General features: G+C 45.1%; 4 protein-coding genes and 4 long non-coding RNA genes across 11 annotated transcripts; 4 read left to right on the plus strand and 4 right to left on the minus strand.

Annotated features, from left to right (window-relative positions):
• Positions 1-28,815: 28,815 nt before the first annotated feature.
• GTF2A1L (general transcription factor IIA subunit 1 like) lies at positions 28,816-44,940 on the minus strand. The gene is made up of 9 exons (XM_081904178.1): positions 44,811-44,940; positions 38,782-38,883; positions 37,009-37,132; positions 35,639-35,700; positions 34,003-34,099; positions 31,842-32,404; positions 30,716-31,003; positions 29,736-29,825; positions 28,816-29,085 (listed from the first exon to the last, which is right to left on the minus strand). The coding sequence occupies exons 1-9, from the start codon at positions 44,829-44,831 to the stop codon at positions 28,978-28,980; spliced, it is 1,455 nt and encodes a 484-aa protein (XP_081760304.1). The 5' UTR covers positions 44,832-44,940; the 3' UTR covers positions 28,816-28,977.
• Positions 44,941-63,017: 18,077 nt separating this feature from the next.
• LOC309365668 (stonin-1-like) lies at positions 63,018-83,816 on the minus strand. Of its 2 annotated transcripts, XR_014166243.1 has the most exons (5): positions 83,632-83,816; positions 71,847-73,806; positions 65,718-65,920; positions 64,424-64,821; positions 63,018-63,456 (listed from the first exon to the last, which is right to left on the minus strand). XR_014166243.1 is itself a non-coding variant. In XM_081903961.1 (4 exons), the coding sequence occupies exons 2-4, from the start codon at positions 73,753-73,755 to the stop codon at positions 64,747-64,749; spliced, it is 2,187 nt and encodes a 728-aa protein (XP_081760087.1). In that variant the 5' UTR covers positions 73,756-73,806; positions 83,632-83,816; the 3' UTR covers positions 63,018-64,746. The 2 variants fall into 2 exon arrangements, 1 of the variants encoding a protein (XP_081760087.1); XM_081903961.1 differs by having other exon boundaries at positions 63,018-64,821.
• A 2,125-nt stretch (positions 83,817-85,941) lies between these two features.
• Positions 85,942-93,949, plus strand: LOC309366036. The gene is made up of 3 exons (XR_014166427.1): positions 85,942-86,834; positions 87,553-87,643; positions 93,415-93,949. It is a non-coding gene; the product is annotated as an uncharacterized lncRNA (long non-coding RNA).
• LOC309366122 lies at positions 87,663-89,720 on the plus strand. The gene is made up of 2 exons (XR_014166527.1): positions 87,663-88,272; positions 89,502-89,720. It is a non-coding gene; the product is annotated as an uncharacterized lncRNA (long non-coding RNA).
• A 155-nt stretch (positions 93,950-94,104) lies between the features above and the next one.
• PPP1R21 (protein phosphatase 1 regulatory subunit 21) lies at positions 94,105-137,008 on the minus strand. Of its 2 annotated transcripts, none has more exons than XM_081903936.1 (22): positions 136,845-137,008; positions 132,117-132,185; positions 130,153-130,299; positions 128,043-128,141; positions 124,225-124,389; positions 123,811-123,869; positions 123,058-123,152; positions 120,870-120,922; positions 119,198-119,347; positions 117,806-117,907; positions 117,627-117,715; positions 116,364-116,500; positions 115,130-115,222; positions 114,177-114,304; positions 109,111-109,263; positions 107,517-107,609; positions 104,941-105,189; positions 103,649-103,681; positions 102,566-102,682; positions 101,623-101,721; positions 100,286-100,414; positions 94,105-95,660 (listed from the first exon to the last, which is right to left on the minus strand). In XM_081903936.1, exons 1-22 carry the CDS (start codon positions 136,902-136,904, stop codon positions 95,631-95,633), a joined length of 2,349 nt encoding a protein of 782 aa, XP_081760062.1. In that variant the 5' UTR covers positions 136,905-137,008; the 3' UTR covers positions 94,105-95,630. The 2 variants fall into 2 exon arrangements, with proteins under 2 accessions (XP_081760062.1, XP_081760061.1); XM_081903935.1 differs by having other exon boundaries at positions 128,043-128,144.
• LOC309366094 lies at positions 116,439-117,620 on the plus strand. The gene is made up of 3 exons (XR_014166497.1): positions 116,439-116,530; positions 116,755-116,802; positions 116,877-117,620. It is a non-coding gene; the product is annotated as an uncharacterized lncRNA (long non-coding RNA).
• On the plus strand, positions 124,380-126,060 carry LOC309366056. The gene is made up of 2 exons (XR_014166449.1): positions 124,380-124,499; positions 126,010-126,060. It is a non-coding gene; the product is annotated as an uncharacterized lncRNA (long non-coding RNA).
• A 9,420-nt stretch (positions 137,009-146,428) lies between the features above and the next one.
• Positions 146,429-199,862, minus strand: FOXN2 (forkhead box N2). Of its 2 annotated transcripts, none has more exons than XM_081904219.1 (6): positions 199,679-199,862; positions 176,552-177,102; positions 166,538-166,659; positions 161,809-161,873; positions 158,915-158,983; positions 146,429-155,860 (listed from the first exon to the last, which is right to left on the minus strand). In XM_081904219.1, the coding sequence occupies exons 2-6, from the start codon at positions 177,086-177,088 to the stop codon at positions 155,313-155,315; spliced, it is 1,341 nt and encodes a 446-aa protein (XP_081760345.1). In that variant the 5' UTR covers positions 177,089-177,102; positions 199,679-199,862; the 3' UTR covers positions 146,429-155,312. The 2 variants fall into 2 exon arrangements, with proteins under 2 accessions (XP_081760345.1, XP_081760346.1); XM_081904220.1 differs by lacking the exon at positions 199,679-199,862 and adding an exon at positions 188,344-188,415.
• Between the last annotated feature and the right edge of the window lie 23,284 nt (positions 199,863-223,146).

A 223,146-nucleotide genomic window follows, 5' to 3' on the forward strand; every position in this document is an offset into this window, starting at 1 on the left:
AAGAAGAAGAAGAAGAAGAAGAAGAAGAAGAAGAAGAAGAAGAAGAAGAAGAAGAAGAAGAAGAAGAAGAAGAAGAAGAAGAAGAAGAAGAAGAAGAAGAAGAAGAAGAAGAAGAAGAAGAAGAAGAAGAAGAAGAAGAAGAAGAAGAAGAAGAAGAAGAAGAAGAAGAAGAAGAAGAAGAAATACAATCACAATAGTCCTATGATCTGTCAAAGGTACTTGCCTAGTTCTGGAGATTGCTTCATGTAAATCTGCCTTATACTTAGCCAGGCCATTGGTCCCTTTAGCTCAGAATAGCAACTTTCTGGGGTTTGGGGGCCATTAACCACACCTTTAAATAAGTGTACTTAACCCAGATCATAGTTGCCAACTCCCTGGGGCCCTGGGTGCCTGAGCACCCATAAAATTCCACATAAATTTGAGTGCCAGGGCCATGCACGCTGCATCGCACCCATGGCCCCTAGGAACCTATGGTCGCAGAGCCAAGTTGGCATTCCTGACCTGGATGGTTTTATTTTGCCGAAAAAGCACCCTCTGGTTGGGCTGGTGAGAGGTGTGGCTAGAGGGTGTTGCCTGCTGAAAGACCTGAGGACCACATAGAGAAGCCCTGGGGGATACATTTGGTCTCTGAGGTTCCTCATCGCTGCAACAGAAGCACATTTGACAGGAGAGGCACAACTGTTGGGATGCGTCCAGGGAGACGGGGGCATTTGGCAGGCCGGCAGCTGGCTCCAGCCACCGGCCGGCAGCTGGGCAAACTCCGGTTCTCAGAACAGCATCAATCAGTGACTCGAGCCTCAGAGACCTTTAGAGACTTGGCACGCTCTAAGCAGCAGAGTGAATAACTTCTCACAACAGAAGTGGCGGACAGAGACATGTGTAAGCATTATTTACAGGCGTTTATTCAGCATCAGGAACAAAGGGGAAAACAAGTCTGCTTCCCTTCGTGTGCAAGCAAACAGCAGTATAGCAAAAGCAATATACAAACGGAAGTTCCCAGCAAGCCTGTGCTGAAAGTAAACAGGCATGTAACACACAACAGTCATGCCTGTTCCTTTTAAGGTGGAATGGAACTATGTCCTAACATCAATTGGGGGTGGCTTTTTCAGCTTCTTTCCAGTTGTGATCTGGCCCCTACAGCAACCCCTGAAAAGGGTTGGAGGAGAATCATAGAATCATGGAATTGTAGAGTTGGAAGGCATCCCCCGGGTCATCTAGTCCAACCTCCTGAAATGCAGGCATCTCAGCTAAAGCATCCATGACTGGGAAATGATATACAATGAATTGAAAAGGATGTTCAAAATAACTTTTATTTTATTTTTTTTTTAAAAAGAAGCTTTTATTTGGAGAATTATAGGGACAGAACTACCTAAATTGTATGGAAATGTATTTATGTATGCTACAAGAAAGCTGCTTGCCCAAAAGTGGGAAGAAGCAGAAATCTCAGCAAAGGAAGAACGGATACAAAAACTTATGGAATATGCAGAAATGGCGAAACGTACCGGAAGAGTAAGAAATCAAGATAACAAACTTTTTGTAAAAGAATGGAAATGGTTTATTGAATATTTGCAGATAAATTGTAAACAGATAAAAACATTAGCAGGATTGTTGTAATAACCTGCAGTTTTATAAGAGTATATATTTACAGTAGATAATTAAAGGAGCAAGTTAAATGAATTTGGATATGCAGAAGATATTTAAAAGTAAATTTAAGGAACCACAGAAAGTCAAGGGAAGTCAAATTTTGAGATGTTAACTTGATTGTAAAACTAATGGAATATATAAATTTGAAAAGTATAAATAAAAAACTAAAAATAAAAAAAGAAGACGCATCCATGAGAGGTGGCCATCTAATTGTCCCTTTTTGTCAGGATAGTGAGGAACTAGCTACAAAGCCACCTAACAGTAACCTCATCCAGTGATCTCATCCAGATGTTGTGTTATAAAGTCCGCTCACCCTCATTGGTAGACAGTGTTGCAGCCAGGCCCTGGGCCTGGTGATCTGACCAATGGCAGGCCAGATTGCCCAGCTGTCAGATACTGGCCAATGCCGGCAGCCCTTGGACAGGCATTCCCAGCCAATGGGGACACTTGGACCCTACTCCCAGGGGTCATTGCAGCCTGCCCAGCAGTCTTTCCTGTTTTTTTTGCCAGATGTTGTGTTATAATTTGCTCCTACCAGACATGGGACCTTGAGGGGAACAGTGGGTAATAAATTAAAATAATTATAATAGATTGTATTCATGGGTGCTCTTTTGCCTATACACAGATTAAACCCATGAGCATCAGAAGGGAGGAGCCATCAAAGTGAGCTGCAAGCAAGCATTAGCTGTCTGAACACAGTGCTTTGCAAGCCTCATCTTTTTAATTCTAGTGATGCCATATATACAATTTCAGCATCGTTCAAATCATGGTGGGCAAGGGCTGTGCCATTAAAAAGCACTGCTTAGTTCTCCTTTCCCCTCTGCTCCAATAAACCATTGATTTAAAACTTTCACAGACCATTTGAATAAAGCTTTGCAACAGAACCACAGTGCATTGTGAAGGTTTCAGGTTTTCTTTCTTTTTTTCCCCCCTTTCACAGCTGCCCAAAGATATGGATTTTTTTTCTTCCTTTTATCGGCTCCATCTGCGAAATGTAATGAATTCTTGTTCCTCTTTATAGGCGCTGTCCTCCTAACTTAAATCTTCCCCAAGAACCTGTTTACCAGCACTTACGATTCAGGCTGCGGGATCATAAATTGTCTGTTATGAACAGGAGATCTGGGGCTGTAAAAATAAAAATAAAAAATCTAAAAAGTTCCAAGTAGACGCTGAGCAAGGAAAGTAGATTACGGGCATGAAAATTCTGCTAAATTGCAGAAAACCTGAAAGGTACACTTTGGGTATTTATCAGCCCTTTTATGTTATTATAGAGTGTGGGGATGCCATACGAAGGCGGGCTTTTGTTTCATAAAGATCTAATAAAGAAGCTGCTCTTTCTCGGACTGAGTGCGATCGTGAGCCCAGTTTTGTTCGCGAGGTGATTTTTCACTCGGCGTAAACTCATTGATTTCAATTATGACACTCCATCCAAGGTGCCTCCAGACAGCTCCATTGATCCCATAAACTGAATTACAAGGACGGCAACAGTCGTGCCAGTCTCTCTCCTCCGCTTTTGTTCTGTAACAAGCAGCCGCGGCCAACAGCAGTTAATGTCTGAGAAGACGTCTGGCAGGACTCAGAGCCTCCCTGGAAGTCATGCTGTATGGCCTCATCGCAGGGCCAGATGACAGCCAACAAGACGAGGCTCAATCTAGAAGGCTTCCTTCTTCTGGGTGGGGTTACATTCCCTTGAAGGCATAAGCAGCAGGTGGGGCAGAGCATTTAAAGTTAAAGGTACCCCTGACCATTAGGTCCAGTCGTGACTGACTCTGGGGTTGTGCGCTCATCTCACTCTATAGGCCAAGGGAGCCGGCGTTGGTCCGCAGACAGCTTCCGCGTCATGTGGCCAGCATGACAACGCTGCTTCTGGAGAACCAAAGCAGCACACGGAAATGCCCTTTACCTTCCCACCGGAGTGGTACCTATTTTATCTACTTGCACTTTGATGTGCTTTCGAACTGCTAGGTGGGCAGGAGCTGGGACCGAGCAACGGGAGCTCACTCTGTTGTGGGGATTCGAACCACCAACCTTCTGATTGGCAAGTCCCAGGCTCTGTGGTTTAACCCACAGCGTCACCCGTGTCCCTGGGGCAGAGCATACAAACCCCTAATACTTCCCTGTTGGGGGTGGGGCAGAACAGCAACAAAACTTCCCTGTTAGAGGAGGTCATTTTTGCTTCCCAGATCGGCTCTGACAGTACATTTGCACTGCTCCTGGCTCCCTGTTAACTCGTCCCAGTAAGCAGCAGCAACCTACCTGCTGGGAAGCCAGAGTGGCACCTCTGCCCCACACAGATAGGGCCTGATCCACCAGGGCTTTTCTTATGTTCTTATGTGGAAGCAGGTGCGAACATAAGGGGAAAGCAGGGAGCTCAAGCGAAAGATAACCCATTTTCATCACTTTTGAATGTCTATATAACGTGATGGAAGTCTCAGAAGATCAGGGGTGGACTTTGGTAATATGGCACCCTGAGCAAGGCCAACATTTGGCCCCACCAAATGGCTATTCTCAGTTATGGATCTTCTCAGTGCTATTTTGCTAGAAAAAGAGGTACCAAAACTCACCATGAACTTGTTCTGTTATCATTGCAATGGGGCCCACCTGAGACGTGCCAGAACTCAGTTCCAGCGAGTTCTGGCTGGAAAAAAAGTGCTGGACCTTCTCAGTTTTGTGTCCCCTCACCTCAGCTCCCTGTGCAGGGGAACAGCCTGCATTGCCCTAGATCTGACGCTGCAGAAGATCCAATCCAATCGGCTTTTGCTATTCCTGTCCACAGTTTTCACTGATCGAGAGTATTCCTCAACCAAAAACCCTGGGGGAGCTCACCAATTCGGAAAAACTCACTATCACAGGTAGGCTTCCAGCATTCAAGGTTTTGAACAATACAGTGTACAATGTAAATAAAAACTCAATTGTCAACAAAAACAGAACACAACACCAATATGAACAAACAAGGGAATCCAGCTGAACCAAAGGGCAAATATAGGGTTGCCATATTGAAAATCTGGACAAAGTTGTTGAGCTTTTTTAAATTTGTGTGTGTGTGCGTGTGTGTGTGTTACACCCCCTTGCCATACGTCATTCAGCTGCCCATGTGACTAGAGTGTTGGACTAGAACCTAGGAGACCAGGGTTCGAATCCCTTCTCAGCCATAAAGCTCATTGGGTGCCCTTGGGCCAGTCACTGTCTCTCTGCCTAACCTACCTCACAGGAAAGATGGGATGTAACAATAAATAAATGTTGTTGCCTCCCTCTGGAAGAGCAGTAAATTGCAGTTCCATGAGAAAGTTCATTTCACAACATTGAGACAACTGATGCACAGGCTCTGCTCCTCAGCAGAACACCCTCAACCTATGCTGAAAGGAAGACGGACGCTCCAAAGCACTCCTCCCTCCTTTGTCTGACATCTAGCAGCACCTATTCCATCTGGCTGCTGTGGAGCTGAAGATCAGCAGGGCCGCTCCATCACCTCTGCCAAAGGACTCGCTCCATTTAGTTCTCCCTCTTCTCAGAGGTGCAGTGCAGGAGTGGGGTCAGCGATGGCGCTGCCATGCCAACATGGCCCCAGCAATTCCTTAAATATTCCACTAGTTGTGGGATGTTTGGAAAGTAGGATGGGAACTAACTGCTAAACAAATAACTTTTGCATCTCTCAACAACTCTATGTTGTAAGTAAGGCTTCTGTGGTCTTGTAAAGGCTACCAACTGACAACACATTGGTCCATCCCCCAGTGATTTGGGTTCAGCTGCCCTTGATCCAAATTCAATCCACTGTACCCAACTCGTTCTCCTTTCGCCCTCTTTGTTTCCCCATGTACTGAAAAGGATTCTTCTTTTCCTAATTTACTTCTATACCATTCTCTCTCTTCCCCCCTCTCTCTCACACACACAGGAAATAGAGGAAGAAAATTACAGCAAATAATAGGACATTCCAGGAGCTTTCCATGTGGGTATTAACATCTGCTAGAGAGATAACATTGTCATCGCTGGAGAATAATGCACCAAGTGGAGACATGTCAAAGTGATAGGAAAGGGATCTGTGAGATTGTTAGAAGAAACTTTGAAGGCTGAATTGCATACAATTACTGTCATATCCAGACAAGCAATTGGTTATGCGGCCTGGCTTACAGTCTGTATGGAAATGAGCAGAATTGTGGGTAAACGGCGATGTTATCCTAAGCCTGGAAGGGGTCCCAGCTCCAAGATATTCCAGTGACTGGCAGTGCATCACAGCGAGCATGCGAAATTAAATTTAGCGCGAGCGCTTGTGGCCCCCTCCAACTTGGTGGCTGTCAGTGGATCTTGCCAGTCACGCTGAAAAGATAGGATCGCAAGGTACAGAGTTTGCAAAACTCGGGAGGAGGCAAGGAGTTGATGGATAGAATTAGGTCAGTGTGATCCGAGCCAACCAAAAAATGTATAGAAGGACAGGAGCGAGGGAGGGGGACAGAAGGATCGAGAAATTACTGTGTGTTAAAGCAGTTGTAAAGTTAGAGAGAGGAAAAACATATTTTAAAAGGGACAGGGCAGTATCCAGCTAAGCCAGCAATGAGGAACCTCTAGTTCTCCAGTTATTGTTGGACTACAACCCCCATCATTGCTCCTTAGTGGGCATGCTGGCTGGGGCTGATGGGAATTGGAGTCCAGCAATACCTGAAGGCCCACAGATTCCCCATCCTTGATTTAAGGCATTGGTGGAGAACCTCTGCCTGTGGCCTCTTTGGCCTGGCAGGGTTCGTGATTTGGCCCAAGAAGCCACATTTCCCAAGCCACACCCACTCACCCTACACCTGGCCTCAGGTGTGCATCAGGTAAAGACACCTCATGACGCCAAAACCAGGCTTGCAGATATCAGTGGCTCTTGCAGAGCTCTGTGGCCTACCCTTATGGTTTGATTTATTTATTATTGATTGATTTATTAGATTTCTATACCGCCCCTCATCAGAAGATCTCAGGTCAGTTCACAGAATAAAATGCAGGATAAAAACAGGTAATTGAGCAAAACGAAACAGCAAAACGATAACTCCCTTCCCTCAGGCACATTTAAAAGGCTGTAGACTATTAATCAGCCAAAGGCCGGCTTGAAGAGGAACATTTTCACCTGGCACCTAAAAGTATATGATGAAGGCGCCACTACAGAGAAGGCTCACACTTGTGTTGCCACGCTCCAGACCTCTCATGGAGGAGGCACACAAAGAAGGGCCTCAGAAGATGATGTTGTGGGAATGTTCAGGGATGCAGGAGAGGATGTATTGTTTGATTATAGCCTTTCCGACTTGTGTTAACAAGCTCACAATTTAGCAGAGTAACATTCCCCTTTTTAAACTCACAGCGGATGCATTTGCTCAGGCTCGCTAAAGCCTCTGTAATAACTGTTTTGGTATTTTCCCCTTATTCCCTCATAAAAGATAAGACACAACACAGTCTTCTCTAAAAGTATTCTGTTCACAGTCGGATTCCAGAAGGCAGACTTAGCTTAGAAAAGTAACAAACACCTGGAAACTATCTCATAAGGAGACAGTCCCTTTGTCCTCTCTTGGCTGGAAGCCAAGAGAGCATCTTTGGCTAAGCAGATGTTGCTTCTTTGATGCATGTAGTCAAAGAGAGAGAGATGGCTGCCGTGCCCTGTGCTTTTGTCGTTACCTGCACAGGTGAGGCCACACCCACCTCTAGTCACATGCAGAGGAAGTCTGCCCCAGCACAGAAGGAAACAGGAAGTTTACCTGCTGGCTGGACAAACATTCCTCCCCATGTGTAAACATGTTCACTCTAGGAATGTTGTACTTGACTGCTCTTGTGTTCCACATCCCACAGTTCTCAGGGTCTGGGTCGGTTCATATGGGGAGAGGCAGTCCTTGAGGTATTGCGGTTCTGGGCCGGTTAAGGCTTTATAGGTCTAAACCAGCACACCCCAAAACTAATTGGCAGTCAGTGCAGTTGAGGCAGTATCTATGTAATATGCTCAATCTGCACAAACAGCAGGAAACTTTTCACTTCATGGCAATTTCCCCAAACAACTGTAATTGCACAACCCAAATTTTCGGTATGTGACTGAACTCTACTTGAAAACAGTAACAGTCTGGAAGGTGCCTATGGACCTGAAAAGCCCCTGCAGTCAATTAGAAATCTGAAAAACGCAAAGAGGTGTGAGTCGACTAAGCCCAAAACCACAGGGTAGGGAAAGTGACTCCCGAGCACTGCCTTCTGGGAATGCCCAGTGAAGCAATGGGTGAGTGTGTTGGCTGTTGGCTGTTTGGTGGTTTGAGTCCACCCAAGGCTGGCTATGAGCAGAATTCCTGGATTGCAGGGGGTTGGATGAAATGACCCTCAGGGTCCCTTCCAAATTCTACAGTTCTGTGATTCTATGAAAGGACTGGAGCCCCCAAGCTATATTCTGACAAGGTGACCCAGAAGGATACAATGGCTGATGGTACTGAAAGCGGCTAAAATAATTTATAATCAGTATCATTACAAATGTAAATAGGCATCCATTTCCAGTCCTACTTTCTTCCTCCCTGTTTCCATTCTGCTGCAGTTTCCGGCAAAAACTATGTTTTGCTTCTGGCAAAAACTATGTTATTAGCCTTGCCTGTGGCAGAATTTCACATCATTTGCTGTAACATTACCACATTATTCCACCCTATTCCTTTCAATGGAAAGGAAACGCAGTGCAAATTGGGGGGGAAATTCATCAATTACATATTGTCTGCAGACTGGAAAAGAAAAAAACAGCGAATGCAAGATGGCTTTCCATGCTAGGGCAAATAAGCAAATTTTTGCTCCAGTTTCCATCAAAACTATCTAACTTTCCTAAGCAGAGAGTGTGTGTGTGTATAGACACACGCACACAAAATTTCAAAGGAATAAGTTTCTTTACTCGGAAGTAAGTCTCGCTGATTTTTGTGGGGCTTACTTGGAAGTAAGTAATGGAAGAGCTGGATCTGTTGCAGGAGTTGCTGCCCTGCCGCAGAGAAAAATGGATTATCTAATCCTCTCCCTATTAGCTACATTTCTTAGCGAGCCCAACATGTTCTCATTTATCAGTCTTTTGTGTGTTCAGCATCTTAAGCAAACTCCTCAAATGCATAATAAATGGAATGCATCCAGATAAGACTCTTGGAGGGGTGTCGTCCCCCCCACACACTTTGCTTGAATTATGAATAAAATGAATGCTCACAACAAGCAGGAATAGCGAATGCTTAGGGAAGTGAATTTTAGGAAGGGCGGGGGAATAAGCTTGCATCTCCTAGTGGCACCAGACGCCGTGTTTCAAGGGGCTTGTCCCAGTTCTTGAGTGGCTGGAATAATTCATCTTTCCCCACCAATGGGATTCATCTGGAACACTTGGAAGCAAACCCCACTGACTTCAGTCAAATTGGCTTCTGAATTTAGTATACAAAGGAGAGCAGCAGAATTTAGGGCTGTGGGCGGGATCGGGAAAAGGCCAGAGACATGATCCACATCGGGCCCATGAGGGGGTGGATCCAGGCCTTGGTTGAGTGGGGGGAGGGCGTATTTATTCATTTGTTGCATTTCTGTCCCAGCTTTTTCTCCAAGAAGCTCAAGACGTCATTCATATATACCACACTAGCACACTTGCATGTTCTTTGCCTCACAGACTTCTGGGCACTGCAGTTTACCCCTGTGGCGACCACACAGGGTCCCCGGACATTTCACCATCTGTTGACCCCTGTGCCACCACTTTATTTCTCGCTGCCACCCCCCAGGCCCTACCTGGTACAATACCTAGTCCAGTCAGGGTTAAATTGGAACATAAACTTCTGTTTATTTATTGCAGTTTAACAAGCATGTGGTTTCATAAACGGTATCGGTCAATTACAATCATGGGGTGCCTATCCAGACCTATAACTTCCGCTACCTGCTCTCACTCACTAAACCACCTCTCAGATATTTACTTGTCTTCCTAGCCCCTAACTGTTCCTGACTCAGCTTATTTCGCTAGACTAACTCAATCTACCCACAGACTCTATCCCAATTCACTCCCACTCCAACCAACCTCCCAATGAACTCCTCCCTTCAACCCTCCCAGAGCTGGTTTTATAGTCCCTCTGACTCCACCCCCCTGGGTTCTGATTGGGTAACCTGTTTAACTATTTCACCTCCAGCACTCTCATATGTTAACGTCACAACCCCTCCCAGAGTTATAATTCCCAGCAACACTTAAGAAACTACAGTGCCCAGAATGCTTTGAGGGGAAGAATGTGTTTTAAAGGCATAGTGTGTGCACAGCCTTCTACTGTGGAAGATGGGATGCATTGATTGATTGATGAAGTAGTGAGGGAAATTCATGTTTCTAGTCCTTCAGCTTTTGCTCAATTCAAAATATTTAAACAAATGTTAGTTGCTGAATAGCAGCTCCCTCTCCCCCCCTCCAAATCCAACAACAACGGGTGATCTACGCCTCTGTCTCCCTGCAAAGCCATCTGCTTTTGAGAGGAAGCCCTGTGCTCCTAGCAAAGGAAGGCTTGAAAGGGCACCGTTTGCCCTACATATAGCTACGCTTTCATATTCACTGAAATGTCTAGGATTTCAAAGGGAAAAGAGAATCGAGACCGAAAGGACATGCTAAATGGAATTATGCAGCACATCCATCAGATTAGCTCAGCAGTAATGGGGGACGGAGGGTAGAAGCTCGCCAAGCAGAACAGAACAAAGTGAAAATATTGCAGATCACAACCATTGCAAGGTCAGAATATAAATTAATTTCGCTACTTATTAAAACAGAATAGGTGATTCAAACGAGAGAGGGAGATGGGGGGAATAGCGTAAAGGTTTGCTATAATGTGGTCTTTCTGAGCTGCTGCTTCGGTTATGACTGCCCTACACAATCTGTGACCCACTGGACCAAACCTCGCCCATAGGAGGTTTATGGAACTACCTGCTGAGCTGCTGCTTGGTCTGCGTTCAGCTTGGCAGACCGCAAGTTGTGCAGATCTGATTTATGAGGAGAAAATGCTGAGCCTGCCCATTGGCTCCCGATGTAATGTAGCTGGCTGTGGGGGAATCCATGGTTGGGGGGGGGGAGAAAGCCTTTTTAACATGTACAGGGGTACCCTTGTCTTCATCCATCCAGTGTGTGCTGGGAAATATTATTCTATTCTATTCTATTCTATTCTATTCTATTCTATTCTATTCTATTCTATTCTACAGTGGTACCTTGGGTTAAGTACTTAATTCGTTCCGGAGGTCCGTTCTTAACCTGAAACTGTTTTTAACCTGAAGCACCACTTTAGCTAATGGGGCCTCCCACTGCCACTGCGCCGCAGGAGCACGATTTCTCTTCTCATCCTGAAGCAAAGTTCTTTTTTTTTAAAAAAAAATAATTTTTATTAAGGTTTTCCAAATTAAAACAAATAAAATCCAATTCATAAACTTTTTCCAATATCCAGGACTTCCCCTCCCCACCCCCTCTTGTGTTCCAAATCTTCCAAAAAAGCAATAATATTCAACAAATTCTTATTCCCAAAATACACTCATCATCAATAACTCAATTTATCCAAATTTCCATCCCCTAAGGTCGACCTATTCCCTTCCACGAGTTCCCCCCTTTCAGATATAATACAGATGAAAATAGAATAAAAACAAACAATAATTTTACAACCTTTGGATTCCAAATTTCCCTCCCCTCTTTCCCTGTTGCGTTCCCCCTATCCCTCCACTTCTAGTGTCTTCCTGATGAACCCACCTTTCACTAAACCCACATCCCTCTGGTTCTTTACCGGTCTTTTTTTTTTTTTAAAATGGCATATATTAAACTTCTGGCATTTTTAAAATTACAGATGTCCAATCATAGAAGGAGTCTATCAAAGGGGGCCCATTTCTTCTATCCAGATTTTTATATCCAGGAGTATAAACTCCAATTTTATATCCATAAGCTTGTCAAATCTGGATATCCCAAATGTTCCCACATTCTGTCCAGTTCTTGTTGTTTCCTTGTTCTTGTCAATCACTCTCCTCCTTTTTACTTCCCTGTTCCCTCACAGAAATGTTCTTTTTCCAAAGGCTTCTAGTGTCTCTACAGAGGCTTGTTATTCAGGAGCAAAACATTACATCATGTTCCTTTCATTTTTCAACAGATTAATCCATTGTTTCCAGTAAAGTGTAGGCCTCTGTAGACAAAATAATGTTCCATTTCTGCAGTTTCCCAGGAGATTAAAAGTTCTATCCAACTGTTCAAGTTTCCCGTCGAAAACACATGCAATGTCCCTCAGCTCCTCTAGGTGGATTACAATAACAAAGTTCCCTTCCAGATCACATCCGCCAGTCCAAATAACTTATAAATCCTTATTTGAAACAATTTATCTCCAATTTATAACAAATGTAGCCGGCAAAGTCCTCATAACAAAGTCTCAATTTCATTCTTCTGTTTTGACAGCTCTTTGACAGCTGTCAAAGCCTCCGTTGTTCTTCTCCAGGCATTTTCACGAATCGCTCCAGGGATTCCGGGGGGGTTACTTTTTAATACAAATTCCACTTTTCTCCTCCAGCTCAATCTTATAAATTTCCCTCGCGAAGTTGCTAGTTCGGCAAGATAAGGTTCTTCTCGATCTTAGTTATCCAGTCCTTTGTTTTGGCTCTTCTACAATTCGGGGGGGGGCTGACTTCCTTTTTTCCACCTCCCCCGTTCGCTCCAAATTCTAAAAATTTATCCCTCTTTTTAGTCCATATTCCAATTACTCACGGGTTCTTCTTTTGGGTCCAAATTTTCAATAGAAGAAGTCAGCGCTCTCCGCCGGATGGCATGCGGCTGCGCTCGGCAGGGATAGCAGAGGACTCAAAGCACCACGCTCCTCCCCGGCACCCGATCCGTAGCCTTTAAAAAGGCTCCTTCACGAATCGAGAGGGCGCTGACGGTGCCAGCCGAGTCTCCATGTCCACGGCCTCCGTGGCCGTGGTTTTTAAGGGTCCCCGCATCGCCGGTGCGGTAGGACCCAGCCCCTGCCGAGCAGGCTCCCTCCGGAGCTCGGAGGGAGCCCGCCATTCGGCGATGGCGCCGACCCGGAAGTCCTGAAGCAAAGTTCTTAACCTGAGGTACTATTTCTGAGTTAGCGGAGGTTACAGATTTCGCTAACCCAGAAATAGTACCTCGGGTTAAGAACTTTGCTTCAGGATGAGAACAGAAACCGCACAGCGGCGTGGCGGCAGCAGGAGGGCCCCCATTAGCTAAAGTGGTGCTTCAGGTTAAGAACAGTTTCAGGTTAAGAACGGACCTCCAGAACAAATTAAGTATGTAACCAGAGGTACCACTGCACGAGATTGTGGACAGGATGCATTCGGCGCTGAGGCTGACTCTGTACCCTTGCGTGCCTGGGTCTTTTAAGCTTGCAAGCCTAATTACGTGAAGATGGCCAGAAATTCTGGTTAATCTCCTTTCTCCCATAATAGAATTTAAGCTATCATTGTTATTATTTTTCTTGAGAAGCATGTTCAGCGTTTATTTAAATGTCTCATCAGCAAAGACCTTACTGAAACACTGCAGGGCAGAATATTAAGAGTTTCGATATGCGGTTTGGGGGTCTCATTTATCTTGGTTAGGTCAGCATACAGTTGTGTTTCATGGCAGATAACCCTGAAACGCTTAATTCTGCTTGGCATAACTAGTAACTAGAATGCATTGCTATTTCTCAACTTTCCTGACATTTTCAAAACTGCTTGGGTGAAGCAGTGGCGAAAGGATTTATTTGGGCAGGGGGTGGGTTATAAAACTTCTGCTTAAGACTGCAAGGCATAATTTAAATCAGGGCACACCAACCAGCCGACCAAGGACTATATACAATCACTAGAACAATTTTGTCTAGCCCTTGGCAGCCCTGAGCAACTTATACAGAAAAGGAAATTGTAATGAGAGGGAAGAGAGGAAGAGCTGTAGCTCGGTTGTGGGGGTTCCGCTTTGCATGCAGAAGCAGGGTGTGTCATTTTAGGGGTAAAACATATTTTTGTACATTTCTTCAGTGAGGAAGAAAATATGTTTCTGGGTGGGAGGAATTCAAATCTGCTATTATTTTTGTGATTGGACAACATTTAGCTTGGTAAGGCTAAGTTTGATGAAGAAGCACGTAAACTGCTTTTGGAAAACCATTTTTTTTTTAATTTACCTTCTGAAAATGGCCAGTCAATGCAGAAGAAGAAGAAGAAGAAGAAGAAGAAGAAGAAGAAGAAGAAGAAGAAGAAGAAGAAGAAGACGACGACTCAACAGCAAGCACTTGGCAATTGTTGTTAATGATTTCTATGCAGTTTTACCAAGCAAAGCTAAATTATACAGTGGTACCTCAGGTTACATATGCTTCAGGTTACATATGCTTCAGGATACAGACTCCACTAACCCAGAAATATTACCTCAGATTAAGAACTTTGCTTCAGGATGAGAACAGAAATCATGCTTCGGCGGCTCGGCAGCAGCAGGAGGCCCCATTAACTCAAGTGGTGCTTCAGGTTAAGAACAGTTTCAGGTTAAGAACGGACCTCTGGAATAAATTAAGTACTTAACCCAAGGTACCACTGTAGATAAATGGCAGGAATCAGAGAACAATTTTGAGGACCAAAATACCACTGTATTAATTGAAGCAAAATATATTTTGAATTCCCAAATCACGTTACAACTTTTTAGCACCCCTCGTTTTTGGAATCTGAAAGTTGAAAAATTCAAGATGGTCAAATGCAGAAAGTCCTAGGTTCATTCCTCAGCATCTCTGAGTAGGACTGGGAAGGCCTTCTGTTTGAACCCCCCGAGAGCTGCTGCCAGTCAGTCTAGACCAGAAGCAAACATATGGCACACGCATGACGTCATGGGCACGACGTTGCATTATCAGGAGGGGGCTGAGCAGGGAGCCCAGCACGATGCAGCTTCCTCTCTCATGCTCAGGAGGAGCCTGCCATTGAAGAGTGCTGTGCTCTGCTTCCTCAGCCCCCTCATTTGCTGGAGGCATACCATGCCAAGCCCAGTGACCATGGGGTGGCGCTGCGGTCTAAACCACTGAGCATCTTGGGCTTGCCAATTGGAAGGTCGGATGTTCGAATCCCCACGACAGGGTGAGCTCCCATTGCTCTGTCCCAGCTCCTGCTAACCTAGCAGTTCGAAAGCACACCAGTGTAAGTAGATAAATAGGTACCGCTGTGGCGGGAAGGTAAACGGTGTTTCCGTGCGCTGCTCTGGTTTCGCCAGAAGCGGCTTAGTCATGCTGGCCACATGACCCGGAAAGCTGTCTGTGGACAAACGCCGGCTCCCTTTGCCTGAAAGTGACATGAGCGCCACAAGCCCTTTCACTGGACTTAACCATCCAGGGGTCCTTTACCTTTTTCTTTTTCCATTCCTCGTAAGCTGATGCGTGTCTCTCTTGCACATCCATGTCTTTTATTCTCTGTTTAACCCTAGATTTTGATTGCTCTGGATCCGAGGAGAACGAACAACGCTGCACTTTTTCATAACTTATAAGACTACAGAAACCAATTTCAAAAGGCAGGCAAAATAAGTGGGGGAACAGGAAGGAAGGAACTCTGAAGGAATGGAAGAATGGGGCAAGCAGCTTCTGGGGGCATCAGGGGCCACATAAAATGAGAGTGGGGGCCTCACATTGCTCACCTGTGCTGTAGATAGGGATGTCTGAGGATTCCAATGAAATGGAAAAGGAAGTGTCCATTGCTGCAGTTTGCATGTTCATCTGTGGTCAGGAATGGAAATCAGTCAAGCAAATACAAGAAGTATATGTTTACATTGTTGTCTTTTTTAAGTCTGCAAAGGTAAAGGGACCCCTGACCATTAGGTCCAGTTGTGGCCGACTCTGGGGTTGCGACGCTCATTTCACTTTATTGACAGCTTCTGGGTCATGTGGCCAGCATGACTAAGCCGCTTCTGGCGAACCAGAGCAGCACACGGAAACACCATTTACCTTCCCGCCGGAGTGGTACCTATTTATCTACTTGCACTTTGTGCTTTCAAACTGCTAGGTTGGCAGGAGTAGGGACCGAGCAACAGGAGCTCACCCCGTTGCGGGGATTCGAACCGCCGACCTTCTGATCGGCAAGCCCTAGGCTCTGTGTTTTAACCCACAGCACCACCCGTGTCCGTAAGTCTGCAAAGACTATGCACTTAATAACATTTTTATATTGTTCTGATGTTTCATTTGCATTGTAACATACATTCATTAGTAGATAGTGAGCTGAATGTGAGGAATACAGATCAGAAAAAGAAACCTTTGCCTCCTTACATCCCTGACTTGAGATAGTACTGAGCTATAGCAATCATTTGTCTGATTTGGCCCAGCAGATTTCTTGAAACAAAAGAAAAAGAAAAACAAGAAAGGAGGAAACAAAACGACAGATACAACAAGAAACCACCCATGCCATGAAAAAGCACCACTTGCTGACTTCTGCATATCAAACTTCCATTAGAGGAAAAGGAGTAGAGGCTGTTTTTTTTCTGGGCAATTGGCAACCCAGCAGCAACTTCCTATGTACTGACAGCATTTTATTTTTTCAAATAAAAGGAAACAATGCCTGGCACCTTGCAAACTCAAAAAAATGCTGCAAGAATTACAAAAGCAGCTTCTGGAGAGCTTGTCGCAGCTGAAGTCTTTCCCCTGGGGAAATTCCCGTGATTTTTATTTACCTGTGTTGCTTTCATCATGTTCTGTTATTGCTGGGAGAGCTTTAATAATGATGAGACTTCAGCCACGTGAAGAACGAGGCATTTTTATACCTGCCTGAACTGATCAAGGCCCCCACCCCCACCCACATCCCACTCTTAGGTTCGGGTTTGTTTGTTTTTTAATTTAGGTGTTGCACAAGCAATTTAGAAAACTCTGTTTTTGCTGGAGCTCTGGATTGTGTTTGGCAACAGTGAATAAAGCAGATTTTTAGGCGTTGAGAGTGGGGGGTGTATTACCATATCAAATGCACACATGTGCCAAAACTGTGCCACTCTAGTGATCTGAGATCCAAATCATGTACCCTCCAACATGAAAATAAGGACATCCTATTTTTTAATTTATTTTTATTTTATTTTATTTATACCCTGCCCATCTGACTGGGTTGCCCCAGCCACTTTGGGCAGATTCCAGCATATATAAAAACATAATAAAACATGAAACATTAAATACAGTGGTGCCCCGCAAGACGAACGCCTCGCAAGACGGAAAACCCGCTAGACAAAAGGGTTTTCCGTTTTGGAGGCGCTTCGTAAAACGAATTCCCCTATGGGGTTGCTTCACAAGACGAAAAAAACTTGCATCCCCCCGCGGGGTTTTTTCGCTTTTTTCGCCCTTTTCTTAAGCCGCTAAGCCGCTTATCAGCTGTTCCGCTGATAAGCCGCTTAACAGCTGATCGCTGGAAGCCGCTTGACAGCTGTAGCGCTAATCCGCTAAGCTGTCAATGGGCTTGCTTCGCAAGACGAAAAAACCGCTATACGAAGAGCCTCACGGAACGGATTAATTTCGTCTTGGGAGGCACCACTGTACTTCCCTATACAGAGCTGCCTTCAGGTGTCTTCCAAAGACTCAGGGATCACATAACTTAACACTCTCCAACATTTCTCCAGTGAAAATAGGGACGTCCTAAGGAAAAGCAGGGTTACCTGACATGCTCTGGTCCATGGGGTCACGAAGAGTCGGACACGACTAAACGACTAAACAACAACAACCAGGAAAAGTAGGACATTCAGGGATCAAATCAGAAACCAGGATGGTTTCTGTAAATCCGGGACTGTCCCTGGAAAATAGGGACCCTTGGAGCGTCTGGAATCGATGTGACCAGGCCATCTTTGTTTCAGTTACATTTTGTTCCCGCTCTCTCCCAATGTTTGCTGGACCCCAAACATTTCCCCATGTTATACCTATAGGCAGTGGTGCCCTTAGGTTAGGCTGAGCAGGAGGGCCTACAAACCCAACAGAGATAGCTCACCATACTTTGAAGAAATGCACTTTATGAAAAGGCAGAGGGCTTTATACCATTAAGTCCAGTATTAAGGCCATCACTAAGAGCCCCCTCCAGACTGCAGCTCCATCTGCATCATATATTTAAAGCAGTATCATCCCACTTTGATTAAATCCCATAGAATCATGGAAATTGCAGCTTGTTATGGGTGCCAAGAGTTGTTAGGAAACCCCTATTCACCTAACAGGGCTACAATTCCCAGAGTGGCTTAAAATTTTTATTTATTTATTTATTTATTTATTTATTTATTCAAACATACGTACCCCACCCATCTGGCTGGGTTTCCCGAGCCACTCTGGGCAGCTCCCAACAGAATATTAAAAACATGATAAAACATCAAACATTAAAAACTTCCCTAAACAGGACTGCCTTCTAAAAGTCGGATAGTTGTTTATTTCCTTGACATCTGGTGGGAGGGCGTTCCACAGGGCGGGTGCCACTACCAAGAAGGCCCTCTGCCTGGTTCCCTGTAACTTGGCTTCTCACAGCGAGGGAACCGCCAGAAGCCCCTCGGAGCTGGACCTCAGTGTTTGGGCTGAACGATGGGGGTGGAGATGCTCCTTCAGGTACGTATACTAGGCCAAGGCCGTTTAGGACTTTAACAGCCAATTCCTCTTCCCGAGGAACAAGGCAACTGGTTGGCCACTGTGAGAACAGGATGTTGGACTAGGTGGGCCATTGGTCTGAGGCCTTCTTGTGCTCTTATGACCTCATTGAGTTCTGTCTTGGCTGGACTAGAATTGCTGAAGTCCAACTGCCTGAAACCAGGTCTGCCAGATTATAAGCATTTCACACTTACTGGAACCCAGCTTTGTCCCCAGCGTAGATTTCATACATTATATATTATATATGGATACATGAGTGACACATTCCAGATTTTTAAAAATATTCTTAGCATCATTGTGAAAATGTCCTTGGATTGCTTGATTGATTTATCTTTAAAAAGAAAAAAAATGCATCTCCCGCAATAATTGTAAGTGTAGCTGGGTTTTAATTTCAGTACTGTGGCTTATTATATAGGAACCCACGGAAACGCTGTTAATAGGAGCTCTCGTTATCACAAGCGGCTATTAAGCCTCCACTGAAAAATTAGCAAAGGGAAATCTAATCACATTGTGGGGTGCCATGCGCTGATTAAACATGTAATCATTTTCGTTCCGCACAGACTAAAAGGAAATATACAGTGGAGCATTTGGAAAGGCTAAACGATTTGTAAGCAAGGGGGGGCGGGAGAGCCGATTCCCCGAAGCCTGACAACCCACCTCTTTTCCCCCTGACCATTAGGTCCAGTCGTGGCCGACTCTGCTGTTGCGGCGCTCATCTCGCTGTACTGGCCAGGGGAGCCGGCATACAGCTTCCGGGTCATGTGGCCAGCATGACTAAGCCGCTTCTGGCGAACCAGAGCAGCGCACGGAAACACCGTTTACCTTTCCACCGGAGCGGTACCTATTTATCTACTTGCACTTTGACATGCTTTGGAACTGCTAGGTTGGCAGGAGCAGGGACCGAGCAACGGGAGCTCACTCTGTTGTGGGGATTCGAACCGCTGACCTTCTGTTCGGCAAGCCCTAGGCTCTGTGGTTTAATCCACAGTGCCACCCGCGTCCCATCCTCTTTCCCCCACAGTGACTTAAAGGCTGCTGTTATAGCACTATGGGGAGGCTGGTCTGGATTATGTATTTGGGTTCCAGGTAAGCCTGTGCTTTTATATGGCAGAAGGAACTGCCGAACTGGTCTTTGGTTCAATCCCCTGCCTTTCCAAATAGGGTTGGGAATGTCCCCTGCCTGAAATGCAAGATAGTTGCTTGTAGTCACTACAGGGTGTGCCAAACTGGATGGACCAATGGTCTGATCCAGTATATGGCAGGTTCCTGTGCTGTTCCTATGTTCCCAGCCAGCATGGTCCCAGCCTGTGGTCAGGAAAATTGTGGGATTTATGGTCCATCAACATCTGAAGATGGATTCATTGCGGACAAAAAGAAGTACTTCATCTCACGGGATCCCTAAACTAAGGGATTTGCCACAATATGTAGTGATGGCCTTAAAGGAGGATGAGACAAACACATGGAGGTTAAGTCTATCAGTAGCTACTAGTTGTGGCATTTGCCTGTTCTTTTGGAAATATCTGTACAGAGGGAGAGAAAGAGTTATTAGGTAGACCAATAGAAAAGCCAGAGGTGGAGCCTACCTGTTTATAAAAAGGGCTTAGCCCAAGGTTCAGTGCTGAGTTAGTTAGTTAGTTAGTTAGTTAGTTAGTTAGTTAGTTAGAAGCAGTTGGGAAAGCTGGAAGACAGATGGACAGATGGACAGATGGAAATAGAGAGACAGTTAGTTCAGTTGGTTCTTGTGTGAGGGGAGGTAGAAGAGTTAGAGAAAGGATAAAATAAGACTAAGAGGGTAAAAGGTAACAGCGTTTCAAATGCATTTAAAGTTTATTTGTGATTGCAATAAACTACACTCTTCATTGTTAACTTGAGAACATGACTGAGACTAAGTGATTTACCGGGGAGGACCTGGTTGGTGGCGGTGGATTAGTGGTGTACTGGTCAATAGTCCATGAGACGACCGGAGGCTCCGTACGAACGCCTCACTAGTCATGAGGATTACATTACCTCCAATCTCAGAGGCCATGTGAATACCATAAGAACACAAGAACCTGCAGGATCAGGCCAGTGGCCCAAATAGTCCAGCATCCTGCTCCCACTGTGGCCAACCAGGTGCGCCTGGGAAGCCATCAAGGAGACCATTAGCGTGTCGGCATTCTGCCCACCTGCGATTCCCAGCCAGTGGTATTCAGAAGCATTGCAAGACATACCGTATTTTTCGCTCTATAAGACACACCCGACCATAGGATGCACCTTGGTTTAGAGGGGGAGAACAAGAAAAAAATTATCCCCCCCTCTGCGCTGCGCCCCTTCAGCGAAGTGAAAGGAGAAATGGAACCCCTTCCATTTCTCCTGCCGCTTCGCTGAGGGACGCTGCACAGAGGGGGAGATTTCTTTTCCCTTGGTCTCCCCCTCTAAAACAAAGTGCGTTCAGTGCGTTCAAGGTACGTTCTGTCACTTTCAGTGAAGGCAACCCGAAGCCTCCGGAGCGCAGTGGGAGTTCCCGCTGCACTCCGGAGGCTTCGGGTTCCTTTCACTGAAGCAAGGAGAGTCCTGCTCTCCAGGCTTCAGTGAAAGGAAGCCGAAGCCTCTGGAGCACAGTGGGAGCTACCTTGGAAGTGGCTACCTTGGAAGCCTCCGGAGCGCGGCAGGAGTTCCTGCTGTGCTCCGGAGGCTTTGGCTTCCTTTCGACCTGCAGATCGGGGAGCAGCGGGAAGGCTCCCAGAGCTTGTCGGGGCTGGCGGGGGAAGCCTGGGTTCCCTCCCCCAGCCCCAGGGACCACACATTCGCTCCATAAGACGCACAGACATTTCCCCTTAGATTTTAAGAGGAAAAAGGTGTGTCTTATGGAGCAAAAAATACAGTAGCTATCAATGCCATTGGCAGCATTCTCCTCCATGAATTTGTCCAATCTTTTAAAGCCATTCAAATTGGTGGCCGTCGCTTCCTCCTGTGGTTTAGAAGTTCTCTAGTTCAGTGTTTCCCAACCTTGTGCCTCCAGCTGTTTTTGGACTACAATTCCCATCATCCCTTGCCACTGGTCTTGCTAGTCAGGGATGATGGGAGTTGTAGTTCAAAAACAGCTGGAGGCACAAGGTTGGGAAACACTGCGTCTAGTTTAATGATGTGCAACACGACGAAGTCCTGAATCTTCCCGCGTTCAGCTTCATGGGATGTCCAGGAGAGACTGGGGATCACGTGCAGGGGATCTGGTTGGCCACTGTAGAAACAGAATGCTGAACTGGGCAGGTCTTTGATCTGACCCAACCTGACTCTTCTGAGCTTCTTAGGTGCTTCATCCATGGGAGACAGACAGAGGCGGCTGCAACTCCAGGATGTCTGCCTTGACTCGAAATCTCTTACTTTTCCATCAGTTTGGTAAACAACAGTGAAATGTATTTCCTTAATTTAACTTGCCTTGGAATTTAAAGCTCAGATAATCACCCTGCTCATTACAACAAGCGATTTTTGTCTCCATCTCCTTTATTTCCTCTAAGTGGCATTTCTCTCCACCAGAAGCTTCTGAGAATTCTCAAATGTCAACAAAAATCTTCCAACAAAAGATTTTTTCTTTTTTAAGTACAAACCCATCCCGCTCTGCTCAAGGGAGGGGGAAGCCTCAAAACAGCTCAATGAACATGCTCAGCAACCATGGAATTCAGACTGTAGGGGGAATGGATGAAATCGTGAACAAGGAGCACGCTACACTGCAACATTTTGTTGCAGAACACACTACTAGTGGATCCTAAATGCTCTGTAAATAAGTCTCCAGTACTCTCCCATCCAAAGAAAATGAAATATGGTAACACTGCCCTGATTTTTCTCCGGTAGGGGAGTGTGTGAGAGGGGGTATCAATTTCACTTATCATAGCTACCTTAATGAAAATATAGATTTCATTCTGTCATAAAAACCAAATGCGGTCTTTGGTTCTTACATATTTCCTCCCCTCCTCATTGCCAAGCCCCGAGCCTTTATTTGCAAAACACACCTATAATCTCATTACAATGTTATTACACTTTCAGTTTTGATTATTATTTTCTGGTTAAATCAGCCTGGAAGCTTGCAGCCCCGCTCGCGGAAGAAATTAGCAAGCCATTTCTTTCCAATCCAAGATGATGCATGGCGCTGAAACGCTCCCAGTTTATGACTATAGAAAAGGAGGAAATTAGCGAGACACTTTGCATGGGCTCGCCGGAGAATGAATCGACACTTCTGTAGATAACATAATGGAACATGTCCTTAATGCAGGAATACAAATGCCTTCGGAACGTAAATCAGAGTTAATTATGCCTCCATCGATTTCTCAACCGGGAACTTTAAAAGTTTTAATGCCACCGTTAAGAAACTGCCGATAAGATCTGTCTCCTGTTTCTGATAACCTGCCGCAACAGCAGAATAATGATCCATTTTGAGTGTTTTGCAGCTGCGGAATATACAGAACTCCTTCTCGCTTGTGCTTTCAGTCTAGCAAAATTCTGGAGTGAGGAGTGTGGGAATTCCCCACTCAGAATATTAATTTCATTCATTACATTTATATTTTACAAGTCTATGAGGAAGGTTAGGTTGAGAGAGGGTGACTGAGGGTCACCCAATTGCGCTTCCTGGCTGTGGGAGGACTAGAACTCAGGTCTCCCAGATCCAAACGAAGCCACATAAATACTCACTAAAGGCTAGGCTTACAGCCCATCCATACCTTGGTTTGATGTGCCATGTTTTGTTTTAGTTACAGATAGGTAGCCGTGTTGGTCTGCCATAGTCAAAACAAAAAAACAAAAAAAAAATTCCTTCCAGTAGCACCTTAAAGACCAACTAAGTTAGTTCTTGGTATGAGCTTTCGTGTGCATGCACACTTCTTCAGATACACTGAAACAGAAGTTACCAGACCCTTCTATATAGTGAGAAGGTGGGGAGGGGTATTACTCAGAAGGGTGGTGGGAATGGGTGATTGGCAGATAGCTGTGATGAGCCTGTTGACGACTCTTAACGACTGCAATAGGTCTTACAGGAAAAAGCAAGGGGTGAGAAGGTGAAAAATGGCTTTGTCGTGTATAATGAGATAAGAATCCAATGTCTTTCTTCAGACCAGGTCTTTCCATGGTTTTAAGTTTGGTAATAAGTTGCAATTCAGCAGCTTCTCTTTCCAGTCTATTTCTGAAATTCCTTTGTAGTAAAACAGCTACTTTGAGATCTTGTATAGAATGTCCTGGGAGATTGAAGTGTTCTCCTACTGGTTTCTCTGTCTTGTGATTCCTGATGTCAGATTTATGTCCGTTTATTCTTTGGCGTAAGGTTTGGCCTGTTTGTCCAATATAGAGAGCTGAAGGACACTGTTGGCATTTGATGGCATACACAATTTTTTTTTATTTATTTTTTTACCATGTTTTGTTTTGTTTTGCTTTGCTTTGCTTTCTTAATTAGCTTTTATTAAAGATTTTCTTGTGTTACTAAACAAACAAGGAAAAGCATATATAGCATCCCCACTTTCAAAACGTAGGAGTCTTTTTCACAGTTCGTTTACATTCGGTATGAGACTTATTTGTCATAGACATTGTGCTGTTGCAGGGAAAGAGAGAGGGAGTTTGGGGATAATGATCTTTCATTCTATTAATCTATTGCATAGGGATTGTGCCAGGCTTTTGTTACAGCATCACATGGGTAGGTCCTTTGTTTATATATTATTTTTATTGGCATTGTGAGAGATCGGAGGATCCAAAGGTTGGTTGGTTGCATTTGGTTGGATGCAGTGGGACTTGTTTGTATGTGTGGGGTGGGGTGGAGGGTTTCGTGGGTCAAATTAGCAGCTTGTGAACCCCTACCGCCTCCTTTAATTTCCCCTCATCCATGTGGCGTCTGCCTCCAACTACAACTTTCTCCCCTTTAAATGCAGAAGAGCAACATTGATTAAAAGCGACTCAAGGTGTTCACAATCCACATGAAACCGAAGAGGCCCAGGGTCCAACCTTCTGTCTAAACTTTATGCAGTGGTACCTTGGGTTACAGACGCTTCAGGTTACATACGCTTCAGGTTACAGACTCTGCTAACCCAGAAATAGTACCTCAGGTTATGAACTTTGCTTCAGGATGAGAACAAAAATCACACGGCAGTTGTGCGGCAGCAGTGGGAGGCCCCATTAGCTAATGTGGTACCTCAGGTTAAGAACAGTTTCAGGTTAAGAACGGACCTCCAGAATGAATTAAGTTCTTAACCCGAGGTACCACTGTACAAGCAAATCCAGATAAATGCTCAGTAATCAGGTCACTTGGATTACTGTTAGTGAACACTAGCTGCTGGGGATAACAAGTGAGAGAGTGCTACTGTGTTCATGTCCTGCTCCCCAGAAACATAGAAGCATAGAATCACTGATTCTGAGAGCCAGTGTGGTGGAGTGGTTAGGAGTGATAGACTCGTAATCTGGGGAACCAGGTTCGCGTCTCCGCTCCTCCACATGCAGCTGCTGGGTGACCTTGGGCCAGTCACACTTCTCTGAAGTCTCTCAGCCCCACTCACCTCCCAGAGTGTTTGTTGTGGGGGAGGAAGGAAAAGGAGAATGTTAGCCGCTTTGAGACTCCTGAAGGGGAGTGAAAGGCGGGATATCAAATCCAAACTCTTCTTCTTCTTCTTCTACTGGCGGAGGAAGAGGGGGGTGGGGGAGTACCCCACCCCTGGCAGTGCAATCCTGGTGGGGTTCCATCGCAGCTGGGCTCCCACCCCCCTGCATTGGGCGTCCCGCCGCCACAGGTGGCGCGTCACGCCCCCAGAATGCATGCCACACCCCTTTGGGCAGCACACCCCACCCCCGGGACGCATGCCAGCCCCACCCCCACCTGCTCTCCGCCCCTGGTGCCAGAGCATGAAGCTCTGCCACTGCATAGAATTTTAGAGTTGGAAGGGCCCTTGCAATACAGGAATCTCAGCTCAAACATCCATGACAGGTGGCCAACCAGCCTCTGCTTAAAACCCCCCAAGGAAGAGGAGTCTACGGCCTCCCAAGGGAGACCATTCCACTGCCCTTACTATCAGAAAAATGTTCCTGGTGTTTAATCAAAATCTCCTTTCTTGTAACTTGAAGCCACTGGTTCAAGTCCTGCCCTCCAGAGCAGGAGAAAACAAGCTTGTTCCCATTCTGGCATCAGGATGGCAACCTTGAAGCCAGAATAGGGTGGTTCTCAAAACTGATTAAACTGGATGCTGTGACTGTCCTAATACGCTAATTAAACTATTCACATTTCAGCTCTCAACAGAACAATCCTGATTTTTATTTTAAAGAAGAATTCAAGTTTCCCAAAGCATTTAATTGTCAACTAGGAAAGAAGATAATTCACTTCTAATTTATACTCTAAATGGAGCAAAACATAAATATAATTAGAGTAAACCGGGTCAGGTTTAAATTGTGCTGCACTTCAAAAACAATTATACCCCAAACACCAAGAATGCAAAAGACACATCCATTAATGCTCAAGCATGTTCTTAATTGTTGTAGTGAATCTGGCCTTGGAAATAAGAGATCTGCATTGTAATAAGATGAAATGGGTTATTTCCCTTCCCATCCATCATGTTCCTTAGTAAACTGTGTAAAGATCGGAAGATATTCACAGTCATACGCTCAGAGGGACCAAACTGGCTCAATTTGTGAGTATACATTTCAACAAGGCATTAAAGTGAAGTGGATGTGGCTTGCTTGGCGCATTTCTCCTAAATGCGCATCTGCATTTTAAATGCAACCAGTCTCACTCCTCTGGTGCATTTTTTATATTTACCGGTAACAGTGCAATCCAATGCATGCCTACTCAGAAGTGAGCCTCATTTAGGTAGCTGAAGTGTAGGTGGGTTCCCACGAGGCAAGAGACAGTGATAACAGCAAGAGGCAAGACACAGTGATAACAGCGACTACATTTATACATTTCAGAAAGCCTGGGCCACTCCCACTCCCAACTTGATTGGTTGTCTGCACTTCCAAACTGCAAATCTTGACTCAGAATTCAACGGCCAATGGCAGAGGCCAAAATCCTGAAATGTTCTGCGATTGGACAACATGTATCGAATCAGAACACAGGAGCTCAGAATCCTTAATCCAGACCATGGGTAGGCAAACTAAGGCCCAGCGGCCGGATCTGGCCCAATCGCCTTCTAAATCCAGCCTGCGGATGGGCCAGGAATCAGCGTGTTTTTACATGAGTAGTATGTGTCCTTTTATTTAAAATGCATTTCTGGGTTATTTGTGGGACCTGCTTGGTGTTTTTACATGAGCAGAATGTGTCCTTTTATTTAAAATGCATCTCTGGGTTATTTGTGGGGCATAGGAATTCATTCATTTTTTTTTCCAAAATATAGTCCGGCCCCCCCCATAAGGTCTGAGGGACAGTGGACCGCCCCCCTGCTGAAAAAGTTTGCTGACCCCTGGTCCAGACTCAAGCTCAGGCAAACACAGACCACGGAATACATAACAGTAGCATTCAGCTTCAGAGTAGATCCATTAAAATTAATGGACCCAAGTTAGCCATGTTTCCATGGCACAATTGGTCAGTGAGTCTGGCTGTTAACCAGAAGGTTGCTGGTTCAAGCCCACCCAGGGATAGCTTTGGCAGGATTCCTTCTTTGCAGGCTTTCCAACTCTACAATTCTATGATTCATTCATTTCCATGGGTCTCCTCTGAGTACTCTGAGTACAACCTTCTACTCTGAGTACTTAAAAAGCAGAGACATCACCTTCCCAACAAAGGTCCATTTAGTTAAAGCTATGGTTTTTCCCAGTAGTGATGTATGGAAGTGAGAGCTGGACCATAAAGAAGGGTGATCGCTGAAGAATTGATGCTTTTGAATTATGGTGCTGGAGGAGACTCTTGAGAGTCTCATGGACTGCAAGAAGATCAAACTGATCCATTCTTAAGGAAATCAGCCCTGAGTGCTCACTGGAAGGACAGATTCTGAAGCTGAGGCTCCAATGCTTTGGCCACCTCATGAGAAGAGAAGACCCCCTGGAAAAGACCCTGAGGGCACAAGGAGAAGGGGACGACAGAGGACGAGATGGTTGGACAGTGTTCTCGAAGCCACCAGCATGAGTTTGACCAAAGTGCGGGAGGCAGTGGAAGACAGGAGTGCCTGGCGTGCTCTGGTCCATGGGGTCACGAAGAGTCGGACACGACAAACGACTAAACAACAACTCTGATTACAACATAACTGAATACTACCCAATGAGTTCAGTACTTCCAAGTAAAAAGTGTAGCCTAAGACTTGACTCTACTAATCAAGTGATTAAATACATGCTGTAACCTAATGCAGTTAAGCCATGTGGGGACACCATGTGGTATGCAGCTAGATTTTACTCAGAATATACCTACTGAAATTAAGGTTCATGACCTAAGTTCAGAACACTGATTTCAACAGGTCTGCTCTCGGTAAAACGTAGCTAAACACCTCCCATAATTTCTCTGCCTCCTGGTCTGGTTTATCAATGTCCTAGTAAGCAATGTTTGGTTGGCTATTTTGGAAGTGTTGCTTGCCAGCTAGTTTTCAAAAAAAACACTGTGTCTTGCTCCCTCACATGAAACCTCCGCTTAGAAGGTTTGCCTTTGGCTTTTGCACACAGCTGCTTGCCAACATCAGCACCCAAGCATGCCATAAACTGGCCAACAGATCATGAGTGCAGCAGAGCTGGAGAACTCTTCACCATCTTCATCAGAATCAGGGATGAGGAACCTAAGGTATTTCAGATGTTGCTGGACTACAACACCCATCATCCTGGACCACTGGCTATGCTGGCTGGGACTGACAGCAGCTGGGGCCCAATAGGGAGGGCCACAGGTTCCCCATTTCTGCTTGGGGAAGGGCATACTAGGTAAGCGTAGCATTGCACAACTGATAGTGGTGTACAAAGTCAAACAAATCAGAAATCCCCAAGGGTGCAAGTTCCCCTGCAGAATCACTGCTTCATTGACTTCTAGTAGCTTTGACTGCAGAGACATCACCTTGCCAACAAAGGTCCATATAGTTAAAGCTATGGTTTTCTCAGTAGTGACGTATGGAAGTGAAAGCTGGACCATAAAGAAGGCTGATCGCCGAAGAATTGATGCTTTTGAATTATGGTGCTGGAGGAGACTCTTGAGAGTCCCATGGACTGCAAGAAGATCAAACCTCTCCATTCTTAAGGAAATCAGCCCTGAGTGCTCACTGGAAGGACAGGTCGTGAAGCTGAGGCTCCAAGACTTTGGCCACCTCATGAGAAGAGAAGACTCCCTGGAAAAGACCCTGATATTGGGAAAGATGGAGGGCACAAGGAGAAGGGGACGACAGAGGGTGAGATGGTTGGATAGTGTTCTCGAAGCTACCAACATGAGTTTAACCAAAATGCGGGCGGCAGTGGAAGACAGGAGTGCCTGGCGTGCTCTGGTCCATGGGGTCACGAAGAGTCAGACACGACTAAACGACTAAACAACAACAACAAGCTTTGACTGCTGGGAGACTCAAGGCCCCCAAGTTACAGTGCCTTCCATAACTCAAGCTGGCTTGGAGATTTGGTTAGCATCAAAGAACAGAGATGCCACAAATAGATGTGCTAAGTGAGCTGCATAACCCACATTTGTGTGTGTGCACAAAAGGCAAAGCTGGTCCATGCACAATCCCTGTTAACATAGGATTTATTCATTTTTTACATGTGTTTTTCATGTGAAGTCTCTTTTCACATTGCTGTATTTCACATTTCAGAAGGCAAGCATTTCAGTATATTCTTACCGAAGGTTGCACACAAAAAACCAAAAACACTCTGGATATTTTTGTACATTTCACCATTCTGCATCTCCAATGGCTTTGGAAAAAACGTAGTCCTTTCCCCCAAAGCACATCACACCGTCTTTCAAGTAGAACTTCCATCTGTTCTTACTCCGCTGAACCTGGTTAAAAAAAAAAGCAGTATACTGAAGCCTTTAAATCCCACTAAAATAACAGTTGCTTTCCTTGGTAAGCAATGGGAAATATTGACCAATTAAAAACAATTCATGTACTAAAAGCAGAAGCACTCAGAAATATCTTCACTGCACACTTAAAAAGTAGCTTACATGTGGAACAGGCAACCTTGCAAGGCAGGGAGCAGTTCAGGATTCCAGACAGCCACACCTTTTTCCGGGGAAACTCCATTCCTTCCCACCCACTAGGCAGTTCCCATATGCAGCTCCCATCAGCTCCAGCCAACATGGCCAATGGAAAGGACTGAGGGGATTTGCAGTCCATACCAACCCACCCCCCAAATAAGCAGATAAAACGGCCTTAATTTATTCCTAAGTCCACTTCCCACATTTTTTGGTTCCAGCGCACATCTAAGTTGTTTTACTTAAGACACAAAGTGTAAATGCATCATACAGGAACTTTCATCAGGGATACATGATTGGTGCGGCTGCCTGTGGAAAAACTCCCTGCACAGCAAACCCAGGTCTGTGTTGGATGTGAACCAGGGAGGCAGTTACATTTTCCCCAAACATTTAACAGGGCTGGGAAGACTTAAATTGTAAAGGCCCATTTAACTAGCAAGCATTCTTCACTGTACCTTGTCATACTGGCATACAATTATGTTATCGGTGTCAAATACATCTGGTGTCTCCTGCTCACTGACATCGTCCCCAGAATTTAAAGGATCCTAAAAAAGGAAAAGGTTTCTTTTTTCCTGATTGGCATTGAACTATGTTTCTTAAATAACAACAAGAACTGGTCAACTCTGTTATGGTAGCAGCCTTCCAAGAACACAAAGGGTTGATATAGTGGTGACTCTGGAATGTGCAAGTATATGTGGAATTTTGAGGAAGTGTTATGAGGAACCACCACAAAATACTGTCATAGGACGTGTTTGTTGTAACACAGGGGATATCTCCATCTCAGTTTCTGCATGTGCAAAATAGGTGGGCATAGCATGCCTTTTCATGCAGGAAAAGAATAAAAGGGGAGAGATGTTTTTCATCAGTGCCATCACCCCAACAGGGGCATCACAACTGCTCATGTCTGCAGGGCAGATCATGTAACTGGATGGCATGCAGGTGATTATCAAAGACTCAAAGTGCCCAAATCTGGATTGGCATCAAAGTTCACAAGTAACATAACAGGAATAAAGATGTAATATCTTCCCCATTTTGGTCCTCAAAATTGTTCTCTGATTCCTGCCATTTATCTACAGTGGTACCTCGGGTTAAGTACTTAATTTTTGTTCGAGAGGTCTGTTCTTAACCTGAAACTGTTCTTAACCTGAAGCACCACTTTAGCTAATGGGGCCTCCTGCTGCTGCCGAGCCGCTGAAGCATGATTTCTGTTCTCATCTTGAAGCAAATTTCTTCACGTGAAGCACTATTTCTGAGTTAGCGGAATCTGTAACCTGAAGCGTATGTAACCCGAGGTACCACTGTATTTCATAAAATTAATACACTGCTTGACTGTAAAAAGAAAAAGAAAACTGAAAGCAGTTTACATCGTGTGTAGTTTCAGCCTCACCCACAAATGTGAAAAGAAAGTTATTTTCAAGTGGATCGAAAGCTTTACCTCCTCAATTATGTCAACCGAGGGTTCATCCACATCACTACTGCTGCTAAGAGATTGATTGTCTGAGGTACTGTTTTCACCGTCTTCTTCCTCCTCTTCATCCAGGACCTTCAGATCTTCAGCATCAATGATGCCCACAAGTTCCTCATCTTCCCCATCTCTTGGGCTTTCTATTTCTGCCTTGGGAGAAACATCACCTGTTCCATCCAGCTGAATTATCTCTTCAATATTATTGGCAATATCCTTCTGGGTCTGCAGATCAGCTTCCATCTGCACGCTAGTCTCTAGCTGGAAGGAAGATGTGCACTACACTGAAGACATGGGAGCATTTCCTCACAAACAAACGCCCACCACACTACTTCTGAAGCCTTGCCCTTCTGTCTATGGGAGAGGCTCACAAGATCAATTCAGACATAAACATGCTCACAGAAAAGATGCATGACAACTATTATCTGTGTCAACTTCCCAGGGTCAAACCTAGGAGCAGGGCTTAGGAGGAATCTAAGATCCTCCTCTCAGCTTTCAATCATTGTAAATTTACAAAGATAAATCGAAATGAAATGAAACTATTCCACACGCATACACTCATTTTTAAAAAAACCTTCAGAGAGTAGTCCTTTAATAATAATAATAAAAAAAAAAACCAGCAATGGGAATAATTCAGGGTAGTGCTAAGCAGATCACTCCATCAGCACAAGTATTTCTGCTTATGCGATGGAACAATCTCCCTTCTCTGCCCCACGCCTGCTGTTCCAGAGGTTCTCCTGACCCCCACATATACAATTTGGGAGCATAGGAAGAGTGGAGAATACTCACTGCACTTGTTTAGTCTTTGTTCAGCTTCCACTGGTAGGAACAGCTAATTTAATCCCCCTTATGGGTGCATGCCAGCTCCTTTAAGTACCTCATTCTCAATTTTAAATGGGAAGAATATGGTAAATACCCAAGAGCATGCTTATTTCACAATTCAGCACACATCCTACGTTCTGCTACATTTTAAAAATCACATTTGCAAGCAGTTTTGAACAGAAGAAAGAGGGAAAGAAATCCTTCAAAAGAAAGTAGGGAACCTGTGGCCCATCAAATGTTGTTGGACTCTGTCCCTGCTTTAAAGTGGAAGAATTACCTCTTCAGAAAAGGAGAGGTTGGCTTCGTCAGACAGGAGAGTGCTGTCGTCCAACTCGTTGCCCATAATTATCAGCTCAATTATATCGTTGGGATCCAGCGGCTGCTCAAGATTGACTGGCAATTCCGACCCATTGGGAGAGCTTCCTGCCGTCGCTTCTGCGGCCACTCTAGGGCAGTGTGCTTCAGATAATTTCAAGTCAAGAACAACTGCATTTGGGTGGGTCTCCAGGGAGCTGGTTGGTTGCTCTCTTACCAGAGCTCCCACTGCAGCTTTCCCATGATTCCCAATAGCCTCCTGCATGACAGCAGCAGCAGCAGTAGGCAAGGTCTTCTCTTCCATTCCCACTTGCTGAGATACAGCAGGGTTCAGGGCCTGCAGATTTTCACTGGGTGCCTGATGAGAAGAGGCATTCACCGGCATGGCACCAGTGGTGGCAGGCTGAGCTCCAGAGGGCTGCCGCCCAAGCTGTTGGAATATTTGCTGGACTGGATTCTGGAGGACAGTTGCACCTCCTGGGGCCTGGGTGACCACCACCGGCATGTTGACTTTATACAGCTGCCCTAAGAAAGAGAAACTGAACATTGTGAGTAGGCCTGTCTCCCTCAATGGCCAATCAGAACTGCTTGGGAAGAGAGCCAGAGGTGGGCCAAATTCCTTGGTTTGCCAGCTCTACTGCCATTCAGCTTTTTCCCTCCCACAAAGTTTCCTCCATCAACAGTCAGTTCAGTGTTGCAGTTAACAGAGGGTTAAACACATACAGAGTCCACCTGGGGCACTCCAGATCTTTTTTCTTTTCTTCCATTACAAACAAACAAACAAACCAAAACCTTACGTTTATATCCTCCCTTTCTTCCATCATGGAACATACATGCAGTTCCCAGATAGTACTCCATCCAGGCACTAACCAACCAGACCTGCTTAGCTTCAACCAGATAGTGGCTTCATGTGCCTTCAAGCCATAATCTGGGGTTGATCTAGAAGAGGCAGGTAGATGAGAGCTGTTACATGGATGACGGAGGGCAAACTAATGCCAGTGTACTGGAAGAAGCAGAGATCAAATGTGTCGAAGGAATGATTCTTCAACATCAACTTCGTTGGACTGGTCATGTTGTGCAGATACTAGATTATCGTCTTCGAAAGCAACTACTCTATTTTGAATTTAAAAATCGTAATGCTGGTGGTCAACAAATGAGGTTTAAAGACTCTCTCAAGGCAAATCTTTAAAAATGTAGTATAAACACCAACAACTGGGAAACCCTGGCCTGTGAGCACTCCAATTGCAGAACAGCCTTTACCAAAGGTGTCATGAGCTTTGAAGATGCTCAAACTCAGGACAAAAGGGAGAAACGTGCTAAGAGGAAGGAACACTTGGCAAATCCTCACCGTGATCAACTCCCGCCGGGAAACCTATGCCCCCACTGTGGAAGGATGTATGAATCCTGAATTGGCCTCCACAGTCACTTATGGACTCACTATTAAGACCATGTTTAAGGAAGACAATCTTACTTGACTACGAGTGATCGCAGAAGAAGAAGAAGAAGAAGAAGAAGAAGAAGAAGAAGAAGAAGAAGAAGAAGAAGAAGAAGAAGAGGAGGAGGAGGAGGAGGAGGAGGAGGAGGAGGAGGAGGAGGAAAGGAGGGTGGAGCAAGCTTGTTTCCTCCTGCTCCAGAAGGAAGAACCTGAACCAATGGATTCAAGTTATAAGAAAGGGGATTCCAACTAAACCTCAGGTTTAGTAAGAGCTGTTTGACAGTGGAACAGGCTCCCTTGGAAAGTGGAGGACTCTCCTTCCTTAGAAGTTCTTAAACAGAAGTTGGATGGCCATCTGTCATGGATGATTTAGTTGAGGTTCCTGCCTTCCAACTCTACAATTCTACGATCTGTGATTCCATGAGTCTAGGATCAGCTTTCATTGGGCTAACCTGAATTTCTTGGGGTGCAACTGAATCCCACCCAAAAGCAGCAGCAGCCTGGAAACACCGTGCAACAGTTTTTTTGTTCCTTTTTTATTAAACTAGTTTGTGGTGCAGTCTTTACCCTTAAAGCTTATCAACGGCCAACTTCCACAATGCAAAATCCTTGCAGTCTTCCTCGCACACTTCTTCAAACCCTGCCAACCATATCAACCACGTTCCAAGCCTGCACCTGCTCTGCTTACCAGAAGCTGTCTGCAGAGTCACGCCAGCAGGTATTTGGATGGGATAGGCGAAGCCTGAAGGCAGGGTGAAGATTGTACCGGCAGACCTGGAGGTGCCCTGAAGTGAAAGGAAGCCCGTCAGGAAAATTCAGTTAGATTTTGTAGATCGCAGCCCATGTTCTGTTCCAGTATCTCTAAAATATGACCACCACGCCGTAATTGATCACTTGAACATGGCTGAGGGTCTTGATGGACCACTCAGGGATCTACCTGCCTGCCGTAGCAATTGCAAAGTGCTCCGCAATACTGTAGCAACTAGCTGTTTAGTGCTTCATACTGGAGAATTTGTGGAATGTCACAATGTTATCCAGGCACTCTAATCTTCGTCACTTTGAAAAATAAAGCTCTGCATTCTGGATTAGTTGTAGTTTCTGGGTCACCTTCAAAGGCAGCCCCACAAAGAGTGCATTGCAGTAGTCCAAGCGGGAGATAACCAGAGCATGTACCACTCTGGCAGGTAGGGTCTCAGCCTGCGTACCAGATGGAGCTGGTAGACAGCTGCCCTGGACCTGCGCCTCCATGGACAGCTGTGAATCCAAAATGACTCCCAGGCTGCGCACCTGATCCTCCAGGGGCACAGTTACCCCATTCAGGACCAGGGAGTCCTCCACACCTGTCTGCCCCCTGTCCCCCAGAAATAATACTTCTGTCTTGTTGGGATTCTACCTGAATCCGTTAGCTGCCATCCACCTCCAAAACACTCACACAGGGCATGTTGCAGGAGGGTAATGTAGAAATGACCCCACTGTAGAAAGTTGGGTTTTACATTTGTTGCTCTTCCCGCTTTTGCCTCTGGTGCTGCCCAGCCCTAGCGCTTGGCCTTGGGAAAGTTGCCCAAAATGCAGCCCTTGGCTGCAAGACGTTGCCCACTCTGCTAGTGCAAATTATCCTCCTGAGTACGTTATTACAGGGCAGACTGTATCCAGACTTGCACATCTATGATTGGAAGGCTCCATCCATTCACATGGAGAGACAGGATCTAGAAGGGGTGCTCTGGTTTTCTCCTAACTCCTCTTTGCTTTGCAGCAACAAGCACCACTTCCCATGCTGTCCCCCCACCCAATCCTATGAGACAGTTTTTCCAAGGGGCTGCAGGGGGAGACAAAACAGATGAAAATCACTGCCTTCTGTCTTCCTCTAGCACCGCCAGGAGTCTGTGATGTGCAAGCCTGGACCCAATCCATTGTACAGACAAGCCTAGCAAAAGCATCAATTCAATACATAAATGGCAAGTTGCTTTCAAATGCTTTTAGGAGACAAGCTATTAAATTAATACAATAAATGAAATAATGGAAACCAGTCTCAAGAGAAGGCCATGTCTACAATTGGGTTTAGGATGGCAGACAAAAGTAGCGTAATGGTCGTCGTCCCCATCCCCAATCGATACGAAACTCTTTAAAAACGAACTGGGCATCTCTATAATTACCAGTGTTTGCAATATGAATGCTGATTGCTTGACTACAATTGGCATTTTGCAAGGCTATTTATCATCACCAAAGATTGTTGAACTGGGAAACGTTGATACTGATATAGAATTTAAGGTTTTTGCCTTTGAGGGAGATAAGAAAAATCATAAGGCAATGCTAAGTCTACATACAAGTTCAGCCGCTGCTGCTGCTGATGTAGCAAACTGTTGAATTCCTCTGCCGGCAGCAGCACCTAAAGGAATATCGTTTAAATAACAAATGTCACAAGGGTAAAGTTTTGAATTCTCCTGCATGGTGATTCCTCTCATTGCATATGCATCACCATTAAGCCCTGACAAAAATCAGCAGAGGCGAGAGGCTGGCGTCAGGGGGCGTTCCCAGACAACCGCTTTATTAAGCATCCATCACAATTTGTTTGCAGGGAGATTAGGAAATGCTGGCTATTTAAGGAGCATTCCTTCTGATTTGTCTGAAGGGAGGTGATATGATGTTGCACCAAAACAGATTATCACCCCACACTTTCCAGTACATTCCCCCCTCACTTTCCTTCTTGCAAAAAGTCTAACCTTTCGGAGAAATGAGCTTGTTGCGCCAGACCTCCCAATCTACTACATTTGCCCAACCAGAAAACTGGCTGCTACGTGATTGAATCCCACCCGAAAATAGCAACAGTCATGAAGTACCCCTGGTGTTACAATAAGGCCGCAAGTCTTCTCTTTGTTTAATCCGTCATCAAGCCAGCACCACACTTAGACTTGTGACTGCAATTTATTCAGAGCGCTCCTACGCCTCTCAGTTTGTACGTAAATCCCACTCTCTTCAAAGGGGCTTACTTCCAGGGGGAAAGGTAAAGGATCCCTGGATGGCTAAGTCCAGTCAAAGGTGACTATGAGGTGCGGGGCTCATCTCGCGTTCAGGCCAAGGGAGTTGGTGTTTGTTCACAGACAGCTTTCTGGGTCATGTGGCCAGCAGGACTAAACTGCTTCTGGCACAATGGAACACCATGACGGAAACCAGGGCGCATGGAAACACTGTTTACCTTCCCAGTGCACCGGTATCTGTTTATCTACTTGCACTGAGATACTTTCGAACTGCTAGGCTGGCAGGAGCTGGGACAAAGAAATTGGGAGCTCACCCCATCACGGGGATTTGAACCGCCAACTTTCCGATCGGCAAGCCCAAGAGCCTCAGTGTTCAGACTCAGTGGTGTAGGACTGTGGCCTGTGCCTGTCAATGTATTATTGCCGAGCAGGTATCCATTACTAAAAGTGGAAACTGTAGCTCCTTTCATACCTGACCAACAGCCACACTGGGGCCAATGAGAGTTGGAATGAAGCCAAATATGGAGGGCACCATGTTGGCTCTGCCTGGTCTAACCCAGCCTTGTCTACTGAAGGGCAGCCCTTCTCTGCCATCACATACAACCATCACATACAAGGCTTGAACAAGGGGTTTTCTGCAGGCCAGATGTTCGCTTCCCCAACGAGCTACCCCCCGGCCACCACTGTGCAGTATCTGCAGAAAGAGACCGTTCATCAACCTGTTGTCGTCTGCAGGGCTTGGTGGACGTTGGGGGGCAGGTGCAAGGTGAACTGGGGAGGAAGGTGGCTGTGGCGGAAGAAGCTTTCCGTCGCTTTAGACTGCATCACTTTCGTTTCCCAGCGCTGCAAGAAAAGGAGGTTTGAATAATAAAACCACACACACATAAAGGTGAAAAGATCTCATTTAAGCCAGCTGATTTTTCCACTCCCCGTCAGGATCTAACATAACCCGTTGGCTTTATATATTGTTGAGTTTGGCCTCCTCTGTCACTGCGGGTGGGCCTATAACTAGGGCTATGCTAAAATAATTACCTGGTGCGCGATAAAGGACCCATTAATTGTTCATTAATGAATAATTGCAGGGTGAAACCCAGGAACAGTCCTCTGAAGCAAACAGCTGAGTTTTCCATGTAAGTCATCTGAATAACTGGGGTACGGCCTTAAGACTTTGTATTAGCTGCTTTTAGGGGATATGGTGAAGGATCGGTGATTAAGCTACCTGCTTTGGGGGGCGTTTTTGCTTCCACTATGCTCTGCTGGTATATTTGTGAACAAACCAATATTATAGAAATACAGAGAGATTCCGGTGTGCATAAAGGTAAAGGTAAAGGTACCCCTGCCCGTACGGGCCAGTCTTGACAGACTCTGGGGTTGTGCGCCCATCTCACTTAAGAGGCCAGGGGCCAGCGCTGTCCGAAGACACTTCCGGGTCACATGGCCAGCGTGACAAAGCTGCATCTGGCGAGCCAGAGCTGCACACGGAAACGCCGTTTACCTTCCCGCTGGTAAGCGGTCCCTATTTATCTACTTGCACCCGGAGGTGCTTTCGAACTGCTAGGTTGGCAGGCGCTGGGACCGAGCAGCGGGAGCGCACCCCGCTGCAGGGATTCAAACCGCCAACCTTTCGATCGGCAAGTCCTAGGCGCTGAGGCTTTAACCCACAGCGCCACCTGTGTCCCTGATCCGGTGTGCATGCTCCCTCTCAAATCTGTAGGAAACTAAACATCATTGCACTATCCCTGGACTCTATTCGAGAAAGCGGGGAGCATCTAAGAATATAATAACCATCCTTGAGGCTATTTTTCTAGAAAAAGAGGTGCCAGAACTCACCATGAACACACCTCACCTGAGCAATGGTGCTCACCTGAGAGGTGCTGAAACTGAGTTCTGGCAAGTTTTGCCTGGGGGGAAAAGTCCTGACCGTCCCCGTTTGGAAGTATGCAAAAACCAGAAGCATGATCTTTGTGAGGAAATTGCAAGACAGAGCACAAGAACATACACTCAGCTCAGAGTGTACTTCAGAATCCAATAACCGGAATTTTGATTTTTAGGGGTAGTTCCATATCCCATCATTAACTAAAAAATGAAGATAAATATGACTCCCTTTCGCCCCTGTGACACAGACAGATGCTTTCAACTCTAAATATGAACTAAACTGGTAATCAGTGGCAAGCGGTGGTAGAATAGTAATGAGGAGCTGAAGAGTTTGGGGGATCTCAACAGCTTGCTCACTAATTTGGTCTTATCTGGTGAATTTCTCTTTTATTTATTTGGCACTACTGAGATACAGCAGTCCAGGAGATCTTATTATAGTCCCTTCTGTGAAATAAGCAACGGGGCTTTGTCCCTGCCCCACCCTCCACTGCATCACTGATGTCAAAGGGAAGTGTTTGGGCTTTTCTGCAGAAAACAGGAATATAGGCTGCTCAGACCAGACTAGGAATGGGAGAAGGAGAGAGAGGGAAACTGCAAACCAGAGCCATTCAACTAACCCGCTTCAGCTCTTTCAGGACCTGCTCATCGACCCCTTCTTCCGCAAAGACATCCTGGACAACTTCAATCACATCGTCGATAACCGATTTGTAGAATTTAGGCTGTGTGGCACATGAATCACAGAGGGGGGAAGAGTTAAAAGGAGGCTCCCTGTCTCTGTGTGCTGCAGTTCCAGGAGAGAACCTAGGAAGATGCTGCCTTGCACCATGTCAAACCACTGACATATATCTAACTCAATGATGTCTACACTAGCTGGCAGCAGCAGATGGGGTGCTCCCAAACCTGCCTGGAGATGCAGGGGAATGAAATTGAGCCCTACTGCATACGAACCAGGTGTTCCGCCACTGAGCTTCGCCCCTTCTGTGATACTAAATAAGTTGCATTGGGTCCAGAACTGAGGAATCTCCCATTTTCCCTTTCAAAACATTCACAGGTCTGGCCATCGTGGCTGCAAAACAGGGCTTAAACATGGATGGGCAATGGCTGGTGAAGTCTCAGGAGTCCTAGGTATCTCTCAATAAGATCAGCAGCACTCAGGGTGCTAAAGGAGGGGGAGTGGTCTTGCAGCCGGGTCCTGCTTGCCAATTTCCCCCCGGGGAATCTGGCTGGACACTGTGATCCAGCAAGCTCTTCCTGTGTTCTTAAAGGAGCCCACTGTGCCCAATAGTGTTTCACTTTCCAGATAAGTGTACATGGGACTGCAACCTTAATTCAATTTCTGCCCAAAGCAGTTGGGGCAGGTAAACACAGTTCTTTCCTTTGGCCGTGCAAAATGGCCAGTTACGTTAAAGTCACCCTACACCTGGGGTATGGGGTGTACTGGGTGTGAGGGGAGCGGGACCACCTCTGGGGAAGAGTACATCATGCTCCTTCTGGAGTAGTTTGCCCACCTTTGGTCCCTACCCTGCACTCAGCTCTCACCTGCGGCTCCTAGAAGCTGTCAGCATGCGACAGCAGCCTTATCTCAGGAACGGCTTTGACTGCCCGGCTAAACCAGGTGAGGATAGCCGAAGGGAAGTTTTCAATGTTTAATGTTTGATTATATTTTTGTATATGCTAGAAGCTGCCCAGAGTGGCTGGGGCAACCAAGTCACATTGGCAGGATACAAATAATAAAATTATTATTATTATTATTACTACTACTACTACTACTACTAAAGTGGCACCTCGGGGTAAGAACTTAATTCATTCTGGAGGTCCGTTCTTAACCTGAAACTGTTCTTAACCTGAGGTACCACTTTAGCTAATGGGGCCTCCCACTGCCGCCATGCCAGTGTTGTGCAATTTCTGTTCTCATCCTGAAACAAAGTTCTTACCCCGAGGTACTATTTCTGGGTTAGCGGAGTCTGTAACCTAAAGCATCTGTAACCTGAAGCATCTGTAACCTGAAGCATCTGTAACCCGAGGTAAAGGTAAAGGGACCCTGACCATTAGGTCCAGTTGTGGCTGACTCTGGGGTTGCGGCACTCATCTCGCTTTATTGGCCGAGGGAGCTGGCGTACATCTTCCGGGTCATGTGGCCAGCATGACTAAGCCGCTTCTGGCGAACCAGAGCAGTGCACGGAAACGCCATTTACCTTCCCGCTGGAGCGGTACCTATTTATCTACTTGCGCTGGCATGCTTTCGAACTGCTGGGTTGGCAGGAGCAGGGACGAAGCAACGGGTGCTCACCACGTCACGGGAATTCAAACCACCAACCTTCTGATCGGCAAGTCCTTGGCTCTGTGGTTTAACCCACAGCGCCACCCACATCCCAGGTACCACTGTATTATTATTGGTCTCAAACCCTCAGCAAGTTAGGGACTTTCCCTGCATGTGAAGACAGGCTTCAGAGGATTGAGCAATCAAGACCGAAAATGGATCCAATGGTCAAGAAGGTGATTTTTGAAGGATGCTATCGAAGGAAATGAGGGGCTAATGGGGCTCATCAGCCTGGCAAGGTAGACCATCCAAGAGAAGGAAAACTCTGGTCCTAAACTTCCGCTGCCTTGTGGCTATACCCATTCATTAGAAAGGCTTCGGGAGTAAACCTCAAGGAACAAACAGTACCCTCCTGCAGCCAAGCTGGTGCAACACATCTTGCTCTGCTTTCCTTTGGACCACATCAGCGAGGCCAAAAGGAGGGTCTTTTTGTCTGGGAAGCCCAGGACTTCCATACTTCTCCTGGTATGTCCCACGGAGGACCTTATGGTCTTCGAACAAAAACATCTTGGAGGTCCCAGGCCACAGGGAGGTTAGGCTGGCCTCAACCAGAGCCAGGGCCTTTTCAGCAGTGGCCCCGATCTGGTGGAACGCCAAGAGACTAGGGCCCTGTGGGACTTGACATCTTTCCGCAGGGCCTGCAAGACAGAGCGGTTCCACCAGGCCTTTGGCCAAGGCACAGCCTGACTTTTAGTAATCCTCACAGAACTCTAGCCCAATGGTTGCCATTAATTTGATTTGAACTGATTTTAGAATGAATTGATTTTAGATTGCTGTATTATTTAATTGTTAGCCGCTCTGAGCCCAGCTTCTGCTGGGGAGGGCGGGATATAAATAAAATATCATTATTATTATTATGATATACATACCGCCCAGGCTTGCACCCCAGGGAGGTCACTTTGGTGCTGCTAATGGAACAGTTTGACTTCACCCCCCCAGAGCACATTCCACTGTCTCTCAAGCCATACAAATGCCATAACCCCACACCTGTTCAGCACAGAAGCAACACAACCCAGGAGGGAGTGAAGGGGACATAAGTTTCTCTCCAGGCCCCCATGCATTCACAGTAAGTCATGGTGTGGCTTGGTGTGACGTGCAAAGCAGGCTATTAATTTCACATTTTGCCACATTTCCCAGCAAATAAATGTCTTTGCAACATTAAGCTTGTTTTCCTCAATTCTTCTTTTTTTTTAAAGTGCTTTAAATGTAAAGCTTGAGAACCTTCCCCAGAATACATGCAAACTTGTGTTATCATCATTTCTAAAATTTCAAGACTTTCAAACTAGGTCAGATTTCCCCCGAAAATACATTACATTAATTTCAGCACAGGCTTAGTTTGGTGCTGTTAGGCACACGCCCACAAAACATTTATTCTAATAACAGAAGCTTTGCGAGTAATCTCCCGATCTTGAGTTTTAAGATAAGCACGTTAACAATTTGGGTAGCATCGACAAATTTAAAACCCGGCACAAAGTTAACACCAAAAATAAATAAATGTCTGAAGCGTGACAGCCCCTCGAATTAAATGTTCCATGCACATTTTGTTCAAACAGCAGGTTTATAAGTTTGCTCTTCTAAAATATCCGTGCTCTGGAGTAGCTCAGGACATCGTGGCAGTCATGAATGGGGGCTGGACTGCTCAACAGACAGTGGAATGCGCTACCTCTCTTCTTGGCGATTCTGAATTCTGCACTGCGAGGGGTTGAAATAGATGACCCTTGAGGTCCCTAGAACAGCCTGCTAGATTAGGCCAGTAGCCCATCTAGTCTAGCATCCTGTCCTCACAGTGACCAGTCAGGTGATTCTGGGAAACCTGCCAGCAGGAGCCAAGCACAAGAGCAGTCTCCCCTCCTGCAGTTTCCAGCAACTAGTAGAATAGTAGAATTGTAGAGTTGGGAGGGACCTCCAGGGGTCATCTAGTCCAGCCCCCTGCAATGCAGAGATTCTGCTCACAGCCAACCCTGAGTGGGCTCGGACCACCAACCACTGACCCATTGCACAAAAGCTTTACTGCTTCCGCAGAGCACAGCCTCTCCTCCATGAATTTGCCCAGTCCTCTTTCAAGCTGGCAGCCATCACTGCCTCTTGTGGAAGTGAGTTCCAAAGTTTAACTATGTCCTGTGTGGGGAGGAAAACTTTTCCTTTTATCAGCCCTGAATCTTCCAACGCTCAGCTTCGTTTGATGCCCGTGAGTTTTAGTGTTATGAGAGGGGGAGACAACCTTTTCTCTTGTCCACCTTATCCGGAAACAGTGGCTCATGTTCTCCTCTCCTGTCCCCTTTATAAAGATCTGAGGAATGAGATCATCACCCCACTCTTACTTACCATCCCAGGCCGCCCATCTGTGGCCACATTGTTCTTTCTTTTATCAGATCAAAATGATCAGACAACATCAAAGGTTGCTAGGTTTATCGAGGGTGCCATGAGATTAAGGGCCACTATCTGAACAATAATCTTGGTCATCTGATTGTCCTTTTTACCCACTGTTGTCCGTTTAATTGTATATATTGCTTGTTTTATGTTGCTATGGCCATTGGCTAAGGCGAATAAAGTTTATCTATGTCTTGTCCAATTTCTCTGTGCCGTGCATAATTTCACTAACTTTTATCATGTCGCCTCTTGCTCTCATTTTCTCTAACCTAAAAACATTCCTTGCCAACAAAGGTCCGTATGGTAAAAGCCATGGTTTTCCCAGTAGTGATGTATGGAAGTGAAAGCTGGACCATAAAGAAGGCTGATTGCCGAAGAATTGATGCTTTTGAATTGTGGTGCTGGAGGAGACTCTTGAGAGTCCCATGGACTGCAAGAAGATCAAACCTCTCCATTCTTAAGGAAATCAGCCCTGAGTGCTCACTGGAAGGACAGATCCTGAAGCTGAGGCTCCAATATTTTGGCCACCTCATGAGAAGAGAAGACTCCCTGGAAAAGACCCCGATGTTGGGAAAGATGGAGGGCACAAGGAGAAGGGGACGACAGAGGACGAGATGGTTGGACAGTGTTCTCGAAGCTACCAGCATGAGTTTGACCAAACTGCGGGAAGCAGTGGAAGACAGGAGTGCCTGGTATGCTCTGGTCCATGGGGTCACGAAGAGTCGGACACAACTAAACGATTAAACAACAACAACAACAAAAACGTTCCAGGGCTTTGGAAGGAGAGGTAGCTGCCGGCTACCTCCATTAGCAACATTTGGGGCAGGGCGAGAGATTAGCCCCACGATGTAAAATACAGACCAAAAGAGTAACCTGCTGGGTTGGCCAAAACGTCCAGCCAATCCAGTATTCCTGTTTCCCAAAATGCTTTCGGGAATCACTGAAGCAGGACCTGAAAACAATAGCCCTGCCCTGGCTGCCTTTTCCACTCCCCACCACTGGTGCTTATGGAGGTTTAAAGGTAGACTGCCTCTAAACTTGGAAGCTTCATTGCAGTAGCCTAGCTTCAAAGTGCACCAAGAGACCATTATTAGCCTGACTAGTTCTTCCTAGCCATCCCTTTCAAAGCGATGTAAATCAAGGCGGTGGTGGTGTTTCACCCGCAACTGCATACAACTAACCGTGCCCTATACTAACATGATGGGACGCGGGTGGCGCTGTGGGTTAAACCACAGAGCCTAGGGCTTGCTGATCAGAAGGTTGGCGGTTCGAATCCTTGCGACGATGTGAGCTCCCGTTGCTCGGTCCCTGCTCCTGCCAACCTAGCAGTTCAAAAGCACATCAAAGTGCAAGTAGATAAATAGGTACCTCTCCGGTGGGAAGCTAAAGGGCATTTCCGTGCGCTGCTCTGGTTCACCAGAAGCGGCTTAGTCATGCTGGCCACAAGACACGGAAGCTGTACACCGGCTCCCTCAGCCAATAAAGCAAGATGAGCGCCGCAACCCCAGAGTCGGTCACAGCTGGACCTAATGGTCAGGGGTCCCTTTACCTTTATACTAACATAACACAACAGAAAGGTGATATATACCAGCTCTCTAACACGGGGTGCTTTGATGCCAATCTCTTGGGGTTCGGTTCAGTTAAATGCCAGGAGGACTGGGGGGCGTCTTTAAAAGAAAAATGTACCTTTTCTGCTCCCCCAATCGAGCCATTCTTTTAAGTACTACCCAGAGCCTCTTAATGGGTCTGCTCTAGGAAAGGAATTTGGGGACCCCCCTCTGCAAAAGGACACACACACACCCAAACACAGCCAGGCGCATTAGCATCCTAAGAGGGAAGGGGGGATCTTTGTAAACCGGCTAAGCCAAGGGTCTAAACGTGCCTGGGAGCTTCCCTGAGTCAGGCTGAGCTTCTCCCCCCTATTCCCAGCCCCCCACCCCAGCTTTTCGTCCTCACCACGGGGTTGCCATGAGCCATCTCTCCTCGCCCTCTCGCAGCTCGGCGGCCACCGCCTAACGCCCGTCCGCGCGCGCCCCCTGTTGGTTCCCGAGCCAACTGCCGAGCAGCCGGTCCCTTTCGCCCCTCCGCCGGCTGCCGGCGCTCTGGGAGGGAGGTGTCAATCAGAGGGGAGGTTTCGCTGGAAATGAACGGTTGGTGGGCTGGGACAGGGCTGGACCTAGAAGCTTTCTAATTTTATGTATATATAAAATAAAATGTTTGCTCAGTTTTGCATGCACACGACCACAAAACGTGTGTTCGTGGCATTTAAAAAAAAATTGGGGGGGGGTGGGAGGGAGGGTTTTTAAAAGGGAAAATTAAAGGGAAATAACCAAAGGCGTGTGATTATAATTTGCATTCATCTCTGGAATACCTTTAACACTGGTGCATTCTCCTCATACCTCTGTGCATAGAGTTGGAAAGGGAAAGGTAAAGGGACCCCTCCCTGACCATTAGGTCCAGTCGTGACCGACTCTGGGGTTGCGGCGCTCATCTCGCTTTATTGGCCGAGGAAGCCGGCGTACAGCTTCCAGTTCATGTGGCCAGCATGACTAAGCCGCTTCTGGTGAACCAGAGCAGCGCACGGAAATGCCGTTTACCTTCCCGCCAGAGCGGTACCTATTTATCTACTTGCACTTTGATGTGCTTTCAAACTGCTAGGTTGGCAGGAGCTGGGACTGAGCAACGGGAGCTCACCCCGTCGTGGGGATTCGAACTGCCAACCTTCTGATCGGCAAGCCCTAGGCTCTGTGGTTTAACCCACAGCGCCACCCGCGTCCTGCATAGAGTTGGAAGGGAACCCCAATTGTGGAATCTCAACAAAAGCATCCATGGCAGAACTTTCTTGTTCAGTGTCCCATCCTCAGCTGTGGGACTTTGAGAGCAGGTGAGGGGCTGCCAGGGCTCGCCGGCGTCCTCTGGTGGCGCCTGACCTAGCTGGGTCAGTAGAGCCTGAGACTCTTCATCTCAGGGTTGTGGGTTCAAGTTCCATGTTGAACAAAGATTCCTGCAGGGGGTTGGACTAGATGACCCAGGGGTCACTTCCAGCTCTAGAATTCTATTATTCTGTGACAGCCTTCAATAATAATAACAGTAATAATAATAATAATAATAATAATAATAATAATAATAATTTATTATTTATACCCCACCCATCTGGCTGGGTATCCCCAGCCTCTCTGGGCGGCTCCCAACAGAAGAAGAAGAAAGCAATAAAAGATCAAACATTAAAAATTTCCCTAGTAAGCCACTAGCCATACCACCAGGCACCAACCAGGCAATGACTCCTGAGGAGACCACCTTTGGGCATTGTCTGGGGCCTCCAACTGGGGGACAAAAAATCCAGGAGGCTCTCCACTGGTGGCTTGGTAGCAAAGAAGGAGCCCAGCTGCCAAGGCAGAATTGTTATTATTATTTATTAAATTTGTATACTTCCTTATCCCCGCAGGTCTCAGGGCGGCGCACAGGATAAAATCACAATATACAAACACAAAACATACAATCAAAATAAAACAAAAACAACCCAACAATCCTTCCCCTCAACACTTTTTAACAGGGCATTGGATGTCGATCAACCAAAGGCCTGGTTAAAGAGGAACGTTTTTGCCTGGTGCCTAAAGGTGTATAAGGAAGGCGCCAGGCGAGCCTCCCAAGGGAGAGCATTCCACAAATGGGGAGCCATTGCAGAAAAGGCCTGCTCTCCTCTTGCTATCCTCCAGGCCTCTCATGGAGGAGGTACACAAAGAAGGGCCTCAGAAGATGATTTCAGGGTCTGGGTAGGTTCATATGGAAAGAGGCGGTCCTTGAAGACGAGGAGGAAATAAAAAGTCAAAGAGAGGCCCCATTGAGACAGGGAACAGGCTGGATGGTGCTGTCTTAAGACCCACAGGGCGTGGCGGAAGAGGAAATCTGAGGCAACTGTGGGAGGAACTGACCATCCCTAGGACTTACTCCTGAGGAGACCAGACTGGAAATGGGATGCTTGCACACTGGGAAGAAAGAGCTGAGCTGAAGCACCCCCCCCCCCCGGGAAGGAGAAGTTTGTTGAAAGACCTGGTATTGGGAGGAATCTGGGCCTGAGGTGAAAGCGGATATTGTGAGGCAGCTGTTCTGGAGTAATACCTGGTGTACAGATCAGTTGTGAGTTGGTGGTATCTTTGGCAACCCCTCTGCCACATGGAACATGCCTTCTTGGACATCCCTTGCCCAGGGATGCAAAACATAGCACTAATGCAGATGAATGTTAGAGTCAAGCTCCAGGAAAGCTTTATTGGGAGGGAGAAATATAGCTCAGAACTGCCTCCAATAATTGGCAACAGCTCTCCGGGATTTAAGAAAGGGGTCTCTCCTTCCTGGAGATGCCACGGACTGAACATCTGCATGCAAGGCACTCTGCCCCCAGAGTGACAGCCCTTCCCCAAATGCATTTCCTGCACCTTCCGCATAAAATGCTCTCTGTATGGCTTAGCAAGGCATATAAAAACAATATAATTAGTCAATAAAAAGCAGCCAACAACAGGCAGATAAAACCAAGTCACTCAATAATAAATAAGACAGAGCTAAAAACTCACACGGTGAGTTTAAAAGGTCTAGGAAATTGCAGAAGTCTTGAAAGATCTTAAAGGCACAGGAGAATTAAAGTTCTTGCCAGGCTGCGAAGAAAAGATCGCCTGTTAATTACTGCAGGCCAGACTGCCTGTTGCTACATGGGCTGTTTCATAAAGTTGGCAATGCCAGCTTCAGCCAGTTCTGAATCCAGGCTGTTGAAGAGGATTATGAACAAGGCGGGGAGGGCTGAATCACCTAGAGACAGTGATGATGTTCATTTTTCGGGCCCTGCATGTAGACAAATAGCTCACTGTCAGAACTGGGTTGTGTGCAGATTTGAGGGGGGAAACATACATGGAATTCTGAACAAAAAAATGAGGAAGGGCACACAGGTCAGCCAGCAGACAGTTCGGTTCTTCTCCAACTACCTCTGCACCAGTTCCAAGTTCTCATTCATCTCTGATCACCTAGAAGAGGTAAAGTTGGCTGAGAGGTTGTGTGTATGTTTGAAACAAATGTCCGCAATGCCTGTGAAAATAATGCCAGCAGCAACTGGGTTGCCTCTATGGCAAATATTGTTTGGAAAGTCATGTTTTGATGGGCTTTGCCTATAAAAGACACAATCTGAGCTTCTCAGAGACATCTGAGGTGGGGCCTTCTCGGCACTGGCACCTCATTTGTGGAATTTCCTCCTTGAGGAAGTACATTGTTCCCCTCACAATCAATTCTAAACATATAGTTGTTCACCCAGCCATTGTAAGAGGGTGATGTCAATTTTGAAGTTAGGCTCTGCTGCATGTAGGTAGATTTTAACCTAATGTTTGGGTCTAACTGTATTGTAATGGTGTTGTGCAGCACCAGGACCTGCCTAAGACATTTTGTCACCTGAGGAGAACCACGAAATGGCACGACCCTCCCTGCCAGCGAAGAAGGGGTGTGTGAAATTCAGGAACATCAGGGACGATGGGAGGAATAAAGATCTACATTGGGTTCTGCTGCCTGTATGGATCTTGCCGCCTGAGGCGGTCACCTCACCTTGCCTCATGGGTGGGCCGGCTCTGGGCTCCTGACTCGGAGGAAGGGTGTCACCAAAACAAAATGAATTCTCATTATTATCTGGACAGGTCAATGTGGAAAACAGGATGCTGGAGTAAATAGCCCTTTTGTCTGATTTAGTGGGGCTCTTGGTGCATTCGCAGTAGGGAGTGAAATATATTTGCGCAAAGCTCGCGTGCTTTCAAGGCTCATTACCGAGAAGCAATCAAGTTAAAAATAATAATAGAAAGATGTTTGGCTCTTCACATGGCATATCCCAATAGCACGAGTGCGAATCGATCCAGCTCCTTCTTGCAACCGTAGGTGCGACGGCGCCATCTGCCTGCTACAGTGGGCAGCGCGCATCTTCTGCGCAAAGCCCCAAAGCCCGTGTTGAGTTGTTGATTTAAGCTGAGTTACGCATCCTTTTAAAAAGAAGGGATTTTAATGAAAACTCTGACAGTCCCATAATTACAGAGCCGGGCTAACACCTCCACGTACCAGAAAGGCAGCAGCTTCCATAATAATATGGTAAACCGGAGCCTCACAAATGAGACAAAGAGCAAAGGCAATTTTCTCCTAAAGCAGTTCTGCATCCCAACCAAATATGCTTAATGGCACTGTCAACACTCCGGGTTCGATGGCGCCGGCTCGTTCAGCCGTGCACGTCCTTCCCCCATCAGCGCCAGGCAGTTTTGCATGCAGAGCTATTGAAACCCAATTGAAGAGCTCGGGGGATCGTTAGAAGGCTCTCTCCGGGAGCCATCGGGGAAGGCGCACGCGGCCACCAGGATGCGCTTCTCCTCCAAATGGGAGCCTCGTGCCCTATGAAAACGTAATGCAATTGCGAGGATCCCAAGCCTCTGGGATCGGACAAAGCCCCCCAAATGCAGCAAACGGTGTTTTGGCAGAAAGCGTGCGGAGGAAACGACTGGCTTGCTTTTACAAGCTCACAGAAGCCTACAGTCTCCAATGCACCTTGGGGAGCTAGGGAGCCAAACATGCAATGGCAGTACAGTTCCAGGCGCTTCTGGGTGATGCTGGTGTTTTTATTGTATTCAGTTATGTACGTTGCCTAGGGAAGAGTGCAATTAAGCGTTCTGTGAAACTGTCAGAATCTTCTAAATATGTCCGAGGGTCAAGGGCCTGGTCGCTGCATCCTTTAGGAGCCTAGCAGCACCCCTGGATGGAGCTCTGAGGATTGTTCCAAATCTCAGTGGCTTTCTCAGTACATAACATCAATACAGTGGTACTTCGGGTTACATACGCTTCAGGTTACATACGCTTCAGGTTACAGACTCCACTAACCCAGAAATAGTGCTTCAGGTTAAGAACTTTGCTTCAGGATGAGAACAGAAATCGTGCAGCGGCGACACTGCAGCAGCGGGAGGCTCCATTAGCTAAAGTGGTTCTTCAGGTTAAGAACAGACCTCCGGAACGAATTAAGTACATAACCAGAGGTACCACTGTACTTGGTATCCTTCTGGGCTGGAATGAGGACATGGCTGCTTCCGGATGACCTGTTTATTGAGCATTGATCCTGATGTGGTCCTAATCTTCCTTCAAATAACCCACACCATATATATAAAGCACAGGGCATCTACCAAACCATCCTGGGAACTGCGGTTTACAGAGCTGCAATTGCCAGCATGCTTAACCAGTGGTGAAGCTGCATGCTCCGGCACCGGGGGCAGAGAGCAGGTGTGGTGGGGGCACGGCTGGTGTGCGCCCCGGGGTGTGGCATGTCGCCCACAGGGGCGTGGCATGCATCCCGGGGGCATGTAGCAGTGCCCGCGGGGGCGTGGTGCCCGGTGCAGTGGGGGTGCACAGCACATGTCCGGGGGAGGCCATGATGGTACCCCCCTCCCCGATGGTGATGGGGGCGGTGCGCTCCCCCCCCCCATTCCTCTGCCTGGGTTCCCAGGGTTCTTTGGCGGAAGTGATGTTCTTTGCATGTGTATTAACTGTGCACTAACTGTACAGGAGCATTAACTCTACAAGGGACGAGGCTCACTTCAAATGACTGCCTCAGAGAGAAGAACCACACCTTTTTCCAGCAAGGAGGGCATCTAGGAGAACCACGTATTCATGGCATGAGATTCGCAGGGAGGAATTCCCTTCCGTCTGCAACAGAGCTGCCAATAAACAAGTCAACCATTTTGCCCAGTCTTGCAGGAATTTCTGCCTTACCTGATGAAGACCCAGCATCCTGGGTCAGGACGTATCCAGCACTCCATGCATCAGCATTGCTGACTACATGGCTGAAGTGGGTCCCACCATAACCAGTAATCTACCCATCAACGGTGAGCTGGACAAGCATATTGGCAAGGCAGCTACCGTAGTGGCCCACCCCTGCAAAAAAAAGGTGTGGGAGAATGTGATGCTAAGGACCAATCCCAAGACGAAGGTCTACCAGGCTTGCATGTTGAGCATGCTGCTTTATTGAAATGAGTCACTGGCAACTTACAACCACCAGGAGCAACCCCTCAACGCCTTCTACATGTGCTGCATCAGGGAGATTTGGGGCATCAGGACAGTCTCAAAGGTGTGCTCTCCCAAACCCACATTCCCAGCATGTTCACACTGCTTTCTCAGTGACATCTACACTGGCTTTGTTGTGTCCACAGAATGGAAGATGGCAAGAACCCCAAGGTTGTGCATTGCAAAGATGTCTGCAAACCTGGTGCCTGGAGATAGATAGGTTGTACATCCATAGCAGTGACCAGAGAAGGAATAACTGCTGGGAAGAGCGCAGAGAGAATAAACGCCATGGTGCAACTGCAGCAGCATAACCGAATGGATGCCTGGCTGACTGACCGAACCCAAAGGGTGCTCATCAATGGTTCATCTTCATCCTGGAGAAGAGTGACTAGTGGGGTGCCACAGGGTTCTGTCTTGGGCCCGGTCTTATTCAACATCTTTATCAACAACTTGGATGATGGACTCAAGGGCATCCTGATCAAATTTGCAGATCACACCAAACTGGGAGGGGTGGCTAACACCCCAGAGGACAGGAACACACTTCAAAACGACCTTGACAGATTAGAGAACTGGGCCAAAACAAACAAGATGAATTTTAACAGGGAGAAATGTAAAGTATTGCACTTGGGCAAAAAAAAATGAGAGGCACAAATACAAGATGGGTGACACCTGGCTTGAGAGCAGTACATGTGAAAAGGATCTAGGAGTCTTGGTTGACCACAAACCTGACATGAGCCAACAGTGTGACGCGGCAGCTAAAAAAGCCAATGCAATTCTGGGCTGCATCAATAGGAGTATAGCATCTAGAATCAAGGGAAGTAATGGTGCCACTGTATTCTGCTCTGGTCAGACCTCACCTGGAGTACTGTGTCCAGTTCTGGGCACCACAGTTCAAGAAGGACACTGACAAACTGGAACGTGTCCAGAGGAGGGCAACCAAAATGGTCAAAGGCCTGGAAACAATGCCTTATGAGGAATGGCTAAGGGAGCTGGGCATGTTTAGCCTGGAGAAGAGGAGGTTAAGGGGTGATATGATAGCCATGTTCAAATATATAAAAGGATGTCACATAGAGGAGGGAGAAAGGTTGTTTTCTGTTGCTCCAGAGAAGCGGACACGGAGCAATGGATCCAAACTACAAGAAAGAAGATTCCACCTAAACATTAGGAAGAACTTCCTGACAGTAAGAGCTGTTCGACAGTGGAATTTGCTGCCAAGGAGTGTGGTGGAGTCTCCTTCTTTGGAGGTCTTTAAGCAGAGGCTTGACAACCATATGTCAGGAGTGCTCTGATGGTGTTTCCTGCTTGGCAGGGGGTTGGACTCGATGGCCCTTGTGGTCTCTTCCAACTCTATGATTCTATGATTCTATGATCTGCTCCGGCTGCAACAAAACATGTCTCTCCTGTATCGGTCTCTACAGCCACAGCAGGTGTTATAACTCTCCAACAGTTTGACATCACCTGCAAAGGCTCAGTCCTCCATTGTCTCCCGAGACAGATAGACGCCAACAACTGTTATGATGTGAAGGTGACTAGTAAGAGCATGGCAAAGCCAGCGATCAGGCAGCGGTTTGTGCTAACCCATTTCATCATAAGCAATTTTTAAATTGTCCTTTACGTAACCATGAGAATGAACTTAAAATGGAAGGGGCATGCTTTCGGCATTTACGATCTACAAGAACTGCTCACTTTTAATTATTTATACTTTTCACTCGGCTTGATAGCTAATGATGATTTATATTTAACACCAGATTTTTCTAAAAAAGATTTAGCTGCTTCTAAGAGCTGTGATCTGGGTTTTTTTTCTTGGCTTTTAATAAAAGATCCATTCATGATAGCTAACTAATGCCCTCTTCTGTTTTAAGCAAGTATTGCTCAAAAAGCACATTTTTTTTTATTAACATCGTTTTTCATTTAATCCTTACAGGGAGCCTGGCCTATATATTCCAAGGGGTGAGCTACATTTTGGCAAATCACGCACCAGTCTGGGGGCCCTGGATACTAGCTCTGTGCTGGAAAGCGAACAAAATTTGGAGAGTGAGAAAGGTGGGTGGGATCAAGGGGCTTCCTTGCCCAACGTTTTCCCCAGCAAATCTTCAAGTCTGGATCCCCAGGCCCATATAAACTGCATGGAGTAAATCAGCAGAGGAAAGGCATATAATCCTACCCCAATCTCTTTGCAAATGTAGGGTTGCTATATTTCAAAAAGTGAAAACCCGGACACAAAGAGGATGTTTTTTGGCCAAAGATGTCACGTTTTTTCAGCAAAATCTCAAAAAAAAAAAAAAGAGACGTTTTTGAGCTATTTTTAAGGAAAATTGCCAAAAACAGCACTGTCAACAAGGGTTGCCATACATTCGGATTTCCCCAGACATTTTGGCGATTTCCGCCCAGACACTGTTTCCAATGGCCAAATCCTGACTTTCTACCACTTTGCAAAAGAGATGTGGCAACCAACATCCCCAGTCTCATCCTTATTCAGTTTTCTGCCAAATGATTGCTTCCCTGTGCCCAAAGTCTAAACAAAAATGCTGCTTGCCATTTCCGGGCAGATTAATTCATACTCTGGTCAGTGACCGAAATAAATTGATTCATTCATTCATTCTTTCACATACATTCACTAATTTGCTATTTCTCTAGTACAATAAACCCCAGGCATGTTATAACAGATTAAGCATATAAAAGAGTGCAGACCAGTGGTCCCTGGGAAGGACATCCCAAGGGCTGTGTGGTACTACAGGCCTTTTTCTGAGATAGTTCGGTTGATGGGACATGAGATTCTTAATCTCAGAGTCATGGGTTCAAGTGCCACATGGGAGGGAAGATTCCTGCATTGCAGGAGCTGGAACGAGATGACCCACATGGTACCTTCCAACTCTATGATTCTATGACCTTCATTGTGAAGGTCCTCCCTTTGTTGGTGATAGGACAGCCCCTAGCTACAGATGCCCCACCAGAAGTGCAAGAGCTAAAGGGGGGGGGGAGATATGGGGTGATTCCAAATCCATAGCTCCCAGTACATCTTTAAAGCCCTAAATGGCCTCGGTCCAGTATAGCTGAAGGAGAATCTCCACCCCCATCGTTCTACCTGGACACTGAGGTCCAGCACCAAGGGCCTTCTGGCGGTTCCCTCACTGCAAGAAGCCAAGTTACAGGGAACCAAGCAGAGGGCCTTCTCAGCAGTGGTGCCCACCCTGTGGAACTCTCTCCCACCAGATGTCAAAGAGAACAACTACCAGACTTTTAGAAGACATCTGAAGGCAGCCCTGTTTAGGGAAGCTTTTAATGTTTGATGCATTACTGTATTTTGTTGGAAGCCGCCCAGAGTGGCTGGGGAAAGCCCAGCCAAATGGGCGGTGTATAAATAATAAATTATTATTATTATTATTATTATTATTATTATTATTATTATTATTCCTTTCCCAGACAGGCACAATGGTATTTCTTCTATGGTTGGCAGCAGAATCCGCCCAAGCCATTGTCCTGCCCGAAGCAAAGGACACGATGACCACTCCCTGAATCCATCTACAAAAGACCACCAGAATGGTGGTTGAATCTTGCTTGGCAATGGAAAATAAAACTCCGAGGTGGCTTTCACCCTTGGAAGCTAAGGCTTGGAAAAGACCCAATATGGAAGCCTACTGGCCGAAATATTGGGAACTGTTAGAAAAAGATGGGGACAACTGGAAATTGCAGAGTATGGAGAAAATGAAGGATAAAGTGCGAGACTGGTTACATTACGCTCAGATTAAGGAAATTTTTAAAAGTGATAAAAAGCTAGGATTCCAGGTGGAGAAATCGAAGTTGGAGACAGAGCTGTTAGAACCTAAGACTAAGGTACTTTCAAGAATGTATAATTTGCTGCTGAAATGGAATACGCAAGACGAAATGGTTAAGTCGGCTATGATAAAATGGGCACAGGACATTGGGCATAACATTATGTTTGAGGACTGGGAAAGGTTGTGGACCACTGGGTTGAATTTCACTGCATGTAATGCTTTGAAAGAAAATGTAATGAAAATGATATACAGATGGTACATGACCCCAGTTAAACTTGCCAAAATATACCATTCGTCTGATAACAAATGTTGGAAATGTAAAGAAAATGAAGGAACATTCTTTCACCTCTGGTGGACTTGCCCTAAAGTGAAGGCCTTCTGGGAAATGATATATAATGAGTTGAAAAAGGTGTTTAAGTATACCTTTACCAAGAAACCAGAGGCTTTTCTTCTGGGCATTGTCGACCAGAAGGTGTTAAAGAAAGATAGAACATTTTTCATGTACGCAACAACAGCAGCAAGGATACTACTTGCTAAGAATTGGAAAACTCAAGATCTACCCACACTGGAAGAATGGCAGATGCAACTGATGGACTATATGCAACTAGCGGAGATGACCGGCAGAATCCGAGACCTGGGAGAAGAAAGGATTGAAGAAGATTGGAAGAAATTCAAGACCTACCTGCAGAAATATTGCGATTTAGTGGAATGCTAAGAAAGATGCTTGGTTATAAATAATTGGCCATCATTAAAATAGATTAAGAATTGATATTTAAGCATGTGGTTATAGATTTGGAAACAAGATGATAATTTGCTTGACAAAAATTATTAAAGATGTAAATGGGAGCGGGAGACGTGAGGAAGCTCAAGAATATTATGAAACTTTGTTAAAACAAAGCAATAATGTTTATTATTATTGTATTCTTTTTTTAAAAAAAAACCTTAATAAATATTTATAAAAAAAAAAGAAGAATCTTGCTTGGCAATGGGACAGTGTGTCCTCCGCTGTGCTTGGGGACCACAGACTAGCTCAGGGAACTCAGGGCAGAGGAGGTAGTGGTGCACACACCTCTGTCCGCTCCCACCTCTCAGAATCTGCCGTCTGATCACTTTGCCTAATAGTAGGGCCGGTCCTGATTGGAAAGAAAAGGAGGGGAATTCTAAACAGAAAAATGGGGAATCAAAAGGGGAACAGAGAGCCGCCACACTAGGCCTGTCAGGGCTGGGGAAATGTTGGCTCCTTCACCATAGACAATCCCCTTCCTGGCCCAACCCCCACGGATTGCTCTGTCCAACAGCACAGCAAACAAAGAGAGCCTCAGAAAAAACACACACACCTTTGTGACTGTGACAAGGAGTGCCCTTTTCAGCTAGTATTCATCTCCTTGTTTCCCACCCCAGCCTGCCTCACTAAGGAGCCCAGGGCAGCAAAATGCTAAGCAGCAAAACAATGCAATTTAAACATTTTCCGTTGTATGGTTGCAACTGTTTCAGTGGTCTTATTTATCATTGTAGCCCACCCTGAGACCTTGTGGGGAAGGGCAGGTATGAAATGTAATAAAATAAATAATTTTTTTTTAAGTAAAAAAATTTAAAAAACATAAAGCGTTTCTAAAACCAGTTATGGCTGATTCGTCAGCTATTACTGTTTCTGGAATACAACAGCCAAAACACTGTCAGAGGCAGATTTAAGGCAACATGACTGGTTCCCCTGCTCAGGGTGCCAAGCCGAGAGGGCATCTTCCTGAGGAGATTTCACACCTCCCATATCCAAGAATCTCCTGATGATCTCTGCTGACTCTCCAGAGAGGAGGAGCAGTGTTCTGCTCTCTACTTATTCTACTCCAACCTCAGTCAGTCAGTCAGTCAGTCAGTCAGTGTGTTGGAGAGAGAGAGACTGAGTGTTACAGATCGTGTGTAGAGATATGGTTGCTGCTAAGAGCAGCTGCAAACACTCAGTGCAGTTTAGCATTCATTTATGCTTAGACCTCGTTAAGCTCTGTATATAGTTGTATAATAGTTGTAGATAGAATAAAGAAGTTATTCTACAGAGCTGCTCTCCAAGTCGTTTATATACTCTGCTAGACTCTGCTGTGCGACGACTGTCTTCTTGTGGAAGTGAATCCGGTGCTCACAACTCTAAGCTGTGAGTCCACAGCACTTAGACCTGTTCCTCTGCAGAAGGTTGTCTCTGGAAGTGCTACCCAGCTCGCCTAGCCCAGTCGGGGCTGAAGTGCATGAGTCCAGTTGGTGGTACTGGCTCAAGGGCGATGCTGACACTTCCTGCCTCCTTCCCAAAGCCTAGTTAGCGCATGCCCCGTTTTAGGAAGGAGACAGGAGGGATTTTTCCTTTTTCCTTTCTCCTTCTGTGTTGGAACTCCTATCTGGGGACTTCCCTGGCTTTTTTCTGGCCCATGTTGGACCAGTCTGGATAGTTAGCCTTGGTGAAGACTTGATGTTTTTATCCCAAAAAAAATCTTTGATTGAGTTTCCACTGCATTTTAATGTTTTAATGTTGTGTTTTAATCTTGTTCTTTAAGCTGTATTTCAATCAATTGTTTTTATATTTGGTGTTAGCCGCCCTGAGACCCTTCTTGGCTGGGGAGGGCAGGGTATAAATAAATTATTTTTTTAAATTATTATTATTATTATTATTATTATTATTATTAGGTTGGGAGGCATCAAATTTTGGCCTCGCACAATATATAAAACCTGTAACAAATGCTGGAAACGCAGGGAAAAAGAGGGATCCTTTTTCCACATGTGGTGGGAATGCAGAAAGGTCAAAGGCTTTTGGGAAAGTGTTTATAATGAAATGAAGAGTATACTAAGATACACCTTTGAAAAAAAAACGGAGGCTTTTCTGTTAGGACTAGCAGGAAGGGATATTAAGAACAATGACAGCAAATTCTTTCAATATGCGACAACAGCCGCAAGAGTCCTACTAGCTCAAAATTGGAAACAACAGAACATACCGACGGTTGAGGAATGGAGAGCAAAATTGTTAGATTACGCGGAGATGGACAGATTGACGGGGAAAATTAGATATATAAAAGACCAAAGGTTCATTGATGACTGGGGGAAATTTGTGGAGTATCTGGAAAATATAAGTGAAGGTCAGATAACGCTAGTTGGGTTCAAAAAGGCTCTGTGAAAAAAGTAGGAATATTGTCTAAAGAGAAAAAGATGAAAAGAGAAAATAATGTCAATATAAACTAGGATTTGCGTAAATTTGTTAAATAAGGGCATGGATGATTTGAGGGGAAGTTGAAGGAAGTCTCAAAGAAAGGAATCCGTGATAATAAGATGTAAACTGTTTTATTTTTTGTTTGTTATGGTTTAAAAACAATAAAAATCATGATGAAAAAAAACAAACAAATTTTGGCCTCGCACAGGGTGCCATATTACCAAGGCCGCAGTTACCCATGGTCTGGCAACTTCCAAGCTAGAAATGTCCTCTTCTTTCCTTTGAAGACTGCAAAATGTGGCTACCAGAACCCTGAATGCACCAGTGAGACGTAATCACATAAGATCACAGTTAAAGGGGTTCCATTGGTTATCTATAATTGAGTGGGCAAAATTCAAGGACCTGACTTTAACGTATGAAGTTCCAAACAACTTGGAACCCAAATATCTGAAAGTGTGCATCCTGCTCCATCAGTCTGCCTGTGTATTGAAATTGATAGTAGAGGCTCTTGTTGTGGTCCTGCCATTGAAGCAAGCTCACGACATGGTCACCTGAGGCAGGGTCTTCTCAGTGGTGGCACCTCACCTGTAGAAATCCCTTGCACGGGGTGCCATAGTTCACCAGGACTCCTCTCATAGCTTCAACAAGCTTGGGTCCAGCAGCAGCAGCAGCCATTTGTGCCTCTTGGCATAGCCTCTCCCAGCCAGTATGCATAGAGTCCTGCTGCACATCCTCCTTGTTCTCAAAACACCTTGCAAAAAAAAAATCTGTGTAAAAGGACAGGGTTTTTTTTTTCCTGTGCAACACCATGTCCAGTAGGGGCTTTTGTCTTGCAGATGGTTTTTGCAAGACCACCATCTCCCTCTGCCCTTTTGTCTGGCAAAAAAATCCAAGCTCAGGCTGTCAGCTGTGATTAACCCCCAGAACCCAAGAATCTAGAGGGGGAAATCTGACACCCAGGAATCTGTGGGATCCCTCTTCCCCCACTAACCCATAGCATTATTAATGGGTTATTCCTCTGTTGTGGATGGCTCTGGGAAGAAGGACAGGATATAAATTGCAATTATAAATAAAACAAATCTCGAGGTGTGCTGAGAGGTCTGTTTTTGCCCTATTCAGCTGATTTAATGTAGTTCAACCATTAGTTCCCATGGAAACACATCATCGCAGCATCCCAATCCTATTAACACTCGTTTCTTCAAGTCCAAAACTCTATCCAGGTAAGACAGACCAGAGTGATAATCCTTTCTGGAGAAATACGATAGTAAAACTCATTAAAGTATACATGGGTGGAGATGGTCCTTAAGATATCTCAGCCCAGGCCCATAATTTTTAGGGCCTTAACAGTTAAAATCAGCCATTTCAGCTGAGCCTGGGCACAAATTGGCAACAAATGAAGGTTGCACAGTATCAAACCAAAAGGTCTTGACCACTGAAAAGTCTTGCAGCTCTATTATAAAGCAACTAAATTTTCTGGATGTTTTTCTTAGGCAGTACGGTGTGAAACCAGGGGGGAGTGCAGAAAAAACCTAGTTCTGGAAAGCAAACAGCTGGCAAGGAGGATGATTAAGGGAATAAAGTTTTAGTGTATGCTAGTATGACCTCCTCACTGCCTTGCCTTTCCCACCTGACCTGGAAGGGCAGGACCCTGACTGACTTCCGCTGCAGAAGATGACGCTGCTCAGCAGACTCTTGGGCTGGGGTGCTTGGACGAAATTGCAATTTCTCCCACTCGCTGTCACTCACCCCTCCTTGAGGATTTCTCGATCCCACAGCAGAGTGCAACCCTTCCAGAGCATCTGGAAGTTTTCCCCAATGTTACCTCTGTTCTTCAAAGATAATTTGATAGTCTATTTATAATCACCACTTAATTACATCTGTCGACAGCGTCCCAACAGATGCGGCTGACCTGCTACGATGCCTTCCCGGAAGCCACTGCCTCTGGCAGCATTTCTGTTGCAACGAATAGAGTGTCATAGTCTCAAGACAGCAGGGTGGCATGGTCACAAGACTGTGATGTGGGATTAGTGACACTTGTGTGAGCACCCACAATGTACCTTTGCCAACAGTAATGCCAGGGCTAAGGATGTAGGAGCAGAGGAGAGAGAAGAAACTCCACCCCCCTCTTCTGGCATTTAAATGTGTCTGCCAGTCTCTTTCATTTGTGCCCAGTGCCAATGATTAAATGAGTCCAAACCACTCAGCTATGAAGCTTGCTGGGTGACCTTGGGCCAAGCACCCACTCTCAGTCTCACCTACCTCACAGGGTTGTTGTGAGGATAAAATGCAGAGAACTATGACTGCCACATTAAACTCCTTCACTTTGACTGCAGCTCAGCATTTGGAGCAGATAGATACTATTATATCCATAAGGATCTTCAAATATCAGTTGCACGTATCCAGCACGGCCAGCATCCACACAACTATAGCTTTAGTTAATTTCTTATTTATTTCAGTCTGCATATCTTTCTTTTTTTCCCCTTTCTGCAGTCCTGAGTTTACATACTGAAGCTTGTCAGTGTCATACTGTATGCAGTGCAACAATAAACCGGAACAGAAAGATTATAGTCTTTATATATCTAGGGCTGAATGAAAACATGCAATCATGCAATTGCAGATGTCAATGGCAGGCGTTCATTGTGCCAGCTTTGTCAATCAGCAGACAGCAAGTGTTTAGCAATCATTGCATCAACAAATAGCGGTGAATTAGATTTTGATAAACCCAGATTGCTGGAAAGTCTGCTTCTGGAAGCTGAAATGTGGAGTCTGAATTTCAGATGAGGCTGAAGATACAGTACTTTCTCGTTCCTTCTTGCTCCAGAGGTACAGATACAGGAGGGGTGTTGCTTCCTTTAGCTCCTATCTCAGGCTGTATGTTTGAGTCCCTTCCTGGATCCAGCAAGGGCAGTAATGGCCCCCAAGTATGGGTCATTAAGGTAACAAAGGAAGTGGCTCTACAACAGGGAAAAAATGGGTGCTCCTCCTCCCTCACCTGGCTGTTGGTGAGAAGGACAAGGGTCAGATGTGTGAGCTAGAAGCTAGAAGCAGGTTGTAGGTGGGGCAGCTGAGAGAGCCATGCCCGATTTCTGCTGGAATCCAAGGCTGTGCAACAGCCTCAGTACCCGAGCTGCATTACCCAAAGGCCTTGCTCATTCTTCCCTTTGTGCCACTGCAGCACAATGCCTTTTCACACACATTTATCAGAACAATTCCTAATTATTATTATTATTTATACCCCACCCATCTGGCTGGGCTTCCCCAGCCACTCTGGGCAGCTTCCAAAAAAATATTAAAATACTGTAATACATCAAACGTTAAAAGCTTCCCTAAACATGGTTTTATGTGAGGCATAAGACTCTGCATTCTAAGAATCCTAATGTTGTTTCTTATTATTTATATGACAGGTCTGCTGATTTTTATTTTTCATATGCATTATGTTAGATGATATATTCATGCATTATGATCCCCCCATTTTTCCCCTTATGGTAGAGTGTGTGTGTGTGTGTGTGTGTGTGTGTGTGTACACACTTACTGTAAGTTCACTTGGAGACCTTTGGGCGACGAGACTGGCAAGCTTAATAAATGAAATGGAAAGGAAAGGAAAGGAAATCTCCACTTTCATCTAAAAAAGTAATAGTTCTCACGTTTCTAGGGCAGAGGTAGGGAACTTCAGGTCTGGAGCTAAATGTGGCCTCCAGACCTCACCATCTGGCCCTCCATCTGCCTCTCCCCAGGCATCACCTCACTGTCAACGCTTTGCATCCTCAAGTGTTTGACAAGACTGGAATGTGTCATGAATTCAAAGAATGGCTGTTGTTTGCCTGATTGGAGCCTAGATGATGGTGGTGATGATGATGATGATGATAAATTATTTCTTCCCCAGCCACTATGGGTGGGTTTCAACAGAACATTAAAAACAGAATAAAGTTTCAAACATTAAAAACTTCTCTAAAGACGGCTGCCTTCAGATGTCTTCTAAAAGTCAGATAGTTGTTTATTTCCTTGACATCTGATGGGAGGGCATTCCACAAGGTGGGTGCCACTACTGAGAAGGCCTCTGCCTGGTTCCCTGTAACCTCACTTCTCACAGTGAGGGAACCGCCAGAAGGCCCTCGGAGTTGGACCTCAGTGAGAGATGGGGGTGGAGACACTCCTCCAGATATACTGGGCCGAGGCCGTTTAGGGCTTTAAAGGTCAGAACCAACACTTGAAATTGTGCTCGGAAACGTACTGGGAGCCAATGTAGGTCTTTCAAGACCGGTGTTATATGGTCTCGGTGGCCACTCCCAGTCACCAGTCTAGCTGCCGCATTCTGGATGAGTTGCAGTTTCCAGTTCACCTTCAAAGGTAGCCCCATATAGAGCGCATTGCAGTAGTCCAAGTGGGAGATAACTAGAGCATGCATCACTCTGGCAAGACAGTCTGTGGGCAGGTACACAGAGGTACGCACTGCCTCCCCAACCAACAAGTATGCAAAGCAACACAGTTGCACCACACTTCACAAGTGACAGTGTGCACAGTTCTCTTCAGCCAATGATTTAAAATGAAGAGTTAGACCTCTGGAGTGCTGTGCTGGAGACAAGATCCATTTCCCTTTTCCAAAATGCATTTGCCACCCTTAAAAATCTGGAAAGGGTTATGTTTTTCTATACCAGAGTACAACAGAATCCTGTTGGAATAAATGGGGTTTGAGCTATCATATGAGCTTGAAAATGACAGCCTAAATGTGAAAGGCAAATTGGCTAGTATTTGAGCCTCAATATGACCTAAAGCAAAAACCAACATTTTTCCTCCTCTGAAACCCAAAAAACACACACCATCCATCTATCTAACAAACAGCATATACCAGAGCTATTATCACCTAAAGGCTATTTTGACATTTCAAGACAATTTACTAGTAAAATGAGATTAGAGAAGCTGTTGGATCTTCAAAATTAACTGTTGGGACAAAGCTACATAGAGAATTGAGACTGTAACTTAATATCCACTTCCATTGAACTGGAATTATAATATAAACTATGTTTTCCCAGATTAATAAAACTCAATTTATTCTAAATCATTTTCCCTTTGGGGCGAATTAGCTGAAGTGTTAAGGTCCATATTTAATATCTGCAGCAGGGACAAAATATTAAAGTGAGATGAAGTATGCTATTACAGCTTTATTCCAAAAAGACTTACACACAGCAAATATATCATCTAGAGCAATCGCAATAAAGCAGAAATCCATCAATACAGATTAAAACAGAGACAGACACTTCTCTGGCTTCTAGAGTATACAAGAAAGGCCTCAAAAAGCAAAGAACAAAGATGATGTCTCCCACAAGGGGACAAATAGAACTGTCCTACAAGCTTAAAAGTCAGCATCTAAAAGGTTAAGGTGATTGTCAAAGCATTTACAGTTTCATATTTCCTTTAGACTTAGAAGTCTTCTGTGGCACACCCCTTAAGCAAACTCTAGCTCAGCTGGCAACGCAAAGGAACATCTCGCTTTCCACGTTCTTCTGGAGTCTCCTGGATCTTATAGCTTCTTTGACTAGCAATTCAGGACATGCTTTTGTTCCAGATGTAACATCTGTTCCTGTTGGAGATCCAAAATAATTCATAATAGTTGGCAATGTGTTAAAAATAACTCTGTTCTGTCCAAGATCCTGAAATGAAAACTTTGCCTCATCCTTTCAGGTCAAGAATTTTTATTACCCACAATGCCTCCCCCCCCCCATGAGCCCAGGCAGAGTCCCCTTCCAAAGAATGAAAGGAAAAAACTTCCATTTACACATTCAAACAGGAGAGGCCAAAAGAGCAGCACTTATTAGCTATTTGAAACATGGTATGCCTTCCTGTGTGGAAGAATGTATGCAATAGATTTCAAAGAAATACTGAAAGCAATGAATTAAATTCCTGACATTAACTATTCTGAAAGCCAGTGTAGATTTGCAATTCAAAAGTAACATTTTTCATACACATATTCCTCTGTACAGGAATAATATAGTGGAATAATCCAAAAAGATGCCATTTATGAGCCACTGAAACTTTTATCTGCTCTGCCAAATGACACCCCTTTTCAATATACTTTAGGCTTGCATTATTTACCAATACTGGGAAGAGTAAGACATATGATTACATTCACAAAGTACCTACAAAAATATATATACAGTATGTGCACAACTTATGCACGTTTAACTTGTTTGCATTCAGCTATGTGTTCATGACAAAAAAAAATAAATAAAAAGGGAGTGGAAAGGTGGGGTTCCAGGAATCAGCCTGGACAGCTAAGTTGGTTAGAGCTGATAGCGCCAATGTTGCAGGTTTGATCCCTGTATGGGACAGCTGCTTATTCCTGCACTGCAGGAGGTTTGACTAGATGATCCTTGGGGTCCCTTCCAACTCTATGATTCTATAAAAATGACTTTGGCAATCCCACCCCACACTGAACAGTGTTTGGACTGTACACAATTTTGGCTTTAGGTGCAATCCCCGGAATATAACCCCCACATAAGTTGCAGGCTTACTGTAATACATAACTTAATTTGAAATTTATAATTTACCTTTCTGGACCAGGGCAAAATATATATTTGATGTTAAGTCTAAATGCTTCATATGCAACTGCCTTACAAGAGTTCATATCAAGTGCCACTAATTTTCAAGATACTGTGAATTGACTTTGTGTGCTTTAGCTTTTTAAAGGATAACATTGGTCAGTAAGCTAAGTTAGGAGCACAAACTTCCAATGGCATCTGGTCTTTCAACATGACAAACTGCAGAGAATATGCTGTAATCCACTGCCTTGCAAACTCATTTGGAGGCAATATATAAAGTACTTTCCCCCACAGTCCTAGCAGCACAACAGACTCTTCAGTTCGATTCCTCACTACTGCATTTGACAACTGCCACATTTATTGGAATCTTCGCCATCAAGCCTTATCCATTTCTTCTCAATTTCAACCTGTAATATGAAAGCAAAAAGGTTGTATTCTTTTTACAAAGCAGTAACATTACTGTAGCTCTTGACACTATACCCAGTGAGCCAATAGCTGGCATTCTAATCCTATTAAAAATTAGATGACAATAATGAACCAGGACTTGTGCAACCAGCAATCACCTGCTAGAGTAGAAGCCATTTTTGTTTATAGCATAAGAACACAAGACATCCTGCAGCACTTTGTTGCAAATTAAAAGTTGCAGAGTGCATGAGGTTTATCAAAATCTACCTCATCAGATACATACCCCAAGTAGAAAACAAAATATAAGAACAAGAGGAAAAGTAAATACTATTATTGATTAAACTTACATCCTACCCTTTGTCCTAGGACCCCAGGTTACAATGCTATAAATATAAAACAATCAATACTGAAGCAGAAATTTAAAAACCGACAACATAATAGGTAAAACATATATCAATTTTCGGCAGTGCAGGTATCAATCTTCAGTAAACAGAATCCTACTCTGAGTTTGAGTTGAAAGCTAACCCTACACGTTTCAGTTTTAAACTGCTTTTTCACTGGCTAAGTCTGTACGGTGTGAAACTATATTTCAGTTTCCTTACCCCCCTGTCCCAAAATAGGTTTATCTTTGCATTTTACTGCAGTCCCTCAAAGCTGCCATGCTACAGTAGAACTGAAAACTTAAGTTCCTACAGGCTTAGTATCTCTAGGATTCAGTTCTTGAGCTATAGGTTTTTACAAAATATACCCTACTGACAGTTAGCTCATGGCCCAGAATGCCTTTATTGTGCCTTCGTGACCATTTTAGCTGATGCTTCCTTGCATAGCTGCCTGACTTGCTTTGTTGCCTTGATGTTCCAAAAGGCTAAAGAACAAAACAAGAGGACAAGAAGATTACCTGGCAGTTGTAACATGCTTTACGTATCACATGTTTCTGGGGTTGGATGTCACTCTCGATGCCCAATGATTTAACTTCAGTTCCGGAAGCACATGCATCAGGCACAACAAACTGCACTGTGGCAAAGGGATACCAATCAGAGGGGATTTCCTGATCCGATCCAAGTTCTAGCTTGTAGGACAAACTGTGCGGATGATCTGGACCTTGAGAAAAGGATGGAGGGAATGTCACAGGAATTTAGGCAAGACAAGTAGCTGAGAGAACAATCAAGTTACTGGAGGTTTTTGCTAAGCTGTGATTAAGCAGAGCAACCCAATGAAAGAGGAAAGTAGCTCAGCAGGTCACAAGCACCACCAATGCCTGGTTTAAAAAAAGGAGCATTTGCTCCCATTCAAAGCTGCTCTTTGTATCTCAGAAGGCTAGAAACACTTTTATAATTCGCCATCACAAATAGCTCTATATTACATGAAATTATTCACCATTTCAAGTATACTCCATCATCAGTAATCCCCACCAAACACCTTCATTCTAACACATAGTCCAGATGGGCTTTTGCCCCTTAATTTTCCCATCTGCAAGTTACTGTCGGAGTGTAGTCACTTGTACACCAATGTACCAATATGGTTTGACAATATGGTTGTCAATATGCCTTGTCAATATGGTTGATAAAGAAACAGAAGCTCAGGTTCAGGCACAGAACAGTTATACTTTATAGGTTGCATAGACCCATTTAAATTAAGGGAGGTAATTTAGCCAAGGACATTAATTTGAATGGGTCTACTCTGAGTATGACTACAACCTTAAGGCATCACCTTTCTCAGTGGCAACTATTTAGAAAACTACAGTTATTAAATCATACAGTTTCTATTTATTTTGTGAATGCTTCTATAGCAAAAAGCTCCCTGCAGAAACAAGCAAGAAAAGAATTAAGGCAATTACACTAAGTCCGTAACTTATGCGGGGGTTATCTTCCGGAAATCGTGCCTAAAGCCAAAATCACGTCAAAGCATATTGGGTTCAATGGTGGGTGGGATTGCCAAAATCTTTTTTCCCTGGACACCTGTCCTCTTTCCACTTTTTTTTCTCTGCCAAGTGCGTAAATCTTAATTTGCGCAAGTTAAATGTGCATAAGCTGCGGGCTTATTGTACTCCATTAATGTGCAAACTTTGTTCATGTAAGAGCAACCAAAAAAACTTCACCGAGAACTGTTTAAACCACCAAGAGGCTTTACTCATCACAAAGCTTTGCCAATGTATGAAAATGTTGGCCAGGATGCCTGAAGATCTGAGGCTTAAAATTAATGATACAGGATTTGACATCATCAAACAACAAGTGCTTCTACAAGAAGCCTCTAGCAGAGATTAAGTGGAGATGCTCATGATTCAACTGAATCTGATGGAATTTACTTTAGAATGCATCTTAAGTATATGGATAATCATTAAAATTCCAAAATGGGTATGTTAAAATACAGTATGCAGTGAAGTATGTCTTGGGTATCAGAAAGAGGTAGTAAACTGGGAATTTTATCTTCAGTGAAGGATATAGTAAACACAAACATGTGTACTTCAACCTAAACTGATCCTTTTTGAAATAAAAAGCAGCTTCAAAGTAGAAGCAATCTAGCATAAGAGTCTTATGGCAAGAGTGGGGAGGAGTTAGCCTCTCTCTTCCTCTCTCTGCATTCTCTCCTACAAACATCACCCAAGGAAGTTTTAATGGAGGCATCTGCATACAATGTTTCACCCAATTTTTAAACACTATTTATATTTTTCCAGCACTTGATTAGGAATGTACATTTAGCCAAGTAATCAGGGCATCTTTTCTAATCAGGCAGAAAAGGAAAGATTTCTAATACAAAAACAGCAGGAGGCAGGCGCCAACTTAGAAGTAGTATTCCCTCTCCTCTCTTACACAGTAGGGACTGACTTAAAATGTTGAAATTCATACATATGCCATCTAAAAAAACAAAAAGTATGCAGAAAAATGTTTCTTACTCAAAATGCTAATGTATGCATATTTAATTATTCTAGTACTGTAATGCATAGAGTCAATCAACTAAAATTTTAAGGAGGCAACAGTCCTATTTTTTATGTACATAACACTTCACAATCTCTTATTACTACTTTATACAGTAGTTCACTGTTCCCACTTCAAAGACACTCTCCCAGCCTCAGATCTTTTCATTTGCAATATGAGGGAAATGCAACAGCACAATAAGAAGGTGGGGAATATCATTTAGGAAATTGTCCCTATAAATGCCAGGTAATGTTATGTAAGCAGAGTGTCCAACTGTTCAGGCAACCGTTGGAGTTCCATGGATTGTTACCTAATAATCATAACTGATATGGAAACAAACCAACCAGAAATCCCATAAAATAAACACTCAAAAGCTCATTTTGGCATTCCACATTGACGACTCACAGCATGTATTAGACCAGGGGTGGGATTTTTACTCTTAATTTTGTTTGCTTATGTTCTCCATTATATCAAATCCTTTAACAATTTACTATAAGCTTGAAAAGAAGAACAGTGAGGCCATGCTGCCAAGAAAGCATTCCCTGGAACAAGGCAGACATATTACCAGCAGTTATTGGAAAATCCAATGTGAAAATAATCTAGGAACTAGACCCCATGTGATTTCATTTAAAAATGATTAAGAAAGATTGTGGTTAAGGGATCATTGTTTCAATTTGGATCTGAAGTCACATTTCTCCCATAGTTTTGAGTTAAAGTCACATTTCTGCCATATTTACATCCTATCAACAATAGGATTAGCAAGCTGTCATTCTTTTCCTCATGCAAAGCTGTATTTGTTTTGGAATTGGAAACTTTATGCATTCTGGATGAACACCCATTCACACAACATTGGATCTCACTCATTTTCATTACTATAGATTCCAGACTGAACCCAGGGACTTGAAGACCTTGCTTGCAGACTCAATTTTCCTTTTGTCAAATTGGGGAAAATGTGTCACACAGGAGGATGCTAAAAGACTCCATGCCTCCATAAACACATACATTAATTGTGTAAGCTAAACATTTGAAAAGGGCTATGACATGACAACAGCATAGCAATGTTGGCTGTGGCCTCTCAAAAACTGCAAATGTCTTGATATAGACAAATGTCTATAACTGCAAATGTCTTGCTGTAGTCTGGAAACATGCATATGAGCTAGGCCTTATCTTATTTCCCTCGTTGACCTTTAGATTAAACAATAAGCAGACTTCACTTTCATAATTGATTACAATTGTTTCAAATTTAAAATCTTTTTCAATGCAGGGGAAATCCATTATTTATCTATCGCTAGCAACTCTTCCAAGTAACACTTTCACTTAACTTTGCTCTTATGCAGTTTTAAAATCTACCCCACTAAAGTGACAAAGGGAAACTTAGTCCTTGTATTAGTTAAAGAGTTGTTTTAAAGTTATGATATAGTATTTTCATCTGTCCCATCCCCAGCATATTTAAAGATGCACAAATATACCTACATACATTCCTGGGAGAGATGAATCATCCTAATCACCAGAGGACACTAAGTGTCTCCTCCAGAGAGCTAGCAAGTATGTATGTATGTGTGCGCCACCACATACAAAGTGGGTTTAAATCATATACCCCGGTGTACTTCTGAAATCAGATTGTTACAATGGCCAGTGTACCTTTCACCTGACGGTTTCAGTTCTTTTATTTTGATGCAAACTCAAGTTACTATTATTTATACTTTTATACCCTGAAAGGCTTGCCTACTGCAATATACAACATATAGGGCTGCACTCTATTATTATGTTACTGAAGAATGTGACAGCCAACTCCCTAATGACTCTCAATGACTGGCTGGCTGGCAACCAAATGGAGCCATTCTATGCAGGCTTTTCCCATAGACAAGGACCTGGCTATCATATGAACAGGCCTTCATAGCAGTATTTTTTAAATCATAATAACAGAAGAGTATTTTAAATTATTACTAAAGCTACATCATTTTAAAAGTTATTTTTGTATGTTGAAAACACAAACAAACAGGACCATATATAATCTCAAACTGCTCCACACCTTCAATTTCAACTAAGACTGAAATACAGAACTTACTGCTGAGCAGGCATATACAGGATTATATCCTGTATTATATTAGATCACTTCCCCTATCACTGGGGGAAAGGTTATAGCATACTTGGCTATGATAAAAAGCTTGAGTGCTTGTGCTACACTAGATATTTATATAATGAAATATTAGTAGAACAGAAGTGTAACTGGAGGCCGTCTCTTGTCACTGTGGATATTCCAGCACTAACGTGGACTGAATGCATTAGCTAGTCCACCAGCATAGCACTAGAGGATATTTCTTTCCAAAGTAGATCTAGTATGTCAGCTGCAATGGACTTAACAGAACTCAAGAATCTCAAGAAAAGGCTGGCAGTACAGCCATCTAACTGTTACAATACTGCTCTCTTTTGGTTGATAGAGGCTATGTCAGTAGATAGAGAGAAAAAGGACGATATTCTTTACAATGGGCACTCCAGACCACATATTTCCAAAATTCAGAAACAGGAATACCACAAAAAGTTCTATTTTGCATAAATATATCTCTTATTCTACCATGTTGTTCCTGTAGAAAGCTCAGACCAGAGACAAACACTGATTAGGCATACTTAAGCAGTGTTTGTCTCTGGTTTGAGCTTTCTAAGGGAACAACATAGAAGAATAAGAGATGCCAACAGAACTAATTATTCAAATTCATTTACAGTGGTACCTTGGTTGTCAAACGGCTTGGCTTCTGAACAAATCAGCTCCCGAATGCCGCAAACCCAGAAATGAGTGTTCCAGCTTGCGAACATTTTTCGGAAGCTGAACGTCCGACGCGGCTTGCGCAGCTTCCGATTGAGTGCAGGAAGCTCCTGCAGCCAATCAGAAGCCGTGCCTTGGTTTTTGAATTGTTCTGGGAGTCGAATGGACTCCTGGAACAGATTAAGTTTGACAACCAAGGTACCACTGTACTGGAAGAATTCATACTACAAAATGAGGTGTGGGGTTTCACTGCCATGTGTTGAACTTTGGCTCTTTCGGTTAACTATGCTGCATGACTATGCTTTTACTTAGCAAACATAATGCAAAAGCTCACAGAATACATTTTTTAAAAACACATGCTATTTTTAGTGTGTGGTACACACAAATATGAGTATGCAACATGAAAGCAAAAAAGGCTGTTGCGTGTTTCAATGTGTACCTCCTTCTTATCATTTTAGGGAGGTCTCTATTTTTAAATTTCTCAGTAAGTTGCAATATTTCTAAAAACAGCAATTAGACAAGCTATTATTACTTTCTCATTTTTGCTTTTAATGATCATACATATTTTACATTCTGTAACTTTTTATATTTGTTGTCTGTGGACCATAAGTAAATTATATTCTTATATCACCTTCAAAGTAATGCAAAAGATCAGCCATAGACTGGCTTCTATGAATTGCAATTTCCAAGGACAACAGAATTTCTTCCTGCAGCCTAACATGAAATTCTTTTTTTTTACTTTTGCATACTTTTGAAGACGCAGAGATGCACTTCATACCTGGAAAGGTAATACCAAATTTATTTGGATGTCCAAGATAGAAAGACACCAGTTCCAGAACAATTTAGAAATTCTTACCCCTACACACTTCCTTTTCCAATACATTGTAGTACACGCAGTGAATTTACAGAAGTTAATTGTAGCCACCTAGGGAGAGGGAGTTTGATTCCTGGATCTAATAAAGAAAAATCCCAGAATACGAAACAAAATAAACACTTTCAAATATGAAGGTGCCAAGACTTCTTAAACGGAATGTGAAAAGCAGGCCTAATTATCACTTGGCTTGAATCAAGCATCTATCAAAGCTGCTTTGTTAGGTTGGTGTGGTTAAAATATTCAGATTTCTAAAGCACAGGAATGTGTGCTATATCAAGAGTATCTTTCTTTTTCCCAGCTCAATAGCACACACAATTCACCATCTGCAGCCTTCATACCATACATTTTAATCAATTGGCCAGTAAAATCTCTGGAGTTGTCATATTGTTAACCCACTATGAGAAAATGCAATTCCCTTTCAGCACAGCTTTATACCATTTTTAGAAAAAATCTTTATATAAAACAAATATTTACTTGAGTTTTTATCGGGAAGTCTGTCAATCTTCCACACAATAGCTCTATAGGCACTTTCATATTTGGCTGTTCCAATTGAGACCTGTATTACAGGATCAGATTCAATCTCAGTTAAAGAGCCAAGGCATGTTCTTCTGTTCATTTTTGCTTTCAGAGACTTCTGTCTTTGGAGGTTCATGGTCCAAAGAGTTTTAATCCACTGTGAGGGAATAGGAAAGTGTACCATAATACTTTCACAGGGTTTCATGGAATTTGAATGCACTGAAGTCAGAGCAGAAGAGGACATGTTTATGAAAGCTTGCAGTTCAACATAAGCTCCTTGTACTACCACCATGGCCTTGACAGAAAATGGAAGATCAGCTCCATTATACCATGTCCTGAAACGCATCAGTTCTAACCTACAGCCTTCTGTAGGTGTAAATTTAATTATCCTTGACTGCTCAAATTCTTGTTTTTTCACACATTGATGGAAGTGATAGTCAATTATTTCAATCCATTTTTTCGCATCCTTTTCAAAGTATTGCTCATCTTTGCTCTGAAGCTCCAGATCATTCAGCGTCAAAAAGCACTCAGAGTTTCCATTCACAAAACTCAAGCAATAAATATGGGTGATGACAGCACTTTCAACTAGCTTCCCTTCTGCTTTAGTGATCCTCCCTGTAAAGTTGTCCACTATCTCCAGGATCATTTCCTGTTCTTCATAGTGTTTTTTTGGTTTTGAAATAACAGGAAGCTTCATTAACTCTTCCTCCACTATCACCAGGAAGTCAGTGAAGTCATTGTAATCAGTCGTTCCCAGCTTTAGCATCTGTTCTATCTCTGGTTCATGAACCACTTCAGCTTTGGGATGATACTTCTTTCTCTCCACATAAGACACATGCTCAATTTTCACAGTATGGATTTTCCCAGAGATACTGCAATTCTCTAGCTTGGGTTCTGAAAGTTTACAAAATGGCTGCAGCTGAAATTCTTTGAAAGGTTTCTCAAGGCCCTTTTCATAATACATTTGTAGGATTCCTCCAGGTAAGACCTTAAGGTATATAGGCCCCCACTGCCTTGATGACATCATATTCTTCTTTTCGGGAATCCTCAACATGAAAGGCCAGCCATCTTTTCTTTGGCTGCTGAAGAGGCTGTGTGGAAGAAACGAAGAAAAGCCATCTCCCGTATATATGTATGGCATGGCTGTCAGAGTCCTTTCATTATCTGAAGTATCAGTTTGCAAGTGCTCAAGCCTCTCACAAATATAGTGGAATGATCCCTGATTGAGACTTTTCTGATCAGGGAACCTGTCCTTTTCACTGGAAGAGCTACTATCCTTTTCAAGGTTTGCATCCTTTTTGTGCACATTGATGGATGTATCTGGTGAATCTTCTGACCAAAATGGACTAGCAAAAGCACAGTCATTCTGAATGTATTGGAAGAATGTTTCTGATTCCAGGGAATCTTCTGGTTTCTTTGCGCTTTCCTGATGAGTGGCATTTGCACCATCTAATGGCTCTGAGACTGAACATTCTGAGTGGTGCTGAGCCTGAGAGGTACCAGTCAGTTTTTGAGAAGATGTCCCACCCACTGGCAGAATATTAATGTTGGATGACAACTCTGGAATAGGATAAAGGTGCTGAATTCCAGATTTTGAAAATAAAGGGCTGACTGAATAATCTTTAGTGGGTGTACATAGTGGAGAATTGCTAGGAGGTCCAGGGCTAAAGTAATAGTCAACTACAGGAGAGGAGAGAGGAGGATTGCTGGAAGATGGAGATTGGCTCAAGGAATCAGGCATTTTAGGCAGATGGAGTTTAAGCCCATTTGCTTTGCAGGCACTATGACTTCCCCCTGCTTTCTGAGGAGAATGGAATAGGGGTTCGTCTTCAAATGTAACCCAATTTGCAGGATTCGTTGTAAACATCTTGTTGGAACAAGTTGGAGATACACAGCTGAAGTCTCACTTGCAAATCATCTGTTTAAAAAGAGAAAATGAAATGTGTAAGAAAATGAGTACTATCTTTCTAAGAGCATATCCCCATGACAAACTTAGACCAGTTTCAAGCCTTCGAGGAATCCCTGAAATTGTGATTGTGAATAAACTGGAGAACCTCCAAACCACAGCACTTTCCCAGAACTGTAACTCCCAGGGTTTTATTACTAGAATAGTGAAACTGGTTTTAAATGAGCATAATAGATATTTTCATCAGCCCTAGACATCTTATACCTTGGACCCTAGTGGTTCTTAACGAATGGCAAAGATGACAAATCCAAAAGGGAGAGACCAATTCTGGATAGCCAAAAAAATTGTGGGGACTCACCTTATACAAATATGGATATGCAATATATTTCTACTTTATTTGCTGTAATTTACAATAATGCAGGGTAGAGACAAAAAAAAGAAAGGCATTTTCTCTACCCCAAATTGCTGATATTGACAAGCTTGTATTATCAGTGGCTACAAAAAGCAAGGATACAGGGCAAGAGCTTATTTTGATAGGTACACAAAGAAAACATATTTGTGCGTGATATTTGTATCCTAGTGTCTGCAGGCACTTCCAAACAGCTTGCTTATACAGTAGAGGATTCATTATTGTATTGTTTGCATAAAGTTTGCAGAGAGCTTAGACAATGACAGCTATTCACTGAGCATTCATTCCAATTTATTTGTGGGGAGGTTAGACGATGCTGAGTCAATAAATCTTTATCACACACTTTTCACTGCATTTTCCTTATCACAAAAAGGCCATGGCAGGGGAATAGATTTGTTTTGCAAGAGTGCCAAATCAACTTTCATTGTACAACCTGAATTTACTGGTAAGTGTGTGCATACACCCACACTGATATTATATGAAAAGCCCAAGAAGCCTTAATTTCTTAATCATATGCTTCAATCAGGAACTCATTCATAATTACAATTCTGTTTCCTCTGCTAATGCAGTTTTGAGACAACACTTAATTTGGTCTCTCTTCATCAGGGTTACAAAGGCAATTATTCCCAAAACATTTTTTTTACAAAATGCAATATACTAAAGAAGGTATGGAGGTAATATAAAATATTTGTTTAGTAAAGGGCTTCAGGATTATATACAATATAGTGTAGACCCAATTATTTTAGTGCAATGCTCAAGAAAAAATGGTTTGAATTCCTTTTTGGAATTCTAGTTTTTGCAAGTTGCCAAGTATTTAATGCTCCAGCCAATAAGCACAATAAGATAGACTTTTTCCAGATGAAATCCTTCTCTGTGGTGTCTATTCCTATGCCTGTCAACAGAATTACAGTTATCACTTATTACTTTGCCAGCATCACCCAGGGTCCTGTGGGATTGGGGGGTGGGGCAAGAGCCAATTGGAGGCTTAACTGCCTTTGTTTGGGTCCATGAAGTGTTTGAGAGATGTTGGAAGTAAGCAGAGAGGGGAATTCTTGACCACCAACTTAAGGAGACTGAGCCAGCTGATCCTGAAGAAAGTGTCCCCAGATAAAAAACTTGTGGCAGGACTCTGATTTGCAGTTTGGGACAGGAGGTGAAATGGACTGGCCCGGGGACAGCAAGAAGAAGAGATGAAGGGGATCATCCAAGCCACTTTCTTTATTCCTCTTAACAGCCCATCGCCTCATCTGGAAGTTAGCTTGGCTATTCCAAGAATTAGAAGTGGGCCAGGCATACAGCCTAACCCGCCCCACTCCAAAAAAACACCTCTATTATTTGTCTGTTAATATATGTGTGATTTCCCCCCCTGTTTTACAAAAGCCATTTCCTGTTGCCCTTCTGGAAAAGAATCTTGCACATGTTTGCAGTTTAGGTATTATGGACAGCAGATGTACTAATACAGATCAAAGCAGAACCCTGCATTAAATTTCTGATGTTAAGGTTTGCACACGTGCTCTGTCATATTAATTAAATGTATCAGTTTTTGTTCCTTCTGATTTCATGAAAAATGTTAAGTTCCACAAGAGTCATGAACACCTTTCTCTTCTCTTGCTGCATTAGAATGGCATTCTGCTTCACCATGAAGTTAACAGCTCTGGAGAAAAATGGAGCCAGTCTTAAAGAAACACAAACACAGCTGCAGCTTCCAATTCCTGAGCTCTTTATCACTAACAAGCCTGCCACAGAATAATTAAATATTAAAACACAATTTGCGGCTGGACAAAGGAGCATGGAGATCAGGTGTGCCCGTGAGCAAAGAAGCATGGAGATGAGGCGTGTCCGTGGGCAAAGAAACATGGAGATCAGGCAGGTGGGGAGCATAAAGATTGGGCATGCAGCTGGGCAGAGGAGCATGGAGATTGGACATGCGGTAAGTCAGGCACGCACACACATAGATGGGAGCAAGGGAGGAAAGAAGTTGAGCAACACAGGGCAATGTGGTAGGTCTTATTTTTACTTAGTGTCGTCTGGGAGGGAAGTCAGCGATTCAGCATCAGCAGTGGCTTCATGAAACTGTGCTTTCTGCCAGCTGCTTCCAGGCAAAGGCATGTTGTACACACACACGGTGTGCTTCACGATGTATTTATTGCCAGCTCAATTATTTTTAAATGGTTATCATCATGTGGTCTAGAAACCGGTACTGAACAATGTATCAGTATATTGTTCAGCTCTACTGGCCATCAGGCAATAGCTTTTCCCATCTGCCTTGTCTCACCCTACAGCCCCAGGAACCTTCAGAATGGAGCTACTGCCATGGGTATTATGTGTATGTGTATTTTAATGAACTGAATAAAATAGAAGATTATGAGTCATGGGGATGGGGAGTGTGTGTAGATGAATTCAACTGTGCTTAATTTACTTTTTGGCTGCTGTTTTGTTAATGTTGTTAATATTTTTTATAAATTATGAATGCTGTAGTACTTTATGAATCCTATGACTTTTATTGTAATTGTGCTGTTTATCTTTTTTTTTAGTTGTTTTGTTAATGGTGTTTTATAGAAGATTTAATTATTTTATATTATTTATGTTGCATTTTGGGATGTTCTCTTATGTTATTGTTACTAAGCCACTTTTCAATGAATTTGAATGAAAAGTGGCATAGAAATATAATAAATCAAATCAAATCTGGTCTGGTCTGGTCTCTGAGCTAACTGCTAGGCATGCAAGCTCAAGCTCATATTTAATCACCAATATGATTCAGACCAAGGGACGCTGGTGGCGCTGTGGTCTAAACCACAGAGCCTAGGGCTTGCTGATCAGAAGGCTGGCGGTTCGAATCCACGCAACGGGGTGAGCTCCCATTGCTCGGTCCCTGCTCCTGCCAACCTAGCAGTTCGAAAGCACATCAAAGTGCAAGTAGATAAATAGGTACCGCTCCAGCAGGAAGGTAAACGGCGTTTTTGTGTGCTGCTCTGCTTCGCCAGAAGCAGCTTAGTCATGCTGGCCACATGACCCGGAAGCTGTACGCTGGCTCCCTTGGCCAGTAAAGCAAGATGAGTGCCGCAACCCCAGAATCATCCGCGACTGGACTTAACAGTCAGGGGTCCCTTTACCTTTATGATTCAGAGTATAAAGCACTGAAACAAGACCTGGTACACCTGAGTAAAATGCAGCGGGAAGGAGACATCTGCATGCCCACAGGCAGCTTGAGTGAACATAAAGTTTGAATTCAAGCAGCTCTTCCCTATGCAGATTTGAAGATTATACCCTTTGAATAGTTAGCACTGAACATGACAGTTAAAATGTTTCAAGGAAACGAAAAGATGCATGCATAAATCCAAAGTTTCTCGAAAGTGTTTACCTATGTAAATGCAGCAGAAAGATATCACTGACCCTCCCATGTGTGTGTAAAGCACTAATATCCATGCAGATTATAATCCAAAAACACACAAAGCTAAATTTATCAGGTGTTTGTATGGTGTGTTCACTCAGCAATTTGCATCATGTTCCCAATCTAAACAGTTAGAGGGAAGAGTATATCATTTTATTGCTTTTCAAGCAGGACAGAGCGTCAAGACAACAATCCTACAATTTCTGGTGTACAACACTTTAATATTCCTCCCTACACTGTTCCTTTAGGATTTCTGACAAAGATCCAAACTGGATGATCCTTAGGACTGAACCCTGTTCCTTCTACATGCAGAAGTGCTACCATCCCTTTAAAACCAATCTGCTAGGTTTGAACTGTTTAAAAACCTTAAAGCAATGCAACTGTCTTGAGTTATTAACCGAGAAAAGTCAGGAAGTTCATATGTGTGTGTTAAGTAAGGACAAAATGCCAGTTTTAACTTGGAATTTCCTGCTAGTTTGATTTACATTCCAAATATTGCTCAAGTTCAACTTCTGGCTATGCCTCACCATGGCTGATGAGCTATTTTTATCCTTTTCCCTAACCACAACTATTTATACCAAAGAGTAATACTCTCTTTTCCATCAAAACATATAAAGCAGAAAAACACTTCTAGAAGTTTTGTGAAATAAAAATCATGGCCGAACATCTCACACACTTTGTACCCCTCAAGTTATAAACATTTCAAGATTCACAAATACTGTATGCCTTATAGTTTAGGCAGGTTTAAAAAAAAGTTTAACAGCATCATGATTTTTCAGATAAAGGAGTGTTTCATCTGAGTATAAGGGAAAATCCACAAGTATACAGAATCAATGGAAACTTATGTCTCTTTGTGTATACTACATAAAGTGGCTGGGGCAGCACAGTCAGGTATGTATGTATGTATGTATTATTATTATTATTATTTTATTATTAAAAATGGGCACAGGATTCAGCATCACAGACACCAAACAAGATGCAATGCAGGCAAGTTAGATCTCCCACTTTTTTAAAAAGTTGCAGCCATAGAAACCACCAATTCAGAAAGGGACCAGTGTGGGTAGATTAATCATTTCTCACACAAACAGAAAGCATCCTCCTTGAAGCTGCTGTTTGCTGTGTAGGTAGAATATTGAATATCCTGTTGTACATGACTTTGATGGCCACAGGCTGTGAAGCAGTTTATGAATTTGTAAAATAAACTGAAAATAATTATGCTTTCGCACAAAGAACAAACAACTGGAGGCGGGGCACAATTTAAAGTAGGCTCTTCCTATTGGAATAGGAACTGGAATTCACAACTAGTTTTGCCAAAAGCTTTCCAACCCCTTCCCATAATTCTCAGAAGCAGAACATAGTATACAAAAGTTAAAATATATAGGCACATCAGCTTGATTTGTGTAACATAATTCCATTTTTCTTGGTGCACAGTTCAGGTTACCTTTGTATAGACTTTTGATTGATTTATTTAGTACAAAGTTCAGACAACCCTGGCTAATAGGACCAAAAAAAATAAGAATGATTGGAATGCAACTGCCTTTCACAATAAAGGAACTTGGCTGTCAGTTTGTCTGAAATCTAAAGTGAGTTTAAATCAGAGTAGCTGAGATGGCTTTCAGTTTATAGCAATGTAGTGTCAGTGAAGACCGGCTTGATATGAGGAAATTCTACGTTTGTGCAAATTATATTGGTAGAAACTGGAAGAGTTAATCTCTGAACACTTCTTGACTCCTCCATGCAGCCTTGCACACAAAGTATTGGTTAGTAAAGTATACTTCCAAGATATGGTGGGTTGGCAAGACCTTTTATTCACCACAGATAGGCTGAAGGCAAGGATCCTACCAACAATGAAAACAGGGAATAAGGATAATCACTAGTAGTTTGTATAAGCCCAGTACTAAAGCTAGCTTTGAAAAACAGCTAACTTGCAACTAAGTAGGAATGCTGGTCAGCAAGCAATTTAGTACAGTCATTCTTCCCAGCCCTTCTGACTGTATTTTAACCACCATGAATACTGGTTGGCTACAGAAAATGCTGACAACTTCAAGCACAGCCACTAACACAAGTAAGCCTCCGTAAAACCTATCCTTTCTAAAGCAGCAGAACAGAAATTAATAATTTTGTAATTAAGGAACAAGTATTTAAAAAACCTAGCCACATGATCTACTACCCTCAAGTATGTTAGTGGAAAGCTGATGTTCCAAAACCTCTCCATTTCTTAGCATTTTGTACAGCCAAATGCTCCCTCCTGTCACTGTGAAGGCTTTTCAGACAAAATTTTCCACTCCCATTGACCACAGCAAGCTCTGGGGCTCTGTGCCAGCTGAAAATTTAAACCCAAGATTTGTAGCTTGGCAATCAGAAACTAATGTTACCACAAAGTTGTTTGCTCTGAGGCTGACTATATTGGCACTGTTTTGCAAAGTTTTCATGAGGCTAACATCATTTTAAAGCTTCTGTACAACAATATATAACAAACCTAAACGGTGACTGTAAGCATAGGATGTAATAAACTCAGCACAGACTAGTGGTGAACAAATCTGGATTTGGAGCACAGGTTCAAACACCTGCCAAACTCCAATTAGGCAAGTTTCATGGCCTGAGTCTTGTCTGTAAAACAAGATAAAATGATTTATTTGTTACTAGCTATGGTGGCATCAAACATCACTGCACTTTTGGAACATTACCTCTAACCTCCCTTCTGCCTCTTTTAATGGAAGATTATGCTAATCATTTTAAAGCAGGTTAGCTAATGGCAACTAGCTGCCCTACCTGAACCTCTGTTTTATCAGGCATGCCCCTAATTAAAGACACTTAACTCTTGTGCCGGTTGTGGACAACCTATAATATATTGGCTAACATGTAGACAAGTTTGTATATGGTTGATCCCAACTTGGGTGGAGAATTGCTCTACATATTCTTAACATGTCTTCCATCCTATAAAAGGTGTTTATGGATTGCTATACGAATTAGATGTTATTACTGTACAAAGTTTAATATATACAATAACTCAAACAGAAGCATGCCAGCACACACACAAACACTCAAGCGCACTGTTTAACTTTCAAAAATACTGGAACAGAGAAAACACATTTTCCTGAGCTAGCACCTAACAAAAAGTCAAAGAATGCAGCGTTATCCCACAACCAGGGGTAGCTATTACCTCCAAAATTGGGACTGTTATATGTCCCGTATATGCTAGAAAGCCGCTCCCACAATGCTTTCCCTTAACTCTGCTCCACCCCGATTTTCCATGTACATCGTATACCTATGAATACCAGTTGTGGATGCTGCCCTCATGTCATGTTTGTAAGTTTCCCAGAGATATCTGATGAGCCAGTAGTGGAAACTGGAGTACAGAACCAGATAAAATCAAGTGGCTTGCCCAAGACAACACACTGTGAGCAGAGCAAAGTTGGAATCTGAAGCACAAGCCAGGTTCCCAAAACAATTTCTTTGCCAATTAGCCTTCTCCCAAAGCATTTCACCTTTTGATTCTCCCAAAAGACCATTTGTTTCCAATATTAATTTCCCAATATATTTCATCCCACTTTCCACCCCTATTTGTTCCCACTCCCCACCCCACACCACGAGAGAAAAATAATAATCCATCACTACCAAAACAAAATACATCTGTTCACTTGCTTCACCTAGTTAAAGGAAAACAAAGGAGAAAATACAAGATAAAGAACTTGCACCATTCTCAAATCATTAGCCAACCATCAGGGAGGAAAACAAAGTCTTGTGGCACCTTAAAATTTTCAGCTGTGCTGCAACCAGCTAACATGGCTACAAATCTTTAGGAACAAGTAATTCTGGTACTTTTGTATCAATGTATTCAAATGGCAACTGCAAACATTTTTTACCCTTTTCAAAGTAGCAGATTCAGCGCACAAAGTAACTACAATTACCTATAATAGAGAAAGGAAGCCTAAAAGAAAGTCAGTGTTTGGCTCTGAAGGAGAAGACAGGCTGAATCTTTGGATTTTGAGAAAGAAAGTGACCCCTCAGATTTAATACTTGAAGATTGCTATTTACAAACCTTTCCCAAATAAGTTATTAAAGGTAAAAAGCACTCGCTGCAGAGCTGCAGTGTTTGGAATGCAAGTATTTCTACTGTGTAGAAAAAGGACAAACTTTCTATATCATTACTCTTTTAAATAACCATAACCCTCCAAATGAAGTGCATCCCTACAATTTCACTCTCAAGGTCATCCAACACATTTTAGCCACTGCCATTTCACCCTAATCAGGCACCTGGAATAGGGCAGGGCTAATTTTTTCCTTGCTTGCAAAGCATGCTTATAGCAGATAAATACAATCACAAACACAAACACATATTATATCCTCCTATTCACCTCTGTATCAAAGCACTGGAGTGGGGAGCCATCATTTTGACATTCTTTAAACTATTTAGTTGTCAGGACAACACTAGGTAAAATAATCTATACAGTGGTACCTTGGGTTACATATGCTTCAGGTTACAGACTCCGCTAACCCAGAAATAGTGTTTCAGGTTAAGAACTTTGCTTCAGGATGAGAAGAGTAATCATGCTCCAGCGGCGTGGCGGCAGCGGGAGTCCCCATTAGCTAAAGTGGTGCTTCAAATTAAGAACAGTTTCAGCTTAAGAACGGACCTCTGGAACGAATTAAGTACTTAACCCGTGGTACCACTGTACTAAACAGCTTTGTCCACACCTTTGGTGGGTAAAGATATAAATAGCTTCTAGCCACTGCAAGAACAGGAAAAAGTGATGGCAGTTGTTCCAGTCCAGTTAGGGAGGGGGGCAGAGGATGGGGTGACTTGTAATGTCAAACAGCAAAGAAAGGCTTGAAATAAAAGCAGCATCCAACAACTATGGAGAAAATGGAATTAATAGAGTTAGAAAGGACTGTGGAGGTCATCTAATCCAACCCCTTGCTTAGTATAGGAACTGCAGCGCAGTATGCAGAAATAGCATCCCTGACAGATGGGTGCGCTCAAATACATCTAGTGAAGGAAGGCAGTCTTTTCCAATGTTGAATAGCTCTTATTGTTAGGATGTTTCTTCTAATGTTTAGCCACAATCTGCTTTCTTGAACTTTCCACACCTTGGTTCTGATCTTGCCCTTTGGAGCGACAGAGATTAAGTATAAATGGGAAGAATAGTGGGGTTTTTTCGCGCGCCCCCCCCCAAGAAAAGGTATGTATTGTATGTGGTATATCCAGCTCAAGTGTGGTGCTTGCACAAACACAAACTGAAACGAGGCGCAACTTTAAATTTAACAAGCACGCTTTGAAACGAAGGAGATGCGGTAAAACCATCAGCATAGAAGCCGAACTACTCTTGCAGTAGCAGAGCTGCTTCACTAAAAATCGGAAGGGAACAACCAAAGTCCTGTGCACTTTTACTTGGAAGTAAATTTCACAATGTCCCATAAAGGGCTCGCTCTCCCAGGTAAGCGAACCGAGAATGACAACAGAATCAAAAAGAGCGTCTGGGGGGGGGGGGCGCGCCTTAAAAGCCCTAAACGTGGCATAAAGCTTTCGCGGACCGAATCAGATGCGCGAAGTGTTGTTGCCGTTATCCTTTTCTGCGGGGGGGGGGGGATGTAAACCCTGAGGTGAAATGCAAAACGTGTGAGGCATCTGCCTTGCTGGCAATGGCAATAAACCAAGTCGTGTTTCCCCCACCTCCTTCTCCCCCTGGAGAGAGAAGCGGGGGGGGTCTTCCACTAATTTCCCCCAATAGTTACCCTTGGGGTAGAGCTTTGGAGCAGACGTCCACAAGGTCCACAGCCCCCCCCCCCCAACCAGCAGAAACTTCTGGAGGAGCCCCCCACCCCATTGGAAGTCCGAGCAACCATATAAATTGGGGGGGGGAGGTTCCTGTGAGACCGTTTAGCCCAGAGCTAATCGCACCATTATAACCCCCCCTCCCCCGGAGACAGGGGCTGCACCAGCCTCCCTGGCTTCTGGAAGTGAGTCGCCTCACCCTCCCCTCCCTCACACCCGTCCCTCTTTCCGAAGGGAGAAGCGCCCACCCGCCATCCTTACCGGCGCGGGCGCCTCTCAGAGCTCCGGCGAGCGCACTGAGGGGACGCAGCAGGGAGAGAAGGAGGACGGCAGACTCTGCCCGGGGGAAGGCTGGCCGGGACCCAAACCCCAGCCTCGCCTGGCGCGGAGCCGAGGAGAGTCGCCGCCCGCTCCCTCCTTCTCTCCTCAAAACTTCAGGACGGGAGGCCCCGCCCCCTCCTCCTCCCCCTCCCCCCCCAACTCCCGCCCGGCCCTCGCGCTCCTTTTTTTAACTGTCAAAAGCCACCAGCGCGCGACGAGAAGCGGAATGCGCATGCGCGTCCAACGTCCAGCGAGAGAGCTTTTCAGCCCCCTGACGAGGGGCATATACTGAACCGGAGTGAGGCGGGAGCGGGGGGGCGGACGATGGGTAAGCAGGGACGAAGCTCCGCCTCCTCGTCTCGCCGGCTCGAGCCATCTGGGCGCAGGCGCAGTCACTCCCTAGGATTTGTTTTTGTTTGGTGGGAGTGGTGTGGATTTTGGCGCCTTTTTGGGGTCTGAGGCGAAAAGCACCTCCATGCTGGGGGTGGGGATAGGAAGTTGGGGCTTCTGAAGCAGGGCCTGGCCACCATGAGGCAAGGTGAGGTTGGGGGCATCAGGGGGCAGGATGCACAGGGACAGCAGAACCCTCATGTGGGCGGAGAAATCTGAGGGCTCCCTTGGACAAAAAAACAAGGACACCAGCCAGGAATACCAGAGCAAAACAGCAGCCAGTAGGCTTGGTCTTTATTGAAGACTGTCGTGACAGGGCTCCCAAACTTTTATTAGCTGCTAATCCCCATGTTAAAGCTAAAGGGACCCCTGACCATTAGGTCCAGTTGTGACCAAGTCTGGGGTTGCAGCGCTCATCTCACTTTATTGGCCAAGGGAGCCGGCATACAGCTTCTGAGTCATGTGGCCAGCATGACTAAGCCGCTTCTGGCGAACCAGAGCAGCGCACGGAAATGCCGTTTACCTTCCTGCCGGAGAGGTACCTATTTATCTACTTGCACTTTGACGTGCTTTCTAACTGCTAGGTTGGCAGGAGCTGGGACTGAACAATGGGAGCTCACCCTGTCGTGGGGATTCGAACCGCCGACCTTCTGATCGGCAAGTCCTAGGCTCTGTGGTTTAACCCACAGGTCCACCCGCATCCCTAATCCCCATCTCCATCACTAATACATCACGGTTACATCATGAAAGGGGAGGTATTGTGGCAGTAATCTGAGCATCCTGGACCCTGCCCCATGGTTCTCCTTGCCCTCCACCAAACACCCAGCAAGTGTAACAAAAAACAACAAAAAACATATTTACATTTCCCTGTTTCCCAGCCAAGTTAATCACACCCTTTTGTCTTCATCTGGATTTGTTATTTCTGGAATGGCTACCTGTCTGGCACTCAGGTATCAGGATGCCAGGAATTATCATTCAGGCAGAGGGGCTGCTGAGTAGCTGAGCTCACATGTCTATATGAATTTCTGAAGTTTTCCCAGTGAGCTAAAGATTTCCCAGTGAGCCAGTACATAGATACATTTATCAGTGAATTGTTACATTTGGTATTGTGCAGCAAAGGCCCTTTGAATAGACAGGAAGAAACTGTGATTAAGTGTTTTGTGGGGACAAATCACAAAAGTCACAAAAGTGATTGTGCTGGTTTTGGTAGTGGGCTGCATGTGCATGATATCTGCTGGAGGGGCAACCCCGCCCCCAACCTATACATAAATTCCTGCAACAACCTTTATTCCGCACTTTGTTCCTTTGACATTTGATGTGGGAGAAACATTCAGGTGTGGCATCCCACCTGTAGACCCATCCATGCAGAAGGTCCCAGTTTCAACCCCTGGCAACTGCAGGTAGGGCTGGGAGCGGCCCCTGCATGAAACTCTGGAGAGCTGCTGCCGGTCAGTGTAGACCATACCAAACTAGATGGGCCAATGGGTCAGATCGGTACAAAGCAACTTCCTGTGTTCCTGTGAAGACTTGCTGCTTTCCTCCCTCCTTGTGAAGTTCCTGATCAATTGAATTCCTGCCTGTCATTACACGGTGGTCAATGGGGTTATTCCCAGGCACTGAGATTCAAATGCTGAAGAAGGGAAACTTCTGTGGTGCCTTAAAGCAGGGGTAGGCAACCTAAGGCCTGTGGGCCGGATGCAGCCCAATCGCCTTCTCAATCCGGCCCGCGGACAGTCTGGGAATCAGCATGTTTTTACATGAGTAGAATGTGTACTTTTACTGTATTTAAAATGCATCTCTGGGTTATTTGTTTGTGGGGCATAGGAATTCATTCATCCCCCCCCCCAACATATAGTCCGGCCCACCACATGGTCTGAGGGACAGTGGACCGGCCCATGGCTGAAAAAGGTTGCTGACCCCTGCCTCAAAGGTTTAACAAATCTACCATGGCATGAGTCTGCATAGGTTACAATCTGTTGGGGGCAGGTTGTAAACAGCAGGGTCAGAGGGAACCCAAATTACACAAGAGGGCCAAGGAGCCTATGAGCAAAATTCAGTGACCCAGTTCCACTTCCTCAGGGTGGATTAGTCTTCCTCATGTGGCACGTCACACACACAATCAGCTGGACTATTTCCTAAGCAAAAAATAAATGCATCTTTATACTGGCTCCCTTTCCATTCCCTTCAAGATTCAAATCCTTTTGCAGGCATGCACAGGTTTGGTTAGAAATGAGAACTATCTAGTTCAGTGGGCCACATTCCCTTGTAAGTAGGCACAGGATTGCAGCCCAGGTTTTCATTTATTAAAGCTGAACAGATTTACAGCTAATTTATTCTGCTGTATTAGCAACTTTAAATCGTATCTGACCAGCTGAATTATGTTGCTTCACAAGAAATGAACAAGCGTTACCACAAGGAGCCATAAAGAAACAGCTCCATGCTTGCAAAGCTCTTTGACCATTGATGCTGCGGGACTGGCCCTACTGTTAGGTAGGGTGAGTTGGCTGTTTCAGGCAGCAGATCTTAGAATTCTAGAGTTGGAAGGGATCCTGTGGATCATCTAGTCCAACCCCCTGCAATGCAAGAATATGGAGCTGTCCCATACAGAGATCGAAATGGAGGCAGGGGAGTGACAGCACATTGTTGGGAGGATAGGGCTGTGTGTACAATGCATAGCTTGCCCTGCACCCGCTAAGCTAACCTGCTGCCCTCAGATGTGGAGGATACAGTCCTGTTGCCATTGTTGAAGTAAGGTCAGTCTGGCTGCTTTTGGTACATGCAATTGGGAGGGGACTCCCAATTGTTTCCTGCTTGGCAGGGGGTTGGGCTCGATGGCCCTTGTGGTCTCTTCCAACTCTATGATTCTATGATTCCCTCTTGTCCGTCACCTCAGGCAGCAAAATTCCTGCAGCTGGCCTAGCAAGCAAGGTTTGATAGCGCTTAGAAAGCAGTGAGGATTTGTGCAACGAATCTATTTTTTCCTCCCACTGCTGTTTAGCATTGCCCTCAAAGGTCAAGTCTTTCATAGGTACAAGATAATAATGGAGTTCTCTTATGTGCCACCTCCCACCCTCACCCATTGCAGAGATTCTTTCAAACAATTACTCCTTGTTCTGAAACTTAAAACAAGCAGAGAATGGGGCTGCTGAATTTAAAACCTGCAGGGCCATTAATCTGCCATTACAACATAATCTTGTTTCATTTCCTGTCCTTTCTCCAGTTTACATTAAAGCGCTGAAGCATCAAATCACTTACGGCTTTGCAGATTTACGCATGTCTTTGGGGCAAAAGTGCAGCTCTGTTCTTATTAAGCCCCTGAATGCAACTCTTTTTTCCCCTCTCCAGTGTTCCACTACCACCCTCCCACATACAAATGCTCACACTGTTTTTCAAGCTATCTATGCTTAAGGAGGGCAAATGTGACAGTGGCTGTACCATAAAGGATAACTAAGCTGTACCCTTTCTTGATAGGGACACACTAATCAGCATTTTGAATCAACGTATTTTGAACTGGAAAACTACTGGAAGATCCTGCCACTGATTCACTGCTGCAGGAGTCAAAGTATGTACAAAGGTCTCTTCCCCACTTATTTCCCCAGAGTAAACAGCAACAGAGGTCACAAACATAGCTTTTCACTGCCTATGCACTGGCTCAGAGAATATTTGGAAGGGGGGGGAGTCTATATCTGCCACTGAGTAAATTGGTGCAGATTGTTTAATATTACTTTAATATTGCGGAAGAAAGTAATAGACTTGACTCCTGCTCCTTCCAATCTCCCTCCTCTTCGCCTGCTGCTTCCTCCCGCCACCAGTATGATCTAACAGTTCCATTCAGTATTAACTGAACCAAGATTTATCATAAAAGAAGTTTCATATAAATTTTCTTTTCTATTTTGACTATCTCAAAAATGTTGGAGAATTCCAACCCCACCAATGCCCTCTCCAAAGAATATTCAATGAATCCCACCACCTCCTAACTTTACCACCTGCAAATAAGTTCTATTTGATTTTATACGGGAAGCAGCACTGAGGGAGGGGTTATTTAATTTACTCACCCTAAAGCTTCTATGAGACACTTACAGCATCTGGTTCAACATTACATTCTTTCAGAGGCTAATAGAGAAACTGATGCTCACGCCATTGATGTCAGCATAAATAACTACTGTTATCTCAGAAGTAAGACAACTTCATGTGTGTATGCTAACACTACCAATGTGTCTATACTGTACGTACACAAGAATTTAGGGACAATTATACTACAGAAATGGGAAAGAGAGAAATATGAAGGAGACGTGATATGCAAATAATTACCCTCCTTGAAAGAGATAATAAAGAGTAGTAGTCTCCTGAGTTTTACCATGATTTGTGAGTGCACAGTTGTGACTGAATTCAGAGTTTCTGACAGCAATTTAAACTGCAAATTACAGCAGTTTAACAACTAGATCAGGGTTTCCCAAACTTGGGTCTCCAGCTGTTTTGGGGCTACAATTCCCATCATCCCTAGCTAGCAGGACCAGTGGTCAGGGATGATGGGAATAGTAGGGAAAGTCTGAATTAGATAAAATAAGCACGAAATTTTCTCTGCTCCCTGAAAGGATGCCCTCAACAGATACAGATGAGGTCAGTTTGTTGGCTGTCATGCCTGTCCAACCTGCCTACTGGGTTCCTTCAAAACCTCATAATAAAGTTAAGAAAACAGAAAAAGCTTTCATGCTGAGATACCACTGGCTTGTTATTCCCACAAGGATCCTGAGTAATCCAAAGAAAACAGCATACATGGTTGAGAGGCAAGCTTAAGAGATCTAGATAGGCCAGAGCACTAGTGTTAGCTCTAACAAAAAGGGTGAGCTCATTAAAGATAGAAGTAGACAGAAGTGACAACTATTTGTGTTACACTGATTTTAATGTTGTGTTTTAAATTGCTATGTCCCACCCCCTGGGATCTTATGGTGAAAGCTGGGTAATACATCAAATTATTAATAATAATACAAAAGACACAGGTAGTGAGCTGTCACCAGGTATTGCAGTGCAACTTTCTTGCTGTGGTGTATCAGGGAGGGTACAAGGGATCTCTAATCAATAAAAGCTCACAACCAGGTGACTGAGGTAACCCTTGTGTGGAAAAGTGAAGATATTACTTCACTTGGCCCTCCAGTTGTCTTGGGACTACAATTCCCATTATCCCTGACCACTGGTCCTGTTAGCTAGGGATGAATGCATACATATACCTCTATTCAGCTATTAATTAACTGCAAAAGAACTTTTCTTTCTCAGAGTTAATTAATAGCTGAATGGAGGTATACGTATACATTCAGTATGGTACTGGTTCCAGGGACTAATGAGGCTCGTACCTCCATTGTGGGCAACTGCTGCAGGAGATTCCATTTAAAGCAGTGCTGTTTCCTCCAATTCCACTGCAGTGACACCATGCTCTTTTGGTCAGAGCCAAGCCAAAACAAACACAGAGTTCCAGAGCATATACAGAGTTCCAGCTGAGCTGAGTGTACTGTCAATATGTCTGGTAGTCAAAGTATTTGTGGGCTTAGGGAACCTAGTGACTGCTGAACAAGCTTCTCTTCTAAACCAGCAAAGTGAATGGACTGTACATAGGGTCAATAAACCCTGCTGGGAAAAGATAATACTGAGGCTGCATTTTTCTAATTTGAGTTTTCACATGAAGCTTCTTATGCCTCAGAGAATTGTGCAGTATACATATATCACGCCCGCCCCCCCCCACTCAACTGGCCCTGCTTTCACAAGAGCAGGAATTGCAATGACATTTAGACACAAATCCTCAACTCTGCACAAAATGCTTCAAGATTCAAGAATGTGCGCTTCCCACACACAGAGATATGGAATGCTGCTTCACTGAAATGAAAATGCTGAAAATGCCTTTGTGGTCTCTACAAAACTGCCTGGATTATCTTGAGAACAAAAGTTAAGCCACATGATATCCCATAATTTCTGAGTCCTGAGAAACAGCCAAAGATTGAGTGGACAACGCAAGACAGAAGAAAGCCCAAGGACACTCTCTCTCTCACACACACACAATGTAATGTAGGTGTTTGAATCCAAGGATGCTGGCTCTACAAGTGAAAGCCCAGGAGTCTACAAGTTCACCATAAGATGAACAATTAGGTAAATTATATTGATTTATGCAAATAATAAATCAGTTAATGGATCTAGATCAATAACTTGAACAATTAGATCCATTAAAACCATTCACTGATTGACTACTTAGACCTTGGTCTATGTTCAAGATATTGGTACTAATGTACTGACGTAAAGGATCCTTTTCATCACTTTTATACCCAGAGTGCTCCTGCAGGTTCCTCTTCATGAGCTCTTTTCTGTCAGATATAGGAACTGGGAATCAGCGTGTTTTTACATTAGTAGAATGTGCCCTTTTACTTAAAACGAATCTCTGGGTTATTTGTTGGGCATGGGAATTCATTTTTCTTTTCAAAATATAGTCCGGCCCCCCACAAGGCCTGAGGGACAGTGGACCGGCCCCCTGCTGAAAATGTTTGCTGACCACTGTGGTAGATGCATCTAAGCCAAGCTGGGGAAGCTGGAGTGCCTGGCCTTAGTGCAGAGACATAGTGGGCATAGCAGAAACTTGATTGTAAGCATAAGGGCTGTTCCACTCAGGACCTGCTTGCAGGCTTCTTCTCAAGGGAATCTGGTTGTTCACTGTGAAAACAGGATCCTGAACTATGATGGGCCACTGGCCTGATTCAGTAGGACTCTTATATATTCTCTCTCTCTCTCTCTCTCTCTCTCTCTCTCTCTCTCTCTCACACACACACACACACACACACATTCTTTAAATTCTTAATAAATCATATTAAAATAAAGAATACATAAGAGAGGTCTATATTATTGCCCCTTTGAGAAGATGAAATGTTCTTATGTACTTGGGCGTAGACAAAGATTTTTTCCTATCTGAGGTGAGAGAGAAGATGCCTCCACACCCCACCCAGTTCAAAATACAGAAACTGATGAGACTGGCAGTTGAATCTTGTATCAATAGTTGCAATGAGACATCTTCGTCCACTGTACAGGAGGGCAGCTGGCTAACGTAAGGGGACACAGGGTAGGCTGTGTGGCTGCTACTCCCTGCCTGCCCTGCCCTCTGTCCTCAGCTTTGTCACCTGAGGTGGCCGCCTGCCCAGTAGTGGAGCCAGTCCTGAAATATGTCTTTAGGTTTTCATCATTTAGTGTACATCTTAATGATTCATCAACTGATGGTTTTGTTGATTAATCTACCCTTAAGACTTGCAGACCTAATTTTTCTCACCTGGCCATAATCTTTTCACAATAAAATCAGCAAGCACAAGCCATTCTGCAAGCACCCATTTCTTACTTCTCAATTCCAAGCTATTTTCTAGACAAACAACAGATTTTGAATAACATTCCAAGCACATAGCTGAAGAATTCTCAGCCACTTTGCCTCTACTGGCCCAGATAAGAGGAGCACAAACAGTTCTGAGCAGTTGCAGGGCAGCCAGTTTGACAACAGCAGTTTCACAACAGAGTAAGAAGAAACACTAATGTTAAAGTAAATGGATTAAGAAACAATTTAGGGCTCAGATTTTCTCCCAGTACAGTACACAAGAAGGGGAAAAGGGGTCATTCCAGCAAGCTTAGGTCTTTAATCTAAGTAGCATTAAAGTTGTTTAAAATCCATATGTGGTGGCTTAAATAATTCCAGAATTGCTAAACAACATCAGACACATTGGATTGTACCAACAATGGTCAGTATACATCAATACATGTGTGTGAGAGAGAATGGTAGAAAATGTGCACACTGACAAGGCTCATGGCCAGTTAATTGCCCTCTGTACAATTCCATCCTAATTTCCATCTTTCACACACAGTATTTATCATGACCTCAAGCTAAAGTTCAAGCACAATTACTCTGTTTCTGATCAGTTAATCTCAAGAATCACAAAGTGCTTTCAATAATGAATAAGCAAGAAAAGTGTGTATCCACGTATGTTGCAGCTTTAAAAAGTTAGAAACTAAAACAAGGGACATCTCAAGTCAGGCAATTGGTCCATCTAGTTTTGTATAATCTGCACTGACGGGCAGCATTCTCCAATGAGCACCAAGACCTTCTTTTACACCCACCCACCCCTATTTTCTTCCACCTAGCACTTCTTAGTGGCTACTTCTGCTTCTGGCCACATTGACTACTGGTGTGTGGCCCCTGCACATTTTCCCTTGAAAGGAATGCAGCTCTCCGGCTGGAAAAAAACCCCCACAACCTGGCATAAGGAAGTTGTAAAACAGAGGCTGCAGGACCATGACAACAAGGGGGAATACCCCTTTCCTTGAATCTTCCTTTCACTTTAAAGGCCTTTAGTCCTTTCACCAAGAGGGGCAAGTGACCTGAAACCTTCATCCTCATTTCATGCAGGTCTCCTTTACGCTACTGCCCACTGTGCATCTATTTGCATAAACACAAATATATGCAAGTGCTTTTGGTGTGCCCATGTAAGAGAATGTGTGCGTGTAAACAAGGGCATGCAACAGCAGAAGATGTAGAACGGCTTGCTTGTGTGCTGCAAACATGAGATGGGCTCTTATTAGAACTGTTGCTTCATTGCTGCTGTTTGTTAAGATTGCATGACTTTATTCATTCCTTATCAACTTGATAGCTCTGGCTAGACAAAGAAGAAATCCAGCAAAAAATAACCTAGCACTCCTTACTTATCCAATGCATTTGTGTATCACTTTTCAGCCAAGGCAGGGACAGGAGGCGGTGCCCTGTAAGTGTGTGCCTCTAAAAAAAGGAAAAAAAGAAACCTATACCTGCATGGAATTTTGCAAATTTTTGCAGCCAACTGCAGCACTTTGCTATATAAAAAGCTGTGTTTCAGGGTTTGGACACCATAGGTAAAGGTAAAGGGACCCCTGACCATTAGGTCCAGTCATGACCGACTCTGGGGTTGCGGCACTCATCTCGCTTTATTGGCCAAGGGAGCTGGCGTACAGCTTCCAGGTCATGTGGCCAGCATGACTAAGCCGCTTAGAGCAGCACACGGAAACGCCGTTTACCATCCCGCTGGAGCGGTACCTATTTATCTACTTGCACTTTGCCGTGCTTTCGAACTGCTAGGTTGGCAGGAGCAGGAACCGAGCAACGGGAGCTCACCCCGTCACGGGGATTCGAACCGCCAACCTTCTGATTTGCAAGTCCTAGGCTCAGTGGTTTAACCTACAGCGCCACCCATGTCCCTTGGACACCATAACTCAGAACAAAAGCTGAACTGGAAATTGGGGAAAACAGGTATGTGACAGGAAATGAAAGAGGTCCCAACATTGCAGATTCTGATGATGACTTAACATCATGCTGCCCAAATGGTCCATACATTTTACAAGTGCCACCTGGAGAGTGATGGACAAGGAGAGATAGAGGATCTGCCAGAGATGAAGCTGCTGGAGACATCTGGTCTGTCCCCCTTCAAAAACCACCAGCTGACCCTGGAAATATTCCAATTCTACAAAGAGCCTACCACTTCCTTTTCTAACATAGATCAGCATATATCCAGAACTAAATAAATCCATACATAATGCACACTTCATGAATTCTCTATCAATGTTTTCTTTTAGCTCTGTCCGATCTTGATCTCTGAGCAGAGATGAGATGAGGAGGAATTAGAAATGTAATATGAACAGTTACACAAATTGGAGTGTCAGTTGTAAAACTATCATTACCTTACAGTAGCTTGTATTTTCAATCACTTTTGAAATCAAATAAATCTAATTAATTTTCTCACATGCAACACCTTTATGCTTTTGCGTGGTTTGAGACTGGATTCTGCCTTTAAAAGCAGTGGTTTAAAATTAACCATTGAGTGCAGTAATTGCTTAGTCATACAGTATTATCTTAAACACTGCAGCTATAAATCTTAAAAACCATTAAAAGTCAGGACACACGGACACTTCCAAGGGCAGTTTTGCTCAAAACCACATCTAACGCAGGAACACACAAACATAAAAGTCTGACAGCGAAAGTTTTAACATGGCAGTATATTTATTCTATGCTCGTAATACACATTGACATGGTTGATACAATGAAGTAACCCTTGAACATAGGACAGCTACTATCTCTTACGGAGCTACAGAAGTAGTTCATTGTGAAATATTCAGTAGTAGAGTTTCTTGTGAATGGCGAGGAATTCCCATGGAATACTGTGTTGAAAAGAACTCAGGTTAGTGTCAAAAATCTTCCCAAGGAAGAAAACTTGGAACGGGAATAAATTTTTAGAACACCAAGACGTCATTTGGGCGATTCCAAAATGCCACAGAACAATCTTCAGCAAGGGACTGGCTCAGACTTTGAAAGTGCCAAGGTAAGCTTCAAGCAGCAAGGCACTGCTGCATTTCAGGAATTAAGAGCCTATGTTGCCACATGGAAGTTGTCATGTGAAACTCGGGTGAGCGTGCAAAAGAATCTCCACCCCAGCCTTCAAGAGGAAAAAGGAACTTTTAAAAATGGGCAAGTTACTATGTGGTTGCAGATGGGGAAGGCAGGCAGGCTCCAAAAGAACAGCACCACACACCCATGTGAAGGTTTACATCAGTATTTGAACCAGCCCCTCTCTGCACAGCTTTGCTGATTCAGTGATTTCTTAGCCTGCTTCAATGCAACAAGCTGCGTTTGAAACAGAAATAGTGATGGCCCATCATGCGTACTGTCCCACTCCTATTGAAATGAAAGGTCTTCGCAAGAAGCCACTTGTCAGCACTGTTTGTTATTCTCACATCTTCCTCCAGGTAGGCAGTCAATTCTCTATCACCGGCTTATGAGAATAGTAACAAACAGAAACAGACAAAATATCACCCTTCAGCACGATTCAAGAACACCTTCTTTGGCCCACTTTCTGCACTTGATTAAAAAAAAAAAGGACCACTACTGTACACTTTTAATAGTTCATTACAGTTAATATGAATAGTCACAGCCGCATTTAATGCTTCAATATAAATGTACTGAGACTGCCTCTCTAAGGCAATCTAAGCTAGTCTAGAAGAGAAGACCGGAATCAGTAGTATGTTGTTGTTTTTTACAATAACTGCACAGGTGGACATCACTGAAAAACACTGATAGCTCTGGGCTTCTTTTTTTAATTCACAGAAAGGAATGGACGGGTAGGAATGACAACCTCTTAGGCAGAAAGAGACAAGTACCACACTGGTGTCAGATTTGTTCATCTCAAGATGCACTCAAATATACAAAATCTGGGAAGTTTGTACAAGGAAACTAAAAGCAGTTACAAAGTGGTATGGTAAAAAGTTATGGTTCATTCCTATGCAAGTTATCCATGGAGTGCCTATTTTCCCCCATCTGCTCTACTGAACACGCCAAGTCCAGTTTGCATTACACTGGCAACCAAATCTGGTGCTGTCTCAAATCCAAATGCAACACCAAATCAAACACTGGTAATGTCCAGTCCAAGAGGCATTTTGCCAGCTGAACATCAGTTTCGGCATCTGTGTTTCTGTGCATCAGCAACATCCAAAGGTCAGTTGGACAACCAATACTATCGACTTTTGTTCTTCTTGGAATTTCCCTAGATCAAAAAGAGAACACAGAAGATCAGCAGAACATAGGATGCTGCCTGTTGCGGTCAGGCAATTTGTCCATCTGCCACACTTCGGCCTAGTAGTCTTACTGACAGCAGAGATCTTTCCCATTTTTCTATTACTTGATCTGTAAAAAAACAACAGATATCCCTAGGACTGAAGGTGGATCACATTATCGTAAATATGTCCCTCAAAATAACAACTAAAATGCCAATGCCCCACACTAGAGACTTAGATCCTGAGTTCTCTTTCAACGAAGGGAGCATCCCGTGAGCAGCAGAATTTTACTCTGCCCCTGAAACTCCATGTTTTGCTCCACCCAAAAGTTGGGGAACGCTCTGAAACTGTCAAAGAAGGTACTACAAAGGGATTGGGAACGGGGGGGGGGGGAGAGGGAATATTACAAACTGTCACACATACCCTTCCACCAACCAGAATCCTCTGCTGGAATGTAGAAGAGAAGGGGCCATTCCATTTATTATATTTTTCAAGAATTTCAAAATACTTATTTCTAGGAGACTGCCTAATGCTTGTGGGTCACTGGGGTTCCTGCAAATAATTCCCTGGCCTGATCCAACAGCACCTGCCTGCAGTGCATTCATTCATTCATACTTCTATTTAATATACCATTTGATTTTTAAAAATATCAAAGTGGTTTACAAAAAGGATCATGCATCACAGATAAGTTGGACATTAGTATTTTAGAGACCCTTAGTATGGACTCCTGCTTTGTAGATTGTACACATTGTACATTGTGCTTTGTACACACATTGGTGAAATTCTAGTAAAACAGAATCTTATCTCTTTATGGGGGGAAAATGTCAGTTTTAACAAGAAGAAAAGGCTTCTAACTGAGCCTCATGCAGGATAAGACAATCAAGGGTACCTGCACTGATGGAATGATCTGTTTTAACACTACACGTAATACAACCCTAGGGTCCTTCAATAGTAGTCAAGTGAAAAATGGTAAACATAGGGGTTGCAGAAAGGTAAAATATGTTGGTTCAGGGGGCAAAGCCAATCACGTCCTGTATGCCATGAGCCATAAACCGGGATGATAACAAACACATGCATAAGGAAATGTGAGTTGCTACAGATCAGAGAAGGGAAACTAATATAGAAAGCTTTCTTGTAGTCAAGAAACTCTTTCCGATCTACTGCAAATGCCCAGAGATCACCAGTTGATTCTCTGCTCTCCTTTCTGTCTGCCCTTAGTTTACAGTACTTTGGCTGCATTTCAGTTTTGGGGTGGGGGCATTACAGGGGTAAAGACAAAGATTTCATGGAACAGAAGCGATGTTCGAGGAGGGGATTGAAGCTGGAAAGTGATTATTCTACCATGTAAAAAGGTAAAGGGACCCCTTAACCATTAGGTCCAGTCGCGGGCGACTCTGGGGTTGAGGCGCTCATCTCGCTTCACTGGCCGAGGGAGCCAGCGTACAGCTTCCGGGTCATGTGGCCAGCATGACTAAGCCACTTCTGGCGAAACCAGAGCAGTGCACGGAAATGCCGTTTATCTTCCCGCCAGAGCAGTACCTATTTATCTACTTGCACTTTGATGTGCTTCCGAACTGCTAGGTTGGCAGGAGCAGGGACCGAGCAACGGGAGCTCACCCCGTCGTGGGGATTTGAACCACCGACCTTCCGATCGGCAAGCCCTAGGCTCTGTGGTTTAGACCTCAGCGCCACCCGCATCCCATTCTACCATGTAGGTAATGCATAAATAAAAATAGGCACTCGCTGGCCATCTGTTATCAGGCCAGGTCCCAGATTTTTGTATTCATTTACAAGGTGCTTCACTACTTGGGTCCAGGGGATCCCTTATATCCCAGCCCAATCACGGAGATTTGTGGGGAGGGGACCTCTGTTGGTGTTCCCCAAGGGAAGGGCTGTAGCTCAGTAGCACAGCATGTGTTTTGCTTGCAGAAGGTCCCAGGTTCAATCCCCAGTATCTCTAGCTAGGCCTGAGAGAGATCCTGCCTAAAACCCTGGAGAGCTGCTGCCAGTCTGTGTAGGCAATATTAAGGCATGCTCCTGTATCTTGTTTCTATGTATGGGGCTCAAACTTTTCCTGCATAGGCTCACCCATTGCTTCTTCCCCCAGGAATCTGATTCCCCACTGATCAGCCTGCAATTTGTTTCTGAGCGCTCTCCAACCGGGTGTGCTAGCCAAGGGCAAGGTCTTTTAACAACAGCCTGTCTCTCTCCCCCTCCACTCCATGTGAAAACTCATGACTCATGAATTGATTGCTCTACGCAACAAGCTTCCTGCCCGTCATCAACAAGGCTTCAGCTTTTCAGGAGGAGTCAGAGCTTGTGTGGGCTAGAACAGCCTCCCATCCATTAAGCCATTTCTCTTGCTTCTTCCAGATTTACTTCATCTGGAAAGCTTCTCCTGACCTGTTCCATACCCTCTAGCATCAGTTCCCATCCTATTGCCATAACGTCTGGCAATTCTATATCAAGTACTTGGAAAAGAGCAGCCTATAAATGTGTTTTTAAAACATTAAAAACAACAACCCCAAAACCAAACTCTCATCTTTTCCATTCACCTTTGGGGACTGAGAGGGCAGTCTCTGACTAAGTCTCCTCCACTAGCATATCACTGCTGCATTCTAAGTGGCATCCAGAACAGTGCTGATACTAAACAGAAGCATCAAGCAGAAATACTGTTAGTGCATGCATGTGCAAAAACACTATACTTTACATAGCCTGTACAAACTACTACTAATACTAAACTGCTCCTTCCTAATATGGCACATAGGCTGGGTGAGGAAAGTGCACATGCCCCAAGGCTGTGCTGCGAAGTATCAACATGTGACTTCTATATCAAAAGGCCATAGGAAGGGCCATAGCTCAGCAGCAGAGCATCTGCTGGGCAAGCAGAAGGCCCTAAGTCCAATGCCCAACACCCCCAGGTAGGGCCAGGAGAGAACCCTGCCTGAAATCCTGGATACAGATAGGTAGCCGTGTTGGTCTGCCATAGTCAAAACAAAAAAAATTCCTTCCAGTAGCACCTTAAAGACCAACTAAGTTAGTTCTTGGTATGAGCTTTCGTGTGCATGCACACTTCTTCAGATATGGTATCTGAAGAAGTGTGCATGCACACGAAAGCTCATACCAAGAACTAACTTAGTTGGTCTTTAAGGTGCTACTGGAAGGAATTTTTTTTGTTTTGAAATCCTGGAGAACCTCTGCCAAGTCAGAGCGAGATGGACCAAAGGCCTGACTCAATATAAGGCAGCTTCCTATGTCCCTATGGCACTCTGTCTGCAGAAGGGTAAACTCAAAACCAGCAAAATCCATATTGGGCTGTGCCATCTCATTCTGCACTTAGTTCCAGTTGTTTGTGTATCTTGCTGCAAAAAGTCACTACATGGTAGGAAAACTGGTTGTCAGAATCTAAATGAAGGAGGGGGAAAGACAAAAAGCGGGCAGAACAATTCACATTCCCACTAACGGGATTGTGTGAACATTTCCCTATTTGTGTCCCACTGTAAATCCACATGAACATATAAAGCTGCCATACCAGGCCAGACAACTGGCCTATTTGCCCTTGTACAGTCTGCCTAACTGTGGCCTCTGCCCAAATGCTGTGACTCACAACTGCAATACTCAATCAAGGCCCTTTTTCTATGCATTCCTCATTCAGCCATCTTCCACTGCCAGCTCCAGTTCTCAACTTCTCCATCTCCTATACTGCATGGTTTGATCAGCCTCCCCTATTTGCCAAGCTACTTCCCTCTTGGTACTTATGTGAATTCTCAGGGTCCAGCAACTTCTTTACCATCCATCCTCTTTTTATTCTTTACCCTAGATATCATTTCTTAACCTGTCCCCCACAATCACTGTCTTGTCTTCTAATAAAAACCGTATGGCTTCTGATTCTGAGTAGGGGACCTTCAATGTTCTGTACACCACTTCGGACACAGCTAGATATTAAGCAACAGCAGAGATAGACAGAGAATCAGGAGTATTTTTCTTAGTCCACCAACGAAGAGCTCACACTTTGCTCTCCTCTCCTCAGCCCTTCTCTAAAGAGGGATTTAGTTAATTAGACAGCATGTAGCTCTTAGTGTGATATTATACCAGAAATTGACAAGCATCCTTGAAAGAAGCTATGAACTCAAACTAAAAAAAAAAAAAAAGAAGAAGACATTTGTTATATATGGCTTCATTGATTCAGAAACCCATCTGATATAATCTCACATTTGTTGCTTTTGGAAACTGAAGCAATCCTTCAGATGACATAGGCCAACATCCGACACACCCAGTAATTATTTTTAAAAATATATTATTATACTTTATAGCCAAGACCGTTTGCTTGTTAGGAAAAAAGAAAACAAGGAGTGAGGAAAGGAAAAGAAAAGAAAAATAGCATATGAGGGGGGAAAGAGGCAGCATAGTGCAAGAATAGATTAGGAGGAAAAATATCATCATTTACATTATTCAAAAAAATGCAAAAACAAGATTGGCATGGCCCCTGCACACACTCCAGGAATATGTGTGTGTGTGTGTATAAGTGTCCTATCCTAAGTGACCAAGAAAGGATAGGAAATACTAGCAACTTGCAGGAAACCTGGCCTGCAGCCCATGCAACAAGATTACTTACCTTACTAGCCAGCTTTAGTGTATCTATTTCCTCCCGTTGTTTGGATAAGGTTTCGTTCATACTGCAGAAGTGGTCGCTCATCATGCTTAACTGATCCTCATAACTTCTCTTGGTCGTCGTCAATTCATCCTGAAAGGTCATAGACATCGTCGGTTTATTTATATCCTACAACTTCCACAAATACATTTGTAAATAAACAAGTATAAATACAATAATAGTGCAAAATAAAAGTTAATAGCATGAGGTTTTCTCCAGTTCACTCAGACCTAGTTAGGAAGTTTCTTCCAAGGAGATATCTTTTTGCCATATCCAAAAGGACACCTTGACCTTTAACCGAGTTGGCTCTTTTAATGCTTGGAACCATTCTATTGGGCATGGAAAATAACTACTCTGCAACATTTTGGTGTGGGTGTGGCAGGCGGGGTCCACGTAAATTTGCTCACAGGTTCTCATAATATACAGTGGTGCCTTGGTTCTCAAATGCATTGGTTCTCAAACAACTTGGAACTTCTAGTTTGCGAACCCTTTTTGGAAGCCGAATGTGCTCCATTTTGAGTGTTATACTTCCGATTTGAGTGCCACTCTTCTGTTTTGAGTGTTGCAATGGTCTGTCTGTTTTTGCTATTTATTTTGTGTTTTTGTTTTTGAGGCTTTTGTTTTGTTTTGTTTTTGTGACGGTGTGGAACCCAGTTCAGCTACTGATTAATTGCTTGTGTGACTGTAGTACATTGTTTATTGCTTTCATTTTATGGATCAATGGTCTCGTTAGTAAAATTTGTGTTGAATTGCTGTTTTAGGGGTTGTTTTTAAAAGCCTGGAATGGATGAATCCATTTTGCAGTGCTTTCTATGGGAAAGGGTGCCTTGGTTCTGGAACGCTTTGGAACAGACATCCGGAACGGATTAAGTCTGAAAACCAAGGTATCGCTGTACACACTAGGGCTAACCGCTTTGGCCGAATCCTGGATTCTGAATCAGGCAGCTTTGGGTTAACCCACAATTCTGCTGGAGTGGGTTGAGGCAGGCCCAAACTGGATCAGGTCCACCCAGAGTGATCCAGGACTGTCAAAAGGATTTCATTCAAGCAGAGAGTAAGGGGGAGGAGAAGGAGAAGGAGATGCATAGGCAGAGTGCCTGTGTCTCCTTCTCACGCCATCCTCCCGTATATTTAGTCAGGGTCTTAAAAGTCTAATAAAACACTGTGAAATCTCCAGGGATTCAGTTCAAGGCCCAGATCTGGTGAGTCCTAGGTTGTTCCAGGTTGGTTCAGGCCCCAGATCAAGGTGGCCGTGCACAACTCTAATGCACAGACAGAGCCATGTGGTTAAACAAACTTACCTGCAACCTGGTGATGCTCTGTCTAGCTTGTCTCACCTCTTCCAGTGAGGATTCTTTAGATTTCTCAGTCAGAGCGAGTCGCTTTGCAAGTGCCCGGCACTGCCAACACACACAAATAAGCCATGTTAGTTTATTTAGGCCGTCTTTTATGTGGACAATTATTATTTAAAAATCAATAGCACCTTCACTCATACAGTGGGGGCTTTTTACTGCCCTTCACTCATTCATCACATCAGCCCGGTGAGGTAGGTTGTTTCCCCCATTTTACATATGGGACTCAGCGCTCCTCAAGACCACATGGCAAATTTATGTCTGAACTGTTTTCTCCAAACACTTCCGGGTTTCAGCGGTCACGCATGCGCAGAAGCGCTAAATCGCGCTTTGCACATGTGCAGAAGTGCCAAATCACAACCCGTGCATGCACAGACGCACCACTGCAGATTGCGAACGCTGCAGGTTGCGGACGTGCATCCTGCACGGATCACGTTCGCAACCCGAGCGTCCACTGTATCTTCATTCACTGTAGTACAGTGGTACCTTGGGTTACATACGCTTTAGGTGACATACGCTTCAGGTTACAGACTCCGCTAACCCAAAAATATTACCTCGGATTAAGAACTTTGCTTCAGGATGAGAACAGAAATCTTGCTCCAGCGGTGCGGCGGCAGCAGGAGGCCCCATTAGCTAAAGTGGTGCTTCAGGTTAAGAACAGTTTCAGGTTAAGAACAGACCGCTGGAACGAATTAAGTACTTAACCCGAGGTACCACTGTATTTCCAAAACTAAGAGGGGATTGCCTGCTTGTAAAAGCTGAAGCTTCGAAAAGCCCAGCAGCCGCAGATGGGTGGAATGAAGTCACTAATCATATCCTCCAGTGCAAAAGGGAACCTTCACTGTAATATGAAGTTTGCATTTTTGAAGTAGGAAAGCACTCGCACACTCACCTCTGCGTGGAAATGTACAGACTTGCTGTCAGCCAGCTGCAACTGAGATGTAAGCTCCACTATTCTTGCCATGTAATGGTTCTTTATCAAGTCTTCCCGGGTGTCAGCTTCTGGGGCCTACAAAGGATAACATAAGAATAGTTAGTAGCTATTACGACTCATGTGCAGAGGCAGCACACATCTTAGTACTAGATGCAGGAAGCAAACACAAGGAGGTCATTATCAGAATGCTTTGCCAGTGATATCTGTCTGGCCACTGTTATAACATGGATACCAGATTAGATGGAGACTGCACTAATCCATCAGCAGTCGGCCGTGGTGGTGGGAGAGATGGGGCAAGTTCTCCTATTGATAACTGGGACAGTCAACAACATTGCTGTCAAACTGCACTCCACCATTTCCTGGAGTATCACGTTTCCATAATCACAGCAAGATAAGCTCCTGGCAGAATAGGAAATGTCATAAAATGTATTTATTCATTTCCTTGTACATATATCCTGCCTTTTCTCCCAGTGGCAGTACAACAAGAGGACATTAACAACATCATATATGAAGTAGCAGCGCCAGAAAGAATGCTGATTACATTTCAAAGACTTGGGTAAACAACAAGTTTTTCACTTTGTGCCTAAGTGAGCTCAACATGAAGGATGGCTTGCGGGGAAAGGACCAGTGTAGATTGCAGTAATGTAATTGCCACTGCACCAGATAAACAGCCAAGAAGTGGAATTCTGCACCAAAATGTCAAGAAGCAAGGAAGATTAAGACCAAAGAAATGGTGGGAAAGGGTACAGTTCATCTGACAAAGTAAACTGAACAGCAGATACATCAGGGACAGGGAATCTTTGGCTCTGCATATCTTGTCGGACTACAACTCCCATCACTTGCTATTCATTGACAATGATGGCTAAACCTGGCAAGAGTTGGAAGTCCAAGATCTGGAGGGCCCCCATCCCAGAGGGATATTTTTACATTACAGTGTTTTGACCAGGAGCACAAGGTTGTAAAGGGGTCACTTTAGCACAACTCCATACAGTTTAGCTTAAAAATTATGCCAGCGTGACTCTGTCATATTAAAAAACATACCTCTTCATTTTCAGTGGTTATCAACATCCCGACCTAGAAAAATATTAGGATGACAGAATCAGCTCAAAGTAGTACATTCATTTTCTAATTCTAAAGTTCATTTAAATGAAGTTGGTTTCAATGGCTCCAAAGTAAGTTTAACTGGCTTTTGCTCCAAAGTTTGAAAAAGGTAATTACTACTAATCTTACTATGAAAGATAAGTATATGCCCCCCCTTTCCTCACTGGAATCAATGGGGCTTCAACATGGGCAACTTAAACTTTGCCCATGGTGTTTCCCCCCAATAAAAATGAAAACCTATTCAGTGGGATCAGCTTGCAAGTGTGTCAGTTCCAAACAAACACTGAATCCTAAAAGACACTCGGAAATGTCAACATGCATAATTTCCAACTCTAAGGCCTATGTAACATTACTTAGGTTTAATATATCAGATTACCAGGTATTTGACATGTGTAAGCTGGCTGTTTGCCATAATAAACATTCACTGATTGATTGATTGATTGATTGATTGATTGATTGATTGATATGGGCAAGATCACAAATCCCACGCCTTAGCACCAAAAAGTTTAGCTCTGCTGCTGCATGAAAGCTGTACCCAGGTGAAATGAAGATTTGTGAGATAGGGGACCAGGATGGAATTTACCCGAATGAAGTCCTGGCTGAAAACATCAAACTCTGGACAGAAAAAAACACACATTTTGAACACCGTCCAAAGTAAAAGAGCCAGTGTGGTATCACAAAGGGACATCTGGGATCTGAATCCCTGCCATGAAGCTCACTTGGTGACCTTCGGCAAGTGGATATTTCTCAATCTAGAATAAAATGGTGTTACTCCATTCATGTTGTGCTGAGCTTTTCAGTGGAAAAGGGGGAAACAAATGTGAGATAAAATCAAGACACGTTGGCCACATTTAGGCATTTTGTTCAAGGCATCATGGATGAATCTTGTGGCCACTTGCTTCCCTCCCACCCCTTCCTTCCATGCACCACATTCAGCACAGAGATGCTAACCTACATTAAACTGGAGTTCCTCATTTATATTGGGCTACTTGTAAACACTTTAGGACATGAGAATTCAATTATATTCACTCCCATTACATTATTAAGGGTTTGGGTGAGTTTTTTTGAGGAGAATGAAGGCCATGAGAGCTGTGTACATGAATATATGTGGTTTCTAGGGTCACTCGCCTGAAAAATGTTAATTACAATGTTAATTTTAGATTTAACTAGTATTGTAGTCATTCCAGTTGCCCAATTTCCAACCCTCATCACTGGGAGTAAGGTGCACTTACGAGACTTGCAGTTTGAACTGGTTCCCTCAAAGCCTTCTCTGCAGCGTCCTCCTTCTCCTGTTCATCTGCATTCAGTGTGAAGAGGCTTTCCTGGGTTGCCTCAATCCTCTGGTTGCCCACAGAGTTTCTGAGCTTATCGCTTACTCTTTTGTTTTCTTTCTCCAACCTAATTTTGGCCAGCTGGGCCTCCAGCATCCAGTGTTCTTTCTCCTGCTCCAGTTTTGCAATCTTCTCCAAGCTCTGCTGGACCTAGAGAACAACAAGAATTAGCACCATGAAGTGAACAAATGGGAAGTTAAAGGGCATCTAAAAGAGTGTGCATAGCAAGTTGAATCATTGCTCGAGCAGGTTGTATCTAGAGCAGAGAAGAGGCAACAAAAGCAACAACCTGTAGCTTTGACATGCTTAAATGTGCGCCCTGCAGGCTCACAGCTTGCACTGAAAAGTTTCTGCCATCCATAATGCCAAAAACTGCAAGGAAGGCTTCCATCAGAGCGCTGCATTTCTGGCTATTTAAAAACAGAAAAAACACAGGAGGGAATAGAAAAATGGAAGAGAGCAAGGAACCCATATGAAACTCAGGATGCGACAGGCAGCTCACATTTTTACGAATCTTTAAACAAATAATGTTTCCTTCACTTAAGAATGTAAACTTAAGATAGCGTAATGTGCAAGATGCACAGCTGAATATATGAACCAAACAAATTCATCTGCAGAACAGAGGAAACGGATGCCTGCGGTGACAGACCAGATAAAGTTTTACAAACTAAGGAGATAATGGTTTATTTTTAAACACCCAAGAAGAGCATAGCCCATTAGACTGGCTTCCATGCAACTATGATAAGTTTGGCTAAACAGAATATTTGCCCTGGATAAGTGTTGTGGTTTTACATTATTCTCCAAAAGCCAGAGGAAGAAATATATTTGGGGCTTCACATTATGCATTCCTATCTATTTACTAGCCATTTTATAGAACAGCTTGAATTAAATTCTAGCACAACATTAATTGGAGAAAATTACGAACTGCAAGAGGACCACTCAGAGATCAACATTGGGCTTTTAGCCACTAGGTCAACTGGCCATCTAGCTGGAAACCTAGTTCCTGAAGCTGGACAACATGTTTGGCAGCAAATAGACCTGACAGCAGCACCATTTGTGTTAGAGGTTCTCTTCATTCACCCCACCAGCAATAAGATGACACAAAATAAACAGAGAATGCATGCCAATTTAAAAAAGCTTTGTGTCCATTCGCCTTTTCTGTCTGCTGAGTTCTGGTGGGGGGAATGTCCAATTTCATACACATTTGACCTTCCTTTTTTCTTTTTCTTTTTTACAATAAGCCTGAGGCCAAAGAAAGATGGAAGCGAAGTAGGACAGCAGGTAATCAGAGATTTGATCCAAACCATCACATGTAGAGAATAACCATATCAGACAGTGCTACTGAGCTTTATGGCAGACTCACCTTTTCAGAGCCATACTGCCAAGATGCCTGCCTGCTCCTTGTTCTGCATCCCAAGCCTGGATTGCATGCAGAAGTCTAGAGCCAAGCGTAATCCTTTCACTAGTTAGACAAGGGATGCTTGAGATATTCAGTCTTTGCAAATTTTAATGCAAACTGAACCCAATACACACTTTGCAAACTAACATCATTATCCTCCAAATTTTGCGATGTGTTTTTTGACTCAATAACTTATTCAAATTTGTTTTCAAAATATTTTGAAATAAAATGCATTTAGAAACTATCGTATTTTTCGCTCCATAAGACGCACTTTTTTCCTCCTAAAAAGTAAGGGGGAATGTGTGTGTGTCTTATGGAGTGAATGCAGGCTGCGCAGCTATCGCTGAAGCCAGCAGGGCAAGAGTGAGAGCTGTGCAGCGCCTCTTGTTCTGCTGGTTTTCCAGCGAAGCAGGAAGAGGGACAGAAGGGAGCCCTTACAAAGCCCCTTCCGTCCCTCATCCCTCTTCACTAGGATGCCAGCAGAGCAAGAGCCGCTGCGCAGCTCTCGCTCTTGCTCTGCTGGCTTCAGTGATAGCTGTGCAGCTTGCTCTGGCTTTTCAGGGAGGTGGGAGAAGGGACAGAGGGCAGCCCGTCACTCCATTCTCCCACCTCCCGGAAAAGCCAGCAAGAGCCGCTCTATCTTTAAAGAGCTGCGCCGAGCGAGCGTGTCTGCTGGCTTTTCCTCTAAAAGCTAGGTGCGTCTTATAGAGCAAAATATATGGTAATTTTTTTTACTAATATTTTGTTTATAGGTGCACATTTTGTGGAAAAAAATCCATTAAAAGTATGTATGTAAATACAAAATAATATTTTTCTATGTACTGGAAGCCACCCAGAGTGGCTGGTAAAGTATAATAATAATAATGATGATGATGATGATGATGATGTGTGGATCAGGCTTACAAAAGAACAAATGCAAAATTGGCACAGTCTGCAAACACTCACCCATCAATTCCCTATTTAGAGATGCATTGCCATGAGCATTAAATGACGTTAGGAGAGTGAGACTATCAAATTTAATACAGTTTCAGTGAGCGCACTAAGCTTAGGAACAGCTACGTGTCGGACGACTGAATACCTGCTGTGCAAGGCCTTCTCTGCTCTCCGTGGAACTCAGAAGAACTCTGCGGTTGGCCAAGGCCTCTTCATAAGGCACTGAATCGCAACATGGCTAGAGCCAAAAGATATACATGACTTCAGTGAGTTGGGTTACATATGGGAAGCGTTAAGTTCCCCCGCCCGCTTGCCCTCCCTCCCTCCCTCCCTCGCTAGCAAAAGTATTTGTTGATGCTTTCCAGGCCCTTGGTGGCAGAGATCTGTGCCTGGTATATTACACTTTTGGAGGGGGGGAGGCAAAGAACAAAGAGAAAACACACAGCTGCAGCATTGCTCTGAAGTGCCTTGGGCAGAAAGCAACAGAGGAAAGCCACTGTGCATTCCATGCGTGGACCGGATCTCAAACAATGAATGAAAACAGCTGCATGTCATTCGAACGGCAGGTTTTTCAGCTGGAAACACTATCGGAAGTTCTGTCATATAAGCATGAAGGTAACAAAAGAGTTGTGGGAGATGCTGGCAGCAGGCAGAAAGAAGGGGGTGCAATTAGGATGGTGTGAAAATAGTAAAAGAGAGGCTGAAACAGGGTGACAAGGGGTCTAATGGGATGCTATGGGAGTCAGCATGCAACAGGTCTGTCCTTAAAGCAGCTCCTAGCTAATGACCAAGACTCCCACTCAACTAACTAAAATTTGGGAGCTGCCTCCGCTGTCACTTTTCTTCCAGCTATAAGCAAAAACCCAACCCACCCACGCCCACAGGCAATCAACTAACTTACAGCAGCTTGAGTTTTTAATATTTCACATTTCATTAGACTAGTCTGAGACTGAAAAAACACAACTCAGCAGATTCATGTGATTTATTTGCCACTGAACTGCACCACTTCAGACAAGAGGTGGAGTGAACTTTATATACTGTTTTAGTGCTCCTCCTTATTTTGTTTAAAGTGTGACATGATGGGATGTGGCAGGGTTCTGTGCAAGGAGAAGGGTTCTAGTCCTACAATGCAAGTCTGTGGCTTAGAAACTCCAAAGTCCCAAAGTAGCCCAAGATCGAAATTTGTGGCATAATAAAAGATGCACTCGTGTCCCTCCCACTCTATGGTACAAGTGAGACAAGGAAGACAATAAGCCTGCAGTGGCCTCATCAAACTTTTCAACAGCTCTAGTTACACTAAACTCCTAATTTGCTCCATCCCCAAACAAACCTTGGCCTATGTAAACATATTGATCCTGTCCTGCTAACAAATGTCCATCATCTCTATTCGACTACTAAGCTGTGAGACCACCCTGCCCAGATTTTTCCACGCAGACTAATAATGACATTCCATCCATACAGCCTGCCCCACCCAGCCATATTTCCATAAACAGAGAGCGCAAAGGCTGGTGTATATTGGTCTCGTATATATCCAACAATCATCACGCTCTACAATCTTTCCTACAGCTCTGCCCCCAAGCAAGTATACAGCTCGGGAACAAAAAATGATTTCATCAGCAACAAAGAACCACTTCTTCATGGGCGGAGAGAATCCAATCCCACATCAAAAGGATTTTTAGAGCGTGTCCAAGGGATCCAAGTCACTGCACTACAGCTATTGTTCTTGAACAGGCACAAACCTTCTTCAGCAATCTCATGTAAGCAGCTGCTTTCTTCTTGTACTGAAGCATGCACTCCGCCGAGAGGGGGTTGATAAACTCCATTCCTCCCTTAGGCCCATAGCTCAGCGATGCAGTGAAGCAGTCTAAGTTATTGCTGAAGAATGAAGCAACCTAAACATACAAATGCAGAGATTTAAAATACTGGGCATGTTTGGATAGTTTAGAGCTAGAAGAATGAGATGCAGAGAGAGTCCTGAGCTTATGTGTTCCCCTTCATCCTACTTCAGCAAAACCACAAGGAACTTGGAACCATTTGCTTACATTTTAGATTAACAGCGTGTTGCAGCATTTGCGGTTTTTTATGTTTGTTTTGGGGTTTTTTAAAGGTGAGCTGTGGGGACATGAAAGAGGTGTGCAAGGCATGCCTGCAGTGAAGGTTTCCTCCTCATATAATACTAGAAAACCAGGCCCATCTGAACTGTGTGAGATTCAGGACAGTGAAAACGAAATATTTCTTCATACAGCCCACATTTTATACCATGGATTTTGCAGCCGGGTTGATGTGACAGCAACTAGCTTCGCTGGTTTAAAAAGAGGATAAGACAAATCCATTAATGATAAAGCCATCAATGACTTCTATTCATTTATTTCTTTAAAACTATATATTGCTTGATTCTGGGGGGAGGGGAAATATTTCAAAGCAGTGATGGTTACTTGCGAGAAGCCAAGTTACAGGGAACCAGGCAGAGGGCCTTCTCAGTAGTGGCACCCACCCTGTGGAATGCCCTCACACCAGAAGTCAAAGAGAAAAACAACTACAGTGGTACCTCGAGTTAAGAACTTAATTCGTTCTGGAGGTCCATTCTTAACGTGAAACTGTTCTTAACCTGAGGTACCACATTAGCTAGTGGGGCCTCCCACTGCCGCCACATGATTTCTGTTCTCATCCTGAAGCAAAGTTCTTAATCCAAGGTACTATTTCTGGGTTAGCGGAGTGTGTAACCTGAAGCATCTGTAACCCGAGGTACTACTGTACCAGATTTTTAGAAGACATCTGAAGGCAGCCCTGTTTAGGGAAGCTTTGAATGTTTGGCGCACTATTGTATTTTAATATTTTGTTGGAAGCCGCCCAGAGTGGCTGGGGAAACCCAGCCAGATGGGCGGGGTATAAATAAATTGTTGCTGTTGTTGTTCTCCTCCTTCAAATATTGGAGGCAGTGTGTCTCTGAATACCAGTTGCTGGGAGTCACGACTAAGTGCTTCTGCACTCATGCCCTGCTTTGGGGCTTCCCACAGGCATCTGGTTGGCCACTGTGAGAACAGGATGCTGGACTAGATGGGTCACTGGCCTGATCCTGTGTGGCGCTTATGTCATTGCGTCCTTATGAACAGACTTTCTAGCTGCACAATTTTATACCTCCTAAGCTTGTTAGGATATTTCCATTCCACTTTAAGAGGGAGCAGGCTGTGTGAGTCAGAGTCTGCGTATTTCCTGTTCACAGGATGTTTATGTTTGCTATTGCTTTCGTTTCTCTCTCGGTGCCTGAACACGCTAGCAGGCGGTCATGTTTTTCTTTGTTCTGACCAACGCTGAATAAACTTGTAAATATGCTCTCCTGCTGTGCAACCTTCGCTGTGTGAATTCTGCTGATAGAGTGTGCATCAGCCCAGGAATGTGGCTGTGATGGGACGATGAGCTGCTTGTGCGTAAAATGCAAGTCCCTCAGAGTTTGATCAGGCTTTCAAACCTCTGCCTGTGACGGAGCCCCTCCAGCATGGCTGCGTCAATCACTAGTAGAATCCGAAAGTGGCTGCTTTCGGAAACGTTTCCAACATAAAAGCTCCTTAACGGAAACACGTCGTCTGGCCTCTCGGCGTGACAGTTTCCGTCGAGGTGTGGGTGTCCCTATAGGAGGTCCTGAGACCTCCCCACTGGTTTCGCTTGAAGTGTCTCTGAGCCATCCCTCCGACTCACTTTCCCTTGGAGTTCTTGCTCGCCCTCTACTGGTTCCCTCTTCCGCTGCTACTGCTCTCTCACCCTCAGTGAGCCTTTGCGCCTCCGGCGCTTTAGATGTCAGTTCCCTGACATCCACCTCCCCTCCAGGGCCCCCTTCACCCCCTCCCGTCTCCTCTCCTACTGGCGGTGAGGAGGTAAAACCCTTGAAAGAACCTCCCTCATCTTCCGACGTCGCGAACACTTCCTTCCACTTGTTGCTGTTCCTACTCTCTAGGTACTCTTCGTCATCAGAGTCCACTCCCTCTTCCAACTCCGACTCCGCGAACCCTTCCATTTCCTCTTCCTCATCGGTGGTGCCGAAATACTCCCTCCTAAACCTTGCTATCGGCTGAGGTTTCCTCGGGAACCTTTGATGGAACGTTTCTGTTAAAACCTCGTCATTGACTTCCTGCGCACTTACCCAGGTGTTTTCTGACTCCGGTTCCCCTTCCCACGCCACTAAATACTCCACCTGATTTCCCTTCCACCTGGAATCGAGGATTTCCGCTACATGGTTGCGGCGTTCCCTCTCTTCCAAGGCTGGTCCCCTGACGTGCTCCCCTTCACCTCCTCCCCTGTATGGTGACAGTAACGACCTGTGGAACACTGGGTGCAATTTCATGTGATTGGGTAATCGGAGTTTGAAAGCTACCGGGTTGACCTGCTGAATCACCTCAAAGGGTCCCAATCTTCTGGGCCTCAGTTTCTTACAACCCCCTTTGAACGGCAACCCTTGGGTTGACAACCACACTTGATCCCCCACCCTTATGGTTTCACCTTCCCTTCTGTTCTTGTCTGCCTGCTTCTTATATTGTGCCTTAGCCCTTTCTAAGTTGAGCTGGAGCTGCTGATGGATGGCTTCCATCTCTTCTACAAAATGTTCAGCCGCTGGGACGCTCCATCTCTCCCCTCCTTCCCCTGGAAATGCCCTGGGGTGACACCCGTAATTAGCCAAAAAGGGACTCATCCCTGTGGACACATTCTCCGCATTATTGTAGGCAAATTCTGCCAACGCCAACTTTTCGACCCAATCGTTCTCTCTGTCATTGACATAACACCTAAGATATTGTTGAAGAATGCCATTTGCCCTTTCCGCCTGCCCGTTGGTTTCAGGGTGCCGGGCAGTTGAAAAATTGACTTCCACGTGTAACAAGCTCATGAGCTTCCTCCAGAACCTGGAAGTAAATTGTTTGCCTCGATCTGAGATCACCCTCGAGGGAGCCCCGTGCAACCTAAAGATATGTTCCACAAACAACTTCGCCGTTTCTTCCGCTGTGACTGCATGTGAGCATGCTACAAAGTGGCACATCTTAGTTAACAGGTCTACTACTACCATGATGGCTGTTTTCCCCTTGGACCTTGGCAGATCCGTCATAAAATCTATTGATATCGCTTCCCAAGGCCGTTCTGGTGTGGGTAAAGGTTCTAATAACCCTGCCGGCGCCCTTCTTTCCCCTTTGGCTCGCTGACATTGGTCACACCCTCTTTTTTCCGCCCTTCACTGGGATTTGAAACTGCGCGCGCCCGCGCTGTTCCAACTTCCATCGGCTCTGCCGGCGGGAAAGGTGGCTCTGGAATGTCTGGAATGCGGAACTCCCTCCAACGGTCTCCTTTCCCTTCCCGCTTTTCCATAGCCCTCGCCTCCTGGCGCGCTCCTATGGCCAGCGCTGATTTGGTTAACTGGTCCATAGACTCCGCCCTGGGGCCCCGGGAAAGCTCATCTTTGACGGTTGAAGAAAGCCCCTCTTCGAAAAGCATTTGGATGGGCTCCGCCGATAGGTCCCACCCCAATTTGTGAATCAACATGGTAAATTCAGTCCAGTACTCACGGACAGATCTGCTTCCTTGCTGGCAAGCCATTAACTGCCTTCGCACCACCCCCTGCTCAATATCGCTGGAAAACATCAGGTCCATGGCACGAAAAAACTTCCTCGTGTCCTTTAAGATCTCATTATTCGCTGCCATCAGGGGTCTAACCCAATCTTTCGCCCCGGATTCGAGATGGCCAATCACATACGCCACTCGCGATTCCTCATCGGGGAAGTCATCAAACTGCAAGTTTAGAGCGTATTGCATCTCTGTTCTAAAGGCATGATAGTTCCTGGGATCCCCCCCGAATTTCTGCACCAATCCTGGCACCTTTCTGGCGAGCGGGGTGGTTTTCTCCTTTCCCTTTTCTGCATCCTGAGCCCTCCTCTCCTCAAGCCTCGCCGTTTGCAGCGCCAACTGGATCTCCAACGCCCTGTACCTTTCTTCCAGGCTTGGACCTCCTCCAGCTGCTCCTGCTTCCCCGGTTCCGGCTGGATTGCTCATGATGCTTCTCCCTGCACAAGCTGGCTTTCGGAGACTTTCGGATTGCTGTGATGGGACGATGAGCTGCTTGTGCGTAAAATGCAAGTCCCTCAGAGTTTGATCAGGCTTTCAAACCTCTGCCTGTGACGGAGCCCCTCCAGCATGGCTGCGTCAATCACTAGTAGAATCCGAAAGTGGCTGCTTTCGGAAACGTTTCCAACATAAAAGCTCCTTAACGGAAACACGTCGTCTGGCCTCTCGGCGTGACAGTTTCCGTCGAGGTGTGGGTGTCCCTATAGGAGGTCCTGAGACCTCCCCACTGGTTTCGCTTGAAGCGTCTCTGAGCCATCCCTCCGACTCACTTTCCCTTGGAGTTCTTGCTCGCCCTCTACTGGTTCCCTCTTCCGCTGCTACTGCTCTCTCACCCTCAGTGAGCCTTTGCGCCTCCGGCGCTTTAGATGTCAGTTCCCTGACAGTGGCAATCTATTTCTGGAGCTCGTGCCGCTAATTGCTGATACTGTATCTACGGGAGGTCGATGGACGTCCGGAGTCCGGAGTCGGCGTGGAGGCAGTGATGGCCTTTGTCTCCCTGGCAGTATCCCAACTGCCCCCAAGGAATGCATCACAAGAACAACAACTTTCTCTTTTATAAAGATTCCCAATTTGTGACAATAAAAGAGAACTTTTGCATGAATTTAGATACAGATACATCACAGAGAGGCTGCAAGCTCGTGTTAGTTTCACAATGCTGATTTAGGCTGCTGTGATGGGCACTTTGTGTAAGAAAAGAAGTTACCTTGCCGGCTCCGTTTGTTAATGCTACCACAGATGATAAGATGCAGTCGTTGGTGGTGGTGAGCTTCTGCGTGGCTGTGGGGAGCTCTTGCTCCAAAGCAGCTTTTTGACTATAATGCTTATAAATATCTAAAACCAGAAAGAATGAAGTTGCATCAGGTGTGTACATCGCCCTCCGAACCTCTCATTCAGATCCAGTCAGAAAATCCCATTTCTTGCTAAATGTCACTTTTTCTACCCAGGAAAGCACTTTCAAAAGATAGATACGACTATCTGTGGAGACAATCCTACAGAGATTGAACTTCCCGCATGCAAAGCATGCGCTCTACCACTGAGCTAGCTAGATTTTGAGCAAATCCCGATTGCGTGGCACACCTAGACAGCAGGAAAGAAGACTAGTAGGAAGTAGCTAGAACCGCTTCATTATTGAGTATTGCCCTTAACGAAAATGGACTTCACATCTTCTGTTTCAATGCAGTTAGGCAGAACTCTTTACATTATGCTAGAAATACTTAATTTCACTATAAACCTTGTGCTTCAAACCTTACAGTCCAATCCTGTGGATATTTTTCTTGCAAAACTTTTCCCTGATTTCAGTGGAGAGCCAGTACTGAGTAGTGGAGGGATACGGGTTCAAATTCCCTCTCTATGGTAAAAGTCAATGTAAGCCACCCCTGACCCATTTCACAGGGTTATTACAAAGATACATTACCAGTATTTATTGTTATTTTTGCATACGGTTGAAAACTTGTATCAGTAAAAAACAACAACACTGTATTTGAGTATGATTTGTTTCTCCCTTTTGTTGAAGCACATACTAGGTAGGCCGACCATGCAAAGGCCATTAAATCTTTATAACATCCACCCACCACCCATAAAGTGTTAAGTGACCAGAGCGCTAACGTGTCATTTTTTTAGTTAAAAAAAAGCTGTATATCCTTCAGCCAGTCTCACCTTTCATGACATCGTGAAATCCATTAAGGGTTGAAGCAATGTATGTGAGCAGAGTGCTGAAGTTTGTACGAAGCAGACGGTCTGGATTTGTACCTGGGAGTTGTACAAAGAGCAGAAAATCCAAATGGAATGACAAGTGTCAGGGAGAAAAAGGGGCATTTGCCAAACAGAATAGTTCCCGCCAGCAAAACAGTTTATAAAAGGCCTGGTTTCGTTAAAAGGATGGGGGCATTTTTGAACTGCAGTCGGTTGGACTAGATGACCCCTGGGTTCCCTTCTAACTATACAATTCTATGAAGGATTGCAGCCTTCACAAACTTGGTGCCCTCTGGATGTTCTGAGCTGCAACGCTCATCACCCCTAGCCAGAACAACCAACTGCAGGGCACTAGGTTGGCAAAGGCTGCCATAAAAGAGGAATATGAAACCAGCGATTATCCAGCTTCCTCAGTCCAAAACAGGGAAGAAATCAGAGTCCCTTAAATTTTTGAAGTTCACGAGAAGTTCAGATTCCTGATCAAGTGGAGAATTTGGATAAGGCTGGGGAGGGAATCCTATACCGTATTTTTCGCTCTATAACACGCACCCGACCATAACACGCACGTAGTTTTTAGAGGAGGAAAATCCGTAGGCATGCCACTCGTAGGCATTCCCCCCATAACACGCACAGACATTTCCCCTTACTTTTTAGGAGGAAAAAAGTGAGTGTTATGGTGCAAAAAATACGGTAAATACTACTACCCATAATCAAATTATGGAGTATTCCAACAAAATCCCTTGATTCGTTTCTTGTCCACTTTCTGTAAAATACAAGCCTCACTCTTATTCAGTGTTGATTCCAATCTCAGTACACATATAAAAACACTGTACCTACAGTTTAAGGAAGTTTTGTTCAAAAGAAATATATATATATACTAGCATTGTTGTATCTGGAAAAGCCCAGGAAAGGTACACAACCGGGGGATTGATCACTGGAGCATAATTCTTAAATATTTATATCAGAGTCATACTAGTGACAAAAAGGCAACTGCTCCTCTCCATGGCCTACAAATCCCTAGATACCCCAGATCCTTTCATACAATAAACGGAGGCAATGACATGCATGTAAATTGATGTTGGTCTGGCAAAAACAGAAGCACCCACCCACCAGATTCAATACTTATCGCACTGAATTTTGAAATTTTAGATCCTGCAATATGGTATTTCAGCTGCCCTGGTCTGCTGCTGCTACTTACTAGGTAAGGCAAGAAGATTAATGTAGGTGTGCAACTTCTCAAAGACTGCAGTCAGCTTCCTCATGTCTCTCTGCAGCTCCGTGTTCCTGGCTCTTAACGCAGCTGTGCAAAGAGAAGATTCACACTCTTCTTCCAAACTAGGAACATATGAATTTATGTTTTTAAAAGTGAGTATTAGGGTGGTAGTGGTTGTTTTTTTAAAAAACACATGATATTCAGAAAAGATGAGATAAACATTGTGGGGCACTTTTCTGAACAAGTGGCTATTGAGGGTTTGTTCAAAATGTCAAAAAGGAACCCATATCAATGCTTCAATGATACATACATTTAAGCAACTGGTTGAAATGCTGCTGTTTGCGTTCCTTTCTCTTTACTATTTTATTAGTTTTAGGTGAGTTCTTAGCATTGTACATTGCCTTTGACGCTTTGTGTTGGAAAGGTGAGTTGTATGTTTATAAATAAAATTTAAAAGGCAGACAAAGAATCAGTTAAAATTACTTTTAACTTTGTCAGGCGCCTTCATCACTTTCACCTGGCGGCATCCATTACAGCAGGTCAGTGAGGAAGAGAAGAAACCAGGCCATTCCGCTGGCTCAGCTGAGAGACCAACAACTTCTGTTTCTGTCTCCCCTTGAAAAACTTTCTGCTGCAGTTGATTATTTTAAGAACTCTGCAACTAAGAACTAGTGCTTGAGGGTTTTTTTCCTTCTCCCTTCCAAAATATTTTCCTCTTGTGCTATGTATTTTTGATAGTAAGTCTGAGGATAGGGGCTGTCTTCTTATTGATCTCTGTACGTCAGTCTTGCAACTTTTTTGGTTAAAGAGTGAGGTAAAAATGCCCAAATATATATACACAAATAAATATGAAGATGGCTCTCTAACAAGATGCATGGGCGAGAATGACATTTATACGAAAGCTGCTAAAACTCTGGGTGATATTCAATGTTAATCACATTAGTAGATCCATTGTAATCAATGTATGACCATTCGATAACACACTGCACAAGAGATCCTGAGTCACATTAAGCAATCTAACACTGGAAGCAATGCCCTCTCAGACAGATAATGACAGTTGCTATGATAAAATAAAGTAACTCCCCACCTCCCGCCGACACCTTTGAAATATTCATTGTCAAACATCATTATGAACATTCTCAAGAACCAGAGGTATGTTACCATGCTGCTCTCAGACTCTTAACATAATTTATGAACAGCACACTGAATTATAGTTCCCGTTGTGCAGATCAAAAAGGGGGAAAGTACCTTTTCAATTGATAAGGAAGAATCTTCCTGAGAAAGCAGACATAAGATGCTAAGTAATCAGAAAAGGATTTCAATTTCACAGTTGTCTCCTTTGAAGAGAAAAGAAGAAAATGTCTCTCAGGTATTTAGTAGCAACCTGTCTCAGACACGGAATGTGACAATAAAGACAACCATATTACCAGAACTGTGACAGTGTCCTCAGTGATGCTCTCAAACAAGTGTAGCATTCCTTCTTCCAGGGGGCGAATATAGGATGCATTTTCATGAAGGTACTGCGAAAACTAAACCAAGAGAGACCTGTCAGTGGTTCCAGCAGGCACTGCTTGAGAAGTCAGGGAACTATTTGGCATTAAAACAGATTACCAGCACTGCTTTTGAACTGCTGTATGCCAGGGGTGCGGTAGACAGATTATTTTGGACTATGGGGGCTGGGAGAGGGAGGAAGTTAGAGAAAGGGAACATTCAGAAACCCTGAAGCAAAACTCTGTGCAGGCATTTTGGCCAAGGGAAGTTAAGATGTATTTTATTTTATTTACAAAACCATATCCTGTGACTATTTACTGCATTTTTCGCTCTATAGGATGCACCCGACCATAGGACGCACCTTGCTTTAGAGGGGGAGAACAAGAAAAAAAATATTCTCCCTCTCTCTGCTCAGCGCCTCTCCAGCAAAGCGGGAGGAGAAATGGTAGGGGCTCCGTTTCTCCTCCCGCTTTGCTGGAGAGGAGCCCCTTCCATTTCTCCTCCCTCTTCGCTGAAGGGGCGCTGTGCAGCTCTCCCTCTCTGCTGAAGCCAGGAGAGTCTTGCTCTCCCGGCTTCAGCAAAAGGAACCCAAAGCCTTCGGAGCGAAGTGGGACCTCCTGCTGCGCTCCAGAGGCTTCAGGCGGCTATCCCTGAAGCCTGGAGAGCGAGAGGGGTCAGTGCACACCGACCCATCTCGCTCTCCAGGCTTCAGCACTCCCTCTGCGCTTCGGAGGCTTCGCGTTGCTATCACTGAAGCCAAGGAGCCTGCATTCGCTCCACAGGACGCACACACATTTGCCCTTAATTTTTGGAGAGGAAAAAGTGTGTCCTATAGAGCAAAAAAAATGGTAATTATAATCCACAGCTTCATCACTACAGAGTTCCCTAAGGCACCTTACTGTTAAATATTTTCAAAAGAGAATACATATAAAAGCAATGCAGCAGCAAAAGCTCAGAACATTACTGCCCAACATCACATAACAAAGTTTTTTTTTAAAAAAAGAATCTGGGAATTATTATTTTTATTTTTATTCTTCAACTGGCTTTCCAGCATCTTGGACAGAGAGATAACTGCTCTTTCAGCTGGAGGTGCCAGGGATTGAACCTGGAATCCTTTGCATACAAAACAGCCGTAATGTTACCTTGGCAGAAATGTGTGGTGAGAAACTTTCACCCCATTCTGTACAATTTTGCACAAATAAAAAAGGAGATTGTTTTAACAGCTACATTGCATCCGCTGTAGAAAAATGCAGCAAGCTGGCACATAGTGTGCTTATTGTATGTCCACTTTAATCTCTTTACGTAAAGCTCAACCCAAGCCAGTTTACCTTCTGATTTAATGGTGATATTGTATCTGTGGCGGAATCTACAGGGAAAATCTGGACTCGCTGTTCTGTGTAGGTATGGAAATTCAGAAGGGCTGTCACCAGGTCTTGAACAAAGGTCAGCGCTTGGCCAGCAAGGTCACGCAGCTTCAACTGCAGGTACAAAGAGCAATGATGCAGCTCACTCTTATTTTAATGGAGAGCAATCTCTTTTACAAAAGGCCTTTCCCAGAACTGCTCCTAACTGAACAAACAGAAGATTCAAATATGACAGACCTCGTCCCTGCTGCAAAGGTTCTTCGGCTGAAGAAGCAGATTAAGAGCACTGTGATCTGATTGTATCAGGGCAAAATCTTGATAATAATAATAATAATAATAATAATAATAATAATAATAATAATAATTTTTTATTTGTACCCTGCCCTCCCCAGCCAGAGCCAGGCTCAGGGGGGCTAACATCATGAAACTAAGACAGTATACTAAGAACATAAGAACAGGCAATCAATTAGTTAAAATACATCTTAAAATTAGTTCAGAGCAAATTTAAATCTGGACAGATGGCAGTCCACGGGTAAAATTGAGAGCAGTTAATATTCTTCAGAGCCAACTGTTACCACTGGTCTTATAAAGGACCTGTGAGCGGGCTAGGAGGCCTCTTTAATGCTTGTTCTTATACAGAAAGAAAAGAATCAGACTGAACCCTGACCAAAGGCCTGGCAGAACAGCTCTGTCTTGCAGGCCCTGAGGAAAGATGTCAAATCCCGCAGGGCCCTAGTTTCTTGTGAGAGAGTGTTCCACCAGGCCGGGGCCATGGCCAAAAAGATCTTGGTGCTTCTCATACATTTTTCAGCAACAAAACCAGAATGCATTTTGTGGTGGGAATGAAAGCCAATATACTAGGCATCCTTCTATCATCAATTGTTTAGAAGACCATGTGCAAAGACTTGGACAGCAGCAAGTTTTACCGTATTAAAATCTCAACCTAGAGAGTTGGAGCAGTGCTGTACTTCTGTCCCTCATCTACAGCACTAATGCCAAGCTCTTTTTCAGTCTTGGTGGGTGGGGCTGAGACAAATGACTTTTTGCCATCTCCAAGGAGCAGAATTCTGGGAGAGCCCGTTCTACCTCCGAAAACAGGGGGCTGCTCTTTTGACTCTTATGTCAATTTGCTACCAACAGCTTATACGTAAATCCCCCCTTCTGCAGTCATGAATACTTGGGAGGCATTAACCAAGATCTGGCAAGATGGGAAATCCCAGGCAAATGGTGATAAAGGGTGGGCAAGAAGCAAAGGACTTTGGGGAAAAATGCTTAATATCCAACATGTTTCAGATCTCTCAGGTTCAAATACAGTGTAAACTTCAAATACAGTGTAAATTTCAAATTCAGAAGTTGAATCTCTTGTATGATCTTCCACACAGTATGAGGAAATTGAAGACAGTATAACAAAAGACTTCAGTCCCTGATGAGGTGCCTGAGAAGTCCGAAATGCACTGGATATTAAAATGTTCCTCCTCCCACTTTGCTTCTTACTTTTTTCCACCCATAGCTAAGAGAGAACCAGCACCCCAGCTTTACAGTTCTATGGTTCTATTATTTGCTCTGCACCGTCCCAAAGCCTTAAGCCAAAGATGGTGCAAACTTTTTAGGTTAATAATTTAGAATTATTACTCACCTGTCGCCTTCTACTGTGTAACGGCACATTCAAAGCATTATACTGGCTAGACCCTACGAAAAGAAGTATTACAGCAATTATTTTCTCTCTCCAATCCTCCTGCATTGCCTTAGACTGTTAAACCATTCAAGAACAGAGAATCATCTTTTACAAGGTGAACGCCTGACTCCTAGAGCTAGTAAAGGCTAAAAATTCAAATAAATGAATAGGATATTGGCAGGTGCATGTGTCATTACAGAATAACACACTTCAACCCCAATCACCTTAGGATTTCTAAAGTTCTTTTTCAACAATATAGTAGCATGATATTGTTAAAACTATATCCCACCTTTCTGTCTCAAATACCAGGTAGGTCAGGAATCTCCATATAAATAAATGGAAGGCCACCTTAAGGCTACAAAGAACTGAAATTTGAATTGAGAACTTCCTAATTTACAGCTCAGTTTTTTTAGCAAATACAGTGCACAAATCCATTTATATTAGGCACATGGATTTCTTGGTAAGCAATGCAAATGAGACACCTAAATTAATGGTAGGCATTAATCCATAAAACAAGCATCTATTTCAGTCGTTCCGCTTGGCAGACTTGCAACATTTGCCACACACCTTGTCACCGTAAGCTAATTAAGTTTCTGGATGCTCAGGTGGTAACAATAAATTCAAGACAACTTATAAAACGCCCAGCCATGTCAAAGCTAAATTGGGGAAATAAAAGACAATTAAACCTAAACCCACACCTGGCTTAATTCCCAACAAGCTAGCCTTAAAAAAAATCAACCACCAAAGCTTAGGAGCATCTAGAGAGGAGCATCTACAGTAAATACCTATCTAGGTGCCATCAACAATCTGAACTTAGAGCACAATAGCCAGTTTACAAGAGCATTTCTGACCACAAGGGCAAGGGCAGGCAACTATTATGGGAACGGAGACTGCATTCCCTTGAGAAAAGTGATTGGGGCCTGCAAAAGCCAATGTTGGCAGGAACACCCCTTTTTCTCCCCTCTCTCATTCATACACATTCATAGCAGAGAGTCTACCTCTCTCTGGGATGTCTCCAGCCTCTCCCACTCATTTATATGCTCTCATAAACAGGAATACAACAAAGCAGTGGCTAACACAAAGCTGGGAAGTACAGGGAAGACCGCTTCACCAAGTGGCCCATGGGTTGCCAGCCTGTGTCTTTAGAGGGTATGTAGAAAGTGGATGAGTCTTAGGTACAAAAAGCCTCAAGCAATGGATGGTTTCAGCTATTCAAGCAAGCCACAGAGGATAGACAATTGGCTCAGGACTTTTCTTTGATGTGCCACCAGGATCTGCATCTCTTGGCATGGGAGCGGGACAGGAACAAGAAGAAGAGAGTTTTTGGATTTGATATCCTGCCTTTCACTCCCCTTCAGGAGTCTCAAAGCGGCTAACATTCTCCTTTCCCTTCACCCCCCACAACAAACACTCTGTGAGGTGAGTGGGGCTGAGAGACTTCAAAGAAGTGTGACTGGCCCAAGGTCACCCAGCAGCTGCATGTGGAGGAGCGGAGACGCGAACCTGGTTCCCCAGATTAGGAGACTACCGCTCTTAACCACTACACCACATTACTTTTAATGTTAATGAAGGAATAATAAAGAAGAGAGACAAGCCCCATTCAGTGGCTCATTCTGTGGCCAGCACTTGTTTGATTACCCCAAGCCACCCTGCCCTAACAACAATTTTCATTGCACCATCCCTCATGTGATTGTATGTAGAATGTTATGTCATTCCCAGAATGCATGAGAGAGACAATCAGTTACTAGGAGCACAGGGCAGCTGCCAAAAAAGGGCAGCTTATCTGTCGCCTTGCCCTGCCCATCACTTAACAGGTACCTGTACCTGTCTTGGTGCAATTACTGCATATGTTTCACTACCCCTGTTCCAGATTTGTTGGCATAGGCAGAAAATATGTCTAATTGCATCCATACATTGGTTGAGTTGTAATACACACTACAGAAACGGAGATGGAAATTTAACACAGCACTGCCATTTTCAGCGGCAGCCTGTGTGCCTTATCAAGCAAACTTCCAGCCACAGTCTGGTTGCTGACTGGGCAAAACTAAGTTCAATTATGTTTGATGGATTGGGATGGGGAAATCTCAGCTTTTCAATTTTCTATAGTTTCTTTTTTGCACACAACAAAGGTAATCCCTGCAGTACCTACTGGTATCATTGAAAGGAACTTTTTCACTGATGATGTTCAAGGACTCCCCCAGTCTGCTGCTCAGGTCCGCATGAAGGTGCTTTAACTGCTGCTGGCTGGGTGATAAAAAAATAAGACAACAACATTAACTATTGGGTTTTGGGGTGCTTACTTGAAGCTGAAAAAACCACATGCATACATTTCCCATGACGTTTCACCAGTTATGTCAGCTGATGATGGGCAGGTGAGTATGGGAAAAATCCTGATGGGCCAAACTGGACCCCCGGTAGGCAAAGATTTCCCCACCAGTCACAGATGACTCTGGGGCTGCGGCGCTCATCTCACTTTACTGGCCAAGGGAGCCAACGTTTATCTGCAGTTTTTCTGGGTCATGTGGCCAGCATAACTAAGCCGCTTCTGGCGAAACCAGAGCAGCGCACAGAAACGCTGTTTACCTTCCCGCCACAACGGTACCTATTTATCTACTTGCACTTTGACGTGCTTTCGAACTGCTAGGTTGGCAGGAGCAGGGACCCAGCAACGGGAGCTCCCTATCGCGGAGATGCGAACTGCTGACCTTCTGATCGGCAATCTGAAGAGGCTCAGTGGTTTAGACCACAGCGCCACCTGCTTCCCATATAAGGTTGCTCTTTATGCCCATGCCTATGCTCAGATGACAACGAAGCAATAATTGTTTTACAACACTATATGCCTCAATAAAATGGAACTCCTAATCACATCTTTATTTTATTTTTTTTAAGTCAAGAGCATTACCATTCTTCTGTTCGAACCCTGCAGTCCTTGGCCTCTCTCTCTAGCGTTTGAGATTTGATCTAAAGGTAAATAGGGAGAACAGAGCTGTCAATAGCTATTTGCACAACCAACTCCACACAGAGATTTTGAGTATGTCTTGTAACTTTAATGAACCACAGTTTATGAACCACAGTTCTGCCCCAAAGAGCACAGAAATCGCTGTTGAATGACAAGAACAATCAAACAAAAAATGAGTAGTTACCTCAGCACCAGGTAAAAAAAATTATAATTAAAACAGTCACTCAACCTGCAAATAAAACATTGATTGAAAAAGGAAGAATTTTCCCAGTTCCAAAGAGGCCAACAACATATGAAATGTATAGGCCTTGGTGGTCTGAGATCTAGGACAGGGGGACACACAGCTTGGATACTTACTTCTAACTTGGCTTTATCGCTTTGCAATTTCTCTATTGTGTCCATGTACTTCCGAGTGAGGCCATCCACCACAGCTTGGTGCTGCGCTGCCTCCATCTCCAGGACCTCCAGCTTGCTCCTCAGCTCAGTTTCCAAAAGATTGTGTTTCTCATTGGCTTCAAAGAACTGAAACAAGAAGGGAGAGTCTGATGTCACAGAGCATCACCCAGGGGAGGGCTGGCAGCTCAGATCCCAGGCTACACTGGAACAAGCACATGCCCCTAGGGCTGCAGCTCGTAAGTAATTTCTGGCACCATTGTTTCCAGGAACGTCATAGGCTGAAAACTCTTACTTTGCCAAAGTGGTACACTTCTATTATACTGGTATTTTGGCTCTTGAACTGGGAAAAAAACAAGAGAGGGCCAAAGCAGATGTGATACAGGGCATTCGTGCTCAGATTCTCCTGTGGTTTTGTTTTTTATTAAGTTAATATAAGTGACCCTGGCCAGGGGGGTGGGGAGAGAGAAAACAGATAAGGATCAAGGCATTAATAATCTCTCTGAAGATATATAAACATACGTATACCACTACACTCCTGCTGCTTATACCCACTTTTGTAAAAATCACAGGAGCTCCTAATCACAGATTATCTAATGCTGACATGACCCAATACTGAATCCTTCAAACACAGATGCTGAAAATTCACACAACTTTAATATCTGGTTTCTCACCTTCTTGGTTTTTTGTTTTTTTAAACCTTTATCATTATTATTATTTTACCGTTCCCCCCCTCACCCCCCAACAAGTATAACATTTGAGCATTTCCTCCACAACTACCAAAATCTCTAGCCTTGTCTGTCTTTGGAAGCTGGACAGGCACATACACCGAAAACATGGGGAAGCTCTGCTTCTGAATTAGCTCTCCTGCAGACAGGTAAAGTAGATTTTTAAAAATTATATTTTTAATGAAGAAGTTTGAAATACCAGCAATTATTAGAACCAGTGCTAAAGAGGAGAAACAAATCACATTCAGCAAAAAATTAAAATTAAGAAATGTTTAATGTAAAGCGAGTGTCCACATGGTATTGGACATATAACGGGGAGAGCCGGATTCAAATTTGGTTCAACCATAAAGCTTTCTGGGCCAGTCACTACCTCACAGCCTTACAGCACAGGGTTGTTATAAAGAAAAAATGGGGATATACCCCTCAAAAATGGACAGTCAGTAAATTTAAACAATGAGGTGCAGAGATGGAGGGAGCAATAGCCATGCCCATTTTTTTTTACTTTAAGAGTTCCTAATGCATTTAAGTGCAAATACACATTTACACAAAAATAACGTTATGTACAGCAGCAAGAGAAGAGTTATCTGGCAGCTTTAAGCTGAAAAAGGAGCAACTAAGAAAAAAAAACACTGCAGAAACAATTTGACCAGAGTCTGGAAATGAGAAAGAATGCAAGAAGCTGGTGTGTAAATGGAGAAAGCTTAAATGTACATAGCTTTCTGAGCATTACATTTAGAGGTATTTTTGTTATCACTAGAGCATTGATGAGAAAGGAGATGTAGTACGGCTAGTAAATGTGTCTAGTCAGGAAGTCAGGGACCTATGCCAGGTGAAGGGGTCATGGCCATTGCAGATTACATAGGAACGGAAGCTGCCTTTCAGAGTCAGACTATTGATCCACCTAGCTTAGAATTGTGTTTTGTGACTGGCAGGGGCTCTCCAGGGTTTCAGGCATGAGTTTTTCCCAGCCCTACCTGGAGACGCCGAGGATTTAACCCGGGACCTTTTGCATTCAAAGCAGGTGCTCCGCCATTAAGCTATGTGTACAGCAAAGGCTGGTCAGCAAAGAAAACCTGAAAGATGATGTAGCCCAAGCATCTTTCTAGAAGACAGGAGACCAGCCAGCCACAGATCAATCTATGCATTATCCAAACAGCAGAGACACCAACAGATGCATTTAGGGCAAACGACTTCAGTAATGGAGTGAAAGCCACATGTTGGCAACTAGTTTTACCAGTGAGCCTCCCTGCCCTCAAGCCAACGTTTCGTCTCTACAAGGAATAGCCAGCAGCAAACAGCAGACTCTGGCACTCATCTCAAGCTTTTCCCTGGGAAGGAGGAACAGAGGATTCAGCTACTGCTTCCCTCTCCTCACTTGAGCTGCTTTTGCTCAAAAAAGACACAAAAAGATGTAGAGACTATTCCATATGTGCACCTTTTGTCTCTGCTCCCTCTGGTCTTCGAGTCCAGAAACTACTTGGGAAAAGGCAAGAGAGAAAGAGAAACGGGGACAAAACATTTCCTTGTAAAATTCTGCTTTTGTTTTTGCTTTGCTTATACAAAAAGTAGTGCTATAATTGTTGTTAGTGAAATAAAATGGCAAAATAGCCCCACAGTCTTTCCTGCATCTCTTCCCTACCCTCCAAAGCAGCAGAGAAATGTTTTATGACTCCAGAGAGAGAGAGAGTTGATGACCGGGGAAGGTGTCTCCCCCCAGGTGAAGCACAATGGGCTTGAACTAGATCAGAAGTGTGGAATCTTTTTCAGCCAGAGAGTCACATTCTCTTCTGAGAAGGACCTCAGGCAAACATGGGCAGAGCAATGAATGTAAATTTTCACCTTGGAACAGTAGGCTAGTTTCTGCCCACGCTCCTCTCTCTCAGTTCTCTACCCAGGCAAACAAGAGTCACTGTCAGAGTTCAAGAGCACACAAAAGTGCTGGAGGTGGGTGTAAAGCAGAGTCAGGGTGGCCTCAGGAGTCCAGGGGGCCAGACAGAGAGGCTTGGAGATCCATACATAGCCTCTGGGCCTCAGATTTCTCACCCCTACATTAGAGAATGGGACGCGGGTGGCACTGTGGGTTAAACCACTGAGCCTAGGACTTGCCGATCAGAAGGTCGGCGGTTCGAATCCCCGCAGCAGGGTGAGCTCCTGTTGCTCGGTCCCTACTCCTGCCAACCTAGCAGTTCGAAAGCACGTCAAAGTGCAAGTAGATAAATAGGTACCACTCCGGAAGGTAAACGGTGTTTCCGTGCGCTGGTCTGGTTCACCAGAAGCGGCTTAGTCATGCTGGCCACATGACCTAGAAGCTGTACGCCGGCTCCCTTGGCCAATAAAGAGAGACGAGCGCCGCAACCTCAGAGTTGGTCACGACTGGACCTAATGTTCAGGGGTCCCTTTACCTTTACATTAGAGATTACTGGATTTGTTCTTTTTCTATGATGTACCAAGTGTCTTGCATTCACTTAGTACAAATTTGGCATTTTTTTGGATTCAAAGAAAGCCGGGCATATTGAAACAGACAAGTCAGGACACTGTGAGAAACAAAGTTCCAAAATGCAGAACTGGCACAAGGCAGATGGGTCATTCTGCTGTTTAATGTTTCTTAGAAGTTATAAATTTCTAGAAAGCACTGCTCCTTGTGGACTACCAGAGTTCATGGGCACAAACCGAAGTATTTCAAAACACAGAAGAGTCACTGAACAAATTGGCCAATCTTACTTAAAAGACAGCCTTTAATGATTTGTTCTAAAAGTCTTACCCACTAGGGCTGCTAACCTTTTTTGGTGGACACCTTTTCCAAACTGGATAAACTATTGTGGGCAACACACACACATACACAAACACCATAACCAAGTCCATGCAACCTTTTTTATTTGCTACAAGATGTTTCTTTCATGCCTAATTTTAGGGAGGGGGCAGGGGAGGGACTCCTGTGAGTGCCAGAGAAGGCCTCTGTGGGCACATGGGCATCACAATGGCACCCCTTCCTATACAAGTTGCCATGGAATTTAAATAGCTATCGAATATATTGTGTGCTACCAAATTACACACCTGAATATGCAGCCGCTCGTTCTCTTCTATTTTCTTCTGAAGGTCTTCATCAAATACGTTTTTCTGTTCTTGGCTTAACTGGGATGCGGGTTCACCGGTCTTCTAAGAGAAAGAGAAAGCATTCCTGCTTACTGAATGTACTTAAAGACCACTCAATAATCATAGCTCCTGTGGATAGTTAGTACCGCAAAATATTGGAACTGCTTACGGTTTTCATACATGGGATTTCTTTAGAGTTACTATAGAATGGACTAGAGAGTGAGTTTTCAACTTGGGACTTCCTGATCTGTAGCTCAGCTCCTCAGTCACAAAACTAGCTCTTCCCTGAATAGGTTAGGCTAGGTATGGAGAACTTTTGGCCCTCCAGATGTTGCTGGACAACAGCTCCCAGCAGCCCCACCAAGCATGGCCAAAGTTGGGAGTTGTAGAACAACAACATCTGGAGGGCCACAGTTTCATGGAAGCAGAAAGCACCATGGACTCTTGAACCCAGAGCTCCCAGTTCCAGTTCTCTATGGCAGCACATCAACCTCGGAGGGCACCCCACTCTCCTAACTTTCCCTTTATCTATTTTGCTGTCTGGCCAGAAGGCCGTAATTTTGTGCAACTTCTCACTTCCTCAATTGTACAACGGAGAGAATGCGGGCAATTCTTGGCTTGCTTCCTCCTCTTGCTTTTATTGAAGATCCTGCACCACGGGTTCTATAAAATGTGCTAGTCATAACGATTTAATGAGAAGCAGGAAACGAGCGACGAACTGGCTTCAACTAATCTGGCAACATCTGCTTTCAGAGATTGCATCAAATGGCAAGAAGGCACATTACGCAGTTTAGTTGCTCAAGCTAAGGGGGTCCAGTCCTGGGCACTGCCCAGATAAGTGCCTGGGAATCAAGCATAATGTGGTACTCAGGGTTCCTCAGTGGAAGGGCATGGTATAATTGTAATAAATAACCAGTGCATTTTTGTTGTTGTCGTTTAGTTGTGTCCGACTCTTTGTGACCCCATGGACTAGAACATGCCAGGCACGCCTGTCTTCCACAAGACACTCCTTCATGGATCACTGCCTTGCCGTGGCGAAGGGGCTTAAATAACTCAAAGAAGCTATAAGCTGTGCCGTGCAGGGCCACCCAAGATGGACAGGTCACAGTGGAGAGTTTTGACTAAACGTGATCCACCTGGAGCAGGAACTGGCAGGCCACTCCAGTATCCCTGCCAAGAAAGCTCCACAGACAAAGTCCATTTTAGGACACATCAAATACTAAAATAGTGACGGGGGGTGGGGATCAGATAATACAGCTGGAAAGAAACCTCTTAGACAGCAACCCAATGCACAATTACCTTGGAGCAATACCCAAAAAGCACAGTGGGGCTACCTTCAGAGTAAATATGCATTAAGATTGCATTATCAGTATCTAACAGGAAGAGCAGAGAAGACCAAGCAGTAACCGGGAATGCCAAACAGGGCAGACGCCAGAGGCATCTGCTGAGGCCTAAATTTCAGCAGGGAGCCCAATGTTCAGCGTCCCTTGAATCTGACCATGGCAGCTCACTTGCTTATCCTCCTTCTCCTTCTGGCCTCAAGAGGATAAGGGAGAAAAGGGTGGTGGTAATGAGGAGCATCAGCTGTTGTCACCTGATTACTTGTCAGCTCTTTGCCTGGGAAAGCCTGCTTTCAAGAAACACTTCCTAGGTGACCTTGGACCAGCCACTTCAGCCTGGTGCCCCAAAAGAAACTGATATATTCACAAAGCAATCCTACCCATATTTACAGTTTGTGCAATGGTGCTTACTTTAGCCTCAATAAATACAGACTTCTATGAGCCAACGGAACACATTCATAGAAGAGGTTCCCCACTGCCCCTCTGCATGAGTCATTTCTCTGCCTTGCCCTCCTTCAAACTAGCCCTCCAACTGCTGGAGGTGGTTAATTCTGCCATGTCACAGAGCCGGCCGTGTTCCTTGACCCAAACAACAGCTTAGGAAGAAACTTAATTTTCGGATCCAAGAGCAAAGCCTGCTACTTCAGGGGGTTATACCTCAACCAACAGAAGGCTGGGGAAATGCTGCTTCACAAAAATACTTGCACAGGTCGATTCAGCTAGGTACCCACCTTGTTCTTCTTGCCTTTAGATTCACTTAGGACAAGTTCATCCTGAAGCAGCTCTACCCTCTTTGCCAGCTGTTGGTTTCGAAAGGTCAGACTGTCCATTTCCTGCTGCAGCTTTCTGAGCGACTGGTCCTTCATTTTCAGTTGTTCCTACATTTGGGAGAAGCAGTTTTATCACAATAGATTCCGACAAGATTTTCTTTTTCCTTCTTTTTTACAAAGCAGGAAGCTGTCCTAATTTTTTTAAGAAAGGACACTTCCCGTACCCTGTCTTTACAGAGCATCCAATCCACAGTGCACTTTATCCACCCACCAGGAAAAGACAGAAGGGGATCTATGAGATCTTTAAATGCTAATCAATTCCTTTCTGCACTTTAACTACCCTACTGCACTAACAACAGTAAAAGCAAATTCTTATTTACTCCTTCCATATAAATCTGTAGACTGTATACAGGGAAGAGATTACACACTGTGTTATGGGTTGGGAGAGGCATAGCAGATGCTATCTTCCTTAGCAATACTGGAATAAAAGACTGAAATTCTGAAATGAAAACCCAGCATAAGACTAGTTTAAAAGGGAAATAAAGGAATTTGAATTCTTAACTAGTAGCATCTATTTTAAGCAACCTTAGGTATTTTGCTATTGCTATTTTAAGCAACTCAGAGGTAGGGCATCTGCCTTGCAGAAGGTCCAAGGTTCAAATTCTCGGTGTCCTCATGTAAAGCTGGGGAAAGCTCCCATCTGAAACTCTGGAAAGCCACTGCCAGTCAGTGTAGACAATATTGAGATAGATGAACTAATGGCCTGACGAAGTATAAAGGAAATTCCTATGTTTCTGAGTTCCTATGCTTGCTCTTGAGATTTTCCCAACCCTGTTAATCTGTTATTCAAACTAAAAGTAATCTTTTGGATAAGCATGTTGATTCTGGCTGTACCACATATACACATTCAACCAGGCTGGCAGTACTGCAGGAGAGTTAGGCAGATGTCACTTTTTTTCCAGCCCCTCTGTGCAGCTTTCCTGCACAGCTTCAGAGAGGGAGGAACGTAAACCACTTTACAAAAACCAGGTGGCAAATTATTTATCCACCCTTATAGCAGCAAGAGAAAGGAAGAAATATAATATACCTAACTACGAGGATTGAATTCATTTCGTTCCCTATTTATATACTTATTGGATTGATACCGGCCTTTTCAATGGTACTTTCAAGGAAACTAAAAACATTACCATTGCACAAGCCAGTTACAGTAATTTGGTAGAAAATCATAACAAAGAGCGATCTCCAACAAAGCAATTCCATTAGTGCAAGGGCTTCCGTTTGCACAACTTCCACTCCTGGCACGATCTCCCCAAATCTGTTCTGCGGGGTTGGGGAGACCCCCCAGAACAGATTTAGGGCACAGATAGAGAAAGAGGAGAGGCAGGAATTTCTATTGCACAGCCAAAAGTCCTTGCGCTAATGGAACTACTTCAGTGAGTACCACCCAGACAAAAGAAATCGTATGATGATTCTTGAAGTAAACTTGGAGAACAGAATCTGGCAACTCCCTTGGGTGCTGTCACTTTAGTTATGTTGATAACAGTCCTGGAAAGCAGAATGTGGGATTCTGCCCCTCCCTCTGCTGCTGACAGCTAATGGTACTCTCTCCAGCAGCAGCAGTGGTGGAAAACAGAAGGCTGGCTTTCATTGGCCTCACCCTCACTTGCCAGCAGAGAGGCGTCTTTTCTTCTGCAGAAGCAGCAGCAACAGTTCTCTGTAAGATTCTATCAATACATGCTGTGGTGTGTGTTCTTCAAAAATTCAAGAGATGTTTGACACCTTATATGTCAACAAAAATGTATGTGTGACATGGAGCTAGCGCCAACCCTGTACAATCAAGGCAGATTTGCACAGAACTGTGTATGTAAGCAAGCAGTAAATGTCAGAATCAAGCTCATTTTCACTTCATTGTTTTAAAAGCATACCTTCAGTGATGCTGAATTTGCTTGCTCATCCACCACACCCTTTTTCAGTACATGGTTCTGAGCTCGAAGCTGCAAAAGAGAGACAATGAGAAATCATTAACTCAGTGATGAAGCAATGAGGTTGCATCGAGCTGATCATTAGCCACCTGCAAAATCTTGCCTTTCTCTAGGAAAATAAGCAGCACACTCAGAGGACCACAGAAAAAGCATAAATGTCATTTGTAAGCTCATAATATAGAATCTAAATTAAATTTTAGACTTGGGCAAGTCAATTTAGCCACCTAATTTTTTCAAGATGCGAAGGGCATTGACAACAGAGAACTTCCAGTGCAAATCTGATTGTGGTTGCTAAAGTACTTTTAGCTACAAAAGGTCTGGAGATATTGGCTCCATGAGGAATTTGATGGCATTGGTTCACAGTGTGTCTCAGTAGCCCAGTGATTTTTGAAGTAGAAGAATCAGGAGCTTTGCGGGTCTATTGGACTCAGAAGTGACACCACCACAGAATGATCTGCAAACTATTTACCAGGGAAGGTCTCCATCTCAGTAGCAGAACACATCCTCTGCTGCAGAAGGTCCTAAATTCAACCCCTGACATTCCCAGGTGGGGCTGGGCAAGTTTCTGTGCCTGAAACCATGAAGAGCCTTTAGCAGTGACAGTAGACAAAACTGAGATGGACTGACTGTTAATCTGACTTGGAATCGGTCGCTTCAGTTGCCTATCAATAGTTCCAAATCCCCAATTAGATGGATAGTAATAAGTATGGCTCCCTGAAAAATATATTGCCTGCTGCAACTGGTCTTTCTCTTCAATATGAAGGTGCAGGGGAATGCTGTGTGGGCTGTGTTCTAAGGTCACATGCAACTATCAAAAAATGCAGCCGGCCTGGGCATTGACACACATGGCGCTGACCCGAAAACTAGAAAATGTCCCTAGAATCCCCATCAACACACAACGTTCCTCAGCAGACATTCAGGAGTTACTCGTTAACGAAGCTGATGTAGGAAACATTCAATGGCAGCAGTACACAACACATGCAATGTTTCATTTAAATTACAGTTTAAACATTAAAACAGACTGTCCTTGCTCTTCAAAAAAATCAAAATTTTCTCTTTGGGGGATGGTGGCTGAAAGAGTCCAAATTCCACTTCACGCTTTTCAGAATGGGAGTGCATTTAATAGCCGACTGGGCGGTGTTCCTTTGTGTGCATATTTACACAACTAGGAAAATGAATTTTAGTGCTTATTTTGATAAAATGTTAATGACACTGGTGAACAAGGCATTTAAACGACATGTTACTTTCCCAATTGACGTGGCATGCAAAATACACATTTTTAAGCCATTAACTGTTTTGTTTCATATTTCCACACTACAACACATAGTGGTGCTTCTTTATGCATAGCAGGCATGTCCAACAGGTCGATCGTGATCTACTGGTCGATCGCGTGTGTGTCCCTGATCAATTGCGCCTGTGCGGTCCTTACTGATCTCCCCAAAAAGCTCAACAAGTTAGGTCAGTACTCCCCTTAAAAAAGCTCAACAATTTATTCCTGACTATGACAATGGGTAGATCACAGCCAGTTTTTTTTATATACTGGGAGTAGATCACAGTCTCTTGGAAGTTGGACGAGCCTGATCTATAGGATTACCAGCGTATGTTTTGCTCCAAACAGGTTCATCTCTTCTGTTGGCATCCATCTTGGGAGACCATGCCTTTAGGGGTGAAATCAAACTCTTATAACCCACGTTGTCTCTTACAGTGATATCTACCTATCATTGAATGGCCATAGTGGTCTCATGTACCTAGTAGTTAGGTATAGTACTCAGGATAGGGGGTCTTGATTCAGGAAAACCTGAGCTCTCTTTTTTCATTAGGCACTGTTAGAATCACTGCCATTATCTCTTCCTCTCAGCTGTTGTAGATGGAAGCCTTATGGCAGAGCTTTCCAAACTGTGTCAAGATATGTAGGTATGTAATGTGAACATTCCTTGCGCTCCTCCTGGGGTTGGAAAGAAGGGGTTAGTTTAACCTCCGGTTTGCTAGCAAAACTGAATTACTGCATCGCGAAATAATGCATGTCTAAAAAGTGTGTCACCAACATGAAAAGTTTGGAGAGCTCTGCCTTAAGGAATAAATCAGATGTGCTAGGGGAGTAGGTAGAAAAAGGGAAGGCTGACTGAACATCTCACCAACACTAAAGACAAAAAATATGAAGGATCGCAATAATTCAGCAGCAATGTTAAAAAAAAGAAATAAAAAGTTGTATCTGGACAGGAGAATCAAGAGATCCACATAATCTATAGCTGGTAACTCTCGCTACCAAGGAGGGAATCACTATACTAATAAGAGACTATTATTCTTAAGTGCAAAGAAGCAACAAGCTAGCCCTGTGTGCAGGGGACACTCTGTCTCAATATTAATAACAGAAGATGTTGAAAAGACAGGAAAAACAGATGGCACTTCAAAATTAGCACTAAGGAAGTATATACTGTATACTTCCTCATGATAGAGAATCTGTATCACTACCAAGAGAGACTGGTAGCTGGAAGTATCTCGGAACAAGTATTCATACGTGTATGTGTGCATCTCCTGAGAAACTGAACTATGAAAGCATGTAGTGTACCAATAGTGTAGACCTGCTGCTGTGGAATCAACACACAAATGCTGCTGTCAGAATTAGAAGTCGTTGGTCATATTATAAGAGGGAGATTATTACATCAAAGAGCTTCAGCATCAACCCTGTAAGAAGTGTTAGCATCACAAATGAGACTTTTTAGCACTTCAGTCAATGAAAATTTACATCATAAAAGCTGGTTAGATTTTAAGATGCTAAAGGTAAAGGTAAAGGTACCCCTGCCCGTACGGGCCAGTCTTGACAGACTCTGGGGTTGTGCGCCCATCTCACTTAAGAGGCCAGGGGCCAGCGCTGTCCGGAGACACTTCCGGGTCACGTGGCCAGCGTGACATCGCTGCTCTGGCGAGCCAGAGCCGCACACGGAAACGCCGTTTACCTTCCCGCTGGTAAGCGGTCCCTATTTATCTACTTGCACCCGGAGGTGCTTTCAAACTGCTAGGTTGGCAGGCGCTGGGACCGAGCAGCGGGAGCGCACCCCGCCGCAGGGATTCGAACCGCCGACCTTTCGATCGGCAAGTCCTAGGCGCTGAGGCTTTAACCCACAGCGCCACCTGTGTCCCCAATTAAGATGCTACTGAGCTTTTAAAATGCTTTTTATTAATATTTTTAATAGACAAGGGCTAGCTGAGCACACCCATGCATATGAAAGTGCCAAAGGATACAGTAATCACTTTGTTGTTTTTTTGCAGGACAAGCATCTGCTTTGTAAAAGGCAACAGCCCCAGCACTGTATCAGCACTAAAGGCTGGTATGGACAGCTCCTGCATTAATATTCCCTAAGTACACAAAACAGAGAACAACAGCCACCATCACAGTGAATGCAAGAAAGCAGCTGTGCAGATAGTATACTCTTTATTCAGCATCTAGCTGTCCCCCTGCAAGGAATGCAAAGATCTTAGGAGCCCATCTAATCCAGCATCCTGTTCTCACAGTGGCCAACTGGACGCTTATGGAAAATCCACAGGCAGGACCTGAGTGCAACAGTGCTCTGCTCAGTTGCAATTTTCAGCACCTGCTTTTAAGAAACATACTCACCTCCAACAGTGAAGACAAAATGTAAGCTTTTCTGGCTAGTGGCTATTGACAGCCATATCCTCATCTCTGGGAAAAAAAGCGGGAGGTATGTGCACCTGCCACCCCCCCCCTACACTCTCCTTTCTGCCCTGGGTTAGACATTGGGATGGGCAAGTATCAACAGGCTGCATTTGATTGAGGAACCTTTAACTGCTGATCCCTAGCTCCCCGCACTATGCCAATTTGCAGGTAAAGTCATACCTTGGGTTACAGATGCTTCAGGTTGCGTTTTTTCAGGTTACGGATGCGCTGAAACCCAGAAATACGAGAACGGGTTACTTCTGGGTTTCGGCGGTCGTGCATGCGCAGAAGTGCTAAATCATGTTTTGCGCATGCACAGAAGCGCTGAATTGCAACCCGCCGTGCGTAGACGCAGTGCTGCGGGTTGCAAACGTGCCTCCCACACGGATCACGTTCGCAACCCGAGCATCCACTGTACACACTCAGGGTTGTTTTTATTTGGATTATATATTTTGTGGTTTTATATTTTGATTTTGCTCTGTGAACTGCCCTGAGAACTCCAGGTATAGGACGGTATATAAATTCAATAATAATAATAATAATAACCTGCCATTCCATTTGCCCATCTAGCCCAGTACCGTCTGCTACAATGTGCAGGAGCTCTCCAATACGAGCAGCTCCCGTTAATTAAAACCACCATCTGGAACTGCGAAGGATTGAAGCCTTCTGCACGCCCAGCATGTGCGCCTTGGTCCTTCACCCCCAAATAAACAATGACACAAGTCATCTCTGCTTGCCCGAGGTAGCCCAGGACTTCCCCCGTCTCTGCCGGGCTGCAACAGGACTGGGGCAGGGAGGAGGAAGCGGCGGACCCTGCCTCAGTCCTGGCTGAGGAAGGGCGGAGGCGAGCGGGGTCCGCGAAAACTGACCCCGCGGGGCTCCCGTACCCTTGCGAGGGTCTCCTCAGTATGAAGGGACCTGGGGCGGGGGCGTCGCTACGAGGCAGCCCCGCGAGGAGGCCTCCGCGTCGAGGGGGCGGCGGCGCGGCCCAATACCTTGGAATACTCCTGAGCCAGCTTCTGGTACTTCCCTTGCAGCTCGGCAGCCGCCGCCATGGCCGCTCACCGCAGGCGCGGCTGAGGGACGGGGAGACCCGCTATCCGGAGAGCCGCCCCGCCGCCGCTCAGCCCACAGCGGGAGACGCACTTCCGGGTTCGGGCGGAGCTGGCGCGCTGACGTCACCGCGCAGCCTCGGCCCGGCGCCCGCCGGTCCGCCATCTTGGATCCCCTACCCGACCAGCGGCGGTTGAAAAGGGGGAAAAGGGAGCGGGGCGGGAGGGGGGAAGTAGGCGACGTGAAAGTGCCACTGCCGCAGTAGGCATTGCTGGGTGACGGGAGCGGGGCTTGAGCCATAAAAGGCCGCTGCCCGTTTTCTCGTGGACGGCGGGCGGCCAACGGAAGTCGGGGCGGAACACGTGATTGCGGGCGCCCTCTGCGCGCGCGCGCCGCTACCGTCGTCCTGGTAACCGGCGCCCTGGTCGCCGTGCGCGGGGCGTCTCCTATGGCGGTTCGGCTCAGTGGCTACGGGGTCTCCCCCACGGGCCGCGGCTATGGACGACGCCTCCCAGAATGCAGCGGGGCGGCGTTGCCATGGCAGCCGTAGATCTTTTTCCCAGGGCTGGGAACACAAAAGGCCGGAGCTGGGGCTTCGCTGGCTGGGCTGATGCCTGGAGGGGAGGCCCTTTTCTCCACGGGCTTAGGCTGCGCGCGACCCTTGAATTTGGCGGGCCTTGCTTCCCAGCAGGGAGGGTCAGGATCGCGCTGCTGAGCTGACTTAGGAAGGAAAACCTGTCGCACCAAGTAGCCTCTCCATAGGGTTGCACTGTGGGCATCTGGAGAGGACACAAACCATAGAATCCTATGGAAGGGACCCCTGAGGGTCATCTAGCCCAACCCCCTGCAATGCCGGCATAGGCAGCTGCCCCATACAGGTATCGAACCTGCAGCCTTGGCATTGTCAGCACCCTGCTCTTACCAACTGGGCTATCCAGGCACTTTAGGAGTCTTCACTCGTGAGCACATTATAGAGAACAATGTGGTTTGGGTGGCCCTCACCAAAGTGATGGCCAACATTTTGGGCGGATGAGGCAAATGCAGTGAGGTGAAGGTCACCAGTACCTACCCGCTATTCTCCCTGCTATGTTTGAGGCAGCAGCATACCTCTGAATGCTAGTTGCTGAGAACGGCAGGGCTGCTATTCTTATTTAAAACATTTACATACTACCATTTCTTCCAGAAAAAGCTCAAGGTGGTGTACAAGGTGATGACCCTTGGGGTCCCTTCCAACAACAACCTTGTGAGGTAGGTTGCATTGTGGCTGGCCTAAGATGATGATGATGATGATTATTATTATTATTATTATTATTTATACTCTGCCCTCCCCAGCCAGGGCTGGGCTCAAGGCAGCTAACCCCAAATATAAATTACAATAAAACGTAATAGAAAAAAAACAGTTAATTAAAATACAGCTTAAAATGCAGCCTCATTTTAGTAGCAGCCCATAAATCAAGACCATAAAGGGAGGAAACATCAGATATTCACCCAACCCAGCTATCCAAGCTTGTCCTACATGGGCCAGCAAAAAACCCCAGGGAAAATTTATATACCAAATCCCATATAAGGGGTCAGACTGAGTCCAAACCAGGTGGAACAGCTCTGTCTTGCAAGCCCTGCAGAAAGATGTCAAGTCCCGCAGGGCCCTAGTCTCTTGTGACAGAGCGTTCTACCAAATCGGGGCCAGTGTTGAAAAGGCCCTGGTCCTAGTTGAGACCAATCTAACCTTCTTGAAGCTCAGGACCTCCAAAGTGTTATTTATGGACCTTTAAGGTCCTCCGCAGGACATACCCAATGAGTTTCAAGTGGGGATTCGAATCCTGGTCTCTCCGTTCATAGTCCCAATGCTAACTCAGTGGTTCTCAAGCTCTTTGCCCTGGACCACATTTTCAGAATAATAATTTGCTCACTCCACACTGAATTTGTAATTGATAAAAAATACATTGGAAAACAAAAAGAAAACTCCTAGCAGTCAGTGGTTGATTTATAACGTAGACAACTACTTTTTAATATAATAATGGGGCAACCAGAAAGTATAAAACAAAAGAAAATGAATCATTCCCAAGATATAAATGAGCCTTAAGTATGTGTAGCTCAATGAGTGAGCTTGCTTTCACTGGGTAATATTATTTATAGTAGGTCTAATCAAAACACTCAAATTAGACCTATGCAAATAAGCCTTTCTCTTCTGATCTTTAATTTTTTCAGAAAATATATTCTGCAAATAATAATAAAATATTATACTACACTTAAATGTTTAAATATTTCTTTGATTGCCCTTGAATCTTCCTGCCACACTGGCCATCCTCTTTGCACAACAGTGTGGTGCACCACTGCTCTAACCATTACACCACACTGGCTCTGCTTTCAGGCTTCCCACAGTGGTTATCTGCTTGGCCACTGCGAGAAAACCAGGATGCTGGACCAGGTAGTCCTTGGGCTGGATCCAGGACCAGGAGGGCTCTTCTGATATGGGTGGTCTCCCAATGACCACCCTGTGATTGGCAGACAACGAAGGCTGTGGCAAACAGGCCCAGGAATAGCAGGGACTGCCAGGGCCCAATGACCTGACCAAGGGTACCACGTGCTAATACCTGCCGTGCAGTTACCTGTCATTGGAAGTGAGGTGGGTAGTGCCCTGCGACAGTCATTTTCGGATGTGGCACCCCAAGTTCCTAATGATTCCCCCAGGAAGGCTTGCATGGCATTGTGCTTGATGCCATTTTGGCACCAGGTGAAAAACTTTTCAGTTGCTTGGGACTTTTTAGATATTTTAATCCTGTTTCATGGTGGTTGTTTCATTTGAATATAATTTCAGTGCTGACATCTGTACTGCACTACTGTTTTATTGCCTAACTTAGAAGCCTCACTACTCCAGCAGAATGCCAAGTACAACAGTGGTACGGAGACAGAGTATGCGGTAGGGGCAACAGTGGTGTAAACCAAAGTATACAAAGTTTTAAAAATTAGCACAGAAAATATGAGAAAATGCATGCTTCAACGAAGTCCAGGTCATGATGGGAATTTGTAGCTGTTGTTACAGGTAGAAAAGGCTTAAACTTTGACAGAGATTCCAGAGGTGCGTGTTTAATTTTGAGCTGTGCCTAAATATTTTTTTGAAGATTTAAGTCACTTCTCTGGATACTGAAACCCAATTACAGTGGTACCTCAGGTGAAGTACTTAATTCATTCCAGAGGTCTGCTCTTAACCTGAAACTGTTCTTAACCTGAAGCACCACTTTAGCTAATGGGGCCTCCTGCTGCTGCCGCCGCACCGCTGGAGCACGATTTCTGTTCTCATCCTGAAGCAAAGTTCTTAACCTGAAGCACTATTTCTGGGTTAGCGGAGTCTGTAACCTGAAGCGTATGTAACCTGAAACGTATGTAACCCGAGGTACCACTGTAACGTTTTACACGTTCCCTGTGAATAACCCAATTTGCTCTTGAAGTTCACTAGGGGGAGCTTTTTGTCTGTGATTGGAATGCAAGCTCCGCTTTTCTGTACAGTACTTTCAGAAATAAAATAGAAGCTCGCAATTCAAGTTGGTTGTGTGACTAAGGCCGAAACTAGACAAGTCACCACTCGTACAATTAGCAATTGTGTGAATGGCTTTTAAAAAGCAAATAGCATGGGTGTTGAGTGGGCACCCAATGTGGTCTCAGTTTGGACCCAGGCCCCACTTTGCAAGGAAGAAAACCTTTTATTATTTACTTGAAGTATTTCCACACACCCCTGAAAAAGGTTCACAGAGCAGCTTACAGAGTTCTTTCTGGATTAGAGCAAGGGTCAATTCCCCGTACATTGTGTATCACCCAGGGCTGAGCAATGTATTGAATTGGCAGGAAGCGATTCATAAATGAAACAATAACCAAAACAAAAATTCCCCAATATCTCTGGAAACTCACAAGAAGGGTCATAGCCTGTACAGTTGTACCTTGGAAGTTGAATGGAATCCATTCCGGAAGTCCATTCAACTTCCAAAATGTTTGAAACCCAAAGAGTGGCTTCTGATTGGCTGCAGGAATGTTTGGCTTCCAAAAATACAGTCACTTCTAGCTTTGTGGTGTTTGGAAGCCAAAACATTTAAGAACTAGGCTATTCGAAAACCAAGGTACGACTGTAGGTTTGTTATGTACTGAGTTGAATAGGATCCAAACTGCAGCAGTCTGATTGGTCCTAGAACAATAGGCTCCAAAAGGCAGCAGTCTGATTGGTCCTAGAACAATAGGCTCCAAAAGGCAGCAGTCTGATTGGTCCTAGAATAATGCAGCAGTATGATTGGTTAGCAGGAACCACCCAATCATGCTCCAGATAGAAGTGAATCCACAACCTGATTGGCTTACAGTAGAATTCTGGAATTAGCCAATCATGTGCAGCCCATTGTGTAAATAATGTATATAAAGCAGATACTTTGAGGGGACATTCATTCATTCCTCCTCACCACTATGAGCTGAATAAAGAGCATGAAATCACTTTGCGACTCTGAGTATATTTCAAGGTTGTATCCAGCATCTAGTACTCAGTGCTACCTTGATTCTGTAAAGTGAAGGCTCAAGGTTTATCATGACCTATCCTTAATTATATATTTTTTTACCCATCCTAGCTTGGGTCCGTCACCAAATTTTATGACCGCAAACATCACAAGTTAATCCACCATGTAGTAAAGTTCTTCCTTCTGCCCAGTCATGTTCGTTTACGGGTTCTGAGAATTTCACTACAGTTTTCTGTGAACTGGGGAGGGTGTGGGGAGAGAACCAGAAGTTGTTGGGAAACGGCCACTGTGAGTCATCCAAACCCAGCAGCTCCAGCTGAACCCAGCCCCACAGAAACCGATGCTGCAATGCTCCAAACGGCTGTTTTGTTTCTGTTATCATAGCAACAGTAAGGCTGATCAGCAAAATGTACATGCTTTCCCATGGCAGTCTTGACAAATCTCTCTTGTGCAGGCAGTGCCTTTTAAATCTCTCCAAACCCAGTTATTCTTTACTGTACTTAGAAAACCAGGCATGAGGGGGAGAGCAGAATGTACAGACAGGTGTGTGCTTGGTTACACATAAAATCCATAAAATATTGTGATGCTAGGGAAGCATTATGGGCTACTGATGTTGCCACAGCAAGATCCCATGTAAGGCAAATACAAACCTCTGTTCTGCGCTTCTCTCCTAAGCTTATTTTAATCCTCCATACTTGCAAAAAACACTTTACTAATATGATATTGGGGCCAAATAAACCACATTGCATCATTTTAAAATAGAGAGGGAGAGGCATTTGACAACGACTCCAGTTTATTGTACATGTGTATGGTTTTCAGATCCTGTAATAACTTGGTTTAAGGCATCTCCCTTTATTCCTGATACGGGCCAAGTGGCTGGGAGTCTATGTTTCATTTCTCACTATGCCCTGAAGTAGGTTCAGTCCAGGGCATTGTGGGACACTTGAAAGTGGCAGTCAGTACCTGGGCCTGGCACTGATTGGATAACCTCAAAACTATATGGGCACCTTAGTTAGCATCAGGGATAGGCTCTGCCAGAGTGCTGGTTCCCCAGTTGCTGTTCCCTAGTACCACAAATTAACATCAGGCCTAGCAAAACCTGCCTCTTGCTTAACACACTCTGGTCTCCACCAGCAGGACTTTTTGTAGCCACTATTCCAATGGGATCTGCAAGCACAACCATTTGCTTGTTGCATATTAGCAAAGCATACGCTCCAACATTTCACCAGTGAAAACATTTCAACAACAACAACGAATAATAATAATGCCATTAATTTGATTTTAGAATGCATTTCAATTAATTGATTGTGATTTTATGTAAACTGTGTTACTTTTATTGTTGTTAGCCACTCTGAGTCTGGCTTTGGCTGGGGAGGGCATGATATAAATAAAATTTTAAATTTATAATTAAATAAAATTATTATTATACTTAATAATAATAATTGTTGTTGTTGTACTATTTATACCCTACCCATCTAACTGGCTCACTTCAGCCAGCCTGGGTAGCTTCCAGCATACAGTGGTACCTCGGGTTACATACGCTTCAGGTTACATACACTTCCGGTTACAGACTCCACTAACCCAGAAATAGTACCTCGGGTTAAGAACTTTGCTTCAGGATGAGAACAGAAATCGTGCTTAACCACTGTATATAAAACATAACAAAATATTAAACATTAAAAAAAACACCTTCCCTATACAGTCCTGCCTTCAGATGGCTCAGGGGTCGGATAACTCCATGCCCTCCAACACTTCTCCGATGAAAACAGGGATGTCATAAGGAAAAGCCAGACATTCCAGGACATTCAAATCAGAAACTGGGACGGCTTCTATAAATCCAGGACTGTCCCTGGAAAATAGAGGCACTCAGAGGGTCTGTAAATGGCTGCCTTTATCTCTTATGCAGAAAAGTATATCACTCGCCTTTGGGGAGCAGATCTGGCCTCTGCCAAGTCTTCATTGACAAGGACATTGTAGAAGGCGGAAATGTGTCTCCATACTGAATTTGCCAGGGCATGTATGCAAAAGTAATTTCAGCCTGACTTCCCAGCCCTCCCAATGTAAGGGTAAATATTTCTCTAGTGTACGTTGTTTAAATACAGAGCAAATGTTCTAACCCTCCCTGAAACCATTTCTTAAACAACAACAACAACATATCCAGAAACAGCCCAGAAACCACTCTAGTTACAATGAATCCTGGCTCTTCTAGAGTTAAACCCTTTAAAATTAGGTCTTGCCGAAAGCTGGCTCAGTTGCCTAGCAACTGCAGCATGGGATGCTACTGTCATTCACGGGGTACTTCCCCTAGAGAGTCAACCTTCTGCTCACACAAAGCAGGTTATGATTGGGTGGAGATGACATCATACCGCTTGACAAGAGCTCCAAAATTTTTCTTTTACAAAGAAAGGCAACTACTTTTGAAACCGGTTCCAAGGGAAATTCCTAAGGAAGGACCTTACGGATTCCTAAGGCAGTTTATCCAGGGCAAAGGAAGAAAGGCTCAGGCCTGGGACCCACAGATAGTCCTTCAAGCTTCTCTCTCTCTGGCCAGAAGTACAAAGGGCTTCTGCAAGCCATAGACCCCACCAGGCAAAATGGCGCTGCCTCTCCGCATCCCAAGCCTTATTTACCTGGATTGACTCCAGAGATGTGAGGAGAAGCAGCAGAAAGAGCTCACAAGAGCTCAGCGAGATCTCGCTGGAAATGGCCACCCCCTCGGCTTCTCCTTGCTTCTCTGACAGGTTGGTGGAATGCTCACAGGGGCACTGTCCCTGAGGATTCTTCTGCCTGAGGCGAATGCCCCAGACCACCTCATGGGTGGGCCGGCCCTGGTTTCAGCACGCACACATTGGAGAAACTAATGGAGGATACGGCTTTCAGTGCCCACTAGCCATGATGCCTATGTGAGGCAGTCTCTTCCTGAAATTCAGTTGCTGCAAATAAATTAATAATAATAATAATAATAATAATAATAATAATAATAATAATAATAATTTATTATTTATAGCCCGCCATTTGGCTGGGCCTCCCCAGCCACTCTGGGCGGCCTCCAACAACATATTGAAATACAGTAATGCATCAAACATTAAAAGCTTCCCTAAACAGGGCTGCCTTCAGATGTCTTCTAAAAGTCTGGTAGTTGTTGTTCTCTTTGACATCTGGTGGGAGGGCGTTCCACAGGGCGGGCGCCACTACCAAGAAGGCCCTCTGCCTGGTTCCCTGTAACTTGGCTTCTCTCAGTGAGGGAACCGCCAGAAGGCCCTTGGTGCTGGACCTCAGTGTCCAGGTAGAACGATGGGGGTGGAGACGCTCCTTCAGATATACTGGACCAAGGCCATTTAGGGCTTTAAAGGTCAGCACCAACACTTTGAATTGTGCTCGGAAATGTACTCAGAAACAAACCATGGGAGGAGTGTTAGTGTGCTTGGGTCTTGCTTGCAGGCTTTCCAAAGGTATCTAGTTGGCCGCTCTGAGAGCAGGATCCTGGACCAGATGAATCATTGGCCTGATCCAGAAAGCTCTTGTGTTCTTACTAGACACCTCTCGACTTTTGCACGGCTAAAAGGTAGCCTGCTGTGCAGATGTTGAGAGTTACATCTCTTCTTGTTCACTTCCTTCTCCCATGTTTGCCTCTGACTCCCAGCATGCAGACCTTGGAAGTATACTTACGATGGAATGTGGTGCTGTGGCTGAAAAATAATGACCCCCATTTCTGCTCTAAGAGGGAAAAACTATGTAGTGATGCAGCAATAAAACTGCTGGCTCGTTTGCAAAGCTAAGCAGGGTCCAGTAGGGTTTCAAATTGGAGGGGGACCACACATTGAGATTCCTGCATTGCAAGGGGTTGGACTGGATTACCCTTGGGATCATTTCCAGCTCTACAACTCCTCTTGGGCAGCCAACGGGCTCTCAGCAACATTATAGAGGGGCAGAGAGGTACAGAAGGGAGAGAATTCTGCCTTGCCATACCTCCAGGTGTGACCAAGGCTTTACACTAGAATTGTACTGTTCTGGGGCAAGCAAATGGCAAGACTATTGAAGGGCAGGGAGCTGCCTGTTCCTTGATTAAGTGGAGATACCAGCAGTAGCAGTGGTTTGAGCTTTGATCCCAATGGCATCAGCAAGCATACCAGCTCACATGCTTCCTTGAAGTTAAGCAGATGGCTGCCCCTTTCCTGAGAGGTTTCAAGAACTGAGAGCAAAGGGTTCCAACGAAAAGGAGAATTAGGTAGAGGCCCATGGGAAAGAGAATTTTCTCTGAGCCTCTGCCTAATAAACAGTGGACAGGCAAGGGGTTCCCCTTAGTTCATCGCTCCCTCGCTTAAATTTCTATCCTGCCTTCCTTCCATCCATCCTGGAACCCAAAGCAAGCACATATGTGCGGGAACCCAAAGCAGAAACCTCCCACATTGCAGGGGGTTGGACTAGATGATCATATGATTCTGTGGTTCCCAGGACTCCCAGTGCTGCCACTGACCAGACCCAAGCTGGCTTAGCTTCAGCAAAGTGGCAGCCTCGTGCTCCCCCTTGCTCCACCCACCCGCAGCAAAACATTAAATGTGGAGAGGAATCCTCTATCCACCACTCCCCCACCATGACTTGGAAGTCGAACGGAATCCATTCCAGAAGTCCGTTCAACTTCCAAAACCGTTCGGAAACCAAGGCGCAGCTTCCTATTGGCTGCAGGAAGCTCCTGCAGCCAATCGGAAGCCGCAGAGGACGTTCGGATTCCAAAGAACATTCGCAAACCAGAACAATCACTTCCAGGTTTGTGGCGTTCGGGAGCCAAAACGTTCCGAGTCGCAAGGCGTTTGTCAACCAAGGTACGACTGTAAATCAAAACAAGCAGCAAAGTGTCAAAAATGCTGGATAACTGTAATTGAATTTACAGGAACGAGTCTTCAAAAGTCTAAAGTTCTGCAATCTTGTCTATCCACAGTGCTATTTTAACTAGAAAAAGAGGTGCCGGAACTCACCATGAATACCTCCCTGGTTCTCTTGTAGTGTCACCCACAAAATACATCACTCAAGAATGTTATAAAACAAAGTTTATTTTGAAATACTTTTATCATAATGAATTGCATCTCTTTGGTAAAAATAAACTCCATAAACATTTCAATTAATAGAGGTTAGCATACAAAAACTAAAATATCTGTAAAATTGTCTTTAAACCAGGCAAACTACTCAACTGGGCTCAAGGTATAAAGGGTTTAGAACGGTGTTTTTATCTACTGGCAGAGTTTTATTCTAAGTAAATTCTAAGAAAACAGGCAAACGGGGATCATTAGAAAGAACTCCAGTTACTTTGATCCGAAAGCATTCGTACAATTTCCACCTCTTCAATAAATAATAGTTACAATGAATTGGCAATTGTAAATGGTTTCATATATCACTGTAAGATGGCAACATAATACTTTTTAAATTATGCACTTTAAGTCTGGGGGGAAATGTACATTTCTAAAAACAGACCTTTTATTGGCACTGGCAGTTAAGCTGTGGAGAATGCGATTTCCCTCCCAATAAATGGCAGGTACAATATTTTAAAAAATACTCTACTCTTCTTTTTCAATAAATATTTTGACTACACCATTATTAGCATGGCGGGGCATCCTTTGCTTTAACCAAAGCGCTTGATTTAGCCAAACAAAGAAGCTGCAAAAACCATACAAGTTCAAAAAGTTGGGCTTTTTTTTTTTCTAGAAAGGATTGCCTGCAATTCTCCTGGAAGCTATAATTTAAGCACTGGAATATGAAAGAGCTAAAGATTTGCACAGCACAGCCGGCAGTTGTTATCTCAAGTAGGGGCGACCCTCTTCCAGAAACCTCTCCAGGGCAATCTTTAGCGCTTGAGGAAGCTGCGTTTAACATCTCCCCCCTGCTGCTGCTGATTTCAACTCATTTACAAAGTTTAAAAAGCATAAAGGAAAGAGCAAAAAAAAGAAACCCAAAACCCTCAAAACCTCACAAACATCAGAACTATACTTGAACACTTGGCATGGAATTGCTACGGCCAATGGCATTGCCTGTGTCCTCCATTTCTCTCCCTACAATGCATAGGGCAGCTCCTCCTCACCCCCAAATCATTATGCCACTCAAATTTCCTGACCAGTGGCAACAAGGCAGTGGAGTTCAACAGAAGGGTGGGTGGTTCCACACATTGCACGGGAGTAACTGAAATTGGGAGGTTCCTTTCACACAAACAGCCTAACACACCATCAAGGTATATCTTCATGTATACTGCCACCGTCACTGTCAACGCTTTCGCGTCCCCAACGGTAACAGCTCTTTTCTCCAAAGAGATCCTGCAATTGCTGAACCACAAGATCTACCTGCTCCTACCCTTATAGTGGCAACAGCAACAACAAAAAGGTTTCGTTCATCCTTTTGACTTGATAGGTCTAGATTAGCCTGTATTAAGAACTGAGCAATAACAACAACAATAATAATAGCAACAATAAAAATAATGAAGGGTAATTAAAAGCCGAGCTACATGGACAGAAAATAGTATATGGCACAGTCATCCAGGAATTGCACTGCAGATCATAAAGGGGGGTGGGGGCGGCAGGATTTATTAATGACTTCTGCACAAACTCCCTGCAGGCAGAAGGCTCACATGTCAAGGATAAAGGTTCTAGCCTAGCCTTCTCACAGACGAGCTGGTTTTCTATGTGCCAGATTCACACACACGCACACATCTGCACTCTAAAGCGGTATAGCCTAAGGAGGACTGTTCCACGTTACTTCTTCTGAAGTCACCAATTAATTCTCATTCAAAACATTTATATTAAAAGGGCATGTCGTGTTGGCAAAACGAAGGCAACCTGGGACTCAACTATTCTTAGAAGAGAAAAAGTAGGTGCAGAGGCACTCTGCCGTTGGCAGTATGCCTTTTAATAGGCAGGAAAGGCCAAAATAACGAAGAGGAAGGAGAAGCACCACTGAACAATTAAAAAGGCATTAACATCCTTTCAAGGTGCATTTAGAGAACAACGGCCCTTAGTTTCATGCCCTGGCTAGCGAAGTCAGCAGCACCTGCAAACGCACAGGTATGCAACCTGCCACTATCATGAGTGAGGGACCTGCGTTAATACTTCTCTACCAACGTTTGCTTCTGCCTTGTAGCCATCCTAACCTGTATTGTTGGGAACAGCAGAGGGTCAAAGTCCCAGACCTGCAAGGAAGGAGCAAATTTTCAAGGAAGGGATGTATGTTCAGAAACGCCAGACATCATTGGGTATTTCCCCGCTATGCCAGAGCTAACCGGATGCAAAGAAATCAAGGACTTAGCCACAGAAAAGTGAGATAGGGAAGGGCTGAGATAGAGAAATTCTGGAAACTTTTCTCCGTTTGCTGGAACAGACGTCTGCGTGGAGTCTTGCCATAGGAAGACACACAGGTTGACAGCCCACGAAGGAAAAGAACATAATCTGAACTACAGTAGCAGACAAACAGGGTTCACGGACCTGCCAATGCTGAAAAATTGGGGAGCAAATACTTGCTCGCACCACATGATTGCCCGAGGATGGCAGAGCTGTTGTGCACAAGCTGCTCTGGAATCGGGAGGGGTGCATTCTGACCACCCTGGGAATGCGAGTATGGCAGTTCCCTTCCCTGAACTTTTCCCACATTGCATTAGGGAAAAGGATCATCTCTTCCCCTGTTACCACACAGTCTCCAAATTGTTCTAATAAGTATGTAAAACTCCGGGCAGAGCCATTCAAAATTCAGGAGTTGTGTGTCTCTGTGTGTGTGATTTTTTTTCAACCCCCCACTCACCCACCAAATGAAAAAAGATTCGTGCGCATAGCATTATCAGGAAGAGGGTTGTACGAAACCTCTCTCTAAGGTGCTGATTTTCTACATGCAGGGAGCGGTGATGGTTTTAACATGAAGGAAAAAAACCAAACCCACTACATCCCATCTGCAGGTTGGATGACACTAGTTGAAGTGATGGAATGCAGAATTCCATCCTTCCAGGGGCAGCATTCAGGTGGACCATGGCTTACTGAGAGTGAGCAGAGTGCTAGGACAGACTCCCAGTTCCTTGCTGATACCCTTTTCCACTAGCTCAGGGAACCCTGGGCCTTGCCATCCCATGGCATCTGCACCAGCGCCCATGGTTTCATACTCCCAAACAGGACGCTATCAGGAAGACAAGAGCAGACCTTGGCTTCAAGCAATGGTTTGTTTGGAGAGAAACAAACCCGAAGCACCAGTTCAGACACCACACAGTAAGCAACACGGCGGAACAAAATTGGGGAGCCTGCACTAGTCCACTGCTTGACCGCGGTAAAACATGGTTGATGGCATACAGGGTTATCCAAATGCATCCCATCAGATCCCAAGCACCAGACGACGACGTCATTACACTGCCACTAGTTTCAGCCCTTTAATTCGGACTCACAGCGGAGGTTTTGTTCCTCCTACTTTTGTTCCCACGCCACGGGGACATGTTCCTGTGTTATTGCTCCACCTTTGTCCGTGGAAAATATAAAAAAAAAAACCTAATTAATGAAACGGCGAACAAGTACAGCACATTTCCCAGCACAAAAGTGACACTAGATGCTTCACTAGTAAAGAGGGAGGATACAGGGAGACAATTCTGTGCACGCCAATTTCTGGCAGGCAGGGAGGCAGGGGTTAAGGGAAGAAGAGGAAGATGGCAGACAGAACAGGTCAGGTGTAAGACAACAAGACTGATCCAACAAGTTCTAGGGGGAAAGGAGCCTCATTTGGAAATCTGGTCAATTTTAGCCGGAACTGAGTTTAGTCCTTGCCGGCTTTCAAAAGATACACAAGAATGAAAGAAACACGACCTTTTTATTATTTTAAAAATAAATAAAATCCAGCCCTATCGTTATCTGTATTAGTACAAAAACAAATTCCACACCACGTAAGTTATTGAACACTTATTTTGGACGAATGTTAATGGGAGGGACACCTCTTTTCAGCACATACGACATACAGGAATTTAAAGATGTGCATTTGCACTTAATTTACAAGCTTGTCCATTTGCAATGAGTTCACATTCAACCCCCATGCGGCAGGTGCTCGAGACCACTTAGTAGGACATCGTTTTTTCACTTAAGGAGGTGGGCTCACAAGTCACACCTGTGGCAAAAGCCATGACATGGGAAGGGTGTCAGTCTAGAGCCATTTGCAAGTTCAGACATGAGCATCTATTGGCCCCTTTCTTTCTCTGCATTTCTGCCAAATCTAAAGCTTCGGTAGTTTCTATTGAGTGAAAAATATTTTGCAAATTAATCCCACCTAATGACGCACAAACTGATCCCAAGCTGCTACAATAGTAGTTTTGCGGGTATTGTTCAACTGCTCCCAATTGTTTTAGTTTCCATTCTGTTAAAATCTTCAACAGCCAATATTCAAAACGACCTGTGGGCGCCCTTGAAAGCATGGCAGTCAGAGTCTTCAAGCAGCCTCAGCTCAGCATATCTGCTGGAAGACCTCCCCCCCATAAACCACCCCAAGACCAGCAGGCAGGATTCCACTCTGAGTGTTGTTTTATGGAGGTGAGATCTAGCGAAACTTAGAGCAGGGTCTTTTCGGTCGTGGCACCACAACCTTAAGAACAGCCTGCACAAAGAGGGCCACTGAACACCCTCTTTGTACAGCAAATAAGAACTTTTAAATTTAAATGATTTTAAACCATAGTCTGTGCGCAGTCAATGTGCTACCCTCTAATTGTCTGGCCAATAGCTAGGGATGATGTGAGCTGTGGTTTTAAACACCTAGAGATCACCATGTTGACTATCCCGCCAGAAGCTTACCAAGCCAGGCTTCTGTTTTCTTTTGTTCTAGTGGACTTCTTAAAGATGTCCTTTGAGAGTATTCAATTTCTTTTTAAAACCTATAAACTTTTTTTTAGAAATAAATCACAAAGCATCATGTCTGACTTGCAGGTAGACCCACTTGTAAACCCTTCCCATGTTTGACTTGTTGCCGTGAAGTTCTGGGAAGCAAAACAGTGACACAGGAAACGGCTCTAAAGGGGCTTTCAGCAAGAAGATTGTTTTGGCCAATCCATCAGAACCTCTGGGGAGAAGAGAAGCAGCAGGCAACATACACGATGGGCACCATTGGCGTTTATAGACTTTTACATCAGAGAAAGTGGTGTACAAACAGGTGAGAGCGTGCAAACACCCATGCATTAGAGACTTTTTTTTGTCTAGAAACTAGCAACATGATTACAGAGCAGAGCCATTTACAGTTTACTACCATTTGAACGAAAGATTTCCTCTGAAATTCCGGGAGGGGGTGGAATGCTACATAAATCCTTGCAAACGTAAGGCCTACACTGGGAGAATCTCTTGACCAGATTATGCAGTTGAGAGTAGTTGGGATCCAGCAAACCACGTCAAGGTCTTGAGCTGGGAGAAAGCCTGGTTTGGGTTCACTGGATCCCAGCCCAAGGCATTGAAACTCCACAGCAAGGGTAGCCAATGGGATGCTTTCTGGATCTTGCTGAGCTCCAGTTCCCATCAGCACACCCAATATGGCCAATGGTCATCAGCAATGGAACTGGTAGCCCAAGACATATAGAAGGCGTGAGGGATGGGGCAGGGGTGTTTGCAGAATAGTTTCAAGAATTATTAAGCTGGCAGAGTGTATAAGGTGGCTTACGTTCATGAAGAGGCAGTGAAATCAGAACTCTTGACCACCTCTGGCTTAGTCACCAAGGAACCAGAGAAGCTCTGCACCATTAATAGAAGTTTAGCTTCCCACTTTCGTTCTCTGCCAACCTGGAAGCATTTTGCTAATGGGGAGGCAAGGTTTGCTCAACCAGCCACTCGTGACTGCTCAACACTCGGAAACACGGGAAAGAAATTAAAAAGTGGCACTTCAAGTTGACCCTCCATGCCAGGCAGAATGAGCTACGCTAATGCTTTGATCGTTACAAAAGAACGCTCAAGGGGTTCTCAGAACCACAGGGCGCACTTTGTGGAAATGTTTCCTGCACAAGCATCCACCAGAAGGAACAGGAGTGGGGTAAGAGCTGGGCTGTGCCTCCCTGGAGAGACGGGACTGGACTGACATGGGAGATCTTTCCAGTGGCACCATGACACTCCATTCCCAGGCTACTATTTCACTCCAGTCAGGGCCATTTCCCAACACGGCATGGGTGCAGGATCCATCCCACCCCCCTTGGTGATACATGTGGGTCTTTCCCTCCATCTCCAAAACTCATCATTACAAGTAGCAGGAACAGCAAAAGGTCTAGACTGGACTGCACACCTGGATGGCAGACTGGCCGCACCATTCAGGCAATGATGCCTCCAGCTGCCTAACAACAGCCAAACAACACAGCAGCCACCACAGAAGACCCAGGAGGACACAAACATTCTGTGTTATGGTTCGTGGGAATGGTAAAATACACAAAGGTTTCCCGTGGAAGTCCATGCACGAGGCATATGTCATCGCACAGAAAGGGCTGTGTCAGAAGATAGAAGGTGTCTGGATCATTACCTGGAGTTAGCCCGCACTCAGGGCTTCACAGGCACATCTTAACCATTCCCACGTTACATTTTAAGCATGCGCTAGAATACTGTGTTGGCGGAAGAGCAAGCACAGAGCTCTTGGGCTTCCTTGACACTTGGCAAGGGAGGGGATATTATTGCTGCGATAACGAATAAAAAGAAAGGTGCCGTTCTGGCTGCACGAACCATGGCAAAATTAACAGGAGTCAGGATTCTAACGGTCACTGCTCCCCAAGGAAGATGGGATGGACGGCTAACCATCAACCGCAGGCATTTCCTACGCTCCTCTCAGAGTCTTAAGGAGGGAGCGTGACTCTGCGCGCACACACGTTTAGAAAACGGTGCCCTTTAAGGCTGCGTATTATATACTGTCTTCTTGAGGGATGCTAGGTTAATACAGTGCAAAACTGAAGCACACAGTAGAAGAGAAGAAAAAAAGGCCGGTTTTCCAAGTGGAGTAAGAATGCATTCAAGAACCTAGTCCTCATTGAGGCTGCCAGCTCTGTTTGTACGGTTCTGCTTCTAACTGCAGGTGGGGGCTCACACAGTGTAAAGCTGCACTGCAATTTGAATGATTTTTTACATTTAAAAGAACTCAATGTCAGGAAGAAAGCCAGGCTAGAGTCCTTCCCCTGGACACCTAGTTTTCTGCTTCACGCAGAACAGTAATCAATTGTGTGTGCCCTCACCTGTAGCCTAAAATGGTCCAGTCCAGAACAAGCTTTTCTCCTCAGTGAGAAGTAGGCCAGTATCAACCACCGTAACCTTAAAACAAAAGAAACCCATTTTATTATGCTTCACCTGAACAAGTAACTACAAGTTCTCTGTGCAACAGTCATTTACAATTTTAGCAGTCAACATTTTTCACTCAATCTGGATATTGAGACCAAAAGAACATTGGGTTTGCTAATAAAAGTGTGCGCTGAAGATCTAAAATATAATAACGAAATAAAATATAAGAAAGGAAGAAAGGAAGGAAGGAAGAAAGACAGGAAAAGGAACCAGCTCCTTACTTTGTGCTGTTCCAAGGAAGGTGAGGACAAGAGTGGAGATTAACCCTTCAAGATTAGAGTCTCAAAAACGTTTACATGGTGCATTCCCAACACCTTCCCTGCGTTATCGTTGCAGGCATCAGTCAATCGCTAACTGACCCATGATGGCAGTTGTCTAGTATTCAGGTTATTCCAGACCCTCGACTTGCACATGAGACAATTACACAACAACGGAAGCCAAGCTGAAAGCTGGTAGACCTTATCCTGCGTTTGCAAATACTTAAATCTGAACATGTGAAGGTGTCAGAACCAGCTCAGGGATAGTCAACTCCATGCTCTTCCGTTCTTGCTGGACTCCCAAGTCCCATCAGCCCCAACCAGCATGGACTTTGATCAAGAAGGGTGGAAGATGTAGTCCAAAACTGGAAGAGCACCATGTTGGCTGCCCCTGGTCTAGAACCGACAGAGGTAGGAGCCCGTGGGCACAGAGAGAGGGGGCAGGATTGCGCCTGCTTATTCTCCTGCTCCCAATGCACCTCCCTCCACTTTCAGCCCCACCTGGGATTTGTGAATTGCATGTCAATCTGGAACAGGAGACAGTCCATGTAGCCTTTTCCCGCTTGATCGCCACCGACTGATCTTTGAGGGCCAAAAATTATGCAGGCTGAGAACTACATGTGTAGAGTTCAATGCAGGCACTGCATCCACTCCACCCTCTCCCCGAAAAATTAGAGAAAGACAGGCTACACATTGGACTTTATGCGCCATAACATACAAACACCAGGCCTTGCTGCGGAACAGGCGCACCAGGAAGCAAGGCACAATTCTTCACTCCCATTGGAGGAAATGGGGCATGTGTGGCTCTCTAGATGCTGTTGGACTACAACTCCCATCAACCCCTGCCAGCACAGCCAATGGGGAGGGCAGAAGGGATCTGTAGTCCAGCTCCCAACATTTGGTCGGCTGCCCTGTTCTCTGCGCAGAGCCCTATGAACTCAGACAGGTCAAATGAAGCCCCCAGGTTCCAAACCCAAAGAGACGTACAAGGTATGAGATGACAGAGATAATGGCACCCACTCCTCCAATAAACTCAAATATTCAGCTTTGCTAAAATTACCAGGGAGAAGGAACTGCTGTGTTGGTTTGTTGGTTGGTTGGTTTTGCCCCCGTCCCACCGGTTTTGCACAATTGTAATCCGCTCTTCAATGCTTCAAAACCACCGCTTTTGCAATTAGAAAAAGAAACAAATTGCAAAACTATAATCTGTGAAAATAAAAATACATGAACAAAAAGTCCTTTTATGGCTTTGATCTCCCTTGTGAAGGGTAAAAAGTAGAGGAGTATTGCCACGCTAAAAAATAAAATATGCATTTATCTCTATTGATAGACGTATCTTCTCTCCCCCCCCCCCCCGTCCCCAAACACACTTCTCAGGCTGTGACGTCGTTCCTTCTCCTTCGTTTCTGGCTATGGGTCTTTGCAGTACTTATGAGGGAGCCTAGACAGGGGCTAATCCCGGCTAGATGAAGCAGAGACCCGGCCGCCTCTTTCAGTTCCTCGTCAATTTCTAGGCACAGCTCCTCCAGGGCTTTCTTGCGAGGCTGGGCCTTGTCTGAGGTGGCGTGGCACGGCTGCGAGGTGTAGCCGCTATCGGCCAGGGGGTCGTCGTCGTCGTCCTCTTCGCGGTCGTCTCCGTCCGTGTCCACCTCACTGTGGAACCCTTCGCTGCCCTCGCTCCCCACCCGGCTGGCCTCGGAGACAAACTCGTAGACCTCGTCGACGGACGACAGGGAAGACACACTCGAGGGCGACACGCAGCGCTGCGAGGCCACACTGCTGGCACTGTAGTTGTGGTCCTCGTTGGGGTCAATGTTGGGGACGGGGAAATCGCTCCCCCCGGGACTTGCCTTGCCGTGGCTTTGGAACGTGCTGACGTAATTCCTTTTCTTTGACAGCTTGAGAGGCTGCGGCTTCTTACCTGAGGAAAATAAAGAGTCTTGTCAGAAGCGGGAGGGATCAGTGCCTTCCCACCCCACCCCACCCTGATGCCCTCCAGATGTATTGGGCGGGCTTTTCAGCAGCTGGCTATGTTTAGCCTCTAAAAGAGGAGACTGAGAGGAGATAACAAAAGCCACCTTCAAATATCTTAAGGGCTTTCCCATGGAAGATGGAGCAAGCTTGTTTTCTCCTGCTCTGGAGGGTAGGACTCAAGCGACAAGAAAGGAGATTCCGACTAAACATCAGGAAAAACTGTCTGGCAGTAAGAGCTGTTTGGCAGTGGAACGGTCTCCCTCAGAAGGACTCTCCTTCCTTGGAGGTTTTTAAGCAGAGGTTGGATGGTCATCTGTCATGGATGCTTGAGTTGAGATTCCTGCATTGCAGGGGGTTGGGCTAGAGGACTCACAGTGTCCCTTCCAACTCTACAATTCTATGATTCCATGAAAGGGGTCAGGTTTCCAATACCAGCGTTCGGCAAGCACCATCTTTTAGACCTGAGGTTCCCAAAGATTTCCAGGCCACTTAACTCCATTAACTCACCCCTATTGCCCCGAACCCTATAAAAAGCATTATTCAGAATAGCCATTTCCACGACCCACAAAGGAAAATAACAACACAATAAGATTCAAAACAGTAACCATTAATAGCACATTTATCCAAAATCCAGTTCAAACTATGTGCAGTGGTTTCATTGTTTTTTAAAAATGGGTGAATTTGATCCAGTGATACCAGCTTTCCAAAGTCTGATACAGTGGTGCCCCGCAAGACAAACGCCTCGCAAGACGGAAAACCCGCTAGACGAAAGGGTTTTCCGTTTTGGAGGTGCTTCGCAAAACGAATTTCCTATGGGCTTGCTTTGCAAGACGAAAATGTCTTGCGAGTTCCTGCGGTTTCTTTCCCTCCCCCCCCTTTCCCCAAGCCGCTAAGCCGCTAATCAGCTGATCCGCTAAGGCGCTTATCAGCTAATCCGCTAAGCCGCTTATCAGCTGATCCGCTAAGCCCGCTAAGCCGCTAATGGGCTTGCTTCGCAATACGAAAAAACTGCAAGACGAACAGACTCGCAGAACGGATTCTTTTCGTCTTGCAAGGTACCACTGTAGTTATTTACACCTCCAGTGCCCCCCTGCCACCTCCTCTGTGACCCCTTAGCGCCCCCAGGCAATCCCGCCACCCCTGGGGGGGGCAGGACCACCCACTTTAGGAAACGCTGATTTAGACCCCTGCTGAAAACTTTTCTGTTTTGGCGGGCCTGTCCAGACACATGATTTTGTTACGATTTGTTGTTTTTAAATGCCACAAACCTTCTTTAAATACGTCTTCACTTTATTTCTAATTGTTTTTATTACAGATGTGTTTGGTGCCCTGGGCTGCTTTCAAAGGAAGGACATGCTGTAAGTTTAACAAACAAATATAAAAAGGTAAAGGACCCCTGACGACTCTGGGGTTGCAGCGCTCATTTCGCTTTACTGGCCAAGGGAGTCGACGTTTGTCCGCAGACAGCTTCCGGGTCATGTGGCCAGCATGACTAAGTTGCTTCTGGTGAAAGCAGAGCAGCACATGGAAACGCTGTTTACCTTCCCGCCAGAGCGGTACCTATTTATCTACTTGCACTTTGACGTGCTTTTGAACTGCTAGGTTGGCAGGAGCTGGGACTGAGCAATGGGAGCTCACCCTGTCGTGGGGATTCGAACCGCCGACCTTCTGATCAGCAAGCCCAGAGGCTCAGTGGTTTAGACCACAGCGCCACCCCCATCCCATAACAAACAAATATAATAATAAATAAATGTAGTTACTTTTGTAACTTTTATTGTTATTATCTAATTTTTAATATCTTTTTATTGCGCACGCGCTCTCTCTCTCTCTCTCTCTATATATAGTTTTTTCTTCTGTTTTGTTGTTGCTGTCATGATGTATCAATAAAATCATTAAAAATTGATTTGGAACGTACATTTTTCTTTTTCCATTTACATGCTTTTGTATCTTTATTAGCAAAGAGTACAAAAATATGTGGGAAGTTTTCTGTGTGGTCCGGCGACAGTTGGTATAACTGTGGCTGAACAGGGCCTTAACTGACAGCTGTGACGAAGGGTTGGCGTTCGAATTCTCGGAATGCAAATGAAGGATAGAAGGTGTGTGTCTTTGATTGGTGGGTGCAGGTTTAGAATTTTCAGTTACACCACATGATTGGCTGGGGTTGGGCCAGAGGAGTGTATATATAGCCCGGCACTGGTCAGCAGAGAGCCAGAAGAAGAAAGAAGCTGAAGGAGAGGGTTGGGGAGGAAGGAGGAGGAGGAGGAAGAAAAAGACCTGAGAGGCAGGAGGAGAGGCACAGTGACCAAAGACTTGCTGGGCCTACTTGAACTAGCCAACCTAGGCTGAAAAGGCCTGTCTGCAGCGCCAATAGGAGAAGTGAGGAACATCTTTGAACAGTGACAGGTAGGAGGAGTATTACAGGGAATATTTCCAGGGCATTGCTGCAGGACAAAAGCTCAGCAAAGGGTTGGAAAAGAGGCTTCTAGCAGAATCTCCAAATATAGTGTAGATGAGGCTGAATGGGGGAGGGGGGGGTTGGAGGGAATAAAAGCCTAATTTGGGTAAAGGATTCGAATAGAGTAACCAACTGCTTCGTTAAAACTGTCTTAGTTTAACATTAATGGTTTAATATGAGCTGTCAGTATTTAAAATTACAGTTACAAATAAATAAGCCATATACTCATTCCAAGATGCGGTACTGTTTCAAAGTGACGAGATTTAGCTTGTGCTGTAATCCTAAGGACGTTTACCTGCAAGTAAGCCCAACTGGAAACAATGGGACTTTCTACCAAGCAAACAGGGTATACATTATTTCATTTCGTGTCGCAAATCAATATTCTAAAGGCGGGCTTTTTAAAACAAACAAACCAGAAATAAATGGCCTCAAGTGTTTTCTATGAAACCATCAGGCGCTCTAACTAAAATTTTGCATTTGAAAAGGGTTTTAATACAGCAGCAGCACTGAAAAACAGAAAGGCAACCAAAACTTATTTATACTTACAATCTAAAATGCCTTCTTCAATGGAAGTATTCAAGAGCATCATGGCAGTAGCAGCATCAATATCAGAGTCTGGAAAATGAAAAGGAAATTGCCTCCCATTAGGTTTCATCTAGAGGAGTGAAACATGACCATTTTTTAAAAAAACACACTTTTTTAAAGGACAGGGGTCAACAAACTTTTTCAGCAGGGGGCCGGTCCACTGTCCCTCAGACCTTGTGGGGGGGCCGGATTATTCGGGGGGGGGGTGATGAACGAATTTCTATGCCCCACAAATAACCCAGAGATGCATTCTGAATAAAAGAACACATTCTACTCATGTAAAAACATGCTGATTCCTGGACCGCCCGTGGGTCAGATTCAGAAGGCGATTGGGCCGGATGCGGGTTTGCCTACGCATGGCTTAGGATAAGGTGAGGTACCGTATTTTTTGCTCTAAAAGACGCACCAGGCCACAAGACGCACCTAGTTTTTGGAGGAGGAAAACAAGAAAAAAAATATTCTGAATCTCAGAAGCCAGAACAGCAAGAGGGATCGCTGCGCAGTGAAAGCAGCAATCCCTCTTCCTGTTCTGGCTTCTGGGATAGCTGTGCAGCCTGCATTCGCTCCATAAGACGCACACACATTTCCCCTTACTTTTTAGGAGGGAAAAAGTGAGTCTTATAGAGCAAAAAATACGGTAAGTGTCTTGACCAAGGATACCTAGTGAGCTTCAGAGCCAAGCAATTGCCAAGCCCTGCCTGCCCACCCAATTCAGCATCCTGCCTTCGTATTGGCCAACCACATGCCCATGTGATTCCCAGCAACTGGCATTCAGAAGTATACTGCCTCTGACAGGGGAGGCAGTGAAACAGCCATGCCGGCTATGTCTTCTCCTGCTCTGGAGGGCAGGACTCGAACCAGTGGTTTCAAGTTGCAGGGAAGGAGGTTCTGACTAAACATCAGGAAGAGCTTTCTGACAGTAAGGGCTGTTTGACAGTGGAACGGACTCTCTTGGGAGGTGGTGGACTCTCCTTCCCTGGAGGTTTTTAAGCAGATGCTTTAGCTGACATTCCTGCATTGCAGGGGGTTGGACTAGATGACCCTTGGGGTCCCTTCCAACTCTACAATTCTATGATTCTATTCTTCCCCTATATAGGGAAGCTTTTCCATGTTTAATTTTTCTCTTTTATATATATATGGGAAGCCACCCAGAGTGCCCGGGACAACCCAGTCAGATGGGCAGGGTACAAATAAATTTACTATTATTATTATTATTATTATTATTATTATTATTATTATTATTATTATTATATTTATCCTCCATGCATTTGTGTAATCCTCATTTAAAGCTATCACTGAGTCCTGTAGCAGCAAATTCTCTCCTTTAACTCCACACCGCAAGAAAAACTACTTTCTTTTGTCTGTCCTGAATCTTCCAACATTCAACGTCATTGGATCCCCATGTGTTCTAGCATTATGAGAGAGAAAAACTTTTTTCTCCACAGCATGAATCATTTTATATACCTGCACCATGTCCCTTCTTAACATACCTCTAAGCTAAGGGTCTAAAAGTTGTGGCCTTCCCTGATAGGGCAGTTGCTCAATCCCCTTGGATCATTTTCGGTGCCTTTTCCTGAAACCTCTGAAGCTCTACAATGTCCTTTTTGAGGTGAGGCAACCAGAACTGCACACATTATTCCAAATGTGGTTGCACCATAGATTTCTTTGATGCTACTGTGGTACCAGCACTTTAATTTTCAGTCCCATTCCTAAAGATCCCTAGTGTGCCTTTTCCACAGCTGACACACACTGGATTCCCCCACATTCATGCTGATAGGTGCCAACCCTGGTTCTCTAGATCACATAATTGCAACAACCAATTTAAAAATGGATGAACACAGATCTTGTTCAGCGCCCCAATCTCCTCCAGGTGCTTAATCAATTACAAAGTTGGAAGGAATAGCCAGACAATCACTGAAGCAAAACAAGGTACTGGGGCTGGCAGGGAGGGGTGAGAATCGAGAAGGCGAAAAGGGAAGACAAGTTGAGATGCTGAAAAACATCTAAATGATGAATGGAAAAAAACAATTTAAGATTTAGAGGAGTCCTGATTGCAAATGCAGCTGTTAAAAAAGAAGATGGAATCGAGACTAAAGTTCAGATGAAATTGGTGCTTTAAGGCCCCATCTGCACTATGTATTCAAAACAGTATCGAACCACTCTAAACAGTCATGGCTTCCCCCAAAGAATTCCAGGTGCTCTACTTTGTTGTGGGGATTGGGAGTTGTTAGGAGATCCTTATTCTCCTCACAGAACTACATTTCCCAGAGTTCCCAGGGAAGAGGGATTGACTGTTAAACTGCTCTGAGAATTGTATCTCTGTGATAGGAATAGGGCTCTCACAGGAACAGACATCCTCCACAAACTACACTTCCCAGGATGCTTTGCGGGAAGAGATGATTGTTGAAAGTTGTAAAGAGCTGCTTTAAAATGGATAGTGCAGATGAGGCCTTAGACTGGTCCAAGAAACTAGAATGGAAAATCTCAAGAGAGAAGACCTTTAACAAAACTTCTGGAAACAACCAAGCCGAATTCAGATGCTGCAACTAAACCACATCTACAGGTTTAAACCATGGTTTGGGATGCAAACTGATACCTGGTGGCCACAGGTTGCGGGATTTATGATCCAGTACGAATGTTGTGGCCAAATTATAGTTTGGCCATAGTGAACAGCCTTTGGGTTTGTGCATTCCTGCCTCTCCCCATGTGCTCAAATCCCCAAGCCAGGAAGTGCAGGAAGGAATCTGTTGTTCATGTTGACCAAACCATAATTTGGCCACAGCATCTGTACCAGGCCACAGACTGAGTCTATAAAGCTACCCGAAGGAGAGCTAAAAGATGGACACACAACTTACCTTTGATAGATCGACCCTGATTCTGTTTCAAAACTGAGGTTAAGTAGTGAGGAGAAGGTGAACCACTGGAAGAGAGGAGAAAGAAGGTTTAGAGACTGTGCTGAACCAAGAAAGAATTCACTTAGTCTAGCCATATTTGCCCCGTCAATGATTTCAAAATGGCAGGATCTCTCCTGTACCAGAAGTGATGTCAACAAGGACTGCTGGCCTGGTGTGAGTCTTAAACCTGGTGTATTACAGAGCTGACCTAATCTGTGATGTGGGTGATCTGGAGAAGATTTGAGTTGGGAGGTTTCCCTATGCAAATCCCTAGGGCGCCTTGCCGCCAAACATTTTCTGATGTCCCAGAAAGTGATCTAACAGGTTTCTTTTGCGGGCATTTAGTTAACAAAGCCAAAAACTGCTTAGCTTGCCTATTATATTATATCTGCAACTGGCATTTTTGCTACTGAACTCAAGAAAACAGAAATAAAGGGACTGCATCTAAACCCACTGCCACATTTGACAGCTTGCCACAGACTGAGAGCCTATTCAGACTTACTTTTCAAAGACGTGAAACTAATGAGTTGTGGAAGGGAGCTTATATCTAAACACTGACAGTGTGAGCAAGACAGAGGTGTCTGAAAACACACCTCTATCATAATTGCTTGCTCATCAGGAGATTGACTGCAAATCCCTTTGAGAAGACACTTGATTAAAAACCCTGGCTGGCCGCTGTGGAATGTGTAAAACAGTCACCATTTGGCCTATCAGACCATTTCCCCCAAACCACACCCAGCTGTAGCACACCTGATGCCCTATATGTGTGGGGAGGGCAGAGGCACAGTTGGTGCAGAAAACAGGATCAAACCTCCTGCCCATCAACTAGTGCACAGGGACTTCAATCCCACTTGGTGGGACCTGTTGAACACCTGATATCATTATGATATCAGATGATTGACAAGTGTTGTCCTGCCCACCCGTCAGAATTAGCTGGTGGGGTGTTGGGATATAAAGATCTGGCCCGCCAGACCAGAACATTTCTGCACCTGTAAGGGACAGAGTTCAGGGATGGGCAATACTCTGGCTGCAGAATGCCTTGGGTTCCAACCCTGGCATCTCCTGTTACAGGTGACGTGAAAAAACTTCTGCCTAAGATCATGAAGTGCCACTTCCAGTGAGATAATACTGGGCTACTTGGGCAAATAGTTTGAACTGATCTAAGGCAACTTACTACGTTTCTGGATTCCACCTTCAGGTTTCCATAATCCTGAGGACTAGAACCTCTGTTAATGAGCAAACGTTTTGTGCTTTTTATCCTGATCCTGCGTCCTCATGCCCTGCCATTTCTTTCTCAGAAACACAGTTTCCCTTGGCATTTCTTCCTGTCTTGTTTTAAACCCCAGTCTCTAGATTTGGCTTTACTCCAGGGCCGCAAACACTGAGCTCCAGCACAGGCCTTGCAAATCCTGTTCTAAAGTGTGTGGGAAGTGTTCTCAAGCCAAACACCACCACATATTTTTTAAGCTGTCTTTGTAAAGAATGCTCTCTCTCTCTCTCTCTCTCTCTCTCTCTCTCTCTCTCTCTCTCTCTCTGTGTGTGTGTGTGTGTGTTCCCTTAAAGATGATTTTCCCTAAGTGAGTTGGAGAATAAAGTCTGAAACAAGCATCTGTTAACAGGAGCCCTCCTGGCGAGAATTTCTACTGCGCTCTGGTCTATTTTGGGAAAAGGGGACTGGGAGTCATGCGTCCTTCCTGCAGTGGTGCACATAATCTACCTCAGGGACAACACTGCAGAACTTTTAGCTGCCCTGATGATTTTAAAAGGACCTCATCTCCTCAGCAGCAGTATTTGTTAACCTAATGAAGGGCAGCCAGTTTGACACGACAGAACAGCAAATCTGCCAATTTCAGTTCCCCATGTTTCTACAGCAGTGTAGAATTTTCTTTTTAAAGTCCTTGTGAAAATTCATCCACATTGTTAGGGCAAACTTCTCCTAACACAAACATTTTCATATGCAATTTTACCACCAACATACACATTTTTGCAAAGCAATTTTCCTTCAGGTAATGCATCTTTTGTATGTTGTTTTCATTTTTAGCCCAGCCTATGCATTTTTGTAAACACTGTTTGGCCCTGCAAAATTCAGAGAAGCGCCAATTTTGAAGGATGGCCGTGTTTCGGATTGTTGTCTTGTTTAAAAAGCTACAAGTTACATAGGTTTGCCTTCACATGTGAACCGAATCGAGTTCCTCCTCCATCCCTATCTGAAATTCTGTCAGTAACAGGAAGTCTGTCTTGGGCCCTGGAACATCCAAACAAAAACTGGCAAGGCACCTTTTAGTTGACACTACCGTTCACATTCAAAACACAGGCTGCAGTCCTGCAGCTATGTTTGAGTGGAAAGCCTGGCCACAGTCGCTCATGTATAGGTTACTTCAAGGCTGGATTAATGCAATGCGCTCCATGCAGGCCGTCCCTTGTGCCTGATCCGGAATCTGCAGTTAGCGCAGAAAGCTGCAGCACAACTGCAAAGAGGAGTGAGACCTTGTCAGTGTTTAACACCTGTGGCTCACCAACTTCAGTCTACTTGCAACCAGTCAACGGGAGGCTCTTCTCAAGCGACTGTTGTCCTCTCTGCCTTCCACTCTACCAATCCCAAAGGGTCCAGCCACCCTTGGGAGCTACCGAGCTCCGATCTCTGTGCTCCTACATATGCAATGCTTCTGGCAGAAAGACAAACAAAAGCAAAGCACGTCAGCTGTTTTTCAGTTCATGCCAGACATGGATACAGGCTTGACTTTTTGTTGTTAAGGGACTCCCAAAATTTCATTTCAGCCTTGGCGCTTTGCCAGGAAGGCCTTTCCATCTTGGTCAGGTTAAAGATTTCTCCTAAAGTTGATTAGTTGTGTCGATTTTTAGAGCGCATCTAACTCTTTCGTTAACCGGGCAGAGCATCGGTTTTGCATAAAACACCAATTGATATTTTCTCCGTTGGATTCGTTGCTGGAATGGATTTCTCCTCACTGCACGTCATCAAGGGGCAGCCTTGGCTGAAAGGCATTCCTGTGTTTGCAACGGGAAAACTGTTTCTACCGTAGGCTGGCGGTGGTGACCTAGGCTAAGAGCCAGCTATGAGCTCCATTTTCTCCCACCACAAGTTCATTTGCTTTCTATCAGGCACAGCTGGCTCATCTTCTAAACTGGGAGCATAAATACCCCCAATCTCCCCAAATGCATAACCCAAATGCGATCAGAAAATTAATTTTAGCTTGCAACTGCAATCTTCAAAACACTTACTTGGAAGCAAGCCTAGTTGAAATCTATATGTTCTCTTTATCAGAGGCAGCCAACATGGTGGTCTTCAGGTGTTGATGGTCTCCAGCTCCCATCAACTCCGGCCAATGTGCCCTATTGGTCAGGGATGATGGAAGGTGCAACATCTGAAGACCACCATCTTGGCTACTCTTGATCTTTATAATTTGTTCTTAGTTCCTTAGTTTTAGGTTTTGTGGTGAGCCTCCAGAGCTGACCGGGAGGGGATGAGCTGCAGAGGGTGGGGGGAGGAGAAGGAATTGCCAAAAATGCCTTCCCACCCATTCTGCTCCTGTATGCTTTCTATCAGAGAAGGGATATCAAATGCAAACTGCCCATAACATTTAATCAAGACGTTCCACTGGGATATAGATTCCAGTAAGTCTCTCTCAGCTAACACAAACATTCAGCTGTTGCCGTTGTTTTTTTAAAAAGATGCTTCCTATATTCAAGCAGAATAGCAAGGATAATATAAAGAAGGTGGTCAACATGAAGCTGTCTTAGACTGAGCTAAGTCTTATTTTCTCTCTCTGTGTGTTTCTCATTTTTTCTAGTCCTAAGCTGAGTTCTTCATATGTTCAAATCAGTTTGCACTTTTTTAAAAATAGAAGAGTCCTCATGAAAATTCATCAGTGTTTTAGTGCAACGTTTCTCCCATTTTATATATATATAATTTTTGCCTGATATACACCTCTTCTTTTTTTTTACTATTTCCTCTAATATGTGTGCTTGGACGCTCTTCCCATCAATACGTTCATCTTCCTGCAGACATGCTTTACCCCAGTATAAGCATTTTTGTACACATTACAGAGGTTGGATGGTCATCTGTTTTAGTTGAGATTCTTGCCTCGCAGGGGGTTGGACTAAATGACCCTCAGGGTCCCTTCCCACTCTACAATTCTATGGCTCTACTTGCCTGGAGAAATGCATCGCAAAATTCATAGAATTTTGCAAATTTTGAAGGGTGGCTGTGTTTCGCTTCATGCCTTGTTTCACAAAGGGCAGACTGCGCAAGTTCACCATTCAATGAGTATCGAATTTCTGCGCAAGTTCACCATTCAATGAGAATCGAATTTCTGCGCAAGTTCACCATTCACTGAGAATCGAATTTCTGCGCAAGTTCGCCATTCAATGAGAATCGAATTTCTCCTCTGCTCCTACTCAGAGTCATCCCAGCGTTGCCTGATCTTGGCTGGCAATGGCTTTGCAGGGCTACAATGTTTGGAGAAGGGTGTGGGAGTCTGGAGATGAACCTAGGACCTTCTCCACACTAAGCTATGGCTGACTCTCTTCTAGACTTACCAAAACTAATGTTCTATTTTTTTTCAAAAAAAATGTATCACCACCTGCGGACAACACTGATCTAGACGGAAATCTGCATTCCACCACCCACCCGTCCCAGATTGCACTGTGTTTAGAGCAACAAGAGTCCTACCTCAGTGGTGATGCTGGTGGGGTATAAAAAAAGGCAGAGGGGAAAGGCTGCTTCTTCAGGGCTTGTATTAGGTTCGGTTTATATTCTGGGTCCACACACCACAAAGAACCTTTTCCATTCACCTAGGAAACAACAAAAGCACCCGTGCTTATTACGAAGGACTTCTCCCATTTTGTGTAAGCCGTTTCAGAGGACAGAACCACCACTTCTACAACCGACTCATTCCAGGATACCTCCTGCAGGGAAACGGTCCTAAGGCAGTACTTGAGAGACTCTGGGTCGTAGATGAAATATGCTCACGGCAGGCTGGAGGCTGCTGAGACAGACTTGCACCCCAAGCCTGACAAATTGCAGTTCAAAGTCTGTGCACCATTCCGTACATCAAGCTTCCTCAACTAAGGGGGTCTCCCAATGTTCAGGACTACAACTCCCATCAGCCCTAGCTAGGAAGCAGTGTTAGAAACTCAGGTATCTCAGGTATATCAACAAATGGCACCTTAAACCTGGGTTATGGATGCCACAATGGAATGTCTAGGCATCTTTTTTCCTGTGGAATTTGCAATTTTATATATATACCGTATATACTCGTGTATAAGCCGACTTTTTCAGCACATTTTTAATGCTGAAAAATCCCCCCTCGGCTTATACTCGAGTGAGGGTCCCTTTTGGGCTGTTCCTTCCTCCTTTGCCGCTGTCGGCGGTGGCGGTGGAGAAACGAGCAGCCTAAAAGGAGGAATTTCGGGCTGCTTGTTCTTCCTCAGTCGCTGCCGCCACCAACCTCTGCCTCTCGGCAACACCCTAGGTAGGCAGGGGGCGGGAGGGGCTGGGGGGAGAGAGAAGCCCCCTCTGTCACACTCCGGCCCACCGGGAGGTTTGTGGTGTGGTGAACCGGCTTATACTCGAGTCAATAAGTTTTCCCAGTTTTTTGTGGTAAAATTAGGTGCCTCGGCTTATATTCAGGTCGTCTTATACTCAAGTATATACGGGTATATCATTTCTATGCTGCTTTATATTTTAAAGAAAAAAATCTCAAAGCAGTTTACAACACATTAAAACATCAAATAACACAATCCAGAATAAAACAAATACAAGCTTCAAGGAAAACATTTCAGATCCTTCTCTAGGTGACATATTCCTTTCCCCATATTTACTTACCTACTTAATTTATAGAGCTGCCCCATAGCAGAAGGACTCTAGGAAGCCAGTGTGGTGTAGCAGTTGGAATGTCAGACTAGGACAGGCATAGGCAAACTCTGGCCCTCCAGATTTTTGGGACTATAATTCCCATCATCCCTAGCTAATAGGACCAGTGGTCAGAGATGATGGGAATTTTAGTCCCAAATATCTGGAGGGTCGGAGTTTGCCTATGCCTGGGACCTGAGAGATCAAATCCCCACTCAGTCATGAAGCTCATTAGGTGACCTTGGGCCATTCGCAGCCTCTTAACCTGCCTCACAGGGTTGTTGTAGGGATTAACTGAGGAGGGGTGTGTGTGAATCGTACTCCTTGGAAAAAAAGTGGACTATAAATGCAATTGATCGCCGAAGAATTGATGCTTTTGAATTATGGTGCTGGAGGAGACTCTTGAGAGTCCCATGGGCTGCAAGAAGATCAAACCTATCCATTCTGAAGGAAATCAGCCCTGAGTGCTCCCTTGAAGGACAGATCCTGAAGCTGAGGCTCCAATACTTTGGCCACCTCATGAGAAGAGAAGACTCCCTGGAAAAAACCCTGATGTTGGGAAAGATGGAGGGCACAAGGAGAAGGGGACGACAGAGGATGAGATGGTTGGACAGTGTTCTCGAAGCTACCAGCATGAGTTTGACCAAAGTGCAGGAGGCAGTGGAAGACAGGAGTGCCTGGCGTGCTCTGATCCATGGGGGCACGAAGAGTCGGGGACGACTAAACAACAACAATAAATGCAATAAATAAGCTCTTCTTCTTACCTGCTCCAGCCAGATGGAGATGCCAGTCACCAACCTGGCATTCAGAGATCTCCACATGGTAGCAACTGGACCTGCGCCGGTAGTAAAATGCGCCTGGTCACCTGCCTAATTTCTAACACTGCTAGGGGGTTATAGTCCAGCAATGTTTGGAGGGTACCAGGTTGAGCAAGGCTGCCATTCATCCACACACCAAGATTCTACCAAATCTCCTGCAACATCACAGCCATCCTATGTAATTAATGGGGCCAATGTGCAGGTTAACCTTTTAAAACATGGCGGCCACTCACTTCCAAGCACTTAAGACGGGTTTTTTCACCAGCTTCTGCCTGACACCCACCACACTGGAGGGGGGGGAATATCAACTTTACATGGTTCCTTGGGATAGGGATGGTCCTTCAGATAGGCACAGGGACAGGTGTTGCCCTCCAGGTGTTTTTCTGGCTATGCTGGCGGGGTCTGAGGAAAGCTGAGGTCTCAACAACATCTTCACAGCACCAGATGTTGGGAAATAAGTGCTTGTTTGCAAACTCCACCCCCAGCCCCCTACCCCAAACACTTTTCCATCAGATCCAGGAAGCAAGTAGGAAAAGCGGGAGGAGAAGGGTCAAGCTGCCATCTGAGAGAACATCTCTCTCGACAGATCGATGGAAAACCTCATATGTTTCATGACATCCCAAACATCCTACTCAACACCTGCCATGGTATCAAGGTATGAAACCATCAGCAATCCTGATTCAAACCCTAAGAAACATGACTGTTTTGAATACTGTTCGATTTTACAGCAACAGAGGAACCACGACCCTGCTTCACGCCAAGCCAGACAGCTGGTCCCTCTACATCAGTGTTGTCTACACCTAGAGAACCTCAAGCTCTCCAGATCTCTCCACCAGGCTGTCAGGACCCTCCCCAAATCACATACCTCCTCCAACCACCGCCCTCGCCAGAGCTGCTTTGCACCCTCTGCAAAAACTTTTGACTGGCTGGAATGTGGCCTTGAACAGAGGTTGGACAGCCATCTGTCATTGCAAGGGGTTGGAGTAGATGACCCATGGGGTCCCTTCCAAATCTACAAGACTATGAAAGCCTCTTGCTCTCCAGGATGGAGAACAGAGAAGGTGTAGAAACTAGCCTGCGTCACATTGAGAAAACGGACATCCATTGCTGAACCCCCTTTTGCACCTAGTCCTGCCCACCATGGGCACGAACTCCGCTGCCCCGAAGCCAGGAGAAACGACAATTCTAACTTCTGTAACAGCAGGGTCTAAAATAAATTATCTGATAAGTTTGGCATAGAATTTGCCTTCTCTCTCACACACACTCCCGCAAACCCTTGTTAGAACACCATGTTCTTAACAGACATCCTAAACACAGAAAATAGAAAGCAGCAGGCCTGCTGAACTTTTCCATGGGTGGGCTTCAGTACACGGAGAAAGCCGTGCCCTGCCCTTGTTCCCAGACAACCCAAAATCAGGCAAAAATATAGCAAGGGAGACAGTGGCCCAAATACTGGTCTTGCAGGAAGTTGTTCTGGCTGGTTTGCTGCTTATAGGTGGGGTCTGCAACAATGTGTTACAGTGTGCAGTGCTCCTGTTCAGGGTTCCAGCAGGGATACTCCATTCCATTCCTCGCCCTCCACTTTCAAATCCACCCCTTTCCCCAAGAGACATGCCTCATTCTGTGTGCACCAGAAAAATACCAGGGGGTATTTCCCCCCTACGTTAAACAATGGTAGTTATGGGTGACTTTAAAGAGGATCAGAGAAACTCATGGAAGCTAAGGCTATCAATGGCCTCTAGCCACGATGGCTGTGCTCCTCCCACCACTGCTGGGGGATTCTGCCCCTGAACACAATTGCTGGGCATCAGAAGTGGGGAGATGGCTGTTGCCCCAGGTCTTGCTTGTGGGTTTCCCATAGACATCTGGTTGGCCACTGTGAGAACAGGATATTGGATGAGATGGGCCTTTGACCTGATTGATCGGGGCTTTTCGTATGACGATTCAGGAACCAAATAAATATCTGAACCAAGCTTTAATTCCCATGACGATGTTCAAGGCCGCAAGATAAGACATTTTAGGCTTGCCTGAGGCAGCCTCCTCCTTCTTTCTTTTTACACAGGGGTAGAGCAACTACTCTATTCCGAACTTAAAAATGGAAAGCGTAACGCTGGTGGTCAACAAAAGAGGTTTAAAGACCTTCTCAAGGCTAATCTAAAAATAATGTAGTATAAACATCGACAATTGGGAATCTGTGGCCCGCAAGTGCTCCAATTGGAGAACAGCCTTTACCAAAGGTGTCATGGGCTTTGAAGATGCTCAAACTCAGGATGAAAGGAAGAAACGTGCTAAGAGGAAGGCACGCTTGGCAAACCCTCACTATGATCAACTCCCGTCCGGAAACCTATGTCCCCACTATGGAAGGACGTGTGGATCCAGAATTGGCCTCCACAATCCCTTACGGACTCACTGTTAATGGAAGACAGTCTTACTCAGCTATGAGTGATCGAAGAAGAAGAAGAAGAAGGAGGAGGAGGAGGAGGAGGAGGAGAGGGGTTTACGTGCGTAACTCCACCATTCTGCTTCAAAGCGCCTGCTGGAAGCAAACCATCGCTGAAAAACTAAGAAGTGTTGAAAGCAGTAATGGATACAATTAATAGCGTAATTTCTTAATAGCAGGTTTGCTTGCATTTCTAATGGTATCTCATTTGGAAAGGCCGTGTGGAAAAGGGGGCTATGGGCTTCTTTCTCTTCAGGCAACGAATTAACGGAGCCTGTTTCAAAATAACAACCATTCGTTCCATTTGCATCTCAATCTTTCTTCTGGGTGCTCGAGGCAGCTCTTATTTATTTAATTAACTGCATCTGCATCCCAAATTTCTTCTCCAAGGAGCTCAAAGTAGTGTCCATGGTGCTTCCACACCTCCTTTAAACCCTGAAACAACCCTTAAAAATGGAAAAAGATGAAGTCCCAACGAAAGAAGAATGGTGAACGAAGATGACAGAATACACTGAGATGGCTAGACTTAACTGTGATAAATAAATAACAGAATGAAGAAAATTTTCTTGAAGAATGGGAATATTTTCAAAAAATATTATGGTTATGCAGCAGTTAAAGTATAGCAGCTGATAAAAAAGGTAAGGGTACCCCTGCCCGTATGGGCCAGTCGTGTCCGACTCTAGGGTTGCTCGCTCATCTCACTCTAGAGGCCGGGAGCCGGCGCCGTCCAAGGACACTTCCGGGTCATGTGGCCAGCGTGACGAAGCTGCAGCTGGCGAACCAGCAGCAGCGCAGCACACGGAAACGCCGTTTACCTTCCCCGCTATAAAGCGGTACCTATTTATCTACTTGCACTTTTACGTGCTTTTGAACTGCTAGGTGGGCAGGAGCTGGGACCGAACGACGGGAGCTCACCCCGCCGCGGGGCTTCGAACCACCGAACTTACGATCAGCAAGTCCTAGGCACTGAGGTTTTACCCACAGCGCCACCCGCATCCCTATAGCAGCTGATAGTTGTAGTTTAATCATTTATGAATAACATACGTAATGGCTCAAATATAAGTAATATAGCAGCTTTCTAAGGTACGAAAAGAACAAAATGGAAGGATGGGTGGGAAGTCAACTAATATGAGATACATGTTCTGATGGTTGTTTAAAAGAATTTATAAAGTTTGAAAAGCTAATTTAAAAATGGTCTTTTAAAAAAATAATCCCTGCAACAACCCCATGTGCTCAGTTAGGCTGGGAGGCAGTGACTGGGTCCTAGGGCCATCAAGTGAGCTCCATGGATTTGAACCCTGGTCTACAAGGTCTTAGTCTGACCCTGTAACCACTACCCAACACTGGCCAGCATCCATACTGTGCAATGGGAGTTTCAGCACCTAGTGAGCACCAGGTTGCCTACCTTGGGATCAGTGGCAGATGATATGGCTTCTTTGTGGAAGATCCCAGGTTCAGACCCTGGGGGATCCAGGTTTTAGGTGGCTGGCTACGAAAGACCCAATCCTACTTGGTATGGAAGGCAACTTCATCTCCTGAAAGTATTATAGCTTTATCTGATCGTCCTGGCCAGTCACTTGAGTTCATCATCACCAGAGGTGAAGCTGAAATCACTCCCCGAATGTACTTTTTAGAACTCAGCTATTTGTTGCTCGACCGCAGCTCCCACAATTGCTAACTACTGGCCATGCTGATGGGAGTTGGAGTCCAACAACCTCTGGAGGACCGTAGGCTCGGTACCCCTGCTATAAAGGATCTCGCAGGTCAGCTCCTTGCCTAGGTTATCAGAAATAAGGCAGTCTACTTTCAGTGGCCGTTATTTCTAAATACGCTTGGAAATAGCAGCCTTTGTCTTGAAGGTAACACCTGTGTGTTACAAGGGAAGCTGACTTTGCAGAAGCTGCGATCCCAATCCCAAAATGTGATGCTTTGTCCGAGCAGAGATTTTTGTAGCAGTGATGAGAATATAAACAGGGAGAGAAAACCTTCATGTTGACAAGATGAACTCCAAGGACCCTTCAGCTTCTAAAAAGTCTATGATTTTGAACAAGGCAGGCAGGCTGCACACGTCAGCTAGCTAAATAAGATGAACTGCATTGGGAAGTTCCTGACTCACCGCTAGCATCTTCACATTGCCAAAAACAGAAAATAAAACCAACTTTCTTTTTCTTAAAGTGAGCATTTCTTGAACATCTGTCATACCCTGCCTCCATTCCATGGGAAAGCAAAATAAGCAGGTTTTGCATCACTTGCACTATTTACTACTGGTCTTTTACAAATCATAGTTCCAAACATGCAAAAACAGGCTTGAAAATTTTTAACCTGGAAGCCAATAGCAGTTCTCACCAGCTCCAAGAGTAGCAGGGGAAGGAGAGGGAGCAATAAATAGGCTTGCTTTTAAGTTCAGATCTTGGCCACTTTTGCACCCCTATGTCCACACTTCTTTCTGCACGAGAGAGAAATGGGCCAGTGGTGGTAGTAGTAATAATAATAATAATAATAATAATAATAATAATAATAATAATAGTACCCTGCTATCTGACTGGGTTGCCCCAGCCACACTGGTAGGGCACATGCTCAATCTGTAGCATAGAGAGGGAACTCCTGCCTTAAATACTAAAGAGGTAGACAATACTGAGCTAGACAGACCAATGGTCTGGCTGGTAGAAGGCAGCTTTCTATCTGCAGTTACGTTTGACCTGAAAACTGGGTCCAATTTAGGAGAAGCACGGCCCTCAGGTGAGAAACACGCCCTGCTCCAGACAGCTACCCTGGCTATATAACAAAGCCGAGTTGTGTTATTTCAGCAGATCTGATCTGCGCACGTATCCTGTTTCCATTGCATAAGCAGATCCTCTGTGAGGAACTCCAAAACCGGTTTTGCAGAGCAACTTAGAAAGCGGCAGTGTTCTTCCCCTTTGATACTCCTGAGCTCGGGTTGCATCAACACGCACACACGTGTGTCTTGTACGTGCCTTCGTGCCTCAGCTTATTTTTTTTAAAAAAAAAAAAGACAGAGGAAAGAGAGGTTCCTCCCTCCCCCCCTTCTGCCCGCCCCCACCCCCAGCAAATGGCACACCACCGGATCAGCAGGAACACAACCTCTGCATCGTGGCGTCGGCAGCCTCTCGCAAGCCAGCCAAGCAAGAGGAAATGCTGCCATGGCAACACAAACCAGGCTGCTATTTGAGCCCATACTTCACACGCTAAGCTGTCTCTACCCACCCGCCCGCCCCCCCCCCCCCGCAAACAGCACAACTTTCAAATAACTAATCTCTTCCACTTTAGGAAGCGGGGCTGACGCAACATGCAGTTTCCAGCTGTTCTGAAACAACCACATCCTTCCCCAGGGCGCACAGGCTCTGAAAGGTACACCCAAAAGAGCTGGCAAAAGCCTGAGTCACCTGGGCAGGTAGCAAAGCAAGGAAAGCAACAAGAGTGGGCAAGCAGGGCACCGATATTAACTTCTGCGGCATGTCTTGCGCTCGTGTGTAATTATTACTGAGTCATCAGTGTTCAGAAAGGGAGGAAGAGGGTGCCTGTCCACTCCCTTGGTTACCAATACATAGACGCAGACATTGACGGAACCCGTTCCAATGATCTCAATTTACTAGAGACAGTCCCTTGAATCCTGCTACCTGCAGTGTTAGACACTGAGATATGAAAGCTAGGAGATAAATGGCAACATCATCCTAGGTTATGGGCACAACAATGGAATGTCTGGGCACGCTTTCTTTAACAACAAGAATACAGTGCTGAAAATGAATGAACTGCATCTAAAACATTATCTTCATTTTTAACAGGGTCTAGTCCTTCCCCTGCCCACCAACCCCAATATTCTCAAGGGGGTCTCTTCTCCAGTCTTCAGAGAGTAGCTGGAAGTGGGGAGGCAGAAAAAGGTCCTCCTTTCCTTCCACTCTGCAGTTTTAATCTGAAATCTTAGGTACAGAGCTCAGAAACAGTTCTGGGATGGCCTGGGACTCGGGCTCAGACTCGGAACCAGAGGAGTCTCAGTCTGCACCATATCCTTTGCCTAAGGCATCATCTGAACCAAATCGGGGGCCTGATCCTGAAGAGCACCAGTCTGCACAGGTTCCCCTGCAACAGACACCTGAGGAGAGACCTGAGTACTCGCAGGAGGAGTGCTCGCCTTCGGGCGAGACAGGGAGGTGAGTCGCCGGGGGATCAGGACCGGCCATTACCCTGACAAAGATAAAAGGCTGTCGGACCCCACCCCATGTTGCAGGAGCAACATTGCTGTATGCCAGACCCTGCCTGAGATCCTGTACCTGTCCTTGCCTGGTTTCCTGCCTCGTGTCCTGCCTTGACCCTGTCGGACTATCTCCTAGTGGAACCTTTGGATTCTGGACCAGACCTGGGCCACAGTTCTTGGGTTACTCCCAGGCCCAGCACAGGCTCGCGCTAATGAAATTCCATGTCGCAAAATGCGCCTAGAACAATGGGAGCTTCAAACACTGGCTGCGGGTAAGTTATCTTCCTTGCACGATGCCCATTCATGGACAGACCTACAAGGGTCTCTGTAAGCCAACAAACTCTTCCAAAGTGGAGTTTCTTTTTCTTCCCCTGAACTGCAAGATCCTTCCTTTAAACAAGGACACCTAGCAGAAGTCCTTCTCACGCCCTATGCACGACAACACTCTTCTCCAACTTGATGCTATTGCGCTCCAAGCTCCGACCAGCCCCCAGCCAGCACGGCCAATGATCAGGAATGATGGGAGTTGTGGCCCAGAGACATTGAGAGGGCCCCATACTGAGGAAGGCTGTACTATAAAGACTCCATCTGTTTCTGGGGAGCAAGACGAGCCTGGGTTTTGCTCCCAATACTGCAGCTACAAGCTCTGGAGAGGCGGGCAAAGTTAGGTGGAAGTCCAATTTGTTTTCGATTCTACCGATTTGTTTTCAATTTTACCATGGCAAACTAAAAAAAAGAAAGAAAAACAGTTGCAAAAACAGACCAAATCAAACTATTGTTGCACATGGCTAATAAATACTCAGAATCTGAAGCATCTCCCTACCCAGTGCCTCTCAGCCTCCTAGCTCTCATCCAGGCTCCCAAGCAAACTAAGATGACCCGACAAAGTCACACAACAGAGGATTCCTGGAACCTGCTGACATCAGACTAGTCCTAGGTGGCTAGGGTGCTAGATGGGTGCCTGTAGGAACTGATGGGTGGACCAGATGTGGAGCAACAAACTGAAACCGTATTCTGAAAAGACAGAGGTGTTACATGTTCCAAGTTCTCCAGCCCAGGAGGTGGGAAGGCGGCCTGGTCAGGAAGGGGCTGCACTCCCCTGGAAGGAAAGTGTCAGTCTTTTTGCACAGCGTCAAAATACTCTTTGTTGGTTTGACTGCAGGGAACTGAACAGGGCTAACCCCTCTCAAAATTGTAGGGCAGCAAAGACATGGTTTGTGTTTGTGTGTTCCAACAAAACATCTGAATCAAAGGAAGTTCCACCATATTTTCCCTTAAGCCAACAAGCAAAGCAAACTGGTAACGGTTTTTGTTTTTTAAAAAAAGAACAAAAGGAAGAGCAAAAAGCGCCCAGTTCTCACCTTGCCGTGGCTTCTCTCCACCTTCCGGAAACACTTGTTCAAGGAAAGATTATGCCGGACCGAGTTCTTCCAGCCAGTGGGGGCCGTGGCAAAATACGGGAAGCGCTCCAGGATCCAGCTGTAGATTTCTTTCACCGGCAAGCTCTTGTTGGGCGAATGCTCTATCGCCATATAGATGAGGAGACTAAAGGAATAGGGGGGCTTCGATGTGGCAGATTTCTTCTCGGGGTTGGAGTAGCAGGAAGAAGGGTAGGATGGCACACTGTCGCCTTCGATGTCGTACAGGGGGCTAACCACCGGAAGACCCTCACTTCCGAGGCTGAAGTTTGTTAGGAGGTTCGTGCTTTCGTGAAGCCAGTTCAAGTTTGTGAGCTCGTCGTCGGCCAGTTCGCTATCCACGGCCGTGGCCTTCGGCCGAGCCGCATCCACCGCCTCCGGCAAGCTCCCCATTCTTTGGATGTGCCGCAGCCCCGCGGATTTCTCTGCCCCCGGCGTTTCAGCTTTCTTGTCCGGAGTCATTCCAGTTACTGGACCCATTTAATCTTGTTGGCCTAGAAACAGGGAAAAAAGCTTTTATAGAAGCGTAAGGAGAGCCTGCTGGATCAGGCCAGCGGCCCACCTGGTTCAGCATTCTGAACGCAGGATCCAAGCACAGGAATTAATAGAATCAGAGAACTGGAGGCGACCCGCAATGCCCCTGTCCCCATACGGGGATCGAACCTGCAACCTTGGCGTCATCTCTGCTCTCCTGTGGTTTCCAGCAACTGGCATTCAGAAACATACAGTGGAGACAGAGTATAGCCATCATGGTTTGAAGTAGAAAGCTGCCTTATAGATGAACGAAACTATTGGTCCGCCCAGCTGATTATTATTTACAGCAGCACCTGAGGTCTGGGAGAGAACCTCAGGCCCAGGGGTAGATTGGGGCCCTCTTGGCCTCTCCATCTGGCCCTCAGGACTCTCCCATGGTCACACTAACCCTGTTTTGTAGCCTCCTTTCTACCTGGGCTGGAACATGTCCTTGACCTCTTATGAGGCCTCTTGCTTGGAGGACAGGGAAGGATCTGATAGGGTGCGCAGAAACTAGCCCACTGTACAAGGTAGAAAATTACATCCCATCCTCTGCCCATTTTTGCGTCTAATTCGCCTGACCACTGCTATGCGGTCCTCAGAAGGATGCCCAGAAGGGAATGCAGTCCTCAGGCTGAGTCGGGTTCCTCAACCCTAGTTGAAAGTAACTGGAAACAGGTCTCCAAGTGCCATGGACTGGCTGGATGAAGGCACCTGTCAGGGAACTTTCATGGGAAGAAGGCTCAGAGCCAGGGGACTGGATGACCATGAGCGTTCAGAGGGAGAAGAGAGAGCAGGCTGGGAGGAGGTGGTGTCAGAAGCTGAAGAGGCAACAGGCTTTTGTGAGCAGGAAGAAGCCGTGGCAGAGAGCAGTTCAGACTCCGACTCGGAGGCTGGAGAGGAGGCTGGCCAAGAGGCAGAGTGGAGACAGGCTGCTGAAGAAACCAGGGAGTCTCCTTCTTTGAGCAGCTCCCCTCTCCCTGGTTTCCCATAACATGGAGAGAAATTAAGCAGGCAGAGCAGAGGATGACTGTGTGCAGACACGGCCTGAGACTGCGTGGGAAAGGCCCTGGAGAGGTGGAGGCCTAGTGGCTACCGGGAAGGCGGGGACCTTCAGTCCTCGCAACTGCTTCATCGGGATAAGACCTCCTGGAAAGAGTTGCTGAGAGCACTAGGCCAGAGCTGTGGGTTGTTCCCTTGAACAAAGAGATAACTCCACTGGCCTGGAGTGATGCATTGCTTTGTTGCTGACCTACACCTGATTCCGGCCCTGACACCAAGGTTTCAGGGAGGAGTCTTGAACCCAGAACCTCCTGTGTGCAGAAAGCACTGAGCTACGGCCCTTTTCCTGAGAGGACGGCTCCATGTTTTTTTGAGAATTAAAGTGCATAATAAACAGCCAACCTGAAATTTAATATTTTTTTATTATTGCGGTGGGTGCATAGAAGTTTGGGCCATCTTTGCTCAGCTCCTTTCCACCCACCCACCCCTCGGCTCGCTTATTGGCAACTGTGTATTCATTTGCCTGCAGGCGCCATTAAGAGGAACAAGTCCTTTGCCATCCTTTCTGTCCCTCGTATTAATATTTGATACGTTGCGTCGTAAACTGTTGCTCTCATAAACAGTATTAATACCGTGGGTTGCTCTTAACCATCCCCCTTTAGCGGTGTGGCTGAATCAGAGACGCCATTTCCCACTGGGGGGCATTTTCATGGCAAAAGCTCAATGTGAGCTCTTTTGAGCTCATTGGAAGGCAGGAATATACAGAAAGTGTGGTATTGGCTGGCCTGCCATTTCTGAAGGAAATGCAATTTTGGGGGGCTCATTGGCAACACACTGACTACTACGGCATTGGCAGGTAAAGATGGACATCATGGGTTGTGCTTTATTTTAATGAACCAAAAGAGGAGGGCAAAATTCCAAGAGCTCTTGCTTTCTTTGCTATGTATTCAAGCTCTGGGAAAGAAAAACTCCTGAAAATCTGCAGTAGGGTTGGAAATGAAATGGAGGAGGAAGAAGCATTCACCTATCTGTGGAAGGCACTGACTGGATAGCATCCATGACGTCTCAGACACAAAAATATCCAGAGCCGTTTTGCTCTTGCAGGTGAATAATCCACTATAACGACTTCTGCTTCAAATTAAACACTTTAGTATTAAAACAGATAAAAATATGATTGACAATTGAAAACATCAACACACACACAAAAAAATTTAAAACTCAACAGGCCAAGAAGCTCTGTAGTTTGAGGTGGAGGGTCATCAGTCACCCACAGTGCTTGTGGAACCACAATAATGTGCAGCGTCCACCAATGCTGAAGATTTGGGAATGGGTAACATTTGGACACACGCTGCCATGAAAATGAAGTTTCTCTGTTGCAAGAGAAATTCTCTCCACGTCCAGTATTCTTCATGTCCTGAAGTCGGAAGACGCCTCCAAGAAAGATGGTTGGATCGCTAGCAACCACAAAGTAACAACCAGGCAATTACTGCATTAAAAATGTCAACTAGCAAGACCCAAATAAAGCTGAACCTTCAATATTGTTCAGACCCATCAAGGATGACTTGACTTGCCTACACCAAATTATTCTGTAGGCAGGAGGACAGATTGCTGCTCCCTGGAGAGATATAAACTCCCCGATATACAAGCTCTCTCTAAATTAAAATATTTCATAAAAAGGTTTACCACCAATGTGTTAAACTTTCAGATTATGGTCCAAACACATACACATAGAAAAAAAGATACATTTTTTTTTTTACTATTTCCTGCAACTACTTTAATTAAATTCTGCATCAAAAACCACTTAAGCATTTGGTAAGCTATAAAGCAGCAGAATTTATATTCTCTGTGCATATATAAAAAGAAACCTGTCTTCATTTCACAGTGGGAACCCACAGCCATATCAGTGTGAATCAAACAGAGTTATGACATCTAATCAAGGCAAGGTTTCTATAGCAATGGCAAAGCGATTTCTTCAGACCTGGCTAACAGGCAGCTGATACGCAAACAGAGCACACAATGCCTTTACATGCCTTATATCTTGGGCATCCACAAAACAAAACTGAAAACCTGAGAGGTACATGGATGTTTACTTTTATTTCATATTTTTTTTAAAGATGGGGAACCGAGCTGAAGGTACAGGCACCTTTCCCAAAACTGCCCATAACCCACAACAGTGATATAATTTTAACCCGGGCACCTAGTGCATTCCACTCTTTGCCATGCAGAATGGAGGCTGTGCAACTCGCAATCGTTTCTCCATAGGATTGAGAGAACTGTCCGAAAAGCATAGGTAGTTATGCAAGGGCGGGGGGCTGCAGGATGAATGGGTGTAAATAGCACCCCCTACTTTCTCGAGCAGGATCTTGCATTAGATCTCAGTTCCTCCATGAGCAGGAAGAGCCCGTCCATTTATAAAAGGGACACTTTGAGTACAACCCATTGTCCCAAACATCCAGAAATACCACATGGCACAACATCACCACCCCCATATATTGTTAAGGACTTGCATAAAATCTTGTTAAATATTAAGAGTATTTCACACACACTTCAGAAACACATTCTGCAGATTTGGGCGGTGGTGGGGGAAGGCAGGTACACTGAGATTAGGAAACAGCAGCCCAGTTAAAACATCTTATTCCAATTTTCTCAACAGCCTTTGTACATTCTGCCCCACAAGTGTGGGTTCCCAACTCATTCCTAGGTTGCCCAACCCATGGTTTGCCATGATGCAAGGCCATTAAACGCTAGACCATGGTCTGAAGAGCGTTGACGAACCCTAGTTTGGAGACTGGCTAACTTAGTTAGCACTAACCTGCCTCAAACCATGATGTGAGTTGGTACTGACAATAGCTTTCCTGGTAGGACAACGTGTAAACTGTGGCTAGAGCACTTGGGAAAGGATGTGAGCTTCTGTGCCACATTCCCAAGCTAAACCATAAGATCATATGAAGCTAATTTAGAATGGGCAAGATGACGTGCCTACCTAGCCCTGCCTTCCCAAAGCCAGTACCCTCCAGATGTTGTTGGATTAAAACTCCTGTCAGCCCCAACCAGCATGATCCCTCTGAGATATCAGGTTGACAGAAGTCAATCAAGTCCTTTCCTTATATAGAGAGAGTGGCTGCGGAAACCCAGCCAGATGGGCAGGGTTTAAATAATAAATTAACAATAATAGTTGTTGTTGCTATTATTATTATGAAAAGAAAAACTGTTAACGTACTAATTTTTAGCACACTCAAAGAGATTTATCATATATTTGCACATGCTTGCGAAGGGAAGTCATGTGAAGTCAGGTGTTTGGAACTGCCCAGGCGGACGGATATCAAACCCGTTTATAGTGGTACCTCAGGTTAAAAGCTTAATTCGTTCTTGAGGTCCGTTCTTAACCTGAAATTGTTCTTAACCTGAGGTACCGCTTTAGCTAATGGGGCCTCCCGCTGTTCCACGCCACCGCCACACAATTTCTGTTCTCATCCTGAAGCAAAGTTCTTAACCTGAGGTACTATTTCTGGGATAGCGGAGTCTGTAACTTGAAGCGTCTGTAACCTGAAGTGTCTGTAACCCGAGGTACCACTGTACTGAGCTGCACATTTATTTTATGAATAAAATTTCACCGTGGAATTTCTCCCCAATTTGGGGGGGGGGACTCCCCACTGTACAAGACGGCTCTGAGTACGGGACCCTCACACATCCTTGTCTGTATAGGAGTCAAATCAGCCAGCAAGCGTGTTGGATAAAGAGGGGATAACTGAAGCAAGAGAACTCGCAGCATTCCTAAATAGAGTTGTGTTCTGGCTTCCTGCTTGTTCAGCACTGCACGTTCCAATCGGCCTCTGAATGGCTGGACTGTGGCCTCATTACGCCAGAACTTAAACCTTTGGCATTTAATACCAGAGTGCATTATGTTGCAATGCTCTTTAGGGTGTGTACCTGCATGAGAGTGTAGGTGGGGGCAGGGAATCAGGAGGCGGAGGAGGGTTATTCCTAGACTTGTCATTATGATCTGACATCCCATAAAACCTGTTCTGCCTCCTGGGCAAAAGAGAGAGGAAGTCTGTGTAAAAACAGACACGACTATTTTACGCTGCTGAACAGCATTCAACCTCCGTGTCATAGTTGGACGTGCCCATCCCCCTTGTCCCCTGCTTCTGAGTACCAGCGGCTCAAAATCACAGGAGCAGAGAGAATTATTGTGCTCGAATCCTGCTAATGCGTTTTCCACAGGTATCTTGCTGGCCACTGTGAGAATGGGATGCTGGACTAGATGGGTGATTGGCCGGATCCTGCAGGCTCTTCCTATGTTCATGTTAGGTGGTATCTGCAGGAAACCCTCACCTGCAGAGCACAGTGATGGATTGGGTATCAGTGTCAGAAACACAAGAGATCTGATCTAATCGCCAAAGGCACATTAAACCTAGGTTACGGTTGCCACAATGGAATGTCTAGGTGCCTTTTTCCTCCACAATGAGGTTTGTTGTTAGTATTACTATTCATTTCATTTCTATACCGCTTTATATTTTATAGAACAAATCTCAACACATTAAAACATCAAATAGAACAACCCAGAATAAAACAAATTCAAGCTTCAAGGGGAAATATTTCAGATGCTTCTCTAAGGGGCATTTTGCACCCAGACATCTCCTCATGGTTGCAATTGGGCCAGTGCAAATCACGCCTGGCAACTGTCTAATTTCTAACACTGTTGGGTATGTGAGACAATCTTTCCTGCGAGACAATCTTTCCTGAGTGATATTACCAACAGACGTACTCAAAAGTAGACCCACTCAATTCATGAACATGATTGAGTTCGCTCCATTCTTTTCAATGGGTCGACTCAAAAGTATACAGTGGTGCCCTGTAAGACGAACGCCTCGCAAGACGGAAAACCCACTAGACGAAAGGGTTTTCCGTTTTGGAGGCGTTTCGCAAAACGAATTTCCCTATGGGGTTGCTTCGCAAGACGAAAAAATCTTGCATCCCCCCGTGGGTTTTTTTCGCTTTTTTTCGCCCTTTTCTTAAGCCGCTAAGCCACTTATCAGCTGTTCCGCTGATAAGCCGCTTAACAGCTGATCGCTGGAAGCCGCTTGACAGCTGTAGCGCTAATCCGCTAAGCTGTCAATGGGCTTGCTTCACAAGACGAAAAAACCGCTAGACGAAGAGAATCGCGGAACGAATACTTTTCGTCTAGCGAAGCACCACTGTATCTCGGTGGAATACAACACTTTCGATGCAGACTTTTCTTCCATGAACTTCTCTAAATTTCTTTTAAATCAGTTGGGCAAACAGGATCACAGTATTTTTTTTAAAAAAAGGCTTTAGTATCACAAAATTCTTATGCTACTAAATCACAATCATCATCCAAAGGCCTTCTGGTATCTCACAACAAGGCATTCTCAATCTTTATTTTCTTCCCCAAGCGCCACAACCTCTAAACCAGGTGTGGAGATTCAGCTGGTGTCCGAACCTGGAACACAGAATCTCAGTCTGACATTTGGCACAGATCTCATTACAATACCTATGTGCTAGGGGTGAGGAGAGAAATATGTTTCAGTTCTCATTTAAAGATAAATGTGCCTATTCATCCTTCTGAAACAACACAAGAAAAACTGAAACACACCCATCCTTCAAAACTCACAATTCTTCGAATTTTGCAAGACAGTTCTCTGGAGGAGTCATGTGTAAGGTGTCCAATAAAAGGCACATATTAGTGAAAGCAACACCTGAAATTTAGGGGAAATTGCTCCACAAAATGTGTATATTAGGCAAAGTTGCATACACACATGTGTATCAGGAGAAATCTGTATTATAATGCTGATGAAAATATTTTTTAATGCAAACGGATGGGGAAATGTGAAGAACTGAAGTTAAGATTCCGGGGGGGGGGGGGGGGGAGAGACTGGAAGAAACCAAAATGGCCAGATTTGCCCATCCCAACCAAACACATAATTTCCGCTTCCAATTTGACAATGGGTGTAGCCTGTCGGGACAGCTCCTGAACTCAAACACAGACACCCCAACTGAACGCCGAATTTCATTCCAACGTCTAAACGCTCCAATCGAGGCAGACCAACAAACAGGAGAGAGAGATTTGTTTGGCTCCGCCATCAGGCCCCTGAAACACTCATCCATTTAAAGCATATGTTCAAGGAAAATCCAAGAGGCGAGGAGCAAAAGAGAGTTACCTTTGTTCCTTCTCTCCCTTTCCCTTTGTTCTCAGCAACTTCCACACATGTGCTACATTACGCTGCCCATCTCACCAGAGCTGCTGCTGAGATCAGAGGTCAGATTTAAATCCCAAAATGCAACTACAGACGGCCTATATTTGATTACAATGCTACATACACCGCCGTGTATCCAAGACAACTGGAGCATTATGTTCTCCTCGGGGATAAAAAAGGAGGAGGAGGGGGAGAAGAAACCTGCCTCTTGGTCATAGTTAAGGCAAGCTGGCACGTCCCTTAGCAGTCTCATCCCCGCTAGATGAGAAAGCGCATGCAGCTGTAGTGTTCATAGCACAAACCACCTGCCTTCTACCTGGCTGCGCTGTTGACAGACATAAGATTTTAAGAGCCAGTCCATCGCCCAAATAATAGGCGAGTTGCTTGGGGATGCTCTTGAAGACATCATGGTCCAGGTAGCTGCAGCACCTAGAAGCATCTTTTACCAACTGTGGCTGGTACATCAACGATGACTGTTCCTGGATCGATATCACATGTCCACAGTGTCAAGACAAGACTGCTGTGATGCACTTTGTGTTGGGCTTCACCTGTTTAGGAGCTGCAACTGGTACAGCGTGCTGCTTACTGGTCCACCCTATCGCCCTCCTGAAGGAGCTTCTCCAGTTGCCAATTTGCTACTGAGCCAAGTTTAAGGTTCTGCTGTTGACTTATAAAGTCCTCCCGCAGAGATCTGGCAGGCACCCTGAGCGTGGCCGCTCCACCAGTAATATAAAAAGTTTCTGCTCATCCAGTTACAGATAGGTAGCCGTGTTGGTCTGCCATAGTCAAAACAAAACAAAATTCCTTCCAGTAGCACCTTAAAGACCAACTAAGTCAGTTATTGGTATGAGCTTTCGTGTGCATGCACACGAAAGCTCATACCAAGAACTAACTTAGTTGGTCTTTAAGGTGCTACTGGAAGGAATTTTTTTTTGTTCTGCTCATCCAGACAGCTGTAGATTGTGGATTGTATTTACTCTCTGTTTACTGGGTGAATTTTGCGACTTTCCCCCTGTATATTTTAATTTGGTTTTTAATGTAACATTGTTGTAATCATGTGGTGCACTGCGCTTGGGTACTCCACCAGAATAGCAGCATATAGAAATCCTTTTATAAATCAGTCAACTGCGTATGCCCAGCTTTCCAATTTGCATTTCAGCATCAGGTAGTGGAGACAGACAGACAGACAGACAGACAGATAGACAGAGTGGTACCTCGGGTTAAGTACTTAATTCGTTCCGGAGGTCCGTTCTTAACCTGAAACTGTACTTAACATGAAGCACCACTTTAGCTAATGGGGCCTCCTGCTACCACTGCACAATTTCTGTTCTCATCCTGAAGCAAAGTTCTTAACCCGAGGTACTATTTCTGGGTTAGCGGCGTCTGTAACCTGAAGCGTATGTAACCCGAGGTACCACTGTAGATAGATAGATGATAGATAGATAGATGATAGATAGATAGATAGATAGATACAGAGAGAGAGAGAGAGAGGTACCTCTAGTTGCAGACTTAATCCGTTTTGGGATGCCGTTCGCACCCCAAAAAGTCCGCAACTAGAGCGCCTCTTCCACGCATGTGCGGGAGCAATCAAGCATTTCTGTGCATGTGCGAAGCGCACAGATCGCTTCTGCGCATGTGGCGAACCCAGAAGTAAACACTTCCGGGTTTGCCACGTTTGTAAGCTGAAAGGCCCTAAGAAGAGCGGAATGCAACACGAGGTATGACTGTATATATATGTAGCGCGTGTATGTTTATATATGTCCATGTTTCATTGTATTCCACCAGCACTTCCCCCAGAATTCAAACACAATTGCAAAACTGCTCTGGGGATTCCAGAGTGGAAGTGTGAGGATGCTGTTAAGAGCATTAGTAAACTGACATCCTTCACATCTGGTTTTTCTCTAGTTCAAATCAGCCACAATGGAAACATGCAAACCTGTTTTTCTTCACAGCTCCCTCTGAGGAAGGGGGGGGGGAGGTACACTTTTACCCAACACAGTGTGTTGGCTTGGATTGTGAGGATATCTCCAAGTTAGCTTCAGATTGGCAAACTTCCCCCTCCAATGTAGCCATGAAGAGGAGGTTGAAAACTTTTGGTTCCTTTTTAGCCACCAGAACCTGACAACCTGCGATTAATCTTAAGTATGGTTTGTTGAAACAAGCCAAACTATAGTTTAGGAAGTTGGCTTTGTTTCAACTAACCATACTTAAACTTAATCAGTTTAGGGTTGGATGTCAAACTGCGGTTCATCCGAAACAGAAGCAGAAATTTTCTATCTTGTCCTCATGTCTGTGCCAGAAGGAGAGGAGGGAGAGTTCAAGTCTGGGGTTCACTTTGGCTTCCTCTTGCAACACTAAACCATGGTTTAGTGCCAGTATAAATCAGGCTACTGGGGACACTGCCCTACAATACACACTGGATATCGAAGACAGTACTCACACCAAATTAAAGGGCAGATTGTGCCAAAGTAAAACAAACACTGCTATGGCAATCAGGGAGTTTATATTATGAACAGATTTGCATAGGGTTGCTCTGCAGATTACACATTCAGCTTACTGTTGGTCTAAAAATGGAAGCAAGACTTAAGCCCAATTCCTTTCTTTTGATAAATACTGTTACGATGGAAGGGGCGCTTTATCCACGCTGTGTGCTAGACCTCTCCATAAAAGAGCACATCTATCGCATAATTAGAGCGCAAATAGGAGCAACCGAACACAGGCACCAACAATGCCTCTATTAATTAATCTGCCTTTATCCCCTTAAGCATTATTGTTCTCAAGCATTTTCCTAAGGGAAACCAACTGGATTTTCCCATTGTTGAGAACCATCTGTCTGCTGCTACCTCCGGCAGGGTGGTTGAACGAGTGAAGCCACCCTGGATTGCCATGGTTTTTGGGAGAGGGGGGTTTTGGGGGGGAAGGATGGTCGGCGAGTCTTGCTTATGCAGCTCAATATCTAATAGGAAATCGTCTGTGTTGCAATTCGTACATTTGCAAACCTGCTCACCGGTTGGAAAGCCGCAAAGGGGGTGGAGGGCTTGGGAATTGGCAATGCCTGTAGCAGGGATCAACTTTTTAATTTAGCCACCTGGGCAAACTCCATATAGAATTGCCATTCACCGTCTGTGCATGCTTCAAGTTCGGAGCTGTACAAAGAGATCCTTTCTGTCCCTGCACCTTATCTCTAATTCCAACCACACTTTCATGTTCAAACTGCAAGGGCGCATGTAGATGGGCACTTGGATAGTCACAGCAGCTTCCCACACACTGTGGAACATACATCCCTAATCACGAACAGTGACAGAAATTAGCCGGCCGTGTTTTACGGCTGGTGCAAGCCCAATTTCAACCACACAGAGATCTTTGGACACCAGGTTGGCGACTGGGGAAAGCAAAATGCCCCTTGGAGAAGCATCTGTAATATTTTCCTCGAAGCTTGAATTTGTTTTATTCTGGACGGTGTTATTCGACGTTTCAATGCTTTGAGGTTTGCTCTTTAAAATACAATGCGGTATAGAAATGAAATAAATAATAGTAATAATAAATCCCAGTGCTAAAAAGGGTCTAGACTATGGGTAGGTAAACTAAGGCCCGGGGGCCGGATCTGGCCCAATCGCCTTCTAAATCCGGCCCACAGACGGTCCGGGAATCAGTGTGTTTTTACATGAGTAGAAAGTGTCCTTTTATTTAGAATGCATCTCCGGGTTAGTTGTGGGGCCTGCCTGGTGTTTTTACATGAGCAGAATGTGTGCTTTTATTTAAAATGCACCTCTGGGTTATTTGTGGGACATAGAAATTCGTTCATTATTTCTTTTGTCTTCAAAATATAGTCTGGCCCCCCACAAGGTCTGAGGGACAGTGGACCAGCCCCCTGCTGGAAAAGTTTGCTGACCCCTGGCCTAGACACTCCATTGTGGCGACCATCACCTTGGGTTTAAGGTGCCATTTGGCAATTATATTATATATATGAGTTTCCAGCACTGCTTAAGAGCCAATCTATACCTGCAGGGAAGTCATTTGGTGCTGAGTGCCTGGGATCGTACAATTTCATGGTGCAGCAGGTGCATGGCTGGAGGAGAAGCAGATATGTAAGCCAAGCACCAAATAGGACCTCAAACCTAGGTTATGGTCACCACAACAGAACGTCTATTCGCCAGGGACTTGAGCTAGACATCCCTTTCCAGCGCTACAATACTACAATTCTGTGATTCTATGATCTCAACTACATTGCTTGGCTGTAGCTTGCGCATAAAACAATTCGCTTGTCCCTGTATGCAAGGAGGAGAAACCCACACCATGGAAATGGATCAAAGGCAGAGGTTTTCAAACTGTGGTCTGTGAGTTCTGCTTGGGTAGCCTGCAGAAAGGCTGCAGCACAGTCAGAAATACCTGTACTCAGCCCTATACTTATTTTCCTTGATATGATGCCTGGAGGACTGAGATGCCCAGCAAGGGGTCCATGATTCGCTCAGCAGTACAGAAGCACAAAATGTGTGTCTTTTGCTATGCACAAGTCTGCTGGCTCGATGGAGATGTCGGTCGCCAACCTGGTGCCCAGAAATCTCCACGAGGTCGCAATTGGACCCGCGCCAGTAGCAAAACGTGCCTGGCGCCCAGGGAATTTTGAACACTGGGGATAAGTTGGGTATCATTTTCTTAAATGCTCCATTAAAAAAACAACAAGAAGTTTGGCAGAGAGAAGCCTAGTTCCAGAAACAAGAACCCTCTCTGCCTTTCCAGGGGCAGGGAAATTTCTATATGGAAGTGCAGCCCCCAAATTCCCTACTTTGCCATTTCTCTCAGACCTCCGAGATTTTCAAAGCATATATATATAGCTACACCTTTTGGAAGACTGCAAGGCTTTTCTATGCGGAGAAAGGTTGAGCTGACAGAAGGCTGGGGTTTTTGATATTTATGTTTTTAATCTAGATGTTAATAGAACTGTAAATATATATTTGTGCTTGTTAATCTGTTACTACTGCGCCCTCCGGGCCATCCCTAACTGGGAGAGCTCCAAATGCAAATAAGCAGCACAAGCCAGGCTTATTTTAGCCAGGCTATTCCCGTTTACATGGGCTCCTTTCACATTTTACTCAGGTGGATTCGTGTAAGTAAAGAAGCAGAGACATCACGCCTTCCTCGAGAAACCAGGTTAGGATTACAATGAAGGGCAGCACTGTCACCATAGCTGAAATGGTTCTGCATGGGTGTGTTTGTTTTCTTAATTTACTGCTGCAGGAAATGGCTACTTGAAGAGCCGAAGTCCACTATATTTAACACGCAGGAATGAGGGGTGGGAAGAGAGCAAATCATGGCGCAGAGCATTCCGACATTATTTCTGAACAGGTTGCGATCAAGAGAATAAGGTGGGTCTTAAGATGTATCTATCTCAGGTGCCCAAGGTCAGAGGAAGAAGAGGGGTACCTTCTGCCGTATAATGAATACAGTGGTACCTCGGGTTACTTATGCTTCAGGTTACATACGCTTCAGGTTACACACTCCGCTAACCCAGAAATAGTGCTTCAGGTTAAGAACTTTGCTTGAGGGTGAGAACAGAAATCAGGCTCCGGCGGCGCAGCAGCAGCAGCAGCAGGAGGCCCCATTAGCTAAAGTGGTGCTTCAGGTTAAGAACAGTTTCAGGTTAAGAACGGACCTCCGGAACAAATTAAGTACTTAACCTGAGGTACCACTGAACAAAGAATATGCAATACAAAGAATATGCCAAACGATACCAGAGGCCTGCTCTCTGCTTGCTACCTCCCAAATTTCTGAAGGCAACAGATCTACCAAGAGGAACCACTCTGACGAGTTTAACATCCAAGATGGCCTGAGGAAAGGAGGTGGCGTTTCATATTTGGGACATAAGTCATTTTAGGGCTTTAAGCGCTATTTAAACAGCTACAGCAGTAGATTCCTACAACTCGTATCTATCCAGCCCCAGAGAGACTTGGTGTGGTTGTATCCCATTGAGCTGGGATTGAGGAGACCCCAGGGGAATCTGGAAATTAAAAACATCTGCTTTAATCTGTGTTTTTTATCTTATTTAAAAAAATATTTAAAATAGCAATAAGGCAACAGCAGATTTTAAACCATTTTAAATAGCTGCTTCTAACTGTTTTGTCATTCAAGCCTTTTTTGTAAGATGCTTTGAGAGGTTTTTAAAAATAAAATAAGTGGTGTAAATAAGTTTTATGGATCAGTAGGAAGTCTAAGTTCCAATCTGGTCAATTCTCCCCCACACCCTTTTTATTATATTGTTGTTTTAAAAAAATATGCTTTAATTTATTAAATAAATTTGCAAATACCATCAAAAGAAAAGGCAAATTCACAGCACACCAGTGTCTTTTGACAGGCACAACATGTGTAACAACTTTTACTCCTCCTTAACTCCTGTTCCTGCATCAATTTTATCAAATTCGTAATTCCTAAAAGGGAATATTTACCGTATCGTTTTTAAAAAAATAAAATTCCCAAAACCATTTTAGTCCATTCAGCATACCAACTCCAAGAACAGAGTTAGAACACAGTCACTGTTGCAAGTAGCCAAGTAGCCACTGACAGCTGTATCTCCCATGAGTTTGAACAAACCCCATCCAAAATTTCAAAATTCGCTCCAGAACCCAAACAGGTTACAGGTTACCAAGTCAGGAAACATGGCAGAGCTGCAGAGCACATGGCTCGGAAGAAGCTAAGATGCTGACCCAACATTCGGCATACCCCCTGGACTTTTGAAGAGCAGGGTGGGCACCATCACTTGACATCGTCATCCCAAAGCTCAGGACTAAGCAAGCAAGCCCTTTTCCAAGTGGGCTGAGCCTGTGAAGATAGTTCGAACCAGCTCATTCTCAGATTTATTGCACCTCCTGAGGCAGGTGACCCTGCACTAGCAGGGGCCGGTACCACATTGACCAGCTGAGACATGATGCCTGGGCAAGGCACTTGGCCCTTTCCACGAGTCCTGGTTGCTTCCCAATCCACCAGGCCCTACTGTAGGGTTGGCGTCTTCTGACAATCGCCACTTCCCATTCCCTTGGACCCCTCTCCTGGGTCAAACTCCTCCAGTTCTCTCTCTTTCCACATCTGAACACTCTCACCAAGTCCGTCTCCACGGGGCTCATGGCAATGAGTTCTAGTATAATAATGAAAGGGGGGAAACTGCTCTATCGGCTTTCTTGCATAATTTTATACACCTTTAGCAAGTCCCCTCTTCCTTGCTTTCCCCCCTAAACTAGGAAGTCCCCTACACTGCAAATTTTGTTGCTCTAGCCCCCTATCAAAATATATTGTCGCCCCCACAAAGTGTTTTAAGCAGGCATAGGCAAACTCGGCCCTCCAGATGTTCTGGGACTACAATTCCCATTATCCCTGACCACTGGTCCTGTTAGCTAGGGATGATGGGAGTTGTAGTCCCAAAACATCTGGAGGGCCGCGTTTGCCTATGCCTGGTTTTAAGAGCCTGCATTTTTTCCCTAATTCTTCCCACTTTTTATATCCACGCGACAAGGGCATTCCTGGGTGTATGAAGAGCACGAAACTGAAGTATTATTGAATAATCCCTTAATGAGACAAAAGCTACTATTACAGGGATGAGGAATCCGTGGGGCCTTCCGGTGCTGCTGAACTTCAATCCACATCCACTCTGTTAGCCAAGCTGGTTGTGGCAGCTGGAAATTGGACTCCAAAATCCACTAGAGGGACACAAGTTTCCCCAGCCCCTGTTCAACACAAGCCCCATGATGCAAAAGAGCAGCGTTCAAAATTAGCCAGGCGCCAGGCGCATTTTGCCCCTGGCTATCGGCCACTTGTGACCAAGTGAAGATGGTCAGGCGCCACGTCTCCACCAACTGGAGTTGCATCCTTGGGGATCCCTGGATGTTGATTGTTTTCACACAATAATACCACATCCTGTAGAATTATATCAATTATATTTCATCTGCACAATCAGAATGAATTTCAGGAACCACAAAGTCGTATTGAAAAAGACGACTTTCGAACTAGACTTTCCGTTTTGGCAACTGCAATCCTGATTTAATGAGCCATTTGTCGCTTAGCTTATACAGTGCTACCTCGGGTTAAGTACTTAATTCGTTCTGGAGGTCCGTTCTAAACCTGAAACTGTTCTTAACCTGAAGCACCACTTTAGCTAATGGGGCCTCCTGCTGCCGCCGCGCCGCCAGAGCACGATTTCTCTTCTCATCCTAAAGCAAAGTTCTTAACCTGAAGCACTATTTCTGGTTTAGAAGAGTCTGTAACCTGAAGCGTATGTAACCTGAGGTACCACTGTATATCTGAGTTTCTAACACCGCAAAATTGGTTGAAGTGCTGTACTGAGAAAACTGGGCAGCCTCTCCAAAATACCAAAAAAAACCCCACAAAAAACGGATGCTATCATCTAGCACTTTTTTATCCCAGTCCAGCCAATATATTGACCCTTTATAACCTCATGTAACAGTTCTGCCTGCCCGCCTAGAACGAAAACACCATCATTTTGCCAGTAAAATACTATTACCCCTACAGGGAAAGATAAGGTTGTCTGTGGAAAGGCAGAAGATCCTACCAAGGTGCTCAACACAACAATGTAAGTAGACCAGAATAATATAATTCACATGCATCCAAAGCACTGAGGAAGCTGCCTGCGATTTTACCTGTTCTGTCTAGACTGAGCGGCAAGATCAGACAACATGAAGCTGAGAGAGAAGAAATTCTGACGCAAGGTCACGTGATAAGACTTCTGGTATAGCACTTCCCATGCTCTGAATTCTAGCTGCTTTTTAAAAAAAGGATATCCTGTACAAGTCATTTTTGCCACAAGATACACACAGCTAGTTTTGCATTGCGACAATACAGCTATTCCTGCTCCTCATTTCAGACATTTTATATACCGTATATACTCGTGTATAAGCCAACTTTTTCGGCACATTTTTAAGGTGGCGAGAGAGAAGCCCCCTCTGCCATGTGCACTCCGGCCCACCAGGAGGTTTGTGGTGTGGTGAACCGGCTTATACTCGAGTCAATAAGTTTTCCCAGTTTTTTTGTGGTAAAATTAGGTGCCTCGGCTTATATTTGGGTTGGCTTATACTCGAGTATATACGGTACTTAAGCTATAACAAGAGAAAGCGTTTGTAAAGTTATGGAACAATGAAAATAAGATGCCTGAAGATGGTTCGCCATAATGGCTTTTGCCAGGCAACACATATTTCGCAGAGACAGCTATCAGTCACAACTTGCGACCCATACTTGCCCAAAGTCCTGAAGGCCCAATTATCGATTTGCCTCTGGGGAAGAGAGAGAGAGATGATGTGGGAGAAAGGACAGTGCGGAAGGCAATCCTGCTCCCGTTTATCTGGGAGCAAGTCTCATGTAATTCAAAGGGGTCTACGTCTGAGAAGACATGTCTAGAACTGCATGGTAAATAGGCAAAAACCCAGCACTGTGACCCTTGCTTGCCCCCTCATGGGTTTTGCATCAACTACAGTGGTACCTCGGGTTACATACGCTTCAGGTTACATACGCTTCAGGTTACAGACTCCGCTAACCCAGAAATAGTGCTTCAGGTTAAGAACTTTGCTTCAGGATGAGAACAGAAATCGTGCTCTGGCGGCATGGCAGCAGCAGGAGGCCCCATTAGCTAAAGTGGTCCTTCAGGTTAAGAACAGTTTCAGGTTAAGAATGGACCTCCGGAACGAATTAAGTACTTAACCTGAGGTACCACTGTACATGGAACCTGACTGAAGCTCACGGACCACAGTTTGGGACCCTGCGGCATAGAGGACAGGAGTCACAACGCTTTGCTAGAACCAGGTCTGCATGCGCCTATCTGAGCCACGAAATCATTTCTGCTTGTGCCATTTGTGCTGCTTGCTGCCTATTCCGTACCATAAACTAATTGATGGCTACAATGGAGAAGCTGAGTTTGCATTTGTATCTCAACCTGCATGCGCTGACATTATCTTTGCTTCCTATTGGTCCCCTCCGCTAGATCACAACCAAGATGGACACTTTCCTGACCAGGAAGGAAAAGGGAAATATCCCCTCTTGCACCTGCTAGCAGGGATCATGGCCACTTTTACAAAGGGATAATCCTCAGTTGAAGACCACCTGGTGGAGACTCACATCTTCTATTTGTAGGTTGGAATGAAATCAAGAGCTCATTAAAAGCACATCTTCTCTCTTGTGGTGGGCAGGACTGGAAGTCAAGAAGGTGTCAGAAGCTTAACAAGGTGCCTTTAAACTTTTGTGAATACAGTACCGGCTTCTCTGCTAAGAAGAGGTGGGGGCGAGAGATATCGGCTCTTAATTCCCCCCCCCCCAGTTTGCACCCACCTATTTAAATAAGCTAACCCATAGCATATAGACAGACGTGATCTGGCTGACAAAGTGCACTTGGATGCTCGGAAAGCTTTCAACAGAGTACCTCACCAGAAACACCAGAGTAAGAGTCATGGGATAAGAAGAGATGTCCTAGTTGATCAAGAACTGGTTATATAGCAAGAGAGTAGGAATAAATGGACAGCTCTCCTGATGGAAGGATGTAGAAAGTTAGGGTTGCCATATTCCCAAAAGTGAAAATCTGGACAAAGTTGAGTTGATTATTATTATTAGTTTTGTTTTTGCTGGAAGTTGTTGGCCTTTTTATTGAATGATTTACTATATATATATACTAAACCCCCCCCCTTGCCATACGTCTGGGTTTCCCCAGACAATTTGCCAAAAATCTGCCCGGACGCCATTTTCCTGCCCAATTCCCAGACATATGGCAGCCCTAAGAAAGTAGAGTCCCCCATGAATCAGTATTGGGACCTATGCTTGATAACTTGTTCATAAACCACCTAGAGTTAGGCGCAAGCAATTAGGTGGCAAAGTTCGTTGATGATATGAGTTGATAGAGAACAAAAAGAGATTAGGAAGAGCTCAAAAGGCATCTCTCCAAACTGAGTGAATGAGCAGCAAAAAGGTGAATGCAATTCAATGTAAAGAAGTGTAAAGTGATGCGTGTCTGGGAGGAAACATCTTAATTTCACATATACGCTCATGGGGTTATGAACTGGCAGTGGCTGACCAAAAAACGGGACCTTGGGTTCATAGAGGACAGCTTGATGAAAATGTCGGCCCAGTGCACTAGGGATCATTAGGAAAGGAAAATAAAACCACTGTTACCATAATGCTATTATTACACAAATCTTTGGCAGAACCGCAATTGGAGTACAGTGTACAGTTCTGGTTGCCTCACCTCAAAAAGGAGTTGGAAAAGGCTGAGAAAAGGGCAAGCAAAAGGGTCAAGGGACAGCAGCCTCTTGAGTTCAAGGAAAAGAGGTGTAAGAGGAGCCAGGATTGAAGCATAGAAAATTGTGTGGCACTAAGAAAGTGGGATGCGGGTGGCGCTGTGGGTAAAACCTCAGTGCCTAGGATTTGCTGATCACAAGGTCGGCGGTTCAAATCCCCGCGGCAGGGTGAGCTCCCGTCGTTCGGTCCCAGCTCCTGCCCACCTAGAAGTTCGAAAGCACTCTTAAGTGCAAGTAGATAAATAGGGACCGCTTCCTAGCGGGAAGGCAAACGGCGTTTCCGTGTGTGGCACTGGTGCTGGCTCGCCAGTTGCAGCTTCGTCACACTGGCCACGTGACCCGGAAGTGTCTTCGGACGGCGCTGGCTCCCGGCCTCTTAAGTGAGATGGGCGCACAACCCTAGAGTCGGTCACAACTGGCCCGTACGGGCAGGGGTACCTTTACCTTTACGAAAGTGGATAGAGAAAATATCTTCTCCCACTCTCATAACACTAGGAAGTCATGGACATCCAAAGAAGCTGGGAGATTCAGGACAGGTAATAGAAAGTACCGGTACTTCTCATGAAGATTATAATTAAACTATGGAACCTGCTCCCCCAGGAGGCAGTGAGGGCCACCAGCTTAGATGGCTTTAAAAGAGGATTTTGGTGGAAAGGGCTATCAATGTCTACCAGCCACAGTGTCTGTGTTCTGCTTCTGTGGTCAGAGGCAGCATGTTTCTGAATTCCAGCTGGAGGAAAGTGCTCTTGAGCTTGGTTCCTGCTTGTGGGTCTCCTACAGGCATCTGGTTGGCCACTGTGAGAACAGGATGCTGGACTAGGTGGGACATTGGCCTGATCCAGCAGGTACTTCTTATTTTGTTCAGAAATTTAAATAAAAAAATAAAAAATCAGCATCGTGCACCATGGGCATGAGCCAGTTCGGAACTGATTTTGCATCCCACCGATTTCATTGGGGAAGTTTAGCGTCTTGAACTCTCCCCTACTGAAATCAGTGGGAACGGAAGGAGCTTAATTTCAGTTGCAACCCTAAACACACATTTACCTGGGAGTCAGGTCCCATAGAACTTAGACCAGGGGTCAGCAAACTTTTTCAGCAAGGGGCCGGTCCACTGTCCCTCAGAGATTGTGGGGACCCAGACTATATTTTGGGGGGAAAATATGAACGAATTCCTATGCCCCACAAATAACTCAGGGATGCATACATTCTACTCATGTAAAAACACACTCAGTCCCAGACCGTCTGTGGGCCGGATTTAGAAGGCGACTGGGCCGGATTCGGCCCCCAGGTCTTAGTTTGCCTACCCATGACTTAGAATAATAGAACTGTAGAGTTGGAAGAGACCCCAAGGCCAAGGCAGCCCCTCAATCATCTGGGTTTCCCTCCTGGTTGTCCAAAACATCTGGAAGAGACCTAAGCACAAATTCCCTTATTGGCAAAGGGGGGAAAAGTAATTTTTTTACCTGAGCATGACTCCGCAGAAAATAAACAGAGAAAGGAAATATTTTTAAAGGCCACTTGTTGCCCTTGAGATACATTAGAACAAAAAATGACCACCACAAATGCATTTCATGTTTTCTACAGGGTTTGCTCACTACCCTCCCATTTATTAAAATATCTCAGCCACTTTCGCCGTGGGCGTATGACCCTCAAAGCAGCTTGCTTACAACCATCCAGCCAAAAGGTGCAATTAGCCACAGCCAAAAAATAACAACAAACAGACCAAGATATAATTTGTAACATTAACAAACACCTTTCTAAAAAAACCCACACATGTCCATAGAAGTTAAAAACCCAGTGGGGGGGAGCAACAGAACCAGCACCCTCCCCCTCAAAGCATTACAACTTATTCTCATTTGCAGGAAGCATTGCACAGGATTTCTGCAAACCAGGAGTTCCCAAGTGCACATTTAGGGCTGTTAACTAAGGGAAAGAAAAAAAAGAGAAGAGTCCTGATTGTTGCCTCCCAAACCCTTTCACAGCGCATGCATATTGGGGGGGGGGGGGTTGACACATACTGAAGTGTGTTTAAAATTCTCTGCGCGCTGTCCCCCTATTCTCTCTATGCCTGCATATATTTAGGCGTTGGGGGGTGGGGAGTGTACTCCCAATTGTGCCAGTTACAGAACGGGAGGAGGAGGGGAGGTTAATGTTATTTAGTGCGGCTTGATCGATCCCATACAAAAGGGTCCAAGTTTTTTTTTCAGAGGATGGGAGGGGGCTGTCTTTTCTCCGTTGGCTTGAATCTCTTGCGCTTGCATTCAGCGTCCGGAGAGTTTGCATTTTCTAAGCAGGAGCGGGGGGGGGGGAGAGATGGGAGGCAGGACTAAAGCGCAGAGGGGGGCACCTTTTCTTACGCCTGCATGCAAGAGGAGGAGGGGGCGGCGGCGTTGCAGACTTTGCGCCGGGCTTTGTGCCGGGCTGCTAACGCGCAGCCACCCACACGCTCGCGGAGCCGCCCGGGTGACCCCGTGGCCGCCTTTCCCCGGCGAGAGGCTTTGCCAGCCACGTGGCTGTCACAATCCTGAACCAAAATGGGGGAGGCTGGAGGAGGGAGGGACGGAGCAAGCCGGGAGAAAAGTCTCTTTCTCATTCTTTTCTATGGGGTTATGGGGGAGAAGGAAAGAATTCACTTCGTTGCATTTTGAAAAACTTCCAAAGCAGGTGAACTTTTTTGTGCGCACGCGGGATGTCTTGCTCCCTTCCAACTTCGTGACGACGGAAAGAAAGACCGAGCCAGTCACTCTCACCCGGAAGCGGGGAAGATTTAATAAAAGCATACGGACAGCAAAAGGGCACACAAACGTCTTAGCAAAAGCCCAAGCGCGCGCGCATCGTATTTAGGGGGGCCTGGTAGAACCGCGCAAGCAGCGCTTGAGGATGAAGCAAGGTCCAAAAGGAGGCGAAAGGGCGCGTGCACAACGGCAAAGCTACCTGGTTAAAGGGGGGTGCGTCTTTGTAGCAAAAGTCTAGGGCAGGAAGAGGGACATGGGTCAGAGGAAAGGGGGGCTGGTGGGGGAGGAGATCGGAGCCCCTCCAGTGAAACGCCACCCTCGCCTGCCTGCCCCAGATGCCACCTTCGTCTCTTCACCGCCCAAAGCAGCCCGGACCACTTCATTGAAGGAGGAGCACATTATATCAGAACACACATCTCTAAAGTGGTCAGTAGGTAGGTTAAAAAATAAATAAATCAGATTTGGGTCCTATTAAGCCCACCTATCTCTCGAGGGGCGTATTTAGAGACTCGTGTCCGACAGAGAGAGAGCTTTGGCTTGTTCCTTCTTGTTCCATTCACTCCTCCCAACGCCCCACATAAACAGGTCAGACCCAGATCTGGCAGTCAAGCTTTTATACATTCACACACACGACTGGCTTGGGCAGAAACCCTTTTTCACCACCCACAAGAAAATCCCTCGTTCTCCTCTCCAGTGTCCTCCTCTCCAGTTTCGAGCATTTATCTTCCCTTCTCCAAGTCACACACCCCTGACTCCGGAACACGAATGTCTGTTCTCTCTCACACACACCAACTTGCAGGCACAACCCTCAAGAGAGACACGCGTACTCCAGTTCTGACACCAACTCAAACCTCCTCACCTTTCCTCTGATCCCCAGCCGCCCTAGATCCCAACCTCGCCATATATCTTGAAGCCAAAGGGAACTCAGCTGGAGGCGCGCGCGCACACATATACGCACAATATATTTGTGTGTGTGTGTCTCTCTGTGTGTGTACACACAATACGCACACACACAGCACAATTTAAGCCTCCGCGCTGCACAGACACACACCAGACGTCAAGGGAGGGAGAGAATGAAACAGAAATACACCAGCAAAACACAACTGGAAGTAGTCGCTGCTGAAATCGGGAAGGGAAGACCAGTGAGAATTAAAAAGCTAGAAGTAGAAAAAGAAATCGGAAGGAGGGGAGAGAAACCCAGGGGTTGGAAAGAATAAATTTAAGAAGAGAGGTGTATGTATCTCTTAGCCACCCCCAGCTCCCCACCCCACCCGCATCCCTCGACCCGAGATAGTTAATAAAGGAGAGGTTCCGACTCACTGTACGCATGAAGCTCGCGCAAAGGGGGAGGGGGCAGCAATATGGCAGCGAGGGGGGAAATGTGTCAGGAATCAGCAGCTGCTGCCGCCGCCGCCGCTGCCTCTGGCTTCCCTTGCCCTGCGCAGCAGCAGCAGCGGCGACGCCGCCCCCTCCCTCGCCGTCTCCCCATAGCAACAAGGCGCCCCGGCCGCCGACGGCTCCTCCTCTCGCTCCGCCCGCCCGCCCGCCCGCCTGCACAGCCTCCGGGCGCGCAACCGGCCCCCTTTTTCCCCTCCCCTCGCGGCGGTGGCGCCGCCCCCTCGGCAAAGCGGCCGAGTCCATTGCAAGCGGAAGGGGTGGGCCGGCGCGAAGTTAGGGGGGGTGGGGGTGCGGAGGGCAAGGGTCGTCGCTGGTGCGCGCGGGGCACATGGCACGCGGGAGCTGGCTGCAAAAAAGGGGGTGGGGAGGAAGGGTTTGGTTTGTTTAGCCTTCGAAGTTCCCACGCGCGCTGGCTTGACTCTTAATAATAATAATAATAATAATTTATTATTTATACCCCGCCCATCTGGATGGGTTTCCCCAGCCACTCTGGGCGGCTTCCAACAACAGGGCTGCTTTCAGATGTCCTCTAAAAGTTTGGTAGTTATTTTTCTCTTTGGTGGGAGGGCGTTCCACAGGGCGGGTGCCACCACCGAGAAGGCCCTCCGCCTGGTTCCCTGTAACTTGGTGGCGCTGGACCTCAGTGTCTGGGCAGAACTCTTCCCCGCAGGTCGGGAGTTGGCGGCCAAATAGGTTAAAGGGGCAGCGGTCGTCCGTGGAGTCTGCCCAGGCATCAGAGGAGGAGAAGCACGTGGCCGGCGGGATGGGTGGCACAAAGGAGGGATACAGTGCTGCGTTGAAATGCGGAGATGGTTGCAGAACCATAGAGTTGGAAGAGTCATCTAGTCTAACCCCGCCCCGCCCCGCAATGCAGGGATCTTTTGCCTAACGTGGGGCTCGAACCCACGACCTTTGAGAGGAAGAATCTCGTGCTGTACTGACTGAGCTGGCCCAACCATTTAAATTTGCGAGGACTCTTTCTGAGTGGTCTCCATGCGCTTGGTGCTCTGCATCCAGAGGGCCTGCACGCTTGCTTAGAAGCAGATTGCATTCCGCCCATAGCCTAGGTGAGGGTGCGTAGGGTTGCAAACATAGGACGAGCCGTATAATATTTCCCAAAGTTCTGTTCATGAAACGGGTGGTAGAGAGATGGCTGGCTGGAACCCACCCAGGGTGACAAAGCATCATTTATTTCTACTTTTAAAAATAAACAAATTATAGTCATTGACTAGCAGACCAGGCTAGCATAGCATATACATGGTTACGATGCTGTATTATTTTTACTTTTAAAATTACGTGGTTGCCACAGCAGGCGCAGCAACCGTCCAGCAGCTTGACCTCACCCCCAAAGGTGCACTCCCATCGTCTCCTGAGACAGACGGATGCCAGCCTTCTTTACAATAAAATCGTGCTTATTTTGATAATAGAATTTTAAAGTTGGAAGGGGCCACAAGGGTCATCTAGTCCAACCCTCTGCAACGCAGGAATATTTTGCCCAGCATGGGGTTCAAAACCCACAACCCCGAGATTAAGAGTCTCATATGCTGTACCAACTGAGCTAGTATCAGGGCACCAGAAGCAAGCTCAATTTTATTCCTGGAGTCGTGGTGGTGCTATGATTTAATTGAGTTTAAAATGTGAAATCGGGAGTGCTCACATTATTTGCTTTTTATATGTATGTAGAAAATCTGGGTTGCCAACCTTGTTTAAATAATCATAATAATAATAATATCTAACAAAGCAGGAATGTAGAAGCCGCTATAAACCGTTGAATGGGGTGAGCCTTGTAAGTCCATTAATTGCTGGGTCTAAAATTAGCTACATCCCTGCAAGACCTGATAACCACCATTGCTTCTTTAATTCAATGGTATGTTGTTTTTGTTTCTCTTATACATCTCACAAGAAGAGTTTTATCAGATGAACCCTCAGGTAACCTGCAGTGATATATCACTGGTACCATGTGCCCAAATATACGACATACACATCTCTTACACAGATGGGAAAAGGAGAAACGCCATCAAGTTCCATCCTCATAAACTCTCGGATCAGAATCTCCACCACTTACATAAATATGCCCTGAAGGGATGGGGGCCAACTCCTGTTAAACATCCTAGGAATGGAAGAGTCAAGCCAGATCAGACCAAATGCCCATCTAATCCAGCCTCCTGTTTTCTCCAGTGAACAACTAGATGTCTCTGGGAAGGCCACAAGCATGCTAAAGTTGCAGTGCACTCCTAAATATTTTCTCAGAAGTACGGCCTTCTGATCTCAGTGGGACTTATTTCCATATAAATATGTTTACAGTGGCAGCCAAAGAATCTGCAGTGGCATCCTAAAAACCGTCAAATTGGGTTATGGCATGAACTTTTCATGGCTGAAAAGAGATGTTTATCAGGTGCATCAAGTAGTCTCCTAAACTGATGGATTTAAATCCACACAGATAACAGAGAGAAGGTATCGTAAGTCCAAGGGAGCACCAGAAATAGCGGGCGTACCACCAGAGCTTAATTTGAGATTCAGTGGTACCTCAGTTTACAAACTTAATCCGTTCCAGAAGTCCGTTCTTAAACCTAAACCCTTCTTAAACGGAGGCTCGCTTTCCCTAATGAGGCCTCCCGCCGCCGGGTGCCCTTCCACCATTTGGATTCCATTCTTACACCAAGGTAAAGTTCTCAAACCAGGACACTATTTCCGGTTTTGCAGAGTTTGTAAACCAAATCATTCTTAAACCAGGCTGTTCTTAAACCGAGGTACCGCTGTACTTGGATATTTTCTTAACTATGAGTGACTGGTCGTGTTTACGGTGGCAGGGTATTACTGCGCTAAGTACCTTGGTGATCTGAACAATCCCAGCAGGCCTTAGTGTGTTGATAATAGTATGCGATTGTTGTTATAGCTTCAGTCAAAATAAGATTTTGAAAGTGAGGCCCAAGTGACAAAACCAGGTTCCAGACAAGTTTGACTTACAATTCATACTCAAGATGGCCCGGGGAGCATTGGTGTCAGCGCACTTTTTGCACCTAGAAACAACATCCAGTAACAAAGGAGGGTGCACATGAGAGAAAACAACAACTACAACTGGGTTTTGCTATGTTTTTTCAGTTGGACTTCTTGCCAAAGAAGTAAGCCACTGTTTACTTTTTAGAAAGCATCTTGTCTCTTGTGTGGTGGTGAAACTGGCTCCAAATTCATATCCACATGTGTATATTACTTTTGGAGAGCTGCAGGAGGTCTTTCTTATGGCTTCATTATTCATAATAGAATATGTCACTTTATCGTGAAATAAGAAACACACTGGGTAATATTCAGTATTAGTCATATGCACAGTAGATCCACTGAAATCTGTGGATTTATATAAGTTATTTTGATTTCAAAGGATCTACTCCTAAGTACGACTAATATTTTATATAACCCTTTATGTTTTAAAAGCTGTAAACCATAACATCTACCCCAGATTATACAGTATGGCCTGGGAAAGTCATGAAATAATGGATGTCTTTTATGGACTTTTGAAATGTACTGCCTTAAGAACGTTTAAACGTGGGTCATAATTTTTAAATTGGAATAACAGATCTGTAGACTTCATCTGCAGGAACACAGGTGACTTATCTGCAGTGTAGGTGTTGCTTAGATTTTATTTCCTGAATTTTAAGTAAATTAAATATGATTTTATGGGTCGAGGACAGTGACAAAAACCCCATAAGGTTTCTGTTTGTAAAGCCCGACTGCTCAGCTGTTTGTTTTGCGTTGTCCCACATCTTGTATCCTGATAGTTTTAGCTTTATAATCTCCTCTGGCCAAGAACTTTGGTATTTGTTCAGCTCAGTGTTCTGTGTGCTGTGTTTACACTGAAGAGTTCTGCTGCATGATACGGGATTTGGGGGATAGCATTCACATCTAAACATTGCAGCAATTTGGTACAGCCAGTCTAGTCAGGAAGAATCAGCTCTGATAAGTAATCTTGCCCAGTATGTTGTCTAGAGTATAAAAGATGGGGGGGGGGAGCTCTTCCCCAATCAATCAAATTGTCCCTGAACTGTATTTTTAACTTTATTACAAGACTTGGGAACCAGTGGCTCTTCAGACATGGTTGGATTATGTGAGTCAACAGTGTGATGCAGCAACAAAAAAAGGTTAATTCTGTATCAACAGAAGTATACAGTCCAGATCTGGGGTCAGCAAGCTGCGGCCCATAGGGGTTGTTTAACCAGCCCATGGACCCCCACCGCCCACTTTGTCGGCTCCTGTGCAGAGCGGAGTTGGAATATTACATCCAGTTCTGGGCACCACAGTTTAAGGAGGATATTGACAGGCTGCAATGTGGCAGAGGAGGGCGACCAAGATGATCAAGGGTCTGGAAACCAGGCCTTATGAGGAATGGTTGAGGAAGTTGGGCAATGCATTCCCCCCCCCCCTTGTTTAGGAAAAAAGGTCTGGTACTCACCATGACGTTGTTGTTACAGTAAGTGCCACACATTTAAGATTTTGGGGGAAAGGGATGGTACGGCTTAACCTTGAGTACACCCCCCCCCCCCAGGGAAATAGCACTGGAGTTGTGTATGTTTAGCTTGGAAGAGAGGAGACTGAGAGGAGAGACGATTGCCATCTTCAGATATCTCAAGGGCTGTTTCATGGAAGAGGGAACAAGCTTGTTCTCTCCTGCTCCAGAGGCTAGGACCAATGGATTCAAGTTACAGGAAAGGAGATTCTGACTAAACGATTGGAATAACCTTCTGATGGTAAAAGCTGTTCAACAGTAGAACGGACTCCCACAGAAGGTTGTGGATTCTCCTTCTGTTACGGTGAAATCTGGGTGCGAGGCTGCTCTGCCACCCAGCTCGTCGGACTAAGTCCGCGGGTCCCTGCGGAGGAAAATGAGCTCAGCCGTAGACAGGAGCAAACTGCAGAAGATCCAAGTTTATTGCGCAACAGGTTCAAGGCGAGATTGAACAGTGAGAAAGGGGTGACATGAGCTTTTGAAACTTCCCTCCATGCCCCAGAATACAGTGCAAAACACATCCCAGTTACATCATGAATACATTAAGAAGAGGTTGGGTTACACAGATTACATCATGAGTACATTAAGAAGAGGTTGGGTTACACAGGATTAACATATGGAGGAGGGAGGGGGGAATATGCAGAGCTGGAGATATGCGCAGATAAGCACATCCTGAGTACCGGTGATGAGAAGACAATGATCCATGTACTGGCATTGCCTGGAGGAAAGGCTTGGCAGAGTGATTTGACAGGATTAGGGTCTTGACACCTTGCTTGAGGGATTATGGAGGACAGGGGAGGTGTCATGGAGTCCTAGAGAAATTGAGCAAATTGGCACGTTGATTTTCTATGAATTTTATAGATTTTAGTCCCTTTTGACATTGACAATTGGAAATAAATGGATATATTGTAGCGAAGAAGAAGGTGAAGAAGACATGCCCCCCACTTCCGTATCACCTTCCTTGGAGGTTTTTAAGCAAAGGTTGGATGGCCATCTGTCACAGATGCTTCAGTTGAGATTCCATGCGTTGTAGGGGCTGGACTAGATGACCCTCGGGGTCCCTTCCAACTTACAATTCTGAGATTCTATGATCCATTATCCGGAGGGCAACACATTCCCTGTCCCGACTTAATGAGATACTATACAGACAACTGATTTAGGGAAGTTTTTAATGTTTAATGCTGTATTATGTTTTTAATACTCGATTGGGAGCCACCCAGAGTGGCTGGGAAAAACCGAGCCAGGTGGGCAGGGTATAAATAAAATATTATTATTATTATTATTATTATTATTATTATTATTATTATTATTGGAGAGAAGACCTGTCAGAGACTCGGAGGGCTGAGCTGGAAACCTTATGGTCCTAGGTCCAATTAGATGTGACATGAATTGTGTGGTTGCCACTAACAAGCCTAGTTTTTAAAATTTAACTAGCAGCCTTGGATTGGGACCATGGTGCATAGGAAGAGGTCACCTCCACACGCACACCACAGATGTTCCCAGATGTTGATCAGCGGTCACATCTGTTAGAAGACAGGGAAGGGCAGACAGGCCTGGTATGAGCACCCAGCACCTCATAGGCAGCTCTTTGGCAAGGCTCACTTTGCCGATACCTTTCCTTGGCCTCAGCCGTAGACTAACCAAGTGACCGGAAGCCATTTTGATTTCCCTGGACCTGAAATTGTGCTGAAATGGCCGTCACCTCTGCCTGGTAAGCCTATAGCCAAGGCCCTAGAAAATTATTTTTATTATGTATGTTGTGTTTTTATATTGTGGTGGTTTTTTTATGTTGTAACTGCCCTGAGACCTGCGAGTATAGAACAGTATAAAAAAGGTCAAGGTACCCCTGCCCGTACGGGCCAGTCGTGTCCGACTCTAGGGTTGTGCGCTCATCTCACTTAAGAGGCCGGGGGCCAGCGCTGTCCGAAGACACTTCCGGGTCACGTGGCCAGCATGACAAAGCTGCTCTGGCGAGCCGGCCAGCATGACAAAGCTGCTCTGGCGAGCCGGCACCAGCGCAGCACACGGAAACGCCGTTTACCTTCCCGCTATAAAGCGGTACCTATTTATCTACTTGCACTTAGGGGTGCTTTCAAACTGCTAGGTGGGCAGGAGCTGGGACCGAAAGATGGGAGCTCACCCCGCCACGGGGATTTGAACCGCCGACCATGCGATCGGCGAGCCCTAGGCGCTGAGGTTTTACCCACAGCGCCACCTGCGTCCCTATAGAGCAGTATACAAATTTAATAAATAAAATTAAAAAAAATAAAGAACGAACCTCAGGATTTGAATTGTTTATTATTCTGTATCTCCCAAGTTGCTCAAAGTGCCACACGTGGCTCTCCACCTCGATATGATAATCTTTATTGTCGTTGTCCCATACAGAACAACGAGATTGAAAAAATCTACATCAGACATTCAAAAACCAACCAGCCTGCTATCCCAGCCTGGTTAACCCCCTAAAAACTTTGATACCCCATAATTAAATACAATATACTCCCATAGAGACTACCTTACACTGCGTTTAAAACCAAAATCGCATTTGGATAGAACTCTCGAACTTTCCCTCACAACAACAGTGTGTAGGCAAGGGGTGGTATTCGACTAATCTTTACTCAGAACAGATCCATTGAAGTTAATGGACTGCCTGTGGTCATTTCCATTCATTTCCATGGGTCTGCTTTTGAACACCACCCTAAGAGACCATTGGCTGGCCCAACATCGTCAATGCAGTGAGCTTTGTGGCTGAGTGAGGATTTGAACCCTGATCTCCCAGGTCCGGCCCTCTAACCACTATGCCACACTCTCTAGGGTCTGCTCTCTACTTATGTGGAGCAAAGGTTGGGGACCAATAGACTTGGCCAGCAGCCCTCATGGACGGAAACACTTTCCCAGAATTCAGTGCTCCGGTTCCGCTGCAAACCCGCAGGGCTTCCTCTAGTTGCTGTGGAAAGGGTTCCCTAGAAGCTGGTTTCTATAGCAACTGCAACTAGAACCTGCACAGGCCAGGACATTTTCAGTAAGGCCAAGGCAGTTGTTTTTGCTGAGCCCAAACAGAAAAGGTGGGCTCGTGACAGGAGAGAGGCAGCCTCCTCTGCGGTCTCCCCGGCTGAATTACCCAGATAGGCTTTGTTTTGAAGAGGGTATAGAGATCCTTCAGGTTTAATTGCCAATAAATCAGCATGACCTCCCCTCCCCGCCACCTTTTAGAAACACTGATCTTTTCAGCCGGAGAATGGAGAGCAATTTTTACAGTGTGTGCAAACTGTCTACGGTAAGATAACAGAAATGACACACGCTGTTTGCTCCATTAAAGGCGACCGCTAGATAATGAAGGACTCCATTAAAAGCATGTCCTATTTGTTTTCTGGTTATGTTCATATTGTATTACTGTGTGCGTCTGCTGCGTTTTAAACAATCGTGCTCCGACTCTGATGACTTGGTATTTTATCAGTTGTTGAGAAATTATTTGATTGCGTTTTCAAGATACCTGTCTTCTAGGGGAAAAAAAGGGTGTCCTGTTTCAAAGCTGATGGGTGTGTTAGTAATTTTCTGCCAGAGGAAAAATGCACAAAAATTACTGTGGTTTTTTTTAACACGGCAGTAGTATGGTGAGATTATATGAGAGAGGTCTAGCTATAGCAGGTGATGGAGAATAGAAACCAGTTTTCTCTCTCATTTTGGGGGGTCATGCCACTATTGTAAGATCCCAGACTCCCTGCAGTTCTTCCTGTGTCTGAAAATAGTGTATAATGGACAGGTAATGAGCATCTTCTCCTCTGCAGGACTCTCATTATTTAGGGTTGCACTGACTGGTTCAAAGGATACAATGCAAGGTGGTCTAAAATCACAAAACCACCAGGCGCAGTATCTGCTTAGTTATTAATTTATCATATTGCGCACCCCAAAGTCATCCCAAAGCACCCCGAAGGAAGCATACAAACATACTCAATAAATAACAAACTGACTTAAATCAGTTTTTAAAATGTGCAAAACAAAAGGTAGCGTGAAAAAGAAAAAAACACACCCTGGCACATGAGAAATATTATTTATATGTAGCAGTAGGCTATTAACTTGCCACAAAGGCCTGCAAAAATATGTATTTCATTGCTAAGCAACAGCTGAGCCAGGTGCCAAATGAGGGCGAGGCCTCAGGTGTAGACATGAGCACACAGTTATACAGAGGTGTGAGGAGGTGGTCCTTCAGATGGGCTGGTCCCAGATCATTTAGAGGCCACATGTTTTGTACACCTTACAGGCAGCCTCCCGTCTTATGATTGCATCAGAGTTGCTAGCTGCATTGCAAAAATCCTGCTGCTTGGTGAAAACCACTGGGGGCTCAAACCTAACAGATTCTGGCAGAGCAACATGGAAGAATTCATCAGACAAGGAGGTGCAATCATGATCTCCGCACAGCTACATCATCACTAACTCCATCCCCCCTCCAGCCTTTAGCCAGGCTGCCTTCTTCAGTTCATCAGAGGCTGCTTATACACCACACATCTCCAAACTCGGCCCTCCATAGGTTTTGGGACTACAATTCCCATCATCCCTGACCACTGGTCCTGTTAGCTAGGGATGATGGAAGTTGTAGTCCCAAAACATATGGAGGGCCAAATTTGGCCATGTCTGTTACAAACTATAACTTTAAAGCACATTCTTTCAAAGAATTCTGGGCACTGTAATTTTCCACTCACAGTCAGAGTGACCATTCACAGCAACCCTTAACAAACTACAGTGCCCAGAATTCTTTGGGGAGAAAAATGTGCTTCAGCTGTGATTTAAATGTATAATTTGTTCCTCGGCAGAGTCTCCAGGCACCCAGGGGTTGGAATACCGCTACCCCAGCACTTGGAGACTTCATTTAAGCCAGGGATGTGGAGTTTCTGACCATCCATACGATGGACAACAGGTCCCATCATCCCTGACCATTGTGTATAATGGCTGTGGCTGATGGGAATTGGAGTCTTAACAACAACTGATTTCTCCTTTAGTTGTTTTAATTTGCTTCATTAATGTGCATTATATTATATTCCTCTTATTATATTGTACTTTTCTGTTCCTTCCTATTCTGTTAGCCACTCTAGGAGCATGCATTTTTAGTCAAGGTGTGGGATATAAATTATGCAACTCAATAAATACACAGCAGGATACGAACTATCATGTTAGCAGCTGAAGCTGAAGGAATGTGGTGTTTCTGAAGGCGTGCATTTTTCAGGAAGGTACCCAAAGCAAGAAAAACAGATATTGGCCTTTAATTGTTTGTGGATCCTTCTTGCAGAATCCAGAATCAGGTTTCTCAAACTGTAGAACCTCCTGGTCCAGTTCTCGAATCCTATGAAAATGGAGGTCAGAGTGGCTGGGAGGCCTAGTCATATATGCATTAACCCACATCCCTGCGCAATGTCCTGGAGACTATGTATCTGTGGAAGCCACTAGTGCATCAAGCAGTGCCATGATGGCGCCGTGCCATCGTAGTGCAACTAACTTACCTGTGCGGGGGGGGGGGGGAGATGCTTTCAGCGTTGCGCAACTCCCATGTGCTTCCTATAGACGTCGTAAGCTGGCCTTCCTGCAGTTTCTTCTGCAGAATAGCATGGGCGTTTCTTTGGCACGAGAGACACAAAAACTTGAGAAGTGTACAAATGAAAGAACGGTGATGTGATGACACAGCGCAACTAACTTGCGCTCAGGCAGGGGGAATTGGAGATGGAATAATGGAATGGGCACAGTTGAAGTGTGAAGCCAAGAACATGGGAATATTCGGAATTCATTGCAGATGTGATAAAATGGTAAAGTTAGGCTTGCCATATTTCAAAAAGTGAAAATTCGGACACAAAAGTTGTTGAGTTTTTCTTAGTTGTTGATTTTTTTTTTTTTGCAAAATCTCATATATATATATATTGAAGTTTTTGAGCTATTTTTAAGGAAATTCACCAAAAACTATACTTCTGACATGGGTTGCCGTATGTCCAGATTTTCCTGGACAAGTGTTTTCCGCCTAGGTGTTGTTCCTGGCAGCCAAATCCCGGCTATGTCCAGGAAATTCTGGGCGAATGGCAACCCTAGAGAAAGTAAGATTATGTATACATGGTCCACTGCAAATCTGCTTCAAATGTGCTATTTATGTGCCATAAAACAGCAGTCTGGAAGGGCCCCAGGTTGTCTACAAAAAGAAACAGTTCTTGCATGCCAGCTGCTGGTGTAACAGCTCCTGGTTAGCCTGTGGTAACAAACCTTGGACAGCTTTGCTCACCAGTGTTCTAGTTGTCAGGTCTCTGGCTTGTCTGGACCGCTCCCTTGCTTTGCCTGCAAGATCGGGAACAGAGCGGTCTGCCACGAAAACAGCCTGGGGACAAGCATAGGCTGTGAATGTATGGCTTGCACCCACTGAATCTCCTAAAAACAACACAAAACATTTAGACACACTTTTAATTGTGAGATCCCGGGGGCTGCCAGTCCTCCAGTTATATCCTTCCCAGGCAGCGGGAGGTCTACTGGCCCTTAGCTAAAGGACAGAGGGGGGCATGTCCTCCTGTAAATCTTTTTACCACTGTAAAGGGGGAGCAAAATGTGGGCAGAGCTCCCATTTAGATAATCTCCCTTTGTATATGTTGTATAAACACAAACTATTCATTGCTCACAGCTGCTCTCTGCAACACAGTAATTGGTGTGAATAGAATTAATACTTTCTTTCTATAATGAACATGTCTGCACTAATCTGAGCTGGTCTAATTCTTTGCATTTTGCCCAGCAAAGGGAACTGAGACAAGGGATTCATGGAGCAAATTGGGGGTGGGGGTGAGGCGGGGTGTTAACCACTCCATCAGTTTACTTGTTTGTGTTTTCTCCCTCTTCCCCAAAGAGTAAGGGCTGGAGACAGACATATAGCATAATTTAGCAGTCTCAGCAGGGTCTTCAACCAGAGCAGCTGGTGGCACAATTGTACTTGTTGGCAAGTCAAGCACAGGATCAATGAGGGAGTCTCGCTCCCACCCTTGTGTGTCAGGTGGGCTGTGTGACTTAAACTATATAATAGCAAGAGGCTCCTTTATCGTACACCTCACTTTAAAAAATCCAGCAACATAAACCTGCTTTCCTAGTGGGAAAGTGTTCTGAGGAAGATGACACGGGTGCTAGCCAATACGGCCTTGCCAGGACTATAGAGTTTTCAACACAGTTCACAGTATGCTGTGAGAACTTCGGATGAAGGGTGGTATACAAAACTAAGAAACAAACAAACAAAAACCCTGGTTTATCAGAGCGTGCGAAATACTATAAAAGGGACTGTGTTTAATGGCTGAGAGAAGTGTTATCAAAATAACTTCTAGCACTCTTAAATTTGAAGATGGAGGAGAGGAAGAAGGAGAAGAGGAAGTAGTTTCATCTGTCTTCATCCTGAGATGATCAGCCTTTCCAGGCTATCCATTTTGTGATAGCACAGAAAATTGTTGGGTCACAGGAATGAATAAACTCAAATGTATTTGAATACTCAAGATCAGGCTTCCACATCCCGGGGCCTTCCAGATTTTTTGGACTACACCATCATTCATCTCTGGCTATCAGCTTGTGGGAGTTGGTGTTCAGAACATCTGAAGGCCACCAGACTGGGGAATGCTCCTCAAGGTTCTGTTTATTTATTTTATACATCAATTTCTATCCTGCTAAATCAAGGGGGAAATGTTCTCAAAGCTGTGTCAGTAATGAAACCAACATAAGGCAAGAAAATCAAAGATAAAAGCATAAAACAGGCAAACATCACAAAAATGTAAAACTGCGTCACATGGCAGGGCAAGCTTGTGTAAATGAAAACATTTTAAGATGGAGACTAAAACCAGACAGAAAATGCCAGACTAATGGGTAGATGCAGTGAATCCAGCCATATAGGTGCTTCTATGCTAATCGTCACATTTATTGTGGATGCCAAATGGATTTGGGACACTTAGGAATGCTTCTGCAGCAGATGTCCAAGAATTGGCAGGAAGGTGTGGAGAAAGGTGATCCTTCAGGTGGGCTGGTCCTAAGTTTTTCAAGGATTTATGGCAAAGGTAAAGGACCCCTGAATGGCTAAGTCCAGCAAAAGGTGACTATGGGGTTGCAGGGCTCATCTCGCTTTCAGGCCAAGGGAGCCGGCGTTTGTCCACAGACAGCTTTCCAGGTCATGTGGCCAGCATGACTAAACTCCTTTTCATGCAACAGGACACCGTGACAGAAACCAGAGTGCACAGAAACATCGTTTACCGTCCCACCGCAGCGGTACCTAGTTATTTACTTGCACTGGTATGCTTTCGAACTGCTAGGTTGGCAGGAACTGGGACAGAGCAACAGGAGCTCACCCTGTCACACAGATTCAAACTGCCAACATTCTGATTGGCAAGCCCAAGAGGCTCTGTGGTTTAGACCACAGTGCACCCGCTCCCTTTCAGGGATTTATGTACAGTGGTACCTCGGGTTACATACACTTCAGGTTACAGACTCTGCTAACCCAGAATCATTACCTCTGGTTAAGAACTTTGCTTCAGGATGAAAACAGAAATAATGCTCCGGCGGCGCGGCAGCAGCGTGAGGCCCCATTAGCCAAAGTGGTGCTTCAGGTTAAGAACAGTTTCAGGTTAAGAACAGACCTCCAGAACGAGTTAAGTTCTTAACCAGAGGTACCACTAGTAGCCTTGACAACATAAATTTTATCCAGTACCATTCTGTCAGCAGTGGCCTCATCTGCTCTCAGAGGTTGCAGTTATCATTGCTAACGTAGCTGCTCTGGCATTGGAGCCACTTGGAGAAACAGCCACGTCTCAAAAATCTATTCTTCAGGCAGAAAATGAAAAGACAGGAACTTGCCATACCCTGAGCAAGCATTCAGGCAAGCACTGCTTGATTGGCAATGGGTATCATCTAGTCATTTCAGATAATTAAGGTAGCTTGTAACAATCCATTAGCACATCAAACCGTTGGAAGACAGTGGAGAATGAAACACCAGGGGGTTACATGCTGGTGCCGTGAGTCACAAAGGGAGGGTCTCTAATAACTCATAACCGTTGCTGCTGGGGAACAGAGCTGCGTTACCTCTGAGAGTTGTGGGTTTCGATTCTCAGATCTCTCTGGTGCATCCAGTCAATGAGCTTCTTGCGCAACGTGTTCTTGAGATTCAGGTGAGGAGTTGACACACACGGCAGCCTTCCTTTTTATGAACTGTCATTGTTTAGCACTCTGCTAGCTAGTGTGCTGCTCTGGTTCGCCAGAAGCGGCTTAGTCATGCTGGCCACATGACCCGGAAACTGTACGCCGGCTCCCTTGGCCAATAAAACAAGATGAGTGCCGCAACCCCAGAGTCAGCCACGACTGGACCTAATGGTCAGGGGTCCCTTTACCTAGTGTTAGAGGGGATGCAGGTGGCACTGTGGTCTAAACCATAGAGCCTAGGACTTGCCGATCAGAAGGTCAGCGGTTCAAATCCCCGCAACGGGGTGAGCTCCCATTGCTTGGCCCCTGCTCCTGCCAACCTAGCAGTTCGCAAGCACGTCAAAGTGCAAGTAGATAGATAGGTACCGCTCCGGCGGGAAGGTAAACAGCATTTCCGTTTGCTGCTCTGGTTTGCCAGAAGCAGCTTAGTCATGCTGGCCACATGACCCGTAAAACTGTCTGCAGACAAACGTCGGCTCCCTCAGCCAGTAAAGCAAAATGCAAAAAAATAGCAAAAACAAAAGCACCAAATATAAGCTCCAACTATCACCTCAGAACACTGAAATTGGAAATGGAAGGCTTTGATTACAATGGGGGGGGGGGGAGAGACACAAATTAGCAGCGCAACAGTGAAAATGGAAGCTCACGAGCACGTTCGGCTTCTGAAGCAAAGTTCGCAAACCGGAACACTGACTTCCGGGTTTGCAGTGTTTGAATTCCAAGTTGTTCAGGAACTAAGCTGTTTGAAAACCGAGGTACCACTGTACTCAGTCTCTACTGATTCTAGAATAAAATGTTTTGTGTGCTATTAATAGAGTTTGTTGCATAACAAGGGTGCTTCTTGGAAAATATATTAGACAGCCTAGCCATAATTCTGAATTATATTTATTATTTTCACATGCAAAGTAAGTTCTTTGGCATCCAGTTAATAGAAGCATTCCAAATTTTCATCTCTGATGTAGTGTCTTACAAGCATCTGAAAAATATTTCAGCACCAGTGCAGAATTTGTGCGTTTCACAATATAAATAAGTTCTTTTTTTCAGTTTCCAAACATTTCACTTTTCAGCAATGACTAAACATTGGCTAATTAGCTGTTTTGTTTTTAATTAAGAAGCACCAGTGAACTTATATTATATGAGTCCTTGCGGCTTTAAATCAATAAAGTAAAAATGATTGCTGTAACTAATAGTACAAATTCTTCATCAGCAACATAAATATTAACTGTGAAAACAGGTGCTGGGATATGTTGACCATGGAGCCCAAACGGACTACTGAGAAACAACGAGGAGATATCAGCGTGACCAGAGGAACCCCAAAGTTTGCAGCTTGTAAAACCAAAGAGGAACACTCCGCCACCAGCAGCAGTGCAATGCAAACTGAGAATTTCTGTGGACACAGAATGCTAAATGTCTCTCGGGGATGGTTGTACAGTGGTACCTTGGGTTAAATACTTAATTCGTTCTGGAGGTCCGTTCTTAACCTGAAGCACCACTATAGCTAATGGGGCCTCCCGCTGCCGCCATGCCATCGGAGCACGATTTCTGTTCTCATCCTGAAGCAAAGTTCTTAACCGAGGTACTATTTCTGGGTTACTGGAGTCTGTAACCTGAAGCGTCTGTAACCTGAAGTGTATGTAACACGAGGCACCACTGCAAATGGAAAGGGACACTGGTGGCATTGTGGTCTAAACCAATGAGCCTCTTGGGCTTGCCAATCAGAAGGTCGGCAGTTCAAATCCCCACGATGGAGTGAGCTCCCATTGCTGTGTCCCAGCTTCTGCCAACCTAGCGGTTCAAAAGCACACCAGTCCAAGTAGATAAATAGGTACCACTGTTGTGGGAAGGTAAACGGCGTTTCCGTGCCCTCTGCCAGAAGCAGATTAGTCATGCTGGCCACATGACCCAGAAAGCTGTCTGTGGACAAACGCCAGCTCCCTCGGCCCGAAAGCAAGATGAGCGCCGCAACCCCATAGTCACCTTTGACTGGACTTAACCGTCCAGGGGTCCTTTACCTTTACCTTTTAGATGGAAAGCCAAGAGGGGGGGACAGAATGGAATGGGAAGAAAACAGGGCTGGCTGATGGGATCACTCCACACTACAACATTGAGCGGCCAGTCCCACTTATTACACTAGCAGTGCCATGCAGAGCCGTAGCTGGGTGATCTTGTGCCCCTGACAGAACCGTCCCGATTTCGCCCCCTAGCCACGGACAAATTAGCTCTTCTTTTCGCCTCTCCTCCAACCAACCCCCCCATTCAATTCACCCTCTATTAAAAACCTTTTCTTATGAGTCAATCAATATTTTTATTTATGGACATATTCTTAAGACAACTTGGGGGGAGGGCACTTCGCCACCCCCTAGCCACAGCCCTGGTACCAAGTGAAATGTGCTGTGTAAGTACATGAATGAACCTTGAAATGCACAGTTGTTGCTATCCTCTCTCAAGGATGCCTCTGGGGGTGAAATCAAACCACTGTATTAGCAGCACCAAAGTGACCTCCCCGGGGTGCAAGCCTGGGCAGTGTGGTGCATATGGAGGTCCTGGGCTGCCTAGATGACAAGACCCCCCTAGGGCCAGGTTTGATGAGGCCCTAAGGTACTGAAGATAATGGGGCCCTTTGTATGTCCAGCTGTCCTTTGTCAACAACAAATTGTCGCTGTTTTTTGTGTTGAATATATGCTATATGGTAATTGATGGAACTGATAGGTATCTAACCAGTGATATTTTAGGGAGCAGGCTAGCAGGCAGGGCCCATTACTTACACCATAGGATCCTATACAACACAAAACACTGTTGCTGTTTGTAGGTTTTATTATTATTATTTTTTATCTTATACAGTAATGCCTCTAGATGCGAACGGGATCCGTTCTGGAGCCCCGTTTGCATCCTGAGCAGAATGCAAGCCACATATGCGCATGTGCGCGGGTCGCGATTCACCGCTTCTGCGCATGTGTGTGGCGTCATTTTGAGCGTCTGTGCATGCGCGAGCGGCGAAACCCAGAAGTAACCCATTCCATTACTTCCGGGTTGCCACAGAACACAACTTGAAAATGCTCAACCTGAAGCTACTTTAACCCGAGGTATGACTGTATTTTGGAAATGTACATCCAGAGTGGGACCCTAAGCTATAGCTTGTTTAGCTTATATGTAAATCTGACACTGGGCCGCCCTCTCGGCCTCACTAATGTGGATTGAGGGAAAGCAGAGCAAGACATTTAGCACCAGCTTGGCTTTAGGGGTTGCAAGGCACCGTCCAAATAGAGACTCCGCTCAAAATTCGTTTAAGGTTTACTCCTTAGCCTTTTCTGTCTCCTGAAAATACCCCCCAAGGCAGCAGAGGTTTAGGATCAGAGTTGTCCTTCTCCTAGATGGGCTACCTTCCCCAGTTGATGAGCCCCATCAGCTCCTCACTTCCCTCTACAACACATGTTGGACCCACTATTGGTCTTGTCCCACCCCCCCTGCTCGTCTTTGCACGCAGGGGAAATCCCATCTCTGCCATTGTATAACACAAAACAAGGAAGGCATTCCAGCAAAGAGAAAGAGCAAAGGTGTAAGGGAAATTGATTTCTTATACTGTCTACACAGGGAACCAAACCAAATTAGCAGGAAGTGATACAGGGTGGGGATTTGGGCGTAAGGAAATGGGGCTGTTCCCCCCACCCCAGGCTGTTTTCTAGTCCAAGACATCTCTGAGGTAGTGTGTCAGATTTAGGCACAATCCTGTGCCCCTCTGTGCCCTTTTTCTCATTGAGCACGTTTGTTCTGGGAGAGACTGATGTCCTTTTGGAGGGGATGGAAGTGGCAAGGCTATTGCCTCCCATCTCAGATCTTTAAGAGATAAGGTCTCTCTCTCTCTCTCTCTCTCTCTCTCTCTCTCTCTCTCTCTCTCTCTCTCTCTCTCTCTCTCTGTACAATCTGACATCCTGAGTTGTTCTGCATTCCACACCTTGTACCAGTTACTCCGGGATCACACAGCACAGGTAGAAAGTATCTCTTCTCCTTTCGCCTGCATTGTCCAAGGGCACAATTGCTCCCAGCATCTTACAGCTGCTATTGCAATTCAGCAGTATTCCATCCCGCGTTTATTTTTAGCTCACCGACCATGCTCCTTCCCCCATGGTTGCGGCCTCTCTAAGCCAAGGCAAAAATCCAAAAATAACAGAAGTCCCCAGTCAAAGGCCGAGCCCACAATCAGAAAGTGGAAGACAATGCATGGCAACTACTTTCCAAGGTCCAAAATTCAAAGCACACACAAGAGAAAAACTTTGTTCTTGTTGTTGCACACTCCGTCAAGCTCTATGGTGCAACCCCAACAACTTTCCAGAAGTCAAGAGCCTGTGCAAATTTACATAAAGACACTGGCAGTCTTTTGTAGATGTTCTTTCTGCAAACATGCACCCCCAACCAGCGAAAGTTGTTCGAATTTGAGAACTTCAGCGGCACAGCCTTAACAGGAAGCTCTTTTGTACATTCATGCTGCTGTCATGGCGCTTCGCCTCCCAGGGGGGACTGAAAGATCCGTTGTTTTGAGACAATTCGCTTTTTGTGCCCTGGACAGCCATTTGGCCTCGTCCCTTCCCATTGTTTGCTTTAAATAAATAAAAAAAATCACAGCAAGTTTGGGTGGAGAGGGAGGCAGAAAGGAAGGAGTAGCACAGCAGGATTTGATTTTAAAGCACAAAAGTGACACGGAATTGTAATGAGCTGGAAGTGTGTGCATAAATGTATGTACAGTGGTACCTCGGGTTAAGTACTTAATTCGTTCCGGAGGTCTGTTCTTAACCTGAAACTGTTCTTAACCTGAAGCACCACTTTAGCTAATGGGGCCTCCCGCTGCTGCCACCGGAGCACAATTTCTGAAGCAAAGTTCTTAACCTGAAGCACTATTTCTGGGTTAGCGGAGTCCGTAACCTGAAGCGTATGTAACCTGAAGCGTATGTAACCTGAGGTACCACTGTACTGTATATGTCTGTCTGTCTGTCTGTCTGTCTGTCTCTCTCTCTCTCTCTCTCTCTCTCTCTGTGTGTGTGTGTGTGTGTGTGTGTGTGTGTGATACAATTTTTTTGGCCTATTATTATGAAGTTTTGAGCACGCACAGCTTTACTGGCAATTTCATCAGATCCAGCCTTGGCTTTCTTTACTGCTTAGTGTAAGCATCTCTGCAAGGGCCAAATGGAGATGAAACGCTGCCTAATTCTGCAAGATGTGCACCACTGCAATGATGCAGAGAATGTTTGCGTCCACGTTGAGGGGTATGGTAAGCCCATCCTGATTCCTGTGATGAGGGATTGCTGCAGGTCTAACTGGGGCACTGCAGTAAAGTCAGTTTCCTTGAATGTAGAATCATAGAACTGTACCACGAGGACCATCTAGTCCAATTTTTTGCCCAACGTGGGGCTTGAACCCGCGACTATGAGATCAAGAGTGTTATACTCTAGCGGTGGATTTTGCCTTGTTTACAGCTGTTGCCCACTCAGCCAGCACCAGGGGTGCCAGCTTGAATAAAATATTGGGGGTGGGGACCCAAGTAAGCCCCACCCTGCACAATCAATCACATGATGCAGGGCATGGACAGGATTTGAATGGCAATTCCCATCAACTTTGCAGGGGCCTAACGCAGGTGGCGCGAATCGAAAGGTTGGCGGTTCAATTCCCCACAACGGGGTGAGCTCCCATTGCTCGGTCCCAGCTCCTGCCAACCTAGCAGAAAGCACATCAAAGTGCAAGTAGATAAATAGGTACAGCTCCGGCAGGAAGGTAAACGGCGGGATGAGCTCCCATTGCTCGGTCCCAGCTCCTGCCAACCTAGCAGTTCAAAAGCACATCAAAGTGCAAGTAGATAAATAGGTACAGCTCCGACAGGAAGGTAAACGGCATTTCTGTGCGTTGCTCTGGTTTCGCCAGAACGGCTTAGTCATGCTGGCCACATGACCCAGAAAAACTCTGCAGACAAACGTCAGCTCCCTTGGCCAGTAAAGCGAGATGAGCGCCGCAACCCGAGTCATTCGTGACTGGACTTACTGTCAGGGGTCCTTTACCTTTACCTCCCTCACATATTTTTTTTGGTGTATATATTCTTTGCCCCAGTGACTTTAAACTTTCAATGCCCTTTCACCCAGTTTAGAGAGATCCTTCTGGAGTGCCTCACTATAATTTGGTGAATTTGGCCAGCTGCATGCTTCCAGGTCAAATATGAATACATTAAAAGGCACCAATCCCAGTACAGATCACTATGGATCTTCCATACACCCACCATGAGAACTATCCCATATGAATTGGTTGCCGCAGCCACTCTGGGCAGCTTCCAACATACAGTCATACCTTGAGTTGAATGTGCTTTGGGTTGAGCGCGTTCGAGCTGCGCTCCGCGGCAACCCGGAAGTAACAGAGTGCGTTACTTCCGGGTTTTACCACTTGCACATGTGCAGATGCTCAAAATGACATCATGCGCAGAAGCGGCAAAAAGCGGCACGTGCGTGTGCAGACGTGCCGTCACTAGTTACGTTTGCTTCTAGATGCAAACGGGGCTCCGGAACGGATCCCCTTCGTATCCAGAGGTACCACTGTATATAAAAACATAATAAAACATTTTTTTAAAAATTCCCTCTATAGGGCTGCCTTCAGATGTCTTCTGAATGTTGTAGAGTTACTTATCTCCTTGGCTCGAGGGTCACATAACTCCATAGCCTTCAACATTTCTCTGATGAAAATAGGGACGTCCTAAGGGAAAGTGGGACATTCCAGGATCAGATGAGAAACCAGGATGGCTTCTGTAAATCTGGGACTGTCCCTGGAAAATAGGGATACCTGGAGGGTCTGGAATTGTTTGGTTTGTGGTCCGGGGCACAGAGCCAGGAGCAAAAGCTGCCTATTAATCTAAAGCAGCCTTCCACTATCTGGTGGCAACCAGGTATTGTGGTCTACAACTCCCATCATCCATTCCCCATCGGCCATAATGGCTGGGGCTGAGGAATCCAACAACATCTGAAGGGAGACCAGAGTGGGGAAGGTTGAGCTAAAGTGTCCTCCTTAAAAAACAACAACAGAGAAGGGGGGAATAGGGTTTGCCTCTTGCTTTTCGGCCAGTGGCCAGGGACGTTGCTTGTTTCCTTCCCCCGCTGTGATCAGTTGGTATCCCTGGTTCAAGGCAGCAAGCAGTGCTCAGAAAGTTTGCTTAGGAGAGCCATTGAAAGTCACGGGCCTAGGAAATTCCACCTAAACTGAGGGCATAAGGGCCAAACAAACGACGCCACGCTGACCATCTGCTCCAAGCAACAGCACCGTCAAAAGTGTCAGAATCGGGCGAGGCGATAAAAGGCCCTGCTTGCTCGGTTGCAGATGCTGCTGTTTAGTTATGCCTGGCTATGCTCTCAGCTTTCTCCACAGCCCCTATCCCATTTATGGTAATTTGCCATCTGCCAGCCTGGCAAAATCCACGGGGAGGGTGACCACCATAGGACCCAGAACTCGACTCTGGCAAGTGAGAAGCAACCCCATTCACTGGAGACGGGGTGGGGTGGGGGGACAGACGGACACCCAGCAGTTCAAAACTGCTAAAGAAGATCTGTGGCAGAGGAACTATGACATCACTACAATTACTTGAACTCAGTGAGACTTATTCTAAACTGCTTGGAGAGGGTTTTCTCTTTTTTTACAGTCTAGTGGTGTACAGTGGTACCTTGGGTTACGTACGCTTCAGGTTACAGACTCCGCTAACCCAGAAATAGTACCTCGGGTTAAGAACTTTGCTTCAGGATGAGAACAGAAATCGTGCTCTGGCGATGTGGCGGCAGCAGGAGGCCCCATTAGCTAAAGTGGTGCTTCAGGTTAAGAACAGTTTCAGGTTAAGAATGGACCTCCGGAACAAATTAAGTACTTAACCAAAGGTACCACTATATACATTTTATGAAATAAAATAAACTATAGCATGGGTACCCAAACTTTCTTCTCCCCTTCCATGGACCCCTTGAAAATTGTGGAGGGTCTTGTCGGAACATTTCATTCATTCATTCATTCATTCATTCATTCATTCATTCATTCACATTTATCCTGTTGCAGCCATCGTGATGCCCAGTGCTAGATTATGTGTAGTTTTTATTGCATTTCATTGCTTCTTTTATTTCTTATTGTATTTTCTGGTGCTACAATTTGAATTCCATAGAACAGAGCTTTCCAGACTTGTGTGTCACGACACATTCATGTTTTGGCTGCAGTGTGTGGGTTGTGTCGTGCAAACGCTCCCCCCCCCACTCCCCCTGGGGCTGGAAAGGGGTTCATTTAACTTCCAGTTTGTTAGTAAAACTGCATTACTGCGTTGCAAAACGATGCAGGTCTAAAAAGTGTGTCACCAGTGTGAAATGTTTTGGGAAGCTCTGCCACAGAATTTGAATGCCACAGAATTTCCCTCTTTTTGTGACCAACTGCAGTGGTTGGAGGCAGTAATGCTTCTGAAAACCAGTTGTTGTTGGAGGATGGATGGCGGCTAACAGACTGAGGTTGAATCCTGACAAGACAGAAGTACTGTTTTGGGGGGACAGGAGGTGGGTGGTTGTGGAGGACTCTCTGGTCATGAATGGGGTAACTGTGCCCCTGAAGGACCAGGTGCGCAGCCTGGGAGTCATTTTGAACTCGCAACTGTCCATGGAAGCACAGGTCAATTCTGTGTCCAGGGCAGCTGTTTACCAGCTCCATCTGGTACGCAGGCTGAGACCCTACCTGCCTTGCCAGAGTGGTGCATGCTCTAGTTATCTCTTGCTTGGACTACTGCAATGCGCTCTATGTGGGGCTACCTTTGAAGGTGACGCGGAAACTACAACAAATCCTGAATGCGGCAGCTAGACTGGTGGCTGGCAGCAGCCACCGAGACCACATAACACTGGTCTTGAAAGACCTACATTGGTTCCCAGTACGTTTCCAAGCACAATTCAAAATGTTCAAATGTTCACAATTCAAAACTGACCTTTAAAGCCCTAAACGGCCTCGGTCCAGTATACCTGAAGGAGCGTCTCCACCCCATCGTTCTGCCCAGACACTGAGGTCCAACGCCGAGGTTCCTTTGCTGCGAGAAGCAAGGTTACAGGGAACCAGGCAGAAGGCCTTGTCGGTAGTGGCACCCGCCCTGTGGAACGCCCTCCCACCAGATGTCAAAGAGAAAAACAACTACCAGACTTTTAGAAGACATCTGAAGGCAGCCCTGTTTAGGGAAGCTTTTAATGTTTGACCGACTATTGTATTTTAATATTTTGTTGGAAGCCGCCCAGAGTGGCTGAGGAAACCCAGCCAGATGGGTGGGGTATAAATAATAAATTGTTGTTGTTGTGTGTTATGTACTGAGTTGAATAGGATCCAAAAGGCAGCAGTCTGATTGGTCCTAGAACAATAGGATTCAGAATGCAGCAGTCTGATTGGTTCTAGAACAATGCAGCAGTATGATTGGTTGGCAGGAACCACCCAATCATGCTCCAGATAGAAGTGAATCCACAACCTGATTGGCTTACAGTAGAATTCTGGAATTAGCCAATCATGTGCAGCCCATTGTGTAAATAATGTATATAAAGCAGATACTTTGAGGGGACTTTCATTCATCCCTCCTCACCACTATGAGCTGAATAAAGAGCATGAAATCACTTTGCGACTCTGAGTATATTTCACAAACATTCTGGGGGAACTTCCCTTCCTCCTCACCACTATGAGCTGAATGTTG

Source organism: Podarcis melisellensis (genome assembly GCF_964234715.1).
Source record: "Podarcis melisellensis genome assembly, chromosome: 3".
In the NCBI taxonomy this organism is placed as follows: domain Eukaryota; kingdom Metazoa; phylum Chordata; class Lepidosauria; order Squamata; family Lacertidae; genus Podarcis; species Podarcis melisellensis.

Coding starts and splice junctions, on each gene's coding strand:
- GTF2A1L (XM_081904178.1), bottom strand. CDS start 44,831: ATGGCTCATGGCAACCCCGTG. Junction 35,701..37,008: donor AGCCCTGCAGACGACAACAG/GTTGATGAACGG, acceptor ATATTCCTTTAG/GTGCTGCTGCCGGCAGAGGA. Junction 34,100..35,638: donor CAGCAGCAGCGGCTGAACTT/GTATGTAGACTT, acceptor CTTTCACTTCAG/GGCACCTCCAGGTCTGCCGG.
- LOC309365668 (XM_081903961.1), bottom strand. CDS start 73,755: ATGTTTACAACGAATCCTGCAAATTGGGTTACATTTGAAGACGAACCC. Junction 65,921..71,846: donor ACTTCCCGATAAAAACTCAA/GTAAATATTTGT, acceptor CCTTTTCTCAAG/GTCCAGATCATCCGCACAGT. Junction 64,822..65,717: donor AAGCATGTTACAACTGCCAG/GTAATCTTCTTG, acceptor TTCATATTACAG/GTTGAAATTGAGAAGAAATG.
- PPP1R21 (XM_081903935.1), bottom strand. CDS start 136,904: ATGGCGGCGGCTGCCGAGCTGCAAGGGAAGTACCAGAAGCTGGCTCAG. Junction 117,716..117,805: donor AGGACACTGTCACAGTTCTG/GTAATATGGTTG, acceptor TTCTCTTCAAAG/GAGACAACTGTGAAATTGAA. Junction 100,415..101,622: donor AGAGCATCACCAGGTTGCAG/GTAAGTTTGTTT, acceptor ATGACCTTTCAG/GATGAATTGACGACGACCAA.
- FOXN2 (XM_081904219.1), bottom strand. CDS start 177,088: ATGGGTCCAGTAACTGGAATGACTCCGGACAAGAAAGCTGAAACGCCG. Junction 166,660..176,551: donor TGGAGAGAAGCCACGGCAAG/GTGAGAACTGGG, acceptor GTTGTTTCCTAG/GTGAATGGAAAAGGTTCTTT. Junction 155,861..158,914: donor TGAAGAAGGCATTTTAGATT/GTAAGTATAAAT, acceptor TATTTTCCTCAG/GTAAGAAGCCGCAGCCTCTC.